Source organism: Rhamphochromis longiceps, linkage group LG10 (genome assembly GCF_057381845.1).
Source record: "Rhamphochromis longiceps isolate RC_006_pf linkage group LG10, R_longiceps_female_GT1.1, whole genome shotgun sequence".
NCBI classification, from domain to species: domain Eukaryota; kingdom Metazoa; phylum Chordata; class Actinopteri; order Cichliformes; family Cichlidae; genus Rhamphochromis; species Rhamphochromis longiceps.
In genome coordinates, this window is record NC_140566.1 from 4,200,783 (window position 1) to 4,455,460 (window position 254,678).

The window sequence follows — 254,678 nt, forward strand, 5'->3', positions numbered from 1 at the left end:
AAGTTGAAAATGTCTGCTTGTGTTTGTTTGTGGTGAGCACCAGATCAGACAAGTTAAGAAGTAGAAATGGCTTCAAGCGCACATTCAGGTGTCTGAGGCTACGTTCACACTGCAGGTCTTAATGCTCAATTCCGATTTTTTGATAAAATTCAATTTTTTTGTCTGCTTGTTCACACTACAAATAAAATGCGACAGCAAACGCGCTCTAGTGTGAACGCTCAAAGCGGCCGCATGCGCAAAAGAGGATGCCACACACAACGCGCTCTGTTTAGACCCAGAGCAAACAATATTGTTTGACTGATGGCTCTTAATATAAAGACTTCGGATTTTACGTTTCCCAATTTTGCTTTAAGTTATAAAGTTATTTTGTTATTTACATATGGCCTAATAATGATCCTTATTGCTGTTTAAGAGAGGAGCGGTGCTTCAAAGGATAGCTGCAGATTTCTGTCAGAATCTGCAGATTATACAGTACAAATAAAATGTTCACGTTTCTCCAACGTTGTCTTCCCAACAGTTTCACTGACATCTACACTGGATGGCCAGGAAGCGTTCGCGATGTCTTCTCGGGCACTTCTGATAATTGGCGTCTGTCTTGTGTCAGTGACGTAAAAGACGGATTTAATGCGACCTGACCATCAAACAGCAGTCGCTTTCTAAAACATCGGATATGTATCGGATTCAGTACCACATATGAAAGTGACTCAGATCAGATTTGAAAATATCAGATTTGTGCCGTTCACACTGTCACACCATGATCGGATATGGGTCGCATAGGGTCAAAAAAATCGGATTTGATGCACTTTAGCCTGCAGTGTGAACGTAGCCTTAGACAGCCATTAGTTCAGCCATGGCTCTGTGGTGCATGCAGACATTTCTGAATATCTACCATTCAAGGACATTTTGTATCCAGGTTATTTGAAGTTTGAATTTTTTTCACAATGGAAAATGGTTGAAAACAAAACCTTTGCATTTTGGATGCAGCCCATCTCTGTTTCCCAACCTCTGTGTTCTGTTGTTTTCTATCAATAGATCTGACTGTTCCTGAGGTCAGATAGTTCACAGACCTCCAGCCTCCGCTGTACATGATGTATCTGGGTTTTGTTTGTTTGTTTGTTTGTTGTTTTAAATGGTAACAATCCTGAAACCTAAACAAACTGAACAATACATTTTTCAGACAGATGCAAATGTGATACAAAAAAAACTCATAATACATAATACATGAACCATGAATACATACATCTTTCTATCTATTTTTGTGCACTAATAACGTGCCACACTCATCCCCAAATGCATTTAGATAAGGCCTCCATGTATTTGTCTGTGCTACATTTTCAAGAGCTTTTTTCCACCTACTTAAACGTGTTAACTGCTTATTCATGCATGTATGAATAATTAATGTGATGGATTTTCCTTCACATATGTGAGCTAGCAGTGTTTACAGGAACATGTGTAGGTTGCGATTCCTGATTCCACACCCACATAGAGGTAAAAAAGAAAATCGAAGCTCCAAAGCTGTGTATTTAAAAAGAAATCCACTGCAAAAAAAAACCCACAGCCAAGTAGTAGTATTTGTATTGTTGTTGTTGTTGTTATAACCAGCAACAATTCCAATTTATGAGCCTGATACACAAACCTCCCATTCTCTGGCGACCTCCTCCAGTTCTTACAAGGGCACGCTCCAACCTCCAGTCAACCCACTTATATAATCCAGACATAAGGTTGAGGTGTAAACAAACTTTATATAGTATATTAGGCTATTTCCATTCTGTCATTTAAAAGTGATAAAACCGTTGTTTCCACTTTTGTTATTTTTCGGTGCAAACTAAGTATCTGGACTATTTGTAACACAGCAGTATTAGTGTGAGGAAACTAGCATTTCCTTGCATGTTTTACACAAAGTAACTCCGTGTTACAGTTGTCGGTCTTTCCATTGAACGCGCTCCAAATAAACCTGGACCTAAAACTGACTCCTATGCATCTGCATATTTTACCAGATATAATTAAAGCACTTGCAAATGTCAAAGCTTTCATGAGCAGGAATGCATATAGATTGGCTATATGACATTTATATGGAAATGTTAGAGTTATTTTAAAGAGAGAAGCAAATCAGCGTCTGATATTTATGGGCAGAGGATTTTATTTTTTTCAGATATCAATAGTGAAATCTCTGGCATGAAAAAAAAAATCATCAATGATGCTCTGAGAGCATAAGTGCGCTGGTCATTATGTGCATTAGGAGCAAATTAAATAGATTAGCTGTGAGTTCCATTCCCTGGATGTGCTGCATTCTCTATCTGCACACACTCTGTGATAAGAATCACCAGATAGGCTAACAAAAGGGAGCCCAATTTTCAAACGAGCTTTCAATTTTGAAACCCATCTTCTAATGAGGCTTGTTGTTGGGCTGAACTAATGTTCAACTAATGGATACCGTCTCAGACAGCAATCTCCATTGACCCACAGTCATCTCAGTCTCTTAGCCTGCTCATCAGGGTAAGTATATGTGCAGGCGGGTGCAGAGGCAGAGCTCACTCTCCGGAGTCTCAACACACAAATTGAATTCTGTTTTAATGTCGTCTCCTAATCGTAAATAACTTCAGTGGGTTCCAGGCCGTATTTAATAAAGCGCATCTGATCACGTTGGAAGGGGAGTTTATTAAAACTGTATGTCTTCCACACACTTTGTCATTTTGGCAAGCACCTTGATTCAGGGTGTGGGCAGGTGCCATTATTCCTTATTCTGCTCTGCCACTGTCCTCCTCTCTACATATTACCTCATGTGAGAGGAAACCAAATCCAAATAGTATATAACCTGTGCAATGCACTGTCTGCACTCTGAGATCCTTCAGCCACTAACAAATCTCACAAATCTTGCCACTGTGTCTCATGCAAAGTGGGACCTGAATCTACTCCTGTGTTTGTTGCCTTTCTTCATTAGTGTGCATACAGAGGCAGGAACCATATATAAAACAGCACACGCCCCTCCTACATTATGTAGCACACAGAAAGGCTCTTTCTTTGTGTGAGCTCATGTTGCCCATTAATTAACTGCCCTGTCTCATTTTCCATTTCTCCCTCCAAGAAATCAGTCACGGGGATTTTTCCACAGCAAACATGATCAATGCCCTTAATTATAAGGGAGAAAGCTGCTTGCTCTTCGTTTCTGCTTCTCTGATTTGGTTGCAGGATAATAAACACAATTTAATCTTGTTAATATTTTTCCTTGAGTTTGAACTCAATTTCTGCAGATATTGTGTCCAAAAAAGGAATTAAGTGCAGCTGTGTTGCTTTAAGTCTGATCTACATGATCATTCCTATAGAGACTGTTCAATAGCAATGCAACATGCCATGATATATGTATATATATATTATATATATATAAACTGGAGCTACATTTATAGCAGACTTCTTTGCACCTTTAACTCACAAACTGCAGCAAAGATCCACCTGTTTCTATGTTTATGTGATCAAATAAACACAGCTCTGAATGACATGCAGTAGAAGTGAACTCGGCTTTATTTACATTCATTACAGCGGTGTTTGTTTCTCCCTACCAAAGTAAATCTGAATCACGTCCATTCCACTTCGTAGTAAAACCCCATGTTTCCTAATCCAGCTCCTCTGCGAGGAGTAACGAGATGCTGGCAGTACTGATGAGCAGTCGTCCACCAAATTAACATTAAAATCCACCAAATTACAAGGATGCTTGGTAAATTTATGTCTATTTAACTGAACTGACTGGTTTTCACTTCACATGCAGTCATAAAATCTTGTGTGATTCCTCTCCTCCTCCTCCCTTTATATAACATTAGCTTGTTAAGCCTCACTCAAGCCTCCACACTCGTACTAATTGTGTACCTAGACCTCTTGTTATAACACTCTGTCATGTTGCTCGCTGACTAAGAGTGCAATCAGCGGTGCTTTCAGAAAATGTTTAGCCGAAGCCAGATGAGATTAGTGAAAAAATCCTAATGTGGTCAGTGAAAGGGTTACAGCATTTCTGAACTTCAGGTTAGGGCACCTTCAGAGTATTGAAATAGTGAGTTACATGATATTGAGATTGTTTCTCAACTCATTAGGTAACTAGCAACATGACAATAACACGACTGAGGCGTGGGCTCCTTTACAGTAGGGTCTACCTTGCAGTATAAAGCACCTTGAGGCAACTGTTGTTGTGATTTTCTGTATAAATAAAATTGAATTGAATTGAATTGTAGATACAGTATAGTAGATGACCTGCTCTACCTCTTGACTGACAGCCACCCAATGATAGCTATCACATTAGGGACACTCTGGTTTGCCTGTAGCACAATGCACATAGTGTAAATACACACAGTATGTGACATTGCAGGTAACGGTCGCTGTGGAACAGCAGGCAACCCTATAGCCACCCCCAGTGTAGAAGTGACAAGTGCGCTGCAGCATTAACGCCACACTCGCAGATATTTTTCATTTTCAAACATGTTTTTTCTCAAACTCGGCTGACACTGAATCAAGTAACATCACTGGAGGACAAGTATCAGATAATGTGCTGCTCTCACTGGAGACAGAAAAGCTTTTTTCACATGCAGTAATATCCTCCAGCACCCGGAAACACACACAAAGAAGCCTGAATTCTCTTTATTGTTTCAAGTTTTACAAATTTTTGTCTCACAAAGGGATATATTACATTATTATATGAAGTTTACTCACAAGCACATCATCTAATTCACTCTGTTATGGTGGATAAAAAGGTTATTAGAATTGGTTGGGTCAAAACGCAACTAATTATTCAGCTCATTACAGTGATGTATACCAAACTGCTTTTACAATGAGAACTGGCAGAAAGACTTCCTGGATTTTGGAGCCATCCAACACTAATGGATTCTGTACACTTGATGACTTTCTAAGGTGCTAGAAAACAATGTGGCCCTTAGTTTGTTGTAGCTGGGCTTTTTTGTTTTGACCTTCTTCTAATGACTGGCATTTTTCACTTTTAATTTTGTTACTTAAGTCCTTAAGCTATAACTTGAATGTATCTGAGCCATCCTTTTAAGGAACATGACAGCCCTTAGTTGATTACAATGCACTATTGCAGATTAAATTTGCTGGTGGACATTTTGAGGGCAGATCAGATTGTGCTTCCTGAACTGAAGCGAGGTCTCTTTTTCACTGCCAGCACTTCAAAGCCCGTGTTTGAATTCTTATCAGACCTTTAAAGGGTACTTTTTAAAAAAAGGGAAAAAAGAAAAAAAGAAAAGGGCAGCGGACGGGTGCACAAGATGGATGATTTTTAGAAAGGGGCCCTTGGTCCCTTCTAGCTGTCCCCTTGAGGTTCCCATTGACCGCAGTGACTTTCCTGTCCCTGGTTGCTACAGTGCGTCACATTACACTGCACTTCTTCAGTCTGCATATTAAACAGCAATAATGTAGTTTGTTATAATGAACCTTTGGATGTTCCATTCATCTTTAAAGAAGAACCAGTCCCCTTTCCTGCTCCTGGAAGATCAACCATTCCACTGTGACAGTTCTCCAAATGTGGGGCTGATAGAGGCCAGCCTCTCTCTCTGGCGGTTGTTTAGACTTATGGGGGAGTTTTTTGAGTGAAGGTTAACTTTTAACTGGCCAAAAATGACAGCAAATTCTCTTTCACCCCTGCGGGTGTTGTCTGCACCACTTTGGATAACATCCTTGTAACGGGACAGCTCCTTAGGGTCTGATTTTAAGGATGGCAGTCTGCAGCCAGCACATTTAAAGGGGTTTTGTGGCTCTCAAACTTTCTGAAGCTGTTGTCCCTTTTAAAATTTAATCTGCTTCTTGGCTAGGGGATACACTCTCATTTGAAAGCTGTGACTAATTATTTATTAATTATTATTGTTAATTGTAGTCTAAAGGGGAGAAAAGAAACTCAAACTTAATTGCTAAATCAAAATGCATTACTTCTGATTCACCTCAAGCTCTGCATTATGGATGAAGAAAACAAAGATTGTTTTTTGTAGGCAGTGTTTAAATCAAGCACTTGTGTTGTTGCTTATATGAAATAATTCAAATAAACGCTGTGCGATGCCTGAAACTATGAATCCTCTTAGAGTGCTTCATTGCAGCTTATAGGAGCAAGAATATTATCTGAAAATACAACAGAAAGTTACCCCAAAGCCTGAGAATAAACCAACAAATGATCACAAAATAGCTGGTTGTTCTTCATACTCTAAAAGCCCAGTGTAGAGCCCACAGTGGGTCACGTCGCTGTTTGTACTCACACCTCTCTGCTGGTGTGTCTGCATTGCTGCATCATCATTAGTGAAACTGAGTTGTTCATGTTTTACTTGCACCCAATAAATATTCATCGGTCACTGTTGCCGTGGAGTTACTCCAGTTTTGGGTGCTGTCCTGGGAAGGTTTTACATCAGGCTGCTGTGTCACAGGTCTGTGACGGCTTAGGGTATTCTTTAACACTTAACCAGCGTCCCGTATATAAACTTTAGCTTCTTGCCAGACTGCAGCAGGATGTTCTCTGTGAAGTCAAAGTCATATTACAGCAGGTGATTTTATGATATTCCATAAATAAATGCTGTATTAATTTATAGCTTCATTTGTTTGTCTGTTTTAAACAGTGTTGGGAAGGTTACTTTTGAAATGTATTCCATTACAGAATACAGAATACATGCCCTAAAATGTATTCTGTAACGTATTCTGTTACGTTACTCAATGAGAGTAACGTATTCTGAATACTTTGGATTACTTAACATATTATCATGCATTTTACAACTACGTGAATGTACTATTGCTGTGTGATTTATTACTATTACTGAAGGTCCGCGGCTCCGAACTGTAGTAAAGAGACCTCTGACTAATACGGGTTCCTTGTCGGGCTTGTAGCCAAAAAATGGCTTTACTTTGTTGTCTGGGTCAACTCTGCTTGCGAGAGACATTGAGAAGCGTTGAAAGGCTGCTCCAACAGAACTTATTGTTTCGGAGGAAAACACGAACACGGTGTACAGTCGAGTCTTAATAGCTTACTTACAACTGGGCTCGTCAGGCTCTCTTCTTGGCTGCAGTGGTTATTATTATATTTACATGCTTCCAGCTCCCGTTTTTGCTCGATGACAACTCGTACTTTTCGACTCTCCTTTTTCTTCCACCTCGCGCTCACAGACACATAACGAGTATGGCGGTCCATTCTCCCTGCAACACGGACTACACTGCCCATGATGCTACATTCTTTAGGGCTATGCCTGTAGCATTCTGCCTGTTAGCTTAGCACAACAACAACAACAACGAAAAGGCGCTCTCTCACCCAGGAAACACGCAGAGCGTCCCCCTGTAACCATGGCGACCGCAACGCTGCCGCCTGGAACTACAGAACGTAGCTGTCAAACAAAACCCAAACAGTCCTGACCTGCGACAATATGAAACAGGAAAGTACCGCAGTGTAATCCATTTATTTCAACAAAGTAACTGTATTCTGAATACCACCTTTTTAAACGGTAACTGTAACGGAATACAGTTACTCATATTTTGCATTTTAAATACGTAACAGCGGTACATGTATTCCGTTACTCCACAACACTGGTTTTAAATGTCATCTTTACAGCATGCATAGGCTGTACACATCAAACTTTACAAAACAAACTGCATTTCTATGGAAATAAGCTAAAATATGTGCAATGAAATGAGGACTTGGATACATATTAATATACTAATATAATTTAACAAAGTTGTTGCATATGTCATGTATTGGACACATAGTTTCGGCAGTTATGATTTTATCTAAATTTACTGAATTTCTGATGTTGTTTTGACTTGTCCTGAATTTTTACAGCACTTAAGAGAAGCAGGAAAACTATAGAACAACAAAATGTTCACAAAGTTTCACCTGGTGAGTCACTCTGTTAAAAACTGACATGTCATAAATAATTTGCAGTCCAATATCTTTACTCTCACTTTAGCTCTTGCAATGTCCACCTTATGAAATCATGCCTGCACTAACTGTTGTTTCATTGTCTATCTGATCTTTCCCACAATAAACGTATTTTCGCACACGTGAATCATAATGAATTTATTGACGTCTCTGCCTCTGTTATGCTTTTTTCTCCTTTCTCATCAGACAAATCAGTCATTATTGTGGTGCAGCATGTGTACTTGATACTTGATAGCATTCCATTTATTAGATTAAGTGTAAGATTAATCTCTTCAAAGCTGCGCCGAACCTCGTTCATCCACGGCCTGAAAACAGCACCGAGAGCAGAAAGCGCTTTACCAATTTGATTCCTACTTCCATGAATCATACGGTACCATTCCAATAAGCTGCATGCTTGTTTGCAGCCTTTACTTTCACTGTTGTTCCCAGCTCAGTGTACTGGTGGATAGGTAATTAGTAGACTTTGAGCGAATGAGGTGAATGCGTGGCTTCTTGCTTGTGACACTTTTAAATGGGATCATTGTCATTTCTGCCCACCTTAATGGTCATTCAACACATTTTGGCACTATACAAAAAAGTCTCTCTATAATTTCTAGCATATTCCAGGACTCTATGGACATCATTTAGGAGCCTGTTTCATTATGGATGAGTGCATTCACAAATCCAACTAACATCTGTGTTGCACTCCTGAAATCTGGCAGGTTTATCGATACGTACTGCCGGCTGACCTTTTCCACGCTGTCCTGTCTTGCAGTGTTTTCAGTCTGCTCTCCTTTCAGACATTTATCAAAGGGTGTTACTTCACTGACATAAGTTAATGTGCTATTTTAAGCCAGATGAAGCTTGCAGTGGCTGATAACACAGTAAATTGCTCTTGTCTTAATGAGCCAGTTATGTGCTATATTGTCATGAACAATCTATTATCTGCAGAGCTGTCAGCATCCTCATTAGAGGCTTGTGCTTTGTATAGCAGAATTCAGACTGAACATAGGAAAAGGATTGTTTCACAGAGGTGATGTAGGCATTTTGTGTTATACTTATTTAGAGGCTGAATTAATACCTGACCAATAAAAGCATCGAAACAGCTATTTGAAGATGTTGGAAAGCTAAGTTTACCCCCAACATAGCTCTTGAAAAGTGACTGATGTTTTACAATGTAACTCAGTAATGTGCACTACTGTGTGACCTTTTATTTCCATATATTTTGCTAGGAAAATGATAAATAGGTGCAGTGATTTACTGACATGTCCAAATACAAGTGGAAATAAAATAGCTGTTGTAATATCATGGTAATTTGGGGCTTTTAATTCTTTGAACTGTTGAACTTTTCACAGCGTGTAATGTTTGTACAGCATCTTTGATGACTTTAAAACAAATAATTTTATATTTTCTGATCCACACAGGGTAATAATTATTCATACAAGCGCAAATATTTAAATTCACATACACCCCCAATAATATTTAGTTAAAAATCCACTACACTATTTTGGTGGCATCAACAAGCTTCTGGCATAATTTGGCGGGATATTTGACCATTCTTCTTGGCAGAATTAGCAGAGTTCATTTAAACTGTGTTCCTGGCACTGACTCAGCCACAAACTTTCATTAGTGGTGATGTTGGGGCTTTTGAAAGGTTTCCACAACCTTAATGTTAGCCAACTATACGCATTGCAAAACTCCTTTTGATGTGTAGTCATTGTCCGGTTGGAGCACCCACTGTATAGTTTCAAGCATCTAGCTGTTAATTTGAGGTGAAGTTGAAGAATTATCCTCCCTCATTGTTCCATCTTTACTTTTTGTTCTTCTTGTTTTTTTGCATATCAGCTGATGGTACCACCACCATGCTTGACATTGGTTAACTGTCCTTAGGTTTGAAAACCTCACCTTTACTCCTCCAAGCATGTGTCTTGTCATTGTGGCCAAATAGCTCCATCTTTGTCTGATGTAACCGTAAAACCTTTCACTAGAGAGCATGTGGCCTGTCCATGTGAGCAGCTGCAGCTTTAAATCAAATTGAAGGGTTTCAATATTAGAGCAGGCGCTTCTTTCCTAGTCGCCAACCCCTCCTTGGTCCATGGTGATGTAAAGCTTGCTTCACAGTTGACAGTGATGCTGGTGTTCCAGTAGTTCCCAGCTCAAGGCAGGCTTGAGTCTTGGTGGTTCCTGGGTACTTCTTGAACAGTCTAACCAACTGCCTCTCACGTGAATAGCGTGTACTTATGTGCAAATTTTTTGAACCTATCATCTTGAAAATAGAACTTTCTGCACCACTTACTAAAAGATTGAAGTGAGTGTATGTATATATTTGAGTGTAATAAAGTTATTAAAGATGCATGTTGTATGATCCTCCCGTAAAAAGAACAGTTCAATAAAATTATTAAAACCCCCAAAATTACCATGACATTCATTCCCATGATGAGTGAATGTAAACAACTGCATGCCTCACAGTGCCCCTGGCTTTTTTCAGAATCAAAAAATGGTCTTTACCCTTTTGTAATATTTTTTTTTATTCTCTTCACTTCAGTCAGGATATAGGGGTTATATGAGGCTAATTGCACTCTGGATGTGCACTCTCCAATTCAATGCCAATGTTCCAGCATTATAATTACACACCATGTTTAATTGTAAACCAAGGCTAAGCAGAAGCAAGATGTTGATCTGTCTGACTGCAGAAAATGAGAAATGTGGCAAGTGCTTGTGGTATATAAGCAAAAACAATTTCAAAAATTAATCAAATATTCTTCTTAGTATTTTTCTTGTTTTAAAAAAGGCATCTCTGGAAGCAGACTTTATGGTATTTAATTTTTTGGACACACTGTTTTCAAAAGCAGAATCCTCTTTTCAAAGAGAAAGCCTGAAGCAATCCTTTTACTCAGCAATGCATATGAATTGTCTTTCAGGGCCATTGACCAGCAAGCTCACTCTTTCTACAAGAAAACAGTTTGACATTTCAATAGAATCATGCAAGCAAAGCATATTAGCTCTGCAGCACGCATACTTTCACTGGCAATTACAGAACAGAGGCGAAAAGTAAATGATGGCGCACCATCGTTTTTTCCATTTGAAATGTTGTAGTTATGGTCAGGCGTTTATATTCTCTCACAATGGGCATGAATGTCATGCTAATTCAGGGCTTTTAATGATGTTCTTTTTGCAGAGTGTAATGATTGTACAGTGTTCAGACTTGAAAAACAACAATAACTGGACGCACAAGTTTGAATGTCTTTTGGATTTTCTCTAATACAGACAGGCTCAAAGAAATGTTAATAAAATAAACAGGCTTCAGCAAGTATAAGAACTGTTTATCCACAACCGCCAACATGAAAGATGTTTGCTGTACAATCATTCCACCCTGGATAAAGAACCGTTCAGTGAAATCATTAACAGCCCAGAATTACCACGACAACTTCTGATCACAGCTGTAAATGTATCATATTGTTGAAGTCTGAATGAAACAATAACACATCAATATTTGAAACAAAGGGGAACACTTGCAGGGGTTTTTTTTTCCCTATTTTTAAACCAGGATTTCGATTATTAAGGGAAACAGCTTTCCGAACCCACCTGGCCCTATGTGCAAAAGTAACTGCCCCCTAAACCTAACAAATGGTTGTGCCACTCTTGGCAGCAATAATTGCAGTCGAGGTGCATCTTTGTTTTCTGTCAAACAGAGTTTCTGCCTATGTAAAATCTCTGTTTAAGTAATGATCGTATGGGTTCTTTGGTGGTTACATATTGTATAATCAGCCGCAAGTCATTCATGATTTAACAATGATTAACTTCTTCAGACAGAGCCAGAGTTCTCTCACTTAAATAACATTTTTGTTTCAATAACTTTTACTCTTTTGGGTTATTTTTTTAATCTAATAATCAGTTTTAATCAAAGTTTCACAAATACACAAAAAGATAAGAAACCAGGAAAGGGGGTAAATACTTTTTCACAGCATTGTATGTCAGAGCACTGAAGCAATTGTTTCTCACAGTACACATTTGAAATTGTCATAGAGAGTAAGAACAGGTGTAATTAATAAGGTTAAAAATGGTGCTGTTCCATTTAAATGTCCCAGTAAGCAACACGAACCGTCCCTGGTCCCTGGATCTGGCACACCTGAAAGGAAAATACCCATTTATCATATTAAGATGCAGCTGTGTTTGACAAGGAAATATGTCCGCTGTCAGAAAGCTCCATAAACAGACCTTCCTGATGGATTAAACAAGCAGCTTAGAGAAACAAACAACATAATCCGGCTCAGACACAACCAGTCATCACCAGGTTCTAATTTAAGTCTTCAGAGAAACACCTGTGCAACAGTGCACTTCTTCCTCTATATTGACATATCAAAGTATAAAAAAAACATGGACTGTACATATCTGAGAACATTCCTGAAGTTGTGTTATATTAAGACATGTGTGACACATAAAAGACACTGTGCATATAAAAGGCTGATTAAAACTAATTTGAACTGACAGAACCTCTGTATGTCTTGTAATAGCCAACACCAGAGGAGCAAGTAAATCTTTTGGGGGAAACAGATTGGATGTGCAAACAAAGTGTACTGTCTGAAGGACTATTCACTCAGTTACTTCTATTTGCAGAATACTGTATCTCCCCATAGTTCCATGTGCACATGTGCAACTGCAGAGCAAAATGACTATAGAGAAGAGTTGGCATTAAGCTGGGTTGCAAAGTGGCTGTACCGAGCAACTGTGGGCAAGCGGAGCAGCTTAGATAGTGTGTTCGTTATGATTTTTGCCTGATTCTCACCCTCTAAAAATTGTGTCTAAGCTTGGATTGCTTAGACACGTTGGCTTCATTCTGATGTGATATCCTAATAAAACATTTCCTACTGGTTTTTCTATATTGCAATTAAGTCCTCACTCATTTAATGGATACTGCTACATTGCTCATAAAGCTCATAGTAAGTTCACCAAAAGCTTGAATGCTTAAACAATTCACACAGAAATACCTCTATACATTACCAGAGCCTAAGATATAGGCAATGGATTTAATAACGGTTCGCTTGCCATGGTCTGGGTGAGCCTGAGTAACTTTCCACAGCATCGGCTTCCCTCCTCTGGGTGGAGTCCTCGTTGCCTCCTCCCTGTTCCTCACCTGATTTCAATCACACCAGCAGTATTTATGACCATTGCACACTAGTCTTTGCCAGATTATCTTCTAAACTTTGATAGTTCATGGCCTCATGGTTTTCGTAGTGCATCATAGTTGGCACCCGGAGCTTATCTTCCAAACCTCAACATAATTCCTCTCCAGGATTCTGGTCTGCTGCTGCCAATAACACTCTTTCACCCATACTGCCATTCTCTCCTGCCTGCCTCCCTGCACTCCTGCATCATACTCAGAAACTCACCTTGGCCTTTGCCTCACGCCCCCACCTCCAGCAATCTCCACCTTCAAGCACGTAAGACGTCTCATTGATTTTGATTCTCAGATTTACTCACAAATCCTTTGGACTTCTCTGACAGTGCTCTCCTTTGTTTCAGTGCCCCTGGTCTGCCATAGTTTCCTCCTGTCCATTCCCCGCACCCAGCCATCACAGTGACCTGTTATTGGTTTAGTTATTGCCTTAGCCTTAGCCATTTATGTTTCATGCTAAATCTAGCCATTGCCCAAGTTTGCTTATTATTATATACGTTGTAAATAAAGATTCTTTTGTTAAATTTCACTTCAAGCCTCCGGATTTTGAATCTGCACTTGAGTCCATTCCACTTCACGAGCCACTGTGCCATGACAGTAATTCCATTTTGACCCAGTTTCATGTCCAGCTATGCTGATTGCAAATCATTATTCAGGTGCTGATGGCTTTTTTGAAAAACTGAGAATAATGAAAAATTTCTTTAAAAAGTAGTGCCCTGGCACCAATTTCACCAATTTAGGGTTGGAGGTATCACAGATGATAAACCAGTGACAAGTCCACCTGATGACAAGTCTCGATTAAGAAAGGGTTGATTCCACTTCTGTGAACAGATCACCCTTACTCACATATATGTTTGTAATATAACAAGACACATTTTAACAGGACACTGTGTACCGCTCCAGACACATACTGTTGGTGTTGTTGTTTTTTAGATCTCAAGTGAATCCTTTATTTTGAGTGAAATTAAGTCCTATCTGACTTATATTACCCTGCTGAGAATAACAGGATATCATATCAATCATTTCACTTATGAATCTCTCCGGGCTTTTTGTTTTTGAATCAGTATTCAGGTTACAAATGTTTACTGGAGTGTTGTTCTTTGTAAAGGTGCTATTTATCCCCCTTTTGAAGGGATTTCTTGCTTTTCTACTTCTTCGGTTATGCATAAGCCCCTGGGTCCAAATGCAGCAAATACAGAACAACATATGGAAATGTACAGTGCATTGTTGTTGCAATGAGAATAATTCTGAGTGTGAGAAACACAGAGAAAGGCTACAGCTCCGGGCAGATCCAAGAGGCTGTGAATAACGAGTAAACTGAAGACAGATTACATTTTATTTCGTTTGACACAGGTTCAGCTTTTAGTTTCTTTATCTGAAACTGAGTGATAGTCCCACAGACCAGCAGTTCAGTATTTCAGCGTTATGTGGAACCTGCATGCAGGTTCCACAACATTTTCTGTTTCATCATTGCACACTTTTCCTGGTTCACTGATACAAACAGATAAATAATCGCTATGAAGTTCTGAAATGCAGTTGTTAACATGTACAGAGAGGTACACCTGAACACCAGACCCCCATAATGAGGTAAATGAACTGGTTCTTATATAGCGCTTTTCTACTCAAACAGTCAAAGCACTGTATACTACATGCCTCATACACACAATCACTGTTTTCTACCTAAATGCTTTTGTAGAACTACTTGAGGTTGGTATGCTGCTAAGAATACTTTGGCATGCAGAGCAGAGGAACCAGGGATCGCACCATCACCCTTCCAAATATTAGACGACCTGCTGAGTTACAGCCAACTCAAGAAGGTGTTTCGGTAGTGGTGTTGCTGTAGGTATGGGGTGCATTTTGCTGGTATGGTTTTACCCACTTGTTCTGTTGCTGTTAATGATTACAAAGTTTGTCTGCAAAGCCTAGGTTTTGGAAGCCTGATGGAAGCGGACACTTCCAGGAACCAAAGTAATGACACTAAGTGCTCGAATGAGTACAAAGTTAGTGTGAATCCTGTGTTAGGGTCTTTACGGTTAGATGGTGCTTTCCACCTCCATCAACAAAACATCTAGTGAAAGGATATGTATGTGGAATGGTGATATGGTGGAGAGCACCACTGCCTCACAGCAACAAACTCGCTGTGTGGCGTTACAGTGTGCTCCCAGTGTCTGTGTGGATTCTCTCCTCCCATAGTTCAAAGGCATGAAAGTTGTCTTAACTGGTGATTCTAAATTGGCTGTGAGAGTGAATGGTTATCTGTTTTTCTCTGTTAACCTCGCAATAGATCAGCAGACTGGCCAGGCAATACCCTTGGAATGGCTATTTCCGAACTGTAAGAACATATTTGCCAAATAATTGGAAAAATATGGTTTCTAGAAGTACTGTAGCTCATATAATTAACACCATGACAAGTTTTATGTACAGCATAATGATCAATCTTCAGTGCTAAACAGCTCCTCTGCCCAAACAGGGGTTACGTTAACCATATTACTACTAATATTTCCAAAGAAATGAGCCTCACAGCTTGTTTCAGACACAGGATAAGCTGATGGGGTGTGCCAAGACCCAGCATGGGATATATAAGCAGCGACTGTTGTTGGGATTTGGCACTATATAAATAAAACTGAACTGAACTGAATTAAGAATTGAATTAGTTATGAATGTGTGGCTTGGTACTATAAGGCACTTTGGTAGAGCTGTTCTTCAGTCTCCTTTATAAAGGGCTGCTCTGAGCAGGAGTGTACACTTAGTTGCCTGCTATAACTTTTGGAGTTCTCTCTGGTCTGCAGTCTGGTCCCAGCAGGTACTGTGTTGATAAGTGTCTACACAGCCATTGCACAAGGCAGTGAACAGTTTAGCTGCACTGGCTTCCTTTTCACATGGTGGTTCAGTGGTTAGCACGCGTCCCTCACAGCAAGAAGGTCCTGTAGGTTCAAGTACACTAGGAAGCTGGGACCTGTGCTTGTATGGTTTATCTCCCAACATCCAAAGGCATGCAGAAGCTTAGGTTCATTGGTGATGCTGAATTGGTCATAGGAACTAATGACGTCTGTTTCTCTGTGTTAGCCCTGCAATACACTTGTCTGAGGGTACTCTGGCTATTACCCCAAATTATATCGGCAAATACAGGCAGTGGGTGCTTTCTTTCTAACACTCTTTACTTTCACTTAGTGTTGTAGCTTTGCTCTTTTCAGTAGTTGGGTGATGGACCAACAACAGTACAAGCAAGGGTGGCCCACAGACAGATGTACCACATCATTTTTAAACTGCCCCCATTAAGCACCAGATGGTCTCTCCAGACAGAGTATGGGTACCAACATGCTACCACTGCTTAACTAGAATTTCCCCATTATACCTGCTGCTACTCCTATTAGGAGCACAACCACTAGAGCAGTGGGTCTCAAACTTTTTACATCATTTCCCACATGGCAGGAGGAAATATTTTCACGAATATTTTCACAAAACAATGACAGAAAAGACTAGCTTCAGTGTTATTTGGATAATAAATAGGAGGTTTCTTCCTGTTAAAAGGGAGTTTTTCCTTCCCGCTGTCGCCAAAGTGCTTGCTCATAGGGGGTCACATGATTGTTGGGTTTTTCTCTGTATGTATTATTGTAGGGTCTACCTTACAGTATAAAGCACCTTGAGGCGACTGTCGTTGTGATTTGGCACTTTATAAATAAAATTGAATTGAATTGAATAAACTCATTCACCATGAATCCTTCATTAATTTTTGTTTTAAACAAACACCTTTCATTTCAACTATTTGTAACTTTTGTCACTAGACTGATTCATTAGTCTGTACCACCTCCTCAAAAAAGCAACAAGTTATACAGAATGTGAACATTGCCAGACATGGAACAGCGTGAAAAGAAGAGCTAAGTTGTATTAAATTGTGACTGTGTCACAGCTGTGGTAAGCAAATACATTTAAGAGATATCTACAGTAAGATAGCTATCAGTAACAGTAATGACAATAATAACAATCACTAAAAATGTAATAATCTCTGCTAAGATGATGACTCAAGAATAAAATCTAGAAAAAATAAATATTTTAAAGGGCATTTAACTTTGGCTCTTTGTGTTTATATTTTTCTTCTTTTATCACTTTTTCTACTTTTGTTGGCTTTAAATAAATTTAATTTAAAAAATTCTTAAAAATGAGACAGAAAAGAAAAAAGATACAAAGGTCAAAGAGCAAACAAAACATGCGTTGTAATAATTAAAATGTTCAACATTAAGAAAACTTCCCCTTTCTGTAACTAATTAAAAGTATTTAGGGACCTTAATGAAAGTCTACGATGGGTGGTCTTAATTAAACTTGTCTCCTGTTATTGAGCTGTTCTTATTATTACAGCCACTTGTCCGTCTGTGTACATTTACATAAGGTTATTGAGTTGGCTGATTGGCCCACACAGTCATAAATGAATTGTCGTTAGAGTACAGCTCTATGCAAGTAAGTCAAACCTTGATGATTTGATGCTTAGGCTTCATTTTCTCTCACCACACAGTAAATATTAAGCCTGTTTGACTTACCTAACCAAACACAACTAATCCATCTTCTTTTGACAGTCAGGGTTCAATTCTTTACCCTTATCATATTTTCTCCTTCAGTAATTGCCTTTTCTTTCCCTTTCTCATGCTCAGAGAGGGGAATTGATTAAATTGTGAGTCTCAGCGGCACAGCAGAGAAAAAAGAAAACCTCAGTCAAAGAAAACTACAGTGAAACCCCAGAGGCCAAATAAGTCGGTTATATGATGTATCTTCGTATGCGACTAATGGCACAACTCCTGCAGTATTCTCATTACAGCTGAATCTTCTCATAGAAGATGCTAATTTCAGAGCCACTGTTGAAACTGTGGATGAAAATCTGCATTGCCCCGGAAGACAGAAGCTCACGTCCCATCCTCATTTGACTTCAGCATGCTGAAGTTCAATCAGTAATGTTAATTTTCTTTCTTGTACCGTGATGAATTGGCTTCAAACAAATGGCTGGAGGCAGCTTATGGAATACAAGAGACTGTAATTGCTGTAATTGCAAGAGACTGTAATTGCAAGGAAAGCCTGTTAAGGCACAAACACAGATTTTATTTACCACGCGGAGCATCTCCCCCTCACGTCTTCACCAGCACTATCCATCAAACGCTCACCTCCTCCTCAGCTCGCTCCCTGATCGTCTCACGCTTACCTGCCACCTTCTCTTCTTATAGAGGTTTTATAAACCAATTTCCCTGAAAAAAAATCAATCGTTTAGAGGTGGATTCAGAGAAGAGGAGAAAATGAAATAATTAAGGGAGAAGCAGTGAAAATAGCTGCTGAAATGAGCCTGTCTAATCACTTAACAAGGTGTCGTTTTATATTCCTGAAAGGTGGCCATGTGTCAGGGTACAGATAACCTTTTAAAAGACCAATTTATTTTCACAATTATTTAGACCCACTCTATTAACCAAATTACCAACTTTAAGTGATCCAGCCTCTATGTCCTCCTTAAACTGTTAAGGCTAAGGGCCACACAGCATGCCAATGAGTTTACCTACAAGTAGACATATTGGAAAAATGTCTTACCTTTGACATAAATTAGCCCCAACTTTAAATTAGGTAAGTAAAAGTAACTTTCTCAGTTTGATAAACCAAAAGTGCTTTTTTCTCAAAAAATGTGTTATGTGTGTGTATATGGCTTTGAATACTGCCCCACAGATAAAGATTAGTTTAATTATAAGACAATTAAGATATGGCAGGTGGTCTGACATCTGTGAGAGCAAATGATATCACTGAAGTTAATTGAATAAAATGAAAGTAAATGCCAGCAGCTGACAGCATCTCAAAACCCATTCAGTGAAGGCGTGCATTTATTGACCTTTGAGTAAACAGACAGTGGACTTGGACAAGCTGTCTTCTGAATTCTTCTCACTTTGTTGTAGCATTGGGTCCTTTACAAAATCTACAAGCTGCTGCACACATTACAATATGTTTAAACCACAGAGGGGGGAATTACGGTGTGTTGAAATGAATCGAGCATCCCCGGCTTGATGTATTCATTCATCACAGGTACTGTTCTTTAAACAGGTGTCGAAAGACAGATTACATAGTCCCCGAGGGCTCTGCAATGCATGTCTCCTGAAAGGGGATCGAGAGAAATATTTGTATCAGAGGCATTACCCATCTATTCTGCCTGGCAACCTGACTAATGATGTTAGTGGGGACCTGGAGGATTGACATGCATCTTGAAATCTTTGAGGTGAGATGGAAAAATCATTTTGTTATGTTGTCCACACATCTGTCTGTAAGCCAAGCAGCCTACATCAGACTACATCATTAGTACTTGCTTCATTAGACAATTAAAGTGATAAAAGTTCTGTTAGAAGAACAAAAAAAAAACCCAATTCCAACATAACAAGAATGAGCATAGAGCACCAATATTAGAACAACACATATATCTTGTTAAGATATTTGCTTTATGTCAAAATATAAACACCACAGGCTTTGAAGTCCAATCAGAGGCTTAACAGCCTCTTTGTACCAAATGTAATTGAAGCCAAGTGAACACAGCTCAAGCCAACAGGGACATGGACAAATCAAGGCCTAATGAACAGAGCGCAGGCCAACACAGACAAACCACAGCATGACACCAACACTGTAGCTTGAAGTTTCAGGCCAGATAGCTGAGGTTTTCTCTACTTACTGTGCACTCAGTGAAACCAACTCAGTTCCAGCAGCGTGTTTGGTAAGTCTGCCATAATTAGTTATTTCCCCATCCAAGCCCCTTCAGATCCCTAAAAAAAGTGAACACAGAAGCATGACCGAGTTATTAAAAAAGTCTCAGAATATGTTTAACTTTTCCAATCTTTTTGATGAGAAAGTCAAAGCTCTGTACAAGCATGAAAAAAGGATTCATGAGGATTAACTGAGTTACATGTTAGCAGCAAACTGGCAAGAACACCGACTTCTACAAATAATGTCATGTGCTGGTATAGGATTGTGCTGGACTGCTGTAAGCTTGGATGTGAACAAAGATGAGAAACTGAACACCAGGAGGTTTTGGATACACTTCTAACATCATCTTAGCTTTTGTGGAATTCTCTCAAACACAGCAGCTGTGAATGTCTGTAATAATCATCCACCAGCCTGTGACGGACTATAGTGGTATCATTAGGCTAATAAAAACACAGCAGTGTCTCGCCATAAAGTTTTATGGTGAGACTTGAATGGTTTTCAATAAAAACACACCTTCACGGAGCTACTCTACTAATCATCTAATCAACAGAGACGAGTGTCGTCAAATAACAAGGAGAAGACACCAAAAAGCAGAAGATGGAGGGTTTGGGATGACCCCGCCCACTCACAAAGACAGGAATTAATCTGTTGCTGCATGCTTTGACTTATTTGTTATAAAACATCATGATCCTGAGTTTAATCACCATACTCTAATTTAATGACCCAATGATTCATGTTTTCTGAAGGGCTCATATTGCTGTCGATGACACTGTGAGTCTCAGGGCTGAAAGGTTGTTTTTAGGACGTGCGCTTTTCACTTCAGCAGCTTCAGGTCAGCGCAGTAAAGACTTGGAGCTCCAAGCATAACTGAAAGGTTAATATCAAAGACTGTATATAGACGCTGGACATAACCACTTCACCAACTGGTTGTGAAGTGCTATCTTAAAGTGGATGGTTGTTGATTGTGGTGACCAACAATTTGACTGCAGCCTGATACAGTAACAATTTATCAAGTAGGCTGACTCAAAACACACCCTGCTTTATTGCTCTTAGACTCCAGTTTGGGAGAATATCGTGAAAAATTTAGAAGGAAAACTTGGAAATCGGGGAATTAGCACTTTTGCTCTGGCTTCATTGTTCAGACAAAGAAGCTGCTTCCACTGTTTATATCCTGTGTGTGGATAACAACAACAATTTTAGTATTTTTTTTATTTTATTTCTGTTGTCTCTGTTAGAAAGCTTTAAGTAAAGAGGAGTGAGGAAGGCAGGGAGAAGGAGATGGGGGAAGACAGCAAGCAAAAGGGCTCGGGTCGCAGTGGAACCAAGGCCTCTTGGGTTAGGGTCCCAGGGTAACTTGGTCAGAGCAGAGAGGACTGAATATTCTGTGGACAGCAGAGGCTGCATGTAAAAGGCTGAAAAGGTGACTTCAGCATTTTGGGGATTGTATGGATATGAATGAAACCAAACTGTAATGGCATACAGTACATATGTATCCATGCTGCACTGCTGTGCTTTTATTTATTTGTTTGTTTGTTTATGTTTTCTTTTTTTGATCATTAAGAGATGTCCGGTTTATAACTTTGAGCACAGCACATTTGCCTTCAAACATGGAGAGTTAATCCCAGGACTGATGTACAGATGTTAGTAGAACATGGGCATGCTCTTATACGGTAAGTCTGCACTACCATAACTTGATAGTACAAAGATATTGTACACTTATTGATTGTAATCGAAATAAAATACAAAACACAGTCATAGATCTTTCCCTACTTAAAAAGTACAATCAAGCTGTCTTTTAAAAATACATTTTGGTGAAAACAAACTCCAGTTTTCAGCCAACTTTTGTCTATTTTATCATTTTTTGTTAGTTTTTTTGTTTTTCAAAAACAGATCTACAACTTGTGTGTCCAACAATGGAACGTTGCTTCAAAACATGTTATTTAACTCTGTTTATTTAACAAAGTTGCTAAAGTGTTAATCATTTAGAATGATGAACATACTGTGGCATCATTCATTTTGTTGTATGAGATTGTCATTGGTCAAATAAACAAATCATCTCTTTGAATACAGACAAGAAGCACAAATACAGGAAGCAGAAGCCAACATTTAGAGACGTTGGTAAATAAACAATGTCAGAGCCACAGTCTTATTTGTGCTGATGTTGCAGCATGTGCGTTTTCAGATTCATGGATGTCTGTCAACCTGCCTGTTTGTTTGTTTGTTTTTGTAACTCCGTGAATGTGATGTTCCATTTCTGAAATGCGTTTTTTTGTCATTCGCATTTTTTCTGGTGCAGCACGTCGAGCTCTCAGGGCCGATGCAGTTTTGTGTTTGATTATTGAATTTTCCCACTGTAGCCGTTATCGCTGACAGGTATGAGTAACAGATTTCTTATATACTGCAAACAGTTCCGGTGTTTGCTGAGAGAGCTCGGCACAGAGATCTAAGGAGTTCCAGTCTGGACACAGAATGTTTTGAAAGATGCCCCAGATGTTTTTCATACAGTCTGAGTCCCTCCTTACATTTATGATGCAGTCTTAATTGGAACAGACTGTCCTCAGAGCCGAATGTAAAGACGAATCAATGGCCAAGATGAAGGGAGAAGGCAGAAAGAAGTAAAGAGTGAATGAAGAGATAGAAAGTTGTTTACATACTGTATAAAAATACATTGCCACCACTGAATAAAGAGAGAACACATTAACACAGCGTGCTCTTCTGTTTGTGTTTATGTGATATTTTAGATCAATAGTAGCAGGAATAGTAAATGTCATTAAATTTCCCATTCCCCGGTTATTTCCTGCTGTACATCAACAGAAGACTGGACGCTCTCCTCCATCTCAAAGCAGATAAGCAACTTGTAGTGTACCAGCAAATGAAGGGAGGCTGGATTTATTGAAAAGGCAAAGCTGCAAAATTAAAGTCAGAAACTACATTATAGATAGGCTTTATTTATTTATTTACTCCTTCAAATTCATAAACCAAAGGCCTCGTCTCTTTGACAGATACAGCCCCTCTGATTGCAGGGCTACACACTGCCACCCCCCACTCTCATCTTATTCCCGTGTCTCCATAGCCTCGATGTCTGCCAAGCAAGTTATGCACAGTGGATTAGGAGATGTGTCATCTCATCAGAGCGACACCTTTGTGCTCTCCTCGCTCAGCTGCTACAGTTGTGTTTGAGGCATTAGATGTCACCTGTGTTCTCTTTACACCTTTTCTTTTTAAACCAATGATAACAGACCTTTCATTTGTGTTTGATTACTGGAGTGTGCATATACTGTACAGTTAGCTCCACAGGTTTTTGGATAGACACATTTTTCTTTTTTTTCCGTATATCATCATGCTGGGTTTTAAATCAAACAGCCAGTATGTGATTAAAGTGCAGACTTGCAGCTTTATTTAAAGAGTTTGCTACATTTATTGCACAAACTGATGGCTAGTTTTGTGCATAGTGCCCTAAATTCCATGTTGCTGAATCTGAGCAGAGAGTACAACCCTGTACACCATTGTAATGTTGGTTTTCATAACCATGGGAATAATTCTGTTGTATTTTGATTGACTCCTGTAGTTTTCAAGGCCTTTTTGTGTTGTTGAGCTGGCCAGTGTATTCCTTCCTTTCATCTACAGCCACTTCTAAAGTTTGTGCTATCTGACAGGTTTGTTTTGTTTTTAGCATAATCATAGCATCAGCTTGCCTTATAGTGAGAGTTCCAAAGAAAAGCTACCAAATGCAAGCTGAACATTTGGACACAGCTCCAAATTTTTCGTCTGCTTAATTTCTCATGGAATAACATTTGTGAGACAACTGTCCAATTACTTCTGACCCTCAGGAAATCAACTTATATTTATATATATATATATTTTAAAACAAAACAGCTAATGCAATATTTCTGTTGAAATAACCCAGTTAATTAAAGCTAAGGAATTCCCAGCTTTACCTTCCTTGATTCTAATGGGGACTATTTTGTAAAAGATGAAAGTTATGTTGAATACAGCAAAACAACTATAGGTGTTTACATCGGCACTGTAACTTGCACTATTTTATCAACCGATTCACACTACAACCTGGGTTTGCTTCTTATCTGTATTTAATTTAATTTAATTTTAATACTGTATGTGTCGGTATGTGTTGGTCACCAACAACCTTCCTGATCGTCATGGACTGGATCATGAGAAGAACCACAGAGGGCAGCAACACCAATATCCAGTGGACCCTCACCAAACAGCAGGAGGACCTGGATTTTGCAGACGACATCAGCCTTCTGTCCCATAAGCAGCAACATGCACAGTCCAAGCTTACCCAGCTCGCTGAAGAGGTAGAAAAGACCGGCCTGAAGATCAATGTCAGAAAAACGGAGGTGATGCGATTGAACAACTGACAAGAACATCCACTGCAGCTACAGGGAGAAGACCTGGTGGAAACCAACCGCTTCGTCTACCTAGGAAGCATAGTCAACACCGATAGCGGCGCAGATGAAGACGTTAGGAGCCGGATCAACAAAGCAAAGCTTGCATTTAACACCATGCGGCCCATCTGGAACTCCAAAGCCTTATCTCAGCGTAGCAAGATCTGCATCTTCAACAGCAATGTGAAAGCAGTCCTCCTGTATGGGTCTGAGACGTGGCGGGTGACCAACACCACTACCAGCAAGATACAGATTTTCATCAACAAGTGTTTGCGACACATCCTCAACATCAGATGGCCTGAGAAGATCTCAAACACAGACCTGTGGAAGAGAACCAGCCAGAACCCGGTCGGTCAAGACATCAAGAAGAGAAAATGGGGCTGGATAGGCCACACACTTCAAAAACCACTCGACAACATCACAAGGCAAGCACTGGACTGGAACCCACAAGAGAAAAGGAAAGTGGGGAGACCCAAACAGATGTGGAGAAGATCTGTCGAGAGCAAAGTGAAGGCTGCTGGAATGGTGTGGACCCAGCTGAAGAGAACAGCGCAGAACAGAGTCCGTTGGCGTGGTGGTGTTGCTCCACCAGGAGTCTACAGGAAAATTGATGTATTGGTAACTATTGTCCTTGATGTAAATATGTAAAAATAAATCGTGTATGTTTCTGTTCTGTGTCCTGTGTTTTTCTTGCTTCTGTTACAACCAAATTTCCCCTTGTGGGACAATTAAAGGGTTATTCTATTCTATTCTATTCTATTCTATTCTATTCTAACTACTGAAACCATGAATACACCAGGAGAAGGTTTACTGAGGCCATAGAGGAAAGCAGGGGACAACCAGACTTCTTATTGTAATGGAATGTATTCCAATGGAATAGTCCTCTAAAAACTATTAGAAAGAATCCAGGTGTGTGACACCTGAAGTGCACCTCTTATATACAGTCTGAGTCTTTGCTTCAGTGCGTAAATATTCATTTGACAGAGTGACTTTAATCACTCAACATACAGTTTCTAGCCTCTGAAGTATTGCAGCTCATTAGCTTATAGTGTCAGTTCTGTGATGATTATTACAGTGAGAGAAATCCTCAAATTCAAGCTTTTCTTTCCCTTTGATTTGTATTTTTGCACCTGGGACACACTTTTTCCTCCAGGAATGCACAAATGGCCTCTTTTTTTTATTATTCCAACTCAAACCGTTTTTCTGTTGGTCATGTAATAGTATTCTGATATTCAGCATGAAATACACTGCTCAAAAAAATAAAATAAAAGGAGGAACAATTTGAAAAAAACACATCAGATCTCAATTTTTTTTAAAAAGTTGAATATCTATACTGAATTCCAGCAATGGAATTTTGCCAGAATTTCATTAGAGCACCACAAAATGATACAAATGGCATCCTGGGGGATCTTCTCCCATTACTGAGCATCATTGAGCTCCTGAAGAGTCGGAGGTGCAACCTGCTGGCATCAGATGGACCAAAACATAATTTCCCAGATATGTTCTGTTCGATTTAGGTCATTTGTGGTGAGGGTGAGTCAGTGGTATCAGTTCTTTCATCCTCCAGGAAGTTCCCTAATGCTCCTGGCACATAAGGCCAGGCATTGTCATTCACCCAGAAGAACCCAGGACTCACTGAACCAGCGTTGGGTCTGACAAAGGTTCCAAGGACTTCATCCTGATACCTGCAAAAACTGACATGTAGGCTAGCTTGCTTAGCCTGTAGAGGTCCGTGGATATGCCTCCCCAGGCCATCACAGACCTAAGACCAAACCAGTCATGCTGAACAACAGGTTTGCGATTGTTTGGTCAGAGACATTCACACCAGGCAGAGCTCATCCTGTGGACCTGTGGAGCTCTCAGTAACTGTCAGTTTCCTAAAATCTCCTCCATGCTCTTAAGACTGTCCTGGCAATGACACGTATCAATGTGCCATCCTGGAGGAGTTGGACTCCCTGTGCAATCTCTGTAAGCTCCAGCTATCGCATCATGCTACGAGTAGTGACACTGACCCTCACCAAATGCAAAACCAGATCAATATCCCAGACTTGATGCTATTCTCTGATTGAAAAGTGTTATGAAGTATGCAGTAATTATATATTTTGGCACAACATGAAAACAGATACTTTAGAACAGACTTGTTTAATCTGGCAAAAACTAACAAACAGACTTCTTTGCTGACCTTAAACCTAACTAAAGGTGGACTTCAATGGAATACAATCAACATGTTCTGGTGTCACATTATACAGTCACTTACACTTTATGTATACTCATATTTACAGGCACCATTATAAGCAAACTACATGTCCAACTTGGCTCTTCAGAGTAATTATTTGCAAACCCACACAAATGCAAGCTGCACTGATGAAACCAGGCCTGCTCTCTCTTTTTGGGTTTACACTGCAGCTCTTTACAAAATTACCATTTATTTTTTCATGTTTGCATGACATGCGTGTGCTGGCTAAATGTGAAATGTTGTAAGGTCAGTTTGTCTGTGGTGATGCACGATAAATCTGCTGGAAGCTGGTGGGTACAGTTCGGTCTCACAGCATTTGCAGCTGTAAGCAAGCTGTGGAGCAGGAGATGGAAGGAAGGAGGTAGTTGCATATACACGAACTCTGTAGGCCTCTGCAGTATACATGAGATTCAGCTTTGGGGAGAGCAGGGCACCTAAAAGCAAACTGTTTCCACACACAGTGGTTACATGGCATCAATAAGCTCACCTTTCTTAGCCAACAGGAGTAAAGACTGCTTAGATAAGAATCAGTGTGGCGTCAGCAGAGCCATGAATGCTTTAGAATACGGATGTGAAGGGAAACCATTCAAACACTCCTTTGCTCCTGTACTGTATTAGGTAGTGGCAGACAGAACCTGAACTGCAGAGTTTTCTGCCCACATATTGAGCTGTAACATTAAATATGCTGTTCATATCTCATAAGCTGTTGGATCATGAGACCTTTTTAAAAATAAACCTGAAGCTATGTGCTTTCTTCCAGCAATAATAAATACATTCATAACAGATCATTGTCTATAAATGGTTTATTTCTTCGGACACTTTTCTTTATTTTGTTTAACTCAAAACATATTCAGTGCTGTTATTAATTTAACTTATTAAATACTCTAGCACTTGGTTTCTTTCCCTGCCACAGGATAAATCACAGCATCGTAGTCTTGCCTCCATCTAGTGTTCAGAAGTGAAACTGCTAACTCCTCCAAACCAGTGAGAAAACACTGCTTAACTTTTTATTTGGTTTTATAATAATAGTAAAGAAGTCTTTGTAATCCAACAGCTTTTTTCTTCTTTGGAACTTTATAAATAAATTATATGTTTCTTCTTTTAAAATGTGCTGTGACAGGACAACAAGTCATTGTGTCTGTAGTGCTGGTCCCAAACCTGGATAAATGGGGAGATTTGCATCAGAAAGGGCATGTACTCTTTGCCAAATCAAACATGTGGATCATTAATAATTTCCATAGTGGATGTGCTGGGCTCAGGGTAACAGTTAAGCACCTTGAGCAGAATCAGCCCATTTACCATAACTGCAATCAAGTGTTTGGAATAACAATGACTCATTAGTCAGTATATGTTATCATCAGTGGCCATTTTGTTTATTATTAGTAGTATAAAGCTTTGAATGGAGAAACCAGCCTCTCTCACTTGTCTGCTGTGACTCTCCTTCCTTTGGGCCAATTTTCTCCCGAACCTTTTGCCCTACAGACACCGTTATACACCAAACTGACCGGGACAACAGTGCCTACAGAACAAACAGATGTTTTTCACTGTACCTTCTATGGTTTTTCAGTTATTTTCAAAAATGTCACGACAAAAATCTCTCAAATCCCTCCCTATTTATGTGTAGTGGAGAGCTCGAGTGAGGTTAGAGTGAAACAGGCTGAAAACCTTGCAGAAAAAAATTCTCTTTAACCTGCTGCTGTGACCACAATTTTCACCCTACAGCCTTCATTTTACCCTCAAAATGTAGCTACGCTTGCCTACAGATGTATACATTTTTAACTTGAAGCCATTTGCATCATGTTCTTCTATTCACTCCCTGTTTAATTTCTCAAGCTCCTGACCTCGGTTTAAACACCACACACACCAAAATCCACACATGTGAAGAGCAACTTGTCTGGATGCTCACAGTTTTTAAAGCACATCAATATCACATTCGGTTCTCATTTTATAAGGTATTTTGTGAGAGGAGTGCAATGCACTTGTCTCACTGGCATGACAGAGAAAGCGCTTCCCTCATTTGACTGTCATTTGTGGATTCGTTGGCCTGTGTCTGGCCATAGTCCCGCTCCCTCCCCCTAACGGTCTGTTCATGCTGTGAGATGTTTCAGAATGACCTTCATCAGCTTTAAGTCTATTTATATTAGGCCACTCAAAAACATCTATTTTGTTTTTGTTTCTTTGAGCTATTCAGAGGTGGACTTGTTGGTATGATTCGCTTCGTTGTCCTGCTGCATAGCGCAAGTGTGCTTGAGTTTCTGGGCTCAATGGGATATTAGGGATGTTAGACAGAAGAATTCATGGTTTCATCAATTATGTCCAAAGTTGCCCCAAACCATCAAAGTACAACCACCATGTTTGAGATTTGCTGTTCTTTTTCTGAAATGCTGATTTTTTTTTTCTTTTCTTTTCTTTTGTAAAAGAAAGGCACCACAAAAAAACAGAGACTTGATTGTCTCAGTTTTCATTACAGGTCTGAGTTCACCTTAATAAACTGAGGAGAAAATAAATTGAGGTTACAGTCTTCCTCAGTTACTGGTTTATTGCTGTTGTGACTGTTTTTGCCTGGTTGTGCTGAAACACAATCTGGATTGAAGGATAAGAATGAAACAGATGAATCTTTTGTATTTCTCCTCAGCACAAGGGGTTAGCAGACTCTCCTCGTGCATTACTGAGCCCAACACCAGAGGTTCAACAAGCCAACTCATCAGAAAGCGCGACCCCCTCCACATCAGCACTTTCTTTTATAGCCCACCACAACACACAGCAAAGTGCAGACCCTCCAACTGCCCCTCAGATGCCCTTAGCTGAAGTGGTGGGCCCCAGATAATCTGAGTCTCGACTACTTTTGACCTTGCTCAGAACCTCAGATTAAAGAGGTCGTGACTTTTACAAGTTTTTTACCACACACAAAACTTCTGGTAAACATCCTACATGAGAAGTCTGCAGATAAGATCATGAGTGGACACAGCGAGAGGCCATAACAGCCCTGTGTAAGGTCAGACACCAAGTCATTCATGTTGAAAATAACCTCAGGGCGAGAAAGAAGGAGGAGGAGAAAATGGGGAGGAAAGCTCTACATAGTTGCTCTGACCATGTCCAATGTTTCCAAGCTAGTGTGACTGTATCAAGTTCCTGCCAGAGGAGGAGATGGCTCCAGAGTAGAGGACTATGACCAAGACATCTGTCTCCAGTGTTATCAGAGGGAACATTGTTTGTGCTTAAGACTGCTGTCTAGCAGTCTGGAGCACTAGTGTTGATGAGCATGGTGAGGCAGACTGAGTCTGAGGGAAGGCACAGGAGAGATGTGCAGCCTCTCTGACTCAGCAGACGCTTGGGGTCGACGGTATAACAATTAGATCACACAGAGGACACAAGCTATTCCTCTACACTGATGAGAAATGGAGTTTCCATCTCCGCCGAGTGTTAGTGGTGAGTATGTTTACTCTGGACTGGTGAGGTAAATGTTCTGATGTGTTGTTTGGATATGAGATTAGTTTCAACCCCTGAAGGCCTCAGAGTAGTTAAGCCCAAAGAGTTTCAGCCCTGATCAGCTGTTATCCATGAGCTGGTAATATACTGGTGTACTTCCAATTGCTTCCCATGATGCACTTCTTCTTCACTCACCTCTTTTCACTCTCTGCAATGACTCATTAGTTATTATTAATCTCTGCCTCTCTTCCACAGTGGCTTTTGTCCCGTGTCCCTCCCCTCATCCCCATCCAGTCACAGCAGATGGCCCCGCCCCTCCCTGAGCCTGGCTCTGCTGGAGGTTTCTTCCTGTTAAAAAGGAGTTTTTCATTCCCACTGTCACCAAGTGCTTGCTCACTGGGGATCATCTGATAGTTGGGCTTTTCTCTGTATTATTGTAGGTGTAGGGTCTTTACCTTACAATATTAGTTCCCTTGACATGATGGTTGCTGTGATTTGGCATTATTTGAATACAACGTAACTGAACTGTAACTGACTTTTGAGGGGGAAAAAACCTCACTGAAAATATTTTTCCAAACTTGGAAGACTGACGGAAATAATTTTTAAAACAATATATAGGGGCAAATTTCAAGTTTAAGTATTTGTTGGTTTAGAAAAAACTGTGGGAGGACTCTTGAATACCCAAAGAGAACCCACACAGACACGCGGAGAATACGCTAACTTCACACAGAGATGGTGCTAACCACCGTGCCAACATGTTGCCCAATACCTACACTGACTTTCCTAAATCTTGCCGGCGGCATACACATTCTCTTGTCCTCTGGCATCTTCACTTCCTTCACCTTGCACCGCAGATGTCATAGCGCTGCGTGTGTGTGTTGTGTTTGGGTGCGCGCACCTGTTTGTGCTCAGGGAGCAGAGGTGTACGCAGTATGTAGAGCATCAACATGTAGCTTCTCTCCGAAGGCTGACTCATCCCTATATATCACGCAAACACACCCTCAGGTCTTGGCATCATTTCTTCTGTGTTTGCTTGTTTTCCTTTCCATCAGTCTGGCAGCAGAAGGTATCACGGAGGTGGAGCGGTCTTAAAAAAAGATGCATCACTGACAGGCTCACATGGTGAAGAAGTGAGGTAAATGCACAGGTGAGTCACAGGTAAACATGAAATGCTAACTTGTTATGACGTTTTTTTAAAGTCTGTTGGATTCTGTTGTTTCCCACAAGATGTGTAGCACTAGTCCACAACCTGTGGTCACTTATACTGTTTATTCTATGTTTATCTGTTTCATCCACAAACACTTCCTCAGAGTATTCAAACAAACAGAAAACTGACGCTAAACACACAAAACAGAATAGAAGTTGAAAATAAAAACCCACAGTAGGAATAGAAAAAAATCCACACAAATGGTAAATGGCCTGTATTTGTATACAGCTCATCCACACGCAGGTGGAGGCAGCTACAGTTGTAGCCACAGCTGTCCTGGGGCAGACTGACAGAAGCGAGGCTGCCATATCACGCCATCAGCCCATCACCAGTAGGCGGTAGGTGAAGTGTCCTGCCCAAGGACACAACGACCGAGACTGTCCGAGCCAGGGCTCGAACCAGCAACCTTACAAGGCGAACTTCCAACTCTTGAGCCACGATCGCCCAGACAAAAATCACACAAAGTGTTTTTGAGGAGACATTCATTTGAAGAACAGCAACAGAAGTGCCAGAAACCAAAACATGCAAAGAATTTCACAGCGACAAAGATGCAAATGTTGTGTGTTTTTATCGCATGCGTCATATAATACTGTAGATACATGTTTGGTATTAGTCGTTCATGGTTAGCTTGTCACTTCTGCAGCTGTTTCATCAAGTTGTCTCCCCAGAAACACTTGTGTTTTGTGAGATTTTTGCCCCTCAGCTGTAAAAGACTGATAGGATATTGTCGTCACCCTGCAGTGTGGACACCCAAGTTTGTGAATGCGATAAATCGATAACGAGGCAATGTAATTAGATATTCTTACCATAGATGCATCTACTAAAAATCTTGGACTAGTACAGGTGCTAATACCATTGATATAATATCAATGGTATTAGCACCTGCTATTAGAAGGCTGCTAGTATTTTATGGGGGATTTTTTGTGAGTTTTGTTGTGTTTTTTTTGTTGTGTGCTTTTGTTACCATTGTCTGTCGACAACACAAAAGCTACTAAACTAAAATTTTATGAACACAGACAAAAACAGAACCCATAACAAGATAAAGCATTGACCTTAGCAGAAGATGTGCTGTCCCAGGCTTTGGAAAGTTGTAAATCTATTTCGATTATCGCTCTTTTGAACAGCACTTTTTTTTGCCTGTGTGGATAAGGAGTTTCTCTGATTTTGATTCTGTAACGGATCAGTGACAAGCTGTGGTACAGCTCTTGGTAGTCTCTTGAGGACCCAAACCAGTAGGTACCCTTGCAATGAGTTAAGCGAAGATCCACATTTGTGCCAGAAAGGGAGGAGGAAGAGACATGCCGTCATCGAGTGCTATCAGCCACACTTGTCTCTCACTGGTGACTCAAGGTTTTCCAGTGATTCACGTCTGCACAGAAGCTGAACGACAGGCTCAAAGTGTAGTGACTCTCCCCCTTTTTCTCACCACCTATATCCTCCTCTTCCTATTATTTCACTCTCCATTCATCTCTTTGTCCACATTCCCTTTCCTTCCTGTCTGCTAATTGTTGCTGCACCACACCATTTATTTCTCCACCAAGCCCACAGTAGTTCTCCCCAGGCCACCAATTTTCAGCAGCGTCTCGAGGCTCCTGTTGGGAGACCTCCAGGACGTTCAAAAAAAACAACCCTGAACACACCCAGCTGTACCTCCAGGCCGGTGCAGCCCAAAAGGGGATTTCACCTTGCTGATGACGGGGCACACTCTTCCTTCCTGAACCCATATAAATCTGTCGGTGGGCTTCGTCCTATGGTCTAACATTAAAGCTGTTTTCCATGACATGCTGCTCAGCAGGGGAGGGAAAGCTGTTATTGACTAATATAAGCCGGTCTAGGATGACTTGTGTTTACTATTCGCTGTTTCTGATTTCAAAGAAGATCAGCTGACCTCTCAGTGTTTGAACTGAAAGGTACAATATAAGAAGTGAATTCTTTTCAAGAGCCAATACATACAATTTTCAACCAGTATTGCCTGATTTTTATGTGCTTTTGTTGCTTTGCCATTCTTGCCTTCTACTCGTGTTTTTATTGTGCTGTAAGTAAATAACACAGTGAGTTCTCTCCTCCAAGAAGAATGGCAAGAATGGGCTTGTACGGACGTTTCTCATCTGAGTGAAGGACCTCTGTCATCTCACACTCTGAATGGCAGAGGCTACCAGCCTTAGGCTATAATCAAACACACTCCCACAGGCATGCATGCACACACTGATGCACACGCTTAATGCAAGCTTTGTGTTAGTGCAGTGTTGTAGTCCTGGGAATCATATGCATTTTCTGTTTTCTTATGAAAGGAGCCATAAAAAGAGTCATCTATCATTTTAAACATTTAATTTTCAAGCTTGGAAAAAGCAGCGTCTTTACAACACAAACAGACTGTACTTTTTAAAGTCAGAGAATAAATACATAAGCATGTTGAATGTTGAAACCAGATCTTAGTCACATTTTCTTTCAGAGCGCTTTGTACTACTTGAAAGTTAGCATGCTGTATGCATAGTTACATAGCACTGTTTTTTATGCTAGTCTGTCTGTTTTTATTTCCGACACACCCATTTTTATTACCTTACATTTACTAATGCAACTCCAATAATTCATCCTTTGCAGAAGGCCGAAAAAGGGGACAATTTAGCACAGCAAAAATATAATTATGTGAATTGTCATCTGTAGATTGCAAAACATTCTTTAGAATTAACATTTTCAAATTCAACATCAAAACAAAATACCTAACATATGTAACATTCTGCAGTCTAGATTGCCATTGCTCCTTTATCTGTGTTCAGCTTGCAGGACTGTAGTTTGCTCTACAATCACAGCCTTCCTGTAAGTTTCAATAACAGCAACAGTAAGAGCACAAGGTTACTCCCTCAAACCCTTAAAAAGTCCATCAGGGTTCTTCAGTTTTCAGGACTTCACAGTACTCGTGAAGCTTGTTACAGTATATCAGAGCACAGGGGGAAGCTGCTCTCCGGCTCCTGCAGGTAGCTCACCTGCCATGGAAGTCCCAGAGTAGCAGATGGCTCTGCAAAGGTGTCCATGTATCCCTGAGTGCAGGAGGCCCACATCCCCGGCTGGTATCCCAACCCCTCATTCACCTGAGGGTATCTCAGAGGGCTGGGTGGAAGATCACAGGGGGTGCCACAGTGTCTGTGTGAGGCATAAAACTGTCCCTCGGTGGGATAACAAGGGTAGTGTGGTGATGGGGGACATGATGGCACTGTGTTGTCTACGTAGGCATGAGGTCTGTGCATGTGAGGCGCTGGCTGTGGCTGCATCTGTTGAGAGATGGATGCGTGCCAGGGGACGTAGCTCTGATGCTCCGGACAAGGAACTGTTAACCTGGTCTGCTCAAGCCGTGACGCCCCCATCGCTGCCGGTCCCACTGATGACCTGTTGCACTCACGGTGGGTGCAGGGCTTACTGGGTGGATGAGAGCTCAGGAAAACTGAGAGAGCAGAGATGCGGTTGATGGCTCGCTGCAGTGTGGCAATCTTGGACAGCCGTTTGCCACTGAGGTCATGGTTCAGGGCAACACGGAGGGCATTGAACGCCTGGTTGTAGTCCATAATGCGTTTTCGCTCGCGGACATTAGCGGCCATTCTTCGAGCTTTTGAGCGAACCGGTCGGTTGCGCTTCTTGGTTTGGCCTTCCTCTGCTTCGCTTGGGCTGCTGGTTGAACTCTCGTCTTGGAATGATGGCTTGGGACTTCCTTCATCTTCGCATTGGACCAGACCGCCAAGTTCAAGCTCTTCCTCAGAGAACTCGGAGCTCGCAACGCTGCTGCAGCTCATTGTGTCAGTAGTGCGCACACCAGATGAGACAACGTAAAATCTTCCTTCTTGTAGTGCAATTTCAGTGAAAATCCTAGATGTGGTTTGCACGAGGAGCTGTGAGTGCAGGGTTCCAGCACTCCGTCGCACGCTCGCTGATGTGCCTCGGCTTCTTTTGTGGGGCTGTCGGTGTTTGCTGCTGTGCCGACAGCCCGTGTATTCTCCTGCTCTGAGTCCCCTGGTGCTGTGTGATAACTTGTGCCTCAACAAGACAGGTTTACCTGCTTTTTAAAGATCTTGAGGTCACATGGTATACTCACCTGTAAAGAATGATGCACTCTCTCTCCCTCTTCAGGTTTATGGGCACCCTCAAGGCAAATGGCACTGACACGTCCTCCTCCTTCTACTCTGACTCTCCCTCACAGGAGAGTTTCAACACTTCATTGTAAAATAAAAGCAAAATGCTGCACTTTGGAAATGCCAGTTTGCTTCATACCACAGTTATTATAGTTTTCCATTTTCTGATTGTTTTTTATTTCCTTTTGTTTTCAAGGCAGTTTAGTTTAAGTTTTACAGTTTGAAACGTTTTAACTTTGTCTTAGTTTCTACCAGTTTCAGTATTACTTACACTTTTATGGAGCATATGTCAGATTTAGGAAAATTAGTCCAATAAAACTTTGTGAGAACAGTTGACTCACAGTCTTGTAGACATGCAGCGTCTCAATAAGCACATCTATCGATGCCTCATCAGACAAACTGTCATAAAATTTTACCGAACTAACAAATAACGAACTTACTGACAATAAATGGTCGCAAAATCATTTCAGTTGGTTAAAAATGTTTTCAAGAGTCTAGTTTTTATTTTTACTTTATTTAATTAGTTCAATATCAACATCTTGGCTCATTTCATTCAGCTGTAATTCACTTTTCTTTAATCACAGGCCTTCGGTCACTCTGTCTTTCACCTTTACAAACAACAGCATGCTCAGTCTGATTGTTCCCCACAATGACTTCTTTCTCTGCCCTGTACAATATGTAATTTTACATTATTTACTAATGAAGGCATATTCATTATTCATTTAAATACATCTTCTATCAAATTAGTCCCACAGATCTTCATGACAAATTGCACATTTACCTGTTATATGCGCTTCCCCATGTGTCAAGCCTGGGAAGTAAGCAACCTTCTTATCTACCTTGGGTTAGATTCAAGCTTGCAATTAGCCGTCTCTGGAGTGGCGATTCTCCTTCTCTCTGTATTTCTCTGCTCAGGCTTAAGGGCCATGTAATTTAGAGTAGCTTCCCTGGAACTTGTCCTCATAAATCAGGCCTGGGCAGCACTGGAGGACAAGAGCAGAGCGAGCCTTAGACTTCAAAGACAGAGGGAAAAAAGGGGGCAAATATTTTACAATCAGAACCTGCAATTGGTGCCGGCTTAGGCTATCGATCTTTCAGTCTTTTGCAAGTGGAGATGGGGATCCATTTAAAGTCAGATGCAATGTTGTAATGCAGTTTAATATTAAATACGGAAATCTTACTGCAGTTTGCAAAATGATTATAATGTATGATTTATTGTTCGCGGTAATGGACAAAGACAGCGCTTTGTGTCTCGTTTCTCTTGTTTTTCTTTCCTGAGTATTTAAATAAAGAACATATATGCTTGTATGTTCAAAGGGGTGGATGTTCCCTCACTGCAAATTAATACAATACAGTTATTCACAGTTATGCTGTGATGAAACATTTCTATCATCAGTGGTGTTGTTCCATCCACCGGACATGAAGGCTCAGTGAATACTTGGCATTTCTCATTTTTACGCTGTCTGATTTTAAGCCAGTGTACTAGATACCAAATAAAAGAAAATCCTTTGAAAGAATAGTACTCCATTCCTCCAACATAGTAACAGAGACCTTGGCAATCAGTGCTGAGGAGTACTGCAGATTTCCTGTTTTCCTTTCACTTGTTTCTTTATGTCAGATTTTAGAGTGGATAGTAAGGTCATAGTTAAGCTTTGAGCCAAGTAAAGAATAGACTCTAGTAGCAAAACACTGAACTGAAGGTCACTGCGAAGCTCTGAGGTAGCAACCTTTAAAAACATTACACACACAGAAGAAGGACATCTAATTATAGTGCTGTAAAAAAGCATTTGCCCCTTCTTGATTTATTTTACTTCAGATTGCCAAATATATTTTAATATTTGACAAAGATAACCCAAAAGGCAGTTTTAGAATGAAAATGTGATTTATTAAGGGAAAGAAAGTGACCCAAACACTTTGCTCCTAAACCCAGTACTTGGTTGTGATATCCTTGGCAGGAGGAATAGAGTCAAGCGTTTATGTGATCATTGGCAGTGACTTTTCATTAGTGAGTCTTTCAGTTTTGGCCCACTCTTCTTTGCAGAATTGTCTTAATTCAGATACACTGGAAGGTTTTTGAGCAGAAAAAACATATTTAAGGTCATGCCAGAGGATATCAATCAGATCCAGACTTTCCAGACTTGGAAATGACTTTGTCACATACAGTCAGGTAGGTTTTGATACATTTTTTCCCCACATAAATTTCCTTTACATCACAGGTGTCGAACTCCAGGCCTCGAGGGCCGGTGTCCTGCAGGTTTTAGATGTGTCCTTGATCCAACACAGCTGATTTAAATTGCTAAATTACCTCCTCAACATGTTTTGAAGTTCTCCAAAGGTCTAGTAATGACCTAATCATTTGTTTCAGGTGTGTTGACCCAGGGTGAGATCTAAAACCTGCAAGACACCAGCCCTCGAGGCCTGGAGTTTGACACCCCTGCTTTACATAGACAGGGAACTCCAACAATCAGACGACCCGCCTATGAGAAAGGACTTGGTGATGGTAAGAAGGAAAAACGTCCTTTTAACAGGAAGAAACCAGCGTAACCATGCTCGGGGAGGGGTGGTTGTCTGCCGTGGCCGGTTGAAGATGAAGTAAAAGAGAAGAGCGCAGAGGGAAATAGGACAAAAACATTTAGGGCAGAGAGCTAGATTTTAAAATTATTAGTGGTATAATAGTGACAGTGACACATAGTGAGAGGTGGGTGAAGAAGAAACACTGCCCCCAGCAGCTTACCCCTATTGCAGCATAGCTAAGGGATGGTGCAGGGTCACCTGATCCAGCACTAACTATGAGCTTTATCAAAAAGGAAGGTTTAAAATCTAATTCCAGACATGGAGAGAGTGTATGTCTCCCAAATCCAAACTGGGAGCCCGTTCCACAAGTAAGCCGGCAGTCTGAGAGCTAAGAGCTCCACTGGGACACTATGGTACTATGAGGTATTTAATATATGATGGAGCCTGATTATTCAAGACATTTTATGTGAGCAGAAGGATTCCAAATTCAATTCTGGATTTAACACAGAATCAGTGAACAGAAGCAAATGAGGGAGAAATGTGCTCTGTCTTTCTAGCCCAACCAGTACTCTCACTGGAGCAATATGGATCAACGGAGGGCTTTTTAAGGAGCCAACCTGATGAAAATGAATTACAATAGTCGAGCCTAGAAGTAATAAATGCATGAACTAATGTTTCAGCATTACTCTAAGGATGTTCCTAGTTTTAGAGCTTTTGCAGATATGCAAGACGGCAGTCCTGCATATTTGTTGAATGTGCACACTGAAGAAAATATCCTGGTCCTGATTCCTCACAGAGGCCACGGTAATATAATCTAAAATAACTATCTGATCAGACACCATGTTTTTAAAATTTTTAGGGCAAAACACAATAACCTCAGTTTTGTCTTTATTCAGAAGTAGCAACTTAGAGGTCATCTAATATAAAAAATATTAATTAAAATATCATTTAAAACAGTATTTTCTATTCACCTGGGTTATGTTTGGTTCCTATGTTTTTTAACTGAATATAACTGAATACATAAACCTACATGAAAAAAGTTTTTTCATACCTTGATTACATTTTTTCTGCACTATTTGCTAAAAACAAGTGAAACACAGACATTTTTAAAAGTCTCAAAAAAACTGTTGAGTCTTTACACCAAACCCATTTTAAGTTAAGTATGTGGAAAATAAGAATGCATTTTCTTTGAGGACTTTAAAGCCAACTTACACAAATACATCCACTACCATCTGTTAAAGGGCTAAATCACTGGTTACTTTGGAATATACATACATGATTGCCAGTTAACAATATAATGTTAAATCTCACGTATCACCACAAATCATTTTAATAACAGGGAAGAAGCATAAAGTATGTGCCACCTATCAATGTGAACAGTAATATGGATACAGACGTACTAGGAGCTGTGCAGTACATTACTGTATTACAGACTGTGTTACTTTATAATGTGCCCACACTGTGACTGTGTCTGTGAAAGTTCTCAGTCATCCAGGTCATCGTAGTCTAAGGAGCTTGGAAAGAAACACGTCTGGACAGCAACTTAAAGAAGTTCAGGTGCTTTTCTTTGTATAGTTTGCATACATAGACGTTTTTATGTATAGTTTGCAATTCATATGTCCATGCTTCATTAAAAAAAATCCTTCTCACTTACATGTTTTAAAAGCATAGATCTTAAGATTTTTCACTCCTAAGATTTTTGCACAGCAAACTTGTAACTTTGCAAACTTTTTTCTGCCTTGGTTTGCAATTGACCATTCCTGTGAAGTTATAAAGCAACCACTTAAACCACTGTACTTACCACACCTTTCAAATAACCCTGCATACCTCCATAGCTTAAATGGTTTGAAAAGTGCAGCCCATTGCTGCTCAGCTCCATGAAGCGCACAGGCTTTATCGCAGGCATTAATTTATGGCTTCACAAACATGTCAGATTTACTGCTGTGGTGTAAAGAGCATGAAGACTACAGCCTCGGACTCTCCCCGTCCATTCATTTTTGACAGGTGACAAGACACCAGTAATTATCAGCCACCGAGAATAAATCACAAGATTTTATCACGCCGCTCGCCGTGCCCTTGACAGAATAACAATTTTCAAGCAGGAGGAACCAGTCCAACGCTGCTGAACCTAAGATTTGTAAATCTCTTGCTCAAACCCCCATAATGACTGGTTGTTAGCCGTTTGTTATTAGAGGTCTGTGTGCCAAACATTATAGATGTATATTTCCTAAGGGATAGTTAGGGGTAATAAGTGAGTAAAGTCCAGGCTCGCTAACCTTGGCTTTGCAGTGGTATGTTAATGTATGTTTTTGGTGTCTGCCACAGAATTTTCTCACCTCAATAAAAAGCCTCCTCTCAGATAATAACTTTGTGGTTATCTCGGCCCCTCTGCTATTTCTCACACCACAACTTCTTTCTTTTCTTCATTTGTCTAAAAATCAGTGTGATCAGTGCCAATACTGCCAATCTGTGGTCATTCGTGGCAGTAATTTCATTTGCCACACACTAATCCCCTTTATTGCAAAAACGCTGCAATCCTTTGGAAATATTAGCAATTGGAAACATTAATTTTAAGTAACTGTACCAGAAATACAAGCCTATCAACTTATCCTTTGCAGTAACATCTTATTACACTTTAAACACAAAATAACCAAGTAACATAAGTCATAATCCAAGCATATTGTGGGTTTTATTGGTTTTAACAATACATTTTAGATGGGAGGAACATAGCAAAGTAACACGCACGTGAAGGATAAGAAGTCAGGTTTTCCAGAAGAACAGCACATTGTAGCAAAGAGACCAATATTATTCACTTCGCTTCTCAATAGTTTTAACGTTGTGCAGCTGCACAACATGAAAACCAGCAGCTCACTTTTTTGATTTCTCTGTATATATTTTATATGTAAAATCTTCATTTCAAAGCAACTTGCAACTGGAGCTAAAAAGAAAGTGAGAAATTGTTTTTTTTTAAACTACATTAATTGGTTAACTAATTTTAATATGTAAATATTTATGTGCCGATCAGTATATCTTTGTCATTTTTGCCCCTTGCAAAAGGAGATGATCAGCCTGCTTAGAGTCACAAAGTGAGACCTGACGTCTGTAGTCCGAGCTTCAGCCTGACCTGTGGTATAATCTGTCGGCACACGCTGAAGAAACATACCTGCGTGAAACACACATCCTTTGCTGATGTGATGTGATATTTTTCAAATATGTTAAAAACAGTAAACCAAATGACACAACAATTGTGAATCACTCTGTCTGAAATTACTGGCAGTTACGTGTAATGGGGTGCGGTAATCCCTTTCAGCATACACGTCTGCTATAAAATCTTAGTCGTCGGGTTGAAACGGGTTCGGGTTCTGCGTATTTCAGCACGCACAGCTCACCATTGAAAGTGTTATTCACTGGATATCTGTCACAGTGTTGGCTATTAATCATAGAGGCATGTTGAAGTTTACTCTGCAACATTAGAGACGTTTCCAGTGGTTTATCTCTCTCTCAAAACTTGAAAGTGTTTTGATTTATGAGGCGGAAAAATAACACTCGTAAAGTAGAAGGTTGCTTATCGAGAAGAGTGCGTAGTAACCGGGGTTAATAAATATGTTGTCATCACTTTTCAGTGCAGTTATTCATAACAGCTGAAAAATGAGTGAAAGATCTGAGCAGTTACTTACTTAGTTATCATCGTCCAGATATATACGTGATCAAGTGTTTGGCCTGCCTCTGAGATACGAGCAGCAGCCGATTGAGTTGTTTTTGTTAGAGTCGGGTCAGAAAGGCAGGCTGGTTGCCATGCCAGCACGTGTAATGTTTGGGCCACTAAAAAACATGCACTCTCTAATTTAGCCATAAGCAGAACATTTCTATAACCTTCCCTCAGTGATTTATGTCATGTAACAAAACCTTGCAGATCTGTCAGTACTGATGTCATGACATGTCTAACAGTTTCCTTCGCACAGGAATGTAGGAACACTTCCTCCCCTTTTCCTTGAATCATGATATGAATCACCGGCCTCGGTGTAAAACACTGATTAAAAAACACAATGCAATGAAATCATTGGATTTTTTGTTCTGCTAACTTATTTTCATTTGAAAGTCTGCTGCATGTTGAGTTGCTGCTTCTTTGAAACGCACTCTTAAGTGTTTTTGAGCCGAGGAGACTAATTTGCTGTTTTTGCTTGCTTTAAGATTTCAGCTGCTCAACAGTACGATACGTTCTTTGTCACATATTTCATATGTGCAAACTGTTGTCATGTCTGGACCAAGAATCTTTCACTCTTCTGCCATGATGGTGAAATATCTGCAGTGTTTTGCTTGGCAGGCATTGTCTTGCTGAAAGCCTTACTTCAAAGCCTGCATACGTTGCTCAGCAATAATGGGACCTTGGCAGATGTAGAAGTTATTCGTGTAGTACACACAAGTGTGCATTTCCATCATGAATGAATGACTGAACTGTGTGCTAATGCTTACTCTCCTCTTTAGCCTATTAAACACATCGTCTATGATTTCCAGAGTTATTTTCAAATTTGGATATGTCAAAACAAGTGATACTAACCACTTCACCACAGTCCATTATAGTTTTCAGCAGTGTTCCCGAGCTCATGCAGTGATTTCTACTATTGAATTTTGTCTGTTATTAGTGCAGGCCCCTGGTCTACAGGTCTGGAAATCACAGCAAATCCATCCATTTCTTTATACTGTTTTCAATGAAATAAAGATTTGACCTGATTGATTTTACCCTTCAGTTTGCTCAGTTTATGTTTTATGCAGCATGCCAACTGCATTTGAAATGGAGCTGTAATACAAATTACATAAATTGCTACAAAAAATGTTACTTTCCAGGGCAGAAGACACTAAACTCTACACTTAACCGTGATTCATGTTCCTTAGTATTAGTAGTTTTTTTTGCACACAACAAAGATTCCAGGTTTTTAAAAAAAAAAGAAAAGAAAGAAAAAGCAGCGGCGTATGTTCATAGAGCATTCCTTCTAACAAGAAGTCAGTCATTATGCTGGGTTATCATTATAGGGTCCACTTGGAGTGTTGGAACATGTGGTCAAAGTTAAGAGTCTGAAGGATAGTTCCCACACAACCCACAGCAGTTAAAGTGGGGCTCTCTGACCACAGAGCATTGCTATAGCTAGCGAGTTGAACTTTACAAGACTTGGATAAGAGTTCGCAGAGAGCATAGTTGAATTCACCAGACTGATAGTATGAATCATAATCAACCCAGTGATGAGGGGGCGCAAGCCAGTGTACTTCTACTGCCTGTCCCAAGCCCAGATGAAATGGGAGGGTTGCATCAGATGGGTGAAAAAACTAAAAGCTAAATCAAACATGTGAATCACAAACGATAAGTTTTCCATCCTGGATTGGGTTAACAATGACTGTCTCTAATGCTGTTGACTATACAGGGTGCCGGAAGAAAACCCGTAGAAGACTGTTGCTTAGAGTTCAGGTAAGAGTTGAGACAGATTGCGGATGGTAAGGAAGAGTTACCAGATGAGATAGAACTGTGGTGGTGACAGAAACAGCCAAAGTGTTTGGTGTATCCTTTGGACAGGGAAAAGAAGACAGAAAAGAAGAGACTTGATGGTGGCATTGGAAGTACAAAAGTATGAAAGTATGCAAAGGAAGAAGTCAACAAAGAACTGAAGCGTTAGGGAAATGAAGAAAGTAGGCAGGAGTGTTAGGATGCAAGGTGTATACCAAAGAGATGAGAGGGCAGAAGAAAAGGTTTATAATGAGTTGTACCAGAATCAGAAAGACTTTTTTTATCACCAAGGGGCAATTAAGATACAACAGAGCAGCATGACGTTGAAGATAAGGACAGTGCATAAACAGGCAATAAGAGTGAGATAATAAACACACAGAATATACAGTATATATACAGTTTTAAAATTACACAGTTTTGCAGTGTTGGAAGATGACATTTTTAAATTTATTCCACTACAGATTACAGAATATATGGCTCAAAATGTAATTTGTAACGTATTCTGAATACGTTGGATTACTTGATATATTGTCATGCTTTTTATAACTATGTAATGTACTATTGCTGTGTGATTTATTACTATTACCAAGCTAATATTGTTAGCTGGTGTTAGCTGAGGTGCTGTTAGACTTGATGGATAGCATTAACAACCTGCTAGCTGCAAACAGTCATGTGTAGTTCTGAAAGCAGTACCAACTAGATTTTAAAATCTTAATATAAATGAGTAACAGTAGGGTGGACATTAGGTAAGGCTGCACTTTTCGCAGTGATCATCGTATAGAAAACTATTTCTCTGTTAGTAATATGTTTTCTTTCTGTCTACTTTAAGGAACTGCACATGATTATTTGCAGCTAGCAGGTGTAATGCAACCTTCAGTAATTTTAATAAATCACACAGCAATAGCAATAGTCTTTTGACGCTGAGTAGCTTGGTCGCACGGTCAGATTTGTCCCATCCCTTTCTTCTTTAAATGTGAAGTGGTGAAGAAATGTGTGCATTGAAAGGATGTGCAGCAGGTTAAAGTGATTAAAGACAGAAATGGAAACAAGGAAATGTAATAACGAGCGAAGTAAATGGAATGAGAAGATGTGAGAGTACTCACATGTGAGAGTTAAGAAGAGAGGTGACAATCAGTGAGCATTACAGATGTGATGTTTGCTTTGATTATAGAGGTCAGACAGAGGTGCACCGTGTCTTTGTGACTCTAGAGAGAGTATATGGGTACCAAGAGAGGAACTGTGGTGCTGCGTGAGGAAGTCAGGAGTGGCAGAGCAGTATGTGAGGGTGGTGCAGGACATATATGAGGACAGTGAGGCAGCGGTGAGGTAGGAGTGACAGATGGATTCAAAGTGGGGGTTAGATTACATCAGGGATCTTCTTGGTGATGGTGATGGACAGGTTGACAGATGAGGTCAAGTAGGAGTTTGTCAGGAGTTACCGCGGGCTATGATGTTTGCAGATGACACTGTGGTCTACAGTGAGAGTAGAGAGTCTGGAGGTATGCTCTGAAGAGATAAGGAATAAAAGCTGGTCGAAACAAGACATGATACACTTGAGGTATACAAGAGAGAAGAAGAAGAGAGGGTAGGTAGGTTGGAGTGGGTGGAGAGAAGTGTCCAGGTGATTTGTGAAAGAGGGTCAACAGCAAGACTGAAAGTTCAGCTTTACAAGATGATAGTGACACCTGCTGTGATGTACGGTTAGGAAACCAGTGGCACTGACAAAAAGACAGGAGGCCAAACTGGGATTGGCAGAGATGAAGATGATTAGATTGTCACTGGGAGTGAGCAGGATGGACAGGATTAGAAAGGAGTACATCAGAGGGACAGCTCAGGTGGAGCAAAGTTAGAGATGGTTCGGACATGTACAGCGGAGGGACGGTGGATGTAGTGAGCAAAAGATGCTGAATATGGCGTAGCTGGGCAGGAGGAAAAGAGAAAGATGTCAGAGGAGGTTCATGGATGTAGTTTAAGAAGGCACGCAGTAGGGTTGGTGTGACAGAAGAGGATGCTAGAGATAGACCGGCAGATGATCTGTTATGGCAAAGTGAAAATAATTTACATACAAATCTAAAAACAAATGCACAACAGCTGTCTTGTTGGCAGAGATTGTGCTTGTTTAAGAGCAAAGGAAAGTTAGCTAGACCTCGGAGTTTTGTCATTATGTGGTCACTGCTAATTGCTGCCTTGCAGCCCTGCCCTTCACTTCAGCCCAGCAGAGGTCATAACCTTGTCTCACCTCTGGCTGTTAATCACTCAGTGGAAAAAGCTGCTACATGCACTACAAGTCTCTCTTTTTTTTTAATCTTGAAACCTAATTTGTACCAGTAGTTCAAAAGTGTTTTTAATGTAAGCAAATGAAACATTTTGAAGCTTATAAAAATAATAAGATGCTCATTTGAACATTCAAATAGGACTTGCTGTAATTGTCACAAAAATCCACAGTGATGCTAAAATGAAGAAGTGAGAAGAAGTGAGAATTGTTTTCTAAAGGGTCACCACGAAGGGATCATTAGTGAAAATGAAGAATAAATACACTTTGACCATATTGTTAGAAAGAATGGGAAATTCTGTGTCACACACATATTTTCTTTGTTTGCAAAACATAAAGTCTCTCCAGTTGTTTCATGAGTTAAATATTAAGTACCATGAATGTGTATATTAGATGTGGAGAGCACTTGTACTTGTCTACATACACCACATCCTTACAGGAACAAGAGGTTTGAATGGGGAGGAGTATGAACTTATCTTTACATTGATACATTTTTCTGTTTTCTGGTATAAAGTAAATGTCAAAACACAGAACCTTGACTTGTAACAGACTACAGACCAGACAATGTCCCATACATGTTTGATAAATTTACTTTAATATATAAATATCTACATGCGGTCAGGAGCCAAGATCCTTGTCATTGCAGACGCTCCTCTCTTTTATGTTGTTTTGAACACTTCATTTACCCATTAACTTTTAAACAAAGTTTGCCCTCTAGTGGCAAAAAGACTGCACTGAGCATGAAGTCTTAGAATTATAGTTTCGTATCAACAACTGTTTAACAAACTAAAATCACTGCTTTGACCTACTTTACTTTACTTGGACTTACTCACTAAAAACAGCAACATGTACTAATCTAAATTCTGAAAAGAGAAATTCTCCCACATGTACTTTAAATAAAATAGTTGCTAATTTTATGTCAACTAATCCTGTAATCATCTTGTTTCTTTATGTGGTTTGTGTGCAAAGCTAAATTAACTTAAGCTTTTTAGGTAAATCTAGTGAAGTCAAAATGACAATATTTTACTCTAAGATCGAGCAGAGTACAGAAGCAGAAAGTGGCATGAAAAGAAAGACACAAGTAGTCAAACACATAAGGAAAGTACTTGAATAAACATACTCAGTTACATTCTACCACTTGGGTTTTAAACTGCCTTAAAATTTCTTCCCATTTTTAGATTAAACTCTATCACCTCTGTTTCTATATAGATATACAAACACATTACCTTCCTTAAATGTAAATCAGTGTACAAAGTCTGTATCTCCTTTCTTGAAAAGTTGTGTTGCTGCATTTTCTTTCTCCTACACATGAATTAAATGAAGAAAAAACATGTTCACTTAATGTTATTTTTTCTTTCTGTCCAGCAGCCGTTAAGATAAGTTAAGTTAAAGATAAGAATCTTTATAACGCAAGTAACAACATATTTGTACCTGTAATGTAATTAGACAAATTAGTATAGTAACATATTGCAAATGTTTTTCAAACTCTATAACTGAAAACTGTAATCTTACAGTAAGATGCTAGCGGGCAGAGCATACATGGAACGCCATAACCAAGTGGCATAGTATGCAGGAACACCCTTGATGACTATGGCCTAAGGTAAAAATGGGACACACCCCCTAGGATAAGAATGACCAACCTAAGATTCATTGTAACTTCCAGATACAAACGGACAAACTGGCAAAGGTTAAGCTGAGGAAGAAGGCCCCAGTGATGGGGAGCGATGTCAAGTGACAGCAAAATCAGGAAGAAGGAAGACAAGAAGCTTTACAAATACCAAGGGCTAAGAGAGTAGTTAGAGAAGATGTGGAGAGTGAAGGAAGTCCCTGAGGTAATCGAAGCACTCTGGGTCTCCCAAACTGGGCAGGTGGTTCCAACAGATCCCAGCAACGACACCCAAGATCTCTGTCCAGAAGAGTGCCGTCCTAGAAACAGCAAAGATACTGGGCCTCTTGGGCCTCTTGCTTAAAAGACAAACAAAAGACTATTTATTTATATTTTTATATTAGATATTTTCAGGTTCAGACATACAAACACAGTCACATTAACAGCTGTATTTTGATATATTTCAATATATGTCCCAGTTCAGTTTCACTCGATTTCAATAAATGAGACACAAATCCCCTTTGGAGTTGCGTCAGGAAGGACATCCTATGTAAATCTCTGCCAAATCAAACATGTAGAGCTACACTGTGGTCAGCAGCTGAAAGTAGTTTATTACTGATGAGGGGAAAGTGGCTCAGATCTGAAGGATGAGTGAAGAGTCAAGTGAGTTTTATGGTGTAGCAGAGGCAGTGCATTCACTGGCCCATCAGCCTGCAAAAAGCTCTTCTGTCAGCTGGATGCACAAAGTATGCTGTACAGCTGGTCTGCGGGCCACTCTTACCTTTGCTGTTGTTGGTGAGAGCCAACCATAGAGAAGAGCAAAAATGATCACATACAGAGAGCTGAAGTGAAACATTAAAAACAATGAAAAGTGTCTGCTGCAGCATAAATGGAACATCTGTGCTTTCCATGTTGAACTTTTTTGTTTTGCAGTATTCCCATTCCCAGTGATTGTGAACCATTCATCAGATACGTTCCACAGATGCATAGTCGGGTTGTTGGAAAACTGCAAGGGAGCCCTCTCCCCCTCTGTCCAACCGGAATTGTTTACACAGGTGGGACACGTTTGCAGGACCATAAAGCCAGCTTCACGGGACAAAGTAACAGGTTAAGCGCTGAGCTTTGAGCCATCATAGTTACACACTCTCACAAATAAAATAATGTGTTTTTTCAGGTAAAATTTAGCATTAAATCTTAGTTAGAAAATGTGCAGTAGTCATTTAATTGGCTCCCACTTCAATTCAAAATTGCCTTTAAAATCCTTTTATTAGATCATACAGCTCTCAGTGATTTGGTCTCCCAGTACATCTCTGACTTGCTCAGTGTCTAAGACCCAGTCAGACCTCTCAGGTCATCAAGTGCAGATCTTTTAATTGTCCCAAGAATTAGATGAAATGAGAGTCCAGGTCTTTGGAACAAGCCGCCTGCTGACCTGAGGTCAGCTAAAACTGTGTCTACACTCAAAAATAAATGTAACTTTTTATCTCACAGGCCTACACCCAGTAGCTGAGTGTTGTGTGTGTCTGTATAAACCTGTATTTTACTTCTTAGTAAAGTTTTATTTTGCAGTTTTCATGGTAAATTTACATTGTTGTTTTTTTTTTATATATATTCTGTGTTAAGTAACCATATGTAATAAGGTCAGGTACCAGAATACCTGCATTGTCAACGCCTGTCATGCACAAACTGACAATGAGCATCTTCATTAAGTCCCAACCCAATAGCAGCTTATTAATGCCAAAATAGGGGTTTCCTCTGGTGCAGCATGTTGGCCCATGGACAGTTATTTTTGCAGCTGACCTCATTAAATATGTATTTGTAGGAGTTTTCTTTTCAGACCCTTAAACAATACAAGATGCATGGAGACAACTGAGATATATTTTAAAGTGAGCTAAGTGAGCTTGCAGTGTTTAACTTTATTAGTCAAATTATAGAAATCAGTCCACAATGAACACAAGACCAATCATACAGCTCACACATTACTTTCATGTAGTGTGTTATTCTTCTTCACTCGGAGGTATACAACACTGCTGCACAACACTGGAGCAAGTCTAAATGAATCAGTTAACAGGACTCAAAAATCAGAATTGATATCTCAATCTAATAACTAGGACTGCATAGTATACAGAAAGGAAAAATAGTTAATGTGTAACTTACATGCCTGGGCGGGTCAGGAAATGACGGTATACGTTGTTTTCATGTTCTTCTCTACACAGCGTACAGGCCAGCTGTTACACCGATTTCAGGTTTAGACAACAGAATGGTTTATAATAAAGCAGCTGCTCCTCTGGTCCAAAATGTGGATGAATCCTGTCTGCACTTAAACCGTCAGATAAAGCTATAACATTACCATTAATCTAACTGATTAATTAATTAAAAAGCAGCAGAATTGTAAAACAATCGCCTCAGAATAAGTGAGGGAGAGACGACATCAAAGTTGGGGGCGGGGTGTCGTGAAAGAATGAGAGAAGACACACCCTGTGTGAAAGTAAACTGATGAAGATGGTCAGACAGGTGAGGACTAAACATTTTTTTAAGCTGTAATTTTATAATTTATGTAAAGTTTCAAAAAAATTCACAAAAACTTTTTTTAAATTTTATTTAAAGTAAGCCTGCACACTTGCATGTGACTCAGCTCCAACTTGGCACCATTAAAAAAATAATATTAATATAAAATTGTTTTTGTCGCATTATCTGATGAATATTATGGTCTGCTATGTGATACAGACCTTGAATCAGTTTTTGTGAGTAAAGTTTTAGCGTTTTAGTAGTCCGTTACTTAGCACTAATTAGCTGTACGTTAGGAATGCAGCTTTCTAACTAAGCTAGCTGATAAACTAGCATGTTTTCTTCCATAAAAAGTAACTTACCAAAAACAAATAAATAATTAAAAAACAAAAGCATGATGTTTGCCAAAACACTACATGTGGAAGCTTCAAGGCTTTTCTATAATGCTGGTTTAATTGTCATGGTGCAGAGTGTGTGTTGAAGTGAGGACCCAAATGCAGATACACTGAAAGATGGAGTTTGAAGCAAAAGTCCAGCCATTTATTCGCTGATAAAGTCCAAAATAAAAGGTAACTAAAATACACCGAGGGCTAATTAGGGGTGTGGAAAGGCCAGGTAACAAGAAACTGGTGAAAGTAATCAGTGATAACAAGACCAGGAAGGTAAAATAATCACAAAACACACAATGACTACAGAAATAAAGTTTGGAACTCTATAACTACTTGTCGCATGAAGGAAGTTAAATATATTCAGTTAAAGAGCTCTCTCTGCCTTGTAAACTTTTTTTGTTTTGTTGTATGTTGTTTTTTGTTTTTTGGTTCTTGATACCTGATCAAAATTTTTGACTGTTAGGGTTCCTTTTGTGGACCTCAAATAGTGTTGTGCTTTTTGAAGTGGTGAGACTTTTTGTCTCTCATACAACCTCAACTACTAACCAGAATCGTTTTTTTATTCTCAGTTAGTCATTGAGGTCTGCAGACGACAGTTTCGAATGTCCAGACTCTTTTCACTAAGGATGAATTCTTATGTTTACTTATGTGCTTTGTTGTTCTTGTGTTTACTTTTTGGATCACACATCAGTACATCCAGACCTGATATATTAATATATAATATTAATCCCCTCCACGAATCACTACCTTATGTGGTGTCCCTGGGATCCCAGGGGCTATGTTGTCCAGGGTCTTTTGCCCCCCAGTAGGGTCTCCCATGGCAAATTGGTCCTGGGTGAGGGACCAGACAAAGAGCGATTCAGACGACCCTATGAGTGAAAGACCAAGGGAACAGTTCACTTTGCCTGGGATAGGGTTACCGGGGCCCCGCACTGGCGCCAGGCTGGGGCAGGGTGCCCAAGCATCTGGTGGTCCATGGGGCCCGGCAGGGCACAGCCCGAAAGAGGGATATGGGCCCACCACCTGGAGGAGGTGCCGTAGGGGTTGGGTGCAATGTGTGCCAGGCGGCAGCCAGGAGCGGAGGCCCTGGCGGAATGATCCCCCGGCTACCAAGACTAGCAATTCTGACATGAAACATCACCTCTCTGATATAGTCAGGCTCACCTCAAACATGGCCTGGGCTCTGGAACCATTCTCCTGGAGAGGGGCTGGTCTCAGTCTGGAGTTCCCCTTGGTGAGAGGATCCCCTCGGCTTGCTGCCTGTACGTTGGACGTTTCTCCTGGTGAACGAGAGGGTTTGTTCCCTGCGCCTTCGGGTCGGGGAACGGGTCCTGACTGTCGTCTGCGCTTAGTGGTGGTTCAGAGTACCCAGCCTTTTTGGAGTCCCTGGGTGGGGTGCTTGAGGGTGCTCCACCTGGGGACTCTATTGTCCTACTCTGAGACTTCAATGCTCTTGTGGGCAACGACAGTGAGACCTGGAGTGGCGTGATTGGGAGGAACGGCCTGCCTGATCTGAACCTGAGCTGTGTTTTGTTGTTGGACTTCTGTGCAAACCACAGTTTGTCCATAACGAACACCATGTTAGAACATAAGAGTGTCCATAAGTGCATGTGGCACCAGGACACCCTAGGCCGCAAGTCGATGATAGATTTTGTAATAGTTTCACCAGACCTGCAGCCATATGTTCTGGAGACTCGTGTAAAGAGAGGGGCTGAGCTGTCAACTGACCACCACCTGGTGGTGAGTTGGATCAGGTGGTGGAGGAGGATACTGGACAGACCTGGCGCACCTAAACGTATAGTGAGGGTGCTCTGGGAACGCGTGGCAGAGGCCCCAGTCCGCAAGATCTTCAACAGCATTCAGAGGGAGAGTGGGGACATTGAGTCCGAATGGACCATGTTCTACACCTCCATTGCCGAAGCCACTGCACTGAGCTGCGGCCACAAGGTGGTTGGTGCCTGTCGTGGTGGTAACCCACAAACCAAATGGTGCCCACCAGGCTGAAGAAGGAGGCCGATCAAGCTTAGTTAGCCTGTAGGAGTTCGGAGGCTGCTGATAGCTACCGTTAGGCCAGGATGTTGTAGGGCTGTCTTGGTTGACATGCCTCTGTAGTGTTGCGTGGAGATCAGGGGCGGTACCTCTGGATTGGCAAACCGGGATGGTAGTTCCTATCTTTAAGAAAGTGGAGCAGAGGGTGTGTTCCAACTATAGGGGGATCACACTCCTCATCCTCCCTGGGAAAGTCTATGCCTGACGAGTTCCTGCCCCAAGTGGAGGAGTTCAAGTACCTCAGGGTCTTGTTCACGAGTGACGGGAGAAGGGAGATCGACAGAAGAATTGGTGCTGCTGCTGCTGCAGTGATGCGGTCGCTGTACCGGCCTGTCGTGGTAAAGAGAGAGCTGAGTATAAAAGTGAATCTCTCGATTTATCGGTCGATCTACGTCCCTACCCTCACATGGGGTCATGAGTCCGGAAGGTGGTTGCTGCCTGTCGTGGTGGTTACCCGCAAACCAAATGGTGGACACCAGAGGTGAAGGGAGCCACCAGGCTGAAGAAGGAGGCCTATCAGGCTTAGTTAGCCTGTAGGAGTTCGGAGGCCGCTGATAGGTACTGTCAGGCCAAGAGGGGCTCAGAGCAGAGCTGCTGTTCCTCCACATCGAAAGGAACCAGTTGAGGTGATTCAGGCATCTCATAAGGATGCCCCCTGGGTGCCTTCCGGGTGAGATGTTCCGGATACCTCCCACTGAGAGACGGCCCCAGGGCAGACCCAGGACACGCTGCTAAGGCTACTGCCCTCGCGACCTGGCCCCAGATAAGTGCAAGTATAAGTGCATGGATGGATAATATTTTTGTTTTTAATTTTGTTGCATTTTTAACTGCTGCAGCAAATGAATTTCCTAAATCTAGAAAAAATACAGTATATCTTATCTTATACAGAGATTACCATGGTTGACACTTTTCTCGTGCCAAAGTATAATGAAGATTGGTAGAACCGTTGGTTGCCCGAGGGACATAATCTTGAAGCCTTTTCCAAAAATCACTGGTAGGAAGCTAGTTTGATACTCCCTATAGAAGAAGTGATCATGTCCAGCTGCAGGTTTCGTCACTATCCGACCAAAATTACCTGAATCAGCAGCAAAAGAAGATCCAAACTACACTTCACGATTGAAAAACATCATCATTAATTCCCTCTTACTTTTGTTTTGTTTCCACCATGATAAAATCACACTTCCGGCACAGCTCTCTCTCCCTCAGTGTACTTCAAGACCAGTTGACCATCTCAAATCTCTGTTTTCTGCATTATTCACTTGCTTATTACGCACCAGTCTACCGTTGTGTACAGTGCTGTCGGCCGTTATTTTTGTTTGTTTGTTTTGTCAAAAATGACCTCAGACAAGAAAGATGTCTATGAAGGTTCTCAGTCATCCAAGTCATTGTAGTCTAAGGAGCTTGGAAAGAAAAGCATCTGGACTTGGTGAAGAGTCCCAGATTTAAACCCTATGGGGGTGTCCCCAAGAGGGTCATGGACCCCTATTGATCCTCTACCTAATCACACGAGTCAAGGTGTGAAAATGGGTGTGGGCCACAATCAGCCAAGGTTTCGGGTGAACCCATTGTGAAACCTAGCCCCACCCTATTATGTGATTTACTGAGGTCAAATGGCCAAGGATTATGAGTAGACGTTAAGTCGTCTGGGAAGGCTCTCAAAACTGGATTATAGATGGCAGACAGTTGGTGTCGTAAGCAGTGTTTGTTAGGGTCCCTGGGTCGTTGACCCAGTGTTTTGTGTTTTTGGTTCTTTGATTTTGTTATTTCATTATATTCTAGCTTTGCTTTACAGGTTTTAGGATTATTCTTAGTTAAGGTTCTCTGGGTGGGGTTTGGTTAGAGTTTTAGTGTTTTGGTTTTCTGTCTGTTCCATAGTTGCTGTCTCCCCTGTCTGCTGTATTCCCACGTCAAGTCAGTGTCAGTGTCTGCCCTGGTCCCACGTCTCTGTTCCCTTTGTTATAGTGCCTGCCTGTGAGTCTGTGTTATGTTTCCTGTTTTACTTTGAAAGTCCATGTCTGATGTTAATGTGTCTGGTTTTGCTTCCCCTTGTCTCGTTAGGCCTGATTTGCCCCAGCTGTGTTTCCCTCCTGTTACCCATTCCCTGATTGCTCCCTCTATGTATTTAAGCCCTGTGTTTTTTTGTGTCTGTGTCGTGATCTACTCTCATTTATGCTGTGTTTTCTGTCTGTCTGGTCATGTAAGTTTATTTGGATTTTTGGATTTTTGTTACGTTTTGCCACTTTTTGCCATCCAGCAATAAAAAGCTGAGTTTGAGTTACTTTCCGCCTCCGAGTGTCTGCACTTTGGGTCCTTCTACTTCCACTCCTACCTGCACACAGCCTTAACCTGACAGTGTTGGGGAGTAACGGAATACATGTACCAGCGTTACGTATTTAAAATACGAAATATGAGTAACTGTATTCCGTTACAGTTACCGTTTAAAAGGGTGGTATTCACAATACAGTTATTTTGTTGAAATAAATGGATTACACGGCAGTATTTTCCTGTTTCATATGTTAGGCTATGACATCTCTATTTTTGGTCATTCCACGCCGGTGGAAACCCAAACAAAACACGCATTAAGAGGCTCTAATGCCTGTGTCTCAATCTCGCGGCCCATGTCACCCCTACTTGCAGCCTGCATAATGACGTGAAGAAAAAATTTTTTTTAATTATTCACAAAAATGATTTAATATGAAGGCAATCGGCAGAGTGTTACAGGCATAGCCCTAAAGAATGTAGCCTCATGGGCAGTGTAGTCCGTGCTGCAGGGAGAATGGACTGCCATACCCGCTGTGTGTGTGTGAGCGCGAGGAAGGGAGAAAAAGGAGAGTGGAAAGTAGTTGTCACCACCTCTAATTTTTCATGTGTGTGAGCGAACACACAAACTCCCTGAGCGGTCCCTTGGACCACTGTGAGCAACATTAGACGTGTGCACTGTGGTCACACCAACATCAAATCCATCCAAGTTTCATGGTTTATTAAAATAATCAAATTACAGCATTTACATTTATGTTAGACTACTTTTAATTAACTGCTTTAGCCCACTTACAATGAAAATGTAAAAAAATCTTGTTCATGACCTGTGTAGCATGTTAACACTATTGTAAGTAAAAATAACTTGAACTCCAATTTTGAAAACACAACTTTCTTTTTTTTTTTTTAATAAAGCTCTGACTTGTATTATGAGTATGAGTCTGTGGTCTGGGAGAGAGTATGTAACTCTCTGTCTGCAAAATACAGTATATGATGACCAATGTTGGGCAATTAATTATATAGTTACTTCTTCAAAAAAGTAACTGAGTTTTGCAAACAAAGTTTTGCAAGCAGCTGTTTACCTAAAAATGCAGCCAAGGCGTTTTTTTTAAATAAACATTTCAAACTATTTACAGAACAATCAGCTGTTCTGCATCACATTTGATGCCACACAAATTATTTGTGCCACTCCAAAATAATTTCTGTCCACTATGAGATGAAGGAGAACAACAGCCTGATACCTGCAGGCCTGACAACAGGAGATGTATCACTGCTGTAACACCTGTAACATTCAGCAGTCGCCTCATTGTTCTGACACACACAACAAAACTATTGACTACACTACACACTAACTACACAAGATTTGCGCTAAACTTCGCAAATCTCTCAAAGTCAAAGTCAAAGTCAACTTTATTGTCAATTCTGCCACATGTACAGGACATACAGAGAATAGAAACTACGTTACTCTCAATCCCTAGATAATCTCAAAACACCGCCGTCAATCTTAAAACTTCCCCCTTTCCTAAACAACTTGCCATATCATTTTTTGATTGGTGGACATGGTACTTTTTTTTCGACCAATAGGAAAGGGTGGGGTTTTTTGGTTTTGTTTTTGCTCACTAGTGATGGGATTTCCAGCTCTTTTTAGAGAACCGGCTCTTTCGGCTCCCAACCGGCTCTTCAGGTTGTTTTGTTGCTTTAATTAATTTATTATTAACAACAATCTAAAATTATGCACAAAAGGAATTACTAATGTAAAAAAAAAGTGGTTTTATTTATATATGTTTATATATAAATATATACAGTGGCCCTTAGAGGCAAAGCACGTACAAACTCCAAAACACATTTCTAGCGTTAACTGAACTTCCAAAACAGAGCTACCTCGATCACTTAAATTACACAATTGAAAGCATAAGTGTATTGTTTGTGTATTTATACACATCGTTGGTACTTCCTGGCTTGTGTAGCCACTAGGTAACAAAAGCTCAGCACTGCGCCCTAGCATCCTGGAGCACTTCTGTTGTGTTTTGTACGTGCTATGGAGTTTTTACGTGTTTTGTGCTTTGTTTCTTGCGGCCACTGTAAATATACTTTGTTTACATAAAACCTCTTTCTGGAACAAATGGTAAGCATTTTAAATTGTTATGCAATATAATAAATATATTATCAAGAGCAGTTTGTCAAAATTTGTCAAGGCTAATTGGCAGGTGGACTCAAGCACAGGACTCTCAGAGATCACAGTTCAGTGCGTTTATTTACAATAAGAAAATATATTTGCAATAATCAGAGTGGAAAAGGGGGAATGGTTGCAGGGGGTTCCAGGGAGGAAGGGAATCCACACATCCAGTATTTACAGATTACACTTTCTCAGTTCACCGTTAGGTAGGGATGGGAATTGATAAGATTTTCACGATTCCGATTCCATTTTTGATTCTGTTTAACAATTCGATTCTTTATCGATTCTCCTATCATATTCATATTTTTTAAAAAGGAGAACACACAGGTCGATTAGCTTAGAACTTTGTTTTATATCTTCTCTTTGAACAAGATAAGAATTTAGGAGTAACATGGCCTTACAAACCCAACAGTGAGATCTTAAGAGATCCACAACCTACGGCTCTTTGATAGGGTGTCACGGTGTAAAATATTAATAAAATAAATATTCTTCTGTAGCAATAACAAAGTATAACATAAATTATTCTGTAGCAATTACACAAAAGTGTCCAATTAAACACATTCACTTACCGAAAATCGGGGGCATCTACTGTGGAAAATGGATGCAAGCCTTTAACCACAAACTTAGTCACTGCTTGGTGACATTCGTCTATCCTGGCCTGAAAGGAGACGCTACCGGTAGACTGCAGCGAGAACTGCCAGCATCTGAGCCAGACTCTGTCTCTCTCTCTCATCATGGTCATCTAAATGCACAGTAATGGCAGGTTTTGCAATAAGGCAGATCGCGCTAACATAATATGCAATGTTAGTTGATTATTTACCTGCCGTATTAACGGGAGAGGACGTGCAAACGTTACCGCTGCTGCTGGGTTGAGATTTACGAGTCCGGAGCGGAATTAAAAACACGACATTCATTTAAGGTTATCTTGTTGTTTCCTCCCTTTAATGAAATATCTACTTTGCAAGTATTGCAAGTTGCACTGTTGTCATCCGTTCTCGTAAATTATAACCAAACTTTTGAGCGTTTGTGCCGCTTAGGCACCATGTTTCCTGCCAGGTAAATGACGCTATGCAACGTGGTGACGTCATTCGAGGCTACTGGAATCGATAGGGGAATTGTGTGCAAAAATGGCAAACAATTCAATTTAATTGAAAGAGTAGGGACCCGGTCCCTAATCATGAGGACCAGGTGGTTGGTTAGCGCAGATGTGTTCGGCCAGAGGCAAGAACCCATGATGAGTCCCGCTCTCGAACACAGAGACAAACAAACAAGCCAAGAAGGACTGAAGGACCATGACAAACTTAGGTTACTCATATTGGTTTGCTTGTGATCGTTTGCAATAACATTAGTTCTTACTTCTTGGCTAATGCTAACTGAATGCTCAGTCAATGTAACTGGTCAGTTGCACCAACAATGTTACAATGGTGTCGGAACACCAACACAGGGATATCAGATCGTGCTCCTTCCTTAAACTGTTTTTTTAAAGATACAAAACTGCCTATTGTTCCTGTTAGAGGATGGGATTTTTAAACAATTTTGTGATATTCAGAGTATTGTAATAACATACTGTATATTGTGATTTATCAGCTTTTTTAATGGCAAATTTATTTTGCAGCAAAATGAGATTGTCAAGCATATCAACACTGCTACTAAAACCTGCCATATATGTTGCCAGGAGTCAGTCTGCTATCAGTCTGATATCTGTCTGCAATTAAATGGGGTCAAGTTGGCAATTACATGCAATGTGTTTCAGATAATACAGCAATTAGCTGTGATAAATCACCAAATGTTGCTTAAATGTTGCTGTCTGCATAGACAGAAGTTCACATTTAATTATTACCAGCTAGCAGTCAGTTAGGTTAAGTTCTGCGACTAGTGCTCATTGACAAAACCTCATTCAGACTGTTGATTGTTGCCAATCTGTCTGGATTTATAAATTAGACTGTAGTTATTTGCAAACCTTCAACAATTCGATTGCAGTCATATTGCCATGCAAAATACTGCGATACTATGCTGTATCAATTTTTTTCATGCAGACTTTTTCATAATCATTATGTCAGCGTTGTCTCTTTGATATTTGATATCAAAGACATGCGACCTAATCCAAAATGGGTTAGTTTTAAATTCTTGAATTCAAATTCACTACATCACCAGCTGTTAGTACACTTAGAACAATAGTCTAAATTATTCATGTTTTATAATGCTGCAAATCTTAACAACAGTAAGGTTTGTAAATGCAAGTTTCACAAGTAAAGTACTTTTTGTGTGGTCTGCTGAAATATGATGAAGTTGGCTTCATTGGTTCGTTGGTTCTTGTCCTCATGTACTGTGTTGTAGTATTCATTAGTTATGAAATATTCCCGGTCAGTTGGTTCAAGAAAATGAAGACAATCCATTGAACTAAACACAAAAACAAAATGCCAGCAGAACCACAGAACTTGGTAGATCGGGGCAGTGCTCCAGTTCAGCCTCCACTCATGAAACTTTAAATGCCACTGAATGCCATGGTGATTCGGTCGGACAAAAATGTTATCTTTAAATAACATTAAAAAGAAATCTAATGCTGCAGCAAAGATGAACTGTAATTGTGATAGCATGTAGCTATCTATAATTCAGAGCTGGGGCTGTGATATTAACTTAAGAGTGAACCCTTTGCATTTAAATGACATATTTGCAGGGGAAGTTTTGCATGTAGGTGCTCTTGCAGATAGTAAATGAACAGTGATGGGAATCAGTCAGCTGCACCGTGGACCATGTGTGCATGCGTCTTCCTTTCCTCTCATTCAGCTGTTTTAAAACGACACCTCCCCCCTCCTTCCCAAACCCTGCTCCCACTCCGAGTGCAGTCATTTCTAGTGCAGAGAAATGTCCCTGGTGACACAGAGGGATGACGCAGGCTCTCTCTTCTTTCTGTTTCACCTCTCCCCCCCACTAACATCATCTTTTTCCTCTTTTGACTCGCTCTCCCATGCTTTTTTTTTTTTTTGCTCTGGCGCTCCCTCTTTCTCCATTTCCTCTCACTGTCTCCCTTTCCTCCTCCCTCTCCTCCTCCCTCTCTCTCATTCTGGCTCTCTCTCTCTCTCTCTCTCTCTGCTCCGGCACTGCAGTGCTGATTGTGATTGCACAGACACTCACACACACACACACACTCATTCACGCACACACACACACAGAAGCGTAGCTGAGAGGCAAGGACTGCAGCAGCATGCACCAACCACGGCTGAGCTGTTCAGGGACTTGAGGAAGGAGAAGTGAGGAGAGAAAATAGTGGACTATCTCACACCAGCCTGCATGTGCATCTTGCAGCGGTAGGAACGATGCATTTCAAGAGCGGACACCTTATGTTATCCGGCCTCCTCTGCACTGCCTCTGCATCCCATTCACCCTGCTCCTCCCACTCCAACTCTTCCTCCTCCTTGTGTCTACAGCATCATTAGACAGGACTACAGATTGACCGGGACTGGCGAGTGGTGGATGGTCAGGTTTTGCCCCGGCTGAAGGATTCTGCTATGCTACACACACATCACTGATGGTTGGATTGTAACTGACATTTGGAGCTAGACGATAACACACGACCTGCGAGGAATCTTGGATGTGCGTGTCATTCTTTACCAGTGTTGTAATTGGCGCATTTCTTCTTTTTAGCCGGTTGTTTTTGCCATCTCTGAGACTGGCTAGCAGGCACTGCAGCATCAGGACCGCAACACCATGAATTGGTAGGGCATGAGGACCCAGGGGCAACCCGAAGGAAGGGCTTGAGTGTTTCCATTGCTACCATTGCTGCTGAGGTGCTTATCTTGATTTTTTTTTCCCAGAAAAGTGTGCCTGGTGGGGGCTGGGGTGGGTGGTGACAGCACAGGTACCTAGGCCCCTGCAGAGCAGAGCGGGTGGCTCTTGCGTAGAGGAGGTAGGCAGGACGTCCTGTGGAAAAGGGGGGAAGAAGGGCTGGCTCGAGCATTGGGCTCCTGATAGTGGCTATTTTTGTCTCCTCTAGTTCAGTGATTGGGACAGCGGGTGGAAGAGAAGATGCTTATGGCCCGAGACACAGCGCGGGATGAAGCTCAAAAGCTACACAGGAAGTGGCTGAAGCACCAGGCCTTTATGGCAGAACTGGCCCGCAATAAAGAATGGCTGGCCAAGATAGAACAGGTGAGTGGAGGTGATCGAGGGCTGTTTGTGGAAAAGTGGGGGAGGGATGGGGAGGTCAAAGAGGCAGAGCACGTGAGCCAAAGAGAGCACGTGACAAAGAAACGGTGTTGATGGTGGGTGTGGTGGCAGTAAAATCGAATAGGTGAAAGTGGGTGACATGTCATCACTCAGCTTGGGGACATCCTGAATTACAGTGTCAAGGTTACATTGCTACAGTAGCTGTGCTGTTTTCAGATTCACAGGTGGTGTGATCCCTGTGGTTCTTTTGCCTCTTGATGCAGACATTTGACCAGCCTGCTCAGTTATGGAGGTTACAGTGATTCATACAGAGGACATTTAAACATGTGCAGCAGTTATGGACACACATGCAGAAAGTGCAGACACTGTAACTTGCTTGTATGTACTAATTTTATGTGACACAAGTGATATAGGGTCAGTTCACATCATTTTTTTTGTTCTGCTTTCCCATAATGCTTTGCTTTCCTGAAATCCTGACAGAGCAACATCCCATCCATACACAATGTTTTTCAGCTTAGATGTGCTCTAGGCCTGCATTGAAATCTGCTGGTTTAAATCACCGGTACATTATATGTGACATTTTAAATGTTAGTAGTAAATACGAAAAAAGTTTGAATAAATTGCAGTTTTGCACATATTTTGGATACAGTTTTTGTCTTGAGTACAGTATAACACTGTTTGATACTTAAATTATTTTATTGACTCTGACTCCATATGCACTGTGCATGTGTAGTGATGTCATTTAATGCATTCAGATTGATGACCATCCACAAACACTGTGAACTGGTTGAATCAGGCAGTAGTTTGTCCCTCAAGCATCATATGAACATTAGCAAAATGTCATCCAGAAACTACTGCAGTCTTCTAAGGGCTCCATTTTAAGTACTTTAATCACTATTTTTTCCATATTCTGAAAAAAAGGAAGGTTAATGAGCGGATTTCTCATTTCCTATCATACAAAAACCATCATTACTTTGTCTCTTATTGTGTAACGGGTGTTCTGGCAGCAATGTTTTTGACTATTTGATGTCCACAGCAGATGAGTTGCTTCTATCAGATTATGTGAATATATTCATCTGCAGTAGAAATAAATAAATAAGAGAAATTCAGACATTTACCTTTCAGTATGTTTAAGTCATTCATTTTTATTGAATGCATAAAGAAATTAATTGCTTTTAAATTATTAGAGCTTTTTTGTAGGATATATTGAATTATTAGATATTCATAGGGTGACAGTGTAACCAATTGTAAGCACAACCCTTGCAGACAAATCTTACAATGGTATAATGAGGAAATCCTCATTAGCCATCTTGGTTGTCCATGTGTGAAATGCATTTTAAGGTTCATTGTGCTATAGTCTAGACCCTCAGACTGAGACAGACACCTTAGCGTAGTTCAATAACGATGCAAACTAACAAAAACATAGTAGGACTTACATTTCTAGTAATCAGGCTTTTTGGAGATGTTGTTGATGCTGTGGACCAGGGATAGTTGGAGAATCCAAGCAGCCACACTCACTTGTGTTCTCATTAGGGTTATGTACTGTGGTGTAGAAGTGCAGGACACTATTTTTTCTGATCTTACCAGTTGAGCAGTGAACTACTGTAAAAATGTATTTCTACAAAAAGACTCAATTAATGTCACAACACAACTCAAACGACCTAATGTTGTCAAATAGATACAACTTAGGAGTCGTTGTGGTATCTCTTTATTAGAAAGAAATTTGGTTAACAGATTACAAGACAGACGTTGGCAGCTACAGCTTAACTGAGATCTCCCCATAGAAACCCTGTGTTGGACCTTTTGCTCTGTCAAATCTGTTTTGACCTTCATATTTACCTTTTTGGTTTGTATATTGTTCTGCCAAAACTGTACATTCAATCTTGACTTAGTGGGTTTAACTCAGTGTCTCTAGCTAGTAGTGAATGGTTCCAGCTTCTGAACTGCAAACACCTTTCTGCCACACATCTCAATCTTTGAATTCAGGTGTTTTCAGTCCCATTTCCACAGCTGGAAGCACTTTGGCGACAGTGGGAAGGAAAAACTCTCTTTTAACAGGAAGAAACCTCCGGCTGAACCAGGCTCGGGGAGGGGCGGGGCCATCTGCCGCGAGCGGTTGCGGTGAGAGAAGGAAATTAGGAACCACATTTAATAACTCAGCCACAGAGCAGCAGACCATGAAGTTGCCAACTCTTTGCTGACTCAGAGCCCCAAATTGGTGCTGGCGTTAACATCAACACAAAAACTGTGTGCCGAGAGTTTCTATGGCAGAGCAGCACCTGTAGGTGTAATCCATAGGTACACACACAACAATTATTTGTATTTGTTGTATTTGTGCAGAAAACTTTGTAAACCTGTTAAAATTTAATGTCTCCTTTAATAACAATATTTGTCATATTTGGTGATATCTAGTACACATAGTTTTGATAACTAAGATAAGTCTTTTAATCAATCTTTATGTATTCAAATGTGTTATTTATTAGTGTAATGTCATTTGGCAGCTACACTGATAAATGATACAATTATAACACAATATATGTATTCTGGTACTGCAGTAACTAGAATACAAATATTGTTTTAAAAACAGCACTGAGGCAGTTAAAGGATTAGGCTGGACATGTCTCAGGACCTGCCACTGCAATGTTTTTGTTCATTTTATTTATGCTTTCATGAGCTGCTTTACACAAGCTGGAGGTAGAACATAAAGTGAGACAGTTAAAACATACAGTAAAATCTTGAACCATTTGTGATCAGCTTACATTGCAGTTAAATTATATATTTCGTCCACCACTGGGATAGAAAACTGTTACATTAGAATGAAGGAATACACTTGATGTTCTGCCAACTGAGTTTATATAAGGATGGATATAATTATTAAGGCACAAGCACTGGTATACAATGTCCCTTTTTGAAGTCTTAATTTTAGCATTTTGGCTGTTGCCATCTTGTTTCTGTTGGAGCCAACAAGGGGCCATATTTGGACGAGAGGCATTCACGAACATTTGGTCTTCTTACTTGTATCTTTAATAAGACTGTTTTTTTGTACCGTTGAGCTTATTTTTGCTGTTAAGTTGAGTGTTTTTAACATAAGACTCAAAGGGGGTTGACTCATCTTTGGAGTTGGCTTCAAGTGGTTATTTGAAGAACTGCAGTTTATTAGCCTTGTAGATTGTTGCTTGGTTGTGCCTGTAATGTGAATCCACTTTTACCTCTAAAATGAAAACAGAATGAAATAGGATACTGCTTTTCTTCCAAATCAGTGCATTTGTTTTTAACCTTTCGTGCCAAACAGCAGAAAAACTGAAAGGACTGACACAGAGCGCAGAAGATGGCTACTCCATAAAAACTGTCTAACATGTGCTAACTGCCTTGATTTCCTGTGTTCCCGACAGTGACAGTTTAATCTACCTCTTAATCTACCCCAATGCTATCTCTGTCATTACCTGAGAGACACAGAAAAAAGATGTTGCTGTGCTGGGACCGGAGAACTCTGCGTCCTTTTGGAAGGGTTCCTGTATCAGGCCTTACCTCTGTTCTCTCACATTACTTAATCAGCAGAGCCACAAAGATCCATGTCGGCTCATATATGTGGAGGAACTGTGGGTGTTTCTCTCTTACAGTGGGTGGAATACTAGCTGACCTTGTGCTTTGTCTTGCTGTGGGCTCAGGGGTCAGTGGATTGTAAACAAACACTGTGGAAGTAACAAGCTGGAGAACATAGATCACTGAACGGACACAAATTAGGTAACTAAAAATGGATACCTAACAAATTGGTTATCTGTGTTTTGCTCAAGGTTGGTACCCAGTATATTTTTGCAGTGAGTTGAGATGAACATAGATTTGTTTATATGTCATATTCACAGACAGTGGACATTGATAATATACAAGTATTTCCAGCAGCTCCCCTTTTTTAACAATTGAGATCTAACAGGGGAAAAAACACTTGGACAAAACTGCTTCAGACATCTTAACATACGTGATGGATCAATTTCATGTGCCTGCTTTACATTCAAGCTCCTTGGATTGTTTAATCCAACATGGCGTGCTCAGACACAATGCTGTTTTTATTAGTACGGCAAGTCAGAAGAACCAATAGTGTCCTTATCCTGCCTGTGGCTACTATTTTCAGGTATTGTGCACCTGTTGGGAACTGGATTCAGTGACAGATTACAGATTTTTAATGATACATGATGAAAGACTGTTTCCCACTGTGTGGACAGTAAGGTTTCTGACTGTAACAGGGGTATAAGCTACTATTCATCATTCATTGGTACACTGAAAAAAATCCATGTTGGATTTATTTAATTCAATAGTGGACATTGGTTGCACACAACTGTTTTGCTTTGGCAGAAACTTAAACAACTGAGTTAAATCAACACAACTTATTCATATTCAATAAACCTGTGCATTTTGTGTTGATAAAACGCGACTGAAACATGTTTAGATGAAGTAAGGTGAGCTCTTGGAATATTTTAATCCTTCGTAATTTTGACATTTTATCTCAACACTATTCAATAACTTTTAACCCAGTACTACTTGGTCACTCAAATACTACATGTTGTCTTCATATTACATAATGTTCAACAAAGTTTAGAGTCTGGTTAACATGAATGGATCTATTGAACAACTATCATCCTTCTATCTTTATCTAGGTTGCAGGAGGGGCTGGGGCATAACCCAGAAGTGATAGGGTAAGAGGCAGAGTACACCCTGGACAGCTTACCAGTCTATCACATAGACACAAACAACCATTTGCACTTATATTCACAGGTAATTTAGAATCCAATTAACCTAACCCTAATTCTAACGACTGCATGACTTTTAACTGTGGGAGGAAACCAGAACACCCAGAGAGAAACCAATGCAAACTAGCCAGATTGTGGATTTGAACCCAGGCCCTTCTTCCTGTGAGGCAACAGCGCTAACCACCATGCCACCTGCTGCTTTAAAAAAAAAAAGCAGGAAAGCTATGATTTCAAGGCTTGATGCAGAATTTTCTGTGCCTTTTTGTCCTTGACAGGTTAAACCACAATAAATAGCAATAGCATACACGTGGTGTGTGTGTAGTTGTCTGCCTCTTATAACTCCAGTGATTTTCCTGCAGTTTGAAATCTCTTGCGATCTTGTGAATTTCTTACTAGATTATATCATGTTATCTCAACAAGAACAAATTAAGTTGTTGAATTTCATACAGATCCTACATGATTTAATTACATTCAAGACAGAAACATGAAATTTTTGTGTTCAATTTACAAGGTAGACTTTTTTAATGTAACAGCCACCCAAGAGGCGCCTTCCTCAAACCACGATCCAAAGCGCGTGAGACTGAAATCCTGTGCGGTGTCGTGAGATTTAACATTGCTATATTATTGACTTACTTCACTTGAACATGATATGGACAATTTAATCTACCCTCTCTGCATATCATGTAGTTTCTACACTATATAGTTACACTTAACTTGAACGCATGAGGCAATTGTGTTAAATACACTCAAGATGCTTACATAAATCCAAGAGATGGCCAATCCCTTTTTTTCAGTGTAGGATCAGTTTAATGCTCATTTTGAGTCAAAGTTGTTGATAATAAGAACATTTAAGTACTTTGCTTGACATTGTCAATACTCAACAACAAAAATCATAATTTAAAGAGCAGGTTCAACAGGAGTTTTGTGGAGATCATGGGAAATACTGTTTTTTGTTTGGACCATCCATTAATTAATTCCGGGGTTATATAAATAAATTTGGAATAATTTCATGAAGAGTTGGCTTTTTAACCTTAGCATAGATATTGTTATCTTATTTTGTTACTTACTTAACATATAAAGTAGTGGTGCTGATATATCATTGTGGCAGTGGCATGTGACTTTACAGAATGGCAAGCAGAGACAACTTGCACCAGCTCCCAAACAGACAAAAACATCTTCCACAACAATTTAAGTTGGATCAGATTCAAGCATACCATTTGTGCTGCCTGCCTTTCTGCAGTCCTTCCTCGCTGAAGAATTGTAAAGTGTTATTACTTATCTAGACAAATAAATATCTAGTATTTTATTAAAAATTGTACCCTATTGGCTGACAGCGACAATGGGTGGAAGAATTGCCTTCGATGCTTGTTGCCTCCTGGGAGCACGAGGCAGGTCTGGGCCCGCGCTGGAGAGTCGGCGCAGTGGCAGGATGGCTGCTGTGTTGCCTGGGATTACTCCTTATCCCCTACCCAACCCTGTTGCTGGTCACGTGCTCTATGTTGTGTGTGTTAGGTCGGGGGCGGGTTCATTCTACTGCAGGGTAACCTGCCACTGCATGTGGCGAATAAAATTTGAACTTGAACTTGAATTTTTCAAACAATCTATTTAGGAAAAGAAGCAATAAAAGATCATGACAACACCTCAGCAGTGTCGGGGAGTAACGGAATACATGTACTGGCATTACGTATTTAAAAGACAAAATATGAGTAACTGTATTCCATTACAGTTACTTTGTTGAAATAATAGATTACATTCTTTTCCTGTTTCACATGTTAGGCTGTGCCCTCTCTATTATTGGTAATTACACACTGGTGGAAACCCAAACAAAACACTAATAATAATAAGAGGCTCGAATGTCTGTGTTTCAATCTCGTGGCCCATGTCACCTCGACTTGCGTCCTGCATAATGACGTGGATAAATAATGTTTAAAATTATTATTCAAAAAACAATTTAATATGAAGGCAATATGAGCAGAGTGTTACAGGCATAGCCCTATACCCGTTATGTGCAAAAAAAAAAAGGAGAGTTGAAAAATACGAGTTGGGAGCTGGAAGCATGTAAATATAATAATAACCACTGCAGCCAAAAAGAGAGCCTGACGAGCCCAGCTGTAAGTAAGTCGTTAAGACTCGACTGTTGGCTGTGTTCGTGTTTTCCTCCGAAACAATAAGTTCCGTTGCAGCAGCCTTTCAACACCTCTCTCTGTCTCTTGCTAGCAAAGTTGACACAGACAACAAAGTAAAGCTCGTTTTCGGTTACGACACAAAACCCGACGTATTAGCCAGAGGTCCCTTTACTACGGTTCGGAGCCGCGGACCTGTTTTATATTTGCACGGAGTAGTTTTCTATATGAGATCACTGCAAAAAGTGCAGCCTTACCTAATGTCCACCCTACTGTTACTCATTTACAGTGGGGCAAAAAAGTATTTAGTCAGCCACCGATTGTGCAAGTTCCCCCACTTAAAATGATGACAGAGGTCAGTAATTTGCACCAGAGGTACACTTCAACTGTGAGAGACAGAATGTGAAAAAAAAATCCATGAATCCACATGGTAGGATTTATAAAGAATTGATTCGTAAATCAGGGTGGAAAATAAGTATTTGGTCACCTCAAACAAGGAAAATCTCTGGCTCTCACAGACCTGTAACGTCTTCTGTAAGACGCTTTTCTGTCCCCCACTCGTTACCTGTATGAATGGCACCTGTTTGAACTCATCATCTGTATAAAAGACACCTGTCCACAGCCTCAAACAGTCAGACTCCAAACTCCGCCATGGCCAAGACCAAAGAGCTTTCGAAGGACACCAGGAAAAGTATTGTAGACCTGCACCAGACTGGGAAGAGTGAATCTACAATAGGCAAGCAGCTTGGTGTGAAAAAATCAACTGTGGGAGCAATCATCAGAAAATGGAAGACATACAAGACCACTGATAATCTCCCTCGATCTGGGGCTCCACGCAAGATCTCATCCCGTGGGGTCAAAATGATCATGAGAACGGTGAGCAAAGATCCCAGAACCACACGGGGGGACCTGGTGAATGACCTGCAGAGAGCTGGGACCAAAGTAACAAAGGTCACCATCAGTAACACACTACAACGGCAGGGAATCAAATCCCGCAGTGCCAGACGTGTTCCGCTGCTGAAGCCAGTGCATGTCCAGGCCCGTCTGAAGTTTGCCAGAGAGCACATGGATGATACAGCAGAGGATTGGGAGAATGTCATGTGGTCAGATGAAACCAAAGTAGAACTTTTTGGTATAAACTCAACTCGTCGTGTTTGGAGGAAGAAGAATACTGAGTTGCATCCCAAGAACACCATACCTACTGTGAAGCATGGGGGTGGAAACATCATGCTATGGGGCTGTTTTTCTGCCAAGGGGACAGGACGACTGATCCGTGTTAAGGACAGAATGAATGGGGCCATGTATCGTGAGATTTTGAGCCAAAACCTCCTTCCATCAGTGAGAACTTTGAAGATGAAACGAGGCTGGGTCTTCCAACGTGACAATGATCCAAAACACACCGCCCGGGCAACAAAGGAGTGGCTCCGTAAGAAGCATTTGAAAGTCCTGGAGTGGCCTAGCCAGTCTCCAGACCTCAACCCCATAGAAAATCTGTGGCGGGAGTTGAAAGTCCGTGTTGCTCGGCGACAGCCCCAAAACATCACTGCTCTCGAGAAGATCTGCATGGAGGAATGGGCCAAAATACCAGCTACTGTGTGTGCAAACCTGGTAAAGACCTATAGTAAACGTTTGACCTCTGTTATTGCCAACAAAGGTTATGTTACAAAGTATTGAGTTGTATTTTTGTTATTGACCAAATACTTATTTTCCACCCTGATTTACGAATAAATTCTTTACAAATCCTACCATGTGGATTCATGGATTTTTTTTTTTTCACATTCTGTCTCTCACAGTTGAAGTGTACCTCTGGTGCAAATTACTGACCTCTGTCATCATTTTAGGTGGGGGAACTTGCACAATCAGTGGCTGACTAAATACTTTTTTGCCCCACTGTATATTAAAATTTAAACATCTAGTTGGTGTTGGTATGGAGAGTAACCTTCAGTAATAGTAATAAATCACACAGCAATAGGACATTCATGTAGTTGTAAAAAGCATGATGATATATTAAGTAATCCAAAGTATTCAGAATACGTTACTCTCATTGAGTAACGTAACCGAATATGTTACAAAATACATTTTGGGGCATGTAATCTGTAATCTGTGGTGGAATACATTTTAAAAGTAGCCTTCCCAACACTGCACCTCCGTACACATAAAACTGTGTTATTGGAAAACTGTGCATAAAATATCAAAAGTAAAATAATTATTCTGCAGAAAAATGCTCCCCATCAGTGTTAAATGGAATACTGCTGCACATTTTAACTATTAATTAATTTGATATTTTTTAACTATGTTATATTCGTAATCATCATCAGCATATCAACATATGCGTACTGGTGGTGGTCAGAGGGCGTACTGGTGGCGCCAGTGTCCGGCAGCCTTGCCTCTGTAGGTGTGCCCCAGGGCAGCTGTGGCTACAATGTAGCTTGCCATTGCCAGTGTGTGAATGTGTGTGTGAATGGGTGGATGACTGAATGTAGTGTGAAGCGCTTTGGGGTCCTTAGGGACTGAGTAAAGCGCTATACAAATGCAGGCCATTTACCATTCACCATATCCTGTAAATCGTTTTTGTGGTTGGACCATATATCTCTAAAAAAGTTGTTAATTAGCTCAGAAGCAGATGATTTAAAAATAAAAGTGCATTAAGATATATTAATAACAAAAGAAAATCTGCTAATTAACAAGCTCGAGCAGTTTGTGACATGGTTTACTGTCAATATCTACAGGTGGATTAAAAATGAAGGTGGAGTGTTGGCAAAACAGCTGGTTAACTGCTTTACATTCAGTCAAGTGATTTCTCATAGATGTTAATCTGAAAGTGCTGCTGTGCCTGCACTGATTACCTTGCCCGTTTTTAGACCAGATGCCTTCCCCTCTTCATTATCGTCAGAAGTGTCTTAGCTAATGTACTGAATGGGTTAAATGCAGAGGAACTATTTCCCCATGGGGACTAACACGCACACTTTTTAAAGGAATTGCTAATCTCAGTCTTTACGCGTGTTGGTCAAAGTGGTTAGCAAGAAGAAACTCATCTGTTACTATGCTAAGTAACAGAAGCTTGTTTACTTGCTAATGCTAGTTCTGTTTCAGCAAAAAAGTGCTGGTCATAGCTGATTTCAGAGCAGTGGAAACAGAGCCAGTGGCAGCTTCCAACTCATGATGATCTCCCATCAGTTTACCATGAAAGACTAGAGGTTTATCCAAAGTGCATCCGCAAACCACCAGAAAAGAGCTCATCTTACCCAGCTCATGTCACTGTTAAGGAGACTGACATGCCGGTGAAACAGAGACAGCCGCAGTTTCCTATGAGCACAACACAAGCCAAGTGCCGAGCTTTCCAACTGCAGCCATGAGATGGCAGTAATGTAAAGAATGGATCTAAACAGGACAGAAGTTTTATGAAAGCACTGCCTGAGGAGAAAGGAGAGACTGCAATACTTTCTTTTTAAATAATCTCTAATTTTAGATTTGACAAGTAAATACTGCTTGCCTTGATTGCCCTGAAGGACGGCTGCAGACCAAGAAACATTTTATCCAAATCAAGAGTTAAACAATATTTCATACGGATTTATTTAATAGCACAGTGTTCAATAACCAAATGTCAAGACTGTTTACTGACAGCTGGGCGGTCAAGTAGGTCTCATGCTGTACTACAATTTCGCCTCTGTCAGTGCGCCCCAGGGTGGCTGTGGCTACAATGTAGCTTGCCATCACCAGTGTGTGAATGTGTGCGTGAATGGGTGGATGACTGGATATGTAAAACGCTTTGGGGTCCTTAGGGACTAGTAAAAGCGCTATATAAATACAGGCCATTTACCATTTACTACAATTTAAATTTTTAACTGGGTGCCTATTGTGCTTTTCAGTAGAAACTGTGTGGCCAAAATGTTTCTGTCACTGCTAAAAACACCTGTTACCACTGAGTAACATGGTATCTTTGACAGTTTTGGTTATCTAGCTCTGTGAGATAGTTATATGAGGCCCTCCCACAGTGACAGCCTAGCACAGAAGCAACAAGTCTAGAAATTAAGTTAAGGTGCAATTTAAAAAAGAAAAAGACAAAACAAAACAACAAACACATGTCCTCTATTGGTCACAAGTTATTTTTGTCATCCTCCATCTGTTTTTACTGTTCTTGAATGTAGCAACAGAGTCCCTTCCAGCTTGTAATGTTTTTTTGGCAAGCTAGGATCACCCAACATCCTGTTTGGCCTTATACTTTTGTAAATATGCAAATATTAGATTTTCATTTTTCACAGATGTTTGTGTGTTGATGTCGTGAACTGTCACATTCTGTCTTCTGTTTGCTCAATGATATTTGAAAAAATGATATGCTTCCCAGCACTGTTACATGCTAGTATTTACTTTAGTATAGTCTTCATTAGCCTTAACACAACTTCAGATTTACTGCTATCTTAGCATTATGTCACTTTTTAATGAATTCATTCATTTTTTTAATCACATTTCAGTTTGACAGGTTCAACATAGCCATGCTTCTTGTTTCTGTAGCTGACTCAACAAAAACCTCAAAACCCAGTCAGAGATGACTGGGATCACATTGGTGGTTATCAATATTCCTTGTTAAGCTAGGCTTCAGACTCTGCTAACTTAATCTATTTATTTTACTACTCATTGTGCACTCAGTTCTGCTGTTTTAGGGCTCTACAAACTATAAACGTGCTACAGATAATTATCAAAAACTACTAAGTCCATTGAGAATAACACTGTTACATGGCATAATGGAGAAGATTTGGAATAGCATACATTTTTGGTTACTGACTGAATATTCTTACTAATAAACAGCCTCCTAAAATCCATCCATTTACATATTGTTTTTTTGGGCTACATGGGGGCTTCCTTAGGGATTATTAAAGTATTAATATTATTCTTAAAGTATTCTGATTCTGACTGAGCCTAAATGAGCCTTGACAGGTCACCAGTGTATATTTCAGACAGACACACACTCACAATCTGCTAAATCTAAAGACCCAGTGTAAACCAATTAAGAATCATCAGTTACCTTCAAAAGCTTGTCTGAACTGCATGAGGAGCCAGACTACTTGGAGAGAACCTGTGCAGGCAAAAGGGAGAACTTACAAACTCCATGCAGAAGACACACCGAGTCAAACAGGCGGTTTAAACCAGGAAGCTGGTTTAAAACTTTCTTTTATCAGTTGCATTTCAACCAAAGTAAAACACTCTTGGCTTACAGAGTTTGCACCGCATGGTATTATTCAGTGGTATTACCAACATACACCTCGATGAATGTATTAAATATACTCTCTCAGGAAAGAATATTTATTTTTCTTAGAACATATTTCCAGGATAAAAGTAGGTGCAAATGTGGTACTTATAGATTATTTTAAATTGAAACTCTGAATGGAACATCAGGGATTTTCCAGATGAGGTTGTGTTTTAAGCATAAGCTAATGAAAGCTCATCAAACTCACTGTATTGATTGGTTATTTTATGTGATAAAAAGCCTACCAATAGGCACTAATTCATTTTCTGGCTTCTGTTCTGTTTGCTCGCTATTTGTAAAATAGATTTGAGAGGCATGTATAATCTTGTGTCAACCCTACAGGCTCTTTACACTTTTATATCTGTACTACACTGGTTCATTTGATCCAAGTCAAAGGCTTGCACATGCAGGGAGCCGGTTTGGCCCTGTGGGTGAGCTGGGGACCATCTGCCACACAAATGGAGTGCAGCGGCCTGGGTTCGGGTTTAACGCGTGGCCCTTTTCTGCATGTCTTCCCCTTGTTTATCTCCCTGTTTTCCACCTGGTCAACATGGCCAAGCTTTCTTTGCTTTACCTGATTCACAAAACGTAAAAGTGGCTCAAAGCCATGCTTTTAAACCAGGCTGGCTGCCTCAGGATTTGCGCACTGTCACATATACAGTAAGTGGGCATTTGACATGTCATTTCACTCATCCTTTGCACAGAATGGACAGATTGAATGTTGTCTGCTGCACTGAGTGAAATCGTTAGAGAAATCGATGAGAAAGTTGAATAAAGAACGTAAAAAATAAAATGGCAAAAGGCGATAAGAGTTTTGTGCCTGCAATTACATCAGTTAGTGATGTTGCAAAAGAACCATTAATCTTCTGAATTATTGAGTTAATATATTTATTTTATGACTTGTGACTGCTGTTCACCAGTCCTTTACAGATCTGAAACTTGAAACATATTTAGACATTTAGGACATTCAGTCCATTCCTCTGTGGCATTTTCCTGTCTGTTGCCAGATTAAGGTGAAACTAATATTATTTATGTTCTTTGTCACAAGTAACCTACTAATAGACTAGTTAGCTACACTACAGGAAGCAGATTAGAGTTGTACATTAAGAAAACATACAGTTTGCATGTTGTAAAATTGCCGCATGGCTTTCCTCCTCCTCAGGTATGAAGCATATGAACCGACAGAAAACAGCAAAAATCCTGAACATAACCAGCTCCAGACGAGGTTGTGTGTTCAGCACAAGTTACTATGGTGATCTTGCTAGATTAAAAGAAATCACATATATGGCAAAGACAATTCTGGCTTTAGGGTCAACCTGAGCCAGTAACGTGTTCTTTTAGTACATCCATCAATCTGCTTTGTGTTAGCAACTCTAACTCTTTTACGGATACAGAGCTCACTTATTCTTATTATACACCTTTTTAGTTTGTATGGATACACATGTTCTATACATGCACAGCAGATTGCTTTCCAAAGGAAGACATGATCTTCTTTGCCCAATATTTGGACAAATTATTGCACATTTTTCTGTGTATTTGTGCTAACACAAATATTCAGATTAACTCAATCATTCTTCATATTGTATTCTCTAGCCAGATTTCTCCATATGGAAACTCCACTAGCCCCTTTAACTAAGTAATCATCCAAGTCTTGACCTTTTTTCTAATTGTTTACCTATTTTAGAGGTCAAGGGCGTCAAATTCAATTTTACAAATGGCAACAGTGGAAAGTGAAAATCACATTAAAGCCCATCTCAGCCTTGCCTCTCAAAGTTTATCTCAAAAGCCACTGAGCCATCAGTGTGATGTATTCATTTCTAACCTTGTCCATCCTGGTCACTCGCAGTGAAAATCTTAACATCTTCCACTCTGCCACCTCCAGTCTTTTAGTCAGTGCCACCATCTCCAAACCATACATTAGAGGAAGTCACACTGCCATCTTGTACCACATTAAAGGCTCAGCATATATAATTTCTTAATACATGTCCCATATGCTTATATAAGACTGAATAAAACTACTTAAGGGGCATTTACCCTGCCCCTCCCTGAGCCTGGTTCTGTCGGAGGTTCCTTCCTGTTAAAATGGAGTTTTTCCTTCCCACTGTTGCCAAAGTGCTTGCTCATAGGGGGTCATATGATTGTTGCTTTTCTCTCTGTATGTGTTATTGTAGGGTCTGCCTTACAATATAAAGTGATTTGAGGCAACTGTTGTTGTGATTTGGTGCTATAGAAATAAAACTGAATTGAATTGAATAGTGATGATTTGCCACACTATTAACAGTTAATAATGTAATCTCAAATTAAGCGCTTGAATTCAGTGAATTGCTGGAATTCACTGAATTTAAGCGCTTGTAGGGTCTACCTTGAGGTGACTGTTGAACAGAATAACAAATCTTTGTTTTTGTTCTCGCATATGTTTCTTCTAGTCTTACATAATCTGTTTTACTGGTCTGAACATGACATGTGGACTCTACAGTGGGTAAACTGGCCAAAATTCATGCACTTTTTAACCACAATTGTACAATAAGTAATTTTTTAAAGATTCATTAGCGGCAGGTGTTCAGCAGATAATAGTCCAAGTTGCAGAGCAGAAGAGTGTATTCACACCTACAGTGCATCGATCTGTGTGGTGTGAATACACTGTTGTTTTTGCAAGTGGAATGAAACAAGCTCTTTAATCCCACCCACTTTTGAATTATGCTGCATCAGCTTTAAATGGAAGCCTGCAGAATTTGGCAACACAATGCTGCCATAATGGCGTGATTTATTTGTGGTAGCCATTAAAATATGGTACTATGTCAGCTACGATGGCCTCCAAAAATTCCCTTCACAGATACCCTTTGGATCTGACTGTGCCTGGGCTGTATGCACCATAAACCTTTGATTCTTTCTCTTCTCGATTCCCTTCTTCCTTTAGTCTGCCTTTTCTCATCTCCTTTGTCCACCCCCTCTCTGATTTCTTCTCCTTCTGCCTCACTCTGTGTGTCAGTAAAGCCAAGAGAAAAGAGAGTGAGAAAGACCTGCTTTCTGCTGGCTCTGCATTATGAGAGGGAGAGCGAGGGATGTGAGCGAGTGAGCGCTAGCAGCAGTTTAGCAGACTGTGCCAAAAGAAGGAATGCAGCACTGCATTATGAAAGCCATAGGATATAGGTTCAACTCTGTGAAAGATAAATGAGAGAAGCAGGATTTAGAAGATGCACCCCACCATACACATGGCTGATGTGATAATAGGACGGAAGTAAATAAGCAATGCATCATCCAGAGCAAGCCAGAACAGGACGTTTCCTTAAAAAGTGCAGCATTTTCTGGTGCTTCAAATCACGAAGGAGTACCTTGTCATAGAAGGAAAACGCCTCCTACTCCCCTAAGTCTCACTGTAGTTGGAGACTGGTAATTATCTATTCTAGGGAAGAACTGACACAAAGCTTTGTCACCACAAGCTTTGATCTCATCAAATCTCCTCATCCACATCATGTCATGAACAGAGCTCAAATATTTAGGGGAGAGAAGAGGAGTATGAGCGAAGGGCGGAACGGGGGTTTATCAGACTTGCCATATACCATTTTTAGGTCAGCCCAAGGCCAAACTTTGCTCCGTACACCTGCCTCTCTGCAAGCGGGGGGCTGCAGCCTTGGCGTGGAGCTCTGTCGTGCTGAGCTATTTTGGGGACAAAACCAAATTTAGCCACTCACTTTCTATCTGTTGTTCTCCCAGCTCCTTCCTAAAATACAAGAATGCATACAGACTTGGGAAAAGGATCTATAGGTTTGTGGCTTAGTGTGTTTATTCAATTCTAAATATTCATTTGGTGAAATGAATCAATAAAAGGTTCATGAAAAAAATGCTTTCAAAAGGAAAGTTGATTTACGATACATGTCAAGTCTGATGAATTTGGTGATTTGGTGACGTATAAATAAAATTGAACTGAATTGAATTGACAGTTGTTTGCAGCATCGTGCAACTTATAGATTTCTAGTAGCAAGCAAGGCGATCTGTAGGAGCCTTCCATTGAAGCAAAACCTGACATTAAAGGAGTGCAAGAGCGAGAAGCAACAAAATCACTTGGCCAGGAAGTGACAGTGCCACACATAATGTAATTTTAATAAAACTTCACGACTATGCACCATTCTCTAAAAACCTACCCTAACACTTGCACTTTCTTTCTGCAGGAAGGTCAGGAGCTGATCCAGGAGAAACCTGAGCTCCGTTCAGTGGTGCAGCAGAAGCTGGAGGAGATTAGGGAGTGCTGGTCTGACCTGGAGACCACGACCAAGGCCAAGGCCCGCCAGCTCTTTGAAAATAACAAACCCGAGCCAGCAGTGAAGAGCTACTCAGACCTCGACAATCAGCTCTCCCACCTGGAGCAGCAGCCCCCCCAGCTGGAACAGGCACACCACCTGCCAACCTTCAATGAACAGCTCCAGAAATTTCAGGCAAGTCCCAAGGCCCTCCTCTTGGTCTGAACTTGTCTCTTAAACCAGCGCAACATAAAATTCAACCAAATGTGTTTAACATATCAAGAAAGCTGTAATTAATTATTATTGGTTAACACCACCTTGGATGTAGGTGCATATTTCCACTGAAGTGTGGAGCCTTCTTGTATAGTTTGGCTTAAATTGCAACATTTTTCTGTATAGTTGAAAATTTTCAATAAATAGCCCACAGCGGCCCTTGTAGTGGCCTGCTCTCAAACATGGGGTTCAGAGGCATTCAAAAATGCACCTGTTATATAACCCTGAAATGTTCTGTTAGGGAAACAGCTGACGTGCTGTGTTTGTCCATCCTTCATATGGTTGTAACATGACCTTTCCTTTCTATCCGGTGAAGGCTATGGAGTCTCAGATAGGGGACTTTTACAAGGATGTGGGAGAGCTTGGAAGCTTGCAGGGGCTCTGCCTACCCCAGCGAGGGCTGATGGCAGGTGACAAGGAGGTCGGCGAGCAGTCAGGCGAAGTGGAGACCCGTATAGTCCGCCTCATCGAGCCCCTGAAGGAGCGACGCCGCATCCTGCTGGCTTCCAAAGAGATGCATCAAGTCGCCCAGGACCTGGAAGATGAGATAGTGAGTCCCTCCTCTTCTTGTTTCATATATTTTGTCTTAAATTTAAACACTGCTTATAAAATGTGCCAGTATGGTTGTTACAATATCATCACACATAATTGCTTTTTCATATTCAAAATTTGCAAAGTAAATATATCATGTCTTTGCCATCGCTTCCGTGTTTGGTCTACGTTTGATCGTAAACATGCCTTCTGAAATATTTAATAACCCCACTGTGGTTGTTTGGCAGCTGTGGATTCAGGAGAGGCTTCCTTTAGCTACTTGTAAGGATTATGGAAACAACCTCCAGAGCGTACAGCAGTATATCAAAAAGAACCAGGTAAGTCAGGGATGACTTTTGGCCATGGTCAGCTGAAATGTAATCCACATTCTGATAAGACTGAGAACTTTCTCATCGGTTCTGTAGGCAATCCAGAGGGAGCTGACAGGGCGGCGGGCTCGTATTGAGGAGGTTCTTGATCGGGCAGCAATCATTGCTTCACTGAGAACTCCTGAGGTGGAATTTGTACGTGAGGGGGCGGGACATGTACGCCAGCTGTGGGAGGTGCTGCAGCTGGAGACGGAGAGGAGGTCTGTGTTGCTGGAAGCTGCGCTACAGGCTCAGCAGTACTACAGCGAAGCAGCTAAAGTGGAATCCTGGCTGTCAGGACAGAAGCTCAACCTGGCCAGCGAAGAAAAAGGCACAGTATGTACCCCTGTAATATTCACACTGCTCTTTACAGCCATAGGTTATCATCAAAGTGATCATGGTGTTTTATTTTTCAGGATGAGGCGAGCACGCTACAACTTCTGAAGACCCACCTGGCTCTGGAGCAAACCGTGGAGACATATGCAGAGACCGTAGGCATGTTATCTCAGCAATGCCAACATCTACTAGAACTAGGACACCCAGACAGGTGTGCCATAATCCCTGCAGATTATCCTAAATTTGTTTTGCACATTCTAAGTACTAAAGTTTAACGGAAAATTGTTTTGAAATTGTAATTGTATTCTTTTGTTTTGTCTTAACTTTCAACAGTGAGCAGATCACCAAGCAGCAGTCCCACATAGACCGCCTCTATGTGTCTCTGAAGGACATGGTGGAACACAGAAAGATGAAGCTGGAACAGCAGTACTGGCTGTACCAGCTCAACAAGGAAGTAGAGGAGTTAGAGAAGTGGATCACTGAGCGTGAAGCAGTAGCCAGTTCCACTGAGCTAGGCCAGGACCTCGAGGATGTCACGGTCAGTATATCTACAAGGTTTTAGCATCTAGTCAAACAACAGGAACACATGAGGTGTTCTAGTCTCAGTCAATTCTGAGCCCAAACTGTGAACCGTGGCAAGGAAATTTCACGACTGCACAGGTGGCATCCTAATACAGTGCCACACCATTCTTTCTCAAATGTTTGTAGAAGCATGCTGCATGCCTGGTTGCTTAATCTTATACACCTGTGGCCATGACAGTTATTGGAACACCAGAATTCAATGATTTGGATGGGTGGGTGAATACTTATATAGTGTATACCATAAAGGAGACAGACGTATATTGTGTTTCAACTTTGATCTCTCTTGGCTGACTGCAACATGTTTGTTCCACCAACAGCCATGGCCATAGCTAGGATCATGTGCTTGAATTGGGAGGGGTAAGAAAGCAAACTCAGTGGACTTCAATCTGCAATATACTGACATCTTGTGGTGAAAACTTTACACCGTGTAACTTTTTTTTTGAGATTGGAAAATTAATGAGCACAACAGCACCACCCACCTGTTTTTCATGTGTTCTTTCTGTCTGGGACAGCTGATCAGAGAAAAGTTGTTTTAAATGGGGTGAACTGCAGGGGGGCACCATGGCCTGCAAGGATTCACTGGAAGTGGTGCAATTTGGTCCAGTTTTAATCAGCTGCTCAGTCACTCAACAGATTTATTTAACAAACATCTTTTGCATTGATAGGATACATCTGACTTTCCTTTTACGTTCATTGGAGACATTTTTGACGAGGAACTTATTTGTCAGGACAGGAGAAAGCATTCTGTATTTGCAGGGTGGAAATCATCCACTGTGTTAAATTACATTACATTTATGAGAATAAAGAATGATTCATGTTTGTGTGAGTCTCTGTAGCGTTGCGTTGTTTATTTGCGTTTCAGGTCCTTCAGGAGAGGTTCACCAAGTTTGCATCAGAAACCAACAGCATTGGCCAGCAGCGCATGGAGCAAGTGAACAAAATGGTGAACGAGATGATAGACTGTGGCCACTCAGACGCGGCCACTATTGCTGAGTGGAAAGACGGACTGAACGAGTCGTGGGCTGACCTGCTGGAGCTGATGGAGACCCGCAGACAAATGCTGGCAGCATCGCACCAGCTGCACAAGTTTTTCACCGACTGCAAGGAGGTATGGTCACATCCGATATCAGACAGTGACTCAGGTGTGCCCTGTTCTTCCTCAACATTACAGGTAGACTGTCTGGGCGTGAGTTGCAGCTTCTATTTTTAAAGCACTCATGATGACAGCGTTGTCCTGTGTTGTAGGTCTTGGCTCAGATCGCAGGGAAGATGAAGCAGCTGCCAGAAGTGAGGGCGTGCCAAGCCAACATTACCAATCCAGCCACCCTGCAGAGACTCATGCACTCTTTTGAGCATGCCCTTCAACTTCTAGTTGCACAGGCAAGTGATATACTCACCAAACTTGTGTTTGTCACAAAATAGATTATACGTCATAGACAAAGCAAACTTTGACTAAAAACTAAGGCTAATCTTTTATTAATTAAACAGAGTGACGCATGTCTTTATGCAGGTGAGGCAGCTGCAGGAGAATGCTGCCCAGCTGAGGACCATCTATGCTGGTGAGAAGGCTGAGGCTATTATGGTCAAGGAACAAGAAGTGATGGATGCATGGAAGGAGCTGCTGAGCTCTTGTGAGGCCAGTCGTGTCCAAGTGACTTCAGTAACTGATAAGGTCCAGTTCTTCTCAGTGGTGCGTGAAAACCTAATGTGGATGGAAGGAATCATGGGCCAGATAGGATGGGATGAGCCAAGGTAAGGTAGCATATGCTTGTTAAGGTATGGCTCTCCTTTATTACAGTTTGGAAAAGATGAATTAGAGCTTTAGAGAGTGCATTTTTACCTGCAGGTTTCTGTGGTCTTATATGGTCAATGAAGACAAAATGTTAATATTGTCTTCTGTGCCGCTTTGACCTAATTTCATATGACACCTGCTACACCGTTTGTTTTTGTTTTTTGTTGGGGGCTTCTCAGGTTGACACTCTAATCACTGCCTTTATTTGTCATGTTCCCAACCAGTACCACCGTCCAACTTGCAGTATTTTCATATTTGGCCTGAAATCTTTCAGCAGATGTCCACATATCAGCATATGCATGAACATACAGCACTATGGGAGCCACAAAGATGGCGAAACATATGCACATGTAGTGTGTTTTGATGCAGCTAACATTTTTATGCCTCTACAAAAATTGAGCCTTCCTCAACTTTTGATCCCCACCATCCTTTTTTCTCATCACTTGCAATGCCATCTTTTGGCACAAGCCCTTGAAAATTTTCTTTTTTTCATGTCTGGCTATAAGATTGTGTTCTTCTTATTCTTATTCCTTTTCTTCTTCTTCTTCTTCTTCTTCTTCATGCAGTCTGCTAGTTTTTTTAATATTAACTTTGACACCCAAATGTTTTCACTCAATCCATAGAGAATGTCTGGGGCAGGGTAAGAATGTTTTCACACTCGTCCAGGTAATAAATGAAGGCTGGTGTGATAAAGCCTGACAGTATTGTGTCCCTCCGTCCGGATCAGAGGTTTTTCTGAATTTGTTTGTATTATATATATTGTTATAATATGCTGACATAATATTGGTCAATCACTGATTTGTGTGTGAATCATTCATATACATGGCTGGTACATGAGGCCCTTTGGCAATCTTTTGCTCTTTGACAGATTTGCAAACTATTGCTGCCAATACAATCACATCGCTAATACTGCTAAATAAGGAGACTAATATGGCTGTTAAACAACTGTTTAAGAAGTAGAACTGTCAGGATTCCTTTTTTAAAATATTTTGTGAGGGGGTTAATGTAACCAGAAAAAAATGATCTGTGTTCCTCAGAGATCTGACAGCTCTGGAGGGAATGATGAGACAACACCAGGAGCTGAAAGCCAAAATAGATGGACGCAGCAAGACCATACAGCAGTGTGCAGATCTCGGCAAGATCCTGATTGCTGCTGGCAACCCTGCTTCAGAGGAGGTCTGACAAAAAATATTCACACTGTTAATATAAGAATACATAAAAATCATACAATTACTTTATGTAGTAATGAAACCAACCTGCCTGTCGCCGCAGATAAAAGAGAAGTTGGACAGTCTTCTGACTAAGCAGAAGGATCTTGTTGAAAAATGGGACAAACACCAGGAACGGCTGCAGCGCAGTGAGTAAATAGAATACTTAATAGATGAATACTTAACAAAACACTCTGTTAAATGTTAAATGGGCCTAAACTATAAATGTTTTTCCCTTTCATGCCACTATGTGCATTTAATATATCATGAATCATGTATGAATCTTACTGTTCTTTTCTGGTTGAGCTGACATTGCAGATTCACTCTCAACACAATTTAACCAAAAAGACTGAAATCCAAGCTGTAACATAAATGATAAAATTCCCTCATAATACATACACAAACATGTAAATAACAGATTCTACTGAGTATGCATTAAGCATGTAGTGAGTTGGTAATAGTGTGGCTGGTCTTCTGTCACTTCCAGAGCAAGAAAAATTCCAGTTTGCTCAGGAGACAGTAAAAGCAGAAGCCTGGCTAAAGGCCAAGGAGCCGCTGATCACTACCAGGCATCAAGAGGGAGGAGTAGCCCAAGCCCAAACTGATGAGGTTGAGCAGCTCATCCTTCGCCACGAGGCCTTCCGCAAGGCTGCTGTAACCTGGAAAGAACGCTTCAGCTCCCTGCGCCAGCTTTCTGCTGTAAGCTTGACTGTAGATAAATAATGAATCAGTTTGCCGGAGTCACAGTTTTTTTTTTTAAAGTGACTACGTGTTGTGTTTGCTTAGCAGGCATGGGCGCATACCATGAGTTTGCATCATCACAGGCTTTAATCTGGCTCGTGACATTAAGTGCATGTGGTGTACCCTAATCCCACTGCACCCAATCTGCCTTCCGCGCTACATTGCTTAGTGTTTTGTCTGGCATATGTTTGAAATGAACAAATCACTAGCTTTACCTGCATCTTTTGGAACCATCGCATAAAATGTGGCGTTAATCAAGTTTATATGGTGCTATTAGTTATGTAGCTAACTCTCTCTCTAGGCTGAGAAGAAAAAAGAGGAGGAGAAAAGGACCCCACTCTCCAGCCGAAGGATGTTCCCATTATCTTGCCTGACTCCCAGTGTTCCCTCAACCAGTGCTACCTCTTCTTTCCTAAGGCAGACGGTACAGGCCCAAATTGAACCGAAGCCCTTGCAGCCCAGTTTGGATCTGGGTGCCACCTCTGCAAGCCAGAGACTGTCTTCAGCACTGGCCGGCTATAGTCCAGTTATAAATGGATCAGGCTACCACGGACTGGATCAGGGCAGCGGGAAGTTGATGGGTACTTCTTACCTTGGGATGAACCACCCGGCAGCCGGAGGTGGGAGTGACTCTGGTTTCTCAGCACTGACCTCTCAGAGTGGTGGAGTAGACACCTCCACCTATCTCGGTTTGAACCATCAAACTGCTTGTAGCGCAGAAAGCTCTGGGTACTTTGGACTAACTACTGGGAGCATGGGTGGGATGCAGAATCATCTGGGGAGTGGCAGGTTAGGAAGTTCAGGTAACCTAGCTCAGCAGCCAGGCAGTGGAGGTATGGGAAGCCCAGGCTTTCTGTCTCAGCAGAATATGGGCAGTTCTGGATATCTGGCGCAACCGCAAAACATCGGGACTTCCGGATATTTGGGACAGCAGCCAAATTTAGGGAGTTCAGGATATTTGGCACAACCGTCCAACATGGGGAGCTCTGGGTATTTGGCACAACAGCCCAATATGGGAAGTTCTGGGTTTTTGGCACAGCAGTCTAATATGGGGAGTTCTGGATACCTGGCACAGAATTATCAGAGCGCTGGCGGATTGGGTAGCTCAGGCTATCTGGCACAAAATCATTACAGCAGTGGAAGCCTGGGCAGCTCTGGATATCTGGCACAGAGTGGTGGCATCATGGACCCTAAAATGGCATATGCATGGCAGCACCTGAAAGCTGACTTCATGCAGCCTAGAATCAACCACATCCACAAGGCTGTAAACCCTCTTCTCGAAGCCAGCAGAGTGCAGCGTGAACAGTTTGGCGACATCCCGATGGCAGACATGATGGGGCCAGAGTCAGGGCTGGAGCTCCTCCACGGCCGCCTCCAGAGAGATCCCCGTGGCAGCCGCTCTGACCCTCAGATGGACCATCTGAGGAGAGAAAGGGAGTACAAGCTGGGCAGACAGACCTCCAGCGAACAGGAAATTCAAGCGAGGCTGAATGAGCTGCCGCTGATTGTGCGGCAAGAGCGTTACCGGAGGCGCCTGGAGAGGCAGTCGTCTAGTGAACAGGAGGGGAGCGGCAAGCAGAGGCTGCAGAGGCAGGACTCGAGTGACCTGGAGGGCTCTGCTAAGGAGGGCTCTGACAAGCGCTCAGGGTATGTGAATGAGTGGTTTCTTTACAGTTTGCCCAGTCAGCACAGTCCAGCATGATCGTTATCATTTGGAGGTTACGTAACGATTGTGTTTGCTGTGTGGGTGACTCATGTTTGCTGTCCATCCAGGGAGAAGAGAAATACCATGGCAGAGATTGTAGAGCAGGTCCAGGAGAGAGAGGCAGCACATGTGAGTTTACATACTGCACACCACAGTATTGTGGTGTCACTTTAGTTTAAATTATGTATAGATGCAATATTCTCTCTTTTGTTATCGGGTTTTTCAGGCACGAGGAGAGCCTTATCGACCTCCTAGCAGCCTCTCAGCACCCGTGACCCGTTTTGATGGACGTCCTCGTGCCCGAGACCGTCCCAAACCAAGGAGAAGGCCCCGTCCAAAAGAGCCTGAGGAGACTCGACGATCCCGCTCAGCCCCGGCAACTGGAGCCCCAACAACACCCCAGCCGCCTTCACACACTGCCCACAACGAAGGTTCCCTCTACCGAAAAAAGGCCACCAGCTCTGACCTTGAAGCTCAGCAGCGAAGCCCAAACAGGTAAAGAAGTCATGAACAAAAGACAAACACCACCCCAGCAATAACAACTGCCTCATTAAAGGTCTGATCAAAAATTTGCAAACTATGGAAAACTGTGCAAACCAGGTCAAATAGCTTATGGTTTCAGCCAGCAGGGTATTACTTTTGTGTTTGCGAAAAGAAAGCAGGTTGTCTAGAAGCAACCTTCACGCTCACTGTCGTTACTATCTCTGACCAGAGTGAGCTGACTGTCTTCATTGAAGACTAATTTATTAAACTGACCTCAGTCGGATCCAGCTATCATGTTATCAATGCTATCAATGTTAGCATGTGTCATGAACTTTGAAGAAACCATCGACGATTAGCTTTCAGTCCTGGTCAGTCACACTATATATGTGTTATGACACAGAGCGACAGTATAGTTAGATCTATATGTTTTTGGACAGTTAAATATTTTTGCCTCCAAAACCAGCAGAAAGGATTTTCCAAAGATTCATTTGCATGTTTGATTCAAGTGGTTTATCTCGGTTAACGGCATATTTGATTTGGGAAAACAGAGAGCTTGACAGGTTGATTGCAAATTTTCATTGATTTTTATTAGTTATTCTAAAATTTAAATGTGTATTGTTTGAAACAAAAATAACTGATGTGACCCAACTTATCTGCAGAAATGCATTACAAATCTGTTTGATGTCTCATTGTGATTTTCCAGCAAGTCCTGGGTGAACGTATATTGTGTGCTGAAAGATGGAAAGCTGACCTTCTATAAGGATGCCAGGAACCACAACACAACATACAACGGAGAGCCTCCTGTTGACCTTAGTAACTGCTCGTTTGATCCGTCGATGGGATACAAGAAGAAGAAAAATGTCTTCATCCTTCAGTAAGAATTATTCATATTATTATGGCAAATTTTATTGCCAGTAACTGTGATTTCAAATTGTGGTTTTACTGAGTTTATATTGAAAAGTGTAATATGTCTTTAAAGGTTATTGCCTATTAAAAGATTTTAAATTATTGATTAACCACATGGCTATAAAATACATGCAAATGCATAAAAACTGACAAGTCCCTATTGATTTTCTGTGCAACAGAGTGAACGATGGAAACAACTTCGTGTTTCATGCAAAAGATGAGGTAAGATACATTTGTAACTTGGTAAGGTCAATTAACTTACTGGTGTTAGTATGTTAGAACTTAAAGACATGGAGCATTCTGATCAGTCAGTACATTATCAAACTCATGAAAAGACAAAGATCATCAATAAATGTATTTGCTGCTCATTGTTCTGCAAAAACAATTTTGATTAAAGTAATAATCTCAGCATTGCACCGGCTGGCTCCTTCCTTCATTATCTTGAACATTACCTTAAACGTGGGCACTGATCTGCACAGGTCGCCCTGCTACCAGACTCAAAATATGCCGAACAAATCAACTATTTACTCCAGTTTCAATAACATTTGTTTAAAAATACACTGTCAAGCTGTTTTAGGAAATCGCTTTTCAGGTAAATACTATATAAAGTATTGGCCAGAAATTTACATACCCTCACCTTGGGCATGAATGGCATGGTCATTTTGGGCTTTTAATTGTTTCTCTGGCTTTTTCTTGTTTCAGGGTGGAACGATTATACAGCATATGTCTTTAATGACATTAAAAGGCAAAAACTAGGAGCACAAGTTTGAATTCTTTTGGATTTTTATTTTCAAAATTGTCAAAATAATACATATAAGCTCACTTTAAACCTTTTAATAAGTGGTGCTAAAGGCTCTTCAATGTCTTAACTTGATAGGTCAAGGCCCTGTTAACTTCTTGTTAGTGATCATGACTGGTTGGTAGTTTCTCTTTACCAGCATAAAAAGGCATCACTCATTGGATTGACCGATACTTGCAACAAAGGGAACGTCCAAGGAACATGATGAATATCTAAAAATGAGGATTAAAGATTTACACAAGCATTTCTAAACAACAGCACATTCCAAGATCATCAGTTTAAACAATTGTACATAAATACAAGTAATTCAGATGTGTCACCACTGGACTAATAGGGTTCTGACCAAAAAAGAAGCCCCTGCTCCAAAATCAGCATCTTTAAACTCAACACCCCTGACCTCAACCATCATGAAAATGTATGGACTGGGCTCAAAAGCAGGGCCAGAAAACCAACCAGTTTGAATGAATTCTACCAAATCTGACAAGAGTTGTCAAATGCCCAACCACAGTTCTGCTGGAAGCTTGTTGCTTGTTGATAGCGATCAAAACCCATCTGGTGTCCCTGCAGCTTGCTAAGAGATATTTCACCAAATAGTAGCAGGGGTGTATTTGAGCCTGTATTTAGCATTCTGGATCTTCTCATCAAAGATATTTGTCATCTGTGAACCTAGTTGTTGTTTTTAAAGTCAGTGAAGATGTTTGCTGTATAATCATTCCATTACCGTAACATTCATACCCATGATGAGTCTATGTAAACGTCTGGCCACATGTGTATGTGATATGTTACTATTGACAAGAGGGTACTGAAGGTCTAGAACAACAGAAATGTTGGTTTTGGTTTGTTAATGGAACTTCACAGATAACAGAATGACGTTTCTTTAACTTGTATCCAACACATTTTCACACATTTTGATTATAATATTACCAGTTTGTCTCTTTTTAATGCCACTGGATTACTAAAATCACACAAGGACAGCATAGAGGAGCATGTTGAGCAAGAGAATGATGTTACACAAATGCACCAGTGAGCGACACAGGAAATCATTCCTGCCTGTGGTTATCTCCTTGTACAACTCCTCCATCTAATACACAGTACACAGTGCAATAGTTACACCCTTTTGCACACGCTCTGTAGTGAAAATAACAAATAACAAAGTTTTACAGGTTAGAGTAAAATGTCAGTCATATATATCTAACCTCTGTAATATTCTGGAAATTTATAATTGAGCTATTTGTATATATATGAGCTATTCCTTATATTTTGTAAACTTTGTAATATATTGTGTTATTTAATTAGTTCAGTCTGTTACTGTTACTGTCTTGAAGCCACTGCAGCCACATAATTTCCTTAGGGAGTGTAGTATTCAGTGTAGTATTTATGTCAGCATTATGTTAAATGTACACCGTTACTGCTTCCATATGAATTAAAGGGTAGGTTGCAGGCAGGTCCTGCTAATCAAATGTGTTAATAGATTAATAGATCTTGAGCAAGTGTGAACAGCTCTATAAATACTGACGTTTTGACTGTTTGGACCATTCAAGTGCATGTTAACACAAAAAGGGAAAGACATCAGCAATGATCTTAGTGAAATAATTACTGGTGCCCATCATTCTTGGAATGATTATGAAGCCATTTCCAAATGTTTTGAAGTTGTTTTGCAGTGATGTGAACACTTTGAGTTGCGTCGTATCCAGAAATATTCTAGGGTCAAATATGAGCTCATGTGTCCAACCACTAAAGCCTGACTCAAATAGGGTCATGCAACAGGACAATGATCCCAGCAGCAGCAGGAAACAATCCTCCACAACACATTAACCATCTCTCAGTCCCTTAGATCAAGTGCAATTTTAAGTAAATGAAATGAAAATACTTCATTTTACATTCTTGCAGTATTTGGCATGTACAGAACCTAAATACTTCTTCTACTCTTGGTTCTGTCTTTATAGTTTGAACTCTTTCCACTTAGTAATTGATGGGTTCGGTTTGTGTGAATGAGGTGCGGCACAAAGCCACAAACCACTGATGTAATAAGAAGAGGTGCAACCTTCAGTCAAAGGCAAATTTGATTACATTGTTTCCCACCTGAAGACACTTTATTCAAATAAAGAAAATGTAGCGTTTCAGCTGGATGGTTTGCATATATCTGCTGCAGGCTCAGATTTGGATGCGTAACAATGCGATGTGTAAATCCCAAACCACACAATGAATCAAATGCAAAGAGAAAAAAGCATTATATGATGAGCAGACTCCTTATATAAGCTCTCTGTCTGATCCTGGTCTCTGTAGGAGGACCTAAAGGCATGGACTTCCACTATCACCACCTGTATAGCTGAGCACGAGGCCATGGGCACGTGGGATAAGCCAGGCACCTCATCTATGGATCCTGACCGCTCTGAGAGGAAGGAGAAGTCGGAGGGAGATGCAGACGCCAGGTCAGAGAGGTCCGAGCTTGTAGAGGGGGAGGAGAGGTCTGAGAAGGAGAGATCAGAGAAAGGCGACGGCTCTGAGAAGTTAGACACATCTGAAATTGCTGACAAGCTGGAGGGTGGGGCGGGGGGCTCCAGCACGTCTGGAAAGAGCAAATGAGAAGCCCTTTTTTGTTTTACTGCTACTCACTGACAAACAGCATAGGAGGCAGGGATGGATGGAGAGCATGTGCAGTTAGGTTTGCAGGTCCTCGGTCACACAGCTGGAACACACCGAGGCCACGGTCCTTTGATTGACTATTGTAACTGTGACAGACTAATCTCTCAGCCTCTCCCCCTTCACCCAGGAAATACATCAGTGCTTGCGGTGGGCCACCTGCTGGTAGATAGGAGGCCGGCCGGGTGGACAAACAGGCAGACAGACTCCAACAAATGGTCCCAAGAATTAGTCACTGTCACTTCCTATTGTTGATCGTTTAATCTCTCGGATTCACAGCATCTTTGTTTATGTATCTTTGACTGATAATGTAATGCTCTGTCTATCTAGACAAACCTGAGAAGTGGCGAATGAAATGTTTCTCAATAGTAAAAAAAAATGTTTTTGAAGCAATATACTTTTTTATGTTTCCTCTTTGTCGGTGAGAGAAATGGGGGAAAGGAAATAAGAAGTAATGTAGAAGCAGCTGTAAATTCTCTCATTTTTTTGTCACCTCCACGTAAGCTTACTCCAGGCAGTTGTGCACCTTAAACACTTGACACATCTGTATACTAATCATAGTGACATTTAATCCCGACACATGGCTAGCTTTGACTCATCTTAATATAACGGAATGCTTGTGTTACCAACTGACTTCACTGGTGTCATTTCCACAGTTCTTTTCTTTTCACTTCTTCTGATTCTCATTATGATTTATCCGTAACGATCCGTGTCCAGAGAAGAGCATCCCTTCAAATTCTGATCCATCACCCCAAGGCATGTTCAAAGTGGCAACGCTCAAAGTAACACTAAGCCTGAGACGATCCCTTTGTGTACATGACAAAAAATCAGAACATTGCATGAAATAGTCTTAGTGCACCTGTTAAACTTGCCTTTATTTCTGTGTTCTTGGCATAAATCAGGCAGCACTGAAATTGCAATAATCTAATGTGAGCGGGTGGGTGGGTTGTATTTGCTGTCATAGACGACTTCTCAAAATCCCGAGGGTTGTTTGAAAAAGCAGAGTTGTGTTCTCTCTGCAGTAAGCATGAGAGGAAGAAGCCAAATGGCCCTGCTGCTGTTTGTACTGTATCACTGCTATTTCTTTTCCACAGAATGTACTGATTTCAGGTACCCCCCTCCCCATAATGTCAAAACCTGAGCAGGTGTGTGAGAGACGAGACCTCTCTGTGCCCTTTGTCCTTCGTTTGACCTTCAAAGCAATTGGAATCTATTTGTCAAAGACGAGTTACATGTAAGTCATGAAGTGTATAGACCTATCTTTGTATGTATACCAATAAAACCTGTGCTCTAATAAAACCATACTCTGAATCGGTAAAAATTAAAACATTTGTATTAATCCACAAATAAAATCAGTCATCACTCAAATATATTAATGTTTATTACATTTAAATACAAATTATGCAAATTAGGAGTCACTATTAATTATCACAGTGTATATACAAGTACACCAGTATCTAGATGTATTAAATACGTTGTACTGGGGAAGAGCAGCAGGTGTACTGTAGGTATGCTTGTTGTATTTTTATATGCATATATTTATTATATCAGACTGAAGAGTTGCCCCATGTAATATTAGCTGATTGAGTAGCCAGTGTTACTGTGGGAGGTGTGCTCAGTTTATGGATTACACACACAACAGGATCAACTAGCCTGGGCAGTTCACTACCTGCTGCTCAGGGAATAAAAGTATTTTGTCATCACAGTGATTATTTTGTTTTATAAAATAGTGCTCGTTTGTCGTATATGTGAGTTATTTTTCCACACATAGGTCCAAATAGTCTTTACAGTGCTTATTTTGGAGCTAATGAGAAACTGCGAATCTCCTGAAATTTGTGCTGTGAGAATGACTCGCAACACAAAGTTTTTCCATACTGTCGAATTGCACTTCTTCAGTTGTGTAAAATGACTTCTTAACAGTCTTCCTTTCTGAAAACACCAAAAGTCCACTTTCACATTACAAGATTGCGAACAGAGAAGTTTTGCTACAATGTGAATGTTCTTTTGTTTTTTATTTGTCACACACTGTTTGCTTTTACATAAGTGCCATGTCATGAAATCTGCTGGAACAGCGGGAAACAGTTGGTCCTTTAATCATGAATAATGTTTTGTTTGACCTGACACTCGTCTGCCGTTGCAATACATATTCTCAGTCATCTAATTAGATGCTTTGGTATTTTCATGTGGCTGTGATTGTTCTGATTCGTGGCAGATACTTAGCCTGCCTTACCATGTGCATTTGAAATGTTTGCTTCCCATTACTTTTATGAAACACATAGGGGGGGGGGGGGGGTATTTTCCACTATGTTACAGCAGTCAACGAACTAAATAGGCAGCATAAACGTGACTGAAGAGAAAAAAAATGTGCAAAAATCTGTTTCCTTCATTGATTGATGGTCTTACATGTGTGTATGTCTTTGTTACCTTACATTAAAACTTGCTGCTATGACATTAAATAAACCTCCAAACTTGCTGATGCAAAACTTGACGTGGAATTGATGTGGACACACGCATACCTGCACACACCCACTGACACCACACACTGATTTCAACTACAAGATAAACGAGTGGTTTATTACCGTCTTTCTTCTCAGAGTTGAGCTGAAAAGCCAGAGCATTATCGTCACAAGGTAGCAGCAGCAGTAACAACTTCATATTCTCCATGCTGAAGCCTTCTAAGGTTGTGTAACAAATGTGGTGGTTGTAATTTGCATATAACAGTAACATACGATAAAGTATTTATGGATTATGTAAACATGGCCGAAACCTTCATTAAACATAGGGTTAGTCTTTGAGTGTACTGCGCTCCTCATGGGAATGAGCTGCAGGAGCCTTCATACTGACACTTTGCTGCAAGAAGGAATCGTTGCTGAAGGGCTCCAGACTGTATCCATACTGAGAAGTCATCCAAATGCTTTACATCTCCTTCTGTACACACAGTAACCAGAGTACCAACAACAACAAAAGATGTATACTGTATTCTTGGCTTTTTCTTAGAGCAACCAACTAAAGTTCTCCTATCCAAGCAGCATACGGTGCATCAAAAAAATTGGACAGATGTGAATAATTAATGTGAGTAAAAATAAAGGTTTGTGCAATTTTTTGGGGCACTCAAGTGCAGCCCTGTGCACGGTGAGAAAGAGCAGCAGTGATGCAGGATCTGTTCTAAAGACATCCATGTACACAGTGCGGCACAAAATCTGCACAATTCGATGTATATTTGAAGAATGTAAAGCTACATCTGCCAGTATGTATCTGTGAAAATATGAAATGTGGTTTTGTCTCATAAAATCTGTTCATCCCTTCATTTTGCTATTGTCTTTTTTCCCCCTCTGTAGGTGTGAACACATTTTTTATAGCTCTTCACGGCGCATTAATATGTTCCCGATAATCTTTTCTGGAATTCTGACACAGATTTGATGATTGCTTTCAAAAATAAATCCTGGACCTCTTCTTGTTCTAAGATACTTGATACATATTGACTCTGTTTGATAAATTGCACTAAAACAATGCATCTTTTCTCTTATATATTATTACAATGCAATTGTATTTTAAACCAAAACAAGACTACAGTAACGATTCAGCAGACACTGTTTCAGGTAGTCTAGTTTCACCAGAGAACATGCCCTCTGTGACATTATAGTCTAGGAATGAGGAGTGGTTAAATTAAATGGATCTTGACCTTTGCTCCACTCCTTCCTCTTCGGTCTGTACCTGGGTGATATACAGCCTGTGACAGGCAGCCTTCAGGCCTTGGAATCTCTCTCTCTACATATATATATATATATATATATATATATATATATATATATATATATATATATATATATATATATATATATATATATATATATATATATATATATATATATATATATATATATATCTGATGTACCAGCAGGGCTTTGGCCAATCATGGGCCAGTATAGAGTTTATATAATCTGAATGTTGGACCTGAGGCCCCAAAAACTGAGACATGTTATATGTTTGATTATTTTTTGTTTACTTTTGAAATAAAAATGCATATGTTATTTTAAAAACTCAATAAAGGCTATTTCGAGATTTTTAAGCTTGTTTATCTGACTTTTTAAAATAATATTAGGCATAAGCTACTTTTTCTATGTGTTGCCACAGCTCTGTAAACAATCCAGATGAAGTGTCTTTTACAATTATATATAATATTTTCTCAAAAGTGTTCTTCTAAAAAGGTGAACTCTACAATCCGGCGCTGACGGCTTCACGTCATCTAGTCCTTACCTATCACGGCTGGAGAGGGGGCGTGGCCTCGCTTTGCTAAGACGAACGCAGTTTAGCCAGCTAGCGAGTTAGCTTCCTGGAAATGGCCAGCTGGGGGAAAGTTACCGCTCTCCTGAGGGGTGTCTTGAGGAGCCCTCGATCTCTGAAAACCTTCGCACAGTACCGTACTGTCGGTCGCGGCATTGTGGCCTCTGTAATTGGCACCGGGGTTGTCTGTTATTACCGGTATCATGTAAACAACAGGACTCTGCCCTTCGCCGTTTATGCTAAGGAAGAAAAAGTAAGTAGACACTTCAGAAAGTTTCTGTCGTCAAAATTCACCGCAAACGAACAGTACCGCTCATATACCTGTCTGTGTTCCTTTAAAGTACGATGTTTCGTAATTACAAGTACAAGCGACACAATAATGTTAGTTGGATATCTACAAAAAGACCGTCAAAATTCATAGTGTCAATTAGTGCCCCCTAGCGGTGCTCACTGAAACTGTTTGTACTTATACACAGTGAATCTGTTCGTCTGACTTATTAGATATAATTTAATAAAATTAATTTTTAACTAACCACTCATTTGTCCATTTAATCATTAAACATATAAAGGGAGGTGCTGTCGAACATGTGTTCTGTAGCTTACATTGGTGTTTGTGCTCCTTGTGCTGTTGCAGGAAGATGCAGCTCCCCAGATGTCTGCAAGGAAAATCCGCTTCATCCAGTTTGCCTCAGTCGTCCATGAAGAGGAGCCCTACATGACCCCCAGAGACTTCCTATTCTCTGTGATGCTGGAGAAAGTTGATCGTAAGCAGCTCATACAGCGTACAACATGTCAAACAGCTCAAAGCCTTCCATAATCTACATCCCTGTTCTTTCTTAACTAAATATATATAGGATGTAATTTGCCAGGTCAAATGGTAGATTTAACTTTGCTAAATACTTTTTCATCCCCACTATGTGTCATGTATGTCAAAGAACAGTGCCCTTATTTTGTGAATCTTTCTAATGCGAATATAGTGAAACTTAAACTTCTCATGTTTACTGTGTTTAACTAATAAAAAAAATGCTGTGTGTGTGGGGATGGGTGAGTGTGGCCTATGGTGTACAGTGCTTTCATGTGTCAGTAAGACTGGACTAGACCATCTGTATGTATCCAAACCCAGACAGACCTCCCAAACATTTCAGATCAGTGGCCGTGCAGCAGTACGAGAAGACTGAGTGCAGTTCTGACTGGGAAGAGGAACCTCCATGTTCCCACAAAGCAAAACAGAGTAGTTTGTTGTGTGCATGGAACAACTTCACGTGCGCGGCTTGCCTCGTGCCTGTTATTGAATAATTTTGTGCTGTTCTGTTATCAACACATCTTCTCTGGTTTTTGCAGGAAAGCTGCAAAAGAAAATTTTAACCAAACAGGTACATTAACTTCCTAGCAGTGTGTAACCTGCACATGCAGACTTTTCTTTAGGCTAATGGTTCGTTTTATCCCGGCAGGATGTGAACGGTATGCTGGTGGCTGCCTCTAAAGCTCGTGCTGGTAATGATCTCTTCAGAAACTTGGGAGACAAAGGTAAGTTCTCAAAGGGGACTGCAATGCCATACCTTTTAATTGTCAGGTGGATCATCTGTTTAAATCCTCCCCCCAATTTCTCTATTCACTATAACACCAGAATGATCACCAGCTCCTTTTATCATTTTTTAAAGGTGTTGTTGAGCAGTAGTTCTCCAGGTTTTTCAGAAGTCTTTCAAAAGGTTTTCTTTGGACATTGGCTGCTTTTGTCAGTCATTTTCAGTCCAGGGCTCGTAGCTGATAATTTTTAGAGAAACGTTTTTACCCTCAGCTGTAAAAGAGTGATGGGGCATTGTCATGAGTGTGTGAATGCAATAACTCAAGAACAAGGCGTAGGATTTCAAAATTGATGCATCTATTAAAAACCTCAGGCGTTTTGGAGGATTTGTCACGTTTTGGGGCTGCATGTCAGCCGTGGTGTTCATTTCACTGACTGTTTTTCCTGATGACAACAGGACGATAACTAGATAAAAATGAATGCACAGTGATAAAATGTGTTGTCTATGATTAAAAACGAGATGTAAATGTTCTGGAGAGATGAGATCCAATCAGAAGTAATCCCGGGCATTAAGGTTACAATGTCTACAAACTCTGGTTTCATCTTATGTTCTGCATTTGCTTGCATGTTTGCACGTTTCAGTAAATGGCCTATTTCCCATTTTCCTTGCAAAATATAAAGAAAATGAGAGGTCCGCTTTAACCTGTCAGCAGACCATCAACAATCCACCTTTTCATGTTTAATGATAATCCTCTTTGTCAGTGTGTCCCCCTGTTTGTTATCTGAAATGCAGCACAGTGTATTTTATCTCTCACAGGTTTGATATCCTACACAGAGTATCTGTTCCTGCTGTCCATCCTGACCAGTAAGTCTCTCCAATAGTCCAAGCTCCTGCAGGAGATATTGTGCTGACTGGTTCACTCCATTCTGGACTGTTTATTTCTGATACTCTTTGTCTACATGACATAACTACATAACTGCCCTACATTGTTATTGCAGAGCCGCGCACTGGATTTGATATAGCCTTCAAAATGCTCGACATTGATGGCAACGAGCATGTGGACAAAAAGGAGTTTTTGAAAGTAAGAGCTGTGATGTGTTGACAATAAAAGCAGAAGTAGATTATAACAGATCATAATGAAGCAGTAAATTCATGGGCGGACTTATTATACAGGAATATTTGTTCTAAATATCTGTGTGCACTTAATTTCAAACTGTCGCCACTTTTAACGCTTCCTCATGTGCTACAACTCCTGCAGTTGTAAGTATGAACCAAGGCACCACGTGAAGGTGAGGGAGAGCTGTAGCTGCTCAAGTCTTGTGTTTTATCTGTCGCTGCTTGAGTTTAGTGGATTTATTTAAAGTCACCTGACTTTTTTTTTTTTTTCTTTGACTTTTCAACCAGACAGAGAAGATTTGTGTAGCACTCAGGCTTAGAACGATGGGCTTTTGTTTTAGACTGCATGTTGGCACGTCCTTCACCTTGTTATAGTTTCATGTTATGACTTGGTGAACAAGCCAAAGGCATTTAGTGAAAAGTAGAAGTGCATGGATTCTCATCTGCTCTGGTTTCTATCATGTGATTACATGAAAGCCACATCTCTAACTTGATAAGTGAACTGTACCACAGCTTTATATTTGTTTGGACTTGTCTTGTGACTGTTGTAAAGAGAAACCCCTTTTCAAACATGCTGTTTTTTATTTGTTTGTTTTTTGTATTGTCTGTTTGATAATGTAGGATGTTGCTCACACTTGGACAGCCAAACATTTTCAGTACAACTAGTTATTTTGATTAACTGGTTAACTTAAATTTAATTTATTTCTTCTTTTTGTTGCTGAAGCTCAAGAAAATCATGGGAAAAACTAAACTGCGAGCCCCGATAGATACTACAGAGGTGAGTGTTCATTGGTTGATGGGCTAGTTGAAAACATACAGGCTGATAACACTGGCGGAGGACCAGAAAGAATCATCTGTTTTCAAAAGTTTGCAGAAAATTTTAAAATACATGGTTGATTTTACACTTTTACATGCAAAACTTATAATTTTCACAAGTGCTCAATGTGTTTCCCTCTGGATGCACGGCATATGTCCATTCAATATTCAAACACGTCAAATGTGTACAGCTATGTGATACTCACAAATCCTGTCTTTCCAACAGTATGTGCTTCCATTCTCACCAAAACACTATGAAATCAGATGACTCTTCTTGACACACTTTGTATATTACTCTAGTTCTACCTCAAACATTAGCATGTTTTGTTTTGGGGGTTTTCATCAGTATTATGGTGTCATTTCTGCCACTTCACTTTGAATGTTAACACACATGATGTTGTTGAACACTGTCTGCATGTTACCCAGAAAACCACAGAAGAAGGAGAAGGTGTGAACACAACACTACAGGCCTACTTCTTTGGAAGGAAAGGGGACAACAAGTTGCAGTATAAGGACTTCTGCCGGTAGGGATACCCCCTAATAATCACAGTCATGTACTACAGAGCACATGACATTTTCTTTTTCATAAGTAGCAGCTCTGTATACAAATTTTACAATGTAACATTTCTGTCTTTTTGAAATCTCAGACATTGTCAATATTTGAATCTCACCTGTAAGGAATGTAGACGCTCCCTAAATCCTTTGCATGTAGAAATACTGTTTGAACATGTCGTTAGGCAAAGGCAAGGAAAAGAACAGTAAAGCTCATATTAGGCTTGAACTGCTTTCTTAAAAAAAAAGGAGAGAGAAAGAAACTTAAGTTCTCCACGTGTTTCAGGAGCACACATTCTTTCTGCCCAATTTAACTCATCCAGCCAAAGGAGTGTTGAGCTCATACCATAGCGAGATAGTCGTCATCTTTCCATCTATTCGCAGTTCATAAGAATTTTTGCTTCTCCGATAGCTTTTGATCAGATTTTAGTGACACGTGCTAACAGTGATTACCTCATGGGTCTTCATTCAAACTGGGGTCAAGATCATATTTGTCATTTTCATAGTACAACTCTAATGCATACTACATAATGCTCGGGTCTTATTTTCTACAGTTGACAGGCTAACAAACCCTCCTGTGTCAGTGGCAGCTGAACTTCATTCGACCATGGCCTGCAATGACTTTGCCAAATTCTTCACTGAAAAAATCCAAAAAATTAGACAAGCAATTGGTACATCAACAGCAGATCCAGGATATGTACTGTGTCCACCAAAAAACTGTTTAAACACCATGAAACAGTTTCAACCTATTAACAGCAAAGACCTGGAGGACATCTTAGGTCAACTGAACTCCTCCTGCTGTTTAGATGTCCTGCCAACAAGTTTTTTCAAAAAGGTCTCAAAGACTTTAGAGTCAGACCTGTTACAGATCGTCAACTTTTCTTTATTATCAGGTGTGTTTCCAGAATCACTAAAAACTGCTGTAATCAAACCTATACTGAAAAAGGACAATCTTGACAAGACACAAATGAACAACTACAGGCCGATCTCAAATCTCCCGTTTTTAAGTAAGATCATTGAAAAAGCAGTTTCTCAACAGCTCAGTTACTTCTTAAAACAGAATAATTGCTACGATGCCTTCCAGTCAGGTTTTAGACAGAACCACAGCACTGAAACCGTTCTGACAAAAGTGTTTAATGACATATGTCTGAACACAGACAGTGGAAAAATGTCAGTCCTAGTTTTACTGGATCTCAGTGCAGCATTTGATACAGTTGACCACAACATATTACTCAAACGACTGGAGAACTGGACAGGTCTTTCAGGAACTGTACTAAACTGGTTCAAAACATACGTAGAAAACAGGAAATACTTTGTATCAATAGGTAACTTCACATCTGAGCAGACAAGTATCACATGTGGAGTTCCCCAAGGTTCCATCTTGGGACCCCTTCTGTTTAACATCTACATGCTCCCACTGGCACAGATTATAAAGAACAACAAAATAAACTATCACAGCTATGCAGATGACACACAAATATATATCACAATGTCACCAGGAGACCGAGGCCCTGTACAGGCTCTTGGTAAATGCATTGAGGAAATCAATGACTGGTTGTGCCACAATTTTCTCCAGCTAAACAAAAACAAAACTGAGGTAATAGTCTTTGGCGCCAAAGAAAAACGATTACAGGTCACCAGAGAACTTCAATCTATACATCTAAAAACCACAAACCAGGCGAGAAATTTGGGTGTAGTGATGGATGCAGACCTAAACTTAGAAAAACACATTAAGACAATAACAAAGTCAGCTTACTATCACCTCAAGAATATATCAAGGATAAAAGATCTGATGTCTCAACAGGACCTGGAAAAACTAGTCCATGCATTCATCTTTAGTAGGCTTGATTACTGTAACAGCATCTTTACAGGTCTACCTAAAAAATCAGTCAGACAACTACAGCTCATTCAGAACTCTGCTGCTCGAGTCCTCACTAAGACCAAAAAAGTGGACCACATCAGTCCAGCTCTGAGGTCCTTACACTGGCTGCCTGTCCGTCAGAGGATAGACTTTAAAGTTCTGATGCTGGTCTATAAAGCTCTGAATGGTTTAGGACCAAAATACATCAATGACCTCCTGACCCAGTATGAACCATCCAGATCCCTCAGGTCATCTGGATCCGGTCTTTTATCAGTTCCCAGAGTCAGAACCAGACACGGAGAAGCTGCATTCAGCTTTTATGCTCCTTATATCTGGAACAAACTCCCAGAAAGCCTCAGATCAGCTGAAACACTCAGTTTATTTAAATCCAGGTTGAAGACTCACCTGTTCTCAGCTGCATTTGAATAAAGCACCAAATCCACACTTTAAGCTTAAATTTCAAAACTTACATTTAACTACTGATTTTATCTACTGTTCTGATTTTATCTGTTTTGATTTTATATACTGTTGTTTGTTTGTTTGTTTGTTTGTTTGTTAATTAGTTAGTTAGTTTATTTGCTTGTTTTATTCAATTTTAAATCATGCTTTTTATTTGTTCTTGTTTCTAATGTCTCTGTAAAGCACTTTGAATCACCTTGTTGTTGAATTGTGCTATACAAATAAACTTGCCTTGCCTTGCCTTACTTAAACTGACCAAATTCTAACTTCTGAACAATATTCAGTGGTTAACAGAAGATTCCTTATCCAGCTACCCATCTTCTTCCACTTATTAAGATTCTTCATGGTGATAAATCTTATGTGTTAACCTCCTAGGACCTGGTGTCCACATATGTGGACATCACATTTTGAGTTGTCTAAACCAGCGGTCCCCAACCTTTTTTGCACCACAAACCGGTTTAATGTCAGACAATATTTTCACGGACCGGCCTTTAAGGTGTCACGGATAAATACAACAAAATAAAATAATATGACTGAGACAAAAACTGTGGTATTTTGTAAATATAATAATAAACGTGAATTCACTGTGTAATTGTGTAACTTCATGAGCAGCGTCCTCCTGAAATGTGCCAATAACATCGAGAGTAACATCCTCATCTCTGCCCCTTAATGCTCTCTGGTCGCTATGGTGACGCGTAAATATTTCTTTCAAAATAAGACACACAGCTCCAACACGGGAAAAGACCCAGGGAAACAGAGTTAACGATAAAAAACACTGAAAACCATAAATTTCACGCCCGAGCCTCAAGTCTCACGGCCCGGTACCAAGTCTGTCTGGACCTTTCTGGCATGTTGTCATGTTACTTCTGACTAACTCAGATACTTTTATATGGTTGTGAAATACAGCCAACCAAATGACCAAAAGAATCTATACTTCACACATTACAATCACCTGTGAATTTTGATTAATTATGAGCCAGATGTGCTACTAAGCCACTGATGTTCTGATATAAATCTGTGTATTTTGTGGGGTTTTCCCTGTTGACCTTTTCAGTTTCTCTTTACTTGACCGGTCCACTGTGACTCCACTGTAGTCTGTGCTTTGAGTGGTCCATAACTAGAAAGGTGCTGTGACAGGCCAGCCAATCCCTAATGGAATAAGGATGTAGCAATTATGATTACCTAACTTTATGTAGCTGTACTTGAGGCTGAGGATACCAGAAGACCTCACTGTGCTGAATTTGTCTTTACTTTATCACTCCACTGTTACTTTTTGTGGAATTTCACCTTTTTATATAGTTGTTTTCTTTTTCTTTTCTTTTTTCCTTTCATTTGAATATAAAAATGTTGGACTTCACTGTGTGGTCTTCACCTGTGTCGCTGGCAAACCTCAGCAGGAGAACACTGGTGGGTCAGCCTTCTTTGTAATTAGTCTTTGTTGTTCAGGTTCATGGAGGACCTACAGGCTGAAGTCCAGGAGATGGAGTTTCTGCAGTTTTCCAAAGGTATGGACACCATGCGGAGGGAAGACTTTGCAGAATGGCTGCTACACTACACCAACGAAGAAGACAATGAAGTCTACTGGGAAAACATGAGGAAGAAGATACCTGCGGGTCAGGTACAAGCACGCTTCCTCCACTCGGTGCCGTCAGAATAGGATTTGTTGTGGCCTGAAAGTCAGCTGTCATGTTTTCTTTTGTAGAGTATCGCATTCGATGAGTTCAAAGCCTTCTGCCTGTTCACCAACAACCTGGAAGATTTTGCCTTCTCAATGAAAATGGTCACAGAAGCCAACCGTCCTGTGGGCATGGGTACGGTTTCTCTGTCGGTTAGATCAGTCTGTAGTTTTCTTCCAATCTTCCAGACATAGATTTTTTTTTTTTTTTCCTTCTCCCTACAGCCCAGTTCAAGCGAGCTGTGACGATTGCCACAGGCCACGAACTCTCCGAGAACGTGCTGGACACAGTGTTTAAGCTTTTCGACGTAGATGGAGACAACTGCCTGAGCCACAAGGAGTTCATTGGTGTGATGAATGACCGAGTACTGCGGGGTCTAAAGGTACTCTCCCCATCTTCTTAGACTGTTTTGTGTCCATAAAACACTGACTTTTCTACTTTGTCACCATGTTTAAGTGAAGTGAATGCCTCTCTCACCTCCATGTGTTAAATATAAAACTGTAAAAGCCTGATGTGTGGGTACAGATATAAGACACTTATCAAAGATCGTCAGTGCTCCTCTAACTGTAGTGTAGATCACACTGAAGTACACAAACACTAAGGCACATCGTTAACTCATGTCATCCATGTGCAACATTGTCTATCACTAAGAACTACTTACTTACACAAGTTTATTTAAAAAGGGCACATGAACATATTAGACTGGACTGTTAGCTTTTGGTTGCCAAGGTCCATCCATCTCAGGGTCTGTTCCAGTTGTTCATTTTGTTTAAGGAGTGAAGTGACGCTGACGTATCTGTGTAGCCATAAGAAGAAGTGTTTGAATTCTCTGAATACTAACCAAGGCGCTTCAGTGCTTACTTGCCGTCCCAGAATTTATAGCGACAAATCATCCGACCATTCCTGGAAACGATCAACTAAAACAATAGTGGCATACATCTGCAAATGTTCATTAGAAGCATAACCTGCTAAAATGTTTTGAATTTTCAGCAGCAGTCTGTTAACTCCACTGTCGAACTCTGAACGTCACGCTGCTGTAAGAAAATCTGATTCTCGTCCAGTTGCTGCCTCGCATGAAAAACGTCGATTTACAAGCTTTCTGAATCCAGATGATGAGCTATGTTACTGATCTAATTCCGTTCAGGCTTCTGTAAAATTCAGTTAGTAAGCTTCATTTTCTATTGCTGTTTTAAGGATCATCATTAATCATTTTTTTTACTTTTATTGAGCCGGCCATAATTCTACTGAATAAAGCATCGTGTGAAATGGTGCTTAAGTCGATTAACTGCAGGATCTGCTTTCAAAATATTCTGGCTTCACTGTTGTACAGACAGCCGAGGAGACGGTGGAGCATTCCAGCTCTTCTGGCCAGCCTAGGTCAACTTTTATTTTTAGCAGACATGAGTGTGTCTCATTTAACTAAGAGTTGTATTTATTTTCCTTACATAAACTGATTCTTATTGCACTCTATACAACATGTCACATTTACACAAGCACTGTCTTCTATGCTTTTAAGTGCTTACTAACTATCATTCACACACCGATGGATGCCCAAGGATATTCGGCACACAGACTGGGGGAGCCAGGGATCGAACCTCCAACCTCCCGATCAGTAGAGGACCTGCTCTATCTCCTGAGCTACATCCACCCCTTAATTAGCTAACCAAAGCGAGTTAAAGTAGTGGGCACACTGCTCAACATGTCATATATTTACATCCTAATTGGTGTCCCTGGGATTACATGTACTGTAGAAACAACTGCCATCATTTGACTTTAATCATGGCAAAAATACAAATTGTTTATTAGCAATAGATATTTTACATATCACTCCTAGGCTGCATGCTAATGCTCGTCTCCCAGAACCGTTGGTGTGATGCACAGTGTCTTGCCCTCAGGTGCAGCCTCAAAATGGCATCTCTGGCTACTGGAAGTGTGTGAAGCGGGAGACCCTGAAGGCAGCCCAGGAGGCCCTGGTAGACGGCGGGTGTCCCATCTGAAGCACTGATATGCACCGTGATCATGCTCACCACTTCTGTCTTTTCTTCAGTTGTATGAATGAAATGAATAACTGCATGTAAATGAATATAGGTTTATACCACTGTCTTTGTAAAAGTATGTTTACAGCTAAACACATTTTGGTTTGATATTAGTTAAAGCTCTTTGGGTTTGCTTGTGGTGTTTACAATATTACATATAATTGTTTGGTCAAGCATTTTATCCTGTATGGCTGATCACTATTAAACATTCACATGCACTTAAGGAGCAGGACTGCAGTCAACATTTCCTGTAAAAGTGACTTATTCATGAAAGTGAGAATCCTGGTTGCACTGAACAGTGTAACAGATTAGAGGATCCTGCCATGAATACACACATTTCTCATTTTCTGTGCACACTAGTCAGAGTGATTTATTCTCATGGACACAAATGCAAATTTTTACCAGTGCCAAGAAGCTGGCTTGGTTTTTACATGTACTTCTTTTTTTACTCCTGAGCATTAATGTGGTTACCAGAGATCAGTCATGTGAGTAAATAGTGGGTAAACAGCAGTCTGGCATAAATCACTTCCAAGATGACAGACATGTGTAATCTGTCTAATGTCACATTCTCAACATGCTAAATAGCAGCAACTATTTGTTGTGACTGCTCATGCTGTTGTTTACCGGTGACTCACCAAAGCATTTTACAGCTGAGTGCGCACATCTCGAAATGAATGTCGGGCCTCCCACTTTCAACAGTAACAGAGCAGCTGCTATTTACTTAAATTCTGGAGTAACCAGCGGGGTGTACTGTGAAGTTAATGGTTTAGCTATGTTGAAACTCCGTTTTGTGTCACATAAATGGCTTTTTTACCTGGCTAAATCAGCAAGGTGTTATGTTTGGAGTTTCCATATGAAATGGGTTGGAAGCCAATATTACACTATGTATTATTAAGCACAATATAGAACGTCTGCTGGAAAATGTTTTATATACGCAAATTGTATTTTGCTCGTTTGTGTTGTTGTGTTTGCACATCTCTGTTGCTTGTGGGGCTCGCACACAAGAATTTCACTCGCATGTGCTGTGCCAGTGTGCCTGCACATGTGATGTGACAATAAAAGTGATTTGATTTGATTTGTTGTACCTAACTAAAACCACTCAATGAAGCATAAACTATGCATTCCATTGTCATGGGAATGCGCATGTATTAATTTGGAGATTCAGAAAACATGTTTTGTTTATGGTATATATATATATATATATACATACACATACAATTCACTACTTTGATATTAAAATGTATACACTTTAAAGCTCCAGAACTCCAGCTGTCACCTTAGAAACGAACAGCACCAAAGAGCACACTTGGCAATTACAATTATTAGCTTAAATGGAAATTTTTTACCGCATCTATGCACTGAATTACCAGCAGTGTTTTAGTTTTTATATTCTTTATAGATTTTAAACAACCACTGTATTATTGGCTGATAATGTCTCTGTCACTCAGCGATCATTTTGTGGGGAAGAACAATCACGTGGTACATAAAACACCCCCTTTTCTATGTGTGTGCCCACAGACCCTGAAGCAGAAAGCACAGCCCAACAGATAATACCACCATTGTGGTACCCAAAAGCCTGGACGTGTTGAATTTCATTCGTAGTACACCCCTCAGGCTGTTCATACTACTGCAGCCAGGTCACCTAAGTGCATGTAAATACACATTGTTCAGTTTGTTTACAACCCTGCTAATAGTGGTTTGTGGAAAAGATTCTAATCATGCCAGTGAGCTGGTGTGGGATTTCCCTATTTTTCCTGTCAAAAATATTTATCTAATAAAGTTTTATATAAATGCACAACTGAGGCTTCCAACGGTCATTAGTAGAAAAGCGGCAAAGTGACTAAGTTTTAACTACATTGTCATTTATTGTAGAATTGACCTGTTAAGATCACATGAGTATGTGGGTTAACCATTGAAGATTGTGATGCTAATAATTTTACCATACATAGAATTTAAAAAGTAAATAGACAAAACAAGCTTACTTGCATGATAGAAGAACTAATTAGTGACTGATGCCAGGGTTATCAGTGAATACAGCATACACAGCTACAATACAATAAAATTACATTGAGCATGAAGCCATCTTTGGTCTTCTCATCACTATAAACAAATACATAGAAATTTGTATTGTATCAAAAATAGAAATTACATAGCCATATTGAAAGAAAATTCACATTTTTGACACACAATATAAAGAGAATAACAAGTGACGTATTGTAAGGTTTACATTTTTCTCCCCTTGGCTTTAAGGACCCAATGGTTTTAACATTTTTTGAACATTCGTTTTTAAAGAATTGCATCATTCTGTCAAACCATGTAAAAAGTATCCTGCATCTGTGTCAGACAGGATGCAAAAACCAACAACAAAAAAAAGATCAGATTGTCATTGTTAGGGGGGGAAGTGTGTGCTTTTAATCCTGGGCTTTTTGAAATGAGGCCTCTACCACACTAGGAAAAAAAAATAAATAGATTTTTTTGGGGTTTTTTTTTTGTTTTTTTAAAAGGATGGAGAGAGATTGGGTCGAGACTTGATTCGATCACGATGCAGCCCCGATGCTCAGACGTTTCCCTCCTCTCGTGAGTGAGTCTTGTCTCGAGTTACCGGTCTTTGTGTAGTGGTCCTCCTGGGCTTCAGAGTTATTTGGCTCTTGGAGGCACACATGATGAACTACAGCCAAAGTGGACCTCTGCTTGAGATTATAGGTAAGTGCTTTCACTGTGTTTTAATCCACTGTGGAAAAAGAAGAAAGCCATGTAAGAATATCAAACAGCAGAGTGACACAGGGATTCTTTGTCCCACAGCTCAGACCTGATATTGAGATGCATCTAATACATACAGGTAACTCCACATTCAAAAATATTCTCCTCACACAGTAACATCAAGAAGATATCTGATATCATTCTAAAAGAGAACAAAGAGGCTAAAAACATTACAAGGCTCATGTAGATGAATTTTTAAGAAACAAAGTTGTGCCACAGATGGTGTGCCCCCACAGAGCCCTGCTCACAGCATCATGAGATTACATGAAATCTCCAATGAGACATCAGGTTGTCTAATGCCTAACATACACTAACACTGAAATCTGGTGCCTTCTAACATCTAAAGACAACTTATCAGAAGTCAAAAGTTTTAGTCATGTATTATTCCATCACTTTTGATTCTGTCTGAGCTCTGGCCAAGTCATATGAGCACCTCAGACCTGATGATGGGAGTGTGCCACAACTTCAGCAAAACTATCAAGTCGTCATAAGGAGATTTCATCCATTTCTAACACTGAAATCACTAGTGTAGCAGTTTACACATTTGCTTAGTTCAATTCCAGCCAGAGACTAATACATTTTCGGGTTGCATGTGGCGTAGTGACCCCTCGTGACAAGGAAGAGTTGAAAGTAACTCAACAGTGTCACTGAAATCATCAGAGAAATTGGCTGGGCAAAGCTAGCACCTACAAATTATTTTTTTCCCCAAATTGGTCAAAAAAACAAAACAAAAACCTTGTCTGACATCTACCACCAAAGATATTCTAATTTCTAGAATAGTGTTGAAGAAATATTAACACACAAGTTGTTTAACAAATGTTTATATATAACATTTGTTAAACAATTTGGGCTGCAGTTACCCTATTTAATAAAAGCACATGTGAAACCATATGCCTGCACTTGTCTGCCATTTTTATTTATTTTTAACTGCTTTTGATAGTTGCTTTAACACTCGCTGATAAAGTTCTGCTATAAAACAAAGAGGCCTGCTCCTCTCAGGTTTTTCTCACCATTCACTGCCAAAAGGATGGAGGGTCAAGGGTCGTTCTCCTTCTTTACTGTCACATCTCCTTCTCCAGCTAGGATGGTTGAGATCTCACCCTGCATGAAGGCCCAAGGCACAGTGGATCCGGCCAGGGGGCAGCGTTCTCCGCTGGGGCAGTAAACCTCTCCTCCTTGACCTTGGCTGCGGATGAACCCTCGGGTGCAGGGGAAGCAGAACTTGTGGTGCGGGACTGAGGGACACTGGACAAAGTGAGTGTCCTCCAGGCGCTCTCTGCAGAGGGTGCAGCAAAGCAGGGTGCCTGGGGTGCTACTTGTAGACTCCCCAGTGTTTGTGTTGTTACTTTGTCCTCCAGTGCTCAGACCCTGCCCTACAGCTGCCTGAGAGACTGAGGTGGAGGGAGTCGAGGGGCTGCTGCTGCTGGGGCGCCCAGCTGAGGCGGAGTGGGCTGTGGACATACTGGGGCTCTCTCTGGCCATGTGACTGGAACTCAGGCCATCTGCCACTCCCATAAGTGCTGAGATGGGTGAAGGCTGGTTGTGTAGACGAGGTGGGCCCTCTTGAGGTACAGCCATGCCAGGAAGAGGTTCCATGCCTGAGTACGTGCCCCGGGGCCAGGGCTCCCTCACAGGGTGTTCGGCCCTTCCCTCACTCTCTCCGTTCTCAGAGCCTGGAGAAGCCTTTCGGCGCCTGGTGGTGCCCTTGGCTGGTCCGGGGCGTCCAGGAGCTGCCAAAGACAGCACTGGGTCTGGCTGTGGCAGAACCTCTGGGATTGGAGGCTCTTTAAACATACGCACACCATCATTCAACAGCTCAGACAGCCCACGCCAGTCTCCGGTGCCTTGCCGTTTCTCATATTCCACGTAGCGCAGCCCAGAGTTTACTGCCTTACCAGCATCTTTGGCGGAGTCACGGAACATCTGCCTGACCAGATCTGGAACTCCTGAGTAGATCATTCCAGAGCCAGAGGGATACTCCGCGAACACCCTCAGCTCAAACTCTGGAGTAGCGCTAGCATCAAAGGCCAGAACACGCCCCATCAGATTATGGTCTTTCCTGAAGCGCACATTGAAGGGGACACAGCTGCTGAGAGCTACCAGCACATCCCGAACTGCTTTGGGACGGTTAGGCCAGCCTTCCACTCTACTACGAGCCACCTCATTCAGTTCAGCCATTACTTCACTGTTCCTCCACACTGCCGGATCTATGCCCACTAGAGTAGAAGTGCTAGGTCCCATACCCAGGGACACAGCCTGTCTTCTGCCACTGTCGCTTATTATGGGGCCAGCTGAGACGGCAATAGGAGCGGCCCCAGCTCTCGTGCTTGTTAATGGGGTTAAAATCCCATGAGAAGCTGTTGCTACTAGCCCCTGAGCTATCAAGGCATGGGGTATGGTGTTATGAAGACTAGAAACTACCCCAGGCATAGCCCGACGAGTGTTCGGGCTCTGTCGGCTGCCCTCTGACAAAGCTACATCTTCAGCTCTATGCAGACCATTGGGGAGGCGAGAAGAAGCCCCATACTCACCCCTCCCCCGGTCTACACGCTCTCCGTGATGCCGCCCCGCTTCAAGGGGCCCAGCAGAGCTGGGTTTGCCCTGCTGTGGACCAGGGGACCTGCCGTCTAAAACTCCGTGAGTGCTCTTCAGCTGCCTGGCAGTTTCAATGAGGAGTTCTATCCGGTCTGCGCCGTCGTAGTTGACACAACCCCGGCATACAGCTTCGCTGAACTCCCACAGCATAGCCCAAGGCATCTTGGGCAGGTCGCAGAGGTAGCACCATTGCCGTCTCGAGGAAGACTGCGAGGCGGAGGACATGTTGTTTACAGGCCCTCGACCAAACTTTCTTCGGAGGCCTACACGTTACGGACTACGTTTTGCAGCGATTCTTCAGTCCTCCGACACCATTCGCCACATACTGCGGATTTTACAACAGAAAATAACAAAAAACTAAGTTCAAAATCCGACTACTGGCGGTAACATTCAAAACTTAACGACGTCTTCTTTCTCGTTTGTTCGTGTCAGCCTGTGTGGAAGGAAGTAAAATGTTATAAGACACCGGAAACACCTACGCGGCCAGGGCTCAGAGCACTATGGGAGACGTAGTTTCTCTTTAAAGCCATTGTTTCTTATTTTCTAGATTTTTAATATTAAATTTCTTTTGAGCAACAAAGTAATCAGACCACATAGAAACGGAACAGTTGTAAACAATTAGTAAAGGGAAAAATTCAGAGGGACTACTTTACTGGCGACAAGATACATAAGTAGCGGAGATACTGACGCTAGTCGGACGCGTTTTTCTGTGAAACCTCAGTTTAACTGGAGCTGGTTTGTTTTGGGATGGGAGACAGAAAACACGGCTTGTGTTGCGGTTACTTTGATTAACAGAGGACAGGCAGTCTTGGTGCTGTAATGCTGGAGACATATGAGAAATATTATATATATATATACTCCACTTCCTGCACAGACGTGACAGTTTCAAACTCAGCTTCACTGGGATGATGAGAGGTCACATAGTGAAAATCTCCAGTGGGAACGATGTACTTTGCATTAAGATTCGTCTCTCTCACAGTGGTAACAGGGAAACTGATTCTTCTACAACATATATATATATATATATTTTTTTTTAATAGAAGAATAACTCTGGAGAATAATCTTATAAGGACAATAGAAATAGGTTTGCATTGAACAAATCGCAGGGTATATTTTTCTATACCTATTTCTTGAGATGTATAAAAAGTTAATTAATGTTCATATTATCTATGCTCAAAGTTCAAAAATTATGTCAGTAAATAATCCTTGTGAGCTGAAAGCTGATTGTTTTTTCTGTTGTCAGTGAGAGTGGATATTCATATGGTCTCAGGTACACAGCTCTGAGTAGCAACTTTGCCCACCTGCAGGGCAGTTAGGACAGGCAGTAAGAAAGATGCACTAGGTTCCTTCAACCTAGCTGTCTGAGGGAACATTACAGGAAGTCATTCCTTCCCACCGCTATCAGACTCTTTAATCATCCACTTGGGTCAGGTCCACACACACAGAACAGGATTAATCCAATTTATACCCATATCTCTTCATTTTATACAAGTGCTTGTATATTTGATGTTATGACAACTATCCCCTCCCTACAATCCCCAGCCAGCTGAAGCAGATCTCTTCCTGCCAGGTGTTTCTTCCTGTTAAAAGGGATTTCTTCCTTCCCAATATCATCAAGTGCTTTGCTACAAGAAATAGTCTGATTGTTGTAGTTTTCTCTATAATATTGTAGGGTATTTGACTTAGAGTCATCTCAAGGTGCTTTACACTGTAAGTTTGAACTGGAGCAATATGAATAAAACTGATTTGAGAGAATGCATTTTATTTTCAAGAATGGATTTGAAGAAATAATACAACACAATCTCTGATTATGTGACACTGGTTAAATTATTAGCAACATTATGGTTACTGTTGGCTTTATTTAATAACCAAAAGACAGAAGGTGGCGGGCGATCAAACGTAGTGTTGTGAACATACAAAATAAACAACAAGTTGAAGAACATGGTAAAAGTAAAATAAATTATTTTAAAAAATTATAATTTAAGTAACATTTTCTAAAGCACGTTAATCCTAATTATTGTCAACACAGCTTTAATGGTACGTGAAACAGAGCTGCAGTATACTCTATCCAAAGACAGAAAACATTACAAATGGTTTCAAGGAAGATTTAGTTGGCATGGTGTGTAGTCGAGAAACACAGCTTCAGTGTATAAGGGTAAGGCCCACCTAGAATATAGAAGCCAGAAGAAAACTTTCATCATAAAATGTAGAAAATGTCATTAAGGGTTCAAATGTACAACATACCAAGAACCACGTTGGCTTGTTGATCTACATGTTAAATACTTACTAGGGTTTTTCATCTGATAATGGTTCATCATAGCTAGTGCTTCCATGGCATCATTGATGGATTCCCACTCAAGCAGGCCAGATGAACTGCGCTCACCTGTCAAATCACATGACATTACCATGCTGAATAACACTTCTGTATTAAAAAGCCGTTAGTACACAACAGCACAACCAAATAATGAGATAATAACTTTAGTGACAACAAGTGTGGGGCGATCGTGGCTCAAGAGTTGGGCGTTCGTCTTGTAATCGGAAGGTTGCTGGTTCGAGCCCCGGTTCCGACAGTCTCGGTCGTTGTGTCCTTGGGCAAGACACTTCACCCGTTGCCTACTGGTGGTGGTCAGAGGGCCCGGTGGCGCCAGTGGCGCCTTAGTCAGTGCGCCCCAGGGCGGCTGTGGCTACACTGTAGCTTGCTATCACCAGTGTGTGAATGTGTGTGTGAATGGGTGGATGATTGTGTATAGTGTAAAGCGCTTTGGGGTACTTAGGACCAAGTAAAGCGCTATACAAATACAGACCATTTACAACATATTACTCACTCTTTCCAGTGAAAAGTTTCACACTTGTGGGCCTCTTGATTCCAAGTTCATCACAGACCTGAGCACAGAAACGCGTTTCAGTGAAAATGTGAGATGGATGCAGTGTTGCCAACTCCTCAGCAAGGAAAATCGCTATTGGCTGTCCTAAGAGTCACTATAAGTCGCTAAATGACATCTTTGCATAATTGGTCCTACCGCTGTAATTATAACAGACGCTGTAGGAGAGAGAAATAACATTGTGGAAGAGACAAAGTGAGTTAAAAAAAAAAAAACCCTAAAAAAATAATTCCAACCCTCCTCCTTTATCCAGATTTTGGACCTGCAAAAGTGACCCGAAATAGGCACTCTGGTGGAGTTACTGTTTTGGTGTGTGTGTCTTTTTAACTAGTTTTAAACCTTTTGATCCACAAAAAGTAACAGTAAAAGAACATTTTTATAGGGGAATATCTCCTGCTCTGACATCAGCTCGGGGCGACTGCTGCGTGAGGACTACCTGCCGCTTGTGAGCATTTTCACATGGGCGAGTTGCCCACGGCAGCACCCGCTGCTTGTTGAGAGTAAGAGTGATACGTGCTTTCATGTGAAAAAGTCGTCATAAGTCTCCAATAACACCAGAAAAAGTCACTAGATTTGTCGCTAGTCGCTTTTTAGAAAAAAGTCGCTAAGGGGTCTGAAAACTCGCTAAGTTGGCAACACTGGATGGATGCTTTTGGCCATCACAGATAGCAACCTTTGTTGCTTTTTTTTTTTTTTTTACCTGATTAAAGATCTCAGCAGAGATGTCGGGTTGTGCATTAAAGAAGTGTAAGACGTTGCTCGGATGCTGGATTCGGTTTTTAGCCGCCTGCTCTGGTGAGGTGAAGCGGTTGTTGCGTGATCCATGGAAATCTTTAAAGCTGCTTGTGTTGTCCTCTAACTGGTAGCACTGTCCCGGCACTATAGCCTGTTGCTTGGACACACTGAAAGAAATAAGGCCAGAGGTCTTGCATCTGTTGTTTATTTTTAAGGGAGAAATTTATCTCTAAAAGTCTGTGCTGATGTTTCTAAATTGTTTCTGTTCTTACCAAACATTGAGTTTCTGTCCAAAAAGGAAGTTATTGTTCAGATGAGTAATGGCCCTGTCCACAGAGTAACAGTCTCCCATCTCCACCATTGCTGCTCCAGGTTTACTCTTCATGAACTTGACCTGAAAGAAAAATAGACTAAAACAATATTACCCAGCAGTACACACAGTATTTAAACATGAACTTTTTATGATGACTTTTGTGCCGACACCTCCTTGCAATGGGACTTTACCTTTCAAAACAAACAAAAAAGACCTTCAGATTGTCTGAAGGATGGACTTGTCTTTCTCCCACTTCCAGCATCAACAGTAAGCTACACCATCACATAGTAGCTCAGAAATGGAGCCCACTAACATCAACAACCAACAGGCTTTTTCTTTTTTTTTGTTATTGTTAGCAATGTTAGCAATCAAGCACAAAAAGACTAGCCAGCTGGCTGGCTTTGGATAACAAGCGATCTGTCCCTCTTAGCAGGTAAGGTGTTACCTACCATCAGAGAAATGAAAGCTTTATCCAAAAAAGATCATCTGAGGAAACTGGAATTTGGCCCTCAGTGGAAAAAACAAAACAAAACACTGGCGGCATTCAGTGCTACCCCTCGGCCTCCTAGCAGATACAGCTAGAAGGATATATCAGTTTATATATCAGTTTCAAAATTCTGCATCGCCTTGTTCTCAAGTGATCATATTCAAAAAATGTTTCAACATTAGTACACGACCAAAATGGCTGACAAGTTAGTATCGCGTGCTAAGCTTTCACGTGTCTGCAAATCTTCTTTGCGCCCCTTTCAGTTGTTGGAAAGATGGCAAAATATTATAAATGTCCTTCACTTATGGGGTCTAACAGCAAAACAATGACTTGATGCTTCAGTCAGCTTTCACTTACCCTCTCTACATTGCCATACAGGCAAAAGATGTTGAAGACCTTGTCAGCATTGATCTTAGAGGGCTCCAGGCCATATACCATAAGAACTGGAGAGTCAGCGTGAGGACCGTACTCGGGCGGTGGCGGTCCATATCCAGGACCGTAGCGCTGGTTACCCCGACCACGCCCACCCATGCCTGGCCCCATGCGATGGGGAGGAGGGGGGCCATAGCTGTCATCGTTGTAGCCATGATAACCTCCCTGTGGTCCACCTTAAGATGGGGAAAAAACCCCAAAACAAACAAGCAAAACAAAAAAAACAAACATAATTGTAACAGATTTTGAGCAGTGTCCGTTTTTCTACATGTCACACTAATTTGATTATGCGATGTTTACCATAATCAGGTGGGTGATCGCCCAGAAGAGCAGGCTGCCTCTGCCGTTTGTTAGGATTGGCATTGGGATCTATAATAGATTTTAAAAAAAAAAAAGTTGCCCATCAAACAGCTTCTTTACCACATGTCTCAAAGGTACCTTGCATGGGCTACAACATGCTAAGGGACATGTTTGTGAATGGCATGCAACTGAAGGGCCTGAAATCTTTAAAAAGTGTTCAAACAGTCAGCAGGTTTTACAGGTGACATAATGGAGATTTTCTTTTGCCACAGTGACTTTGAAAGATAGCGTTCAAATTTTAAAGTCTTACATCTGCCATTCTACTACAAGCGCACACACCTTGTGAATTGTTCCAATTGCCTTCACCATCAGCATCTGTGCAGGTACACATGACACACGTCAAATCCAATAAAACATCATGAAAAAAAGTAGCAATCTGGCAACACTGTATAAACACATTTCATCACATGCTCAGTTGTTTCGAATAGAGACATTAAAACAGAAAATCAAAGAGTAAAATACGCAATGTGCTAAGAGCAGCACCTGCTGTTTTATTGAAAACTATTTGAATATCAGTATACATTTATTACAAGCCAGGACACAGATATAACATGAGTGAAAAAACATCAAGCACTGAAACTAATAACATGGTGAAAAATTAAACCAGCGACGTCGGCTGATTTAACTTCAACAAAAAGTACGAACAGATTTATTTTTGTTCAAAGAAGGCTTTCCTTCAGCTCAGTTCACCAAAACTCAGTAAATTAAACTCTTAAACCAGTATCTGTTTAGCAGGCACCTTCTCTGTAAGGTTAGGGTAGAACTTCTTTACTCCCTATGCAATCACTTATCTAAACCATCAAGTTCTCAGTAATAATTTTGTCACTATGTGCACATCATCCGTGGTAAACAATCATTTCCGCCACCTGTTTGTTTATTTACAGGCTGCAAATGAAGGTCTTCATGTGGAACCTCTATGTAAAATGCTTTCAATGGTGCATTTAAACCTAAACATCAGAACATCTGGCACGGCACTCAAGCACACCCATAATCCTAGTGTCATGGACAGTTTCACAATCACAGTGTTGGCCATGTTGGACAGCTACATTGGCCTGACAGAAATATTAAAACTAGCAATGCGAGTTGAGAAATCTGGAAGGAGTCACCAGATGTCAAGTCTTATTTTCCAAAAATATAAGCATCAATATCTCTCTCTCTCTATTTGATTTAAAAAAAGAAAGAAAAGAAAAACTTGGTTCCATTACATCCTTACAAACCATCTCCCATGTTGTTGTGTCATTATGCATGATAACCAAATTTCACATATATAAAAAAAAGAAGTTAAAGATCTGCCTTGTGACTCACATTTGAAATTTTTATCTCATACTACAGTCTAAAATGCTTTGAAATTGACTGGACTTTGTGAAGTTTTGTGAAAACTTTTAATCTCTCATCCAAAAAACAACTCTACACACACAGGTCAAGATCAAATATTCTTTACAACTGCTCGGTTCATGTGTTGTACTGCAGCAACCTATAATTGTACTCTTTAAAATGAATTACGTGACTATTACATAAAAGACATCTCCATCTCCCAATTTAAATCAACAGTACGCGATTTCTCCCCACAATACTTTTGAACTGTTAACCATGAAGTTAGATTATTCATTTATTTCAGTACTTACAGCACCATACATGGAGCATGGGACACAGTGAGAAGAAAGGGGGCAGTCTTCAGCAAGGATGCTACTCGCCAATCTCTGACTCCAGCCTCAACTCATTCTCCCTCTTCTTGTCTTTTCTTTCTTCTTTCCTTCCTTCCTTCCTTGCATCTCCACCACCAGAGAGAAAAGTACTTCCATGCGTCCATGTTGGGTTTTGACTTGCTGCCGCTCTGTTTTTGGAAATTGTGCTATTAGAGGCTCATTTCCAGCTTACCGTGCTCTGACCATAAAGCAGGACATATGCACCGATTGAGTGGGCTGTCAGTCCACAGACACACTGAGCCAAACCTGCATCACACGGGAGGCGTTAAAGGCATCACTATGGTCCAGTGCAAAAAAAAAAAAAAAAGGAAAAATGAAAACAATGCAGAAACAACACAAGAATAGCACAAAGAGGAGAAGGGAAATGGGAAGGAAGGTACAGGGGGAAAAAAACAAACAAAAAAAACAAAAAAAAAAAACAGAACACCAGAGTCCATAAATGCAGAAAGCTTTGGGAAAGATCTGTAATCTGTTTGCCTCTGTGCTTGTATGCTTGATAGGTGTCTGATGCTTGTGTCTTCATGGACCCCCCATGGATATTTCTTCTTGTGTAAAAATGGCACTCACTTGATGTCGTTTATTTGGTTTAATAGCTGTCAGCCACTTGCAAAGCTTGACAATAAGTCACTAGAAATATGATGTGCTGTCATAGCAGTTCAGCTGTATGTTGCCTTGGATATTCGGATCGCTGTGTTGTCATGTGGTGTTCGGCACAGGAAGGTAGAGATGAGGAGTATTAGCATGGCCTCTTTTTTGTATACCGCCCCCATATGTGGTGTCATCTGTTCCCTGGTCAGGCTGAGTGTGTCTGAAAACTCCTTTGTTGCTTCCTGTGGTTGTGTTAGGGTAAGCACATCCCAACAGTTGGGAGGTGTGGTCGCTATGGCCACACAGCTGACCCCCACCCTCATCATCAATGTGTTGTGTCAAAGTGGGGACTCCTCGGAGCTCTGCAGATGGCATGTACTGTAGTGGTAAAGTGATGGTAGTAGATGCTTATCAATCTACAACATCAGTCTGTAGTGGATATGCGGGGTGTCTGTTCGCATGGCCTTCGAGTATTTCTGTCCCTCAATCTGAAAATGGTGGCTACTGCCCACCATCAAAAATGAAATGGATTCCCATGTCAGGTGGTGGTGATGAGCTTGGAATAAGGAAGTACCGAGTTGAGGTTGTGTTCCGGTATTTGATGCCCCACTGTGTCCGACGTACAGTATGCCATAAAGCAGATTTACATTAGTTGTGGTTGCTGTTATGCTGTAGAAGCCGTTGTGTCTGCTTAGAGGTTGAGGTAAGCCTGTATGATTCTGCACCGTGAGGACACAAGGAGTACCTCTAGGTCGTAAGGCAGTGCAAGCTATGCAATATCAAAAACTTTCTTATGAGGACATGATGTCAAAAACCTGTATGAAACTTGCAATGTACATGTTGTGGTTCCGGCTGTGTGTCAGACAAGTAACTACACCTTTTACAGTGTCTAGTGAAAAATATAAATTCTCCATCAGACAACTGCACCAAAGTAAAGCATGTGCCTGTGATCAGGTTTTAAAAAAACAAACAAAAAACAACAACAAATGAACAAACAGCAGCAGTAGGGTCTTTGTGATCAAGGTGAATTGTCTTTTTCCAGCTACCGTGACATCTGAACAGCCAAGAGTATTAAACTGGTCACAGACTTGGCAGTGCAGCAACACTCATATAAGATTTTTATGCTTAAACATAATTACCCAAAAAGGTAGCCATTTTCATTCTACACCAATTTTGCTAGAGCTGGTCCTAACATATCGTCAATACTCAAGGTACGCAAAACACATTAGGAACACTGAACTTTGGAGCTTTACTATTTATTTAATTTATTTCATGAAATGCTAATTACTTGGGTTCCACCAAGATTATAACACATGAAATCTGCATTTAACCCATCTTTAAGCTCACATCACTTTCCATATTGTTAACTTTCACTTTGTTTTTTTTGTTAAAAGTGATCATATACTTGACACGTGTGAAAACCATTCATCGAAAATTAATTAAAAAATTAAGTCTCACACTATGACACTAGGACTGTTCGATATCACGATATGAAAACGTCTATCGTTTCATTTTACGCTATCGTTTGTTTCGTGGTGTCACAAAATAAACTGTTTATGGCAATATCTTTTCATCGTTTTGATGGTCACAGTAGAACTTCTTAAAGTTCTCTCTTTCTCTACACTACGGACGGACATGCGACTGTTTTTATGCGTTGTCGTTAGCAACAACAACGGTAAAACCATCGCATGGCTCTGCCGTCTGCTTGCTTATTTTCTACATAAACCTTTCACAATAAAGCTCAAGATCCTGTTGAGATTTTTCAAAATACAGTGAATCACGTGAAAGATGTAGAGTGTTTACGGATGAGAAGCTAAAAAGAGCCGTCAGGTGCTAAAAAAAACAAACCTTAGAACAGGCTTTTCCCTGCAGCACGCCGTGTAATAAATACTCACAAAGAAAAATTGCGTCTGTTTCAACTTATGTAACACTCGACTCCAGGTACACAACGCCGAGCTGAAAACACTTCACGCAAGTCGAGTTGAGCGAGATTCACAGAATTGACAGAAAATGTAATATTTTTGTGATAAATACTGTTGTCGCCACGATAAATGTTTTATATCAGGATATGAGATTTTGGTCATATCGCACAGCCCTATATGACACATACTGTCTCTGCTGTCAATGCTAACACCCAACAACCTTCCAGCCTGCAAAGTCTGGCCAACATTTGAAACCCATCATCACATGCCTTCTACAGGTCCAACAAGGACACTCAGTTGGAAAGCAGGAAGCCTGATTTAATTCTGACAAAATCTCCACTATGTTTTTAAGGTTAACTGGTGTAACAGCCTCTGCTGTGTTCACTGGATTACAGTTGGCAGAGATGTGAGATTGTGCAGCTGTGACATGCTCTACAGGGAATGTGAACCTATGTGAAGAATGGTGTGCCTGCTTATGCTGCTGTGATTAGTGCGATGGGCTTTTCACATGCACGAACCTATAATTTATGTCAGCTGCCCTGGAGGTTGCTCCTCATGCCCTTACATTGTGCCTGCTGTGTGGCGAGAAAATGCACGAAGACTGTGAAGGCATCGCAGGAATACTGCCTCTGACAGGGCTGAGCTGCATGGTCAAAGAAACCATTCGTCTGTGATCAAAGGCAATACCCCTGGAGGCAGAGAACCCTAACCATCCCATACAATGCCATGAGAGGAAAAGAGAAAGAAAAAAAAAAGAGGGAGGGACAGGCAGGGGCTACACGTTACCTTGGCCACTCAGGTTGGGATTTGTGTAGTCCCATGTGTCCTGGTCATTCTTGAAGACATTGAGTCGCGCTGGCTATAGAAAGGATGGCAAGATGAAAATGATTTTCTTCTCACAAGCACCTGATATTAATAGTCGAGCTACAAAGGGTGGTTAGACACTTACCTTGGCATATTCAATCTTTAGGGTGCAACAGCCAGAGTAGATGTCTGCCCCGTTAAGAGAGGCTTTAGCCCTCTGGGCACTTTGGACCGAATCAAATGTGGAAGCAGTGAGTTAAGGGGAGGTCTGACTGCATAAAGGTTTAAATGCTCATGTAGAAACATACTGATGTTTCTGAGTGGGAGTAGTAAAAAAGAACATGATCTAAAAGGATATTCGACCATGGCCTGAACACCGTTTTTTCTGAAGATGACAATCCTCTGTACAGGGCCACAGTTGTTACAAATAGTGTAGAGTACATCCTGTAGGGTTACACACACAGATTGATACATCACTATCGTGAGAATACTTTATGTGACAACATACATTTCACCTTTAAAACACAAACACACAGTGCTTTGAAAGCTCTTACCCAAAGTCAAAAACTAGATTTTTTAAACGACATCAAAGGGGAAAAGATACTGATGATAGTAGTGACGAGTATTGTAGAGACCAGCAAAGATAAACAGTGAAGCAGGACCAGATGTATGAGACAAAACTCATACAGGTATTTTTAGGGTGGATAAGAACATACGACATATATCTCAGTATTTAATGAGGAATAGGAATAGATCACAGCACAACAAGTACTTTCATTAGAGCAGCTGGAATCATATAAAATAATAGAATTGGAAATACATTTCAGGAACGTTAATATAACTATTTCACATATCTCTTTCTGATGTTTGTTTTCACTAAGCTGGGGATAGTTAACATTCTTTAAGATGGAATCATGTGAAGTTCTGATTGGGTCTGTAGGATACAGGCAAGGAAACTAACCAGCACAGCTACCATATACAGCTGTAGACTGGTCAGCAGCGACTATGAGGCAACATCTAGAGCAGAAACATTACATTAATGCAAGGTTAACTGCATTTACTCTAGGTGCCACTGATTACAGACTCGGAAGTTAATAAATAAAGAAATATTTTTATAATTTTACAGCCCTGATTTCCATTACTTCAGGTCATGAATTTGGACTTTTCCACTGTGTGCTTCTTGTAACATTTTCAATGATTTCGGCTCCAGCTGATCCAGGAGAGAAGGACAACAGTTACCTAAGCAAAAACCTGTAGTGATCCCATATGTGTCAGGAGTATCAGAACAGCTGAAATGCATTTTTTCTAAACACCGCATCTCCGTGGCTTTCAAACCCCAAAACACGCTGCGCCAAAAAAATTAGTCCACCCCAAGGATCAGGTCCCCGAACACAAATATAGTAACATAGTGTACGCTGTTAAATACCAAGACGATTGCCATGATTTATACATCAGGGAAACCAAACAATCTCCTTTGAAGCGGATGGCACAACACAGAAGAGCCACCTCGTCAGGCCAGGACTCTGCAGTCTACTTACACCTACAGGCCAGTGGACACTCTTTCAATGATGAGGATGTAACATCCTGGACAGGGAGGAACGCTGGTTTGAGTCAAAGAGGCCATTTACATGAAATGGGAAAGACGATCTCTGAATCGAGGAGGGGGCCTAACGGTACATCTTTCGCCATCTTACAATGCTGTGATTGCAGCGATTCCCCAACTCTCTGTGAATGGGACTCATGGCCATTGATCAGTGGTTGTTATTCAATGAGCTTGATCAGTGGTTGCTGATCAATGGTCATGAGAATTTGTATATTAATAATCAAGGAACTGACCTCCCAGCCCATTGTTTCTTCATTGGTGATAGTTTCAGTCATTATGCAAATGTAGTGTTTATAAGATTGGGGAAACCTGCAGTCAGCTGAGACTGAAGAAGTCACTTGGATGAGTGACCAAACGTTTCTCCCACTGAAAACGCTGCGTCCAGATGAACAGAATCAACTTTTGGGGATTTTCAATGGATTATCTGACTAGCATTATCAGATACCTGATATCTAACAATGAATTCACTGAATGATCTGTGGGAATATACAATAATAAATTATAAGAAGATGTTTTTACATTACCGTGGTAATGGGATAGATGGGGTTTATAATTGTGAGCAGCAGAACATTGTTGACGCTCCGAGTGTCATCCGAGTCTCCTGGTCTGGAAATCTTCTGACTAGTTGAGTAGTTGATGAAGGCAGGGTGACCTGCAATGTAAACCTGGTTCTCTGCTGCATAAGTAACAGCATTGCAGGAGCCGTTCATGTCCTCATACTCCACCAGGGCCTGCCGCTTCTTGGGCATCATAACCACAAAACTAGACATTAAGCAAGAGAAAGATTTATAGTTCCCACACTGAACCATGTTTAATGAATAAAGGCACAATCAGCCTATTAATTTTAAAACTACACAACTTGAATTTAGTTACAAGCAAACTTACTTTGCCTATAACTTATCAAACCTAAACTAGTGTTATAAATTGAGTTAGGGAATATGAAATTAACAAGAACCAACATTTAAATCAGCTCAATACCTTTTTTTTGTTAGTTGTTAATATTCTGTGGAACATACGGGAGTGTATGGTTGACATCAGACATGTGCACCAATCTCAGTCCACTGAATGCGACAAACACGATAGAGAAGCTTCATTTTAAGTGTGTTCAGCTTTTACCTGATGGTCCCAAACTCTTGCAGGGCTTCCACCAGGTCAGCCTCCATGACACCGTCCACCAAACCCCTGATATGCACCACCGGGGAGGGGAGCGGTTTGTGAGGGTCATCGTAGCTCTCCTATTTTTTTTTTCATTTAAAAAAAAAAAAGAAAAAGGAAACGCAAGATAATGTTTGCTGAGACATAAACAACACAAAAACAGCCAATCTGTGTCAATCAGCCCTTTAACAATAACTGCACTGGGGATTTGTGTTAGAAACTGACATTAAACTGCAACAGAGTTTTTTTGCAACACTGAAACTAAAACGTGTCTTCTATCTGTACACACAGTGAAATTGCGTGTCATTAAACAGCTATTTCATATTACACAATAAACATGCAATTACTGTTGTTTAAACGAAATCTGACCATACCATTGGCTTGTTTGGTTTGGCTCGCTAGTTAGCTACTTAATTTTAGCTAGCGGTGAGACAAGCACTACTTTTGCTATAAAGTATATTTGTTTCTTAGATAAACAAAACTGGCCCATTTAAGCATACTAAAACACCAACTACCGGAGTCAGAAGGAAACACTTACCGTTGTCATTCCTCCGTCTTCAGTTTTCTGTCTTTTCGTTGCTCTGCCACCTTCTCCGTAGTATCGGCCCGCAGAAGCAGCCATGTTGTCCTGTCCCCTGTGCCGGCCTATTGCTGCATTCCAGATACGTGGGAAAAAACGGGATGGTATTTCCATAACCATCAGCAACGGCTCTATTTTCAATAAACCACTCTAGACTTCCACGGTGTAAGACCGGAGACTTCCTTTTCCCATAAAAAAAGTCATATTTTATTCTGCATGTGAGACGATGATTCGAATGACTAAACATTTTTCTCTCTGTGAATGTCCGTTCGACATTAAAAAAAAATGTCGTTTCGACTAATGTGCTATGAAGCTTCTTTTTCCCATGATGACCTTTGAATGCAACAAGAAAGTGGCTCGCGCTTAGCATGTTCCTATTGGTCACTTTTGCCTGTCAATTATTAATGTCATGACAGGAGGTGGAGTTGATCCCTTTGTTCATGTTTTAGAACCAATGATTGTATGAAAAACGCTTTAATTTAGTTTTAATCTACAATCAAAAAACAGTGAAAAACAGAACATTTAGAAACTTGAGCCTAAAAAGTTGTAATTTCACATCACTTCTTGCTTCCAGCACATATTTAATATGATGAAATAATGGTGATTGAACAAGAGCAAGACCAGAAAGAGAAGAAGAATTTTATCTGTCTGATTGTCTCCATCAAATAGATATTCTATTATACAAGGGGGCACTGGTCAACCCCCCAAATTTGCTGCCTACCCACCAGTGGCCCCTCCTGGCAAATCAAATCACTTTTATTGTCACGTCACATTAATGGTACACTGGTACAGCACATGAGAGTGAGATTCTTGTGTACAAGCTTCAAGCGAATATAAGGGCAGGAATGTGAGAATTATAAGAATAAATACATGTACAACTTTAAGGATGTATGCACATTACTAATATATATGACAAATATTTATATGTGTGTGTGTGTGTGTGTGTGTGTGTGTGTGTGTGTGTGTGTGTGTGTGTGTGTGTGTGTCTGCACCAATTACTGTAGAAAACAGTCATTGGTCTGCGCATATATACATATATGTAAAATAGGCATAGTGTTGAAGTTCCGGTAAGTGAGAGTGAGGTGCCTATGAAGTGTCACTGTTCAGCAGTCTGGTGGCCTGATGGAAGAAGCTGTCCCTCAGTCTCCTAGTTTGGGCCCAGATATTGCAGTACCTCCATCAGGCAGATGGAGGTAGTTTGAACAGTTTATGACTGGGGTGGGTGGAGTCTTTGATCATCCTTGCACAGCTTCCTGAAGATGTCCTGGAGGGAGGACAGCTCACCTCCAATTATCCTTTCAGCACACCGCAGCACTTGCTGGAGAGCTTTGCGGTTGTAAGCGGTGCTGTTGCCACACCACGCGGTGATGCATCCAGTGAGGATGCTGTCAATGGCACCGCGGTAGAAGGTCCTGAGGATGCGGGGGCTCATGGCGAATCTCTTCAGTCTCCTGAGAAAGAGTCACTTCACTGTTTTGATGTTTGAACTGACCATGTGAGATCCTCCACCAGATGTACATACACCTAGGAAACGGAAGCTGCTCACTCTCTCCACAGCAGCACCGTTGATGGTGATGGAGGTACGTGCTTCTCTACACCTCCGGAAGTCCACTATCAACTCCTTTGTCTTTATGACGTTGAGAGTGAGATGGTTCTCTTGGCACCAGTGCGTCAGGGTGCTGACCTCCTCTCTGTGAGCCGTCTCATCACCTTTGGTGATAAGACCCACCACTGTTGTGTCGTCTGCAAACTTCACAATGATGTTGGAGTTGCTAGTTGCCGTGCAGTCATAGGTGTAGAGTGAGTACAGGAGAGGGCTCAGTGCACACCACTGTGGAGCACCAGTGTTCATTATGAAGGGGGATGAGGTGATGCTGCCCAGTCTGACCACTTGGTGTCTGTCAGACAGGAAGTTGAGGATCCAGCTGCAGAGAGAGCTGCTCAGTCCTAGATCCTGCAGTTTCCTTCAAGGGAACGATGGTATTGAATGCTGAGCTCTAATCTACAAACAGCCTTCTCACATATGTGTCTCTCTTCTCCAGGTGCGAGAGGGCAGTATGTAGTGTCGGGGCTATGGCATCATCAGATTTGGTCTATTTGGGATGTTTCTTGGGCCAATATTAGTGTAAGTATCTATCTAAATAATCGATCAAAATAATTCACATGTTCAGTACTAGAAGTTCCAGATGTGTGAATGTTGTAGCCACTGTTGAAAGTTCAGCAACAGTAAACTGTGTTGTGAAATGGAGACATTTATCTGAGCTACAGGACTCACATTCTCTGCTTTTACATACAAAGATGCCCTAAGGGAAAAAAGACAATACTCTAAGTCCAGCAGCAACATTTAAATTCAGCACATTAATGAAAAAAATGAATAGAAATAATCAAGCAATTATAAAATATATTAGTGGAAGGGTTAAATTTGCCCTTTTCACCAGTTAAGGTCTTGGATTTGGAATGAAAAGATGTGTGAATTGAAAAGAGTGTTTCCTTCATTAATATCTCTGGATGTTAGGTTGCAAAGTAACGTCCCCATCAGAAAAACAGAGACAGCAAAATAAAGTGAATGAAGGAGGATAACAAAATAAAAACAAATTAGGTGTGGGTTACAACAAAAATGCAATTAGAATTAGAATTGTACTGCAGCAAGCCACACCACGTTAATGTTATGGGAGAAAACCGAACTATATCATTCATGGAAATATGCATCCATGGAGCATATTCAGCCAATCACTGTGAAAACATCAGATTCAGCTGTAATATTACTGTTATGTATTATACATAACGTGCGTCCTCTAAGACCATGAAAATGGTTCTTTGCTAATCGCATGTATCATACTTATGGCACGTATTTGTAATTATAAAACACTTGTGTGGATACAGTGTTATGCAGCCTAATTGTCTTAATATTCATTTATTCTGACTCAAAATGGTCAGCAATGAAGGAGCTGTGAGTATTGGAAGCTGGGGAGGCTAATCCATGACTGATAATATTCCACTGTGCATTTTGTTCTCTCTAAGTATTGAGAGTGAGTATTAAAGTACTTACTGTTTTCCTTTCAGATTTAAAGTATGTGAGATTTGCATAGGTTGGCTCAGGGTGATGCTTTCTTTTTACAACCAGGACAGGAGAGAGAACAGGAGGAGAGTGCAGCTCTGATTAAGAGTGCAGCAGACTGATGAGACACCAGGAGAGCAGGAAAGGGGAAGAAGAGGAGAACAGATAAGACAGAGATGACAAAGTTTAATTATAACACAGTAAAAGCAGGAGCTGTGAGACAGTTTGACCTGATTTTACTATCAAATATACTAAACATCTTTAAAAAGGTATTTTTATCAAGTGAAAATCCAAACAATTACAGGGCTGGGCTAAGCTGCCAGTGTTTCAAGAGCAACGCCCCCTGATGACATCATTCCAAACATTACTGTAAATGATGGTGCCTGTAACTGTCCTCTGCCTACAAAACCGTGGGTTTAATTAGAAACATTAGAAAATAAAACAACAGGGTTTTTTTCTATTTCCAAAATGATAGAATCTGTGTTTCACCATTTCACAGGGCAGTGTCTCCGGCACTCCTGGAACAGCTGCAAGTGGACATCAGACAAATCTGTTCAGACAACCCAACTGCTCTCAGCGCGTCACACCCAGAGAACACAGTTATAACTGCCCTCCAACATACTCTTCAGCCACCAGGAGGAGCCTCCTGACCTTCACTGCACATACAAAGTTGTCACCATATGCTCCTTCTGTGCAGGTTGGTTTAGGGAGATGCTCTCTCACACACACACACACACACACACACACACACACACACACACACACACACACACACACACACACACACACACACACACACACAGATGTGGATTTTGCCTCTAAGCTCTGAAATAATTCCAGGCAAGACAGACAGGTTTTAAGCTAACATAAAAGAATGCTAACTGGGGGGTTATTATAGTAACTGAGGACTCCATGGGACGACCCTGCGGTGAATTTGATGAGACGTCCAGTCCTGGGAAGATTGGCAACTCTCTTAAATAATTTTCACTTGTGAATAATCTTAATAATAATGATGGACTTCGAATTGTCCATGTAACCCTTGCCAAACTGATGGGCAGCAACTAAGATTATTGATGAAGATTAATCAAGTGTATCTGATTAACAGCACTTAGGTGTTATTTACTCTCTTCTTCTTATAAAAGTAGCAAGGATGCACTTCCAAATGCTTCTTTGTTCTGCTTTAGTTCTTGACAAATGAATAATGAGTGATATATATTATGTCTTGTTATGTCTGAGGTTTTATTAGAATTTTAGGGCCTGCTGAATACCACATGATTTTAGTAGAATTCAAACAGGGTGTGAAACACCAAGTACAGTTTCCACTGGGGAATTTTGAGGATTAAACACTTATTTGCTCATTTCTGGCAATTTTCTATGTACCAATACCTACCAGCTTATGGTAGATTTGTCCTTATTACTGACCTGGAAAATAATTCTATGAAAATCTCAGGCATTCTGTATTTGCTTTGAAAATATTATTTCCACTTTTGTCATTTCATAATATCACTCACATAGACACACAAGAAGATATGATTTATTCTTCTGTCTTTTTTATGTTTATCTGGTTACAGATGTGAGAAACAAATCAGCTTAAATGTGCACGTTTCACCTATTAATTAAAACTTCTCACATCAAATGGATGTGCATTAAATATTTGAGGCTGTTGTTGAGCTATGGATAAAATGTACAATTTTGCACACTGTTCTCGTGGCACTCACAGACTGCACGAAACATTACTGTGGTTCCTTGCCTGCAGGCTACACAATGAGAACCCTTGCCTTGGATCATCGCAAGTAAGATTTTGTTGCAGCAATAATGTAACTCTCAACAGGAGTCCAGTGTTTAGGACAGTTACAAGACAGAAAAGATATACAGTAACAAGATAAACACATTTCCTTTAGTGTAAAATATTCAAATAAATAAAGTAAACAATCCACTATCAAATCCCAACTGTTGTTGGATTTGATAGTATTTAAGTATTTAAGTATTGCTAATAGCAGCTTGGAAGTCATCTCAAAACAGCCTCATGCATGTATACGGTCAGTTCAGCAGGTTGTCTACTAATTGGAAGGTCGGTGCATCAATCTTTGGGTATTCCAGTTTGCATTTTGAAGTATCCTTGGGCAGTTTTCCTTGAGTGCATGCGTGTTATAGCGGATCTGAACAATTCAAGAGCTTGACAATACAAGACACCAACCAGACTGAATGTTGCGCTGCACAAGGTTGCTGTGCATACAAGTGGAGTTGCATGTGCTGTCCAACTTAGTAGATGGTGCCGTTCAGTCATGGCTATATGTTTCGAAACATTTTCATATAGACATATGTTCATTCATTATAAATACATAGGAGCAGGTGCTGATTTGTGGCCATGTTGCTCTCCCATTTTGAATACTTTGATCATATTTTTTGTATGTGGCTAAATACTGAACATATGGCCAGTAAGAAATTGCACACGTTTGCATGCTGTGGAAGCAAATTTTAACATTTAAGATATGACGAACCATACCTTTATTATCTGAAAAAAAGAGTCCCTTCACCAAAGAAGTGAAAACGTGAAGGAAAGACAGAGCGTGATCTGGATAAAACATCATCCTCTTCCTGGAGTCAGGGCTCTAAGACATGAAAACGTCAATAAATATGGCTATGGTTTTATTCTCGACATCACAATTATCACTTATTATCAGCAGTTGAAGACAGCTGACAACAAGTCAGCTAAACAACAACAGCTGGTTATAAGCTAACATTAAGCCAGTGGGCTAATGTTGTACTCAAGTGTCCTAAAAATCAAACTTTCCCTCTGAACAGCTTGATCATTTTTACGTGTTTATCTCTCCTGTCTTTTCTCGCCCCAAACCCCTCGCTGCAGATGGAGTCCCCTCCCTGAGCCTAGTCCTGCCAGATGCTTCTTCCTGGGGAGTTATTCTTTCCCACGTTTGATCCACTTCAAAGGAAGTTTCACCGTTGCTGGCTAACAGCAGCAAAAAAAGCAGAACTTACCAACAGGAAAGTTCAGGATATCCTTAACAACTCATGCCAGTATCGCAGTCATCAGTCAGAAGTGACTCGCATTGACTCACGTGTTCTGCACCGTCTTGAATCGCAGGTTGTAACTTGTGAATGATGCAGTGAGGAAAATGAGTCAGATAAAGGTTGGCCTTTTTACACCTTTTTCTGCACCATCACTTGCAAAGCCAATGAAGCGTGCACCTAGTTTCATCTGATACACCTGCCATAACTGCAGGATACAGCAAGCAGCAGCCCCTGTGCATAAGTGCAGTTAACAAGTTGTAAACAATCAGGAAAACATCTGATGCACAGAATGAATACTTCTATGATTTTTTTGTGAGTCTCCTGATGCTGTGAAGTTTAGATGCGATTTTTACTGTTGTTTGTGGTGTGGACTGCTTGAGAAAAAAAATCTTCATGTTTGGCTAAAGGTAATCGCAGCACATCACGAACATCTGCTCATTTGGGTTTGTTTTACAGTCCCAGGACCTGGGTACCTTGGGTAACAGTCAGTAATGATGAACTCTGCAGTCTAATGTGAGGCTCTCTGTAATACAGCTGAAGCTTGGCCCAAATTGGATCATGCAACAGCACAATGATCCCAAACACAGCAGCAAGGAAAAGAACCAAAGCTCAGTCAAAGTCTAGACCTCAACCCTGTTGAAATACTGCGGCACAAATGCCTGCAAGCATCAGTGAACTTAGGCAACACTTTAAAGAAGAGTGGGCTAAAACCACAACCACAACAAAGACTGATAAAGTCAGCTGCTTCAGGCTGCTATATATGGTTCTACAAGCTACTGAATCCTGGGTTGTAGAAAGTCTTTTATAAAGTGTTTTTATTTAAACATTTTCGTCTTCAAAGTCAACACCATCTTTAACTGACCCATGCCAAGGTAATATGTATTACTTGACGATTATTTGTCAACTCTTTGTCTTGTATAAGACGTGGTTTACACTGGATATTAGTGTCACTGGTCTTGGTCATGTGACCTATCGCAGGTGATTTAACCCCCCCCCCCCCCATGTTTCACAGGTTCAATAAATAAGGACATTGTCGTTCTTCAGTGAGTGGATCATCCATTCTTTTCTATGTTTAATAAAAAAAGAACAATAGCGTAAAACAAACCTTCCCTCTAATCAATCAACAAAGAAAAAAGGAAACAAAATACGCTGACATTCCTCTTCACATACCATTTAATGCTATCAGTGACTTTTCTCTACAATAAGAGGTGTTATCAGTTGCTCCCCAGCAACAGCAACTCATCTTGCTCTGCTTAAAATCTCAGATAGTGAATTTTTTAGGCTTTAATTGAGGTCCGACCTGCATGACATGTTATTATATTATATTAAATTATATATTATGTACTGATTTTTCTTTCTTTTAAGAGAAGAATATTTTTTAACCTCACTTTCCATGTTTTTTGGGTGCACAAACTTAAAATGCATCTGTTAAACACAGAACAGGTAAGTGTATAACCCCAATAAGTCATACCATCATGCTTACTTACGTGGACTTGAAGACAAACCTCATCGAGACACATGCAGTTAAAATTTAAATGTAATTATGACAACTTACAATAAATTACAACGTGCTTTTGTCAATAACAGTCAAATTCATAAAATTAGAAATACAATAACATTACACCATTGATAAATAAACAGATAAGACTACAGGGGTGAATGAATCGTTGTTTTCAAGGAGTCAAACTAAATGGCAGACACAAGGTGCTTATGAGAAATTCATCGTGTAACTTTTTATCAGTTTCACATTTCAATACTGGCTCCATGTAGTGTTGCTATTATCAATGCCTACAATGGGATCAAACTAAGCAGGTGCAGAGCGCTAAACATCAAACAGTGCCTCATGTCACCTAACGCAACACAGACACACAACTGAGCAGTGGGAGATATTTCATAACAGCAGCTTATTGCTTCTCCTGTGGACTGTCAAAAAAGCTCACTTGCTACTGAGTGGCCTGCAGTCTTCCTTCAAATCACCTGGATTCATGAATACTGACAACAATGAACTAACAAACAAAGTTTCTCTTTTTGCGAGAGAAACATATGAAGCAAAGTAGTGTTCTTCCAACTGTTATGTATCTGAGCAGCTTACTGTATATAAACGCCTGAAATAGTCATCTTGTAAAATAAGCTCTGACCCAGACTCTACAGGTGTGGGGAGACATACGACCAAATCCTGGGCATCCAGGATGCGAGTCTCCAGGTATCAAGCAAAATCCAGCGACTTCACATCTATTCTGCTTTCTTAAAAAGCAGTCGCTGCACTTCATGAGGTGAAAATGAAGGAGTGCTGTCACAATAATTTCACAGTCCGGCAGCGGATGTTCCGTGGTTGAATCTGTGGTGTGTATACGTATGTTTCTAAACCGTAGCAGCAGATGTCAAATGATGACGGCAACTGTTTATCAGTGGGAGTTTTGTGTGTGTGTGTTATTGTGCAGGCATGACTCTCCACAGCTGTGCTCATTTAGAAGCCTTGTATATGGCAATAGGCCTCCAGGCTAGAGAAGAGGACGTAGAGGAACCAGAGTCCAAAGAACAGCAGTGAGGTAAGGACTTTGGGGACGCGTGGGCCTCCTAGTTCACCACCTATGGACGGCCTTCGGCGAAGCATTAACACTCCCATACACAAGAAGGCAAAAATGGTGAAAAGCGTGACAGAGAAGGCCAGTGATCCTGGGTCCACACGGAAAACCTTCCCTTTGACTTCCCAGTATATGGCAGACACAGACCAGGCCACACCTATGCCCAGAAACACATTAACTGCGTTACTTCCTGTCACGTTTCCCACAGACGCATCTGCGTACTGATCCTGCGTAGCAGCAACTTTACTAGCAAAGGTGTCTGGAAAAAAAAAACAGTCAAGTTAGAGAATGAGGCTAATCAGCTGTACATTCTTACATTCACTTTCCTAATTCAAACTTCTGCAATACAAGAGTGTTTACAACAACAACTATGACAACAAGAACACCTCACTAACCAGGAAGAGAAGTCCCCAGTGCTACAAAGACCACTGCAGTGACAGTGTCTCTCAGGCCGACGGTGCACCCGAAATGGGAGGCTAGGTCTCCAATAATGGCTGTTAAAATACCAATGACAGTGATTGACACTATGAAGCACGCCCAGCCATTCCAGTACCCTGTGGGTGGGACGCAAGCAAACAGGATCTTCCAGAAGATACAAAATATGTGCATGAAATAGTCGAAGCAGTTGGGCACTCGCTGCTCCTCTCCCTCATCCTCATCACCTGTTTACCAAGACACAGAGAAAGTAAATCAAACACGGCAAAAAAAAGAGAAGACGTCAATACCTACAAATGGTGCAATCACACTTTGGGCCAATCACAGACCGCTTCATAGTATCAGATGAAGCTTTAACCCTGTAAGACCCAACGCATCAAAAAATATTATCAGTATTTAAAGCATCTTAAATCTTTCACATCCATGAGCCAAGGCGACGTTTACTGTACACTAGTCAGTTTTAACCACCAAAAGTTTATTGTTGAAGTTAGAGTTCTGTTTGGGGGCGATCGTGGCTCAAGAGTTGGGAGTTCGCCTTGTAATCGGAAGGTTGCCGGTTCGAGCCCCGGCTTGGACAGTCTCGGTCGTTGTGTCCTTGGGCAAGACACTTCACCCGTTGCCTACTGGTGGTGGTCAGAGGGCCCGGTGGCGCCAGTGTCCGGCAGCCTCGCCTCTGTCAGTGCGCCCCAGGATGGCTGTGGCTACAATGTAGCTCCCATCACCAGTGGGTGACTGGGTGGGTGACTGGTTGTGTAAAGTGCTTTGGGGTCCTTAGGGACCAGTAAAGTGCTATACAAATACAGGCCATTTACCATTTACAACACAGAGACATTACCACACTTCCAAGTCCACATTGTGTCCATACCTGGTTTCAAAAGTACAAGTCTTAATTATAACGTTCACAAAGTCTTGTAATAAAATTACATGCAGTGCAATAAATTTCATGCATAAAGATTCACAGGCAAACCTGAATTTCAGAAATTTACAAGTGAAGCTCCAAAAAAATGACAAAAACACAAAACAATAAATAAATACAAAGATGCCACTGACCTGCACTGACTGTGACCGCCCCGATGAACTGCTCTTTCCATGAGCGCGTACCAATCACCACGGCCAGATTTGTATCCTTGAGCAGTTTGTCCACAGTGTTCTGTTGCAACAAATTAAATATGTTGGTAATCAAGCAGAAACAATCATTGCTTACATGGATGCATACACAACAGATGGGTTCACATTACACAGTTTCAAGACTTTTTTCAAACCACGTCTCAAATGTCTTTTCATTTTAACTTGTTTTGTTATTTAACACACACCCCGACACCAAAAAGAATAAATACTATTTAAATGATCATTCATCTATCTAATTGAGAATAAGAACACATATTGGCCACTTAATTAGGTATACCTGTTCAACTGCTCTTTAACATAAATATCTAATCAGCCAATCACACAGCAGCTTAAAGCGTTTAGGCATGTACGCAGAGTCAACACAACCTGCTCAAGTTCAAACAGAGCATCAGAATGTGGAAGAAAAGTGATTTAAGTGACTCTGAATGTGGTGTGGTTGTTTGAGAAACTGCTGATCCACTGGGATTTTCCTTCACACTAGAATTTAAGGAGAACGGTCAGAGAAAGACTGGTCAATGAGTGCCAGTTCTCTGGGTGAAACTGCCCTGGTGAAGTCAGAGCAGAAAAGCTAGACTGTTTCAAGCGGATAGGAAAGCAGCAGCAACTCACATTGTTGCCCGGTCTAATCAGTCTAATTAGTTCTGTTGCCACATTTGGATGGTCAGAATCTGGCAGGGTGGATCCATCCTACCCTGTATTAACAGTTTAGTTCTGCAGTAATGATATAATATTATGAGGCATTTTTTCTTGGCACACTTTCATCCCTTTATAATCCCAAGTGTTAGGATAGTGTGCCTTGTCACACAGCTCTAATCATCTCAAACTTGATTGTTAAACATAACGATGAGTTCAATGTACTCAAACGGTCTCCACAGTCAGCAGAGTACCTTTCAAGAGATTTGAAACTGAGAAATCTGCAGCAACTGAGTCATGCTGTCATGTTAACATGGACCAAACTGAGTAATGCGTCCAGCATCGTGCTAAATCTCTGCCATGAAGAATAAATGTATTTTTGAAGGCAAAAGGGGTTTGAACCTGGTATTATACAGGTATACCTAATATAGTGGCTGATGGGTATAAACACAGTACCAAATGAGATGGACTTAGTCAAGCAGTGCTTACACAATACACAATGTACACATACATTCCTTCTATGTATGGGAAATAAAGGTACATGGAATGAAATAAAATAGATAGATTGGAAGCAGATGAGTATCAAACAGCGCGTGAGTAGAAACTGTACCTGGTCTAGTACTCCATTGGGACTCTGACGCACAACAAGGCAGCAGGAGGTTAGTGAAGAAAACCACATACTTGTACAATCTTACACATTTATTTTTCAAAGTTTTTAAAGGAATTTGTCCAAATTTGCAAGTAAAGTTCTGGTTTAATTTGTCAATCTTCAGGCTGCATGTGTTTAACATAACTTCATGTCAGTAACTGCCACTTTACTTGCAGTGTAACACTTGTATGAGCATCATAATATAAGAAACAAACACCCCCCACTCACTCCACACACACCTTAAACTCACAGGACTCCTCTATGATGACCTCTAGCCTGCTGTGCTCTCCAAGAATGGGTTTTCCCATCTCAGAGATCCTCCTGGCCTGTTCCTCCTCAGGGGTGGGATTCACTGTGAGAGAGAGCAGACAGGAGATCACTATTCAAGCCTTAATGATATCTTACACACGTGCTCTTAACCTCAGTTGAAGCTAAGGTGAAGAAAAATAGCACACTAGCACAATGTAACATGTTATATAGTAGCTTCTGCATTTTTAACCATTTACAACTGGTTGTAAATTTTGCCATCAGAGTGGGAAGACAAGTGCACAGTACAGTGCATCAATTACATTATATTGCCAAAGGTATTCACTCACCCATCCAAATTATTATATTGAGGTGTTTCAATCGCCTCGGCAGGCAGACTGCTTCCACAAACACACTCAGGAGCTCAGTGTATTCTACTGTGGTATTGCAATGAGATGTCACCTGTCTAACAAGTTATGACATGTCCTCACTGATAAATATATCCACAGGCAACTGTTAGTGGTATTATAACAAAGTGAAAGCAATTGGGAACAACAGAAACTTGGACACTTAGATCGCTGAGGTGCATAGTGCACAGAGGTCATCAACTCTCTGCAGATTCAATCGCTACAGACCTCCAAACTTCATGTGGCCTTCAGATTAGCTCAACAACAGTGTGTAGAGAGCTTCATGGAATGGGTTTCCATGACCGAGCAGCCGCATTAGAGCCGTACATCACCCAGAGCAATGCAAAGCGTCAGACGCAGTGGTGTAAAGCACACCGCCACTGGACTCTGGAGCAGTGGAGACATGTTCTCTGGAGAGACAAATCATGCTTCTCTATCTAGCAAGTCTGGGTTTGGTGGTTGCCAGGAGAACGTTACTTGTCTGATGCTTTGTGCTAACTGTAAAGTTTGGTGGAGGGGTGATTATGGTGTGGGGTTGTTTTTCAGGAAATAGGCTTGGCCCCCATAGTTCCAATGAAAGGAGCTCTTAATGCTTGTGGTGGAAGATTTCTTTTATATTAATCATATGTTTTAATCATATCACATTAGTAATAGTAATATCGCTTTCTCACTTTAGTATAGCAAGATCAGTCCTGTCACCAGTTGTATGCATGCATGTAGAATGTTATCACAAGTGGACCCCAAGTTTTATTACGCCTTCACAGTGGATCCATTGTAGACGGACATCCTGCTCAAGGGAGGTTTTAAGGATGGGGCTGAAGGTAAAGCCCCCCCCCCCACCCGTGAGATGGGCCAACATGTAAGAGTTGTGGAAGCTGACATATCCATATTGCAATATGTTATTAAACCACTTCAAAATGCTCCCTGGGGGTGTTTGCAGGTTATTTAAAATTTCCACAACATGTCCTGACCTCTACCTGAGGTCAACTGCCTACTTGTCTAATATCAGTGTCTGACCTCACAAATATGCTTCTGGAAGAATCGTCAAAAATTCCCATAAACCCATCAACACACTCCTAAACCTTGTGGAAAGCATTCCCAACAGAGTTGAAGCTTTTCCTGGCCCAAAGATGGTTTCTGCTTGCTTGAGTGAAATGTGCTCACCTGGGTTGCACATAAGCTAGCCAGGTTTTCCAGTCTTTCTACTTGTACTTCCCGAGTGTTTGGCCCTCTTCACAAGCACATTTAGTGTTTCATCCTCTGGCCCTGCCACTATTTTTTTAATAAAAACACAAACCCGTGGAATAAATATTAATGTATTCATAAACGTTTTACAGACGTCTTCATGCCCATTGAGACAAACTCACAAATTGACAGTAAGGTATTAAAGTGAGTGTAAAAAGAAGCAAGAGCTTGGGCGTTCACTGAGCTCAAAACAAGAAATGCAAATTTCTGCTGATAGTGCAAAACGACCACTTCACACTGTCACATTTAGGGCCAAGGATTTGGAATTTCAAAATAATAGCCAGCTATTTTAAAATGCTGCACAGATCACATGCAAAACCACACCCAAACAATCTTACCCTGGTTTAGCAGCAGTGCTGTGAACAAAGACAGATAATGACTGAGTACAAGCAATATTTTCATGCTGTGATAAAACAGCCTTACACTCATTTCCCTTCTGAACTTCCACAAAAATTATTTTATACACGACTACTTCTTTCCCCTCCACTGGCATGCAAATATCCAATTTCTGCATCTTTTTGACACAATGAGGTTACACGAACAAATAATTACACCAGTAACTCATAATTAGCTGTAGCGTCTGTGCTGCAGTGAAACAGAGACAGTAGTGAACGCCTGCGTGTGAGGTTACTTGCAGCATTCAGCTGCGTGTGTTGTTGTTACTGTTTTGATACTTGATCTTGCACATTGATGCGATCTAATGCTTTCTATTAGTGTAGATGAGAAAGGAAAAACAGACTACAACTGTTATCTTATACTAATTTTTTTAAGTGACAGAGTCATGAGAAGTCACTTTAACATTAAAAATGAAATCTGAAATAATTACACACTCACAAGAGAGTCCTCGCTTTAGCCATTTGGGGTCGTCAAGCACAATGAAGAAGTTTTCCTGCTTTTCATACTCCTCCACGTTTATAATGCACACTCGCAATGTCTGACTGAAGACACAAGCACACACACAGACAAACACACACGCACTTATTTCTATACAGAACAGTTCTGTGATTTTACACAGGAAGAAAAACTCAGAAATACAACATAGTCTCTGCTTCTTAAGCATCTGCACCTATATATATGTAACATGCATAGGTAATGTCCAATGAACTGAATTTACCAGTTGACACACCTGAGCTCAATAGTGAATGAATAGGCTCATAGCAAAGACTGTGAATACTTTCATAAAATTGCAAAAATTTCAAGCAGACCTTTTTTTATTCGTCACTTTGTGTGACTTAAAGTGAAAAATAAATATAGGCTTAAGTTTTAGCACCGAAGCCAAAGTAGAGATGTCAGGAATGACAGCTTATAGCTAGATTAACAGTGTGCCCCTATCTCCCAGTCATTGCCTCTATGTTACTATACCTTACCTGGTCTGCTCATTGGTGAATTCCAGCTCCCCTCTGGTCTCCTCGTAGTCCACTCCTGCCTTGGCGCTGCCATCTTCCGTATGGTACGGCACAGCAACTGTGCCCCTGGACCCCGAGTTCCTCAACACAGTCACCGTCAGGATGCCTGTGCTCTCACTCACCCGCAGCACATGCTGCTCAAAGGTGAAGATGCCAGCATGATCGTCGTCCAAGATGGTGACCGTAGCAACCAGCGGCTCCACTAGTCTCCCTTTGGGTGGAGTCCCCATCCCTTCATTTCCACCCTCCTCTAACCTCAGGTTCTGAAGGCGCACAAAGAAATGCTCATCCTCTTCAAAGATGTCATCATCCAGGATCCTCACCTGGAGAGAGCAAAGTATTTTAAAGTTACATTCCTTCCAGATGCACGTGGTTGTTAACCATTTTATTGAACATTCACTACAATTAAATTCTCAGAATGACAGATTCTTTGATCCCACTGATGACAGACACCACAACTATAGGGGAGAAATCTAGATTCCTGGTCACCTCTCCAGAACAATTTTTGTGTTTGACACTTGACAGTGACGATAAACGTTAAACACTGACACTAACATTAGCTTTTTTTCCTTTCTTACCTTGATTTCTTTGTGGGTCTCCCCTGGTTTGAACACCAGGGTTCCCTCAGTAAATTCATAGTCTGCTCCAGCATTGGCAGAACCATTTTCTGTACAGTAGTCCACATAGAATGTATTCTGACCAGTTCCCCCATCGAGGATCACCCCCAGGGTCAGAGAGCCACAGTTCTCCGTGCACTGATACTGGGAGCTTTCAAAACAAATGTGCGAGCATGTGGCCTTATCAGTCTCGTGGCCTGAACGTCGCGCGTGCTCAACAGCATGTTTCTTTAATATGTTACCAGCACCGATCATCATGCGAGTCGCCTGGACACGGTAGAAGGCACGGCTCTTCTTCTGGTGAACCAGGGCAGAGTAGTTGGCCATCTCGATCAGCTGGTCCAAATCTTTGTCTGGGTGTTTCTCCTTAAGATCTTTCAAGATGCGGACAACCTATCAGAGCAGGAGAACTAGTAGTCAGACTAGGTCTTGTGTTTACACAGATATGTGTGTTGCTTAATGTTATGTAAAAACGCCCTTTAAAAACGATTTGCTCAACAGTGTCTTACAAGAAGAGATTTTATTGTAACTATCCAGACAGGGTTTGCAGTGGGGATGTGAAGAGGGATGCTCACACCAGAACGAAAATAAATATCTTAGTTTGCGATGACACAACATGTCGTTGTTTCTTTGACGACCTGTCTGCTCTTCTGCAATTCCCTTATTGAGACTCCAACTGAGATAAAATCTTATTTGCTTCAGGAAACGTGATAATGAACTGCCACTATTTAATATTACATGTACTTTGTATTTATTTTATTTGCTATGGACCCATGCGTATCTTTAATAAAGTGAAACTAAACTAAAAACTAATGTCTAGTGTGACCATTAAATATGACTGTTTATAAACTCACTGAGCTCTAAACAAAAATGAACTGATTGGAAATGTGTGCAGTAGCAGTAAGAACTTTACATGCATTCATCATGAGCATGAACATGAAAATACATACATACACCCCCACTAATATTTGGCTACATTTTAGTGGGTTTGCCATCAACGAGCTGTTAGCATAGTTTTGGCCACACTTCTTGGAAGAATTTGTAGTGTTCACTTAAATTAGTTGGTTTCTCGGCACAGATCTGGCTTTGGAGCAATTTTCAACATGGTTAAGGGGAGGAGCTTTGGTACTCAAAGATAACCAGTTTAAACAATGTACATAACTGCAGATTATTTAGATGTGGGACCACTTTGCCACGATTTAGAAGAAGACATCGTGACATCACCACAGACTGAGAGGCTGCAGACCAAGAAAGAAGTCCATGCTCCTTCTCTAAAATGTGCAGCTGCCCACATGGACAAGCCAAATGCTTTCTGGGCAAAAATTTATGGTCAGATGAAACAAAGATTGAGATATTTGGTCACAATGACAAGACATATATTGGGAAGAGTAAAGGTAAGGCTTTCTGAAGATCGTATTAGCGGTCAAGAATTGTTGTGGCAGCATCACATTCAGTTCATGCAGCAAAGCATGAAGTGGATGGAATAATGAAGACTGAGGACTGCCTCCAAATTCTTCAGCTTCACCTTAATTCAACAGCTACACAGTTGAAACCTGGTCTCAGTTGGGTGTTTGAATAGAATAATGATTCCAAGCACACATCAAAACTGGTTTTGTAATGGGTAAAGTAAGCAAAGGTAACATCAGGTTACTGGAACGGCCTCCCCAAAATTCCGGCCTCAATCCTAATCAAAATTTGTTGACTTTGCTTGAAACTGGTCAAATATCCAGTCAGAATTACAGCAGTTGCTTGCTGATGGCTACCAAAAGTACCTGGTTGAGGTGGAACTTGTTGAGGAACATTTAACCATTAGTGTGGATACAAGCAAAGTTTTGACCCTGAGTGGATTAAAGTAAAACAAAATCAAACTTGTGCAACCCAATGCTTGTTTTTCAGTCATTCAAGATATATGCTGTATAATTATTCCAGTCTGGATAAAGAACCGATCAAAGAAATCACTAGAAAATAAACTTATCATGACATTCATGTCATTGACGAGATATTTGGCCATAACTAAATGTATATCAGAGGGGCAGATCAGGCTAAGCGGTTAGCAGACAAAGTTAGAGGCAAGGTCGAGATGGTTCGGACAGGTGCCAAAGAGGCAAAGAAGGATATATTGGACAAAGGATTTTGAAGATGTAGCTGCCAGGCAGGAGGAAAAAAAGAAGACCACAGAGGAGATTCATGGATGTAGTGAAGGGGGGCATGCTGAGGGTTGGTGCTAGAAACAGGGTGAGATAGAGGACGATGATCAGCTGCGCTGACCCCTACAGGGAGCAGAGTTCTAATTAGCTAAAACAAAACAGATGTTAAACCTGAAATTAATGGAGAAAAAAAACGCTCTTTTAAAGCCTTCAGGCTGAGTGGCTCAATAAGACGTTTGCCTGAGTCTTACCTCATCTTTGTTCGGGTCTAGTTCATTGCCTGTCTGCACAGAGACCGTAACAGTGGAGGAGTTTCCAGGGCATGCACTGCTGTCTGACAGCTTTCCGTCCACGATCATGTCAATGCCTTTGGGAGCAAGGTCCCCTTCCATTTCCACCACGATGCCGTGCCTCTTGTCAGCACGGTAACGCTTGTGCATGTATTTGTAGAAGAGTAGGCGGCGGTCAGCGATCCAAGCCAAGATCACACACACCGGAAAATACAGCAGCGTCACTATGGCCTCCCACACCTGATTATGCAGGCAACATGAAAAATAATCAGTTACTCATTTGATATATTAAAAATAGAATAAAAGGTATGTGTATACCTTTTAGCTAATTAGATGTTTGGGTGAGTTTTAGAAACACAACATCTAAAAATACAGACTGTGGGTGTGCAAAGGGTTACCAAGTGAGGATTTACCAAACCTTGTAATACAGCTCGTAATATTTTGAATGTCATGTAAGATTCAGTATTTAAGATCCCCGCATCTGTTTGAAGATTCTTGCCACTTACATTTTCCACCGTTTCCTTTTGTTCTTTACAGCAGAATTCAGGTGTTGATTTAAATATTTGTTTTCTTGCTAATCTGTCGTCCGTACATGAACACTGCAAAGTGCAACAGTGAGCCACCACTTCTGTGTCTGCAGCTCAGTCATGTGATGCTTTGCTTTGCCCTTCTGCCATGCAGAGATGTAGTTTTTATGAGTATTATTGATCTTTCAGGTCTTCCACAGTTTCCTCTTACTGACATTTCAGGTTCTTTCAAACTAATTGATGCCAACGAAGCACATGGGCATAGGGAAGCTATAAAAAGATATTTTCAGATCTGCTGCTTAGGCATAAGATTGTTAGGATTGCCACATTTGGTAGAATTGGTATGATTATTACTTTCTGATGAAAGAAAGTAAATTTAGCAGAGAGTAAATTTGAACAAACATTTGAAAACAAATGGCACTAATGTCATACAAATAAAAGTAACAATGCATTAATATTTAAAGCTGCGGGGTGTGAATTCTCACCACTAGATCTCAGCAGACTGCAGATTGAAGTCAACTGAATCCTGTTTTCTTACCTCTCCTTACCTTGCCTCTGGAGGAGGCTGTAAAACTGTGTAAAAAGAGTCCAGTGTGAGCGTATGAGTCAATGACGCTTACTTCTGACTGACGACAGGGATACTGCAGTGAGTTGTTGAAGATATCCTCAACTCTTCCGTCCATAAGTACTGCTGTTTTTGCCACTGCTAGCTGCTTTTAGCCAGTGTTAGTGGAAGTTTCTTTGAAGTGGATCTACCGTTGCTGACTTGGACATTTAGGGAATTCTCTTGTATTATATGAGAATGTAACCAACCCGTGTGCTTTTTGTAATAATCTAGTCTATCATTAGCTGGGGTAATACTGGCTTATAACCAGCTGTTATTGTTGTTTAGCTGGACCGTTGTCAGCTGTACGGAGTCAGAAGCGTCGCACGTCTAATCTGCTGACAAAAGGTAACTGTGATAATATCCGGAATAAATGTGTTGGAGACTTGAATTCATTTCAGGAAATTCCACTCGCATTTATGTTTTTTCATAAAGGGGACCCCTTCTTAGATGAAAAAATATGGGTATGATCCTGTCCGCAAGTGCCGGCACAAACTACAAGTTTGCCTCCACAGAATGCAAACCCCTACGAGTCCTCTTCTCCTCCGCCTATGGCAGTGGTGTCCAAACCCAGGCCTCGAAGGCCGGTGTTCTGCAGGTTTTAGATGTGTCCTTGATCCAACACAGCTGATTTAAATGGCTGAATTACCTCCTCAACATGTTTTGAAGTTCTCCAGAGGCCTGGTAATGAACTAATCATTTGATTCAGGTGTGTTGACCCAGGGAAGGCTCTATAACCTGCAGTACACCGGCCCTCGAGGCCTGGAGTTGGCCAAGCCTGGCCTATGGTGTACGGGCAGTCTCTAGCCATATTCATCCGGTCCTGTGTATTCCACGTGAAGGGCCAACATGGCATTTTCAATGAGTTTTCAATTTGTTGAAAGAAATAATAATACACTAGTCACTGTATATTTATGAGTACAACACATTTTTTCAAGAAAATAATCTCATAAAACCACAAACTTTAAAGAAATACTCATTTTTAAAGTGTGTTTAGTGCAGAGGCTGCATTTCCAAAAATCAACAATAGCACTGTGGCCAGAAGTACATATGTTTTTCAGTTAAAATGTATGCAACCATCAGAACATACCTCTACAATCCCAGGTGAGATGACAGCCAGTATGAGGTAGAGCCAAATGTAGGCATAGATACTCCAGAAAGCCGTTATGAAAAACACCCGGAGGTGTTTGATCTTACGAGACTCTCCGTCAGGGACCACCCACACACACAGACCAATTATCACAAACATATTGAAGGCAGCGCTGCCCACTATGGTGCCCGGGCCGATCTCCCCAGCATGGAAGTTGTGCCCACACACCTGTTAAAGTGAGAAAAAAAGAGTCAATCAAAGCTCATTTGTTAAGCTAACTAGAACCGAATAAGAGCCACGTAACAACTAGAATTCAAAACAGACTCCGAGTGCACATACAGCTCCAGCATTTGTTGTATATGTTACGCATATGTTGCTGCAAATGTAATGAGTTGTGCACCTCAATAACAGAAAGCAGGATCTCAGGTGCGGAGGAGCCCAGTGCCATGAGCGTGAGGTTGGATACAGTCTCATTCCAGATCCGTACCGTTGCGACTGTGGTTTCACCGTTGGGTTTGGTGACGGTCACCACTTTCTCCTGCAGTCACAGAAGTTTGGGAAAATGCCCAAAATGCTTAATTTCAGTTAAGACATATTTGAAATGCCCAAATACATCAGGTTGGAAATCTTGTTTACGGTCTGGTACAAAAAACAGCTCATTTGACTGTTGACAGTTTTACTCTTCATAATAACTGCACTGAGGACTGCTTCTCTAATTTCAAAATGCTGTTACATTGTGTAAAATGTAAACTCTAATCACAGTTTTTGAGTCTACTACGGTCCATTTTAAACAAGCTTTGCCACAGACAAGAATCCAGTACTGATTTTTGGCCCCATCCCTTGTGTACATGTATCAATCTTTTTATGATATTAGGTACTAAAGATGATGGATATTCAAAGCCTTCACAATTTTATGTTGAACAATATTCTATTTTTTAACAGATTGGCAAACCTTTATTTAAACTCTACTTCTCTAAAATAGTTTTTCTACACCCAGTCATGTTACTGACCTGTTGCTAGGTCATCTAATAAGTTTAAAACGTTTCTACTGGTTTTGCATGAAACTGTATTCTGCTGTGAACAAAATATGAATTTATAGGATTTGCAAAATCAGGCATTCTGCTTTTACATTTACATGGTGATCCAACATTTTTGGAAGAGGGTGGTAATTTAATTTGTGTAAGGCATAAATTTAGGGGTCTGGCTGCTTTGATTGACAGGTATGCCACCACTTATTTAATAGAATTATCTGTAAAATAATTATCTAGTTGTAGAACAGCCAAGAGATTTGTGCTTTGGTTTTGGTACTGAAATTTAAACTAGCCTGTTATTTAGCACTGATGAGCATGTCTACAGCTTGCTAACCAGGATTACTACCTTTAGCGTCCATTTTTAGCTCCCAGAAAAACAAACAAACTAAGACTGTGATTCAAAAGTGGAATCCAGCAGCAATGGGTGAGGTGACAATGGCTTTGTCCATCTTATACTTACAGTCGATGCTTCAAACACAGTGGGCCTGATACTAGAACTACTTTTGTTTTGGCAACGAGTTAATGTGATAAAATTATTTTTTTAAATTGAAGATTGAAAATTTAAAAATTTATAGTAAATATTTTAAAACTGTTTCTCTTTATTACCTAATTCTCATATCTGTTAATTCATCTAAGGCGACATATACTGGCACTTTACTTTGATATTTAAAAAAATGCAAGCTCAAAGTGCAAACAAAATTTGCCTTTTCCTGATAAAAAGGAGCCAAAACACTCTTCAACTATGAGCAAACACAAAACCCTGATAGTAAAAAATTTAATGGTTGCATTTTTTAATTCCCAATTTTAAGTTCAATAATACCTGCGAGGTAATGACTTCTATAGATGCCATGAAGCGGTCTGCAATGATGGACACACCCAGGAACATGTACATGAGACAGAGGAAATAGATGATTGCCCTCCCTGCCTGCTCCCCCAGTGGAGGGTTGAGTGGTAGCCACACCGGCAGCAGGATGCCGGGTTTACAAACCACAGTGTCAGAACACGTCCGTTTTCCAGAGCCTGAGGTGTTACCAGAGGATTGCGGCAGCTCAGGGTCAGATGCTCGCTCCACAACCTGGGGCTTGAAGGAGGTCCCGGCATGGCACAGGAGGAGGAACGAGAGGAAGAGGAGGCTGGAAAGGTAAACCGGAGGGGGTCCCATGGTATCCCTGAGTCAGGAAGGGCCTGGGGGTGGGGTTCACTGGGGGAACCGCTGGGTCAAAAGAAACTCCTAGTGAAGCAGAGGAGCACACATTTTTTTGAGAAAGAGAAAATCTTTATCGTATACGATAGTTTACATATCTCACCATGTCTTAGATGGTACATGATAGGCTGGTTCTTATGCCCTGCTTTTCTATTCTGCTCGAGCACTCGAAGCGCTTTATATGACAACAAGCTTCGTACACCCACTAATACACCTTCATACAGACATGCCTAAGTGCTTTCTAGCCAACATTCACACACACACACACACACACACACACACACACACACACACACACACACACACACACACACACACACACACACACACACACACACACACACACACACACACACACACTACATTCATCAGGAGCAAGTAGTTTGTCTTTTCGTCCTCGAGTGTCGTGGTCTGGATGCACTATCCAAGAATGTGAACATCAGCATTTAAAGCAATTCTAATGTAAACTATAACAGCAATGGCATGCAAATAAGTACATTTTAAATATGCTCTACATCAGATTACCATAAAAACAACATAAAAACATGGATGCGGCTGTAAGAACAGTTCTGCAGTCTTCACACAAAATTCTAGACACGCTGCTTCATTTCTGGTATTATTATGATCTTTGTGAGCATTTTAAATATTAGACGTGTTTTAGTGTCAACTGTCAAAGCTCCTCCCCTTCCCGCATGTTTACTACATGGATAAAAATTGAAGATATGTGCGTGTATCCAACTCTGGACTTTTTCTAAGATTATCCATCTGAATCCAGCACTTTATAGCAGGTCATATGGTCGATGTTGACCTACTAGCAACAGTTTCCTTGCTATCCTCTAAATAATTTGTAATTGATCAGTAATGAAACTGGCTACTTTTCAGCACTGATGTTTTGTCCAACATTGCGATTGAGAATTGGACTTTCATAACATTAGTTTAAAGCATATCCATATTTTAGTTAACATTTAGTTAGAATTAGGGACGTGTAATGTGGTTCAGACACCAAAAGTGGGGAGGATTTGTATTCAGGTAACCCTGGTCATGAGATTAAGGAGCCACCAGTTGTCTGGGTTCACAGCAATGATCCATTCATTTATTAGTAGAAATGACAGAACAGCATATTGTGAAACATAAAACCAACAGAACAGCAGTCACAAGAGATGTTAGTCTTCACCATCAGACTAGATAAGGACATTTTAATTGAACACATCCAGACTCCTGATGATTCCTGACATCCTGAAACAGCACTTCAGTGAATTCACCAACTCCCCCATGCTGACTTCCAAAACATCAAACCACAACAATACTAAGCACTGATGGAATATTGGATTTGGCTAAACAATGCTATTGACATTGCTGATAAGCGCTTAAGGAGGGAGTGCTGTTAACCCTTCCTGAGTTGCCTCATTGCCGTAATCATGTTCACCTAAAGTCTTGATCCACAACCTCACCAAATTCCTCTCAGACTTGAGTTTTTACTTCAGCCACTGCCTGAGCCACACTCCACTTGGCCTAATGGTTCCCATCAGCTGCTTCGGGAGTTCCACAAACTCAATAAGACTACAGTCCTCTCTTCACCTTAGTGCCCGAGAGATACTACCACAGTTCTAATGACTCAAAAGACTTGCTTTTAACAGGAAGAAAATCTCTGGCAAGAATCCACCAAAGAAAGGAGTCCCGTAAAGCTGTGTCCTCTGCAGCGTCATGCAAAGAAGAGTTAACATGTCATCCCCAAGCTGAAAGTGAAGGAAAGAAACCCTTTACTCCACCAAGGAAAACCCCAACATACAACTTCAGAGTGGACCAGAGTCCAGCTCCTTTTCAGGAAACAATGTCAAGAACCTGAGTTCTGTGTTGAGGTCAAGTCCAACTATTTCTAGCTCTCCACTTAATCAACTAGGTAATGCTTAAACTGCATTCACATTAACGATAAGCAGAATTTTTGACAACAACATATACCGGGCTTGTTTGTTTCCCAATAACCCCACCAATTACTATTGTGCTCTTCACTTACCCTCCATGTATTTCTATGCAGCCAGTAATGTCAGACTGCTGGTTTTCAGTAACTTCACTGATTTAAACCAGAAATAGGAACACAGGCAAAAATGTCACTAACTGTAAAGATGTGCTACCTTCACTTATTGATTGATCACTGAGTCATGATGTTGCAGTCAAGTATTCTAGAGCAGCGGTCCCCAACCTTTTTTGCACCACGGACCAGTTTAATGTCAGACAATATTTTCACGGACCGGCCATTAAGGTGTTGTGGATAAATACAACAAAACAAAATGATACAACTGAGACAAAAACTGTGGTATTTTGTAAGTATAATAATAAACACAAATTCACTGTGTAACTGTGTAACTTTATTAGCAGCGTCCTCCTGAAATGTGCCAACAACATTGAGAGTAACATCCTCCTCTCTGCTCCTTAATGCTCTCTGGTCGCTATGGTAACGCGCAAATATTTATTTCAAAATAAGACACACAACTACAACACGGGAAAAGACCCAGGGAAACAGAGTTAACGATAAAACCCCTGAAAACCATGAATTTCACATCCGAGCCTCAACTCTCGCGGCCCGGTACCAGTCCATGGCACAGGGATTGGAGACCGCTGTTCTAGAATTCTCAAGTTGAAAACAAGTATTTTGGCCATTTCCAACACGTGTTTTTGATTGAAAGGAAGATTAACAATATCAAGCACCACACAGACAAAGTGTAACAGGGAGATTTAGTGTAAGCAGTGAGTCTGAGGGTGTCATAGCAGGGTGGGAGAAAGATTTCAGCCTTTTTTCAGTGCTCCTCTTGATCCCAACGCCTCCACTGCTCTTGCACAGGTGACACTGCACTATTGTGCACTGTGACTTGAAACAGATACTAGGGTGCTGCATCTTTGATGCAGCAGGAGCTCTGCCAGCTCATTATGCAGTTGTGATTCAAAAACACAGCCCTGAGGGCCTGCAGCATCGCATTTCACTTTCCAAGGCCTGCTACGGTTACCTCGACCTCAGACAGAGGGCTACCTTACGCCAGTGGTTGTTGTGGGGGAAACAGGCTCACCAAAAATAACCTCCCCAATAATCATATTTGGACAATAGAACAAAGAACAAAACTGTTTGGCGCAAGTTTGAGCATGACGACAATAACACTACAAACACTCTTTATCTATTTGTTTTACTGTCACATAAAAATTATTTAAAAAAATAATAATCTGAATGCCAGCCCCTTTAAGAAGTCCACTAAATGTAAAAGTGAGAACCAAAGACTTCAATATTTTATATGACCTTTTTAACATTGTGACGAGACATGCTTAAAACATAAACTCAGATTTGTTCAGAATAGTACACGGTGAATTTTGATGATTGGTAGCATGCAACAAAGCCTCAGTGGATAATGAGTGCTAGCTAATCAAGAAGCTGGTACAGGATAAGCTGGATGCATTATTGATCAATGCATTCACCTAAATATAGAAGGATATCTCTTCCTTTCAATCACCTACTCTTTAAGGATCATTCATATGAAGAGCCAAGTGGATTTATGAGTCAGACATTAAGTGCGTGCTTCATAGTCTTTCCACTTCAGGGACTGGGTAAATAGGCAGATAAATTGGCAGACTACTGCTCCTCCCTTCGAGCTGTGCAGCTCTGCAGTGGCACTGATTCAGGTCAACTCTCTGATTTTTCTGGAGGACTGATGTTCACTGGGAACTTTATTGTCTTTTAAGGATTATAAAAAAAACAAGGATAGTGAACAACATAAAGTGCAAAAAAAATGTGGCACTCTCTTCTTACAAGCCTCTCTAATGCCTGGAGTACAGGGGTCCCAGGGTGTTGACAACTCTGTGGTCTCTCTGTCCTCTTCACGCACAGGAACAGTGAGCTGGATGACAGCTCCTCTCCCCTTACGGCCTCCGACACGGCCACTATCTGTCAGCACCACCGATAAGTGATTGCCTGGGGTTATCTTACACTGATAGGAGAGCCAGCAGAAAAAAGAGTTAGCACCTTTAACAGTTTAATATTTCCCGCCTGTATCCTGGCCGTGGGGTATTGTCAGATAAAGGGATGCTCTTTCTGACATGTGGAGCAGTCGGGCATACAGGTGAGTTAAAGATGAATAATTAAAGCATCAATAATACGAAGAAAATGCAATCGGACTTACAGGAGTAATTTCACAGGTGTCCAAAGTCTTCCTGACCACTGGCTATTCTGTGTTAGCGCCAACAACCAAGTGGATGACATGGCTTTCTGCTGTGACTCTAAACCAGTCAGACTCAGAGACAGTGAGGCAGATGGGCGTGTTACTTATTCACCAATGGATTATCTATTACAGTCAAGTTAAGTACTTTGATTACAGTGATCACAGAATTAACACACATATATATATATATATATATCAAATACTAAGCACTCTTGTCTAAACTAAAAAGAAAACCAAAGACACTTCCTGTCTTGGTCCCGTTTGACATATTCTCCAAAACAGAGACCTGAAACGCACACACAGACCTTCTAATCAGCGATCCATCACTGCAGGAAGAAACTGTGTTGCCCCAACAGCTCAAACATTAACCTATATGCAGATTGACACAGATCAATTTTCCAGGATGTAAGCTCTATGCACAGGTAAACCAATAACACACCGTGTATCAGTTTCACAGCCAGCCAATCATGGCCTGCGATTGCACACAGAGCACAAGCTTACACTCGTCTGTAAAGCGTTTCCTCTGCATTCTAACAACATCTACAGTGAATCACAGACGCACTCACCTGCCGTTCAAGAAAATATCATAATAACTCTCAATGTTAATAGGCAAAATTTACCACTAACAAATAACCAGTTAATACCACAAACATACATCAAAATATACTTTATCTGTAAAATGGTAAATGGCCTGTATTTGTATAGTTCTTTACTAGTCCCTAAGGACCCCAAAGCGCTTTACCTCTGCCCTCTGACCACCACCAGTAGTAGGCAATGGGTGAAGTGTCTTGCCCAAGGACACAACGACCGAGACAGTCCAAACCGGGGCTCAGACCAGCAACCTTCAGATTACAGATGTTAAAGAATCATCTACTTGTTTCCACTGCATCAGATTTTCCAAAGCGCCCTCAGCAAATGTTTAAGCCAGTTTAAAACATGTCACAAACACATTTAGTTATTATAGTCACTAAGTAAAGGACTGAAGAAAATAAGTTTAACACATCAAGTTTAACAGACTGAGCAAGCAGAATGTAGCAGAAAGGTGAGCATATCAGAATAAACTAGACAAAAAGTTCTACTTACTGTTATTAAAAAATGTATTCGCCTTTTTGACAGCCACCTATTAACTGAGAACATTTCTAAACTTAAGATGAGATGTATTCTTGTGTCTCATGCCTTTCAAATATTAATCACCTGCTGCAGATGTTTTTAAGGCAGTTTCTTCTTTTATTGTCCACTTGGAACGTTGCACGAAAGGACTGAAAATGAGTGAGAACACAACCAAATAAAAACTTTCAGAAAGCCTACGAGAGTAATGTAGACAAACTTATACCATCAGGTGTGTCTTACAAAAATCTGCCACGTTTGCTCTAATTATGCATGTATAAATTAAGTACACCAGCTCAATCAGTACCGCTGAGGAATTAAATGTTTTCTGAGAAGTCCATGTGCACGCAGCAGGAGAAAGATAACCCAACTGCTTTACTGTCTTTGTTCCCCAGAAGTCCACCAGGTCAAAATGATCATCAATCTGGACGGCAGCAGTGCAAGCTCGGCTGAGCACAAGGTTTAGTTTACAACACGGCGGGCACACTGCCATGCTGTTCAGTTCCTCAAGTGTGGGGATCTACTTTCAACCACGACTCAACTGCATGTCTAACCCATAATGTACAGTCCCATACTGTATTACAACTGACTGCATAACGTCCAAATAATTTCTCATTCAATGTCATTTTGGAACTGATTCCATTTCATCCCATTCACTAAATCCTGTAAATTTAGTCACTGAAATTTCACCATGGGGTGGGGTAGGGTGAGGTGGAGGCAGATGATCCGCTGTGCCGACACCTAACGAGAGCAGCCCGAAGAAGACGGCCACATAGCATTCCAGACTGACATCAGGTAACTTTTTATTGTACTTCAGAACGAGATCGCTGACTGATTTAAGAAATTAGCTCTACAGTTTTACAGGGTCTCTGTGCTTGATTGGGCAAACATATTTTTAACATCTTTTTAAAAATGTCTACATACTTAAACATAAAAAACCCTAATACTTCAGTTCAGTTATATAATGGACATTTGACACTCTGGAGCAGGTAACACTCTGCCATCATTACTACATGGTTGTTATTCAGTTATATACGTGGCTTCACTAACTGTCAGCCAGACTCAGATATTTTGTAGGGTAAAGTTTCTTGTAGACACAAGAAACTTACAACTGGTAACTTGATGAGCTAATGATCTTTTTGTATATATCAGTGCCTGTGACACGGTTTGCATTCATTCACAGAAATTTTATGGAACCACTAGAATATTTTGGGCTGTGGGCATTTTCTGAAAGATAAGTCAGTAAAGATGTACTTCTACTGGCGGCTTTAACACAAATTAAAATGTACTCAACTCTGTAACTCTAATTTATTATTAGTCAAATAATTTAGCTTCTTCTAACACAGACTTGAAGTTGCCATGGTGTGTGTGTGTGTGTGTGTGTGTGTGTGTGTGTGTGTGTGTGTGTGTGTGTGTGTTTATGATAGAAAGAAAGCAGTGAAAGCCAGATACACAGACTGGGTTAAAACTGTGTTTTGTGAATTTTTGAGACAACTTTCAAGCACAACATGAACCGATATCAAAACCAGCTCTGCCTTTGATGATGCACAAGTTTAGTTTTGAGTTGTCTGAAATCAAGATCATGAAAATTATACATGTAGCATATCTTGTAAACTGCCTATTTGGGACAAGGTGCATTCTGAACAAGTGCTTTAACTATATCTGATATCTGACTTAGAAATAGCAGAGATCAATTAAATCTGTTAATGGATAATTTTATATGAAGTTGTGTTGCTTCCCCTGCACAATCTCCAACTTTAGTTAAGCTTGAACGTGTTAGCTTTGGAGTTGGAGCTTGGTTCTTACACAACACAGTGACACTGACTCGGGCTTTGGTGGTTCCTCGCAGTTTGGGCCAATTTAATCTCTGCTGAGGACGACAGTTTGGATCTTTTTCAGACCGTGGCAATGTGGCTACACTTTCTAATAACTTGTACTGTTTGTGTCAATCTGTCATCTTCTCAGATCTGCACTGAGCTCTTTGGGATGCCCACTTTTACTGTGTGTTGCTCGGTCCAACAAATGCTGTCACAAAAGCCTTGCGTCGGCAAGAAGAAGCAATCTTCTGCAGTCAGACGAAATTAAGTGGTCTTGACAAACTGAAAGACATTTCGAGCTTTAATCCTGCAGCTGAATGAATAACTTAAATGAGAATATGTGTATTTTAAATCAGTGTGTATAAATTTCATCCTTCATTAAAAAAAGCACCAAATCCAAGGGTTTTTTTTTTTGTTCTTTTACACTTACACATTATATTTATTATTATTCAGCTGCAGAAAAAAACAGTTCACAGACATTACTGAATGTCCTATATTACTTCAACATGATGATTGCAAATAAAGTTTGGAATTTTAGTACCCAGACAGTATTATAACGACAAATTAAAATTAACTGATCTGCTACACTGTCTTTATTAATTCTAATCCCCGTGTAAACACCATGCCACAATTTCAACTGACAAAAAAAACCCAAGAAAAAAAAAAAAAAAATTATAATATATATATATATATATATATATATATATATATATATATATATATATATATATATATATATATATATATATATATATATATATATATATATATATATATATATACACACACACACACACACACACACACACACACACACACACATACATATATATATATATATATATATATATATATATATATATATATATATATATATATATATATATATATATATATATATATATATATATTAGGGGTGCAACGACACAACCGTTCGATACAGTGCTTTCGGTTCGGTACGCATATGTATCGAACAATACAAAATGTTTTATTTATTTTATCAACTTTTCTTCTGCCGATGCTGTCTGTGTTGAGCGCTCAGTGGATCTGCACTGTCGAGCACAGATCCACTGAGCACAGCACAAGCTAGTAACACAGAAGTTAAGCTTGTTGCAACATGGCAACTGCCTCAACGCTACCCGAAATTGAACCTCCCCCACCCTCATTCAGATCTGGCGTTTGGAACTATCTTGGTTTTCATGTGAAGCATGACCCTGATGGTAAGCGCGTCATGGACAAAAGTAAAACAGTATGTCAGATGTGCCACGTAATGCTCAATTGGTGGGAACTAGTGCGTTAGCTCAGTTAGCTTGTTAACGTGTTGACGGCATCCAGCCCCACGTACGGGGCGATCCGCGGTAACTCGTTAACGGAGATTTGCTGTGTTGTGGCGTTAATGTCATTTCAGATTAATGCTGACAGCACTAGTGGGAACACAACGAATATGACTGCACATTTACATCCTAGAGCAAAGACAAGTGGAAGCAGACAAAAACAACAAGCACGCATGCTACAAACTTTACCCGAGTCATTTAGACAGCCGTTAGCACAGGATTCTCCTCATGGGGAACTGATATGTTTAATATGCTGCTGAGAGTATAGCCCAGAAGAAGCGTGTAGTATAGCTTTTATTTTGGAAAGAGACATTTCTCTGTAATAAACTCTCTTTTCCAAAGATGAGGGATTCCTCGATCAGATAGATTAATTTTTTACTATTATTTTGTTGTTTCAGCAACATTAAATTTAAAAACTGTTCTTTTGAGTTAAAATATATATTTATAATTTTAATAAATGACAAATTAAAAAGGGATGAACATTTTTTTGCATCGAAAAAATATCAAACCGTGACACCAAAGTATCGAACCGAACCGTGAATTTTGTGTATCGTTGTACCCCTAATATATATATATATATATATATATATATATATATATATATATATATATATATATATATATATATATATACATACATATATGTGTGTGTACACATGCAGAGCAGCTTTAGTTGCATACTGTCAGACTAAAGAAGGGTTACAGATAGAGCTGGGCGATAGAACGATAACGATATGTATCGTGATATAACTTTTACTCGATAGAGAAATTAAGCTATCGCGATAGACCTCGCCGCTCTTGTCCTCAAAAAAAAAAAAAAAAAAAAAAAAAAAAAGGTCAGCCAATCCAAATTAAGTAGCGCAGAGCCGAACCAATCACAGCCGCAGCGTCACGTCGCGTGACTTGTTACGTACAGCACAAGTGCCAAGCCGCACGTGTGTTTGTTTGGGAAGCAGCCAGCGGGTAATGGAGGAAATGAGTGTGCTGACTAGAAAAATCAACCGAGCGTGACCGAAGAGAAAACAGATGATGGTGCCGGAGAGATTGTCGAACGGAAGAGCCATAGAAGTTCCGTAGTGTGACGGTATTTCGGCTATTTCAAGTCTGACAAAAAACAGAGTAGCGTGCACTGTAAATTGTGCCGAAAGCAAGTCTGGAAATACAGTAAACTGGTGCATGCGTCACACTGTGCGCCACGTTATTGTTTCGGTGAAATGAATTTCTACAAGACTGTTACTGTTAATTCTACTCTCTGCAGTGTTTAAATGCTTACATATACACACAGTTACTGTCCCTCCACACTTACGACTCGGTTCTGCTTCTATGCCCCAGCTTTGTTTACTTTTTCCCACCGAGGCTTCTAGACTTCTGATTGGCCAACATTTCTGCACGGTTAGGAATCTAGCTCCACCTGCTGCTTTGGCATGTTCATAGCAGCGTTTTCCTTCATTTCTGCCTTTATGTGTGGACGGGATTATTTTTTAAAACGAAAACGGAAAATCTCCGTTTTCAAAAATACCCGTGTACGCGTGGACGTAGCCTCAGTCTCTGACTGGAAGCGCTGATTCGTCATTCGGCTTTTGTCAGACTAAAGTAACTGTTACAACTGTTTGAAAAGCTCAGCTATACAACAAGGAGAGATTGAGAATTTCCTTTTAGTTCTCGGTTTATTTGATATTGACAAAAGTTAGTCAGTTTTGTCTGTTCTTCTGTAAAACAAACCAAGATTTATTTTTAGAATTAATATTTTGTTTCTAAGTGGAATTGACAATTTAGTCTGTTTTGTTTGTTCTATTTTGAAACTTAAACGCTTTAGCGGCTGCCTTTTGTGTAGTTTGCAATATTTGCCTTTATTTATCTGAAAAAGTCTCATGTTCCTTAAGTACATCTACCCTGTTGAACTTATTATGGGAAATAAATATTTAAATAAAAACAAGCTGCTGATTATTTCACATTTTACTTGTGAGCAACGGCACATTTAAATCTTACAAATATAGTTATTTGGCTTATATCGTGATAGATATCGTTATCGCCTGAAATGAAAAAAACATATCGTGATATGAAAAAATCTCATATCGCCCAGCTCTAGTTACAGAGTTTAACGTCTCTCTTCCTCTCTAATCAGTTTGACTCTGAGATAAACAATTCATTCGACATCTCTAAACCATTTCCGTCTCTTGTTTCTCGCTCTAGACTCATTGTGCCTGTGTTTAAAAAAAAAAAAAAAAGAAACGTACACAGCTGCTTTTCCTGGGACTTCCACGTGTACCTCACTGTAAAAAGATAAGGCAGGTGGACAGAGAAAGTCAGCATGGGGCCGGAGGTGAGGGCGGACAGAAAGGAGGTCGGGAGACAAGCGGCTGACAGCCAGCAGACAGCGGCTCCTGAGGTTTCCATTACCTGAGACAGCCTGCTCAGCCACTGGCTCTGTCACCTTAGAAGGAACAGCACTCTCAGCTTCAGTATGAACCCAGACAGGGACACCTGTTATGCAATATTCAGGAAACTGTCATAAACATAAACAGTGGACTGAATATACAAATACATACTGATGGCTGTGCAAAATAATAGCTCAGATACATACGATCAGCACCTTACCCCTGTAAGCCATCTCTACTCCTTTCCCCCCCTTTGCTGTAACTCATTCAAGAGAGAATCTCTACTTATTACCCAGTATAAGTGAATACGTTACTTGTACTGTTCATTAACTGGGTGACATCACACAGTCGCCTGAAGTCTAACATAGATTATGAGAATGGAAACACAGCAAGCTACAAACTTATTTTTTTTGTTTGAAAGGTGACTTTTATCCTTCACTGTGTGAAGGATAAAAGTCACAACATGTTAATTCAGGAAAACAACCTAGTTCAGATCAACAAAATGTGCAGAGGCAGCCAGCAGGCTGGCAAACACAATAGACCAGCGAGTCAATGAAAACAAAACAGACCCTGATACGCACCGACTCTCCTTTTCCCATTAATCACACGAACTCACAGAGAAACTGATAAATACTATACATCACAGCAAGCTTAACAAGTTCAAAATAAACAGAAATTGTTCACTTGTGATTTATGTGACAGAGGTTTTCTGGGCTCATTAATACTGTTGCACTATTCAACAACTGATATCCAAACAAGGTAAGCCAATCTAATTCAAAAAGAAGTATCATCCATAAGACCCTGACCCTGGTTTTCCTTAATCCTGGAGATTAACATGCAGGGGAATCGCATGTGAAATATGAGAGAAATGTAAGGTGTAGTATAGCCCATTGTCCCTTGGCACTCACGAATGGTGCACATATGGGTGACTGCACCTAATGCTGCCGCATTGGTTTACTTGAGCGCTCACATACGTGTGAGTCTGTGGGAAGGAGCTTGCATTTCAGGATAAGTGTCAGTGAGCTTTAGTGGTAGACTACTTAGATTTACCTCCTGAACCCCCAACACATATTGTCTTCCCTGTGCTTAGATATCACACATAAGCAAGACAGCAACGGTCTGTCTGCAAACAACATGAAAACTGGGCTTTAACTAAAACAATTGTTTAAAAAATATAGAACTGACAAAGAATGAAAAAGCATGAGACCATACCACTTTTAATCCAGGTGTTTCTCATCGCACATGTGTATGGACTCAAGCACCTAATTGTGCAATCTGCTTGAATAAACACTTGTGAATGAACAGGTCTATAGAGTTCACTGAATTTGAACATGGCACTGTAACAGGGTGCCACAGTTGCAACAGGTCTGTTAAATAAATGTCTTACTTCATATGCATTCATGATCAACTCTTACCATAGCAACAAGTTACAGAGCAGGGACCCCGAGTGCTGAGGTGGGTAGTCGTCAACGCTCTAACTGTGAAGCTAATATAAAATAAAAATTTCGACAATAGTTGATGCTGATGAGGATATTTTTGGTTGTCTGTTCTCATAACAGGGTCATTCGGCTCATCGTCACACTATTTTTGAATGTTCAGACAGAAAGACAAAGCAACAACAGATAGACATTAGCCACTAGCACTGATATATGTCGTGGTACTGATATTCAATATCTATATGTCATCATGCCTCAAATAAATAATCATCCCTAATATTGAATTCCTCATTACAAAGACTCTTTAAATGTGACATTGCATCATAATATTTAATTGTTTCAAATACACCCAAAGTGTAACATCAACCTTTTTTGCATTCCTAGTTGATTGGAGTGGATTTAAGCTCTATAGATATTACAACAGAAGAGATAAGTGTATGCCAAAAAACTACAAAGAGAAAATGAATAATCATAGTGCTTTTTTGGATCCTCGTCTGAAAAGTGATATAACTGATATAATCTCTCTAAGCAAATATAATGAACCAGCACTGGGGATGTATCTGCAGTCAGCGCCTCCTGTCTCACACATCAGCAACTCTTAACACACCGATGGCCAGCCAGGGCTGTGGCGGACACAAGAGATGAGTGAGTGGGGATACTGTGTGAAGCCAATCTGCTAAATGAACAGTGTTTATCTGTCAGTTAAATGTCAGCTCTGAAGTCCAGCCCTTATCAGAATTAAATGTCAGGGACGAAGCTGGGCGATCTTTCTGAATAAAACATATAAAACCTCTGAATGTCCAGCGGGAACACACAAACACACATTCTCTGAGCATCCTGGACTCATGGGACAGTAAAGGAGAGTAAGTAGGTTCTGGTATGAATTATAATGCACACATGTGGTGGAGCTGTAGCAGATTAGATTTCGTTTTCAAGCACTCATCAAACATTTACTTGCAGCTACCAGTGATGATCCATCTAGATGTTTTTCCAGTTGTACTATATAACGCAAATATACGGTAAAGATTATGGGCTTAAAAATACGGACTAGAGGTACTTGTTTAGAGGTATAATGTTTATATTCCTGTTTTTACCGGCCACACACCGCTTACTATTTCCTTCCCGAACCCATTCCTTTTTGACGCAAGATTGCTTTTAAATTTTAAAAATCCCGGTCAACTTTTAACCTCACTTTTTTTCTATAATAGAAAATAATTACATAGATAAATAATTCACTGGTGTGACTGACAGCTTAACCACTAAAGTCATTAGGTTTGTAACAGCGTAGTGACCCCGGCACTATTTAATGTTAGCTATCAAAACTGTACATGGATCGCGAGGGCGTAGCCTCTAGCAGCCCGCCACAACCGCGGTTTGTCCGCCGCACCTGTTCGCTGGCCATTCCTTCCCTTCGTGTCTTACCTTATGCTTTATGGGACTTCTCCACCACAGGCTGCCATTGCTTCAGAAAGTCTAGAAACGCGTCCTGGTTAAACTTTCCCGGCGTCGACAGCAGGCTGAACTCTCAAAGTGAACTTTGTCGTTAACTCACATTGTGGCTAACAGAGGTGGTGATGCTGCGAGCCCACGCGGCTCGTGACGTGCTGCCTTCAGGGTCTCCTCCCGAGATCGTGTTTTGGACTGTACGCTTTTAAAGTGGATCAAGAGCAAAGGTTTCTGAGACTGGAAATAATATATATTAATCACGACCTCAAACGTCAAAGAGACTTTGTTCCCGCCACATAAATCTGGTTAACGTCGTTGTTTATGTAATAATTTTTGAGAGCGCCTGAACGCATCTTAAGCAGATTAAAATGCACAAATGAGACGTTGATGTTACCGTGCTCTCCTGAAAGCTTGCTTCCTCCCCAGAATTTTTTAAAACCCCACTTTTTGTCCTTCTAATATTTATATTTGTGGGTAGAATCTGCTCATGTGCTGAAATACAGTTTATTAGAATTGTGTGGCAAGAACTAATGACATTGTAAGCTCTTGTTAGGAGTTTCAGGCAGAATAAAGTCTTACTCTGGTCTGAAAAGCGTTCTAGTTAATTGCTATTAATGTATATTTGTTTGTTCTAAAAAGGCCACTGTTAATATTTTTCATATTATGACATGCACAGAGCTCTTCGTAGTAAAAATCCAAGTATATCCGTCATCACTTCTAATCAGAAAGCACCACTGGAAAGAAAACAAAAGGCTACTAAGAGTACAGTATGGTCACCATTCTGGATGCTTTGTTGTTATGTAACCATTAAACAAAGCAAATGTAAACATTTAAATATAAATTAGTTTATTTGTACTTAACCTTTGCATTACTTCTAATATGACAGTCTGATCACAAAGGTAATGTTATATCTTCAGTGATAGGTGTTATGTGGAACAGATATTTATGATGTGGCATAAAAATAACTAATGAATCTTAAATATACTGCCTTTATCATGAATGAATGAATGAATGAATGAATAACAGATTTTTAGAAAATGTTGGACTATGTTTGTCCTTATCCTTGAAGACCTGCCCCGAGCTGTAAGGAGATAAGTGGTTAAAAAAAACCTGATGGATGACATTATTAAAACATTGTAATTTCAAGAAACATTTGGGAAAAATAATTCTTACCAGAACCTGCAATGAACACGTTTTACATTCAAATATGATCATAAATCATATTTATAAATCATACATATAAGCTCTTCATCAAGAAGAATTTCATAAAACCTCCTGACATAGTAAAAATAGTGAGTGCATGGTTAGTGTTTTACACACACAGCACAAACATATCTAATATTTTAAATACCCAAATATGTAAATACTTAAAAGAAACGATCAACTCTCAAACCAGAAAACTGTATGTTTTATTATTGCATCATATCAGAATCTTCAGAAAAAACTGTGAATTACACCTCCTGGCCCACCTCCATGCCTCCCATAAAACCAGTAATCAAATATTGATGATTGTGTCCATCATTATATTATTGTCATGACAACCTTTGTAAATGCAGTTACATATTGCTGAAACTGATTACACTGAGTGCATTATCAGATATGGCTGCACTGTAAGATTTAGCCTACGGGCTGCTTTTGCTTGGTCGTACAATCACTGCACTGCCAGTGAACTGTGTATTGTGGAAACCATTTAGGAAGCTGTTCTTCAGTCGGTGCAAGAAGTGGACATATCTCACGCCGGGTCCATAACCGGAGAACACATGTGACACCTGCAGGCCAAGACAGATGTGTACATTGAAATGCTGGAATACAGCACTGTGCACTGTAGTGGCAAAGAAATGAGAGTCTCACCTCTTTCCATTCGTGAGAGTAAACCAGTCGCTGCTCGGTGGGGTTGACTGTGTGCTCTGAGATCACTGTGTTTTTATCCGCACCCAGTAACTTCACATGCAGCTGGTAGATTGAGTCATGCAGCTGACTCTCCTCATACCTGATAACATGACACACTTAGATTTTCCTAAAAACTTCAAAGACATTTTCTGTATGTGATGTGATTAAATTGTTCAGAGCAGATTACTATACACTCATATACACTCCAGGCTTGTGGAATGTCTTTATATTCACAAATAGTATAAATATCTGGGACCTTCGGGGGAATGAGTGCTATTATGCTGGCACCAGGATGTCTGTAGTGTAAGGGGACAAAGGGGGCCTTAATCTAGCTCAGTCACTTAAGTGGAAACACATCTATATATGTGAAGTTAGGAGAGTCTGTTTGTTCTTCCTTTTTGGCATGCAAACAGAAGCCACGCATGTGTCAATTCAAGCATTTTAAACTTGGAGTTCATCTCTTTATTGTCTCAACTTGTACAACAATCACTGCATACACATTGCTAGTACTGCATAAGAACCCCTTTTGCTTCCAGAACCAACTTAAGTCTGTGTGGTAATTCAACAAGATTCTGGGAAAACATTCCTAGAGGTTTTAGTCCACACTGACATGACAGCATTACGCAGTGGCTGCAGATTTGTTGGCTCTACATATACGATGCAAAACATCTGTTTTACAACATTACTTAACTGGATTTGAACTCTGGTAACTGTGGAGGCCATTTGATTACAGATAACTCATTGTCATGTTCAAGAAACCAGATTGAGGGATGAAAGCAGCTGTCAGAAGATGGGTACAACACACATAAAAATGTTAGACATGGTCAGTGACAATACTTGGGTAGGTTGTAGAATTTTAATTATGTTTAGTGTGGGGGGAAAAGGGCTCCAAAGTGTGGCAAGAAAATATTCCCTACACCATTACACCACTGTCCATCTCGACTGTTGATATAAGACAGGATGAATCAATGCTTTTATTTTGTTAATGCCAAATTCTGATCCTAAAGACTATGACCCTGAAGAGTCTTAAGAGAACTGTAGCACATTGTACGTTCAGAGATGCTCTTCTGCATACCTTGGTTTTAAAAACTGGTTAATCGACTTACTGTAGTTCCTAACAGCTCGAAGCATTATGTCCATCTCCTCACCTTTGACATCAACCCAGAGACTTGCTGCTTGCTGGATATTTCGTTATTCTCTGTAAAACCTACCGCTGGTTGTGTGGGAAACCCAGGGGATCAGCGGTTTGTGAAATTCTTAAAACAGCATGCCGAGGACCATAAACCATTCCATGCTCAAAATTACTTGAATCCCCCCCTCCCCCTGCACTGATTTACTGTCGTGTGACTGGCTTGATTACGTATTTGCGTTAATATGAAGTTTGGCCAGTGCACTTAAAGTGGCTGGTGAGGGTAGGTTGATCTGAAAGGTGCACAATGACCATGTTGATGGTTTTAGCTAGGACTAGCACTTGGTATTGTCCAATAACCTTTGTGACTGAGACTTCCAGTATAATAGGGGGTGTTCAAGAGAGACCAAAATATACATGTCATGGGATGAGCTTTTCTTCCTGTCAGTTTTTAATCACATTGCTAACAGAAGGGGTCGTAAGAATGCATATAGTTCAGTTTCGTTTAGCTTTTTTACTTTTATGGGTTTTGACTGTAGTAAAAAAGCATCTACAGTGTTGACTTCATGCATGAAACAAGCAGCAGTAGGGAATTTCTAGCAGCAGATTGTTGAAACACACACACAAACACACAGGTCTCTGTTGACCAATAACCATTTGGAAATGAATGCTATTAATTGAGGAGATCAGATCAATAAGTAGCCAGTGTGTGTACATTAAGTGTCCTTTTATTACAGTTTTTGCTAAAAGTAACATAATGTGTGATCTTTTTGTCTAGAAGCAGTTGTGCATCCTTAGTTTAGCTGTTCAGTTTCATTCATTTTTATTCACTGAGGACTAGCCTGCAAGCGCCCTCTGCTGTGTTCCTGAAGGAACTGCTGACATTTTTTGTAGAAGAGGTAAAGGCTCATATGGATTGGCTCTGGTATTGGTACACTGCTCCTGTTTAACTTGTTTGACAATGTAAACTCTGTTAGCATTATTAGGCCCTTTTACACTTTACTCACTCGGTGCAAAGGTTCTATCGTTTCACTTTGAACTAAACCAAAATGATGCAGTCACAACTATAACTAATTTATTTACATTTTTTGTTTGTATTTATGTTTATTTACCCACCAGTCTTGGATGGCAATTTCAGGCTGAAACTCATCCAGCAGCTCGTCCCACAGTCCTTCTGCTTTCAGGTCCACAACCTGCTCCATGGTGAACCAGCTGGGAACACCACCACAAACAAGAGTTATACTTACTACCACTGTAATTATACAACTAGAGGTTATATAGCAACCCACTCTTTAAATGTCATTTCTACAAGTATGTTTGCAGATAATCCCGGTTATACCCAGCATCGTGGTAATGTCTGACCCAAGTAACACCTACCTGTAACGAGGCAATGCACACACCACAACACCTTCAGGTATGCCGCTTGTATCATAGGGCAGGACCTCCGAATTCGTGGTCCAACCAGTGAAGTTGCCTGGGGATTCAGAGATTAGTCATGAAACCACATTGATTTGATTCATTTTTTGGCTAACGTCACTCCTGTCCCTCACCATCAGGCTGAAATCGTGGAGGTCCGCGGTCAGGCACGGCAGGCAGTTCGGGTTCAGGTGGTGGGATGTCTTTACTCAACCCTGTGTAGGGAATAAGAGACAATGTTGGCCACTGTAATCCCAGTATACACAGCTCACAGACAAAGAGTTATCTTTCTGACAAGCACTGGGCGTGCCTCTTTGTAAAAACACACTAAGTCAGCATTCTGAGTCACACCTCAGTTTCCAGTTGTCTTAGGGTCATAAAAGCTTTTTCACATCTAATCTTTATGGTAAATGGACAGATTCTTATATAGCGCTTTTCTACGCTCCCGGAGTACTCAAAGCGCTCTATACAACAAGACAAAAAAACAAAAACAGCAGCCGTTTTAGTTGATCTGTTTTCTTTCTTTCTTAAAAACAGCATACTGCACGGTTTAAATGACGAGGAGGTTTAACTCAATGCTTAATGTTTTCAGCAAAGTTATGTCTCACATAACTATCAAAAGTACAGCTGCTGAAGCGTCAGGCACTTTTGTTCCGTCTGTATATGAAGCTGAATGTGGCCGCAGTTTCGAGGAGATAACACAAGATTCCATTTCTGACCGTTGGATTTGTGTCTATTGGCATCGTTTCATAAACTTTGTATGCTTTGATGGGTTTGTGTTTTCATTTACTTGTTAGCAATGCATTTCACAAACTAGTTTAGTTGTTGTGTGCAGCAGAATACTGGCTTAGCGGGCTTAAAGTCACAGTGTCTCCGATGTCTATACCCAAAGCATCTATTTGTTTGTAAACATATCGCTACATAACCAACAGTATATATGCTGAATGCTAAACACCCAAACAGCACCAGTTAAAGTATGAAGACATCAACTTCCTGAAGATCAGGTTTTTTTTTTTCCCTTCTCCACTTCTGCATTAGTCAGATTGCACACAGGTACTCAAAAACAAGTTAGGGGAGGGGTCTGTGCATTCAGGATCCATTTTTCCGTAAATGACCAAAGACAATGAATTAATTATTAACTTAATCCCGCTAATACTGGAGGGATGAATTCACACCAGCATAAATGTGTGCAACACATGCCATCTGTCTGTAATCCAAACTTTCTGTGGATAAGGGAGAGACAGCAAAACAACAAGCGTAGCGTGCGTAACAGTGATATGGTACCGTATGGCGCAGGGTTCATCAGTAAATTTCTTCCGAAGGGCTTGGCTTCATACACGGACTTCCAGTCCAGGCCATCGGGCATCGGTGCACTCTGCAGGCTCCACTCTTCCTCGCACTTCTTCTTCCACTCGGCAGCAGACATGGTGCAAATAGCGTGACAGGGCACTACAGCTGTTTCCGAGTTCCCAGTCGGTAGTTTTATCTGGAACGCCCCCTCCTCCCACTCGAGCACAAACCACCAATAGAGGCAGTGTACGTAAACAGTAGCAAATTTTCTGTGACTAACTAAAGGAGGTCTGCCTGTGACACACCCCGGTGTTGCAAGCCAACATGCTGCTCCTCCCTGGCCTCTTAAAGTCACAGCAGTTTAAAAGAATTTCCATCATCACATGATTTATTGATGACATATGTCTGAATACAGATAGTGGAAAAATGTCAGTTTTAGTTTTGCTGGATCTCAGTGCAGCATTTGATACAGTTGACCACAACATATTACTCAAACGACTGGAGAATTGGGCAGGTCTTTCAGGAACTCTACTAAACTGGTTCAAAACATACTTAGAAAACAGGAAATACTTTGTATCAATAGATAACTTCACATCTGAGCAGACAAGTATCACATGTGGAGTTCCCCAAGGTTCCATCTTGGGGCCCCTTCTGTTTAACATTTACATGCTCCCACTGGCACAGATTATAAAGAACAACAAAATAAACTACCACAGCTATGCAGATGACACACAAATATATATCACAATGTCACCAGGAGACCAAGGCCCTGTACAGGCTCTTGGTAAATGCATTGAGGAAATCAATGACTGGTTGTGCCCAATTTTCTCCAGCTAAACAAAAACAAAACTGAAGTAATAGTCTTTGGCGCCAAAGAAAAACGATTACAGGTCACCAGAGAACTTCAATCTATACACCTAAAAACCACAAACCAGGCGAGAAATTTGGGTGTAGTGATGGATGCAGACCTAAACTTAGAAAAACACATTAAGACAATAACAAAATCAGCTTACTATCACCTCATTTATATTAAATATACATTAATATATAATATAAGCCCTCATATTATATATTATTTATTCATATGAAGTTTTGATGAATCTCGTTTAACGTATAATCCTTTATCTAAACAAGCTACAGAAACCTCACTACTGAAAGTGTGTTTAAAATGAACTATAAGGTGAATATAATAATATCATTTCGCTGTATCCTCCAGTAGCCTCTAGTTTTTTCTGTGTGCATAATTCTTTGATAAATATATTAAATCTTTTGTTAGGTTCAGTAGCTTGTACTTATTTATTCATGTATTTAAATCTCAGGGAAATATAAAAATGCTTAATCTTAACAGCAGTCTGCCAGTCTTGTATTAATCTTCTAATATTATTCTAATATTATTACTTATTCGAATGTATTTTTTTCAAAAATGTATTTTAAGTCAAAGTAAGCACTTTGAAAATACCACAAAATAAATCACTTATTAATTAAAAAACATTCTATTTGTAAAGTTGTCTATTTAGCTCATTTGAAAAAATATGGAATTGTTTTATTTGCAGTACGGTTTAAACATTTCTGCAATAAAAAAAACACCTTTCCCAGAAGGTTTCGTCAGTAAGCAGTGTCTGATGATTCTGATGCAAGGAGCACTTTGCACTTTTAGGATATTGCATGATAACTGCACTCTTGCACATTGATTTTTGCAATGCTTAGAAGTCTGTATCTTGGCCAAGTTAAAGTTAAGCTTGTTTAGTTACAGAAATCAAAAGGCTCAGTCTGCATCTTAAGCGCTAAATGCATTTTGCATCATTTTTCTATTGGAGGTGTTAAATGCAGTTAAGTGCAGTAAGAGTTTAATGTTGACTGCAGTGTTAAACATCCACAAGGTGGAGACATTTGTATGTATTTAGTGAGGACACCTAATTTCATCCACAACTGTGCTGCACTAAAGCTTTTTCAAAGCATGCGCAACTCACTGAAAGTAAAGTCAGCAACCAGAAACACTCCTCAGGGAATTATCAAACAACAGGGCCTCGCACATTTTTAGATCATGCCTAAAATTAAATAAGAAAGTCTGACATTTATCATTAATGTAATTAATGTGTGAGAGTCTAAAGGGATTTATATTCCATGTTTTTTATCCTTCTACCTCAGTTTTGCATGTCTTTATGTAAATAAAGACATTTCCACCTTAAATTCATGTAGAAATTGCAAATATGTGCCTAAAAAATTACCCAGCCTGATCATTGTTTGTTCATTTATAGTATTCTCTAAGTGCTTCATAGTATAACACAAATAGATGTTGGGAACCAGTTGAAATCAGTATATTTATAGCCTAAAACGTATAAAATGTAATGTCATTTAGGTTAATTTACAGGCTACATGCTAATGACATAAGGAAGACCCTGAGTCGACAGGGTGTGTGTGGCTGGCGGAAAGCCACAGACACACAGGTTGCAGCAGATGCTGGGTTGGCAGCTTGAGCTGCAGGGCAACATGCTGTGCTGTAATATGGCTCTGACACACATAGTTACTCATAGCATACAGAACTGTGAGGAGAAGCAGTGTGCACAGATCAGCCGCAACAGCACTGTGGCTTGCTTTGTATTGTAGGGATGCCTTGTGTTGTTAAAACAGCTTAGATGTGGCAGAGGCCTGCGTCTTGTACTATTAGGCAGTTTCACCATATCCAGGGTATCTTTTCATTATCTGGATTCACTTACGTTCTAATGTTCAGGACAGTTTTGTTGTTTCTATGGCTGCACATTAAGCATTTAAGATATGTCAAGTGATAAAAACCCAAACACCAGTTACAGAATGAAGACATCAACTTCCTGAAGATTAGTTTTTTCCACTTGTCCATCAGTCAGATTGCACAAATTTCCAAATTTCACAAGACAGTGTTTGTTTGTTTTTTCTTTCAGCTGCCACCCTGATGGTTTTTAATTATGTAAGAGCAAATAAAGAATTAATTCAACCTTCAGTATATGAGCAGAGCCCTCAGATAGCCATATGAAAAAGGTTTTTCATAGTTTTCCTCTTAATAAGAAGTGTGTGGTGGTTGATCTGGTCTCCTAATTCGTCCTGGAGATGTGTTAATACTGCAGTAATTGTGTTTCTACTTCCCTGTGCCATTCTAGAAATCCAACAAAGCATCGACACAGCCTCCAACTGTGACTGGCCAATTGTTACCCATTTCAAGCTACTTCTTCATCTGCCACCATTTCTCAAATCATAAGTAACAGCTAATCAAATGAACACGATTATTTGATTGTCAGCAAATGTGTGAGACCTCTATAAAGATAGACATTTTGGCAGTTTGTTGGTCTGAACCATTCAGGTGTGTGTTAACATAATGGCATTATAACCCAACATGCTAGAGTTAACTGATAAATGAGAATCTGGGGTGCAAGGTTAAGTATATTCACTGCAAACCAATGGATGACATCGTGGCGGGGATGTCCATCTTTTCTATGCCATCTATAAGTAATTCTTGCTGTTGATTTAGTGAGAGCTCCAGGCCAAGAAACCATATTCCTCTGTAAAGCTACAATCACTTGTTCTACACTTTGATCGAGCATTTCCTGTAAATGTAAGTTTGGTGATTCGTTTTATGTTTTCCTCTTTCTAACAGGTGTAAAATTTGTCAGAAGCTCTTGTGTCTTAAGTTTTCATTTCCTGTTTGGACATCCCAGATCTACATAAATGATATATGTTTCTTCCTGCAGCAAACAGTCCTAGTTGTCCCTCTTGCTGTTTATGAAATCACAATCAAATGCAATTTAAAAGAAATGAGAAAATGCAATTATCACACACTGTAACACACCTCAAATTGAATTCACGATCTGATATCACATGGATTCGCAAGCGTAATCTGCTTTGATTTGGCAAGTTATTCCATTAAGCTGTGGCTACATGGGCTGAAATAATTGCATTCTGCCTCTCTCTCTCTCTCTCTCTCACACACACACACACACACACACACACACACACACACACACACACACACACACACAGAAAGCGTGGAAAGAATAACCTGTCTCATTTGAGGCTCATTCATCCATAAGAAGCAGCAGATTGAGCCAGACTGAGAGTGAATAACACCAGTGTTAATTCTCCGAATAATAATTTCAGGAGGAAATGTGGACAGGAAAGAATTTTTGAATCAGCACAAAGGTGTTTTTAAAGTAGTAACTGAGTAAGTATGAAAGTAATCAGGGCTGGTAATCCAGCTTGTCAGAAGACAGAGGAATGACTCAGAGGTTTTTTTGGTCAGGTGATGAGAATAGCAACCTCTCAAAGGGAGAAGAGGGTAGTATGAGCTGTAATTATGCACAAATCTACACATTAATAGGATATAAAAGAATGATGAACTCCAAAGTTGCCCTTACTTTGGAATACTATTCTTGATTACTTTTAATGCCATAATTGTTGATACAAGACCCAACCCACACTTCCAGTTTGTTTTCTTTGTAGTCTTTGTTCTCACTTGTTGTGACCATACTAACAAACTGTAGGTATGGTGTAGGTTAGTGATGGGTCGGTCGCGAACGAAATGGCTCTTAGAGCCGGCTCTTTGACGTGAACGACGCGAGCCGGCTCCTTATCGCCAGCCGTGGGTTTTTCTTTGGCTGTATCCCAATTCAGGATCTGCAGCCTTAAAGGCCGCATTTTAAGGCCGATTACATCACAGCGACACGACGAAGGCTGCAGACCCTGAATTGGGATACAGCCTTTTTCTTTCTCTCACCCTCTCTCTCGCACTTTTCTTCCGCTTCACTCTGCACGTGAGCCTTGTGCTTTACGCTGGGCAGAGGGGGGAGGGGCGGTAGTTACACTCAGTATCACAGGAACAGAGCGGGAGGGAGAGAAAGAGAGCCAGGGACAACAACGTATAGTAATCATCCACAACTATCTTCAGTTGCGGATGATAAAGGATTCAGAAAGTTAATTCATGCAGGTCCATATGACAGAGAATGTGCATGTTCTTTTTGTTTTCATATTATAATTTATATTTAATTGTGTTGTGGTTTGCAGTGTTTTGTGTTGTTTCAGTTTAAATTTGTAAAAGGAAAAAGCTGAAAATTTAAATAGTTAAAAGTTGAAATGTGACTAGTTGGTTTTTGTATTATATGATTTATTTATTACATTTTATGTGGAGTGAATAAATAAAAGTATATTTACGGTGGCCCCTACAGACAAAGCACGTACAAACTTCAAATCACATACGAACTCTGAAGCATGTAAAAACTCCAAAACACGTAAAAACACGTACAAACTCTGAAGCACGTACAAACTCCAAAACATGTAAAAACTCCAAAACACGTAAAAACACGTACAAACTGCGAAGCACGTACAAACTCCAAAACATGTAAAAACTCCAAAACACGTAAAAACTCAGAAGCACATAAAAACTCAAAACACGTACAAAAGACAACAGAAGTGCTCCAGGATGCTAGGCGCAGTGTTGAACTTTTGTTACCTAGTGGCTACACAAGACACCAAGTACCAACGACCGGATTTGGTGTGTGGTAGTAACAGGTAAATGAACATTTTTTATTGTTATTTTTACATTTTTATTATTTGACTATATATGAATGCTTGTGTATAAATACACAAACAATACACATATGCATTCATGCTTTCAATTGTGTAATTTAAGTGATCTAGGTAGCTCTGTTTTGGAAGTTCAGTTCATGCTAGAAAAGTGTTTTGGAGTTTGTACGTGCTTTGTCTCTAGGTGCCACCACATATATTTATATATAAACATATATAAATAAAACCAGGCAGCACGGTGGCATGGTGGTTAGCACTGTTGCCACACAGCAAGAAGGTCCTGAGTTCAATTCCACCATCAGGCCGGGGTCTTTCTGTGTGGAGTTTGCATGTTCTCCCCGTGTTTGCGTGGGTTCTCTCCGGGTACTCCGGCTTCCTCCCACCGTCCAAAGACTTGCAGCTTGTGGGGATAGGTTAATTGGATAATCCAAATTGTCACTAGGTGTGAATGTGCGAATGAATGTGAATGCGAATGGTTGTCTGTCCCTGTGTGTTAGCCCTGCGACAGACTGGCGACCTGTCCAGGTTGTACCCCACCTTTCGCCCTATGACAGCTGGGATAGGCTCCAGCGCCCCTCGCGACCCTGAAAAGGATAAGCGGATGGATGGATAAATAAAACCACTTTTTTTTTTTTTTACATTAGTAATTCCTTTAGTGCATAATTTTATATTATTGTTAATAATTAATTAATTAATTAAAGCAACAAAACAACCTGAAGAGCCGGTTCAGAGCCGAAAGAGCCGGCTCTTTTTAGTGAGCCGAACCGAAAGAGCCAGTTCTCTAAAAAGAGCCGGAAATCCCATCACTAGTGTAGGTGAATGGTAATCGGTAACTGGCCTGTATTTGTATAGCGCTTTACTAGTCCCTAAGGACCCCAAAGCGCTTTACACATCCAGTCATCCACCCATTCACACACACATTCACACACTGGTGATGGCAAGCAGGTGAAAGTCACAGTGACTTAATAGATTCACCTCACAGGTACAAAAAAGGCCTCGTGGGAGATTTAACTGTCATATACACTAGACCTGGGCAGAGCAGCAGACCTGTAAAGCACATTCAGCCCAGCCAGTGGGCTAGTTAGTGTTTACCCTTTTCAGTTTGACTGTGAAAGCACTTAAACAAGTGTTGTAAGATTTCAATACAGCGTAGTGTGTTACCAGTGGTGTTTCTGGTGACTGTGGTCTCAGGTGCCTTCAGATCATTAACAAGCTCCTCCTGTGTAATTTTGTAAAATTCCTCCACCTTTCTCATGATCATTTTAACTATGGGCTCAAAATGTGGTCATAAATATTTTGTACTTGTAAATCGGTTTTGTACTTGTAATAAAGATTTGTATGTGTAAAAAAGATTTGTGCGTGCGTAAAAAAGATTTGTATAGAGATGGCCCAGATATTTATATAGAGATTACCCTTCAAGGACCTGCAGTTCAAAAAAGTGCCCCTCCGACAGCCAAACCCATCTGTTCTCTGATTGGATTGGGGCACTTTTTATCCGATAGCAGTTAGGTCCCCTTATTTTCAGCAGCTGTTGAAAGGATAAAGTTGTGGTATATCAGTGGTTAGAAATACCATTATTACTTTAGGATTAGTTTAACACAATGGTCAGGGCTGACCCGGGACCATTGCTGTGAGTCACAGTGCGCAGCATAAAAGTCCTTTCACATCGGACGCAGGATGTGCTGCTAATGCTAATTGCTAACTAAAAGCAAAGGATCCAGAATTTGTTGCTGGCTGCTGAGCTCCGTGGGTTTTTGCAGCAGCTCTACCAGCAGCTCTTTGGTCTTGCCCATGATGGTGGAAAGGTTAGAATGGAAGAAACTGATTCTGTGGATAAAATCAGTGCTTCATGATTGATCGATTGCAGTCTATGTGCCACATGGGCACAAAACACATCTGTGGCAGCCAGTATTCTTGTTGGGTTGTAGGGGATCAAACCCTTACTTCACTCAGTGACATGGGGATCAGTTTATAACTTTTATGTTTGGACCCTGTCTCAATGCTATGAGCTCAGTTGTTATGTTCCAGCATTTTAACATTGTATTTGAACAAGTTTATCAATTTTAGAAATGTCACCCGTCCATGGTTTCATTGTTATTGGGTGACTGGTGTAAGTGCCTTGAGGAAAACATCTTACTTCAACAGTTCAACAGCACTGCAAACTTAAGCCTTTCCAATTACTGTGGAGTTAAATCAGTGTCTTCCTAACAACATTTTCTGCCACGTACAACAATAACATACAGCCTAACGATCTGGCCCAACCCTGACTTACTTGTGTTCCACTCTAAAATGTCTGTGCAGCAACACAATCCATTGTGGAACAAATCATCTTGCAAATAATAATTCACTTTATTACAGGAGGGACTAATAAAGTTGTGGCACATGGCACATTGCACACAGGCACACTGACTGGGTTCAGTGTGTTTGGCATTTGCACCAGTACTGTGTCCTGAATGGTTAGGGTGTTAACACGTGTCTGTGGCTGGCACACCCAGACTCTATCCAGCTGATGTGGTTCCTTTATAGCTGAAGAAGACGGCTCTGCTTGACCTGGCCTCACACAACGTGTTTTGGCCTGCTGAGCGTCCTCTTCAGGTTCAGAAGACACAAACAAAAACACAACGGGTTGTTTTTCTAATAGATTTTTGACTTTTTTCATCACATTTGACATGAAAACGATTCCCCGGAATATTCTCTCACCTTTGGTGCAGTTACGATCTCTGACCCTCTTCCTCTTTTTGCCCTAAAAACAAACACATCAGAATTTTCCTGAGCTGATACAAACTCTCTGCAGTGACTGTTTCATCATTCAGTGCAGTGAAAGGCACATGGATGAACTGTATGTTGGCACTTTGGACATACATAGTTCTCTTTGGTTGACCAATTCGGATGTTCTGTGGCGTGATGACATCTTTGTGTTTCCGCCTCGTCAAAATATTTTTTCTGCTCCTTCTTTGAGAGCGACCTCCACTGTGGATAGAAGATCACAAGAACACACTGTCAGCTCGTATAAATACACAGCCACACTGCTACTACACATAACTACAGGACAGCTGGTGCACATGCACAAACAAGATGATAGAGCATTAACAGATGCATAAATATATTCAGAGTTACACTTACTCTCTCTCCCACAGCTGCACTGTCACTAATACTTAGTTCTGCTTTCACCTTTGGCCTCTGCTCTTTAAGGTACAGCATGAAGGCATTTGGGGGCTTCTTAATGTACAGGGAGTGCAGAATTATTAGGCAAATGAGTATTTTGTCCACATCATCTTCTTCATGCATGTTGTCTTACTCCAAGCTGTATAGGCTCGAAAGCCTACTACCAATTAAGCATATTAGGTGATGTATCTCTGTAATGAGAAGGGGTGTGGTCTAATGACATCAACACCCTATATCAGGTGTGCATAATTATTAGGCAACGTCCTTTCCTTTGGCAAAATGGGTCAAAAGAAGGACTTGACAGGCTCAGAAAAGTCAAAAATAGTGAGATATCTTGCAGAGGGATGCAGCAGTCTCAAAATTGCAAAGCTTCTGAAGCGTGATCATCGAACAATCAAGCATTTCATTCAAAATAGTCAACAGGGTCGCAAGAAGCGTGTGGAAAAACCAAAGCGCATAATAACTGCCCATGAACTGAGAAAAGTCAAGCGTGCAGCTGCCAAGATGCCACTTGCCACCAGTTTGGCCATATTTCAGAGCTGCAACATCACTGGAGTGCCCAAAAGCACAAGGTGTGCAATACTCAGAGACATGGCCAAGGTAAGAAAGGCTGAAAGACGACCACCACTGAACAAGACACACAAGCTGAAACGTCAAGACTGGGCCAAGAAATATCTCAAGACTGGTTTTTCTAAGGTTTTATGGACTGATGAAATGAGAGTGAGTCTTGATGGGCCAGATGGATGGGCCCGTGGCTGGATTGGTAAAGGGCAGAGAGCTCCAGTCCGACTCAGACGCCAGCAAGGTGGAGGTGGAGTACTGGTTTGGGCTGGTATCATCAAAGATGAGCTTGTGGGGCCTTTTCGGGTTGAGGATGGAGTCAAGCTCAACTCCCAGTCCTACTGCCAGTTTCTGGAAGACACCTTCTTCAAGCAGTGGTACAGGAAGAAGTCTGCATCCTTCAAGAAAAACATGATTTTCATGCAGGACAATGCTCCATCACACGCGTCCAAGTACTCCACAGCGTGGCTGGCAAGAAAGGGTATAAAAGAAGAAAAACTAATGACATGGCCTCCTTGTTCACCTGATCTGAACCCCATTGAGAACCTGTGGTCCATCATCAAATGTGAGATTTACAAGGAGGGAAAACAGTACACCTCTCTGAACAGTGTCTGGGAGGCTGTGGTTGCTGCTGCACGCAATGTTGATGGTGAACAGATCAAAACACTGACAGAATCCATGGATGGCAGGCTTTTCATAACCAAACCATGTCCATGCTACAGAGGTAGTAGCCCCTCGTTTAGCAATAACTCGACTTGTTTTGACTGGTTCTTCTGTTTGGAGCTACCTGGTTCTGCCTCATCCTCGCTGGCCATGCTGGTATTCTCTGTGCCTTCATGCGCATGGTGACTATAAGCGCCAATTTATAGTTACTTCATGTTTTAATTTGAGGTCATTTGTTTGATGCATATTCTGAAATTTGAAGTTTGAGAATAATGTATATCATTTCAGTTTACTTTGAAAAGTCTCAGCAGGATCTTGAGCTTTCTTGTGAAAGGTTTATGTGAAAAATGAACAAGCGGACGGCGGAGCCACACGATGGTTTTACCGTCATTGTTGGTAACAAAAGTATGAAACAGTCGCTTGTTCATCCATAGCGTGGTTATTTTAAGTATAAGAGATAGAAAGAAGTTTAAGAAATTAATATAGCCACTACAGTGACCATCAAAACCATGAAAAAATATTGCCGTAAACAGTTTATTTTGCAACATCACGAAACAAACGATAGTGTATAATATGAAACAATACACATTTTTATATCGTCATCCGTTATATATTGTCATATCGCACAGCCATAATCCTTTGTTTTTTGTTGCTGTTGTTTATGTTCAAGGTTAAAAAAAAATGAATAAAAATATAAACTTTTTAAAATATCTTTTTGTGTCTCTTGTTTTCCTCAGAATAAATTGCGACTAGTCTCAATGGCTGAGATGGAGGAGCAACACAGCGACACATTAACCCCGACTGCTGCAGTTCCTGTATGAACTGAGCAACTCTGAAAATCCAAGGAAAAGCTGAGTGTATTTTATTTAAAGCTCAGATGGAACTTGATGGACTAGCATGCAGGCTGCATTCAGGACTTTGACACACTGGTATGTGAAGAGTGGTACCAAGAGAAAGTGTGTGCACACAACGTGTCACTTTATGCTTGCTCCTCTCCAGCCTCTGGTGTCACTTTGTAGTCATTTGTCTTATTATTGTCTTATTTGATGCAATTTAGGTTATGTGCGCACAAGCAGAGGTTTTTGCTCCAGAAGTAACCATGACCTCGTTTTGAGAGCCGTGTTTAACGTTTAATGGCCGTGAAATATGTCTGAAATATGACTTTTTCCTCTACTTAAACAGTTAAGAGCATTTGAACACAGTGGAGAAAAAGGTGTGCATTAAGGATTTTGAAACTATGATGTTTAAGTGTTGTCACTGTTGAGCACTGTTGGTCAAGTTACTTGAAAAAAGTAATCAGTAACTAATTACCGATTACTCCCCCAAAAAAGTAATCCCGTTACTTTACTGATTACTTATTTTCAAAAGTAATTAATTACTTAGTTACTTAGTTACTTTTTAAAAACACGATTTACAACCTGAAGAGGTGATAAAGCGATAGATCTTTCAGCCCAATTCTACTTTTTCTACATAATCCATCATACAAAATATAATCAGATGGAAAATTATCTTTTTAAAACTTGTTTTATTAGTTTTAATCTTTTAACTTTATGCATCAAGCAAAAATTTTATTATATGCAACATTCTCTGACTGGAAGAAATTTGTTTAACATTTAAACTTATTTTCTGCACATTCCAGCACATAAAATAAATTTTTTTTTGTGTGTTTACACTCAGTCTTTCAAATAGATGCAAGTAAAACACAGAAGAAAATAAATAACATCAAAGACTCAGCGGTCCTGTTGCTCTATTTTCACCTGTAAAGCAGGAGTGGGGTAGGCGGAGGTTTACCCTGGTGCAGGTGTGCCGCAGCGGTCAGTGGAAGAATCCGCGAGTTTCTCTGTGAGTTTCCCATTACGTCGTTGCGCACTCGGTGCTTGCTCGGACGTTTAGGGGTTTTTTTCGCTGTAAAAATAAGTTTTCTTCCCACGCACAACGGACACTAATGTTTTTGTCACTTTTTATGGAATCAAACTCAAAGTAAGGTCAGTACTTCCACGCTTTAAACGCTGCACGCTCGTACTCTCTCCCGCACTCGATATATGATCCATTGTTGATCTGCACACAGCTGTTGTCACGAACGTCGCACTCGCTTACGTCACTGTCGTGAGACATTCTTGCAAAAAAATCACGGTTTTAGTAACGCAGTAACGCAGCGTTACTACGGGAAAGTAACGGTAATCTAATTACCGTTTTCGCAATAGTAATCCCTTACTTTAATCGCTACCTGAAAAAGTAATTAGATTACGTGTTACTGCCCATCTCTGCTGTTGAGGATTCGTGGACACAGATCCTTATTCACCACGCTGCTGTTTACAGTTTAACTCTTCATCAGAAAAAGCACTTCTATTGTACTTTGCTCCTCACTGTCTTTGAAAAGCAAGAGCTGACAAAACAAGTCCGGTAAATGCACTTTTATCTTTAAGTTTGGAACAGTAATCTGTCTAATCTATTTTGTGTTTTAGTTATTATATGGGGAAAAGTCCTTTGGGTCATCCATCCTTCCTGTTCTAATAAACCCAAATTTCAGGAACACCTTCTTTAGATCTGTTCAGTTTTAGCACCACTTAAACAGTCAAACTTTTTTGACTCAAAGTATGTTATATTGCAAGGTAAAGACCCCAAAGAGTTCAGACAAACGTTCAAAAAAGTGTGAATTACATTCACTTCATTAATGAGGTGAATGTATTCAGTCATCAAAGGTGAGTGGCTATAACTGACTACATGTGTATACTGTATCATAAGTGGACAGACATGGATGTAAACCAAACTCTGGATATTATTAAATGTGAACATATCGTTAAATATTACATTTTTTGTTTGTCAGGTGTCCTGCTTGAAGAAAACACTTGGAATGTAAACACATTTACATGAGGGCAAACAGATTTCAAGGAAAATAAAAATGCTCAAATTTGAAAGCTTGTGAGTTACTTTGTTCATGTATCAGCTGTTTAGTTGTTTATGACGAGATGGATGCTGTCGTTATATTTTAGAATAGTTTTTGAGTTGAGGAGAATAAAAGAATATTTAACATTAATTGTATGTTGTTGTGTACTAAGCACAGATTAATTTAAAAAGTTTTAATTTATGAATTTTTTGAGCACAGGGTGTACTACGTTGTAGTTGCATAGAAATGTACGTTTAAGGATATAAAGAACTTTATTTAATGAGTTACAGTGAAAAGAAGTGCTTGGAAATAGTAATATAAACAGAAATTTACATTTTTCTATTAATGGAAAATATCAGTTCATGATACAGAAAATATACTGTAAATCTACAGAATTTTATGTTTTATCATTATCATTTACAGAAAAGTCCGTCAAACTTCCGTAGAAAAAACAGAAAGTGGAATGACAGAAAATTACCTCATTTGCACCAAGTGCAAATAAGTATCCTAATTTATATATTATTGCTCATAGAACAACAACATTATTGTCAATTTCACTAACTTCACACTGTCATGGGCTGGTGTTATGATGTTCTTGTTTGTATAGTTTATACTTCAGTTCTGTTGATAGTGAGTTCTGCTTCCCTATTTAGTTCTCGTCTGTCTAGGTTCGTCCCGCGTCTGTGTCTTCCCCACTATGTTGGTTATGGTGTGTCTTCAGTGTGTGAGTCTGTCAAGTCCCCTGTGTATCAGTCTCCCTCGCGCTTTGTATGTTTCTGTCATGATCCTGGGTCCTTTTGACCCAGCGTTTTGTGTTTTCTCTTCGCGATTTTGGTTCTGTTCTCTAATTGGTGTTTACCCTGTTCCCCCCCGTGTGTTCCTGTTTTATTGTGAAGGTCTGCGTCTTATGTGAGTGTTTTCAGTTTGCCTCCCTGGTCTCGTCATGTTAATCACTCCCAGCTGTGTCTCCCACCTGTGTGTAATCTCCCTGTGTTCTCTGAGTGTATTTAAGTTGTATTTTCTGTCTTGGTAATTGCTGGTTCGTCTGTGTTGTTTCCCCTCGGTCTCCCTGTATGTATTTCTCCGGACCTCCCTGCATCCTCATTCTGGTTTGTCTTATTAGTTTACCCAGTTTAGGTTTCCGGTTTCATGTTTTGTCGCCACCGCTGTTTGTACTCACACCCCTGTAAATAAACACTCATCTGCACCAGAGCTGCCGCATTTTGGGTCCTATTTCATATTCCACACGGCTTGCCCCGGCAAACCGTGACAGTTTCAGTGTCTTTGTATCCTGTCGTCTCCCCTGTTTGTCATGTGTAATCTCGTCCATTTAAGTTCCCTTTGTGTCTCTGTCCTCTGTGTCGTGTGATGTGTGGGAAAGAGGACTCGAATGCAGCACTTACTGAGATGCGATGGTGGTTTATTATAAATGACAAAGAGGGGATGGCAAAACAGAAACTAAACTGGGAGAAACTAAACTATAAAATGGCAAACCTGAACACGAAAGGAGGACAGCAGAGGGAGAGCACACAGTGGATTCACGGAGAGGTTCACAGACAGTTTCTAGGAGACGAACACAGAGTAATGCAGAGTACACGGAGTAACACAGACGACGCAACGAGGAACACAGGCAGACACACACTATAAATACACAGAGGGACACTGGGAAATCACACACAGGTGGGAGACACAACTGGGCCTGATTAACCTTGCTCTTTGTTAAATTATAGTTTTGTTCCAAGTGTCTGCATTTGGGTCCTCCTCCTCTCTCCACATGGTCTGCTAGCATAGACCCTGACACAGACACTATTAAAAAAACAACAACAACTTTAGACCCACCTATCTGCCCAGGTCTCAGAGATCTTCCAGGAATGGTGACACTGTTTTCCAGGGACTTGGCTGGTCAGTAGAAGTGACTTCACCTTTTCACCTCTAATCTGGTTTGCAGCATAAGTTACCATGGCAATAGGATCTCTGGCTGTGCACCGTGGCATCTGTTACTAGCATTGTAAGGGAAAAGGGCCTTTGGTGGGGCTCCCAAAGGAAAAACAAACAGAAAATAAAAATTCCAACAAAAATAAAAGCCAAATCTCTCTCTAAGGCTCGACGCACACAGGGAGATCAGACAGGCAAGGAACACAGACACAGTGACAAAGGTCAAAGAGAAATTTGAAGTTTTATATATCACACCCAGAAACAAGAGGGGCAATCAGAGGGAGTGGAAACACCTGGCAAACAAAAGATAGGCGACGACATTCCATACAATGAGACGCGAGGAAGATGCATAAGGATGGATGCCACTTTGCCACATTTGGAAGGTATCATTTGTGAAACCTGGAGCTCAGCATTTGCCAGCTTAGCATTTTAATACCAGACAACAGGGCCCTATACTACAAAGTTAATCATACCCAAGTAATCTGCTACTGACCAAGTTATGTGTTCAGCATAGGTGTTAGGAGACCTTGGTCGTTGACCCAGAGTTTTGAGTTTTCTTTACTATTGTACTTTAATTTTGCCTTTATTTATCATTTATAGTCTTTTCGTTTGTTTGTGAGAGTTCTGCTTTCTGGTTTCTGTTCTGTGTTCCTTAGTTGCTCTTTCTCCCCTGTCTGCTGTATCCCCTTGGCATGTCCGCATCTGTGTTATTTTTTTCTGTTTTACTTTGAAAGTCCGCGTCTCATGTCAATGTATCTGGTTTTGCTTCCCTTGTCTCGTTAGGTCTGATTTGTCCCAGTCGTGTTTCCCTCCTCTTTCCCATTCCCTGATTGCTCCCTTTGTGTATTTAAGCCCTGTGTTTTCCTTTGTTGGTGTTGTGATCTCCCTCATCCCACGCTGTGGGTTCTGTCCATCTGCCTGCCAGTTTAAGTTTCTGTATTCCCAGTTCAGCCAGTTTTCTGTTTTTTCTTTGCCATCCACCATTAAAGTTGCATTTGAGTTCACCTTTTTGCTCTGTGTGTCTGCACTTTGGGTCCTCCACGCCTGCCTGCACGCAGCCACACATGACAATAGGAGACATTAAGCTGGACATTCAATTCAATTTTATTTATATAGCGCCAAATCACAACAAAAGTCGCCTCAAGGCGCTTCATAGATACAGAGAAAAACCCAACAATCATATGACCCCCTATGAGCAAGCACTTTAGTGACAGTGGGAAGGAAAAACTCCCTTTTAACAGGAAGAAACCTCCGGCAGAACCAGGCTCAGGGAGGGGCGGGCCATCTGCTGCGACTGGTTGGGCTGAGAGAAGGAAGACAGGATAAAGACATGCTGTGGAAGAGAGACAGAGGTTAATAACAGATATGATTCAATGCAGAGAGGTCTATTAACACATAGTGAGTGAGAAAGTTGACTGGAAAGGAAAAACTCAATGCATCATGGGAATCCCCGGCAGCCTACGTCTATTGCAGCATAACTAAGGGAGGATTCAGGGTCACCTGGTCCAGCCCTAACTATATGCTTTAGCAAAAAGGAAAGTTTGAAGCCTAATCTTAAAAGTAGAGATAGTGTCTGTCTCCTGAATCCAAACTGGAAGCTGGTTCCACAGAAGAGGGGCCTGAAAACTGAAGGCTCTGCCTCCCATTCTACTTTTAAATACTCTAGGAACAACAAGTAGGCCTGCAGTGCGAGAGCGAAGTGCTCTAATAGGGTGATATGGTACTACAAGGTCATTAAGATAAGATGCCATACATATGACATACATCACGTCATGAGTGTATACCCTGGTAGGAAGTGAACCACCTTTGTGCCACTGTATTTAGTAAGGCTTGAAACTAATGACTGCATTTAAGAATTTTAGTACAGGTGGACTTCTTTTGGCACGAGTACCTTGGTGGTCAGTAGAGCAAATGCAGATTTAAGGTTTTATTCTCTAGACCCAACCTATGACCCATCTTTGAAATAAAGCACATGGCTTCCCTACTTACCTCTCTTTTGTGAAAACAAAAGGTAGAAAGGACATACCTCCTCCACGATGGTCCTGGACTAGGTGTGGATTCATGTTGGACAGCACACTCTTTCATTTGGGATCATTAAACATGCAAAGGTCCATGGTCACGAATTGTACTGGAAGGTTCTGGGATCCTACTGACAGGCTCATTTGTTTAGAACAGAACCTGGAAGACTCAGTTGTAAATGCTTTGGTGAGCAAATGGAATAACTCTCTCGCTTCGCCCACTTCCATGGACGTTTGGTACACTTATTCATACTGCTTATTGCAGTCAGTGTTTGGGGTGTTTAGCCAAAGCAAAGGGACCTCGAGTCCTGTCTGTGATGGACAGACAACTGACTCAATGAAATTGAATCAGGGTTCTGGGTGTACACATGCTGCTCTACCAGGATGGACCCAGCAAACCTGGTATAATTATAGCCTCACCCATGCACGTGACGCAAGTGGTTAGAATTTAAATGAAGAAAGGCCAACCAGAAACCAAGCGCTGCAACAACTGCGATACCTCAAACCTGGCTTCCATAAAATCTAATTTTTCCAGTTGATAATTTGCATAATCGTCAATCAAAATAATTATTTTTTAAAAATGGTGCAATTTGGGTTTTCTTTTGTGAAGTCAGGAAAGTATAGTATAAAACACATTCGTAACAATGTAGATATCTGGAAATTAAGTAATTAAGAACAAACACATTACATATTACATGCAGCTCATACTGTGGGCATGAGCCTGCTGGTTCTGTCCAGACAGGTGCTGAGGTTAATGTGTGAAAGAAGCTTTATATATAGCCTGCCATAAAGGTGCTATTTTTAGCTGCTTGCTCCATCATTGTATTTGGTTGCAAAGCATCAGAAGTTACTTTTCCAATCATGATTTCTTGAAACTGTTTTATTATGAATGAACTGCAGATAAGCGTCAACACTGGAATTAAAATGACCCATTTCCCATTCCTAGACCAAGTGACACAATTTGCCTCACCAATACTGAGAGTGTAGCATTACACGCAGCTGCAGCTTGACACTGTGCTGTTCTGACATGGGTCAGTGCAGCCAGCACAGATTCCTTTCAAAGACTCACGCTGTTTCAAAAGTGTGTGCGAGCCTGCAGATTAATGCTCACTTGTTTGGACGTATTGAAAGAACAAAACACCAAAATTCCAGAGAAATGTAAGCAGCCATAACCGGTGAGCCCAAATCATAAAACATCTTGAAATTCTCATAACTATAATTTTGGACTAGAAACATACTTCCCTTCGGTTAGCATGTGCCCAAACACAATAGGTGACTATTTCTGTAATATGATGGTGATTCCAACTTGTTGTGACGCTGGAGGAACTCCATGAGCACCGTTTGTAGAAGGCAGCTTATGTGATGTAACCGCCCTGTTGCATAACTGCTGTAGACCAGTATTATCCAGTAGCTGTGTGTAGAAGCAGCTAGGGTCTGCTCATACTGCTTCCTCCTGAAAATTAAATGCTAAAACCTGTTCTAAGTTTTACTAACACACCCCCACACACATATATATATATTATATATGCCAAAAATATATTTTTTTTACCTGAGGGAAAAAACAAACAACAAAACAACCCCAGCCACTTACAAAGTACCTAAATATTCTGCACAGACAAAAGTAGCTGCTCTAGTTAACAGGGACAGATTGGTATGTGGAGAGATAGAAGAAACCTGCACTAATTTGGTAACATCTGACTTGTTGAAGGACAGGCAGGGGACAGCTGAGAAACATGAGAAGTGGTTTCAATTCAGGGCAAGGGCACGGTGACCCTCCTCTACAATACAACAGCAGGCGAATTAGAGTGCAAAAATAAGAGGGGACCTAGGAAAGCACGCATGCAAGCCTAAGGAGTCTGGGATGGTTGAATTGGATAGCTGGATATGTCCTTTCTGTGCTGTGGTTCACAGACATGGTGACATTGAAAGAGCAGCTGTGAACTGTCAGTTGCCAGTCAAAGATGGGTGGGCCATCCCACAGAAAGAGCTGCATTCTGGGATGCTCCTCTCTCTTGGAAAGATGCCGGTGTTATAGCTATGATGGATTCTCTAAGTCACAGGTGGCATCGATTTTCTTCCTCAACATTCCATCGCTCAGTATTCCCATCAAAGATTCAGCATCTGATAATTATCATATCAGTTTTGAGTCAAGGGTTTCAGATGTCTGTGGTGTGGGGCAGCACTGGTACCAACAACATCTCAAAACATACGTGAGAATCTTTCTCCCTTCGGTCTTCAGAGAAATCATGAAGATTGGGCTGTCACAGAAAATATTAACACACTCCCTTAAATACATGCACAGCATATTTGAACTACCCTCATTTTTTGGACTCTTGGGTCTTTAAGTTTCTAGACAGTGACACAGTTGTTGTAGGTTTTCCTCTGTACACCATTTTACCTGAAATATGACTGAAGTGCAAATTTTCATCATCATTTCATGGCCAGGTGAGACCTGTACCCTTGTTATTTCATGAAATAATAAGCCGATAAAGAATATAGAGTTAATTCCAAGTGTTAAGTTTGCATTTGCATTGTTTTGCTGAAGAGCAAAACAAAAACAAGATCATAAAGATAGCAAAAAAGTTTAGAAGTGACCAAATCAACAATCTGATGACTTAAGAAAATAGTCATTAGGAAGAGATAGGCGCATCACTGTCAGACTCTGCAAACCACTGGCTCCAAGACAAGAAGAGAAAATTTGACTTGTGGAAAACATCTATAATAGGATACAAAGACCTGGAAAATGTATTGACATGAATATTTGAAATTATTTGTCTACCGAAATATCTGTACATAAGGGTAAAAGCTGGAAATCAATATTAGATGGTTGTGATCTTTGCAGCCCAACACGACACTGCAATAAAAGCAGGTGTTACTCTGTCATGGACATCAATGCATGGGCTCAGGAACAGTTCCATACATTGGAACACAGTTCATCATGCCATCCACAAATCAGGGAAAAGTTTTGTATTTTTTTTCTACATGATGAAGAAATACTGTGTTGCACATAAACTGCACGAAATAAAAGTGTAGAATTACAGAAAATGTTCTGTTGGCTCATTGTGCACACAGTCCTATACTGCGAACCCACCGTAGAAATCATACATTTCTACAGTAGTTATTGAAAAGGGAAAAAATGGGAACATTCTGTAATTTAATTTTTTAAAATCTATTACTTAATTACTTTGGTTAGTATGAATGGCCATGGAGGAGGATCTTCATCGGCAGGAAAAGATACAGGAGTTGTTAAAATACAGTGAAAAGTTTATCAATTGTCTTCTCCTTCACATTTTCCAAAGCCACACTGCGGGCCAGTTACAGTCTTTGGGGGGCCTGTTCTGGCCCCCAGGCATTATGTTTGACACCCCTGGTGTAGATCAAAGAAATGGTAAATGGCCTGTATTTGTATAGCGCTTTTCTAGTCCCTAAGGACCCCAAAGCGCTTTACACTACATTCAGTCATTCACCCATTCACACACACATTCACACACTGGTGATGGCAAGCTACATTGTAGCCACAGCCACCCTGGGGCGCACTGACAGAGGCGAGGCTGCCGGACACTGGCGCCACCGGGCCCTCTGACCACCACCAGTAGGCAAACACGGGGTTAGTATCTTGCCCAAGGATATTTGGCATGCAGCCAGGAGGCAGCCTGGGATCAAACCACCTACCTTCTGATTAGTAGCTGTCCTGCTCTGCCACCTGAGCTACAGCCACCCCAGAAGAAGTGCAATGATCGAAACCTGACCAATCACTCTGTTTGATTCAGTGTGTTTATGCCTTCCATAGCATAAACCAGCTTCGGTGGGTGGTGGGACATTGCTCACCATTAAGATGCGAGGAGCATTTCTAGATAACAGCCATTTGATAAGTGAAGAAAATACCAACTCTTTCTAACCTTCACACCTACAGTAAGGAACCCTGACCTCCAAAGTGTGTTTGACAAAAGTGAAACTCAGCTTATTTCAGTGGCCTTTCCCCATTACCACCCCAGCCTCACTCATGTGACCTCCTCCTCCCCTTTCACATGCTCCCACACTCCAACTACAGCTATGTATGGGCCAAGGGTTGGTGGGGGGGTGTGCGGAGGCTGACGGGGGTGAGGTTACAGCTGCAGCACCCGTCTTGAATGACTGAGCTGTAAATGTGTCTCTTTCATAAACTGTACAGTATCAGTGCAGAGGCTCTGGCCAATGAGGCTGCAGTAGGCACTAAAATGGCCAAGCCAATGGCTAGTGTCTGTGTGGTATATAAAGAGGGGCCAGAGACCTCCAGAGTTGGGTGACCCCTATTTTGGCTGTGGTGAACAGGATCTGATCCCAAGGACTGTTACCTCTGTACTTGTCTGGTGTGCAGGTAAAGAAATGATTAGTTTTGTGGGGTTAAAGAAGAGCAGACGTGGAGATATGGATTGGGAGAACAAGCAAAGCATTTAAAATAGCACAAACAATTAGTTCTGGCTACTTTTTCTTTTAATGAAAAGCTGTGGACATGAAGTCCATGATGAAATCAAAGGATAATTGTGCAACAAATCTGGTACATTTGCATCCATATGATGCATTAAAAAAAGAGCTAATTTCATTGAATTGTTCTCCGTTAAGATTAAGCTTAAAGATCATGCTTTAACAGACAGGCTGTGGTTCCAGTGATAACTTGTGTCACTCCACTCTTTATTCTCGCTCTCTGCATATGATTTTCTTTTGGACAGTGATTTATGTGGACAGGTGCTTCGCAGTTTGATACATGTAGGAGAGACAGACTGAAGTCCCCCATGTGTCATCTGCGACTTTTGCTGTTTCAAAGTTACACTTTTGGAGCTTTTTGGCTGTAAACTAATCAGAAAATTGTCACATTGAAAGGAATTACTGATTTAAAGAACGGCTAATTTTGTAAATCAGTTTGGGACTGAGGTGCAGATCATATTTCATGTGATGTAACGAGTGCGTCATTGCATGCATCATGTACGTACTCATGTTGAACAGCTTATCAGGTAATGAGAGTAAGAAGAGTATATATTGTTGGATCGCAGTAGCTGGACAAGTGTGCTGCTAATCAGGCTTCTTTCAGCATTGTGACAATTATACTGTTGCAGTAATCCTGTACAGTGACACAAAGACCTTGTAGTGCTTTCAGTGAAAACACGCCTGTGCTGGAACTGACCAGTCAAGTTTTCATTTATGTGCATTTATGTGTCAATGTGCAATCAGGACAGTTGTGATTGTACGTATAAAGCTTTGCTTGTAGATACTGAGGACATAAAGGGTACACATTCAGATGTACTTGTGCTAAAAATACCCAGCCAACAGGCACTCCTCCCTGTACTCTGTTTCAAAGTGACATCTGAGCTGCTGGAAATTGAGTGACACTTGTTACCAAGATTCCTCTGCCGACACCGCTTAAAACTTGCAGCTGTCACACAGAATATCCCGTATCTCCAAATGCTGCAGAAATTTTGTGACTATTTCGATCACCTCCACAATCTCCAGATGAAACAGTTTATTATCGTTCCAAGATTTAGTCAAAGGCTTTTCCCTCATTTTGCAGTGTTAGAAAGCAATCATGCCTTTCGGAAACACCCACAACAACTTCAAGCTCAACTACAAAGTTGAGGAGGAGTTCCCAGATCTGTCCAAGCACAACAACCATATGGCCAAGGTTCTGACCAAGGAGATATATGGCAAGCTGAGGGACAAACAGACACCCAGTGGCTACACTCTGGATGATGTCATCCAGACTGGTGTAGACAACCCTGGTGAGATATGTTTCATATCAGATAAAGAAATCTGTTTCATTCCTGATTAACATTAGCCATAAAAACTAATTCTTTCATTTCTGTTCCCCCTCCGAACACACACTTCTTACTTACATTCTTCAGGTCACCCCTTCATCATGACTGTTGGCTGTGTTGCTGGTGATGAGGAGTCCTATGAGGTCTTCAAGGATCTGCTTGACCCTGTCATCTCTGACCGTCATGGTGGATACAAGCCCACTGACAAGCACAAGACTGACCTCAACCATGAGAACCTGAAGGTACCGCAGATTTCATGGAGGAGAAGTACCTTAACAAAAGACTTACTGCACAAGTCTTCAGATGTTGAACTGATTTAATGGTTTAGCACATCTGTGCATTGCTCCAGGAACTCTGTTATTTATTTATCTTTTTTCACCTGGGACTCAAAGTTTATTTGTCTTTAGGGTGGTGACGACTTGGACCCCAACTACGTTCTGTCTAGCCGTGTTCGTACTGGTCGCAGCATCAAGGGATTCACCCTGCCCCCCCACAACAGCCGTGGAGAGCGCAGAATTATTGAGAGGCTGTCCATTGAGGGTAAGTATTCAAAGGAAAAGGACTGCGTCTTTGAATTTAAGCATCCAGTGTCAGTATGGACAATATTATCCCTGCTTTGCTCCTAACTGCAGCTCTGAACAGCCTGGATGGTGAGTTCAAGGGAAAGTACTACCCCCTGAAGACCATGACTGATGCTGAGCAGGAGCAGCTGATCGCTGATCACTTCCTGTTTGACAAGCCCGTGTCTCCCCTGCTGACCTGCGCTGGTATGGCCCGTGACTGGCCTGATGGCAGAGGCATCTGGTGAGCACTGTCATTAAGTGTTAACAGGCTGAATGTGAAACATTTTCCTTAGAAATCTTTTGTCTGCATTATCTGTGTGTTCCCCTAAATGTGAAACTATATCTGCTCAGGCACAACGAAAACAAGACCTTCTTGGTCTGGGTGAATGAGGAGGATCACCTTCGTGTCATCTCCATGCAGAAGGGTGGCAACATGAGGGAGGTGTTCAGGCGTTTCTGCGTTGGCCTGCAGAAGGTATGCAGATATAACAGGCCTCGGAAAGCCGGGATGAAATGAAAACAATTGTTCAGGATGTTTCCACGACTCTTCTTCTTTCAAACCTGCCAGATTGAGGAGATCTTCAAGAAGCACGACCGTGGCTTCATGTGGAATGAGCATCTCGGGTACATCCTGACCTGCCCCTCCAACCTGGGCACTGGCCTGCGTGGTGGCGTCCATGTCAAACTGTCCAAGCTGAGCACACATCCCAAGTTTGAGGAGATCCTCACCAGGCTGCGTCTGCAGAAGCGTGGCACAGGTAAACACTCATATGCTTGTGGACCAGCTTGAACAGCCCAGTGAAATCTCCACTGCGACTCTGACTTTTGCCCTTTCTCTTTAGGTGGTGTGGACACTGCCTCTGTGGGTGGTGTGTTTGACATCTCCAACGCCGACCGTCTGGGCTCCTCTGAAGTGGCGCAGGTCCAACTGGTGGTTGACGGTGTCAAGCTGATGGTTGAGATGGAGAAGAAGCTGGAGAAGGGAGAGAGCATTGACAGCATGATCCCAGCCCAGAAGTAGAGAGGGACAATCTTCCGTTTTTCTCGTGACCGTTCATGTGTAATCGAGCCAACTGATGGACACGCAGAGGAAACAGCCGCTCAACTAGAGACTCTTGACTCTGAAAACTTCTTTCTCTTCTTTCCTGCTTTTTCTTTTCTCTGTCCTCTTTTTTTTTTTTTTTTAAGTTCTCCCGTGTTGGTTGGTAACATCCTGGGATCAGCCTCCACTGAGCTGGGCTTGCCTGGCGAATGTGGCATCACCTACTTTTTGTTATAAAAAGTAAAGATTATTGAAGCTGCTCATACTGCTCAATAATAAAGTGCCCTGTAAAACAACTAAACGAGTCGTTTTTGTCTTGTTGCAGTATAATCGACAGATAGAGGTTTTGGAAAGTAGTAGCTTTGAAAACAAGATGGCAAAATGACGGAAAAAATTGCCAACATCAGTGAATTTTATTCATCTTCAGCTCCATGTTCTCCTTACGCATCACACCCACTCATTTCAGGTTACAGTTTTCTTCTGATGGGAGGAATTAAACAGTAGAAGAGAGTAAAATTACTCATACAGGTCAAACTGTGTGTGTTCTTAAGTCTCTTTTGCATGTAACATTAACTGTATCCAAAATCAGTTTTGAAATGACAGTGAATGTTAAATACTGAGCCCCTCGGGTTTCTAATACTGTCATCATCCACCATTTAAACCATTTAGACCAGTGATACACCTTTTCCGAGCAGGTATACAAGCATTTACCCAAACGCTCACGTCACCAAAACCTCTTTTTGAGAATTCTTCACAGTAGAATCCCCCTGATTCATCCATCTTATACTATGAGTGAGTTGTTTAACCATAAGTTATTTGCTTTTCTCTTTTTTTCAACCCATTTAGTTCAAAAGTTCCAGCTGAAATGCTCAGCAAACAACCTGAAACGTTTCTATGGCTTGAATGCAGACAGGGACTTGGAAATTCAAGTTAAAACTGCACAATTTATTCCAACTGCAGCTGTCCTCGTGCAGGATCTAAATCATTTTTCTTATGTACGAGGTGCACTCAAAGAGTTCACAGACTCCTGTTGTGCAGCATGGTACGGTCATGTGTACGTAAAAGATGTCAAGTAGGACTTTAAGAGACGTGATTCCACATTTTGTCACTCTATCAACATGAAAACCTGTGATAGACAAAGTTCTGTAGATAGGATTTTGCACTTTGTACCATGGAGCTGAGGCAGCATGTGGGCATCTTTGACCCAACATTCAGACCCAGGATCTGGCATGAATTTGTCCCTCGGTGTCATATTATTGTTGGGTTTTTACCTCACAACATAAAGAGGCGAATTTGTTGTGATCTGGTGCTATATAAATAAAATCAAACTGAACTGAGTATTTCCAATGTAGAGTTCTATAGTAGCAGCCTACTACAGAACAATCAGCTCAAATGCACGTGCAAGTGTTTGGACCATACCAGCTCACCGCCTGCTCTGCTACACAGAGCCTCGTCTCTGCGACCTTGTCTTCTTCGCCGCAACAAGTCTTGTAATTCTTTGACTGCACCTCATACTCTACGCTGTGGTATGTTTTACGGCATATCCAAAGGCTTCTATAAACTCAAGATGCCCTCTTGAATGAGTGCTGAAGCTATCCTGTTGCAACAAGGTGGAGTGAAGTTACTGTGTCTCACATGAGCCCTTCTGTTACTTTTTGTGAAGGGGGGTGGGGGATATTCTGGCATTTCATTTAGCAACTCATATCTGAAAAGTGACTGTGTGTGTCTGCATTTCACAAAGCTTCCAGTCCAAGGTGTGCATCACATTTCATTTTTTCCAGTATAACCCAAACTCTGAACTCATGCAAGATTGCAGCTTGGTTTTGTTCCCCATTATCACTGACAGAAACTGCTTTAATCTAGAATTACTTCCCTTGCTCTAGCTATAAATAAACCTTGAGCTCTAAGATATATACTATATTCATATATTTTATATACAGCCATCAACTGACTGATATAAATCCTGTTTTTTTTTAATGATATTATTCTAAAAAATAAATAAAGTACCTGTGCAAATATCCACAAATCGAAGTGTTTCACATTTAAGACATTGGCGCCTTCCAGTGGCTAGTTCTGGGTATTACCTATACAGGTACACTGGAAGGAGCTGATTCAAGTCAAAGCAAAGTGCATTGAGGTCTATATTACCTAATGCTAATATACACCACAATGAAAAACGTCCAGGGAGAGGACAAGGACAGACTCCTGATGTCCACTCTGGTGTCTGCTTCTCACCCTGAGGGGGAGGGCAGGTCAACATCGACTTCCCCTGCTGGGCTACGTGAAACAGCAAACACCATACTGGACTGAAAATGTAGAACAATGTGAGAGAGTGGATGATGGCTGACCATTTCCCTGCAATAAAGAAAGACGAATGCTCGACCGGATAAAGTTGGCGGTACGTATGGAGGCGGCGAACAGAAGGTCAGCGATCCCTGTAAAATGTAGGGGTGGGAATGGAGTGGGGTGGGGCTGGGTGGTGGGGGTAGGTCACCATGAGCAAAGCCACAACTGAGAGACAGTATTAACAGTAAATCAGCAGCCAAACAATATGATCTCTGTAGCCTACGCAAATATCACAGTACATTATTCACTAAAAACAGGGAGGGAGAATAGAAAGCTCTCGCACTTTTCTCTCTCTCTTTTTTTTGTTTTTTACTTTTTTACATTAAATGTGTATTTTATGAAGGCGCTGGGAGTAGTTCACTTTAAAGGCAACTGGACTAACAAGAAGAAAACACTGTCCACACTGCCTTCGTCGTGCCTTTCCGAATACAGAGCGCTCCCCCCTCCCCTGATCCCCACGGTCATCAGTAATGGACAGAGCAGTTAATACACGTACCACAAGAAAAAGAAAAGAAGAAAGAAAAAGGGCGGGCGTTAGAGGAGTGCACGCCGCCTCTGTGTGTGTGACGGCGAGTGTGTAATCCAAGCGCTTGCGCTGCTGCTTGGCCGATCCACTTTTTGGCGTTTCCCACCGACAGAACTGAGGCGACGACTAAAGTGAGATCACGACTGAGGTGAGATCGCACGGCACAGAATAGAAGCGGCAGAAGAGCTGCCCTGCACTGAAAATACACCAGAAATACTGAATCTCTCTAAGTCTGTGGTGGGGTGAGTGACGGCCCACCTCTGCTAATGACAACTGACTTATTACAAGGCTGCTAAAGAAAAGTGAAGGTTGGTGAAATCTAAATGACTCGGTTGGGGGTCGGTCACAAATACTGAAGGACGTTGATTTTAGCCAATTTTAGCTCCTGTATTTATTATAGAGGGTCATTAAGGACAACTTACTGCACCGAATTATCATATGTAATAATTTAAGAGCGTTATCCCAGCAAACATAGTGAAATATAAATGATGGACATAGCCAGAGTGAAATCAGCAAATGGTTTTTAGCTTTGCATTCTGAAGCCTCAATGCCGCTTTGTGGCAGCTGCCTTAATAGAATCTTTTTGCCCACACATTATTGCAGTGGACTGCATACAGGTCATACAGACTAACACATGGATACAGCCTCTGTGGCTGACCTATTGGTTTTTGGATTATTCGGGCAATTCTATATTATTTGCCAGATTATTTCTTTATAAATTATCCAAAAGGTACCAATACCACAAACATAGTTCAAAGATCCAGTTCAGTAGCTCATATTAACAAAGATTGGCAGACACCAATGAGCTACAGTTGCACATCTGTTAACACATCTGTAAAGGGACTGTAAAGGCCAACACTGTTTCTGTACCACAGTGCAAGCATGCTATTAAGTGCTGTGAAGAAGATGAGAGTCTATGGAGATTGATTCACATTTGGAGCCTGCCTCAAGTGGCCACTAGAAGAACTGCAGTGTTTGGCACTTGAACTTTTTTTCATTACTGGAGGTTATAACTCGGTTACTACCGGTAATGGGAAAAGAGCACCATCTGTCTTCCCTTTTTTCAACCCACGTGATTGACAGCTTAATTTTGACAGTAACTGTTGGCCTTTTGACTTAAGCATAACGTAGTTTGAGTCATAATTTAGGTGTCATAAATTGGTTTAGATTTAGTTTTGACTGGTAACAGTTGCTCCACACCATTTCCAAAGGATTTTTTTCTTTGACATCAAATGCAAAATGTGTCCACATGTCTGATCTTCTCTTCCTCCCAAGTGCTGGATATTTTGATTCTCACATAAGAAACAGGGAGCATGACAGCTAGCTGTGACGTAGTTGTACCATTTCACAGTGGCAGATCATATATGCGCATCTAACCTTTCTACACTTCTACACAACTTCATTAGTTCTGATTGGATCTCATCTCTCCAGGATGTTTTCATATCAGTTTTATCTGTGGATGAAAGTGCATTTCATCACACTTTTTGTCCTCCTGCATTAGCTTTTATTTAGTTATCGCCTTGTTTATGTCTGAAAAAGCATTTTGTTGATGACTCTCTGTGATAAATGATCAGCTGATCAGGATAAGAAATGTTTCCCTCGTGGTGAGAATGTTTTGTCCTCTCTTTGTAATCAGCACATTTTTCCCTTTGGAACTATTTTTCAACCCATGTTGGATGTTTAGAATGAGCACTGATCTAACTCACCACTGAAATGTTTGCTGGGATAATAAAAGGAGGAAATCAGCTGGACTGATTTAGCGTTAAAGAAGGCTGAAAAATGGAGCTTGACCTTACAGTTACTACTGACCGACATTAGCTAAATTTGAAGCGTCTGCTCTCGTCACTCAGAGAAACTAATGTGACTGAGAGGCCATAACTCCATGCTGCACTCAAGCTTCTGACTGGCTGTTTCAACGGCCCGTCAACCCCATCCCCTGACCTTAATCCGGCGTGTTTGTCACTGCTGTATTTACCCGACTCAAAGCAACGTAACACTGCGGCTGCTCGTCTGATTGCTGAGTTGGACCATTTCCTTGTTTGTGCATGTTACTATTTCAGCAGGATAACTATCGGTGAGGGGGGAATATTAAAAATTTTAAAAACAAAACAGTAACACAATGTAAAGGTGACATATAAAAAAAAAAGTGTTAAAAAAAGGATGGATGAGGATGTCAGACAGACAGGAGGTGATTTTCTGCAGTGGTGAAAGTGACAGTGAGTAAAAACAATGACCAGAACAATAAATAACAAAATAAAGAGTCATTATGGCTAGGAGTAGCAATAAAAAATATTCAACTTATTCCATCTGATCCAGGTCCAGTGGGAGCAGTAGCTCAGGGAAGGGAAAGCTGAGCTGTGTTGGGTAGGGTGGAGAGAGAAGGGGGCAGGGGGTAGGAGGGTGGATGTTTTAGTCTGTATGACTTTACGGATCAGGTGTGTGTCTATCAGTGTGTGTGTGTGTGTGTGTGTGTGTGTGTGTGTGTGTGTGTGTGCGTGTGTGCGTGCAGGAGGGAGGTTAGTCTTGAAAGAGACAGAAGGAGACATCTTTTCTTTCGGGTCCAGCCCCTCACCTCTTCTCTGTTTTTTTGTTTTCCTTTTTTGATTTCCTTTGCGCACATACATCAACAACACTCACACGGAACCACGCACTCGTATGCAAACGCACCCTCTCGATCAAAGTTCAAGGTCCTTAGAGATTTGGGTGGCAATGTCCCGAAAAGCTAGCGGCGCCCCCCAGAGTCGCGTGTAGCGCACCCCGTTAGAAGTCTCAGAGGTGCCTGTGGAAAGATGGCACACCTCGGCCTCGAAAGCCACGCGGCCCCCTGCCACGCCGTGGGTGCAGGAGAGCAGAAAGGGGCCGGCGTGGTGGACCTGGCAGCCACATCCGAGAGCTGCCTCCCGCAGAGCCAATACCACCTCCGCAGGGTCCCGCCGCCCGCCGCCTCTCAGATCCCAGCCACGTCCGACGGCCCGGGGCTCGGACGCTTTTTGATACCCAGGTAGATGGCAACTGAGGAGAGGGAGGGAAGAACAGGAAGAAAAAGGTCAGACATCTGACATCCTCTCTGTTTCTAAACGCTATCGACACAGGCAGAACTTATGTACTTACCTTGTGACCGCAAATCTCCTGATTCCCTCAGATTCATTTGTGACCCTGTTGGACAAACAGGCATCGTAAGAGGTAATCCACCAGAGCACAACGAGCCTCATGATGAGACGGCATTAACAAGTGGATATTAAATGTGGAACTGAGCAAGCATCAGCAACAACAAGCATGTGATGTTGCAAAACAACTTGTCCTGACAAAGGCACTCCTCACTCACTCACGACTTCTAAAGCATGCAGATATAAACAGTTTCCTTCAGCTTCTGTGTTACGACGTTTTCATTTTACTTACTTTCATTTACTCAACTTCACATGGAGAAAACATTAAATGATTTTTACCCCACCAACCACAAACTGGAAACACTATTCCTACAGGTATACACGGGATGCTAGTGGATAGTCTTTATAGACGATGACACTGATTCTTCCTTGATTGCAACCATGCTTGAAAACAAGTGTGTGGGACCTGGACAGAATGAAGACCATTCACGAGGCATGCAGACAAGCAGTATGAAAAAACATCAGGCATTTCTGAACTTGAGCAAATTCCAGTGTGAGCAGGCAGACAGGAAATGGGCGGCACAGGCAGACAAGAAAGAAGAGCGAGACATGGAAACTTACTAACTGTTTTTGATCCTTGTGGAAGAGTACAACCCGAGACTGATTTGTTTGAGCCCTGGCGCTTGGACGGGTCAAGATTGACCCTGATGCCATGACACGGAGAAAAGAGAACGAGATAAAGATGGAGAAAAAAGAGGGAGTAAAGGGTAAGAGCAGGGGATTTGGGGGAGGAGTAAGAGAGAGTATAAGTGAATCACAGGAAAGCAAGTGGTGGAAAAAGAGTGCAGCGCTGCAGCTGATTGGCAAGGATGAAGCTGAGGTTTGATAAGATTAGACGTGTGATTATGATGACTGGGAGGGAGAGGGGATAATCCGGGGCCGCAGCAGGGCTTGCTGAAAGGCCTGGGTGGATAAAATGTTTTGATAAGCATGGATCCATCCCAGGCTGTGCTCAAGATGAAACACAGAACTTTACATCAACTCTACATGACTTTGTTTCATGCATTTGACGTCCTTGGTTTGAGTTCATAAGAATCTTACACCAACTGGAACAGCAAAGAAAGCCATAAACAAAAATCAAAAAACAAAAACATGTGAGAGACACTTGTGTCCTTTTTTCAATAACCATATAAGAATATGGAAATTGAATAAAAGCTATGTACATGTAGCAAGGGCTACACTATGAGGTAGTGTAACAGATTCATTATTAAGACTGTTTCCTACTGTGCTCAAAATTAATAAGATCAAGTAAAATGGATGTCTCATGTCAAGCTCTGTAGTGAGCCAGCACAGAGGTTTTATCCTTTTTTGTTCTTCTGCATGTTTATGGATTAACACAACTTCAGTCACGAGTGAGAAGCAGCAGTCCAAGACAAACGGCAGCAGCTGTCTTGAGAAGTGAAATTTCCCAAGAAGTACTCTCACCCAACGTCACATTAACACAACATAATACCAACATAGCGTTAGCTTAGCATACAAACACGTGTATATTGGGGGTGTCCAAATTCATAGGCTGCATCCTCCCGAGGGCCCGGCCTTCACAGTCTAAGTGGGCCGGGTCCTCCGAAGGCCAGGTAGGCGGAAGTGAGCAGCTGTGAAACTGGACGGTCTAGCCTTCAGTTTTGCGTCATCGCTGCCTCGGTGGAGTTTAATAAACTTGGCCGTCTGCTCCTTGCTATCTAAAATATAACAGGACCCTGGTGTAAATTCTCGATCATCTCACACTTCTGTTTAATCAGTTTTCCCTTTGACATTTATTCAGCTGTAATCTCAGCCAAACCGATTTACTCATGAACAAATAAAACACTGAAAGCCAAACAATAACATCCTTCAACTCTGGGGAAAAGGAGCACGCATTTGGAGGAGTCTATGAATTTGGACAGCCTTCGTCGCGTTGCTGTGACGTAATCGGCCTACAAATGTGGCCTCAGGAGGATGCAGCCTATGAATATGGACACCCCTATTATCTTCTTAATAAGTAGTAACTGCTAATGTTATAGCAAGTGGTTTCCACAAATGTATGATGCAGGGAGAAGCTGTGAGTCTGCTTCTGTTAAAAGTAAAAAAAACAAAAACAAAACAGCTCCAGCTTTCTTAAAAAGACTACAGCTTTTGTAGAGTATAGCTTATGTCAGTGCTTAAGGATACAGGTAACAGAACTACACTCACATACTACAAGCTACTGTGTTCAAAGCCTAACCAATGAAAATTTCAAGTCATTCAGGAAACGACCAGCTGGTTGATTTTACTTGAATTTGTAATATTTAAAAAACTTGAAGGCGTTTGGAGGTGAACTGGAGCACAGCTTTTATAACGTGCTTCTAGTCTTTATGCTAAGGTAAGCTAATGTCTCATAGCTCATTTATATTGAAGGAATACATAAGCCATACTATTAAATGTTCTCATCTCGAGCCATTACTTTAAACAATATCATTCTATTGATTATTTATTATCCTATCACTTGCAGAAGAGGCGGCTTGTACAAAGAGCAGTTTTCCCAGGCTGTAAATACTTTCCTGGTTAAATCAAAGAAGTTTTGATTTCATCGCCTAATGAAGACCTACAAAGCTACAGAAACTGTCATGTTTCTTGTATTCAGCAGTACTACTATACAGATCACACGTAGTGCAAGTCTACCTGCGAGTGAGTTTCGAGGTCAGCTTGGTGAAGAGGTTGGAGGTGGCCCTGGTGCGGGCATGGGTCAATGGGCTGGTGTCGTGGTGCGACAGAGTGGGTGAAGTGGGCGGGGCCGAGTAGACCGGGGGACCACGATCCCTCAGCTGTCCCCCGTGAAAGGTGCTGCGGATTGTGGAGCCTCGAGTCAGGCGGCATCGGTCTGAGGAGGAAGATGAGCCTGTAGCTCCAGCTGCAGAAATGCTGAGCGTGGAGGGAGACGCTGCCGGCATGCGGTGGCCCAGGGAACTGGAGCGAGGAAGAAAAATAAACAGGATTTAGTCTTTAGTCTTATTGACTTATAATTTTTGATAATCTGGCCTTTGAGTCTGACGTCATTAGCCGTTTCCGGGTCCAAACTCCGCCTCTAGTCCCAAAATCAAACAAACACTGACAAACTGTCTAAATTCATCTTTAATAAAATGATCAGTGTAGCTTCTTCACAAGGTGTAACAATTAAGTTTAACATCCAGGCATCCATGAAAGCAGGATTTATGGAGTTTAACGGCGTTGGGAGTTAGCTCGCTAGTTTCCATCTAAAGACGACATAACATGTTCTGACTCAGGGATTTCTGAAAAAATTACACAATTAGAAAGTACAGCAGTGATGTTTGTAGGGTTACTGAGGGGGGACTAGCTGGTATATAATGATGTGCTACGTAGTGGCTAGCTACACGGCTATGGTTAGCATAACATAAACACATTAGCACAGTGAAGCTGGAGGATGAATGCTAACTTTTTTCCACTTGATAAAAGTTAACGTGAGGGTTCCTGATGGTTAAGGACAAACGCAATCGCATTTCAGGATGCTGTAAACGGACCAAACTCCAGTCAGGAGAACAACTGAGATAATCCATCCACAACACAAGGTTAGTCATTAATACAGTGGTTTGCAAAAGTATTCGGCCCCCTTGAACTTTTCCACATTTTGTCAAATTACAGCCACAAACATGAATCAATTTTATTGCAATTCCATGTGAAAGACCAACACAAAGGGGTGTACACCTGAGAAGTGAAACGAAAATCATACATGATTCCAAACATTTTTTTTACAAATAAATAACTGCAAAGTGGGGTGTGCGTAATTATTCAGCCCCCTTTGGTCTGAGTGCAGTCAGTTGCCCATAGACATTGCCTGATGAGTGCTAATGACTAAATAGAGTGCACCTATCGCTTACGGATATTTGCCATGTTAATGCAGTTATGGCGTTAAGGTCATTTTAAAGAGATTAACGCTGACAGCACTAATTGTAAGGTTTTAAAAACTGAGCTTTAAAACATGCTGTTGATGAATAGTGGTAAAAAAAAATCACAGTTAATTTTGCAAATTGGCCACATTATCAACAAGACAACCACGTCATGGTTAAAAGGATGTCGTATTCTTTTCAGAACGTACCAATATGTTGGCATCTTCAACTCCGTCTCCACCATCTCCAAACCATACATCACAGCAGGTCATTACCATCTTCTAAACCTTTTTACTCTTGCTGCTGTCCCACCACACACCTCACTGTCCTCATACATGTCCTGCACCACCCACATACTTTTCTGCCACTCCTGAGTTCCTCATGCTGTACCACAGTTCCTCTCTTGGCACCCTATCACATGCTTTCTCTAGATCCACAAAGACACAGTGAAGCTCATTCTGACCTTCTCTATACTATATCCCAAACCAAACATCCCATCTGTAGTGCTCACTGTTCGTCACCTGTCTTCTTAACCTAGCTTCAACAACCATAGTTTCATGGTCGACCTTTTCCCTCTACAGTTATTACAGCTCTGTACATGACCCTTGTTCTAAAAAAAGCATACCAGCACACACTTCATTCCTCGAGGATCCTTTCACTCAGACTGTGTTAAACAATCTGGTCTCTGCTAGACGTTTTCATATCTCCGCAGGTATGTTGCTTAGACTGATCCCCTTTTCATTTTTCATCCCCTTCAAGCTGCCCTCCTTGCTAACCCCCTTCATTTCTTATTTCACTAATTTTCCTCCATCCTCTCTCTCCCATTTTCTACATACATCAGCTCCTCAATATACTCTTTCCATCTTCTCAACACACTCTTGTCACTTGTTAGCCCATTTCCATCTCTATCCTTAATTCCAGCTCTGTCTCACTGCATAGCCGATTGATACAAGTCTTTTTCTCCGTCCTTAGTGTCCAGCCTCGCATGCAGCTAACTATAAGCCTCATCCTTTGCCACCTCTCTCTTTGCCTCTCAGTGCACCTGTCTACTTTCTTCTTCTTCCTGACTACCTACTTTTTCTTTGCTAACCTCTTCTTTTAAATATTGTCCTGTACTTCATCCTGAACCATCTCAATCCTTCTTGAACTCTGCGAAACGCTCTTCCTTCATCAACTTCCACCACTTAATCCTTGCCTCTGCCTTTACGCACTTCCTCTTCTTGGCCAAAGCGATCCTATAGACCTCCATCCTGACACAGATACAGTATCAGCCAGCTCTCTCCCTTTACATTTACAGCCCTCTCACCTCCACATTCCTGCCTTCTTTTTTCCTATTGCTGCCTACCAACATGCCTTCCACCTCTCCTCTTCCTTTGTCTTTGGTCAACAGCACCACATTGACTGATAGCCTACTGATTTGGTATGGTAATCTCTTGCTTTAGGATCTGCATATTTGATTCAGCCGAGATTTTATGCTGGATGCCCTCCCTGGCATAACCCTCACCCTCACCAGGACACTGACTTGTGGTGCCCTGTGACTCAGTTCGTAAATATTATCAGAACAAAGGACTAAAAACCCCAATCCAATCCACCTTCCTTTGAAGGTTAATGATACCAAATATCTGCTACCCGCTTAAAGTCTCTGTGAATCTGTACGACTACTGACGACACAAAGTGGTACCTGTTGTCTTTGCCGTTCTGCAGAAGAGAGTGTCTATCAGTTCCTGAACGGTCGGTGCACACATATGTATTCCGGCGTGTCATGGCGCTTCCGGGGATGTTATTCTATCCGAGGAGAAGAGTAATTTCAGAACACATATTAGCTTAGAGAGTTGTTGAGGAAATTAAACTGTGATTCATACAGTGAAGCTGTACTGTAATGCAAATCCATGACCTGTACTGAACTTTGACATTTTACAAAGATATCTGTTGGAGCTACATTGGAAGCAGACAGGACCACGGCTGAGTGAATATAAAACACCTAGAATGCATTTTTTAAATGTTACAATATTTATTACAATGTTACAATATTTATTACAATTTACAGACCTCCAACAAACCATTTTAACCTTTTAACAACATGAATACAAGATTTGTATCTAAAAATCTACCTTAAAAAAGGTAGACAAAAAATATATATATAGTTTTAAGGATAAAAAAGCCATAGCTTCGCGATTATGTAAATAATTATTTTAGGCCTTTCCTTATTTTCCATTATATATACACATCTATACATATATATACATATAGACATATATATGTCCTTCTGACTATACACAGCACAAGGTTTGTGTTTTTTTAACTTGTCTAAGAAGCTATACAACCTTAATGACTACTTATGTGAGTGCTAACAGTAGTAAAACTATACTTGCTGAGGAGTAGTGAAGACCAACTTTCCGATTCTTGCAGTAAAACCTATGCTCTTGGTTCGATGCCCAGCTTTCTGCTTCTTGAAGAGTAAATGTGTCACTTACCGTGGTGGCAGTCATGTCTTTGCGACGGTCTGGGATTTCAGACTTGTTGGGGTTGTTGGCACTGCTAACCATTGGACTAGAGGGAGGCAGGCTGCGGCTCCCCATCACACTGCAGCTAGCCTTGCGCGGAGGCATCCTTCCCTCCCGCAGTTCTCGGTCGCCCGTGCTGGTTGGGCTCCGCTTGGGGTGCATGACGGGCATGGAGGGCCCGCCTTTGTTGTGGAGGACAGCAGAGCACAGACACATAGGAATTCATATAAGGAATATTCTGTGGATGACTGGGTGAAAGCAGAGCTGTCACAACAGTGCTCACAGACCTAAATAAGACCCTCATTTGAATAACTGCCAATTAGAAAACCTTCCTTGTCATATCAGCCGAGACCCAATGACAGTTTGTGGTCACTGGACAAGGAGGAAGTTCGTGGTTCCAGATTTCATCACAGCTCAGAAAGAGTTTAGAAAAGAGACTCACAGAAGTCACTGTGTCGTCGCTGCCTGTGGTAGGTGGAGGCACTACGCTGAGTCTTGCTATGTGACGAAGAGGTGGAGGAGGAGGAGGAGCCAGTGGCTGAGGAGTGCTTGTTGGTCCCGTTGGTGATAGGGCTGGGTCGTACCCTCGCCAGGGACAGGCTACTAGCAGTGCGGGCGTCACTGCCGTCCTATAATGTCCCAGTGATATTGGACAGAATGATATTAGAAAGTGTGACAGTGCAGAGGGTTTGAAGAGATAAGGAGATGGTATGTAGTGATTTCAGACACAAAGATTGGAGTCAGAATTTGGAATAAGGGCTCTGAGAAGAGATATGAAAAAAGAGATTTTTGAAAACACACAACAAACAATTAAATAATATTAATTTTGTCCCATTGGACCCATTGATCCTTGCCAGATACGGTCTGCATCGATATGCACTGCAACATTGACTGAGCTAAGGAGAATGTGTGGCTATCTGGCTTTATGTTGTTTATCTACAAGCCTGGTAAAGGCATCATACTATTCTAAACTAGGCAAACTTAAACACTGATGCAAACGATTCCAATTTCTGGTGATCCAGCACTAACATCTGCACCACCGTACTGGCTGGAAAGGCGGTGCAGTGGTTAGCACTGTTTCCTCACAGTCCAAAGGTTCTTGGTCCAGTGTCTTGCATCCAGTGTGCATGTTCTCTGTGTGCGTTTAAACCAGAAACTTCATCCTCAAGTTCAAAGGTAAACTGTTGATTCTAAACTGGTTATGTGTGAAGATGGAAGGTAGATAAAGCACTGAAGCGCTGTGTGGAAAAGGTTAATGTACCTTATAGTCAAATATGCATAAATAAATAATACAGGTAAGATACATCTACAGAACTCACATCGCCTTTGCGGCCAAGCAGTAGGTAGGTAGCGGTGACCTCGTTATATTTTTGATTAAGCAGAGAGTCCTTGATTTCCTCTGGAGTGAAGCCCATCCCGACCATAACCTCTGAACCAAAAAAATAAACAAAGATGAAGGTAAGAAAACACAGATGACCTTGTATCCTAATTACATAGAGCTCAGTGGACAGGCTGACAGCCCACTGACTCACCGATGCGAGCTGGATCACTGTAGTCCTCAACAGGTTCTATATGAGGCTTCAGTTCATCCCCCTCGTACCCTGCATTTATCCACTTGTCCTTCATGACTTGCTGTAGAAGCGGAAAGACAGAAGAGCTTCACATTAGCGGGAATTTCACAACACGTCTGCTCTGTTAATTGTGCGACGCTCACCTCAAGTGTGCAGCGTTTGGCGGGATTGAGCACCAGGAATCGGCGAAGGATGCCTTCACAGTCTGTGGACATATAGAAGGGCACGCGGTACTTTCCCCTCAGCACGCGCTCCCTCAGTTCCTGTTGGCCACATCAAATACATGTTTTTCCATATTTCCTTCAGCATAATACGAGAAGAACAAGACCAGGTCATTCATATTCATTACCAATAGTGACATATGTGACAAATGAAATATACATCGGTCTCTACCATTCCTTTAGTGGAGCTCTGGGAGGAGGGAGGCATTCATTGCCAACTATTAAATTTGAGATAAAAGTTCTATTCTTCATTTTTTATTCAGCATGGCCGACTGCACGGAGTAATGATATTACAAACAGAAGACTGATGATGATGCCTTAGTGTACAAACCATCTGAATGGAGTCCTTCCATGCTGCCGAAAGTCTAGCTACATTTGCCACATCCTTTCCTCTGACAGCTGTTTACTTTGATTCTCCAGGCATTATGGTATGTCAAAAAAGATGTTGCTGAAACGGTAATGGCTGTGAACGGCTAAAATCTGCAAACATACACTAAATGAAACAGTAGATAAAATCACATAAATGAGAAGAATTTTGAACAGCAGTCTTGAACTCAGCAACTTTGTACTATTGTTCAAACTCTTTTTAATTTTAGCAGTATGTACATATTTTTGGACATATTAAATAACTAGCCTGCTTTCTGAGAAATGCATCACCAACAAGAAGCACTCTGAGAGCCCAAACCTCCGCCAAGGCAGCTCTCTGTCTGGGCAGTATTTTAATGAAATGGAAATAGAAATGGAATTGGTGAGGTCAGAGGTCAAATGTGACATCATATTTGGATGCAAACTACAAGGTGAAGGCCTGTTGAAATCATGTGTGACATCTCCAGAACATAATGTCAGCATAAGCAAATATGCACATTTGTTTTAACATTTATGATTCTTTTATTTTTATCACTTAGAGAAATTAGAAAACGTCTGAAATGCAAAACGCAAGAAAGATAATCGTGTGCTTGTTGTTGCTGCAATGTGGAAACTGCACAGAGTACAGCGCTCCACTTGCTGCATGATGGACAGACCAGATATCTACAACAGTTGTCAGCATTTTACAGCATGCAACAGTTTTTAGAGGCCTCAGTAGCTGAATGGCAACATTTATATTTGTCTATTAGCTGATTAAATATGGCCTGAATACACCACCATTTTAAATCCTATCAGTTCAGTAGTGTGATGGCTTCCTAATCAATCCTAACTCTTGTAATTAAATGCATTTTGACTGTTTTGGCATTTATGTCTGATATGTATGTGCCACCCACACTGTCTACATTTTAATAAACATGCACCAATCAGCCACAACACGGCTGACTGGTGTGCCTTGTGCTGCCAAAACCTCTGACATGTCAGGGGATGGATACAGGACCTCTGCGGGAGTCCTTTGGTTTCTGGCACTGGAATGCTACTTGGGCATCCTTTGTGGATCCTCCAAACAAGCATCTGTGGTTCAGGATTATTTGGTGCATTCAGAGGATGCTTGGCCAAATTTGAATCAGAGGATATTGCATGTTCAGTCAGCAGCTAATTGTCCTGTTTTTGAGTTATGTTTGAGGTATGGGAGGTGGTGTGGGATTTGGAAGTGCCAGGAGGGCTGTTTGGTCTGCAAATAACCCACTTCCTACCCATTTAGGTGGGTGGTACTAGTCAAAGTTACTTTCACATAAATGCTGTGATGCAAGGTTTCCCAGCCCAACATTGCATTGTAACTAGCAGTGTTGGGTGAGTTACTTTAAATTAGTAACTTAGTTACATTACTAGTTACTTCTATCAAAAGTAACTCAGTTACTTCAAGTTACTTGTTACTTTCAAAGTAACTAGTTACTAGGGAAAGTAACTTTGTTTTTACTCAGAATTCTCTTGTTAATGTTGCTTCCATAACTGGATACCCAGCAAGATTGCCAGTCTTCTAGCTTGTTTACTTGCCACAGTGCACTGTGCCACCTACCAACAGAAAGGAAAAGATAATGTGCATATTTCCACGAGAGAAATCCCACGCCTGGACCGTCGTTGACCGCCGCCATGACTCTAGCCTACATCACAGCGTCACGTGCGCTTTTTACATCCAACACGAAAACTGCAGTCGTGGTGCTTTCGATTGTACTCAGAACTCGGAAATTCTGCCTTCTGAATAGGAAGATGTAGGTAACACCAGACTGCAGATGAGCTGCATACACCATTATAGGAAAATCATAAAGCCTTTGAATGAAAACAAACGCTATTGTGACAGTGATGTTCACTGTGTTGATGGTATACAGTGGGGCAAAAAAGTATTTAGTCAGCCACCGATTGTGCAAGTTCCCCCACCTAAAATGATGACAGAGGTCAGTAATTTGCACCAGAGGTACACTTCAACTGTGAGAGACAGAATGTGAAAAAAAAATCCATGAATCCACATGGTAGGATTTGTAAAGAATTTATTCGTAAATCAGGGTGGAAAATAAGTATTTGGTCAATAACAAAAATACAACTCAATACTTTGTAACATAACCTTTGTTGGCAATAACAGAGGTCAAACGTTTACTATAGGTCTTTACCAGGTTTGCACACACAGTAGCTGGTATTTTGGCCCATTCCTCCATGCAGATCTTCTCGAGAGCAGTGATGTTTTGGGGCTGTCGCCGAGCAACACGGACTTTCAACTCCCGCCACAGATTTTCTATGGGGGTTGAGGTCTGGAGACTGGCTAGGCCACTCCAGGACTTTCAAATGCTTCTTACGGAGCCACTCCTTTGTTGCCCGGGCGGTGTGTTTTGAATCATTGTCATGTTGGAAGACCCAGCCTCGTTTCATCTTCAAAGTTCTCACTGATGGAAGGAGGTTTTGGCTCAAAATCTCACGATACATGGCCCCATTCATTCTGTCCTTAACACGGATCAGTCGTCCTGTCCCCTTGGCAGAAAAACAGCCCCATAGCATGATGTTTCCACCCCCATGCTTCACAGTAGGTATGGTGTTCTTGGGATGCAACTCAGTATTCTTCTTCCTCCAAACACGACGAGTTGAGTTTATACCAAAAAGTTCTACTTTGGTTTCATCTGACCACATGACATTCTCCCAATCCTCTGCTGTATCATCCATGTGCTCTCTGGCAAACTTCAGACGGGCCTGGACATGCACTGGCTTCAGCAGCGGAACACGTCTGGCACTGCGGGATTTGATTCCCTGCCGTTGTAGTGTGTTACTGATGGTGACCTTTGTTACTTTGGTCCCAGCTCTCTGCAGGTCATTCACCAGGTCCCCCCGTGTGGTTCTGGGATCTTTGCTCACCGTTCTCATGATCATTTTGACCCCACGGGATGAGATCTTGCGTGGAGCCCCAGATCGAGGGAGATTATCAGTGGTCTTGTATGTCTTCCATTTTCTGATGATTGCTCCCACAGTTGATTTTTTCACACCAAGCTGCTTGCCTATTGTAGATTCACTCTTCCCAGTCTGGTGCAGGTCTACAATACTTTTCCTGGTGTCCTTCGAAAGCTCTTTGGTCTTGGCCATGGCGGAGTTTGGAGTCTGACTGTTTGAGGCTGTGGACAGGTGTCTTTTATACAGATGATGAGTTCAAACAGGTGCCATTCATACAGGTAACGAGTGGGGGACAGAAAAGCTTCTTACAGAAGACGTTACAGGTCTGTGAGAGCCAGAGATTTTCCATGTTTGAGGTGACCAAATACTTATTTTCCACCCTGATTTACGAATAAATTCTTTACAAATCCTACCATGTGAATTCATGGATTTTTTTTTCACATTCTGTCTCTCACAGTTGAAGTGTACCTCTGGTCCAAATTACTGACCTCTGTCATCATTTTAAGTGGGGGAACTTGCACAATCGGTGGCTGACTAAATACTTTTTTGCCCCACTGTATATGCATCAATCTATCAATCGTTTGTTGTAAGATTCAGATAATTATTTTTTAAAAGCTAGACATTTTAAATGAGAATAAGAAAGAAAAGTATTTCTTTGTGCCCCCCTTTCCCTGTTAATGCCCTACCGGCCCCCCTGGCAACACTTTGCTAGACCCGCCCCTGCACAGTTACCAGCTGTCAGCTGCTTAGAAAAGGATCCTGGTGTTATTTGTCTCTCAGAAACAGTTCATAACTTCCCTTCAACTCATTCATGTCACCTAAAAGGTAAACCTGTTTCTCCATCACCTGTTCAGCTCTGATGATTCAGTAAGGACATCTCCTGGTTTTATCTTCATGTTTCCCTCTCACCAGATAACCAAACCGACATCATGACCAGCAGCTTTACAGCTGTGGCTCCAGCAAACATCAGCTGATACTAGAAATTAATATTAAATAAATTCTAACAACAGCTGATCAAGCTTAAACATGCTGCTGTTGTTTAACGCGACCTCCGCTGGTTTCCTCTTTCTGGCGCAAAGTGAGCGATAAACAAACAAGAGAGCCGATCAGCTGATCATTGATCAGTTTCATGACTGAAGTAGAAACAGGAGAGGGAGGGGGGAGAATGAGAGAAGAAGAGGCAGCTGTGCAGCACAGACACAGAATAACTCCAGCTTTGTGTCTTTTTCCATTCTAGCTGAAGTCTGGGACAAACTGTTCCTTTTCACCTCAATACGAAACGCATGATATTTTCCCTGGATACGAGACGATTCTGTTTTTTTACGGGATGGTTGGCAACTCTACTAACTAACCTTATGAATAAAATAAAGTTCAACATCAGTAACATCATAGCACCCGCCCAGCTGTATATAAACTCTGTCAAGCTAGCTAGTACGCAGTACGAGTTATTGTAACTGACTGTAAAAAGTCAGCACAACGAAAATAAACTCCACCTAAACTTGGTTTATATCTGACCCAGATAGACTGCAGGTCATAACTTCTTACCTGAAGTTCAGTTCACCTGACACTCGGACCGGCGGCCGCCTCGGGTCTCTCCTCCTCCTGCGTCCCCTTTCCCTCATCCACCTGCTGGCCTCCACCACTTGCTAATGTTACTGAATCTGTGGAAGCTCCGTGATAGCCACCACACGAAGTAACGAATAACGAGCCTATCTAAATCCCAGTAACGATTAACGCGTTCCTGATTTTGGCATAATAACTAGTTACCGTGCTCGTTACCACAATAATAACGTAGTTACTGTAACGTGTTACTTAATAACGCGTTAGTCCCAACACTGGTAACTAGAAGATCAAAGCTATTGAATAAATCAGTGATTTTAATGTTGTTGCGTACTAATGCATGAAAACCTATTGCTGCTACAATAAACCACCAAGGAAAACTCAAGTATCCCCAGACAGACAAACAGACGGATAGTTTCCTCCAGCCTTCCACTTGCCTTCAGATTCTGCCCATCAAAGGGCAGCGAGCCGCTGACCAGCGTGTAGAGGATGACTCCCAGACTCCAGACGTCTACCTCAGGCCCGTCATACTTCTTTCCTTGGAAAAGCTCAGGCGCAGCATAGGGCGGTGAGCCACAGAACGTGTCCAGCTTGTTGCCCAGGGTGAACTCATTGCTGAAGCCGAAGTCGGCAATCTTGATGTTGGCATCGGCATCCAGCAGGAGGTTCTCTGCCTGACTCACACATCCATTCACGCAGAGGAGGAAGCAGAGACGGACAGCAGGATGGAAAGGACAAGGAAGAACAGGAAAGATGGATGGGAGAGAAAAGAGAGTACAATGAGAATAAAGTTGTACTGAATACAAAGAGTGCAAACAAGGAGAGGGAAGTTGCACTTGTGTGTTATCCACTAATGCACAAGTTCAACTGGGCATGACTTATAGTGTATATATGTCACTGTGCCCACTGTGCATTTGCACATTCTACCCTCCCATACACTCATCAGTGTGATTAAAAACCCTTTACAGAGACATAGATTAAGACTTGTCAGAGATTACAACTTTGAGTTCAGGGTAATCTGTCAGTGAAATAAATTTTCTAGTCCTAGACTAGCCTTAATCCCCCTCTGAAAGTTGCCCCAGACATTCCTCTGAGGTTCCTCACCTTCAAATCTCTATGGACAATGTTCTTCGTGTGGCAGTAGTGGACAGCAGAAACAATCTGTGGACATAGAAAGACAGACACCCTTAAAGTACCGACAAGAAAATGCAACAACTGGTGTAACGTTGACACCGAGAGGTAACGTATTCATACTTGTCGAAATTTGGCTCTTGCTTCAACTTCCTTCATTCTCCCATGAGACACGAGGTAGTCAAAAACTTCACCTGTGAGGAGCATATCAGCACATCAGTCAGGTAACAAAGCCAGAAGCTTTATGCTGTTAGCTAAGTAAACACTGCTGACGTACACAGTCAATTTTAATCACATCAGCAGCTTTTAATATTTAATAAGATGCAAGCACTGTAAGTTAATTTTAATATCCACAAATCATGTAATTGCATGAAAACATATAATAAACAAATAATACATGCAGACCAAAGGAACAGTTTGATATTTTAGGAAATGAACGACTGAGGCATAACAGAAGAGGGTAGCAGCGACCTTGGCTCCATCCGAAGGTGATGAAAATCCATGTGAGAATAGTTTTAAGGTTTATCTTGTTTGATAAGACCAGACTACAACTTTGGAAAGACTAAATAATACTTCCTTCTGTATGCTGAGGCGTTGCGATGCTACAGTACTAATAGGCCTGGTATGCACATTAGCTTAAAGTGGCTAAAATTAGCACATCCTCCTAAAAAGATGGCTGTCTGTAACAATGACTGGATATTTCTCAAAGATATTTTAAAATATAAAATGCATATACGTGTCTTGTTTCATGGTCAAACTGACACAAATTCACTGAAATGTATTTAATATTTCTGTTAGGCGTTCCCATTTGCTTGTGTGACCTGTATTCACATGGCTGCCATCTATGGCAGCCTCCAACTACTAACAACACGAAGGAACATCCATAACTACTGAAGCCATACAGGTCTGGTTATTTGGGCCATAAAAACTTGATAAAAGTCTTTTCTGCACCCTACTTCAATATCACAATTATCTCACTTCCCTTTTTTAGAGACAGAATACCTCCTGACGCCTTCTAACATATAATGAAATAACATAACAAACTGCTTAATCCTCAAAACAATCAAAACATTCAGTTTTAATACTTTCTAAGCTCTTTTGTGTGTGACCACATCTATGAAAGCAGAAGGTTTGGCCACTTTTTACGTGATATAAAAATGCCACATCGTGATATCATTGCTATAGTTAACACCATGTGTATATCTTCAGTAGTGTGCATGGTAACAAGGTAAATCTGGGAATATCTTTTTAATACCTAAAAAAAGGAGCTACTTCAACAAATCTGAAAGAAAGCACAGTACTTGGCAAAATATCCAAGAAAACTGTCCCTGCAGTGGAAAAAAACAAACATATTTTACCACTTGAGGCAAAAACACACCATAAAGTACAACCAGGCTATGAAGGAGGAAATACTAGCAGCTGGTGATGTGTCACCCAAAGTAAACATATGACTCCACTGAGCGTCCCTGGAGCACTCTCTAGGTGCGCCCCATACGACAGGAAGAGCAAACAGTGGATGGAAATTACTGATGCGGTGAGATGGAGGAAAAACAGGGCTTTATGCAAATTGTTAAAAAGCTTGACCGAGGATACAACATCAGCTGGCAGACAATACTTGTCAGTTCTATTAGGTGACAAAATTAAGCAACTCCTGAGGAGTTACAGGGTTTACTTGTTAAGTGTTAAGCAGTTATTTTATCATTTTTTACACATTTTACTAAGGAAAAATCATTTGACGGAACTGAACGTGCTTTATTGATGCACAGAATTCAATGAAGCTATTTGCCGATTAGACTGATGAAATCCCAGCGGTGACAGGGATTAGGGCCCCGTTCCCTGGAGTCTACACGCTGGTGGTGGAAATGAAGATGGATGCTTTGATAGAGTCTGAGTAACATGGGAGATGCAGAGATGGCAAGAAAGGTGAATTGCATGAAGGCCTCTGCGAGGGAGAACGATCGGTGAGATTTAAAGTAAGCAGAGCGGAGGCTGATTCGGCTGAAGAAGGCAGGCAGAAAGATGATTGGACTGGACCACAGCTGCTGCAATGAGCTTGAAAGCGTGGGAAAGTGGAAGTGATGCAATGCTTAGATTAGCCACCAAACACCTGGGAAGCAGACAGATGTGTGACTACAGAGCTTCCTTACTGAACGCATAAGCTTCATTTCTATTGGAAACACCACTTTTACACTTCCATTTGACTTATGCTGTGTCACAGGCAATAATACTATGTTACTACTATTACATTGCTCCTGCTGCAGTATTTCAGTAGATTTACACTTAAAATGAGTAATTATGTAATCAATGTCAGCAGGGAAAGGATGGAAAATGGATTGCTAGATGCAAGCAACAAAAATGTTCACCGTTTTCTTTCAATATTGTAAAAAAAAAAAAAAAAAATCTGATCATATATTTTATTGACATACTGTGATATCATTTTGAATTTATATCATCTACCCCTTTTCCCAGGAGTGCATGCCCCAGCAAATTCCCCACCAGTGTTAGACAGTACAAGGCTGAGAGAAATGTGAAAAACAAGACCAACAGATTCTACAGGACTCAGTTAGCATTTTAAATGTTAAAGTTCAGTCCCAAAAAGAATGAACGCATGGCTTGTTTGGAAGGGTTGGCAAGAGAAAGCCTCTTTATTATAAAAAGACCATAGGACTTCTGGAACAATGTCCTTTGTACAGATGAGACCAAAGTGAAGATGTTTGGCCTGTCGCTACATTTGGAGAAAACCAAACAGCATATCAGCAAAAACACACTGCATCAGCTGTTAAGCCTGATGGTGGAGGGTTGATGATCTGTGCTTGTTCTGCAGCCACAGGACCTGAACAACTTGCAGTCACCAAGTCAACCACGAAATCCTCTGAATGCCAGAATTTTAGAGTCAAAGGTCAGTTTGTCTGACAGTTAACGTTAAAAGTGAGTCATGCAACAGAATAATGATCTCAAGCAGAAAATCTACAAAAGATTCAAAATGTTGCAATGGCTCAAAGTTCAGATCACAACCTGACTGAAATGCCCGAAAAAATCCAACATTTTTAAGAAGCGTGCACCAAAAATCCTCCACAAACATGTAAGAGATTTATAAAAAAGTCCTGCAGACAATGATTCATGAGAATTATTGCAGCAAAAATTGATTCTACAAGCTACTGAATCATGGGGTTTATCATGGGTTTTTCACAGGACTCCACATCTGCTTTCCTATATCTGCTCGAAAAACTAGCTGTAAATCTGTAAATATGCATCATAAAAATACTGAAAAACATAACCCAAGTCTGACCACTAATATTTCTCTACAGTAGCTTAGCTGTTGTTTTAATACTATCGTGTTTGTGCACTATTATGTACTCTTAAACATGCTGCAGGAAAAAGCATATTATGGCCTTCACAGGCATTTTACACCACTACGACTCCGTAATACTTGTTTTTTACCCCCTGACTTAAAGGCTTGTAAAAAAAACAAAACAAAACCCCACAATGCCTCTGACATTCGCCAAGGTCACAGTAAAAAAATGATATGGTCTCAGACACAACACAGAAAAATGGGATTGGTGACGAGAAATTGACACAAATAGAAACCAATGGACGCAAACAGGAAAGGGATAGTGTACAGATACGTGTGCTGGCGGGTATTAATGTGTCTAAAGTCTGTTTAAAAGCAACATTATTACTGCACTGAGGCTGCTCACTTATTTATGTTGAGGTCCCATATGCTATTAACTTTAAATACAGAGCAGCTATTAGCGCATAGCCCACAGCCATCTTTTTAAAGAGTCTGTCTATCACATATAGCCATAAAAAGGTTTAGGCACACTATATTCCAATATGTCATAGTGCCTGAACATGACATATGCATTTCTGGACAGCTATCACTTGAGTTCAATCGCCCACCAAAATTATTATATTTCACAATTTTAGATTAAAAGATGTGATACTGTAGTTTTGGTTATTTAGATGTTATTTAGGCTTCTTTAAATTAGCTTTGTTACAGAAGGAACGTTTCCTTTCATTTCTTTTGAGTTCAAGATCGACAACACTGCCATTTGTACTATACGTATAAGGTTACAGCCTTATAGAATAGGCTGCTTTGTTCTGCTAAGGTAAGCTAACTGACAACTGGGTCTCATAAGATACTGTGGAGATGAGAGTGGAACAGACTTTCTCACCCTAAGAATAACATCTGTTTTCAATTTTTTGAGGGTGTTAATGCAATAGCATTGAGGCACATTATTTATTGCTCATCAGATGTATTATTCTTATTGGGTGTGCCAGTGCATCAGCATGAAGGCACACTATTATTAGTCAGATTTACTGTTGAGTATGTCAGAACACTGAAACACTGAGGCACATTAGATATTAATAAGTCAGACTTATTTTTATTATTCTCCTTCTTCAGCCTAACTTTTTTTATGCGCGTCTCTATATCAGGATGGGAATGTAACGACAAATTTTTGCAAATTTGATAATAATAATTATTATCATTATAATGGGAGAGGATACTGAAAACGCAGAAACCCAGGCCCAGTAGTTTAAGTTTATAAACAATTTTGATTTTTTTCTGGTGTTTTCCTGCCACAGTGTGATGATGCCATCCACTGTAAATAAATAACCAGAAAAAAATGCTTTCTTTCTTTCTTTTTATTATACTTATATAAAATATTTTTTAATGTGAAGGTGTTTTTGTCCTCTTTTATCTAGTGTTTTTCCCATTATGGTTGGACTTCTCTGGTTCTCCCACCAAAGTCCAGCCTCCTGCAACTGCCTTGCTCATTAAGAGCGATTCGATTAATAGCAAATTCTAGCTGAAAACTCGGAAGTGCAGGGTGTCTTTAATCATAACTAAACATAAGCAAACATGCACTTTCATTGAATTTCTGCATGTAGCGACATTTTTCTAGTCAGGAATTTATTTTCTTTTAATATGACACCAATGCAGAGAGTGTCTACCAGGCACTGGAAATACCCCAGGAGCTATTGATTATTTTGTACATATTTTTACATATGTAGTGTACATAAATTCTCTGAATGATGAGAGACAACGTCAAAGCGATTTTTCAAATAGTGAAGAACAAATCCAGCCGAAGTGAATGAGTGTTTGGAAGGACTTAAACCCCTTGACACTGTGTTTCTATAATGGATCAATTAACTGAGTCTGACAGATCTCAGTCTTGCTATTGATATTTCTCAATGACCAACTTCAACTACATCCCAACAACATTTTTATCAAAAATACAACATAACATTGCCAAAACACAAGGTTATGATTTACTCTTTCTATTGTGAAAATGTATTATCGGCTTTCATGTTTGTAAAATTGGTTGTGCGCAAGCAAGAAAACAACAACTGTGTGGATGTAGCGCGCCACATAATATTAAAGCAAACCAGGAAGCTATTGTTTTCAGACTCATAAGGCATGAAAGCAGTTCTCACAGATGGAAAAAGTATAAATATTCCTCAATTAAGTAGAAGTACAAATACTTGTAAAGTTAAAGTAGCAATTGAACTTAAAAAGTGAAAAAGTAAAAGCTCTGAAATGTACTTGAAGTATAAAAGAAGGCGCACTGACATTTCATACTATGAAGCATCATAATAGCTACAGATCCATGGATTGCACTAGTGTGTTGCTAAAAAAAACCCTAAAACCTAAAAAGTTCAGCAGTGCCCGCACCAAGACTGAAGCTATTGTCAATGGTGTGATACTGCTACATTCAGTGGAAGTCACTCTTGAAGCTCTTAATGAAATCCAGTACGGTGGCATTTCTCCGACTTAAGTAACCATGGAACAGGGAAAATATTCCCAATCATACTTTGACTGGAAGAATGGTGGCGTGCAAACAAAATTAACTGAGGTTAGAAACGCCAAATGAGACAGCAGAAACCATTGCACAATACCTCCCTGGTACCTCACTATAATTTTTCTTATACAGATGAGACATTATTTCTGTAACATTATTTAATTCCAGAGGTTTTTAAGTTATTTTTTTTGCATTTGTTGACTTGTAAAAGCCTATATGACATTTTCTATTTCACCATTCATTAATCGCACAAAGAAGGCATCTTTTAAATATGTTAAAATTTTCTTTAAACAAACAGTATTATTAAAATTCTTCATGACTGGGCCAAATGTCCTCTTTTTTGGAAATCAAAATATGGTCACCCTACACTACTGATACACCTGAATCAACAAGACATAAGTTATTGATATTACATGAGCTATCAAGGATGATTACGGTCAATGAATCTAATCAACATTCTCATCTTAAATTGAATTTGATGTCTGATACCTGCGATATAACCTAACATTGACCATGAACACTAGCTGCTCCAGTCCAATATGGTACATTACTATAAACCTCACCACAGTTAGCAGCTAGCTTCAAGTTTCCAGTCTATAAAATGTCACTGAGCACTCCTTATCTTTAAAAATATTCTCTCTTCTTCCTCTCCTGCCCTGTCATTGTTACACATTTTTCTGTCTCTGCGTAAAGTTGTTTCACATTCTGTCTTTCCTGGGAAATACAGCCTCTGTACCGTTAGCTAACACACACCCTGTGTGACTAGCCAAACAGACACACAGAAAGCTAGCTTAGCTTTGTGTAAATACTAGAAAGGGGAAAGAGCCACTCTGGCTCTGTAGAACATACCAGCCATTGATTATATCTTTGAGAAAAATCCCTTTTTTGTGCATATATTAGATACATCAAGTCAAATAAGAAGGAAAACCAGGGTATTCTTTCAATTCCATCTGCTAAATAAGGCTAACTGGCTGCTACCACTTATATATATATTAGGGGTGCAACGATATTCGTATCGATATTGAACCGTTCGATACAGTGCTTTCGGTTCGGTACGCATATGTATTGAACAATACAATTTTTTTCAAATTTTTTTTTTTTTTTTGTGTCCCGTTTGGATCTATAGCCATCAGAATTGTTGTCTTGAGGCCAAGAAAGATGCCAAGAGGATTTATTTTAAGTGGATCATCATATTGGTCCATTTGGTCCAAGCATTTCACTACATATCGTACTGTGTATGACTGTGTACGTGACAAATAAAATTTGAATTTGAATTTGATTGACCTTTATTATAATTATGAATTTATTTTATTTTCAGTTGCAAACGGGACAGACATGACTGTGGGATAGGACAGGGGGAAAGAATGAAAGAAAGAGGGGGAGAGAAAGAAAGAAAACCAAAGGGGAGAAAAAAAAAAGAACAATACAAAATTTGTAATTTATTTTATCAACTTTCCTTCTGACGATGCTGTCTGTGTTGAGCGCTCAGTGAATCTGCATTTGACTACTCCGCCTAGGCTCGAGAGTGCAGCCTAGGCGGAGTAGTCGAACGCAGATTCACTGAGCACTCAACACAGACAGCATGGTCAGAAGGAAGAGCGCAGGGCAAGCTAGCGAGACAGAAGTTGACCTCCCCACCCTCATTCAGATCTGGCGTTTGGAATTATTTTGGTTTTCATGTGACGTATGACCCTGAAGGTAAGCGAGTCATGGACTAAAGTAAAACAGTATGTTGGATGTGCCATGCAATGCTCAATTACATGGGTGGGAGCTAGTGTGTTAGCGCAGTTAGCTCGTTAACGTGTTGGCCGTCTAGCCCCTCTGTATAGGGTAGCTCGTTAACGGAGATTTGCCGAGTTGTGGCGTTAAGGTTATTTCAACGAGATTAACCTGAAAGCACTAGTGGGAACACAACGAATATGACTGCACATTTACACCGACATCATCCTAGTGCAAAGACAAAAACAACAAGCATGCATGCTACAAACTTTAGCCGAGTCATTTAGACAGCTGTTAGCACAGGATTCTCCTTATGGAGACCTGATATGTTTAATATGCTGCTGAGAATATAGCCCAGAAGAAGCGGATAGTATAGCTTTTATTTTGGAAAGAGACATTTCTCTGTAATAAACTCTCTTTTCCAAAGATGAGTGATTCCTCAATCAGATACAGGGCTCGCAATATCGCTAGCCCGACGTCCCGGGGCTATCTCTGCCCTGCCTGTCGGGCTATTGTAGGAAGGAAAAATATATGTCAATGCTTTTGCATTCTTTCAGAAATGTAGCTGGGTAATTATGTCATTGGGTGAGCCACTGTCAATATGTGACATATTGAAATCGTGTTTGAATTTGCGCTTGTTTTTTTGCTTTCACTTTGCAATCGCGCGAACTGTGTATAGAGAGCGACAGCACTGATCTGTGAGTGATGATAATTTGTGCACCAATTCCTCTGACATCGTCTTATTAATTGTTAGCTTACTATGCAAACATGACAAGTGAAATCTCCCGCAGCTTAAACATGTGAGAGGTTGATCGCGCAGAGAATCGCTGAGCTTATGTGAGTGCGGCAGGATATATATTTCACTACGATGACCTGGATGACTGAGAACCTTCACAGACAGATATATATTTTAGTTCTGCTGAGCCAAATAAGACAGGTCAGGGTGAAGAAGTGACAGCCAAAGAAAAGCTTACCACAAAACGGAGAAGTTATGACAAATCAGACTATAAGGCAAAAAGAAAGTGCAGCTTTATGGTTTCATGGACAAAAGAATTTCTGTGGCTGCAATATGACGAGCTAAAAAACAACACGCACAAGGGTTAGGGTTAAATTTAAAAACTGTACTTTTGTGTTAAAATATATATTTATAATTTTAATAAATGACAAATTAAAAAGGCATGAACATTTTTTTTGTATCGAAAAAATATCGAACCGTGACACCAAAGTATCGAACCGAACCGTGAATTTTGTGTATCGTTGCACCCCTAATAAATATATATATATATATATATATATATATATATATATATATATTTCCTCTATTTACATGAGAGTGAAAATCAATCTTATTAAGCTAATATTAAACTGAACCCTTTTTTAACCTGTTCTGTGGATATGGATGAAAAAAGGAATCAGTGTTTTTAAAAAATTGTACCACTTTTATTTTGTTTTATTGCACATCCTAAAGAAAGACCGCATCTGTAAAATCAGCCACATAGTGCTCTCACAAACAGTTTTCATTTTGGAGCTTAGATGCCAAATCTGCAACCCTATACATCATTTGGGCTCCATCATAGCTTTCCTGGACATGATGGTTGATGTACCTACCTCCACTGGCATATTCCATGACTAGGTAAAGGGTCTTATCCGTCTCAATCACCTCGAAAAGCTGCACTGTAGCCCAAAACAGAACCAGATCAACATCAAAACACAAAACAAAAGCTGTTAATGTTATAAAAAATGCACAGGTATCTGTCTGGCTCTCTTAATATGGAGGAAAGTCATTAGTGCAATGGGAGGTATTGATACATGTGAGATGTCACTCTGCACTTCAGTCAGTGACTGCTTAAGAGCTCAAACCTTTTTACTACTGGCTGTGCCCACACCTTGTGACAAAGTATGGTAATGTGTACATTAACTTACCTATGTTTGGGTGATTTAAGCCTTTCATTATCCGTACCTCCCGAAAAAGCTGGAAGAAGAAACAAAATTTACATTTCATGATAAATAAAACCTCAGTGGAATTAGGTGCTCAGGATAACTGGTTTCAACTATGGAACCAGTCTCTATACAGTGGTGGAGAGGGCATTTCTGCATTCACTTTGTAGAGATCCATGTCAGTTAAACTAGAGTTTCCCAGAAGTTTTATGATCCCAGAGAACCATGAAAATGTCAAGCAATTATAAGTAGGCTGAGCTTCTCATTTGAAGCATGTTGCTGTTAATTCCCACATGTGACACTGAATACTAAAATAGTTGAAATGTCAGTAGAAACTGAGCACAGTTAAACACTTCATGTAAACTATTTTCTCCATTTCATTTAATTCACTTTTAAATTAAAATAACAAATCTGTCATTTTCTAATTGCACAATTTAGAACTTTTTAAAAATAAATTCCAGTTAGGGGCTCACATTTGTCCATTGCATGTTGCTCTTTGTATATACATATACATATCATGCTCATTTCCAGCCATACACTTTATTCTTGGACATCTCTAAAGTAGCTCATCATGATTCACATTAACAAATTTTTTTTTTTTAATCTAATACTGTATGTTATGAAGGTGAGGCTCTCCCTAAAGTGTGCAATATTAGCTGCATACATCTTAATGACCCCTACCTAAAACCACGATTTCGTTTCACATGCAGATTTAGTAAGTCTGTCGAAGGGCAGCATCCAGTGCTTGCGAGCACTTGCCTTGACAATTCGCCAGTTTAAAGGTTCCAGAAAATTTAAAGTAACATCATTGTCAGGAGAGCCCGAGACAAACCTTTCTCAACAAACGGGGAGCAAGTGAAGCAACTACAAATGAGATAGCAAGATACTGTAGAACTGTTGACTGACATATTACCTGGTAGTGAATACATTGATGGGTTATCTAGGTAATCACAAACAGGCAGGAGTTAGCTTTAAAGCAACAGGCAATGAGTGTGAGCGTTAGAAATGTGTTTACTGAGAACTCAGCATCTATGCAACCAGAAACCCTTTATAAAACAGAGGTGCTGCCCAGCTGGTCAGTGGCATGAAAAAAATTGCCTCACTTTTCAAAATTGGAAATTATAGCCCTTTTGTACAGTACATGTACAGTCTGTGATGTAAATAACGGTGTGCCCTATAATGCCCACAACGCTTTTATAACAAAGAATTTATAACTTATCTTGTAATGCATCTCTTCTGACGTGAACAGAGTACACATATAGTCATTCGTCTTTATAGTACAGTAATGTGCAATTCATTTTACCACAAAAAACCAAAGAGGAGCAGACAAATGTATAACAATCCTGATAATAAAATGATTTTCATTTTAAGAGCAAGCAAAGCCCACACAGCAGTGTGATGAATGGAGCCAAATTCAGACCAACATCTACTCTGACCCCCCCTCCTGTCTGTGATACTGTGAGGCACATATTTGTACACTTCAGTCAGGGGCTTTAAAATTGATGCCAGCTCTCCCAGTTCCATGAACATACAGTAACAGTACCACTGTCATAACAAAAGGCAGTTGGTGGCAACTCTCTTCCATGATGTCAACTACAAAAAAAAGGAAGAAGAAAAAAACGATGGTGCGATAAGCAATTCTATTCTTTTTTTCTCACTCCCCTTTCCCACATCTCCCTCCATCCCCTCCTCCTCCTCCTCCTTCTCCATTCAATTCCTTCAGCAGTGCCCCAATATCACTGTTGCCATAGCAACCTAGGTATTAAGACCAAGCTCCTTCCCAGCTTCTCCAGCTGTGCTAGAGGGAATCTTGGGATGCGTAGCGCTTAAGTGTCTTATCATCCAGGCCATCCCATTAATTCCTTGCTCATCACAACGAGGCTGAGAAGAGTCAGATCCATCAAAACAATAAACAAACCCCCAACACTGCAAAGAAACAGCAGGTCTATGTCAGGATGCATGTGAACAGTGGTTATAAGCTTCCTGGCCGTAGCTAGGACAGAGCAGAAACGCGCTGAAATAGAAATTTCTGCTTGGATGTGATGTGTCTTTAACACACACTTCATTTCAGACAGGACTGTCGTATAAAGAGAAGACAATTACTTCCATCTGCAGCAATTTATATTTGGCGGCAAGGCTCTGTTCTGTGGCCTCTCCACCAATTCTATGCACATGTATGGAAGGCAGGGAGAGCAATAAGACCCCATAGCATTGTAAAGTAGACGATGGATGGCACTGATGAAGTCAGAAATAACCAGAACAAGAGGAACTGGAATGGTGGTGAGCTGCAAAGTGGCACGCACCTGTAGCAAGTGCGGACAGGTTGAAGCAGCTCGAATATCTAAACGAGATTGACCAGTTACATACATACAAAGGTGTCAATGATGTGGGATGTCACTGTTAGCTTTTGTATTCTGCCTGAATTAACATGCTTAAGTTCGGACTTTGTTATCTTTCAACTAATCTCTACAAAACCATCCACATTGTGTTAATATGGCCTCTTTTGTGTGTTTAAATCTAAGGACTTTCACTAGCCCACAGGTATGTGAAAAACTATAACCAGTGGCCAGGTGTTGAGTTTTCTCCCTAATTGGTGAAAATTCCTTCACCTCTCTCGTCTCCCACAATCCAATCCAAAAAAAGGTGCACCCAGGAAGATGGCATGACATGGAAGTTAGGATTACAGCTCCTGAACCGGATGCCATGAAATAAGCACCAGAAATATGATTTTAAGAATGAGGATTGCAGGAAGTCAGTGATCAAAATCTTCCAGGACATTTTTGCAATGGTGTTACCCTCCACATTAATGTAAACAAGGGGTCCTATCCTATAGAAGTAGTGTCTTGTTGACTGCATCAAGCCAGACATGCAGATGTCTTCAGTCAAATGAAATCACACACATACTACACACAAATAAAACTGGATTATTTCGCCCCTGATTTGATTTTCCCTGGTCTGTTCACGTCTTGTGCACAGGCAGAGGAGCTTGTGCATGTTGTGATGTTGAGACTTTGGCATTATGTGGATATTATAGGATGCAGCACATGTCACATGCATTTTCTGAGCTTCTATAGACATTTTATTTTTCTACATCACACAGCTACATGAGGCGCACATTTTGAGACACAACAGCTTTTAATTAATAAAATAATGAAATCTTCAATCCATGTCTCCAGCTCCAAGTGTCTATAAACCCAGCTCCTGCTCCATCTATACCAGACATCCATGTATAACAAGCCATACAAGTATCTACAGTTCAGACTCAAATCTCAACATTCTGCCCAGCAGGAACAAGAAACCAGACTGTGCCATGCACCCGACAGACACCAAGGACAGCTGATTTTGTTCCAGTCCACCTCTGAACTGCTAAAAAATCTTCTGTTTTCTTTGTTATGCATAGAAACAAGCTTTTCATGGCAATCTAAGAAGGTATAGGTTGTGTGACTGTGGTTTATGAAATAACTCAGTCCCTCTCAGGCCGGTGATTAGCCCGGAGAGAGACAAGAGTTGATCTCTGGAACAGAGGTCTCCTCTCACTCCCATCCAGTCCCTAGCACCTGTCAAACAGCATCACATCCCATGAGCCCTCTCTCTATCAGATGCTGTCTCATTCCTGTCCCTTGTGAGAGGGTGGAAGCAGCTGAGGACAAACCTGACCAGCCTCTAAACCCCCAACAGAATCCGCCTAACTTGAATGCTTTGTTTCTGCTTATGAAGACAAATAACATCAAACCAGTGTGCGTTTCTATTTTGTACCTGAGCACATAACACATATATTCCCTCGTCTCATTAGTATCAAAAGGAAAAACTCACCTTTTGTAGGCTGGTTGGGTTCAACTGAGTTTTGTCAATGATTTTTATTGCAACCTGGAAGAGACATCAAGGAATTTTTGATGAGTGAAAAAAAGATAGCACCACTCTTATATGATGCTGTGAAGCCTTTCCTACTGATATAACTGACTCATATCTAAGAATTCTTTTCTCAGCACTCAAGAAATGCAGAAAAATCTCATTTTGAGAGGCATATTTAAATCGTCTTCTACAGCAAGTAAACATGGACTGAGGCCACTCGGAACATTTACTTCCACAAGCTGTTGTCACGCGAATTTGAGCGGATTTAATCCCTACTGACTAGAACTGGTGCTGCTAAACCAGGCGCTGCTAAGTAGATGATGAAAGTTCTTTCCGAGCTTTGTTAAATACATAATTAATCATAAAGTGTCATAAAGAAAACATGTACTACAAATTATAAAAACATGTATTAAAAGTTATTATTCTCTGTCTCTCTTCCACAGCATGTCTTTATCCTGTCTTCCTTCTCTCACCCCAACCGGTCGCAGCAGATGGCCCCTCCCCTCCCTGAGCCTGGTTCTGCCGGAGGTTTCTTCCTGTTAAAAGGGAGTTTTTCCTTCCCACTGTCGCCAAAGTGCTTGCTCATAGGAGGTCATATGATTGTTGGGTTTTTCTCTGTATGTATTATTTTAGGGTCTACCTTACAATATAAAGCGCCTTGAGGTGACTGTTGTTGCTGTATAAATAAAATGGAACTGAATTGAAAAACTTGTTAACTCTTATCTTATTAGACGTAATGCAATTATTTAGTCGTGTGTTTAGATTAGGTTGTTTTTACCCACAGTTTGAAATAATTTCACTTCATAGTTTCCCTTAAAAGGACCTCGTATGTGTTTCCTTATTTCCTGTCATACATGTAGTATTGCAGTGGTGCATGCTCATGTTAAACATGGCTATAGTTTAATATAATGAGTCCACTGTATCCACAACTAACGCCTTGTGAGCACATTAGCCCCTCCTCTCTGTTTGTGAGTGGCAGCCGATGAGAAGAAAGGTGGCTTAAACTGAAGGACTTCGCTGAGGCACATGCAGTATATATGGACTATTTTGAACTTTGAGTCATCCAAAGAAATTCTACTTGAGTCCAAGAATAAAATATGGAGCTTGAAGCTCAGCATTAAAGATACAGAAGATAAGTCAATCTATTTGTGTTAAAATAGCTGGCTCAAAGAAAAGTACACAAATACATTTTAGAGAAGGACTAATTAGGAGGCAAGGAAAATTTACTTTTTAGAAAATATAATTAAAAGGAGGGCTCTCATGAAGACATACTACTGGATTCTTAAGATAATATTAAGGACACCAGCACATCGGCCAAGTGTTAGCTTTCATTTTTTACAGCTATATCCATCACTCACTCCCACCTTTGATGTCTGTTTCTCTTGTAACTCACCTCCCTGCCCGTCAAAATGTGGCGGGCCAGCTTGACCTTGGCAAAGTTTCCTTTGCCGATGGTCTTGAGCAGGCGGTAGTTGCCTATGTGCGGCTGTTCGTCAGAGCAAGAGGCAATCGAGTTCCTGCACCGGGCACCCAGAGAGCGGCTGGACTGGCTGGTGGCCTTATCTGAGCGGCTGGCCCCCAGTGACACATGCTGGAGGAAAATGAAGGGGAAGAGGTTAGGTCACTGTGCCAACAGCAATATCACACAGAGCAGCAGCAGCAGGCTGGAAAAGGACTTAAAGGATGATCTACAACCTCAAACGACTGATGGGCCTCCAGAAGTAAAATAGCATGCATTAGTTAGTGCCTGCAGCCTCTTCAAGCTACTCATAAACCCTGTCTCCAAACAATAAGACACCTCTCTCTTTTAGTAGCTAAAGTGTTTGTCACATTGATCGCTGCACAGTGTAACACATACTGTGTAAGTGACAAAAAACACATTGGTGACAACACTTACAATAACCAACCCAGCTTTGTATATCAAATACTGCTAAGCTCATAATGACAAGTTGGTGCCATATCCCATAATCATTCCAACAGATGTTTGACCCGTAATGACAAAGAGCAACAACCTGGAGCTGATCTGCATGTGACTACATGTCCCTCGTTCCTGGGCTAACAGCTGTATTCCAACACAACATACTGTTTCCATTTTGGGCTCAGCATCATCTTCTTCAGAGGTCTGCTACTTCACTGCTGAGAGATGTCTTCATCCATTTTGACAGGGGATACAGGTAACGCTGTTGCTAGAATATGTGGTGGCCCTGAAGCTTTCACAACCCTGTAAACAGTTGATCCTGGACCCCAACACTTTAGAGCATTGCTGTGCAGTTCTGATAGTCTCAAGCTTGAGTCACAGATAATTTTCAAGCGGAAAACGACAACATGCAATCACACAAGCAAAGCCTGATGCAGCACAGTATGAAACAGCTACTTGTCATGTGACAAACAAAGGGAAGATATTAAAGAGGGAAACATAAGAACAGGTGGTAGTGAGTGGGGCAATAAAGAGGTATCACCTTTCACTGTTTGTAAGAGGAAGAAGTAAAAAAACAACAACACAAAAACAAAAAAATAGGGAGCAGATGCCGACACAGTGGTCCCTGGCCAGCCCTGGGCCCTGAGGCATCACACTTCCATTCCCCCCCAGCATGTCATCTTGCTCTTAGTTTCACACGCAAACACAACCACTCATAGCCTTAACCCCCACCTTCCGTTATTCCTTCTCTTGCTTCCAGTCATGTTCCTATGCCCCACCTTGGTGCCAGTCGGGATCCAAACTCCACAATCAAACATCTCCAACCAATACCACGGGCAGCACAAACATGCATGCGTGGCGAGCAAGCGAGTGCATTAATCCCCCTGCGCTGTTCGTTGCACATCAAGCCAAGCCTCACCTGTGACTGCCAATATGGCAAGACACCGCTTCATCCGCTCCATCCACTCATCTGTCATCATCGTATAATCGAGATGCAACAGTAACAGCTCCAGATCACTTCTAATAGATGAATCTCCATTCACAATCAATCATACACCTCGTAAAGTCACACACTCCTGCACATTCACTTCCACACACACACATCCACACATCTATTGGCTTACCCATCCTTCTGTGCTGAAAGCTCTGCTAACAAACAGATGGGGTTGGGGTGGGGGGAGGGGGTGCAAAAGTGTTGAGGGCAATGAAATGACATAATGCAACATAAATCAGTCATGCGCCCATTTAGATATTAGATGGATGGATTCCACATATGCAGAACCTGTTCGGTGTCAGCTTGCTTCTTTTCTGCAGGCCGTTTCTGTTTTCCACAGCATACAATGTATGGCGCTGTCTGACACCCACTGGCTCTGGGGTTGATCGCTTTGTAGGCTGCGCAGCAATGGACTGCACATCATTTTACGCAGTAATCCCCTGGCTTCAGCCGAACAGTCCAGATATTCTCTCTACGTTTATTTTGGCCTCTTGTGCTGCTCTCGTCCCACCCATCCAATTTCTAGGGAACACACACACACACACACACACACACACACACACACACACACAACAGCAGCAGCAGCAGCAGCAGCAGCAAGGAGTATAATGTGACATCACTATCTCTCCAAGCCTTATAATAAGAGGTGACGGCTGGTCTTCAGGCTTTCTGCGCATATCCGCTGAGCGTTATCGTATGCGGATGGACTCATTCCGGGCTGTTTGCCTGCCATCAGCTCTTTCCCTGCACAGACACCCAAGGTTAGCCTTTTTTTTTTTCAAAGAGCCTGCTCTGTTTAAATATCCGTCCAATATCAGGACAGCAGAGCCTCAAACGGGAAAAACATCACCATCTACGACCCCCCTCCCCTCAACCACCCGCACAATGAATAAAACCACAAACTGCCCAAAGCCACACATATGCAGATATCTTTTTTTCTTCTTTTTTTAAGGGATGCACGATCTATCGTCTGCAGGCACACAAACACAGGCTGCAGACTGGAATTGCACTTACATGGTCTCCACTACTCCTGTCGTTTCCAGACGGTAATGCAGATCGAGAAGACATGTTGTTTTCTTTCTCCTTTTTTTCCCTGAGTAAGAATCACGGTGTGCGCGCGCGGATGAGATTTACAGGCTCCACAGACGGAATAACATCCGCAGATATGACCCACCGTCCCAAATCAATCTGCCTCTTCTCCAACCGGCCGAGCCACGGTCGAGAGGAGACCTCTGCCTATCATGGCAGCAATGGGTATGTGGAAGGGGGGTGTCCTCAAACAAGCTGCATGTTCCACCATGCACTGTCAAGAAAGGGAAAAAATGAGCGGTGCAGCAGATGCCGTGTAACGCAAATCCCGAGCACTGAAGAAGTGCTAAAATGCGGTGATGTTTGGACGGAACCCAGCGTCTCTGTGGCGACTCTCCACCCCCTGCCTCATCCTCATTTCGCCATACAAAACAAACACAGCTCCCTCTGGATGTGTGTCATCTCCCTCTGTCATAATACCGACCGACAGAGCCCGTCCTTAACCCCACAACGCCAATGCAAGCCGCAGCACGAAAACGCGGCTTTACGGTGCAGCGGAGGGAAAAGGCCGAAATGTTCGGAAATCGGTATTCCAGGTCGGTGAGATGCGCACCACCGTAAAGTCAGGAAGAAGACACAGGGACGAGACTTCCGGTCGGTTTGGGGGACTGACAATATGAAAGTTATGTTTGATGTTCGAGACAAAACGACTCAAATATCTATTATCTGATCTATCAGGTGATCACTTTCAGCCTTTGTGTATGAGGGTAAGAACCAGGGCCCCTCCCTCCGGGGGCTTTAATCTGAATGCACACTAAACCTATATTGTGGTCAGTTGTTACGCTCCATTAAATACCTTTGTGTTGTGTCTTTATGTAAAGGAACACACAAAACAGCATCAACATAAGGAACATATGCTATAATGCAGTAATGCTCTCATATTGTGTATCGTTTCCAAACAATTATCTCCTCCTAATGTTAATGATGGTGAGATTAAAATAACAATGATGACGATAAAAGAGGTTGCTTGGGTCAGGCGGAGGCCGATGATTCCCTAAAACATGTTGTTACATATTTACATTTTTCTTTTTGCTTTCTTCTGGCACCTGGATGTTGTTTTTACTCAGAGTTTCAATGAGTGGTTAATTCATTTTAAACCTTTTTTATTTTCACGTGTGTATCTTAATCGGTCTCCATAAAGAGCATTAATGTAGCTACAAATTAACCAATAATAAAGCAGGCCGTAGAAGTATCACCCTCTCGTTGTGCTAACTGGGGGTCAGACCGAAGCGCTCCACACATCGACCAACTTCACCATTTTATTTTGGAAACTCAATTTCCTAACTTCCTGCCTGAGCTGTCTAACCGTATTGCGTTTGATGCGACTTAGATGCGCCACATCAAAGATGCTGACAGGTCCAGCACAACACAACCCACTACCGGTTATACCAGCGTAGTTTTGTGCGTAAATGAGCATAAACTATCCAAAGATGGCCGAAGTGCAAGGCTTCTCCATCCAAAACAGTGATTCATAAAGCGGTTCTCTGCCTTTATAAGACCTGGTGTCTGGCTGGGGCCTGCACAGGGAGAGAGATAGTGTTTGCTGTGGGAGCTGAGGCTCTTCTCTCTGTTAGAGCGAATGCCTTAAAAGGCAGAGGCATCACAGAGTTAAAACGTGAATCCCTTTGTGTATAATGTAATGAAATCCCCTGAAACTTAACATAATGGGTGGAAAACTGTTTTGAAATTGTAACCAGGCAAATGTTGTCCCCCCCCCCCAATAAACCTCTACACAACACTCCTAAAATTACACATTCTAAACATTTTAGGGATCCAGAAATAAAAGTGCCAAGCTACTTCATATCCACTCATCAACTCTGGAATAATGATACTTTATTCTTCACATTGTCAGTGAGGTGCTTCCTGGTTCCCTCTAGGCTACTGGCTTCATATGAGCACGTGTGTATATGTGAGTGTCTGCACACACACACACATATACATGCTTTGCATTCTGTCTGATGGCCAGCAGGAGGTGACATTTATGGTTGCAGAACATGTCTGACTATATAGAAGTCTGTGATTAAATGGCCCTCAGCTCCCTTCATCTATCACCTCAGTCAAAGCTTTTCTGACTAGTTTTTTGGTCTCAGTTGCTGGTTTCAGTTCTTACTGAATACAGTATGATGTTTATTTTGTAAATTATTGCCTCCATTAATTTCCAGAAGGATGATAAAGAAGAATACATTTTGCCTGCTGTGTGAACAGAGTGCCTCAGTTTAACACTTGCTCACGACACACTGTTTCAAAACATATGGAATATAACGACGATGCTCCACTCAAGGCTTTAAAAAAAGAAGTTCACAAAGCAGCAATGTTTAATGTCTATTCTATGGTCCACACTGGGTTTGTGGAACACACCAACACACAGTCATGACACTACGACCTGTGCAGAGGTACTGTGACTGATGCCTTATCTATCTGTCTGTTTTGTCTTGCACTTAGTAAAAGATGCACATGTGCATGTCTACAGCTCCCTAAAACTAGGAATTAAGAAGCTATGGCTAGTTAGCCTGATTGTCTCTTTTGCTGTGCTTTAATGGCATTCTGTTATTTGCTTAGGTAGAGATGCCTTTTCTGTACTCACCAAAGAACTCTATAATAAGTAACTTTTGCATCCGTTGTCATTCAAACGATCTCCTTGTCGTTACTCAAATTCCAGCTTTATTTAAGTGTGAGGCAAAATCAGGTTTTCTGAAACACAAGGCTTTTCCCTCTATTTCCTCCACCTCAGATGCTTTATTACACATCTGTCAAGTTGTTTTTTGTGTGGCTCATGCCTGATGGCTTATCTTATGTTTCTAAGAATGAAGGCCCCTGTTAAAGGTGCCATCCAGACTTTAATTAAATTGTGCTTGCCCTATTTTTGTTAAGCATATAGCCATTCCTGAGAAACCAATTTATGTCGTTTCCACTGACCCTCCTACAACTACACTGCGATCTTCCTAATAGTAGGCTACTTTCACAAGATGACTTCTTACACACTCTCCCCAGACTTCCAACAGAGACAGTAATCTGTCATCCATCATGTTTTCATAGCCCTCCTGTCTGCTGTCTTCTAGGAGAACTGTCCTCCAGTTCATACTTCCATCACAGCGCTCAGGTTTGTAAAATGTAAATGAGTACAAAGTATATATTTTCTCAGTGATAATATGTGAAGTTGCTACAACAAAACCAGATTCCAGCATCACCAGCAGTCCTTGCTGGTTCATAAGTAAATAGCTCAATAGTCTGACAATTGCTAAGAATTTAGGGATTTCATCCTCTGCTGTACACGATATCATTAACATTCTGAAAAGTAGACTGAAAGCCAGTAATGAATCAATCTTTGGGTCTTCATGCAGCATTGCATTAGGTTTAAACTTTAGGGAAAAATGTCAGTGTTGAACAAGTGCTGCTGGTTTCTCCAGGTGTAAATTCATTTAAGATGGAGCGATGCAAAGGAGAAAAATGTACTAGATAATCAGTTTTTTCTATCTGTGCAGTCATATCGTTATAAAATATCAGACTGAAGCACTTAAATGAGCTTTGAAAATTTTGTCTGTGAATCTGCCACTTCTGGCATCAGTTTCCCTCTACTTTCTTTGAACTTGATTCACAGCGATAGGAGCTCATTGTTAAATTAAAAGGTAAATGTTACTGTGGACTACACTGATTTAAGAATGTGAACACCTAACCGCTGTGCTAGGACCTGTATGAGACTGTAATTGGACACAAGACTGCTTGGAACTCAGTGCTAATGTCAGCATGCTAACAGTGAAAATGCTGAAATGCTGATCAGTCTAATGTCTAATGTTTGTGTGTTGTGCCATCTAAGATTAGTATGTTAGCATACTAACACTGGCCCATGTACACATGTAGATGCTACACTGGTCACTGGAATTATGTCAATGCAGCCACCATGTTGTTACAGAGCCTTGTAATGCATGCTAATCTAGAGAGGCAGAAATGTGTAATTAAAATTATTATAACTCACTCACTGAATTTTCAAACAAATTTCAAGCATTGTTTTTCTTTTTAAATATTAAAAAATGCTTATATTATGTTGATAGTAATCATAATGGTTCTTTAGTGTAATGTTTAAAATTAACATTACAGTTCTTCCCAATTTATAACTGAGCAACAGGCAGTATTAATCCATCATTTAAATGGCTTTATGGTCCAGTCCTGTCAAAGTTTAGCTTAAACGAGAGCTCCAGACAAATCATTCAGTCTCCTTTCCTCAGTGGCTCTTTCAATCTGTGTCTTTTTGGGAACCTGCACACAAAATAAATCCAGTCTGTGCTGCGCTGCATGTTTTGCTTGAAACAATCTACAGGGTGGGCCATTTATATGGATACACCGTAATAACATGGGAATGGTTGGTGATATTAAAGTCCTGTCTGTGGCACATTAGTATATGTGAGGGGCAAACTCCTCAAGATGGGTGGTGACCATGGTGACCATTTAGAAGTCGGCCATCTTGGATACAACTTTTGTTTTTTCAATAGGAAGAGGGCCATGTGACGCATCAAACTTATTGGTAATGTCACAAGAAAAACAATGGTGTGCTTGATTTCAACGTAACTTTATTCTTTCATGAGTTATTTACAAGTTTCTGAACACTTATAAAATGTGTTCAATGTGCTGCCCATTGTGTTGGATTGTCAATGCAACCCTCTTCTCCCACTCTTCACACACTCATAGCAACACCGCAGGAGAAATGCCAGCACAGGCATCCAGTATCCGTAGTTTCAGGTGCTGCACATCTCGCATCTTCACACCATAGACAACTGCCTTCAGATGACCCCAAAGATAAAAGTCTATGGGGGTCAGATCGGGAGACCTTGGGGGCCATTCAACTGGCCCACGACGACCAATCCACTTTCCAGGAAACTGTTCATCTAGGAATGCTCAGACCTGGCACCCATAATGAGGTGGTGCACCATCTTGCTGGAAAAACTCAGGGAACGTGCCAGCTTCAGTGCACAAAGAGGGAAACACATCATCATGTAGCAGTTTCAAATATCCAGTGGCCTTGAGGTTTCCATTGATGAAGAATGGACCCACTATCATTCTACCCCATATGCCACACCAAACCATCACTTTTGCTGTTCCAACTGTCTTGGAGGGATCCGTCCAATGTGGGTTAGTGTCAGACCAAGAGCGGTGGTTTTGTTTGTTAACTTCACCATTCACATAAAAGTTTGCCTCATCACTGAACAAAATCTTCTGCGTGAACTGAGGGTCCTGTTCCAATTTTTTCGTTTTGCCCATTCTGCAAATTCCATGGTCACCACCCATCTTAAGGAGTTTGCCCCCTCACATATACTAATGTGCCACAAACAGGACTTTAATATCACCAACCATTCCCATGTTATTACGCTGTATCCATATAAATGGCCCACCCTGTAGGTATAGGTATATATAGGTATATATAGGTATATATAGGTATATATATATATATATATATATATTTTTTTTTTAAATGTTAACTGTCACTGCACGCTGTGTTAGTGCCATAAAAAGATAATAAAACATAAAAACAGATAGCAGGATAGTGTCCTAACAAACACCATTTTCACATCTTATTATTAATGTAGCACTTTAATTAAAATATTCTTTTTTTTTTTATACTTTACCCATGATAACTAACTTTAGCTTGATTTAATGTCAGGACAGTCACTTAATATTAGGTCAGAGTAAAAGAAGTTATTATATATTCTATTATATTAAGTTGAACAAACTAAATTACACATGTTCATAATCATAAAATGTTATAAACAACTTCCCCTCTAAGAAACCTGCTTAATTTAGTCAGTTTTGTCACCTGAACAATAGAACAAACTTTTATATAATCCAAAGACATGCATGTTAGGTTAAACTGGTGATTCTAAACTCCATGGTGATGTAGACAGAGTTGATAAAGTGCATAGAATAAAGCCCTGCAAGAATTTGTGGTTAAATGGGACTTATTTCACTCTAAAATTCAGTTTTTAAATTATAATTTCTTTGTTTCTGGGGAAAACAAACTACAAGTTGTTGTGTTTAGATCGCTGTCTTGCCTCTCACTCTATGGTAGCTGGGATAGGCTGAAGCTATCCTGGTATAGGTACCACATGAAGTAAGGACTAACAGATAGTATCACAAGTCATCATGTCTTCATCAAGTTTCATGGTACTCACCATGAGTTGTAATTTTGCATCTGTACACTGCAACAGTGAATCAAACAATCAGAAAAAATGAAAAGTGCAGGCTTTCAGCTTTAATACAAGGAGTTTAACAAAACTTTACATTAACTAATATATCCATTTATACATAGCAGCCTATTTCGTTATTTTGTTCTACTGAGTTGAGATCAGGTGACTGACTTGACCATTTAAAAATATCCCATTTGTTTCCTTAAAAAACTCTTAGATTACTTTTGCAGTGTGCTTTAAGTAATTATCTGTTTGTGCTGTTAATTAGTGCCTGACCTGTTTTTACAGTAGCTGATTGAATCTGCACAGAAAGCAAGTCTCACTTCAGCGTTCATACTCCTTCTATTCACAGTAACATCATCAATAAACACCAGTGACCCAACTCCACTGGCAGCCATACATGCTATAACACTGCCTCTACCGTATCTGACAGATGAGCGGTTGAACATGGTCAAACATGAGCTGTTTCTCTGCTTCAATCATGACTTTTTATCATTACCAGTTCATCTGGATTTCATCGGTACAAAGAATTTGTTTTCAGAACTGTGCAGATGCTTTCTGCAAAGTTTTCTGTTGAACTCTAATCTGCTCTTCCTGTTCTTGAGTGTAACCAGTGGTTTTCAGCTTGGCTTGGTTAAATATTGTGGAGTTCACCATGGAAATAATTCTGTTTTCATGTCCTTTATTTGCCTTTTGTAGGCTTCCATCCGTTTGGTATTGCTGGTCTGGCCAAAGCATTCTTTCTTTTTAAGAATGTTCACAATTTTTGATTTGACCACTCTGAAAGTTTTTGCTGTCTCTCAGATTGTATTTTTCTTAATGGTGGTCTCCTGGGCTTGCACTGGCATCTCCTTGGGCTTCATAATTAAAATTACAGTTCAAAGCTATAAAATTCAAATTCGATGCGTCAGATATTATGTTATTAGGAGGCTTAGATAAATGTCACTAGAATGAATGCTTTAGGGACTAGTTATTTTAATTGTCAAGAAATAACAAGGGAACTGGTCTTACCTGTCCATCAAAGTGCTTGTAAATCAGTTCTCCCATCACTTTTGAATCTCTCAAAATAGGGGATTATGTATGAAAATGTCAGTAATTAACAGTTAACACTTGTTTTTGTACCATCCTTTGAATTAAGGCTGAAAGTCTGCACTTCAATCACATATTGACTGATTGATTAAAAATACGTTTGGTGGTGCAGAGAAGCAAAAGTACTACAATTATCCAGGAAATTCTGAGCCTAAATGTGTTTGACTCAAAATCACAAAATCTCATGACACTGCAGGAAAAGTGAGGGGATTATAGACGTCTCTAGAATGAATAATCTGGGGGAACTTTGACTGTTTATACAAAATTACAAGAGAGTCAAGCCAAGTGTGGACAGATGACTGGTGGAACAAGCTTGGCATCCTCAGAGCTTTGCCACTAGCTTGGCTAAAATTCAAGATGAATTGTTTAAATCCATTAGGTATACCCAATATACTCACTCACATTGAAGGAAAGAATACATTTAGATAAACACTATAGAGTGCTTGACTCATCATGGAATGATATCCAGATCGCCCAGTCCTGGGAATGCAGATGGCACAGAATAGCACAGCTATGACCTCTGTAAAGACCATTAAGTTCACAGGCTCATTTGGACTGATGACAGATATTACTGTTTGATATTAGTCCATCACAGCTATATCAATAGTGATGCATACGATCCCCAATATAATCCAACATGAAAACTGTTTTTCTTACAGAGCATCATGAATAAAAAGATGTGTGAGGTACTTTAGAAATGTTTCCAGAGTTTGTCCAGCTGTCTTAAACTTGAAATGTCTCCATGTTCAAAATGTGCCATAGATTAAAAAAAAAAAAGTCACATCAGCTTTGTGAAGTCTTCTAGTTTGGTCAGGCGATGCTTTGCAATAGCCACCAGAGGGAGACAATGTGTAGCTAATGTTGTTGCCAATAGCATGATATGATACACTGTAAAAAAAATCCTAATATAAAAGTATTTTACTGTGTATTTTACAGTTTTGTACTGTTCTTCTAGAATATCATTAAATTCACATCAATAGACTGTGATTTCACATTTCAAATGTAAATTAACGTAAAATCACTGTAATGTAATAAAACATAATTTTCTTGTTTTTTAAATGTATCTGTCTTAGATTGTTAAAATACTTTCACAAATGCATCATGATTTCACAAATATTTGTTCGTTATTTGAAAGATTGAACTGTTAAATTCAAATGTAATGCTATGGAAAAATATATAAAATAATTCTCATAAACTTTTTTTACATCAAATAATTATTATCATTTTCATTATTTAGGGTGATCGTGGCTCAAGAGTTGGCAGTTCGCCTTGTAATCCGAAGGTTGCCGGTTCGAGCCCCAGCTCGGACACTCTCGGTCGTTGTGTCCTTGGGCAAGACACTTCACCTACTGGTGATGGCCAGACGGGAATTATAAAGAGGAATTGTAAAGCGCTTTGAGGGTCTCAAAGAGCGCTATATGAATGCAATCTGTTAATATTTAAGTTAACTGTATATTTCTGTGCATTTAAGCATTATTATACATATTGCCGCATTCATTGACCTTGTTTATAGGTAATTTCATTGTTTAATCACATTAAATTGTTCCTAATTTAATGTTTAAAAGCACTTGAAAAAGGCAAAATCCCATGTAAAATTAGGGCAACAAATTGTATTTTCATTACTGGAAATAACCATATTTTTATGAGTAAGTTATTTTCTGTTATTTTACGGTATTATTTTGGTGCCCCAGCTGCCGGAATATTACTGTTTTTTTAAGATGTTTTTTCTAACAGTGTATGGCTGTTAAAAGATATATAACAATATGTGGACAAATCAGTTTAAACTTAATGACAATGATGTTTCATGATTCACTGATATTTAATATATGCTTTAGAATAATCATTAGTTAGAATTGCTGAGGTTATGACATAAGATTTATAGGTATGGAGTCAAGAACTGTTGAACATATTTAACTTAACATCATTCTGCTGACTGGACACAAGAAACATACAAAGTTATAATCAAACTGTGTCCACAGGGTTCACACATGGTATCTATGCTAACCTGGCATCTGTCTCGCTCCCCCTCAACTGTTTTTTTCTTTTCTTTTCCAAGATCCACAGACAGCGACCTGTTGTGCAACAATGACGTTGTTACACAACAGATTTACTGATGAGCATGAAAAAGATATGGTTCTTATGTCAGAGGTCACAAGTGCGAGTGGGAAGGGAGAAGCAGCGTCAGCAGGAGACAGGAGAGGATGTGGAATCATTAGACTCAAGTTTTACGTCTCTGTTGATGAATGATGGTGCTGAGTGAGGTCAGGAAGAGGTGACGCTGGCTGATATAGCCTCATGTGCACTCACAAGACACCCGGATTTTTTATTTTATTTTATTTTTTTAATTTAAGGTGCTTAATTTTTAAACATGTGTTTGGGATGTGTATTACTGGAGCTGACAAGTATAAAGGATACTTACTCATATTCAGAGTAACCACATTACTGTTGACCCATATGCTCAGAGAAGAACTTCTACAGGCCAAAAACTGCTACTGATCGAGAGTAGGACGCAGCCTTATTATGAGTCAGGCAAACAATGATGATACTTGGATAAAAAACAAACAAACAAACAAACAAACAAACAAACAAACAAACAAACAAACAAACAAACAAACAAACAAACAAACAAACAAACAAACAAACAAACAAACAAACAAACAAACAAACAAACAAACAAAACAAAACTGCAGCCCCACCAAAAAGCCCTTAAGATAGTTTAGGTAACATCATGCACACGGACTTGCCTCGCTCTTCTCATGTCATATACCACAAGCCTTCTCAGCTTGGTTGTATTGTTAAGCATCTCTGCCTGCTCTTTCAAGCCCATCATCCTACTAGAATCAGATCATCATGAAGTCAGGATATAAGGTCCTATGTATAGGGACATAAAAGTGATCTAGTCCTTACCGGGTCTTAAAATTAGGCAAAAAAGCTAAATAAGCTGAGATGAGCACAATTAGATGCAATACCTTGAAGTATTTGTTTACTGTATAACTTTATCAGCGTCTCACATTATTGTTGAAGAATTTAGACTCACTCTTTTTTTAATATTATTTCAATTTGTTGAGGTTTTACAGGCATTTGTTTATGTACAACTCTCTTAAGGACTTTGGCTGGACCATTGCAGCATGTTGACTCTTTTTCAGCTATTCTGTTATTGCTGTGCTTGGAATCTTTAGTCTTTGGAAAGACGTTCCCACATTCGACTCTAGAATACTTTGGTATTCAGAGAAATTGATGGTTGAATCAGTGAGTGAAAGCTCCTATAGCTGCAAAACAAGCCCAAATCATCATCCCTTCACCACCATGCTTTATAGCCATCAAGGTGTTTGTGCTGATATGCTGTGTTTGGTTTTTAGTAAGCGTGGCTCTGTGCACTATGGCCACACATCTCTACTTTGGTGTAGTCTGCCCAAAGGACACTGTTCCTGAAATCTTCTGGGTTGTTCAGATTTAAGTTACAATTGTAAGATCAGTGCTGATGTCTTTCATCCTTGACACTGTGTTAACACACACCTTAATATTCCAGACCAACAAACTGCCAAAACATCTGTTTTTATAGAGGTGCTCACACATGCTCATAATCTGTTAATCAATAAGCAGTAGATCCTATTCTCTTAAGTTTCTCACACATTGCTTTTGCATTTTCACTCAGTTTTTGCTTTGTTGCAGTCTCCTAATTTTAAGCCCTGAGAATGGGCAGAGCTTCTGGGGTGGAGCCAGGAGACAGGGTACGCCCTGGACACGTCGCCAGTGGAGACAGTCAACCATTTGCATTTACATCCACAATTTAGACTTACTAACTGACCTAACCGCATGTCTTTGGAATGTGGGAGAAGGCCGGAGTATCCGGAGAGAACCCACGCAGACTCAGGGAGGACATGCAAACTCCACCCAGAAAGGGTGGAACTCAGGACCTTCTTGCTGTGAGTCAACAGTGCTAATCACCGCACCACCGTGCTGCTTCTTTTGACCATGACTGCATTTATGAAATGAGCTGTTCAAATGTAATTTTCAGCATACTTCATTGTCTTTTCAATGCTCTGCAAGGGACATTGGAGGGAAAAAAATGAAGATGTTTTGTGAGATCCTGCAGAGAAAGACTTTTCCCTGCATTTACCAAACTTTCATTGGTACCTGTGAAGCTGTCCAGAGTACTGCAGTTGGTTGTTAGTGGATTCAACTAACATTGCACTAAGAACTCTCTTCAGATGTCTCTCACTTGCATAAAAACTGTGTCTGCAGCCAAGCACAGGTTTAATTTCATAGTTCAGGCAAAATCTATGAATCTCTCCCACGGGTGTGTGTCCTCCATTACTGTGATTGTATCCAAGGTTTCAATACTGACATGGAAGTGCATGGACTTCAATCAAAGGCTTTTGCAGGATCTTCAGGGGTATTCTTTTCTTTTTTTTCTCCAATTTAATTTTGTTTGTTTTTAGTTAAAGTCCACGTCTATTTTATAGCATTTTTATTGTTTTGTCACTGGAGCTGAAAAGCTTTTCATATTTCAATCATTTTAATGATTTAATTAAATCTGACATGTGTAGCCTCACCAATCAAATTAACATTTAAAATGTGCTTGAAAAAAAGTTCAGACTTTTTAAACTGTCTTTTGGAAACATTGTTTTTTTTTAAAAAGGCCGTCATTTAATTTAGTGAAAATAAACATTGTGCATGCAGAAATCTTGGTAACATTAATTTCTTCTTTAAATGTTTCTGAAATGTTCTTGTTTCATTCTTCTTTGGGTTATCACATTTTTAGCTTCTGCTTTTCAAAGTTTATTGTGCACCAAAAAAACATCTTAATGATAATCAGTATTGCTGGAATCAAATACAATGAACAGGTTGGACTATAAGTCAACATAAATAACTCCCCATGAATGTGAAAACATTACACCCAGTGAGTTCTGGTGCACAGGTCACGCTCATGTTTACCCTTTTTTTCCACCTCCATCTGGGATCAGATAAGCTGTCTTTTGGGGTCTAATGTTGTGAGTTTGCGCTAATTCCTACCTCAGTTTTGGGTTTCCTGCAACACCTCTTCCTGATGGGGTACAGGACACAACGTGCTTACGTAAATAAGCCGGGGGAGAAGGCACAAGGAGCCAAAGGTGAGACCCTGTTGCCATATTTCACAAGAGTAACCATTGTTTAGTTCCAGAGTTACTCCTCGCCATGTAAAGCAGTTTCCGTTGTTGCAAATGGCCCGAGCCAATAAATTTGTTGTTAACAGCAGGAACAGGCAACTTACTGGCAGGTACAGGACAAAACAAACTGGGAGTCTATCACCTCTGTTTGTGGGCAGAAACACCAGCAGACACAAACAAGCCTTCATCGGGAAACTGCTCCAGAATGTGTTAAAGTTTAAGTGACCGTTTCAGTTTTTTGATGTTTCCCAAATGGTGAATTTGGAGCAGAACATAACAGAAACACAAACACTCCAAACATTTGAATTTCTTACAGTTGTGTGTTATGTTTCCAGAGACTAAAGGTGAGGCTTTCCTCATAAATACAGCCTTTAAGGATGTCCGTTTGTCCACCCTGTTTTCCATGAAAAGAGCCTCACAGTCACTCACTGTCATATCCACTCTCTCTTCTATCTTTTGCCTTCCACCTATTTTTACCCTCTTGTGAGTGTCAAGTTCCAAAATCGCTGCAAATGTCAACTAGCAGATAACAAGGGAGAAGGCTAATGAGTAATTCTGCCAAGGAATAATTAACACATGAAAACAATCGTTATTTTTATGAGAGTTTTGTGTCTGAGAAAAACTAAATGTGCATGGTACCTCGGGGGAATGTTTCGGATCATCAGTCTAAATGTTTCTCTAAATTAAACAGTGCATTTGAATTATTTTAAGCTTGCCCTTTAATTTTACTTCCTTACACTGACTTTTCTGCACTTTTTAATATATCCTTGCGTGTAGAGACTCCGGGTACTGTTATTGTCTAAGCTGAAATCATTAGTTCATATTGCAGGACTACAGACGTTGATTTTGCCATGGCTGTGTGATGTGGGTTTCCACCACACTGACTGAGACTCTTGTAATGTTTAATAACTTCCGGCCAGTGTTCACGACTGAGGCTGTTCTATAAATGTGAAATAAGCTGGTGCAGCTGTGAAGTGTACAGCTCTCAGCCTCCTGACAGGTAATGTTGTGTACAAGCAGAGCAGAATTTATGGAAAAATATCTGATTAATAAAAGAAATACAGCTGGAGATTGGCTGCTAACATGGAGGGTGCATGTACTTGTGCGTTTATTGGTATTTCAGTCTCCTGTGAACTTCCAGATACAGATTGGGTCTATAAGCAGTGGTTGAGCCTAACTTTTATCACAGGCATGGTGAGTCTGAGACCATTAATTACATTTGCATGGCACAGAAGCAAAATCATTATTATATTCGTTTTATTTTCTGCATGGCAAATCACTGCATGCTGAACAGTCAGCTAATCTTGTACAGGGTTGATTGCAATGTAAAGGTACACTATGAGGACTCACAGTGAAACAGCTGTGACTGTCAGTGGACTATAAAACATGGAATGAGTGTAAATGTGTTTCATCAGCCTGTCAATATGTTATGTTATATATATTCAATTTTATTCAATTTTATTTATACAGCGCCAAATCACAACAGCAGTCGCCTCAAGGTGCTTTATATTGTAAGGCAGACCCTAAAATAATACATACAGAGAAAAACCCAACAATCATATGACCCCCTATGAGCAAGCACTTTGGCGACAGTGGGAAGGAAAAACTCCCTTTTAACAGGAAGAAACCTCCAGCAGAACCAGGCTCAGGGAGGGGCGGGGCCATCTGCTGCGATATGTATATATATACAAATTTAACAGTTTATTTTCATATGCCCTCTTTGCATCTCAGTGCAACATTTTCTTATTGATGCTAGTCACAGAACAGACTAGCAGAGGTAGCTGGAGGCTGTTTTCCAGATCTCTTCATCCACCTGCAAAGTCCTTCTGCAAGTTAGTCTTGCCATTCTGTGGCCACTTTGAATATCCATCCATCCATCCATTCGCTTCCGCTTATCCTTTTCAGGGTCACAGGGGGCGCTGGAGCCTATCCCAGCTGTCATAGGGCGAGAGGCGGGGTACACCCTGGACAGGTCGCCAGTCTGTCGCAGGGCTAACACATAGGGACAGACAACCATTCACACTCACATTCACTCGCACATTCACACCTAGTGACAATTTGAATTATCCAATTAACCTATCCCTACAAGTTGCATGTCTTTGGACGGTGGGAGGAAGCCGGAGTACCCGGAGAGAACCCACGCAAACACGGGGAGAACATGCAAACTCCACACAGAAAGACCCCGGCCTGATGGTGGAATTGAACTCAGGACCTTCTTGCTGTGCGGCAACAGTGCTAACCACCGTGCCACCGTGCTGCCCACTTTGAATAATCATTTTTAAATACACTATCATTTCTATGGTCTCCCTCTGAGGCATAAGATCTGTATTTTTTTAGATGCACTTGTGAAATATGAAAAAAGAAAAAGTTTGGGAAGATAATGTTTAAGTTGAAAAAAAAAAGCTTTTGAAAATGCTCTTTTTTGCTGTTTGCACAATTCTCCCATAGATCACAATTTGGGATTTTTGGACTTATTACACAGCAAGCAGCTGTGCGCTCTTTGTTTTTTACACCTTACCTTTTTATGCCAATTGTTTTTGGAAGACATACCGACACATATTAGAGCGGAGGAATATCCCAACTTTGGGATAAATAAAAGTTGACACTTCCAACCACCATTTGTCGACACGTTTTGCCTGTGCATCTGTAACTAGTCAGACAAAACAATACACATCTAGAGCCGCACTTATAGCACTGCCAAAACACAGTCTCGTAGTTTTTGAGGCTTATAATTCACTTTCATTACTTCTGTTATTATGATCATTACCTGGAGGGCAGAGGTCTTCCTTCTGCTTATTTACTCAAGTATCACTGCTCGACTGGCGGTGATGCTGAGCATCCTGCCAGGTCTGTGAGGTTAGGGGATGTGCTTGCATAAATACAGACAATCGGGGCGAAAAAAGCATCCCCTTGTTTTTTTTTCTCACTATTATATGGACGTCAAAATGGTTTAAACAAAGGAAAACAAATAACTCTACAGGTTGGGATGTTTACAGTGTAAGTGGCTTCAGGCCAAAGCTAAATATTTATATCCATGGATCCACCCAGTGTCACTTTTAACACTGATCACATGGCTCAAGAGTAAACGGAATGAATTCTCATGCTTGTGTAAGGACTGTTGACTAATTTTAAGAAAAATACTTTAAGATATAGTCAGAGTTTATTTTAGATAACGTCCCCGCTTTGAACAAAGGTGAACTTCCTCTGAGTCCTGAGAACGATGATTTAATATGACCGCTGCGAAACAAACAGGCTGGTGTGCCGCTTCAGCGCAGCGTGGATTGAACGGGCACACACAGGCAGGGTCCTGCATTCCCCCCATCGCTAAATAAAGATCCACTTGATGGATAAACTCTGATAACATAAATCAGGATATCCCAAGAGGAGTGACGAAGTGCACCATTGTTTTGGTTCAAGTGGGCAGCCATCCTGACAGACGGTGTACACTGGACACGGGAGAGGACAGGAGGTTCTCTCTATTGAGTTTTCCTTGATGGGTCAGGTCAGAGGCAGTTTTTCACACGTAGTTATGAAATCTTCTGACGACAGAACTGTCTTTTGTGTTCCGTTTGAAGGAACAGATGTTTTATAATCTTCATAAACAGGTATATGAATATGCAGAATGTGTAGGCGCTGGGTAAGGTAAATGTTTGCGTTTGCAGGCCGCATCTCACTGACACTCGAGCAGACTTTGTTTGCGCAAACGGTCTGAATGCAGAGCAGTCTTTACATTTTTGGATGTGATCATGATATTTAGATTGAAATATAGAAAGCTTGTTTAGAAGTAAAAGTGACTGAATTCACATTTTTACACCCAAATTTGAGAAATTAGTCGAGCATAACATTTGCACAATAAAACAGATTTTTCTGTTCAGGGATGCAAGTAAATATATGTATTTTTGGCAGCTTAACGAAAAATGAGCAAACCAGTAAACATAGAATTATTTCTAAATAATTAAATATGATTAATAAATATGATTATTGATAATAAATATGATTATTTGTCCACACTGATGGATTAAATACTACAGAAACATTAAAAAAGGATTTCTTTATTTTTGTTTTTGTAAAATGACACCCGGGAGTTTTTGAAAGTTTGTCTTCTCACCACAAACAAGAGAATTTCCTAAATGTTGAACTATTCCTGTTAATTGTTGACTAAATGTTGAAGAAAAGTATGATTTTTGTGTGCTGCTATACAATATCACCTACATGCATCTGCTGTTGGTTCATTCCATGTCTGGCTCATTTGGCCAGTGTTAAACATGATAACTTGACAATTTCTTAAATAGTGCTTTTCTACCCCTGCATGATTTCTCATTTTGCAAATCGAGCTCAACACTGCCCCTAGCGTCCTGGAGCACCTCTGTTGTGTTTGTATGTGCTTTGTCTCCAGGGGCCACTGCAGACAGTAAATAACTACTTGTTACAACAAAGTCATGCAGAAGAGCAACTGTGATTGACCCTTGAAGCAGACAACCACATCAGGTGCTGCTACAAACAGGAAACTGAGGCTACGATTTGCACAGGCTCGCCTAACTGCACCATCTCAATCATCATGTCAACATGGACCAAATCTCTGAGCAGTGTTTCCAGCGTGTTGAATCTATGCCCCGAAGAACTCAGAGAGTTCTGAGAAATGGGTCGAAGTGACCGAGAGAAACTACAGTGGTGCCTTGGAGTTGGTGCAAGTAGAACTTTACTGCCATCGCCTGCTTTTTTACAGCGTTCAGAAAGAATGACACCAATAAAGGAAAACAAAGTGGAGCTTTCTTCTCGTTAATCCTTTTTAGACTCTAGTTCCTGAGGGCCGAGAGCAGGAAATGTAATAAAAAGTCACCTGATGACGGATTCAAGGATGATCTGACACTCGAGAGTTGACCATTTTCTGCGGAAATTCATGAGATTCTTGAGATGTTCTGTTGAACAGTCAAATCCAGAGTACACACTATAAATTGACATGGCTATAGACTACTTGCACTAGGGCATGTGACGTATTTCCGTTTCCAAATAGTACCGCTTGTGCGTTTCTGGTACGTTTGCTTATCTATCGGTAGCTATGCTAATGTCGCTTCAGAATGAGTATAAAAAGGAAAGTATTTAAAACAGAACATTTTCAAAAACAGGAGAAGAAATACTCCGAGCATTGCTGTGTCCCACTTTGTTCAGCTTCAGCCAAATTTAACGGCATACTAAGTTTTCATGCCTTTCCGACCCATTCCGACTTGAGAAGACAATGGCCGGTAAACATACGCCGGGATCATTTCACGATCACCTCTCACACCAGGGTCTGCTGCAGACACTTTGCCAGTGATCAACTCATAGAGCCAACAACCCTCGATGGTCGAAGGAGCCCTGGTTGGCATAGCTCCACATGGTCCAGTGACATTCATCTCTAATCTGTATGCTGGTTCGGTTAGTGACAAGGAACTATTCAAACAATCAGGCATTGCTGAGAAGTTGACTGAAGACATGGCAGTGATGGTAGATAAGGGCTTCCTAATCACTGATTGTTGTAAATGCAAAGTGTACTGCCCACCTTTTCTATCTAAGCAGAAGCAGATGCCAGCATACCAGGTTAAGGAGACGCAGGCCATAGCCAGACTCAGGGTACATGTGGAGCGAGTCATTAGGAGGATCAAACAGAACAAACTTTTTGATAGCATCATTACCATGTCACATGTTTATAATATCAACCAACTGTTTGCAGTGGCATGTATGCTGTCAAATTACCAGAACACAGCATTAGTTAAAAAATGGGTTAAGTGAGACAAGATGGATTTTTCCCAAGACACCAGTGCCAGTAACTTATGGAAAATGACCTGCAGCTGAGGCCACTACAGTTGCATTTCTTCCTTCTCAGCTGACAATACTTGATTACAGAACTGGTACTTGAGTGCTGATAGTTGAGTTTCAGTTATTGATAATTCAAATTCATTGCAAATGTTTAATGTTAATAATACTGTTTAATTATATTACTATATTACTATTCAGATTCAACAAAACTGTTTATCAAAATTATAAAGTAAATCACTAAATCGTTTTAAAACCATAAGTGACATTGAGCTTTTGGAACATCAAAAATACCATTTATCAATTTCTACAGTTCAGTTGTGTTATTGTCTAAATGTATATCAGTATGCTAGGCATGGAGTTTTAAATACTTACCATGTAAATAAGTTCTGCACAAATTCAACGTTTTAATGTGTGTTTTTAAAAATTAAATTGATGCCATTGCTTAAATAACAGTTTATTGATGTCACATAAAGGTAACATGTAACAACAAAAGAATTCATGAAATATATTGAAAATAAAACATCAGTTATTTTGTTCCAGCCAGCCTGAAGGATCTGTTTTTCTTTTTGCTATGTTTTTACTGTTCATTTTTTCAAACACAGGTATCTTGGCATATATATGTAAAAAAAGAAATAGTCTGCCTTTTCTCTGATTGCATTGTGCACATCTGTATCCATGTATATTCTTTGCACTAGGTAGTCCTCTTGTGCCCACACAACAAAGTCACACCACTGCATCCCACTGATGAGCAGTTGTCCTTGCACTTGCCAGTAATATGCGTGGCTCTTTTTTAGTTTAGGGGTACCACATTCCATCTGCACATATTTGCAGTCAATAAAGTTTTGTACATTGGGACATTTGAATTCGACGAAGCCAAACTGGGGGTATTCATTGGGGTCAAAAACAACACCATCAGGAGATGCAGCAAGCAATGGGGTGAATGACCAGACCACAGGGTGAGTAGTTAACATTCATTAGCCTACTATACTCTGCTGCTATTGCAGGCTCCATCTCAGTTCCTCTCCTCATGTCTGCTGTCTGCCTTGTTCCCTTCAATATACGCTCTGCTAGTGACTCGGCCGAGCTCTGGCCTCTGACGTGACACACCTCCCGAAACCTAGAGGCAGTCACTCTGGGCCTGCGGAGCTGATGCCACTCAGACGAAGAGCTTTGCTCACGTGTAGCTTCCTCTATTTTGTGAGCCATTTCCAGAGTTACAGACAAGCTTTTCAGATGCAGAAGCTCTTCTTCTGAGCACACAAACACACAATCTGATGGCAAGATGTCATACCCCTCCAGAGGCAAGTGCGGTGTTGGTGGTGCATCGCGGTGTAGTGTGATGTACCGGGTTGTCAAAACCGGCTGCTGATATGACAGAACACTGCCCTCCTGCACCAGCCCAAAGGCACTTTCCACAAGGGGCTTGTCAGGTCTCATGTTCATTGTGGTCACAAGTGGCCTGTCCTCAATATTAAATTTTGCATATGCCTCCGTTATTCTGAACAAGCAGGGATCTGGTAACGGACCCACCATGCCTCTGTAGAAGCCACTCCTAAAGAAAACATCAAAGACAATAATGTAAAGGAGAAGGTTATTATACTGAACAACAACTAAACTAAAAACTAAAAGGTGTAAAACAGTGGTGCATAAGTTAGAGACTGGGATGTATATGTACATGACTGAGTTAGCCGTCTTCAGAAAGTGTAATGTTGTATGTAAATTAATACCTATTCTGACACATGTATGTATGAAAAAAATAGCAACATACATTTGTAACACGTGAAACCAAATTTTACAAATGTAATTACCGTACTCCAGTCTGGGCCATTCTATTTGGTACCGGCTTAGTGAAGATCATGGAGTTGATGGGTCCTGGCTTCACACCCTAACAGAAGACACATTTACTATGGATGGTGTTGCTGTTCATATGTAAACATGGACTAATTCAAAAACTTTAACCTCATTTAAATTACCACTGTCCGTGGCTTGTGCCATTGCTGTTCAGATTCCGTGCAGCTATGCACAGGGGGGACAACCGGCACTCTGAGTTGTGAGTAGTGTGCTGTTTGGAAGAGCAGTGCCACTGTGTGATTGCACATAACAGCGCCTGCCACACAGGAGCACTGGCTATGTGTCAGAAGCTTAATCTAAGAATCCAGAAGCTTAATCTAAGAAGAAAGAACGAAAATTAAAAATGTAACATCTTCATGGAAGAGCCGAACAGGAACATAGTTCAGTGTTATGGTTACACACCCTCCTGAATGCTTAGTGTTTCCTTCTCTCCCTATTAAAACAACTTAACCATGCTTGATAACTGTAATAACTTAGATTGTGTATATTTGCAGTATTAACTTGTTGTCAAATGTTTCTGATCACCCAAACACACGTTGATTTAACTATCTGACTAGTCAAATTAGGAGTGATAAAGCAGGGAGACAAGGAAAACATTCAAGTTGATGGGCCTTTAGGAATGAACTTAACTAATGCTTAAATGAACTGAACCCCACTGAACGGGGATTAACAACTTTACACAGCTTCCTGCCTACACTTAGTCTGTGTGGTGCCTCACTCTTCCTCATCGACCTGTAGCACAGGGCTCTCACACCGACCTCCCCTGACAACCTGTCTTTATTGGACACTGAATAAAGATACAAGTACCATTAGCATTATTTCTGTATTACTCATTTCAGCATGTCTTAAACATATATATTTTACACTTAGCAAGAGTAGCATTAGGTAGTTAACTACCTCCATAGTTAGCCAACTACCTAACGCCATTATAACAGTGTCTAACTACAAAAGTGACATTAGTTAAGAAAACCTCAACTATAGTTTAGGACGACATAAAACACCGTTTAAGAAAACATGTAATGTAGAGAACTGACATCAAATGAAGGACATAGCGGAGTAACGTAGTGTTTGCATTTGACGTTAGCTAGCGTTTCTTTGTCGGTTAATTTACGTTTTCTTACCTTCGTAGTTGTGTATATATGATGCAGCATATAACTTAAATCCTTTATCTAATTTGCTGGCGGGGGTAGTCATCACTCTGCAAATCCGATGAACATCGGTGATGTTCAATTTTGGGAGCTCTTGTAGGCAGCGAGTGTAGAACGTCGCCATGGTTTAACCGCACCGGAAGCACTGGGGCAGGACTACATAGAACGCGGAAGTGTTAGTGCAAGTAGTCCATTGTAAAACGGTCTGTGTTAATTCAGTTGTTTCCTGCGTTTAAAGGATGCTGTTTGCACAAGTGCATTAGCACGTGTCAAGGAGAAAGTCTGCATCTACAACAGCAGGAAAAAAAAAACCCAGTACTTCACGGTTAAGGCTGCCCCAAATTCTGTTCCTGAAAGTTCATTTAAAGCTTTCTGAAAGCTAAATAATATCTATGGAAGCTATTTGGTTTCGTGTTAAACATGCTGTTAAAACTTTTGCCCTCTGAGCAGAAACAAATCAAGATTTATTTCCGCGGATCAGACCAGCACTTCAGTAAGCAGTCATATCAGTCCAGACTGAGTTATGAGCACTCATTTAGAGAGGAAAAAACAAACACTGGAATGAATTGTCTAGACTAAACCAAACCCAGTGCCCGGAGCTGAGCCAAAACAAATGCCATTCTTGACATCAACACAATCTTAAGGGGTGTTTTTTCTTCTTTTGCTTCTTTTTTAATAGAAACCAAACAGAGTGCTGCTTGAGAAACAAAAAGAAAAACTTCTGTCAAAAGTGCATGACAGTGTGAACAAAGACAGGGTACAGCTTGCTTCCAAAAACAAACAGCAAATACAGCCAGATGGATTTTCCATTGCAGAGCTGTGTTAATGAGAGGAAGCAGAGGAGTGCTTCCCAGGGATTGCATTGTGAACCCGTGCACCACTCCACCTTAACTGCTTGATCGAGGGAAACCTCCTAGAGTTTGGCCCTCATTTTTACCTGCCCTTCTCAGTCAGAGATGGTAATCCCCACATGGGATCACTTGAAAACAGCCGTCCAGCATCCGCTTTCAGCCTGCTATATAATAGGATGTCTGATAATGCTCTTAGGTATATGTATGACTCAAAAGCTGAACTGCCAAACTTAACAGTTAGTTGATGCCAACTCCACTTAATGTTCTTCCTGTTCTGGCCTACAAATTCGTGGAACATATTTAAAAAAAAAATGCACAGTGCAGTCCAAGGTCAGAAATATCCGAGAGCTATTGTGGGTAAACATCTTGAAGAAATATTTAGATATGTCTGAAATCTTTTTTTAACACATGTATGAGTCTTTGTTGCATTCGCAGTCTTGGAACTGATCATACAAAGTCTTAAATCAAACACATGTCGTTAGCTTGAAGGTGGTACACCTCTCTCCGGCTGGTCATGATGGAAACCAATAAAAGTGGGGCAAAGGAGATAAACAGCCCACTGTTTATCTTCCATCTGCAATAGAGTCTGTTGTCTATCCCAACTCTTATGAACGCAGAGGCGGGGTACACCCTGGAGAAGTTTGCTAGTGTGTCAGAGGGATAATGCATACAGACACACAACCGTTTGTGCTCACAGTTACACTGACAGCAAATTTAGAATCATCATTTAAACTCACATTCATGTCTTTGAAATGCGGGAGGAAGCTAGAATGTCCGCAGGGCTCTCTCCTAAAGACCAATAACAGGAAGAAAAAAGGACCGCATCCAAAACTTGTTCGCACTTTGACTCTGTTTTGATAGAAAGGTGAAAACCCAGTGAAATCCTAACTCTAACAGGTTGTCTAAAGAAATAAAAAGGACAAAGACGTGTGTTCAGAGTTTCATTTTTGCATTTGTTAACTGATGGGGAACATTTCTCTAGACTCACCTTTAATCGGGATTTCTTTGTTTTTTTGACATAGCTGCTTTGCAATCCAGTGATGATGTTTCTTTCGTAAATTCTATGTGTAAAAGACATTCTGCATATGAAAAAAAGTATCTCTGGCTCTCTTCCACAGTTTGTCTTTCTTCCCATTTCCCTCCTCTCATCCTCAGCAGGTCGTAACCAGGGTCTGGTTATGCTGGAGGTTTCTTCCTGTTAAAAAGGAGTTTTTCCTTCCCATTGTCGCTAAGTGAGTGCTCGGAGGAGGTCATGGGATTGTTGGGCTTTTCTCTGTATTATAGTAGAGTCTTTACCATATAAAGCGTCCTGGGGAGACAGTTTTTGTGTTTGGAAAAGCACAAAAACTGTGCTATAGAAATTGAATTGAATTTGATTGACCTGAAAAATTTCTAGTAAAACTTAAACAATACTTTAGTTAAACCACTTGTATTAAAGCTGAAAGTCTAATCACAGTACCACAGTGGCTGCGGTACTGTAGGAAAGCTACAAAAAAACCCCCAATTTCATCAGACTACCACCCAGTAGCGTTTTTTGATACGGGCGACACGGGCGGTTGCCCGGGGCGGCATCACGCCCATTTACTCGTACTCATGCTGCCCGACGTCATGCCAGCGCATATTGGGAAAGTCATAGGCACCAATCGGTTTTCTATCGCCCATTTGCTGGGAGTAAAGGCGCCCTTGCGACGTGCGCCTGCTGCTTGCGGTGCAGGTAGGAGAGGGCAGGGCGGCGGGGGATTCTCTGGCTGGCTGGAGCAGCATCTAATAACCAACTCGCAAAATAAAACAAAATAAAAACAAACCAAACACGAAAACAACAGACATTATAAGACAGACTTATAATTTGCACCGCTGTTTTTTCAAAATGCCGCGAAAAGTGAGCGTGAGAGCCCTCGGTGCGCCCGCTTCAGGGGCGATTTTGTTGACAATATTTGCTGTTTGTGTGACACACTACTAAAAATATAAAAGCATACAGTACTTGGTTGAGACGTAACACTTTAACAACAAAAGTATAGATAACCTCCCCCCCTCCCAAAGTGGTTTGTTCCAGCTCGCCTCTCCCCTGCTCTGGCTCTAGCGCCCTTTCTGCCAGAGCGATGGTGGCTGAGACACAGCAGAGCGGAGTTGTAAGTGCCTGGCTTAAAACAGGACATGTTGGCTGCATTTAACCTTCAGTTACTCTTTATATAGTTAGGTAGGAGTCAGACCATGTTTCTTTTTAGCTGAAAAACATTACACCAGGTAACCTGCAGTGTTGAAAACGTGTTTTCCCAACTACGGTTGCCACCCTACAATCCGTCCTGCTCTGTAGTAAAATCAGCGACCGTCCTGTTGCTCCCATTGAAATGTATACAGCCTATTTAAAATCTAAAACTTATAATTGTCCGTAGCCTACTGTTGTTACCACTGTCCTGTTTGAAATCTAATGAGAGAAACTGGTTATTTTCTCATATGTGCATGTGCTGATATTGAACCCAAGGTACTAACTAGCTAACTGACTGGATGCCCATTAACCTTATAACTCCTGTTTTGTGTGTGTGTGTGTGTGTGTGTGTGTGTGTGTGTGTGTGTGTGTGTGTGTGTGTACAGAGAGACAGCCAGGTTAATAATGGATATGAGGAGTTTTTTTCAAAAAAAGGAGCCACATTCAGGTAAAAGTGTAAAATCAAATGATCCATCGATAAAGGATAATGTTGGATCAGTGTTTCAATATTTATATCTTTTATTAGATGTTCATGTGGTTTGGTTATTTGCCTTTTGGTTTAAAGTACACTGAGAGAGGACTTTTTTATTAGTGATCTTAATAGTTTTTGTTTTTTTTATCTAATTGAATACAATCTATTTGTGTATGATTGTCAGTCCAAAGAGGGAGAGAGGAGAACATGAGGAGAAAGTACAAGGTCAGGAAGAACCAGGTAAGAAAACAGGCAGGAAATACTAACAGGCACAACACAAACTGTTAAACTGGAAAAGAAAAAAAAACTAATTTTACTCGTACAATCTGGAAGTTGTGTTCTCCCTATATTAAAGCTGCTATACAGAATCTGCTAAACAAACTGGGTTGTCAGCCCTGGCACTGCATTACCATATTGAGCTTCAGTCAGAGGAAGTCACGGTTGCCAAAAACTTTTTGAAGCTCAAGAGTGAGGCTGGTGCCATCCCAGATATGTTTAACATTGTGCAATCTTCTGGATAATCAGATCTTCCCCACACTGAAAACTGCTATTCAGGTTGCCCTAACAAACCCAGTTAGCAGCTGTAGCTGTGAGAGGTCTTTTAGTGTCTTGAGTCAGCTCCATACAGTACCTGGCTGAGAAGGACCATGGGTCAAAGCTGACTCCAGCAACTGGCTGTGATGTCAGTTGAGAAAGATGCTTGAGAGACTTGACCACCAAAATGTGATAGACAGATTTGCCAACCTCAAGCTGAGGCGACATAGGTTAAAAGAAAAGATCTGCAGAGCAATAGTAGCATCTGCAGTAAAGATCTTTTCATACATTGTATACATTGTACCGTAGGCCAAGGTGTCTCAATTTTTCTAATTTTTTAATAATATTTTGTACATTTCAAGGACTCTATTTTTGGAGTGCATTTTTATGTATCTGTATTGTATTATACATACACTTTAAAAGTGAGTCTCTGTCCAAAATATGCACTCAGTTTACTTCTTACTCACTGTGAGCATCATTCATTAGTCTCCTGCAGTAATTAAGGTTAGGATTTTTTTTTTTTAAAAAATTCCAGTCCATTCTTCATTAGCAGCATTTAAATAACCTTTATCAAATTTGATGGTTTTGTTACAAACTTTTCAAAAAAGTGTTTTGCTTTTCTTTCACAAATGTGGGGATTAAATTGTGTTAAAATGTACAAAACAGTGATGTCATGTTTTGTGACGAGGACCTAGGCACAGAGAGACTTGATGAATTTAAGAATGTTATGATTTAATAAAGAAATTTGCAGACTTGCACAGAGATGGTAAAATTATGATGACTGATGACGGAGACGAAGAGGGAGGAACAGAGGTTTAAATGCACCAAGGAGACAGTCAGAGGGAACTCAGGACAACTGGAGACATTTAAGGATGCAGGGACTGACAGAGACAGGGAAGAAGTCTCATTGTGACGAATAAAGTTTATCTTGCCTGGATGGGCAGCTCTCTGGGTGCTCAGCACCCCCAAACCTGTGATTCTAGAATCGCCCCTGGCCTGCTTGCGGCTGAAGTCAAAGTAAACTTTATTGTCATCTCCGCTACATACAGTCCAGTATATAGAGAGACGAGACGACGAGGCTCCAGTTACAACAGTGCAAGTAAACAAACAATAAATATAATTAGAGTAAGAAAATAAATATACACTTTAGGACGAGGGGTGAAGGGATCAATAACAATTTAAAATTTATATTTGATGATTTAAAGTCTCACACACAACCCATCGAAAGGGGAAGGGGGCCGGCTGCTTCCAAACAGAGCACATTTCATTTATAATATTGTAAATCCAAGCCCATTATGTATTCATGATTTGAATCCTGGGTTGTGCGAAATCTCAGAAATAAACACTAGACAAAGTGATTCTGTGAACTAAGGTGTAGGTCTATGAGGTTATGTTGTGGTGATCCTCAGGTTGGGGGGGTGATTGTTCATACTGGAGTGCAAAATTAAAACCAATGGAGGTTTGGACAAGAAAAGTTCAAAGCCATCAGGTGCTCAGTTTAGAAAAAAGAGAAAGGAAGAGGAGAAGAAAAGAGCAAAAGATGCAGGTAAGCAGATGTGTCATTGGATAATGGCAGCTCATCCTGAAACAATCAGAATCAGAATACTTAACAGTAACAGACTAAACTCCAAACATTATGTAACATTATGTTACAGATTTTACACATTTAAGAAATAGCATTAAGATATATATGCTATATATATATATATATATATATATTAGGGGTGCAACGATACACAAAATTCACGGTTCAGTTCGATACTTTGGTGTCACGGTTCGATATTTTTTCGATACAAAAAAAATGTTCATGCCTTTTTAATTTGTCATTTATTAAAATTATAAATATATATTTTAACTCAAAAGTACAGTTTTTAAATTTAACCCTAACCCTTGTGCGTGTTTTTTATTTTGACAGCGAATGCGCACCTGCGGACCACTTATGTGCAGCCCTGGTTATTTAGCTCGTCATATTGCAGCCACAGAAATTATTTTGTCCATGAAACCATAAAGCTGCACTTTCTTTTTGCCTTATAGTCTGATTTGTCATAACTTTTCCGTTTTGTGGTAAGCTTTTCTTTGGCTGTCACTTCTTCACCCTGACCTGTCTTATTTGGCTCAGCAGAACTGAAATGCTTTTACACACACACTCACATAAGCTCAGCGATTCTCTGCGCGATCAACCTCTCACATGCTTAAGCTTGCTGCGGGAGATTTCACTTGTCATGTTTGCATAGTAAGCTAACGATTAATAAGACGATGTCAGAGGAATTGGTGCGCAAATTATCATCACTCACAGATCAGTGCTGTCGCTCTCTATACACAGTTCGCACGATTGCAAAGTGAAAGCAAAAAAACAAGCGCAAATTCAAACGCAACTTCAATATGTCACATATTGACAGTGGCTCACCGATGCCAATGACATAATTACCCAGCTACATTTCTGAAAGAATGCAAAAGCATTGACATATATTTTTCCTACAATAGCCCGACGGGCAGGGCAGAGATAGATTTTGGTAGCCCGACTGAAAAAATCGCTAGCTCCGGGACGTCGGGCTAGCGATATTGCAAGCCCTGTATCTGATTGAGGAATCACTCATCTTTGGAAAAGAGAGTTTATTACAGAGAAATGTCTCTTTCCAAAATAAAAGCTATACTATACGCTTCTTCTGGGCTATATTCTCAGCAGCATAAGGAGAATCATGTGCTAACAGCTGTCTAAATGACTCGGCTAAAGTTAGTAGCATGCTTGCTTTTTTTTGTCTGCTTCCACTTGTCTTTGCACTAGGATGATGTCGGCGTAAATGTGCAGTCATATTCGTTGTGTTCCCGCTAGTGCTTTCAGGTTAATCTCGTTGAAATGACCTTAACGCCACAACACGGCAAATCTCCGTTAACGAGCTACCGCCGATCGCTCCGTGCATGGGGCTAGACGGCCAACACGTTAACGAGCTAACTGCGCTAACACACTAGTTCACACCAATGTAATTGAGCATTGCGTGGCACATCCAACATACTGTTTTACTTTAGTCCATGACTCGCTTACCTTCAGGGTCATACGTCACATGAAAACCAAAATAATTCCAAACGCCAGATCTGAATGAGGTTCAATTTGCCTGTTGCAGGGAGAGCTTACTTCTGTCTCGCTAGCTTGCCCTGTGCTCTTCCTTCTGACTATGCTGTCTGTGTGGAGCGCTCAGGGGATCTGCGCTCGACAGTGCAGCCTAGGCAGAGTAGTCGAACACAGATTCACTGAGCGCTCAACACAGACATTATCGTCAGAAGGAAAATTGATAAAATAAATTACAAATGTTGTATTGTTCGATACATATGCGTACCGAACCGAAAGCACTGTATCGAACGGTTCAATATCGATACGAATATCGTTGC

General features: G+C 40.8%; 10 protein-coding genes and 1 long non-coding RNA gene across 15 annotated transcripts; 3 read left to right on the top strand and 8 right to left on the bottom strand.

Annotated features, from left to right (window-relative positions):
* Window positions 1–33,391: 33,391 nt before the first annotated feature.
* Window positions 33,392–34,973, bottom strand: bhlha9 (basic helix-loop-helix family, member a9). The gene has a single exon (XM_085419526.1). The coding sequence runs from the start codon at window positions 34,833–34,835 to the stop codon at window positions 33,978–33,980; it is 858 nt and encodes a 285-aa protein (XP_085275652.1). The 5' UTR covers window positions 34,836–34,973; the 3' UTR covers window positions 33,392–33,977.
* A 25,470-nt stretch (window positions 34,974–60,443) lies between these two features.
* On the top strand, window positions 60,444–91,590 carry sptbn4a (spectrin, beta, non-erythrocytic 4a). The gene is made up of 19 exons (XM_085419922.1): window positions 60,444–60,587; window positions 76,888–77,151; window positions 77,546–77,779; window positions 78,009–78,098; window positions 78,186–78,464; window positions 78,545–78,675; window positions 78,798–79,002; window positions 79,909–80,154; window positions 80,292–80,426; window positions 80,557–80,798; window positions 81,876–82,014; window positions 82,111–82,195; window positions 82,534–82,745; window positions 83,089–84,434; window positions 84,561–84,621; window positions 84,719–84,987; window positions 85,679–85,849; window positions 86,061–86,103; window positions 88,967–91,590. The coding sequence occupies exons 1-19, from the start codon at window positions 60,465–60,467 to the stop codon at window positions 89,264–89,266; spliced, it is 4,575 nt and encodes a 1,524-aa protein (XP_085276048.1). The 5' UTR covers window positions 60,444–60,464; the 3' UTR covers window positions 89,267–91,590.
* Window positions 91,591–93,608: 2,018 nt separating this feature from the next.
* micu2 (mitochondrial calcium uptake 2) lies at window positions 93,609–105,339 on the top strand. Its single transcript, XM_085419925.1, has 12 exons — window positions 93,609–93,860; window positions 94,242–94,371; window positions 94,949–94,980; window positions 95,059–95,134; window positions 95,950–95,997; window positions 96,132–96,214; window positions 96,974–97,027; window positions 97,492–97,589; window positions 101,384–101,555; window positions 101,640–101,748; window positions 101,838–101,995; window positions 103,509–105,339. The coding sequence occupies exons 1-12, from the start codon at window positions 93,663–93,665 to the stop codon at window positions 103,608–103,610; spliced, it is 1,260 nt and encodes a 419-aa protein (XP_085276051.1). The 5' UTR covers window positions 93,609–93,662; the 3' UTR covers window positions 103,611–105,339.
* A 155-nt stretch (window positions 105,340–105,494) lies between these two features.
* LOC146660173 (interferon regulatory factor 2-binding protein 1-like) lies at window positions 105,495–110,155 on the bottom strand. Its single transcript, XM_085419923.1, has 2 exons — window positions 107,420–110,155; window positions 105,495–106,380 (listed from the first exon to the last, which is right to left on the bottom strand). The coding sequence occupies exon 1, from the start codon at window positions 109,227–109,229 to the stop codon at window positions 107,445–107,447; it is 1,785 nt and encodes a 594-aa protein (XP_085276049.1). The 5' UTR covers window positions 109,230–110,155; the 3' UTR covers window positions 105,495–106,380; window positions 107,420–107,444.
* A 594-nt stretch (window positions 110,156–110,749) lies between these two features.
* On the bottom strand, window positions 110,750–122,847 carry hnrnpl (heterogeneous nuclear ribonucleoprotein L). Its single transcript, XM_085419924.1, has 14 exons — window positions 122,530–122,847; window positions 121,953–122,071; window positions 121,361–121,598; window positions 119,590–119,677; window positions 119,379–119,473; window positions 119,216–119,288; window positions 114,493–114,528; window positions 114,154–114,222; window positions 113,779–114,029; window positions 112,894–113,015; window positions 112,587–112,788; window positions 111,830–111,887; window positions 111,292–111,387; window positions 110,750–111,170 (listed from the first exon to the last, which is right to left on the bottom strand). The coding sequence occupies exons 1-14, from the start codon at window positions 122,689–122,691 to the stop codon at window positions 111,112–111,114; spliced, it is 1,668 nt and encodes a 555-aa protein (XP_085276050.1). The 5' UTR covers window positions 122,692–122,847; the 3' UTR covers window positions 110,750–111,111.
* A 7,066-nt stretch (window positions 122,848–129,913) lies between these two features.
* Window positions 129,914–158,772, bottom strand: slc8a2a (solute carrier family 8 member 2a). 2 transcript variants are annotated; one of them, XM_085419527.1, is made up of 12 exons: window positions 158,600–158,772; window positions 144,520–144,930; window positions 143,069–143,206; window positions 142,669–142,896; window positions 140,409–140,687; window positions 137,972–138,403; window positions 137,355–137,716; window positions 136,822–136,925; window positions 134,329–134,441; window positions 132,730–132,829; window positions 131,640–131,906; window positions 129,914–131,503 (listed from the first exon to the last, which is right to left on the bottom strand). In XM_085419527.1, exons 2-12 carry the CDS (start codon window positions 144,859–144,861, stop codon window positions 131,127–131,129), a joined length of 2,742 nt encoding a protein of 913 aa, XP_085275653.1. In that variant the 5' UTR covers window positions 144,862–144,930; window positions 158,600–158,772; the 3' UTR covers window positions 129,914–131,126. The 2 variants fall into 2 exon arrangements, with proteins under 2 accessions (XP_085275653.1, XP_085275654.1); XM_085419528.1 differs by lacking the exon at window positions 158,600–158,772 and adding an exon at window positions 149,067–149,141.
* Window positions 158,773–160,005: 1,233 nt separating this feature from the next.
* On the bottom strand, window positions 160,006–164,553 carry nccrp1 (P1, F-box associated domain containing). The gene is made up of 6 exons (XM_085419950.1): window positions 164,343–164,553; window positions 163,193–163,273; window positions 163,020–163,116; window positions 162,759–162,854; window positions 160,475–160,613; window positions 160,006–160,392 (listed from the first exon to the last, which is right to left on the bottom strand). The coding sequence occupies exons 1-6, from the start codon at window positions 164,482–164,484 to the stop codon at window positions 160,246–160,248; spliced, it is 702 nt and encodes a 233-aa protein (XP_085276076.1). The 5' UTR covers window positions 164,485–164,553; the 3' UTR covers window positions 160,006–160,245.
* Window positions 164,554–169,711: 5,158 nt separating this feature from the next.
* On the bottom strand, window positions 169,712–185,190 carry LOC146660177 (uncharacterized). The gene is made up of 4 exons (XR_014913502.1): window positions 184,800–185,190; window positions 172,761–172,868; window positions 172,599–172,641; window positions 169,712–172,487 (listed from the first exon to the last, which is right to left on the bottom strand). It is a non-coding gene; the product is annotated as an uncharacterized LOC146660177 (long non-coding RNA).
* A 151-nt stretch (window positions 185,191–185,341) lies between these two features.
* Window positions 185,342–188,816, top strand: ckma (creatine kinase, muscle a). Its single transcript, XM_085419948.1, has 8 exons — window positions 185,342–185,484; window positions 186,673–186,880; window positions 187,004–187,158; window positions 187,324–187,456; window positions 187,549–187,720; window positions 187,831–187,954; window positions 188,048–188,237; window positions 188,322–188,816. Exons 2-8 carry the CDS (start codon window positions 186,688–186,690, stop codon window positions 188,498–188,500), a joined length of 1,146 nt encoding a protein of 381 aa, XP_085276074.1. The 5' UTR covers window positions 185,342–185,484; window positions 186,673–186,687; the 3' UTR covers window positions 188,501–188,816.
* A 1,303-nt stretch (window positions 188,817–190,119) lies between these two features.
* On the bottom strand, window positions 190,120–226,836 carry mark4a (MAP/microtubule affinity-regulating kinase 4a). Of its 3 annotated transcripts, XM_085419946.1 has the most exons (18): window positions 225,944–226,836; window positions 223,411–223,608; window positions 221,979–222,032; window positions 218,151–218,199; window positions 217,836–217,901; window positions 208,828–208,898; window positions 208,678–208,734; window positions 208,011–208,247; window positions 202,639–202,758; window positions 202,457–202,556; window positions 202,244–202,353; window positions 201,367–201,553; window positions 200,895–201,106; window positions 200,102–200,205; window positions 197,198–197,482; window positions 195,122–195,204; window positions 194,505–194,549; window positions 194,208–194,405 (listed from the first exon to the last, which is right to left on the bottom strand). In XM_085419946.1, exons 1-18 carry the CDS (start codon window positions 225,995–225,997, stop codon window positions 194,341–194,343), a joined length of 2,097 nt encoding a protein of 698 aa, XP_085276072.1. In that variant the 5' UTR covers window positions 225,998–226,836; the 3' UTR covers window positions 194,208–194,340. The 3 variants fall into 3 exon arrangements, with proteins under 3 accessions (XP_085276071.1, XP_085276073.1, XP_085276072.1); XM_085419945.1 differs by lacking the exon at window positions 195,122–195,204 and having other exon boundaries at window positions 190,120–194,405; window positions 225,944–226,834; XM_085419947.1 differs by lacking the exons at window positions 195,122–195,204; window positions 225,944–226,836 and adding an exon at window positions 225,060–225,618 and having other exon boundaries at window positions 190,120–194,405.
* A 17,168-nt stretch (window positions 226,837–244,004) lies between these two features.
* Window positions 244,005–247,371, bottom strand: LOC146660180 (uncharacterized). 2 transcript variants are annotated; one of them, XM_085419927.1, is made up of 4 exons: window positions 247,202–247,371; window positions 246,203–246,397; window positions 246,038–246,114; window positions 244,005–245,781 (listed from the first exon to the last, which is right to left on the bottom strand). In XM_085419927.1, exons 2-4 carry the CDS (start codon window positions 246,326–246,328, stop codon window positions 245,142–245,144), a joined length of 843 nt encoding a protein of 280 aa, XP_085276053.1. In that variant the 5' UTR covers window positions 246,329–246,397; window positions 247,202–247,371; the 3' UTR covers window positions 244,005–245,141. The 2 variants fall into 2 exon arrangements, with proteins under 2 accessions (XP_085276053.1, XP_085276054.1); XM_085419928.1 differs by lacking the exon at window positions 246,203–246,397 and having other exon boundaries at window positions 247,202–247,370.
* Between the last annotated feature and the right edge of the window lie 7,307 nt (window positions 247,372–254,678).

Excerpts from the sequence above, each read along its gene's own strand:
- bhlha9 (XM_085419526.1), bottom strand. The coding sequence starts at position 34,835 with ATGAGCTGCAGCAGCGTTGCGAGCTCCGAGTTCTCTGAGGAAGAGCTT.
- sptbn4a (XM_085419922.1), top strand. The coding sequence starts at position 60,465 with ATGCTTATGGCCCGAGACACAGCGCGGGATGAAGCTCAAAAGCTACAC. Across the intron at positions 78,676-78,797 it reads GAACTAGGACACCCAGACAG|TGAGCAGATCACCAAGCAGC; the intron begins GTGTGCCATAAT and ends AACTTTCAACAG. Across the intron at positions 86,104-88,966 it reads TGTTTCATGCAAAAGATGAG|GAGGACCTAAAGGCATGGAC; the intron begins GTAAGATACATT and ends TGGTCTCTGTAG.
- micu2 (XM_085419925.1), top strand. The coding sequence starts at position 93,663 with ATGGCCAGCTGGGGGAAAGTTACCGCTCTCCTGAGGGGTGTCTTGAGG. Across the intron at positions 94,372-94,948 it reads GATGCTGGAGAAAGTTGATC|GAAAGCTGCAAAAGAAAATT; the intron begins GTAAGCAGCTCA and ends TGGTTTTTGCAG. Across the intron at positions 97,028-97,491 it reads CCCCGATAGATACTACAGAG|AAAACCACAGAAGAAGGAGA; the intron begins GTGAGTGTTCAT and ends CATGTTACCCAG.
- LOC146660173 (XM_085419923.1), bottom strand. The coding sequence starts at position 109,229 with ATGTCCTCCGCCTCGCAGTCTTCCTCGAGACGGCAATGGTGCTACCTC.
- hnrnpl (XM_085419924.1), bottom strand. The coding sequence starts at position 122,691 with ATGGTTATGGAAATACCATCCCGTTTTTTCCCACGTATCTGGAATGCA. Across the intron at positions 121,599-121,952 it reads CAAGAGTTTGGGACCATCAG|TTTTGTGGTTATGATGCCCA; the intron begins GTAAAAGCTGAA and ends CTTAATGTCTAG. Across the intron at positions 112,789-112,893 it reads GGACAGAAACTCAATGTTTG|TGTGTCCAAGCAACAGGCTA; the intron begins GTAAGAACAGAA and ends TATTTCTTTCAG.
- slc8a2a (XM_085419527.1), bottom strand. The coding sequence starts at position 144,861 with ATGGGACCCCCTCCGGTTTACCTTTCCAGCCTCCTCTTCCTCTCGTTC. Across the intron at positions 142,897-143,068 it reads TCCTGCTTTCTGTTATTGAG|GTGTGTGGGCACAACTTCCA; the intron begins GTGCACAACTCA and ends TCACTTTAACAG. Across the intron at positions 140,688-142,668 it reads TCTCACCTGGGATTGTAGAG|GTGTGGGAGGCCATAGTGAC; the intron begins GTATGTTCTGAT and ends CTGCATAATCAG.
- nccrp1 (XM_085419950.1), bottom strand. The coding sequence starts at position 164,484 with ATGTCTGCTGCCGAGTGGAAGAAGAAGTGCGAGGAAGAGTGGAGCCTG. Across the intron at positions 163,274-164,342 it reads GATGAACCCTGCGCCATACG|GGTTGAGTAAAGACATCCCA; the intron begins GTACCATATCAC and ends TTCCCTACACAG. Across the intron at positions 162,855-163,019 it reads TGTGCATTGCCTCGTTACAG|CTGGTTCACCATGGAGCAGG; the intron begins GTAGGTGTTACT and ends TGGTGTTCCCAG.
- ckma (XM_085419948.1), top strand. The coding sequence starts at position 186,688 with ATGCCTTTCGGAAACACCCACAACAACTTCAAGCTCAACTACAAAGTT. Across the intron at positions 187,457-187,548 it reads TGAGAGGCTGTCCATTGAGG|CTCTGAACAGCCTGGATGGT; the intron begins GTAAGTATTCAA and ends TCCTAACTGCAG. Across the intron at positions 187,721-187,830 it reads CCTGATGGCAGAGGCATCTG|GCACAACGAAAACAAGACCT; the intron begins GTGAGCACTGTC and ends ATATCTGCTCAG.
- mark4a (XM_085419947.1), bottom strand. The coding sequence starts at position 225,161 with ATGTTGCATTATGTCATTTCATTGCCCTCAACACTTTTGCACCCCCTC. Across the intron at positions 218,200-221,978 it reads ACCCAACCAGCCTACAAAAG|CTTTTTCGGGAGGTACGGAT; the intron begins GTGAGTTTTTCC and ends TTCTTCTTCCAG. Across the intron at positions 194,550-197,197 it reads ACCTCGAAACTCACTCGCAG|GGTCACAAATGAATCTGAGG; the intron begins GTAGACTTGCAC and ends TTTGTCCAACAG.
- LOC146660180 (XM_085419927.1), bottom strand. The coding sequence starts at position 246,328 with ATGTGCAATCACACAGTGGCACTGCTCTTCCAAACAGCACACTACTCA. Across the intron at positions 246,115-246,202 it reads GGCACAAGCCACGGACAGTG|GGTGTGAAGCCAGGACCCAT; the intron begins GTAATTTAAATG and ends GTCTTCTGTTAG. Across the intron at positions 245,782-246,037 it reads ATGGCCCAGACTGGAGTACG|GAGTGGCTTCTACAGAGGCA; the intron begins GTAATTACATTT and ends TGTTTTCTTTAG.